The sequence below is a fragment of the Meleagris gallopavo genome, chromosome 5 (genome assembly GCF_905368555.1).
Source record: "Meleagris gallopavo chromosome 5, MGAL_WU_HG_1.1, whole genome shotgun sequence".
Classification (NCBI taxonomy): Eukaryota; Metazoa; Chordata; class Aves; order Galliformes; family Phasianidae; genus Meleagris; species Meleagris gallopavo.
The window spans coordinates 24,132,876-24,407,176 of record NC_139408.1 but is presented as its reverse complement, the minus strand read 5'-3'; the positions used below and the strand labels follow the sequence as shown (position 1 = coordinate 24,407,176).

The 274,301-nt window shown below is 40.0% G+C and overlaps 7 protein-coding genes and 1 long non-coding RNA gene across 39 annotated transcripts; 4 read left to right on the top strand and 4 right to left on the bottom strand.

The window, feature by feature from the left end:
* Nucleotides 1-50,174: 50,174 nt before the first annotated feature.
* On the top strand, nt 50,175-133,341 carry LTK (leukocyte receptor tyrosine kinase). Of its 2 annotated transcripts, XM_085224782.1 has the most exons (30): nt 61,023-61,037; nt 83,151-83,183; nt 85,575-85,688; nt 88,404-88,556; nt 89,217-89,439; nt 95,651-95,790; nt 97,758-97,895; nt 98,803-98,955; nt 100,076-100,176; nt 101,952-102,118; nt 105,401-105,495; nt 110,381-110,482; nt 111,961-112,138; nt 112,668-112,818; nt 113,740-113,871; nt 114,406-114,562; nt 115,343-115,525; nt 116,070-116,168; nt 116,668-116,820; nt 117,508-117,618; nt 118,251-118,437; nt 119,285-119,375; nt 120,792-120,856; nt 122,433-122,562; nt 124,242-124,339; nt 127,810-127,902; nt 128,489-128,590; nt 130,044-130,178; nt 130,465-130,555; nt 131,285-133,341. In XM_085224782.1, the coding sequence occupies exons 1-30, from the start codon at nt 61,028-61,030 to the stop codon at nt 132,035-132,037; spliced, it is 4,338 nt and encodes a 1,445-aa protein (XP_085080908.1). In that variant the 5' UTR covers nt 61,023-61,027; the 3' UTR covers nt 132,038-133,341. The 2 variants fall into 2 exon arrangements, with proteins under 2 accessions (XP_085080907.1, XP_085080908.1); XM_085224781.1 differs by lacking the exons at nt 61,023-61,037; nt 83,151-83,183 and adding an exon at nt 50,175-50,331.
* Nucleotides 123,373-174,159, bottom strand: ITPKA (inositol-trisphosphate 3-kinase A). 18 transcript variants are annotated; one of them, XR_014883497.1, is made up of 11 exons: nt 173,363-174,159; nt 152,027-152,123; nt 149,966-150,179; nt 148,109-148,313; nt 143,004-143,105; nt 141,845-141,916; nt 140,489-140,984; nt 136,447-136,554; nt 124,431-135,318; nt 124,218-124,313; nt 123,373-123,643 (listed from the first exon to the last, which is right to left on the bottom strand). XR_014883497.1 is itself a non-coding variant. In XM_085224783.1 (7 exons), exons 1-7 carry the CDS (start codon nt 173,864-173,866, stop codon nt 140,781-140,783), a joined length of 1,398 nt encoding a protein of 465 aa, XP_085080909.1. In that variant the 5' UTR covers nt 173,867-174,159; the 3' UTR covers nt 136,657-140,780. The 18 variants fall into 18 exon arrangements, 1 of the variants encoding a protein (XP_085080909.1); XR_014883499.1 differs by having other exon boundaries at nt 123,373-124,313; nt 124,431-124,520; nt 124,797-135,318; XR_014883500.1 differs by having other exon boundaries at nt 123,373-124,313; nt 124,431-124,520; nt 124,921-135,318.
* Nucleotides 157,759-160,967, top strand: LOC146544286 (uncharacterized). Its single transcript, XR_014883508.1, has 3 exons — nt 157,759-157,930; nt 158,547-158,708; nt 159,329-160,967. It is a non-coding gene; the product is annotated as an uncharacterized LOC146544286 (long non-coding RNA).
* An 11,345-nt stretch (nt 174,160-185,504) lies between the features above and the next one.
* On the bottom strand, nt 185,505-202,101 carry LOC104911093 (carbohydrate sulfotransferase 9-like). Of its 13 annotated transcripts, none has more exons than XM_085224786.1 (5): nt 201,997-202,101; nt 195,759-195,847; nt 191,748-191,825; nt 190,176-190,319; nt 185,505-189,786 (listed from the first exon to the last, which is right to left on the bottom strand). In XM_085224786.1, the coding sequence occupies exons 4-5, from the start codon at nt 190,267-190,269 to the stop codon at nt 188,936-188,938; spliced, it is 945 nt and encodes a 314-aa protein (XP_085080912.1). In that variant the 5' UTR covers nt 190,270-190,319; nt 191,748-191,825; nt 195,759-195,847; nt 201,997-202,101; the 3' UTR covers nt 185,505-188,935. The 13 variants fall into 13 exon arrangements, with proteins under 13 accessions (XP_085080912.1, XP_019471085.1, XP_085080913.1 ...); XM_019615540.3 differs by having other exon boundaries at nt 191,748-191,805; XM_085224787.1 differs by having other exon boundaries at nt 195,759-195,844; nt 201,997-202,056.
* Nucleotides 202,102-220,721: 18,620 nt separating this feature from the next.
* On the bottom strand, nt 220,722-249,422 carry RTF1 (RTF1 homolog, Paf1/RNA polymerase II complex component). The gene is made up of 18 exons (XM_085224774.1): nt 249,213-249,422; nt 246,639-246,749; nt 239,028-239,175; nt 237,102-237,306; nt 234,492-234,606; nt 232,855-232,966; nt 231,878-232,013; nt 231,247-231,424; nt 230,185-230,267; nt 229,112-229,199; nt 228,919-229,026; nt 228,282-228,359; nt 226,963-227,084; nt 226,541-226,598; nt 225,902-225,979; nt 224,720-224,815; nt 224,315-224,426; nt 220,722-223,569 (listed from the first exon to the last, which is right to left on the bottom strand). The coding sequence occupies exons 1-18, from the start codon at nt 249,399-249,401 to the stop codon at nt 223,463-223,465; spliced, it is 2,124 nt and encodes a 707-aa protein (XP_085080900.1). The 5' UTR covers nt 249,402-249,422; the 3' UTR covers nt 220,722-223,462.
* A 3-nt stretch (nt 249,423-249,425) lies between these two features.
* On the top strand, nt 249,426-256,472 carry NDUFAF1 (NADH:ubiquinone oxidoreductase complex assembly factor 1). Of its 2 annotated transcripts, none has more exons than XM_010711321.4 (5): nt 249,426-249,888; nt 250,237-250,861; nt 252,663-252,848; nt 254,474-254,548; nt 256,021-256,472. In XM_010711321.4, the coding sequence occupies exons 2-5, from the start codon at nt 250,352-250,354 to the stop codon at nt 256,159-256,161; spliced, it is 912 nt and encodes a 303-aa protein (XP_010709623.1). In that variant the 5' UTR covers nt 249,426-249,888; nt 250,237-250,351; the 3' UTR covers nt 256,162-256,472. The 2 variants fall into 2 exon arrangements, with proteins under 2 accessions (XP_010709623.1, XP_010709622.1); XM_010711320.3 differs by having other exon boundaries at nt 249,427-249,786.
* A 943-nt stretch (nt 256,473-257,415) lies between these two features.
* On the bottom strand, nt 257,416-270,236 carry NUSAP1 (nucleolar and spindle associated protein 1). Its single transcript, XM_003206429.5, has 11 exons — nt 269,831-270,236; nt 269,518-269,583; nt 268,098-268,283; nt 267,072-267,246; nt 265,606-265,695; nt 264,906-265,018; nt 263,806-263,993; nt 262,165-262,340; nt 259,630-259,740; nt 258,974-259,085; nt 257,416-258,525 (listed from the first exon to the last, which is right to left on the bottom strand). Exons 1-11 carry the CDS (start codon nt 269,924-269,926, stop codon nt 258,438-258,440), a joined length of 1,401 nt encoding a protein of 466 aa, XP_003206477.1. The 5' UTR covers nt 269,927-270,236; the 3' UTR covers nt 257,416-258,437.
* Nucleotides 270,237-270,245: 9 nt separating this feature from the next.
* On the top strand, nt 270,246-273,734 carry OIP5 (Opa interacting protein 5). Its single transcript, XM_003206451.5, is given in 6 exon segments — nt 270,246-270,556; nt 270,639-270,705; nt 270,997-271,119; nt 271,814-271,895; nt 272,964-273,051; nt 273,054-273,734. Coding segments are annotated over 6 exon segments (675 nt in total). The 5' UTR covers nt 270,246-270,306; the 3' UTR covers nt 273,119-273,734.
* Nucleotides 273,735-274,301: the final 567 nt, after the last annotated feature.

Here is a 274,301-nt window from a genome sequence, read left to right as displayed (position 1 = left end):
AAAGTGAGACTGCAAAGAATATTTTCCAGTTTGTACCTCTGTCATTTACTGCTACACAGAGGACTGCTTACTGAGCCAAGCCTGAAAATGACTGATTCCTGGGCTGTTCAGGAGGGTGTCTGCTTCCCAGGGGAAGCCCCTTTTTCTGAGGCGGCTCATCTCTGTCTGTGTGCCCACCTCCACAAAAGCCCCTGGTTGCTTGTCACAGTAAAACTGTGTCCATAGCAAACTGAAGAACGCAGCAGCTGTGTGCAACACACGCTTTTAAGTGTTTCAGAAATAACTGTTTCATGTATGCATGCATATGCCTATACAGAACCTTCTAGGAAACTTAAAAACAAGTTCTTTTTGGTAGCCTAGCTCTTCTCTGATGAGGTATGCCAGGAAATTATATAGAGGAGCTGCCCCTCCCAACTATTCTTAGTGTATTACTTGTAGCATAGGTATGGACCCAGATCACAACTTTACCGTTTTTAAGGTGTCGGCATCAGGTTTCCATCCTCTCAATGCATTCATATATGGCCACATGATTTACGTGTTACCCATAAACACCCATGAGTAATAACAGCACAAAAACATACAGTCACGTGGTCCCTGTGAAGGGCCTGTTTGGCCCACAGCAAGGAAATGCATCTCTGCAGTAAGATCTCTCTGACTAAGACAGATATTATTTGAGGTAAGAGAAAATGGACAAAGGAAAATACTCTGCTATTTCAGGGTGTTCTGAGAATGAGCTGTGCCCTGTCCCTCTGTCTGTTTATTCAGAAGCTTTGTCTACCCCAAAGAAGGCATCGCTACACGTCATCTGTGCTTTTAGCAGCTTCATTTCAGCAGCAGTAGAAGAGGTGAAATTGAAATCAGAAGGTCTTAATTTCACAGGGAAGGAAATTCGTTCTGAGACGAAAGGTTTTTCTCTCTTGAGTCACCAAAATATTATTACCCTTGATTCAATTTGGAAGCTCTTTAGGATGCTGTAGTCATATGGCTGGCTGGTGGTCTGGGTAACCTCATCACTGCTGTGCTCATGAACGACGTGCTGCACGCTGGTCACACTGCACTGTTTGACTCATGGCTGTGAAGGTCAAACAAAAGGGCCTCATCTGGGGGCTGTGATCGGCAGGGGCATTGAGCTAGTAGCCCTGTATAGGAATAAATCAGTCCTTTCTGCAGACGTGGGTGGAGGAGGAATCCAACTGCAGAAAAATAACACTGGTAATGTGCATCAGTCAGAGCTTCTGAATCATCTGTGGAAGGCAAGTCAGCGAGACCTATTTGTCCAGAGGAAGCATCTTGTCCTAGAGCTCTGAGTTGCCACAGCAAACTTCATGCCTCTATTGTCTGTGCACTGTGCTGTTGAAAGTTGATGGCTCAAAATATCATCTTACAAAATAAATAAATAGAATTTCTCAAAGTAGTCTATAGGCACTAATGCATTTGAGCAACCTGATGCCCCGCTTGAAGTGGGCTGTTTCTCTCTCCTGTTTGACAGATGGGAAAGTTGTAGCACAGAGTATATAGGCTAAAGCACCTGCCCAAGGTCTCACTGAAAACATGCGGCAGAGAAAAGTCAGCCTTGTGTCTTTCCCTCTTTGTTCCTCCTGTTATTGTAACCAAGGTCCATCTCAGTGCTCTTGTGGAGACTCAGCCTGTGGCTTTTGAACTTGCTAGTGAATGTCAGGCTGGGAAGCCCACCTAAGATATTTGGGTACTCTCTCACCCAAACAGTAGCCAACTTGTGTCATCCAAGCTCATCCAAACATACTTACCTTTTAAAATATATCTCATCCAGTGCAGTAGTGTGGAACGCATTCAGCCTTACTTCAGATGCTTAATCCTGACCATGTGCAGAGCTTGACTGCAGGGACTGCTGAGCCTTTTGGATGTGAGCAGGTGCATCTGCCAGCATGCCTGAGTCCCAAATGTCTGTGGCTGCAAGCGTACACGTGTGGACCAGCAAAAATATGTTTTTAGCCTAGTTCCTTCAGGAATGTGGTTTTGGGAATTGTGTTATCCGTTAGATACACTCTTCTAATAACTTCACAACCCACAGATCAATTTATACCAGTGAAACAAAATAGGGAGCAAAACTATCAAGTCTCTCTGAGTTTCATGGGAGCGGTAGGCATCCGTTAGCACCGCTGTTGTGAGAAGAGCATGGCTATTCCTGTTCTTGTTTGGTAGGAACTAGCTGGCCAGATAGTAGCACTGTGGGTCCATGGTGCATTCTGCCCTCCTGGTGTGCCGCTGTGTGAAACAAAGAAAGGTGCAGAATGAGCCTGAGAACACAAAGTCACCTTCAGGAGTCGCGGATGAGAGTGTGGCAGGAGATAATGTGCAGCAGTCTGAGTTTCCCTCATTTCGTTGCTTATTTAGAATAAAGTTGATAAACTTTTTCTCAATTGCTGTGACTTTATCTGTGTTATGTATGTATAACGAAAATATGGTGATAATTGTCTGAAAGAAATGCAGAAAATGTCACACACTTGGGATTTTGCTAAAGCATTTATAACACAGAAAAGTGATGACAAATACACTTACAATGGTATGCATGCAGTTGCTATCACACGGTCTGTGAGTAAGCAGGAGGATGTATAGGTAGGAAAATAAGAAATGGTAGGGGTGATGCAGAGGAGCAGAGTCCTGGGCAGGGATGGGTATTGCCAGAGGACTTGTTCTGTTCAAGGCCTTGACCAGTGATCTGAGAAATAACAAACAACCCATTAGTTCACTGATGCTGCTAATGTGGAAAGCATTGTGAGCATCAGATAAATACAAAAGCAACTAAAAGCCTAGAAATCTGGGTGTCAGAATTCAAACAGGCAACTTTATGAAACAGGTTAACTGGAGGCAAACTTGTGTGGAAGAGGCTGGGAGGTCAGTTCAGGCTCCTTAGTGGTAAGTGGAGTCTTTGGGTCAGGTCTGCATGGGCAGCAGCCTCTCCTCAGGGAACAAGGTGATGACAATATGTGTTACTTCAAGTAGTTTGAATCTGACATCTGATGTGCCATGGTAGAACTCCCCTCCCCTGACCTCTGAGTAAATAGAAAGCAGTTTTCAAATGCAGAGTGAAGTGTAATATATTTCAAATATAGTGAAATGTTCTTTGAGCAGAGCTCAGGAAAGAGTCAGACACCAAAGGAAGATATGAAGGACCTGTTTAGGAAAGTTGAGAAGAACAGAATAAGGTATTGCTAAATCCTTTAAGAAAACAAAAACCAACCAATCAACCAAAAAAAAGTTCTCAGAAGAGTAACAGGAGAAAACGTGCATAGAAATTTTGCCTATTATTTTTTGTTTTTAATAATGGACTCGTGCAGAGAGTACAGAAGGCATCTATGCTACAGTAATAAAACAAACAAACAAACAAATTCTCTACTCAGCTTGGGACTCAGACCAAACTGGTAGACCCAAATTCCTTGTATGATAGGAGGCATTCTCCTCTTCTTCTTAAGACTGAAAAAAGCAATGACCCCTCTCTGATCTTTCACATTTGCACTTTGATTGTGTTTTCAGTCCATTTCCAATAGGAACAATTCCTCACCTTCAGCCTTCTGGATGCTGTGCTCAGGTACATGTGTTTTTCCAGAAAACTGCAAATGTGTCAGGTTGCAGCAGAGGTGCATGCTGTCATACTAGATTGTGTGGCACTATGAATCTTTCCTGGACTAAATTCACACAATTAATCAAATTAACTGAATGGGATCTGGAGACATCCCACAGACTTCAAAGGACATGTGAGTGACACTACTTCATCTCTTCAAGTAATGATAGAAATAAATACTTGTTTTTATAACAAGTTTTTATTACCTCTTGCTTTATCTGTGTTGTATATTTATAAGGAAAATATGGTGATAATTGATTGAAGAGCTATACTTTATTTTCTGTCAAATGTTCCCATGCTGATGGTTGGTTTTTTGCTATCTGTTTTCCAGCGATCTTACAGTATTTATTCTCCCGCAGCTGTCTCTGTTCTCTGTAGTCTCCTAGTACCAGAATTCAGTATATTTGTGCCTCCAAACACATTTCCTTCTGTCAGTCTGTTCCCTCTAATTGTTGCAGTTGTTTTTGTTTGATGGAATAATTGAGAATGCATTTACTATATGTAGGGGAGGGGTAGGAAGGAATCAATCTTCTGTGTCGTTAAAAGTACAGAGGGGAAAACTAACAACACTCCCTTGCGGGTATCCCTGGCTTTAAAGTCCCTTTCATGTAGCTTGATTTTTGCTAATGAACAAGCTGTTTGTTTAGTGCTCTTAAATGAAGATTTTGCTTCGAGGGTTGACACTGAGAAAAGGATGGGATAAAGGAAAGGCGTGAAAGAATGATGTGTGATGCCATAATGACACTCACATGAAATTTTTTATTCTTTGTTTTAGCAAGAGGAGCTGCTCTGCTCTGCTTTGCTATCCTCAGGCAGCTCCTCTGCCGTTTGCAAGGTCAGGATTTTCTGGCTCACTCGGAGAGGATGCTCTCTGACCAATGAGGCATGAAATAGCAGTTGGAGAAAGGCTTGATAAATATTGATTCAGAAAATGCCATGGCTGCTGACTCCGCGATCGGCCTGTTTACCCAGCAAATGGAAGAGGAATGGAAAGAAGTTGCCCATTTCTCAGTGATGGTGGAACATGCATTTTTCAACACTGCCCCAGATATTTGTGAGGAAAGGGGCTGAAAGCTCAGTCCAGCGTGATTTTCAGAAAGGCACTAATCCGTTATAGGATACAAGGTTTTGCAATCCTTTCTTCTATCAGTGCCCTTCTATTCTTGCTTCCAATAACTCTCTAAGAATAGTTATGCTATCCTCAAGGCAGGAAAGTTTTGAAGACAAGCAAGACAAACATTTGGCTGCTTTGGGGAGTGGCTGCGCAGCTATCTCAGACTGAAGTGAATATGCAGTGCTCCAAACTGAATGATTTAGATTGCTGTTGTTAGCCAGCTATGAGCCTCAGTCTATGGTTCATCTCTGAGAAGTCATTGCTCCTTACCTTGCTAGATCTCTCAGCAGTATAAATTTAGTTCAAGGAACGTTTGGATTTTGTGTTGAGGGGTATGGTTTAGCAAGAACTATTGGTGATAGGTGGATGGTTGGACTGGATGATCTTGTAAGTCTTTTCCAACCATGGTGTTTCTGTGATTCTGTGAAATTTGGGCTGGCACAGTGATATCACTCCAGTATGTTGCATCATGCGATTGTGCTCCTACTAACTTGCCTGCCCAAAGGCAGGTTCCTCTGTTGCCAGCCAGAACCTGTATTTAAAAAGCTACATCTGGAGTGATTAACTCAAGTGCAATATTGTGCTAATGCAGTCATCAGATCTTGGGGTTGTCTCAGAGTGCAGCTAAAAATGAGCTTAATCTCTGCCAGTTGTACTCAGTGGAGGTATCCCTTGGGTGAAGCATTCCTGAATGCCACCTAAGCTTAGGGGATCTCTGGCTAGAGTCATGGAGTTTCCCCTTCTTCTCTCTCTTGAAAGAAACCCTGCACTTATGCAGTGCTTGCTATCCACGCTTTTCCTGTTAAACATGAAATCTGTCTATGTGCCATTTTGAAAACGTATAACATACAAACTAAGGGGCAATCATTGAGCCAGTGGAATTTTATCACTTTGATCTTTCTGATCTGTATTGTCAGTATGTTTGAATCTCTGCAACATGAATAGGAGTTGTTTTGTTGCCTTTTAATTTCTGTAGCTTAACAAAGTTACTTCAATTATAGAAGTGCCTGGGGACTTTTTTGTCAGAATCAGGAGCCCTCCAAGTTAAATGTGCTGAATACAGTTGAGGGGACTGGGAAGAGGTTTTGTTCTGACAGGTTTGTGATCTATACAAAACAAGAGGAAAGAGGAGCTATATGGTAAGCTGAGACGTAAGTTCAGCAGTGTGAAATCTCTTTGCAAATAATAATTTCACTGGGGGGAAAAAAAAAAAAAAGTGCAGTTTCATAGTATCATTATTAATCCTGCTATTCCTGTAACCTGAAAGATATCAGCAAGGAGCTGCCAATCTCTGTGCCCACACAAATAACCTTTCTCTGGCAGTGAGGATTTTGCCCTTTCACTCCCTGCTGCTTTGCTGGGAGGTGCTGCATACAGCCTGGCAGGTGGCTTCACCCCGTCTTCTATGGGGAAGAAAAGGGACTGAGGAAAAGAATTGCTCCAAAGCAGGTGCTGGCTGCAGAGTGACCGGGCTCTGCCCTGCTACAGGCATCTCCTCCTGTGCTCTCCTTGGGATCTTCTATCTTGGATTAACAACCTTCACAGGTCACTGTGCAGTAATACCACCTGTCTGATAACCTCCTTCAGCTGGCTTGGGTAATGAGTCGCTTCTGGAGTGGGACACTATTTTATTATATCTGACTGTAAAGAAATACTGCCGTGGGTTGGGAGAAGTCTGGTGATGGTGTATGGTGAAAACAGATTCGGGATGCTTATCACTATTTTTCAAAAGTGCATAGGGCATACAATATTACACTGGAATAAATGACACACATTTTCAGAAACCCAGGCTGATAAAACATAGATACTGTGACTGCTTCACTCCTGCAATCTAAAAAAAAAAAGATTTTATTTATTATTTTTAATCCATGTTGCTTTGCCTTGAGGTCAGAACACAAAGATTTTCAAACTAAGTGATCAATTTTGTCTGAGCTTTCTAATTCTCTTCACATTCAAATAGGCATGATTCTAGCTGATATATGTTATCTGAAGAATTTATAGTGTTGTCCTCAAGTGCCACTAGTCTGTGCATGCTGAGTTCCCATGTGGTATATGATGCATTTTGTTTTTAAAAAATAACAACAAAACCAAGTTAAATGCGAAACCAAAACTGCACGAAACTTCAGTTGCTAGGTATCTAAAAGAATATAGAGAGTAAGAAATCAAGGTAGGAAATAACAGAGGGATTTCCAGAGGTGAGATTTGGAGATAATAGCAAGTCAATGTCCTTTGCTGGAAATAGTTTCCAGCACTATGATGTGCATTTTCAAGCCCTGTGTATGCACTCACTGCTATACATAAGAGAACTAGAAATGGCAGATGATGATAGAGGATCCATGCTCACAGCCTGCTGTTGTGTTTCCCAATCATTCTTGAAACTCAACCCGATGAGAAACAACAAAGGAAGCAAGGACAAAACCCCCTGATTTGCATGTGTATCAAAAGCATCTGCTATACGTGTTCAAGTGGATGTTGACTGCCTGTCCCATACTTTGGGGTGAGGATGAAGGGGGGTGTTAGTGATCATTGCCTCTGGACAGCAGCTGGTTTAATTTGGACCTTTGCCTGTAGCTCTGAAGTTGTTGAAGCATGTTCATGTTTGCGCGCAGCCTAATTAGTGCCATTATCATTGTCATTAATGGCTTTTAATGAAGGACAGATGGTTCTGTCGATGTTTCAAAATGTGAAGTTCACTGACCCATTTGTACTATAAGGAAGGGGGAAGGAGGACCCCCAAAACTCTCTTTCAAAATTGGTGGTGGTAAAGGGATGTAAAAATGAAGTTTGTTTAAATGTAAGCCTTATGTTTCCTCATGCAATCTGTTCTGAAGGCACGTGCAGAGAAAAACAGGGTTTCTGATGCTTATCTTCATGAGACTTAGACACATCGGTTATCTTTAAGTTCTTCAACCTTAAGGCTTTTCTGAAGAAGAAGGGGTTGATATGATAGGTCCATGCCTTGGAAAGAGCCATCATTCACAGGAAAGGTCAATACAGAGGAACAAAGAAAGAGGAAACAGACAACATATATGTGGAAGGGTTTTCAGTAATGGCCAACTGTAACTCAAGTCAAGAACCCAAGTCAAAGAATAACTTCACCTTCTTCTTTCATTTCTGCTCTGACTTCCATTCAGACCATGGCTCTGGTAGGCATGTTCCTTCAGGGCTGTAGCTCCAACAATTATTCTGGAAGTTGGAATGCTGCTATTACTCTGTAGGTATTCAGATGGTCAGCAGTAAACATGGGTTCACGATTGAGACCAGGAAGAAAAGATGAATCTAGCAGGATATTACTATCTGTCCTGTGAGCAGCTTTTCTTTGTCTCTTGAAAGTTCACACTGACCAATGGGAAGTCTGACTGACTTAAAAGAAATTCTGTTTCTCATTTGATTGAGTGGGAAGCTTTTAGACTGACTGTGATTCAAGATTAGAAGTCTCTTTTTGGCAAGGTGTGTTCCATCTGGATGAACAGTGTAATATGTTCTTATAATATGGGGTCTGTTCTGACTTGTTACAGAGTGTACCCCATTTACCTGGTCATTCAGGAGTATCCGTACCCAGACAGCACAGCCTCCCAGTGATGTTTAAAAGATTTCTTATCAGAATTGCATTAGAATTGCTAGCGTAATGAGCCTAAGTTGTATAATACCTTTGTAGGAGAGTTCCATGTAGGACTACGTATCTGTCACTTCAGATCCCGGAGGTCCTACTGTCCTGTGTGGATAGATTGGATTTTTGTCTTGAAAGAGATACTGGCTCTGTTGCATTGTCCTCAAGCTGAAGCTGCTGCCGTTTCCTCATTTCCTAAGGAATTTAGAAGAGTTTAAAGACTGCTGAAAAAATCATAATTTTGGAATAGTAATATGTTAGTGTTAAAGGAATACACCATAGGAATAAAAAATAGCTGGAAATATATCTCCTTTTTCTTTGCCCTCCATACCTTCATTTGAGAGAAGAAAGTCATTAGCACAGATCTAGTGTGATATCAAATTAGCTGCAGTATAGGGCACTTGTACAATCTCGTGTCATGCATATAGGGATTTAGAAGTAGTGGATGGGGTTGTTGATTTTTTTTCCTTCTATTTCTTCTTCCATATCAATATCTATTAAGAGCTAAGTAGTGATTTGCCTGATTAATTTACATTGTCTATATCAGTCTGAATAAATAATTATCTCTCATTGGGAGTGTTTTCGAACAAACACAGTCATGTCCGTGAATTAATCTTCCAGGGAGTCTCTCTGGAGCTGAAAAAGGGATTTAGAGAAAGCAAAAATTCTGCTACTCTTCTCTGACTCCTTCCCAGCAATTTCCCAAAGCTTCAACCAGCTTCCTGCCGCCTCGTCTCTGTTCCCTGCAAACAGGGCTTTGGAGAGCAATGGAAACAGCAAAAAAAAAGCGGAGAACACGCACAGTACTCCTCCACATAGATCCCCATGCAAATACAATCTTAAATCAGACATACAATCCCAGTGTGGATGAACACACTCATCACAGGCGCTTCTGACACATTCAAAGATGCTGTGCCCTGGCACAGCATCTATGTATGATTGCTTTAGGTGCCTAGGTTTTCATATGCAAACATGCATAGGAGATGTAGCCAGTTGTTTCATTAGTTCTCATAGGAGGCGGCAGCTGAACAGTGAGGGGGAAGGGGCAGGGGAAGCATGGCATGCTTCATTAGAGTGAGTGGAAACGTTTTAGCAGGAGTTTATGGAGGGTGGAAATGTCACACCCGTTCTGCAATCAGCAGAAGATTTAAAAACTGCAAATGTCTGCTCATAGGGAAGTCCTCCTCCCATTCCATCTCAGGCCAAGCTGGGGATTTGTTTTTTTTTCTCATGATCTTAGCATTTTTTAATAGATGCTATGTAATCTTTTTGTATACATACAAGCTTTTTCAGGGTCATTTTTGGTATTTTCTATGTCTGTCCATCCATTTTGGTTTGCATGCCTTTTGAGGCAGTAATGTGCTTGAGATCTCAGGAACTGACATAGGAAAGTGAAATTTTTCTCTGGCAGAGGCCTGCAGATGAGCCAGGGATTAGGAGAGCTTCACTGGCTGCTGAAGCCAGAAGAAAACAGCCAGGTTGCCAGTTGTTGCTGTCTGTCATGTAGTACTTGAACAAGAATGTGAATAGTTGAACTCCACGACTTCTTCCAATGAGTAATCACTTTACGATTTCAGCAAATACATTTTCTAAAGCATGTTCTTGGGCAATAATTGTCAGTTGAGTTCTAATTAGCTTAAGTCATTTATTGTTTTAGATTTCAGATTTCTTTCAAAACTGTGCCATCACTATTGTTTACCATGCTTAAGGTTAAAAATATATTCAATTATATGATAACCTGATTGTAATTTTGTCCTCTTGTATTTTTCTTCATTTTCTGTCTTGTTTTGAAATGCACTAGACCATTACTTTCAGAGAAAAGAAAGTTTAGATTCAAGGCTTTATATTGATTTCCATAGGAATCAAACCTGAAATAAGAAGGACTGACATACAGCTCGCCCATCAGCTCCACCCCAGGCGCTTGGGCTTGAGACCAGGTGACATTGAAGAGATGATGCCCCATGACTGCCTTTGCATCCCAATTTAAATTATAGCCAGACACATGCAATATTTACATGGAAATCTGAAGTCAAAATGAGTTCAGCTGGCTTTGTATTTTGTTACAAATCAAATTACCCACCAGTTTCAACTTGAAGTGTTTGTACAATTCCAATAGGAAATAGCACAAGCAGAGCTGATACTAAGACTGTGCAATTACAAGTATTATTTGATGTACTGAAGACTACTGATATTTTTTCAGACTATCCATAATGTGCATCTGAATGTTCACTTAAATGTAAACAATTCCTGGAGAGCCCTGGACCTATTATAATAGGATTTCAATGCAATCCTATTTTAGGGCATATCATAATTTATATGCAAATACTATCTGCATACAGTTCTGAAGCAAAAACCAGGCAGATCTGACAGAGGTCAGAAAGGCTGAGCATATGGCTTGTGTTCAGAAATCACTGATGTTTCATTTAGTTGTACTTGGTTCCTCACAGGACTCTGAAGTGGGTACTCTATATGTAAAAGTGAGATTTAAGATTATGCTTTTAAATTTATTCCTTGGTGAAATGTGGGGTCTGACTGCAAGGAATCTTCACTCAGCTGCCCCTCTTTGTGGAGCACTACGAATCTTTCTGAAATTACATCTATGTGACAGATATTCACTGACACCACAGCATCCTTGCCAGCTTACACCAGCTTGGGAACCTACCCGTATTTCTTACTTCAGTTTGATGCTGGATTCTTCTTGCTGCACGCGTGTTGAGTATTGGATTCAATTTGAATATGGGCTTTCTTTGCCTCCTTTTTCTTTTTCCCTCTGTATTGGACTATATGCCCAAGACAGGAATAGCATTGTAAAACACAGTTTGTGAATTTAGGTACTTGACGACACAAACTGAGCCAACCTTAATAGTGGGCTGGCCACACTTATGGCAGTTTCTTTTCTGTGGAGAGGGCCAAGGTTGCCTGTCAGATCTGAGGTAGGTTGGGCCAGGTGCTCCTTTACTCTTCCCTCAGCTTTTGCAGTGGCTGAGGAGCTACTTGACAGGAGTTTGATAAGCAGCAGTCCTGCTTGTTTGAACACAGAGACTCTTGAGGAAGGTGAACTGATGAGAAAACTTATTCATTTTCATTCTATGCATTATCTTTCCTTTTTCCCCTAAGTAAATAGCAACTGAATTGGAAAACTTTCTTTTTAACTCCGTATCTGTTTGCTTTTGCTGTGCTATATCCCAAAAGAATTAAACTTTAGACGGAGAGTTTGTATTTGCTATTAAGGTGTAGGAGTTGCTGTGGCAGCTTTAGAGGGAGATGGGACACATTTAAAGACAGATCTGAATCACAGCTCTCAGTCTCTACCTCAAGATGCAACAGATATTCTTCATCAAATTTTATATTTTAAGCCTCAAAGTTTTAGACGGTGCCTGTTCAAATATCTGATTTCTAATGGCCACTGAAAAAGTAGTGGGAATATAACTGGAGTGCTGGGGAGTGCTGTGTTGGTTGGGTCTGGAACAGAAAGGTGCAGCACAGAACTGAATAAGAGACAGAGCCTATGCAGGCAGAAGATATTTGACGAGAGACCAAGGGTAAAATTAATTGCTAGGAAAGCAACAGGAGATAGAAAGGGAGGAAAGGAGAGTATTTGTAGCAGTAAGGGCAAAATCATGATTTTGGAATTGTGGGTATAGTAGTGGAATTGTACAACAGGTTGCAGAGGGAAAGTCATAAAACACTAAGGGCACAACAGAATTTAAGAAAAGCAAATCCACACAAATAACAAAATCCCTTTTTGATGACTAAAATAATCTGGTTCTGAATTCCTGCATTTTGAAGTGGGAAGTGAAGGGATTTAGATCTTGCTCACTGCCAGCAAATTGGAGCAAGGTGGATGCAGCATAGAGGCTCCCCTGCAACTGGCAGGTGTCCATCATGGTGGGGAGGTAAATGAGACTGGGGTACGACTCTTCCCTTATAGGCACATGCTGACATTCTGGCACAAATGTTGTGTACATTGTGCTGAGCAGCTGAACCCACATGTGCCTCTGTGAATAATAATTTCTGATCAACTTCTAAACATGGTAGTCAAGTTGCTATCTGTTACCTCTTAATTAGCATCAAAGCTCAAATGAGCCATATTCCTGTTACTGCACTAATGGACAAGTGGAAGTGGCAGCTGTGATGTGCCTTAATTTAGTAAGGCTTGGCACAGTGCTGTGTGGCACTCCTATACACAAACTCAGAAAACAAAATCCACGTAAGATTGCCCTATCTACTTTTTCCAGTGTTTGTGCCAGTCTGTCAATAGTTCTCTAGCAAGCTGAGAGAACATTCAGGTGTGGTCATCAGAAATTTGTCCTGGATCCAGTGCTGGTCAATATTTTTCTTATTTGGATAATGGGGGACAAAATATGCTTGCAAGAGTTACAGATAATACCAAGCCAGAAGGACTGTCACTGTTTTGGAGGATAAAATTAAAATTTGTAATGATCTTGATAAATTAAAGAAATTATGTAAAATCCGATAAAGTTAAATTCAATAAAGACAAGCGATTAGAAAAGGGAAAAATCAAATACACAGGTGTCCAATTTTGGCACCATATTTTGAGAATGATAGATGAATGAAGGAGAGAACAAAGTTCTAGAAAATCTAGCCTGTGTAGAAAGATGAAAAGAACCAAGTATAATATAAAATATGAATTAAAATGTTAGCATATGACAAGTAGTTGCAGCAAAGATGCTCATCAGATATTCGCTGTGTATAACAAGAAATAATGTGGTGAGTTACATTTGCAAGAAGAGATTTAAGTTAGTTTTTAGGGTGAAGTTATATGGTTAGGAAGATTGCACCGGAAGAGAAGCTAACACGACAGTTCATGAAGTCTGGTTTTAAGCATCTATGAGATAAAAATCTGTTGACAGTGAATTTTGCATACCAGCCCTAGGTTAGTTGAGAGGTTGGATAAAGTGGAAGATTCTTCAATCAATGGATCTGTGCTACATACGTATATAAGGAGAGAGGTGAGTGTGTAAGAATAAATGTGCAAAAATTGAAGTATCTGTCCACCTATATTGTAATGTAGTTCCACCTTTGTTTTCCTGCTACTCATAATGGGAGGCTATCTTGTGCCTATGGTCTCCAAATTACTCCTTGCAACCTGCTGGAGGACAGTGCTGCTACTTGAAGGGACCTAGTCAGGCTGGAGAAACAGGGAGATGGGAACTTAATGGAGTTCAGCAGTGGAAGGGGTGAAGTTCTTCACCTATTATAAAACAACCCCAAGAAACAGATCAAGTGAGTCTGACAGGCCAGAGAGCAGAGTTGGAGGAAAGGAACTGGTGGACAACAGTTGAACGTGTTACAACAGTGTGCCCTCATAGCAATGGGTACAAACTGAATGGCAGGTTGCTTTTGCAAGAGCCTACCAACATGTCATGGGAAGGGATAATTTCCCTCTGGTCAGCATTTGTGAGTGCCTGGAATACTGTCCACTTTGGAGCCTGTATATGCGAGAGAGATTAACAAACTGCAAAGCCTAATGGCAGGCCCCCATGATGGTCAGGCGACTAGAGCACATGATATGAGAGGAGATGCTCTCTCCTCTTGAACTTGAACTGTGCTTGCTTAAGCCAGGAAAGAGAAGGCTGACAGAAGAATATGATTGCTGCATTTGCTTATTGCAGTTGGTATTATCTACAAATCCAGTAAGCTTATTTGTCCTTGTGTTAGAGAAGATAAAGATTTTTTTTTTCCCCCAAGGTACTTAGGGAAAACTTAAGGTCAGTGGTCACAAATTGTAACAGGAGAAATTCTAACTGGATAAAATGATATTTAAAAAAAAAAAAAAAAAGTAGAACACTGAGGTTCATGCTCCAGAAGGTTACAGTCTCCATTATCAAAATTTTTCAAAAATTATTTGGAGAGGACCCTGTTGAACCTTATTTAATGCTTGGTAGTTAGTTCTTTGGGCAGATTGGATCAATTGACTCCAGGAGTCTCTCTTAACCTTTCAGTTACTTTCTGGTCCTGCTTTGTGTGGCCAAAGGCTTCTCAAAGCCCTTGCTGTCAAAATGGTAAAGAAAAAGATCTGATAGAAATAGAGAACAGTTTGCGATAAGATTGATGTTGAATGGAGTTGCCGGGTTGGCAAAAGACAAATTGATACAGAACATTCATCTCCTTTGTACTATATGCTAACATGATATATTTTAAAGCATGTAACTAATTTAATTAAGAAAACCTAGAAAACGTTCTTTGAACATCATCAGCAAAAGCTGATGTATAAAGAGATAAAAAGAAAATGGTAGTGGATGGTATGCAGATATTACCCTTAATTGCACAGCTATAAAAACGTGATGGCATTCACTTGGGCATATCTGCAGCAAATCAAGTCTGCAGTCATCAGCTGTGACAGCTACATGAAAATGATTGTACTTTGCAACCAACTTTTTCTGCTTAACAGCCTGAAGTAATTCCCAAAATGAACATGTGTCTTGCAGAGCTGCTGGACAGCTCAACATCTGCTCAAAAATAAATACAAAAATTAAATTTATGGCAGTGTATGGTACAGCACATGGTATGAGCCAGAAGCAAGAGGTATTAATAACTTGAAGGTTAGGAGACAGCAAAAAACGTGACAGGATGATCTTCATGCTTAACTTGGAGTAGGAGAATGTTGAAATGCTTGTGAAAATTGCTTTTGTTTCTTATTAAAAAGTTATTTCATGGAGCTGCTTAAACTGGTAATACTGTGCATCATTGTTTCAAAAGGAAGGTAGATTTGTCCGGTGACCTGTGTGTTGTGCACTTCCACACAGATATTCTGCTGTGGCTGCTGTCTGTTTTCCTGGAAAGCTCTTCAGCTTCTGTGACATTCAGATTCCTTCTTCTGGGTATGCAACCATTGCAGGCTTGTTAGCATGCTGACCCAGATGCTTAAAATTTTGAGGTTCTGAATGATGAATAGCCAAGTGATAATCTTACAGTACAGAACAGCCTTCTGCCCATCTCCTCCATTGCAGCACCTTAGGGAAGTTCCATTTTTGCTTCCAAGGACCTTCAAACATTGGGTAGCATCTGCAGTCCTCATGGAAAACTAAATGAAAGATCAGCCCAGAGGACCAGGCATGCAGATGTGTAGCCTCTTAACCACAGGCAGATGAGAGGCCTGATGGGTTCTGTTGCCTTCAAGAAAAGGAGTTACAGGTCTTCTTTATGCTGGAAGATAACACAGTGTGAAAGAACAGGATAGTTAGCAACGCAGGGCAGACTGCAAGGTAGAGAAGGACCTGGACTGAAGGAAAGCTGGAAAGCTGTGTTCTTCTTATCATTTGCAACCACCTGCCTGTGTCCCCTCTTCACCCACACCTTGTTTCCCTTGAGGCAATTGGTAAGTTATCCAAGCAAGATACAACTGAACTTCAAATGTTTTCTTTATTCTGAATTGTTAAAAGTAAGCTACAGAAAAACTGAACAGTAGTGAAAAGCATCCTCCCAATAAGGCTTGTTCAACGAACGCCTTTCTCTGACTGCAGATTTCTCTGCCTATGTGACATTTCCTGCTTCAGTGCCCCAAGTAAACTTTTCTCAAGCTGCAGCCAGCAGAGCAACACACGGGTCCTTCATCTGCTTATCCTCATAGCTAGCCTGTAAAATAATCTTTACCATCCTTCTTTTTATCTGCTTGAAATATCTGTTAAATGTGAACTGTAGAACAGGGATTTACAATCTATGCTGAAGAAGTAAAAGACATATAAAAATGGTGGGAGGACTGTGTATTTACTTAGTATGCTGGTCCATTTCCAGAAACTTGCCAAGCTTCTTTCCTCCTGGCATGTCGATGCATCCTACATGAGCATTAGCGGCATTAATCAATCCAGTCTCTGACTTCTTGAAATTACAGCCAGCCTCTTCATATTGCTTTTCCAGGCAGCCACAAGCATATCTGTATTATTTCACAAATATTATGCACAGAATCCAACATAAAAACCCAACAATTATAAACACTGAAACTGAAAAACGGGGGTTTGCCTCAGCTAAAAGCTATGATGTGCACACTGCCTTCACAGTGCACACTAACCGCACTGGAGTTTGCCACCTGGTAATAAGTTTGCACAGTGTCCACCTCTCAGTTATCACTGTTGCTGTTTGTGCTGAGATGGGGGCTTCGCTTGCTGATCTGTGAACTACAGTGATTAGGAGAGGGGTGAACTTAACATCTTGTGGGATCTGCTATGGGGAAGATAATAACTGGCAAGGTAGCAGACTGCAGACTGCTGTCCTTTATTACCATAGCCAGATCAGCGTGGGTTTGTGAATCAAAGCCCTGTGCTAACTTAAAGCCAGTGCTATTTTCTTATGTATCAGAAATCTTAGAATTGCTTTCTTAATGTTTGTGATGGCTTTGAGCTGATGTGAAGGTGCTCATGCAAATACTGCTTCATTTTGATTATTGGATTTGCTAATTCATTGCATTCTCCATGCATAAACAAAACCTAGATCTTCTTAATACATTGAATGTCTGCTCACTCTGTACTCTGTGCTGCAGTCTCCGGTGCTTGTAACGTAGATTGCATTCACTTGCTTACATTCTGCCTTGCAGTAATAGGCAAAATGTAACATGAATCCCAAATACCAGATCAAGACATTGTAAAGGAAATCTGCTACAGTAAATAGGGATAATTTACTTGTCTTTTTAATGCTTGCTGCAGATGAAATGTTGCCCCTGTGTAAAAGGACAAACTTGATAATATGGCTTCCCAGTGGGTCTTCTCTCGCTTTTGTCCTTTTAAGTTTCAAACTCAGTTCCTCTGGGAGGGGAATTTCATGTGAAAAGGCAAAGAGATACATGCAAAAACAAAACCAGGACTGAGAGGCTGGCACCCAAGTCCTTGGCCTTTTTTGGCATGTCACTTAAATTCACTGAGTCTAGTTTGTGAAGCTATGCAACGAAACTTCTGTTTCCATGCCCCCCGGTCTCTGCCTGCACTGTTTGTTTGCCTCCTGTGTTTTGATTCTAGTATGATTCTACTTCTTCTATTCTTCCTGGCTTTCTCCCATTGCTGCTGATTATTCATCTGCTTTCCAGCTCTGCGTGTTAATATTCACATGCTATCACAAGATGATGGCTTATCAAACTAATACCAAGCATATTTCAGAAAATCCTACTGGGTAGATAGTATTTTTTTTTTTCTGTACATCTCTGCTTCTATTTTGCTTCACAAAGAAACGTGAAAACATTTCTACAGCTAAATCTGTCAGTCTTTCCCTGCTGCAGCTTCCAGCCACTGATGTGAAGTAGAGGCATAAAAAAGGGAAAAAATCAAAGCAAATGGAAATCCATAGAACAAAAACAAGCCCTGAAAATTCCTGGACTGTGCTATAGATCCATTCTTCTTCTAGCCATTAAGTTATCAGTTATCACTTGTACTGCATAAAATCAAACTCCGTCCAACGTTTCTAGTGCCTTGGTTTGAGTTTTGTGTGAAGATTCAGACTGAGTCTCATTTTGCTTCAGGCCAATGTATTTCTTTTCTTTTTTTTTTTTTTAAGGGCAGTTTTAAATTAGTTTGATCTGGTTTTGTAGCTGCCCTTCAGTTTGGACCATAGGTAGGTATTTTTGTTTGTCAGTTAGGAGTTTCTGGGTGTATAAGTGAGGACAGGTGGTAGATGCAGCTGCATGTTTTTGTATTCCTGATCATGGCTCCGTCTGTGCCTTCTAAAAAAAGAATAAATGGGCAGCGGACTGGTTCTTACTTTGCTGCCCCTCTCTCACAGTTGTAACAACAGTTTCCAAAAATTCAGTTTGAGAAATTGCTGTGCTTCCTGCCAGGTGAACTTTACCTCCCTGTGTTGACTGGGCACCATCAGAATGAGGAGCCGTTGGTATCAGGTCTCACTTGTGCTGCCTTGCTGCAAGGCATGACAGTTGATAGTTCTGCCTGGTCCTCACAGCTCTTTTGCCAGCCAGCATCTATTTGCTTAACCAGCTGGCACAGCTTGGTATTTGCATATGTATATCTGAGGGACGTTTGTCTAACTTTGCTGCTGGCCAGGTCTGATCTCCTATGCTTATTTTCAAAGGTGGTGAACCATGGAGGGACAGAGAAATAAGTGAAATGAATGAAGCTGTATAATGCTTCATTTTGGTTGCTGTCTGTGAAGCTCTAATGTGCAAGCAAGGGGCCTAATGTGGTAGCACAGTATCATCAACGGGGAAAATATATTCTGTGGTTTTGTTTTTATGTTTTTCTTTGCTTGCTAGGTCTGTACCTCTGGATACTTGCCTGGTGTTTAATCTGATAATGCACTTAGCTGATTTTGCAGTTGCAAAGTATTACGTGGAAAAAACTGATAGAAAGAAGCCGTCGGACTGACTGTACTGTATTTCAAAATATGTGTACATTTATTGATACTTTATTCTGATGGAAAAGTATTTTTTTCTAGGCTGCCAAATGTTCTCTTACAGCCAGACAGGCAGGTGCTTAGCTTCCGCAAGGAAGAAACTAGTTTAGAAGAAGCTGATAGTTGAATTTGTTGCCATAGGGATTTTTTTTTCAGTGGCTCCCCACATCTCAATAAAAATGCATTTCTCTCTGAGTTGTATTTTGAAGCCCAAGTGGGGAAATGCACATTTTTACAGATGAAAAAATGAAAAGATAGAGTTTTATTTCAAAGATTACACAACACCCTGAACTGAAATTAAATCAGAAAGCTGAAAGCAAGTAAAACTCCCCAACTATCAAATGTTTCAATTGCCATGAATTTAAAACTAATTATCTGATTTTTGCAGTTCTGACAAAAGACTAGATCTTAAAATATAAGACTTGGGGTCAGGAGATTTATGTTCTGCTTCTGCTTTGCTCATTGACAAATGGGAAATTCACAACTCTGGATATAACTTGCATTGCAAATACTATTTGCATTCTTTATTAGAAGAAGAACTCTCACTCATTCCATGCCTTGTTTCCATGTGGAAAACTGGCATATTTCTATGCTACCTCAGGGTTGCTTTGATGTTACATCTGTGAAGTACTTTGAGATCATTGAGGGAAAAGTTATGTGAAATCATGTATTTTGACTTTCACAAAGTCTGGGTTTTATTTCACCACTGTCTCAGGGATGACAGGACAGAACTTCCTTTGTGGGTTAATTAATGGCAGTTCAACTGGTTAAGCAGTATGAAGATCCAGCACCCGTCTTCTCTCTCCTCTTCTTGGATGTACTCCTTCATCCCACCTTTCTGCAGATGGGGGAATGGAACAGAAAGACCCAGGAGGAAAATATAGGGGGACAAGATGTTATACGAGTTATTTTGAACAAGTCAGTGATGTGTCTCAGTTGTAGGAAATTACATTTTAAAATGAACGAGAGAACAAGAAAAGAGCTGTTAACTTTGGTATTTTTCACATAGGTTAATTTGAATAGTCTTCCTCATTAAGATGAGTAACTTAGTAATGAAATTAGGAGAAGGGATGGACTGTTGGAGCTGAAGACCAAAGACAGACAGCCAAGGCAGCTAGGGAGTGAGGGATTCTGATGATGTGAAAAGGGGAGGCTGTCAGTGTGCTGAGCCCTGGTTTAGGACCTTGTCTAGCTGGTTTCTGGCAGGCTGTCATTAATCATCCAGCTCTTCAAGCTCCCTGCTCAGTTTCAGTGAAAATAAACATAAAATCATTGAATGATAGGATCATCAAGGTTGGAAAAGACCTACAAGATCATCCAGTCCAACCATCCACCTGTCATCAACAGTTCTCACTAAACCATGTTCCTCAACACAATGACTAAACATTCCTTGAACACCTCCAGGGTCGGTGACTCCACCACCTCCTTGGGCAGCCCATTCCAGTGCCTGACCGCTCTTTTAGAGAACTAGTATTTCCTAACATCCAGCCTGAATCTCCCCTGGAGCAAAAAGCAACAGTCAAGCAAAGCAAAAATTATATATATTTACTTTATATTAATTATACATTTATTTTATATTAATATTATTTATATTATTATTTATTATAAATAAATTAATGTATTTAAAAAAGAAAGAAAATATAAAGATAAAACCAGTAGTTCATAGCCAGTGCCTTTATAGCAGCCCACCTGCCTCTATCTGTACTACAGTGAGAGTTGTGGTCCCTCTGTGCTTCTCTGCCTTCCTGCAGTCATTGCTTCCTAATTTCTCACCACTGGCCCCCGCTGACAGGAAAGCACTTCAGCCCTAGCTCTCTAAGTCATTTTCTGCTTCTTGCCTCTACTGTTACCTCCATAGTCTGCTCCCAAACTGCAGGAGGTACTCCTTGAAACTATTCATCTCTTCCTAGGTCAATGGCATGCCCAGGCTGTGACTGTTTTTTCCTTTGTTTTGAAGAAGGATGCAGCGACTGGACTACAGGCTGGAGTCTTTTCTTTCTGCTCAATTGGGTTGGGAATATGGTGTCTGGTAATGGATCATCAGATCACTTAGAGATGTTATCCATCACACAAGCAGAGAGAAAACCTGCCGATTTTCTTACAGGACTAAAGATTTCCAAGGATGTTGAATGCGTCAATGCTAATCCTGCATTGGGCAAAATGCCAGAGTCTGCCTAATGCCATTCCTGGTCTGACATTTGAGCCTTCATCCTAATGGATGCCAAAGCGGATCCCTCCAACTCAGAGTCATTAATTAGCGTGTAATGACTTTGTACAAGAAAGATCTCGGAAATGAGATTCGGAGAATTTCCTAACTGATAGTACATGGTGTGCATGCCAGGTTGGCCTGCTTCAGTCAGATTCTGAGGTCTCTTAAGTCAAAGGACCTGTGCTTCTGTTTACAATATATACCTTTTATGCTCTGCAGAATGACAGCTTCCGATATGTCTCAAACCATTTTATCCTTTCTGGGCAGGAAATGAGTTTTAAGCTCTGCTAATAGTGGTATGGCTCTTGGAATGACAGCTCTGTTTTTTGAATGCATCAATTTTCTTTCACATACATTAATTAAGATTCCTAGTCACTAATCTCTGGCAGTGGACTCTCCTTGTATGTTCGTGGCAGAGTATATGAATATGGAGTGTCTGTTCTGGTAGAAGTTTGAACATGATTATGAGAGTTGGGCAGTACAGTTCAATTCCTTTGCAAGGAGATTAGAAATTCTGAGAAGTTTCAGCAGTAACAGTAGCAATCAAATCTATTTTCCCAGTAATTTTCTTGAAAATAGCTTTGTACTCATCTACATAATGCTTTTGTCAGATCTCTCCATTTGATATTGCTACAATACAGTTAGTTTTGGCTTGCAGAAGAGTTGCAGGGAGAAAACTCTGAACTTCAACTCTTTGACACAGTCATGCACTTTTGCCGGTACTATCAGCACAAATAGTGACTTCAGAGTGGTTTTCCAAGCACTTGGATTCAGTCAGTGCAACCAAACCATTATGGAGGTATGGAGATCCTGAAGCAAACCTGTTCCATTTTATTTTACTATGGTTGGGTGCACATAGCTAAAGGCTGGGGAGTCTTCCTCCTCAGACGGCCGCTTAGGATGCTTTATATGGCAGTTGTTGTGGCTCTTTTCCTCTGTTGAGAGTACGTAAGAATTCTGAATATGTAAAGCTTCTTAGAGCATATTTTTAAATGCTTCTACATGTGTTATTTTTGCCTTGCCAGACTCTTCAGTTTCACTATGGAGTGAATGAAAACTGAAGAAAATTGGAATGATTATGGCTTTGTGCTTCTTTCATCACAATTTTTTTTAATGTGAAGATTAAAATAAAGTTTTTTCAGCTATGCAGATTTTCAAATGTTTACAAAATTTCAGACTTACACTGAGAGTAAAATGACTTTTTTTGAGCTATTTTGAAAATCCTTGTATAATCTTACAGTGGGAAAACAGGGTAGGAAGAGAGGGAAAACAGAACACTTTGCCCTTTCACAGTGAATTCTGCTTTATAGGTTGGAGCTAAATTTAAACTCCTAAAAGAGCAAGGTTCTGTGTGTGTGGTGCAGGGACTGATTTAGCTGGAAGCAAAATGGGAGCTTTTGATGATAGGCTGGAGGAGGAATGTTCTAGGATGTCTCTGCATGGATCTGCTACCTCCAAAACCCTCAAGGACAAGCGTGGAGATGTTGGGGAGTTGTGCCTTCTGAAGCTGAATTGATCCCAGCACACAATGCTGGGAGCCCCCCTCATGTTCCAGCACACCTTCATGATAGCAGAGCTCAATTTTACTGTAATCTGTGTTTCTCTCACCTATTTATTTCTTCTATGCAGTAATTAAACTCTCATTTCTGAGCTTGGGCTGCCATAAATTCATAGCATGACTCACAGAATTAATGTCTCTTGTGCTCTTAGTAAGGGAGACCGGCACCCACAGCTCCTTGGCTCAGAGCTAATAGGACGTGACTTCATGGTGCATTTCACAGAACTGATGGGCTGACCAGGGATGGTCTGGCTCCATATGGTCTTCCACTTAAAACCCTGGACAAGCCATTTATTTGGTTACATGCACATCCATTAGTTACATTAACCATTTTGCTGGCAGCCACTTAGGTTAGTAGGGTAGCCCTTGTATCTTTGAGCTAGGATAGCTTGGTGCTGTAAGCAGAACTTGGTCTGTGGATGTTGAACTAGTTAGCTGTAGAATCAGCTAACTGTGTGTGCTGATTTGGTGTGTGTGTTCAATAAGAATGAGTGACTGATTACTTAGTAAGGACAGTAGGTTGCTTCTCACTGAAGTCCAGACTGGCCTCTTAGGTACCTAAGGTGTAACACAAGTAATAGACTGAGCTCTTCTCCTTAAAATCCCAGAAATACTGGGGCTCACTTTTACTATGTTGGTACTGGTTCTGTCTGAAATGAAGTGGTAAACTGTTTCTGACCTGCAATTTTCTCACCCGTATAATGTGAAAACAGGAAAAACTCAGATTTGAGACACCATGCCCCAGATCCATTTTGATCCTGGGATAGCAATAGGGGCTGTTGCTGTGCAACATTTTGTTTGGACAGCCAGGAGTCAGAGCCTTTGAATTATGTTGTCTGGCACAGGGGAGGGAAGAGAGAAGAACTGATTGTTTAAATGAATGATTTTAATCATGGAGGAAAGTGGCAGGAAAGAAGGTGGTGTATAAACACAAGCTCAGATATGTTTTCATGTTAAGATTGTGGATTTGATCAAATTTCTGTTTCACTTTCATCTCCCAAGCTCTGAAAATTTTATTTATTGATTTTTACTTCCTTTTCATAGTTTGATTTTTTTTTCTTTCAGAAATCTTTGAAAAAATACTCAGATTCTGTTTAAATGTAAATATTTTTGTTCCTTGGCTGTAAAACTACAAAGAAAGATAAAAGTAAGATCATTGGGAACATCAACATTACGGTGAAAATTCCTAGTACTTTAGATAATACATGGGTCCCCAGTCTGATAACAGTTAGGCTCTGGTCTGAAGGCTGGTGTCTTGAAGGACTACAGCAACAGCATGATTGCTTCCTCCAGGGTGAATTTCATAGGATTTTCTCTATTTCATTAATCTGACAATTCTATCTTAGAAAAACTCTTCCCAGCAATAATGAGTCTAATCCTGAGAGAGGACTTCAGATGTGACTGTTAACTGGCAGGATTTTGATACTGGTCTGTCAAATTTCCTATCCTATGCTTCATCTTATGCCAAAATGAAGGGATAAGAGAAAGAGATTTGATGATTTCCTTGGTGCTTGATTTTTTTTTTTTTTCTCATTTCTCATCAATCCCATTATTTCATACTAATTGGACTAAATTTTTATTGTCAGCTAAATATTTTTCTACTAGCCACTGAGCCACTGGAATACCAGTCCCTGAGAAAGCACAGGTCTTCCACAGAGGGACTGGAAGAGGGTAAATTCCATCCTTCTTTCTACCAAGAGTATTAAGTGCCTCCTTTAGAGAATGTGAAATAATTACACAGTGGGTTCTTTTGGTATGGGGGTGCCAGTGGTTGAAACAGTTAACTGTATACCTACAAGGTCTCATATTTTTGACTTCCAAATCACGTAGCTCAAGGAAGCTGGAAAAGGTTTTGGTGTAGAGAAGCATACTGGGGAGCATTCACCAGAGAGAGCTTGTACAAAAAAAAAAAAAGTTAACAGGTTGCTTATTCTACTGTGGAAAGAGAGGGAGAAGTTGAGAGAGTGGAGGATGGCATCACAACAAGGTGAAAGAAGGCAATTTGCCAGTCAGCACTTCCTCATCTCCGGAGGCTTGCATTTAAGCACATCCATCCAGCGCAGCTGCAGCTTCATTTTAGGAATCAGGAAATAAGCTGAGTGGCAAAGAAAGATAGGAACCGACAGCTCTCACTGTTCAGACTCTCCCCTTTGCACTGGGAGAGCAAGTAGAGAAGAGCTTTTCTCCTGCGGAAGTGCACAGCATTCACCGGCAGACATTGTTGCTGAGCAGGGAGAATGGTAAAGTAAGGGAGAACTGGTGGAAGTGCCTGATCCCAGCTGCCCGAGTGAATTAAGCTCAATGCCTGCGTGAGTTTTGCTGACTCTGGTTTGGGGAGGTACTGGATGGGAGAGCAAATGACAGTTGAGAATCTGCTGACATTTTTTTCCAGTGGCTTTGCCATTAACAGCTAAGCTCGTGCTCTTCACTTTAACAAAACCCTTTTAGAGCCCCATTAGTGCCGCTTTTGTTTTCTCTAGTCTGTTTCATAGATAATTGTGCCTTGTTTATGGAAAAGCCCGAGGTGAAGTGGAAGCAATTTCTCTTCATTCCAGGTGGCAGCAGAGTGGAAGCCAAATCCTGCTCTTGCCAAAGACTAGCATGTTCCTGAGCCTTCGTGCTTCTTCATTTTTACTTTCCCATTGTATTCGTGCTGGGACCTACACACAGATGGGAGATGGGTCATCTTGAAATAGCCAAAGATGGCCTTTAGGTCCTTCCGCAACATATGGTGTTTCATGGCCTCTTGCGGAGCCTCTGGCAAAAGGGGACACTTGCTCTGAGGTGAATCATGTTCTTGTTTGTGCCACAGCAGGATGCTGCTGCTGCATGTCTTCTGCAGAGCTTTTGGCAACGTGTTGTACCTTTGCCCTGAGCATCTCTCTGAGCAGTTTTTGCTCTTGATTATCCACCAAAGGTTTCTAAAAATGATGGTGGTGCCACTGTTACCAGCCGAGAGTGATTATAAACCACATTCCCAATTGATAACAGATACAAGTTAGCAGAAATATCAGCTCCTTTGCTTCTTACAGCAAGTACACGTGCAGTAATAACCACCAACCTATCTTCTCTGCTGAGAGCAGCTAGCTAGTCCATAAATAATGAACGTGTGAGGCACTGAATCAGGCACTGAATATGCATGCTGACTGAAGAGTAATCCCTGCCCTGGCAATGCTGAGTTGCAACATTAACAAGAAATACTAGATCTAATATCCTTTTCTTCCAATTTACTTCTTCTCATTTGGTTGGCTTCTGTTAGGTGATGCCTATGTAATTATGGAGCTACAGAGTTCACAAGAGGCCAATGCAGTGTAATGTGCCTGTCACTTGTATAGTGCAGCAGAATGTTGGTGTCTGTGCTTCTTTGCTATCAACCCTCTACAATCCTTTGACTTCTATGAAGGATTATGCAGGAACAAACCTGTTAGCACTGTTTTGAAATCTCAAGGCTTGTGAAACCAAACATCAAACTGAAGTAATGTGGGTTTTTTTGTTTGTTTGTTTGTTTGTTTAAAATTCCATTTTCCCAACCAAAACTAGAAACAGAAGAATGTTCATTTGTCTCCAGTGGAATGTGTTTCATTTACAGGAAAATTTTGTTTTGTTTTTAGATAATTACCGTAAAAGCCAGTGAATTGTAAGCTTGGAATGGCATAGAATTAGTTGCTACAGGATTATTTTGTATCAAGTGCCTGAATTGTACAGGTATTTGTGCAGAATCCGAAGGAGAGAGGTTTAGCTTGCACTTCTGGATAAAGGAAATCAGGATCCAAGTTGTATACTATCCCCAAGCTGTGTTTCTGAGTGCCTCTAAATTACCACTGGTGTGTTTCTAAGTGCCTCTGAATTACTACTGGTGTATTTCAAAGTTTTCTTTTGAAGTTTCATCTTCATTTGGATGTGATGTGTGCTTTGAAAAGGCTTGCTGACACAGTCCTGATGGCTTTTAAAGCCAAGGTGCTCTGCCTTGCCTGTGTGCTGTTTTTCCTGTTCCTTACAGATTAGTAAATCAGGAACAGTTTCCTCAGTGATTTGAAGCTAAAATCAGAGGAATGTTAATATAAAGAGTGATGGAATATACTGCATTTGTTAATCTGTCCTAAAAAATAAATAAGCTTCCTAGACAGCCTCATTGCAGCTGTTCCAACAGCTACTTGTTATCTCTGCAGTCCCTTGACTCTAGTTTTGCGTGCTTCATGTTATCTTGGACTTAATGATCATCTGAAATAAAAGGGAAAAGTCCTGGAAGAGGTTGTTCCTTCTCTTACTGCATGTTTTCTACGTACCTTGTTGCCTCCTCTTGCTGCCTGAATTAATGCACTCCCAATAGATTGGTAGGGTACCTGTCAGATAAGCTGGCCCAGATACTCAGTATCAAGTTGCTAAAGTGAACTGAACAAGAAACAAGCTCTCCTGGCTTGGGAAGGGAGCTCTGCAAGCACCTCTGGTATTACTAGAATATTGATTTCCAGAGACAAACCATACACAGGGGGTTAAATGTCTGCACATATATGAAAATGCACAAGAATTGTGCATGGGGTGCATAGCCATATATGTACATACATATATGGACATATATATTTGGATAGAAGAACTGACTTCTTTAGGCCAACAACAGTGCAGGTACGTACCTCACAGGGGATGCCAGCAGAAGAAAGCTGTCATGTAATGATCTTCATTTTCTTCTTGTGGACAAACTCAGTGAATTATTAATGCTTGACCTTGCCATCAGCAGCTCACCTTGTGGAGATGTAATAACAGTTTCTCCTGCAGGTCATGAAGAAAGAGATCAAGTAGCTTCATCCTCAAGAGATGATTTTACTGCTCCTTCCTTTGGGGGTTACATTTTGATTGCTTAATTCATGCCTGCTACTATTTCACAGTCTCCAATCAGTTTCATTTCCCGTCAGTTTATCCTGAAAGATGTTAACTTTTTCTGTTCAACTTGATCTCTTCTCTGCCAACGTATGTACTATGTTTGTCTGATTTAAAAAATTGAAATAATCCATAGATTGATAAAGGTTTCACAACCACCATGGTAAAGTACGTGTTCTGCTTCTGAGTTATAAAGGCATCAGGAAAGGGATAAAGCTCAGTACCTCTGTGCTTCTCTCCCACTTCCAATTACATTCCCTTAAAGTGATTTAGATTCATGCTACAGGTGTCTCTGAAGGCTTCTTTGTCTTCTTACACTTACTAATTCGTCACGTGGCGGATGCAAATGAAGACACAACACATCCATACTGTGGGTTGCCTAAGCCTGTGGAGGAATTTGCACTTTGCTAGGGAGCAGAATTTGCTCTAAAAGATGAAGAATATCCAGGAGTCCATGTGCAAGGGATGGACCAGGGTAAGATGGAATCAGAGATGCTTGATCTTTTTTGGTGAGTTGTACTCCTCCTCTTCAGGTGTAGCCCCCACTCTAAGCATTCTTTACTGTTGACAGTGTACACTGATGCAGAAGTTTTCATAGGTAAAACTGGAGCATGAACAAGCTTGCTTAAGGTTTGGGTGCCATTTTAAGTGCCTTGTTGTGTTATGGCTTCTTCTATGTTGGGTAAGCAATCAGAACTGCCTGACTGTTCCCAGGAGGCTAGATGGAAACAGCTTGTGCTTGTTATAGACCCATGCTGAATGGCAGCTCAGAGGAAAGAAATGGAAGCCTGATAGGCTATTAATGATCCCCTGGGATGTCCATTTATTCGATGTGTCATTTTCTAGTTCTTAAACATTTGGAGTCTCACAGAGCAAGTACCGAATGTGTCACTGCTTTCACTTGGCGAGGGGGCAGCAAGAGATGTTTCTGACAAGTGCCGTGGCATTTGCAGCCCTGTTATTGTGACCTAATCCTACAATAACATGAATCATTGTAATGGAGATGTCATCTGAGGTTTAAGTCCTTACCATCCTGGTCTGTTCTATCATTATATCTGCCAAGTGCAACAACATAGCTTGATGATACTGCTCAAATTATACCTACAAAAAATGATTGAAATGTTGCTCTTGGTTTCTACTGTTACATATGCTGTGTTTACTTTCTACTGCAAAGATGTCAAGCAGAAGAGGATATTGAGGGTAGAGGTGCTGCTGCTTGTGCCTTGATCAATAACAGTTCACTTTTACTGGTGAGATAGCAATGGCTTCCATTTGTTTGAGGATTTCATTGCATTAGAAGGACAGAATTCCAGCTGTATAGGATCATAAAATGTGAAAATTATATCAAAATCCTGAAGGTTGTTTTTCTTCAATTAACCATTGCTTTTTTTTTTCCTGCTTTGTTAAATCTCCCACCACCATGCAAATTGCAGCAAATATGAAAAGCTGATTAATTATGCATCAGTGTTGCATTTAATGTTTGGAAAAAATAGAAAAACTAAAACCAAGGTGTGTAATGAGATGAGAGAAGTTAATGTTTGTAGTACTAGACATGTGGCTAGGAGCAGAGGACAAAAGCAGTTTGGAGGTTTTTTTTGAACAGACAAAAGGAAAGCAGATTAAAGAAAATGAAAAGCAGAATCCCATGGATCTCTGGGAGAAAAAGACTCTCTCTTCTTCTACGTATATTTATGAGGTTAGATTTTAAGAATTGGCTCCGTTCAAAGCAAGAGGAGAGCAATGCTTTGATCAGAGAAGCAGGTAGAAGAGAATAGTTCAGCAACTGAGCAAGCAGAGATGTGTTATTTCTTGGCTAATAAAACTTGCCTGTGTGAAAATAATCTGGAGGTTCAGTTTAACTTTGTTAACAGAGCCCTGTGCCCAGGGAGCTCTCAGCCTGCAGTTTTCCCCTCGGTTTCTACTCTTTCCCCTAGTGAGGGTTGAGGAACTTTAACATGAAGCCAAGAATTTTCTCATGCGCCCATGTTTAAGTACAGCTAACAGCCTGTATTTGTTAGGAACATCATACAGACTAGTGACTTGCTTTATATGTAATAGATGGGAGGGAACAGGTGGTCTAGTGATGAGTCCTTGAGCTCAGACACTCCCCTACAAGCCCTTTCCTCTTGCCTACACTGTAGAAGTGTTTTACAGATAACCACAACAGAGACTGCAAGGCATTCATGCTGCAGAGTAAACAATTACAGCCAGAAGTCTGTAATTAAGAACTAATATTAAAGAATTGAATACTATTTAATACACCTTGCTGTGATCAGCCTGGAACTAATTAAAACTTCTGTCCTAGTGTGTGCCATTTCTAGTTAATATTCCTCATAACAGATCTCCACTTCTCTTAAATAAGTGGTCAGGAATTAAGGAAGAATATTTCAGTACATTAGCATGTGGAAACAAGATGACTTCTAAAGACTGCTTTCCTTGAAGGCAGACATGCACAGACAGTGTCAAAGGGCTGTGCTCTTATTACTATTACCATTAACTGTTTTTTCAATTTGTTTAGAACAGGACAGCCTAGAAGTTCTCTATCCAAAGACAGCATTCTGCATTTTGTTGGAGTCTTTTGGCTGTACTAATTTTCATAAATAGAAGATTTTGTATGTCTTGCTATTAACATGAAAAACACTTTCTAGAGCTCAGGGAGCTGTTGGAGAGGGTCCAGAGGAGGGCCACGAAGATGATCAGGGGACTAGAGCACCTCCCCTATGGGCACAGGCTGAGGGAGCTGGGCTTGTTCATCCTAGAGAAAAGAAATGAGGGGGTGACCTCATTGCAGCTTTTCAATACTTAAAGGGAGCAAACAGGAGGGGAATCAACTTTTTGAAAGGGTTGATAACTGCAGGACAAGGGGAAATGGTTTTAAGTTGAGGGAGGGGAGATTTAGGTTGAATGTCAGGGGGAAATTCTTTACAAAGAGAGTAGTGAGGTGCTGGAACAGGCTGCCCAGAGAGGTTGTGGATGCCCCGTCCCTGGAGGTGTTCAAGGCCAGACTGGATGGGGCTCTGGGCAGCCTGGTCTAGTATTGAATGTGGAGGTTGGTGGCCCTGCATGTGGCAGGGAGGTTGGAGATTCATGATCCTTGAAATCCCTTCCTACCCTGGCCATTCTGTGATTCTGTGAATAAAATTCTATCACTAATTCCAAGAACTGAATAGAGATCATCAGGGCTGCTTGGATGCTATGAAATAGGCTCTGATATTGAGCTGGACATGGCTTTAGGCTGAGCTGGAGTTAGTGTAGATCCCTTAGACGTCATTTTGTCCTCTCTAACTTGATGTAACCGTATGTCCCAGTTGTAGAAGAAACTGTTCTATATCCTTGAGCAAAATCTTCTTCAAGATTCTGACAGTAGCCTGAGATTTAGAGATATATTTCCTTTAAATCCATTTATTTGTATTTAATGTCCTCTCACATGATGAACTAAAAGCTGTGGAAAACCTGCTGCAAACACTAGAGATTATTATGTAATGGAGTACTGTAGCCAAACTTGTTACAGCTGCTTCTCCAACAGCTTAAAAATTACTACAATTTTGAGAGAATGCTACAGGTGGTTCAACTGTCTTTTTATTTTCTTTTGCCAGACTATTATACTATGCATTTGATGCATTGTCAAAACAGAGGAAAACCATAACATCTGTTAAAATAAATGTTAAATGATTAGGAAATGCCTCCCTGTTTTCAGGAGTTATCTGCAGCAAGGTAATTTCATTTGCATCAATGGAATTATTTATATCAGTAATAGCTTGGGATTTAGATAAAGGCTACAAATTACACAAGGAAGAGGTTAGGACAAGGAGAGAGTGATTTTCCACTGTGATTACCAGTGAATGGGGCAATCGTAGTGAAGCATCGATGCATACCAGATCTGTTTCCTAAGGCTGGAGATGCAGAAGAGAGGGCTCTTAGCGTGAAAAATGACAGGAAGGAAAGAATGATAAATAGAGTGGAGGCAGCAGGAATCTGAGAGAGACAGAGGGAGAAAGTCAAGCTGGCTTCTCTGTGTTCTGCTGATCAACCTGCTTACATTCTCTCAGTGCTCCATGGATGGCCAAGAGAGAAGGCAAGAAGCAGCGTAGCCAAAGACTTGGGGGACATGACCAGAATGCTGAAACGTGCAATAGATTTTATTTCTCATTCTTTTGGTATGCTTAACTGCTCATGCGGGACTGATTGTTGTGAGCTCTTGTGCCCTGTGGAGCAGCAGTGTGTGGAAAATGTCCCAGTTATTAAACGAGTTATCTTTACATTCTTATATGGTAGAGAAGTGATTTAACCTGATCCTTGCTTTATTTAATATATAGCGATGTGTTTAATGGAGATACTTAATGTAAAGAAGGATTTTGAAATATGCTGCTGAATTTTGAGGTGACCTCTGTGTTTATTGTCCCCCTTTGTGGTGTATAAGGATGAGAAGTCAAGAAGTATCTGCCAGTCTTGGTATCCTTTCTGCAGTAAGAAGAGAAAGTAAAGATGAAAACAGGGAGATGCATCTTTAGCTGACAAGGTTTCTATTTGCCTGTATTCTTCCTCAGCCTCTTACAGCATTCAGACTAAGAGCTGGAAACTTAGAATATTCATTCTCAATTGCAAGAAAACGTGCAGTTATGCTTTCAGCTTTCCCTGGGAAGTAAGAAATCAGTCTAAGTGCCCACCCACCAGAAAATAAAAAGATTTTTGAAAAGCTAACTCCTTTTTAGCTGTACCACTTGTCTACTTTGCCATTGTCCAGAAGGTGGCAAAAGACCCCCCCCCTCCTGCCTGGGCGATGTGGCCTGTTGCTGTGGAGCTAGGGCCTGTAGTTCATTGTTTCTGCACTGCTCCTTCTTGATATGCCACAAAATGCATCTAGTTCTTGGCCTGCTTGTGTACAGGCCAAGATTCTGCTCTGGTGTTGCTTGTGTGAACTAACAAAGCCCATTACATGTGCAAGCTGTAGCTGAGAGCATGAACTGAAGCGCTGCTAGCACCAGGGTGACTGCAGGAATCAGTGGGATTTCAGATGATTGCCAAACTGCGTGTCTGAGCTACTTTGTACCTCCTGCAGGCTAGGGGGGCCCTCCAGGCTAACCTTACTCTTTGATTCACTGGCTCTGTACATGCTGTGTTGCTAGGGGACTGAATTCAGGACATGCTTCTTTACTTCCCATAGGCTGTCATGGGAATTCTTCTGCCGACGAAGTCCAGCAATAAACCAGCTTGAACTCCAACATAATATGTTAAGAACAGAACTTGATCAAGCAAGATTAGAGCCATTACACGGGCATAAGAGACAGTGTATGATCATCCATTTCAATTTACGCTGGTAAATTCTATTTCATTAAATCCCAAGATTGATGCTACTGATCCTGATAACTTGTTTTCAAAATATTTATTATGAGCAAGATGTATAATGCTGATTTTTTTTCACTTGCATAGCAGGGAATGCAAGACAGAACAGGACAGTATTCTGCAGGTGGGAAAACATCAGGAAGAGCAGTTTCTTAATAGCAGTGCTAATTTACGTTCTCGTTAGGATCCACTATAGGTTTACTTCTGAGCTCAAGGGAACTTGAAAAATGACACAGCACATGTAAGGCTGTGCCCTGCATCTCAGCTGCCTTCACCTTCTCTGGGAGCTGTTACAGTTTAGATTAAGAACTATTTACTTCAACAACTTGTCTGTTATCTACCATGAACTAAGCTTCTTGCTTTTAAAGGATGTGATAATTGTGGTACAGAATGAAGGCCAGTTATAGAACTGTACTTTACAAGTTATGATTCCCTCCAACAACACAGCAAATGGAGTAATGGTAAAAGAGTGAGAAGAAACTATTCTTTCCTGTCTTTCCTGGATTCAGTAATCTCAGTCTTTTGCAAGAAAGGACTAGGAACTGTGGTTGTCTCCATCTTTTTGTAGAAAGCAGCCCACGGAGGTTTCCACCAAGCACAGCTGCTTGCACAGTGGTGCTCTCAGCTGGCTGCTTTCTGCCCTATGTCTGCTGGGTATCAGGGGAATGGCCACAGCTTTACTGTACTTGCTCTTTTCACAGAGCACCAAAGAAGCTCTCTGCTGGCACTGAGGCCAGGTGTGGGCCAAGAAGCCACTTTGTGCCTCTCATCCGATAGGTGTGATCCAGCTATTCTGATCTGTTGCTGCGTAGAGCTTGTGCAACTGTTCATCCTACACCTCCCTGGGGCTGACAGAAAGCAACAAGTGGGCAACCAAAGGTGCCACCACATTGGAGGCACAGGATTTTCTTTGGCTGCTTTGTACTGCTTCCAGTACTGCTTCCTTCCTTAAAGATAAAGGTACTAACATGGAAAACTAACAGTATTTGCAGATACTGGCTAATTTTGTCTGTAATTTGTAACATAGGAAAGTATTATTGCCTTAATTATGTTGCCCTGCAGTTGAACAATTGCATCAAACTATCTTCTTAAAATAAAGTATATCATAAAAGCTAAAGCCTACAGGTGATACAAATGTCAACTTTAAAATCAGTGTCTCTTTAATGGGATCATTAACAATATTCTCTGATTTACAAAAAAAATCTTTCACAGAGTTTCTACAGAGATTGCATCAATTATAATTTTTATTTAATTTGATTTGATTTTCAAAAGGTCATCAAATGCTATGATTTCCTTCTACTCATCTCCACTGTGGTTCTTTGTGTGCTTTCAACTCTAATTTTAGCTTAATTACTTTTTGCTGGGAGATCTGCATGGACAGAACTAGGGTCAGTAGGTAGGCTGAGTTGAGGATTGCTTTAGTCTTTCAAATTTTCATTTTCAACTCTAGTTTCTTAAAACTGCTAAGTTGCCAAGAAAATGAAGGGAGCTGGGTTGTGTCTGGATGAATAAAATTGTTGAGTAATTTATATGCAGTTTGAGCTCTTGCTTAATGGGTTAAAGATTTCTGTGAACAATTTAACAATTGATACATCCAGTATTAAATAAAACACATGCTTGAGGAAAACTCCATTCCTCATAATTGAATAAAACCTCTGAGAAATGTCACTGCTCATCTCTATTTGTCATGTAGATGCCTTCAGGGATTTGGACAAATAGCAGATAGATCTTCTAAGGAGTGAAATCATACACGTGCCTATGAGAGTATGTCTCTCTGAAGGCAATTTTATTGCACTGTATAGCAACTGGTTAATTTCAAATCTTGTTAAAGAGAAAGTCTTAAATAAGCATATGACAAAAATAATATTTCGGAAGAGTTGACATTTCAAGCCCACAGGAGACAGTCTTTTACTGTTAAGAGCTAAATAATAGCGTGCATAACCTTTCAAGTAACAAGCTAATTGAGCTCAGTATCATCTTAGAAATCCCATTTTAGAGAGAACCAGTTCTTTATAAAAGTTTGGGGGTTTTTGTTTGTTTTGTTTTGTTTTGGTATGTGCATCTCCATTGTTAAGCCATGTATGATATTCCATGCAGAAGACAATATATCAGATTTGGCTAGGTACAGACTGTGAGCAAAGAAAGCTAACTGTTTTTGTCTCAAAATACTAACCAGGTAAAAAACTAATAACTTCTTCATTTAAAATAGGGATGGAAGAGTTTGCCTTTCTAGAAGTGCGTTTGAGATATAAACCCCACCTCTGCTATATATAATGCACTGCTGGCAATTTTTTCAAAGTTCTGTCGCACTGGCTGTGTTTAAGATGTGTAAAAGATGCACAAACATTATTGGGAAAATATTCAGTGACACCTCTCCCCCCCCCCCCGATTTGTATGTATTTTGAATGGTAACTGATTTCTGGATTTGGAATATCTGCCATTGTAGTCACTGCTACATATGGTAACTTTCTTTCTATCTTTGGCATGAACCACCATTTTTTAAAAATCATCTTTTATAAAATGTTGATACAAACAGCACATTAAAAAAACATTAGCTCTTTCCATGAGTGGTTCCTATGAAAACAGAAACAGTGCATCAATTTCAAAATTTGATAGCCATATTTCAGAAAAGAAAGCATCTGGCTTTGATTAAATGTGGTTAACTGTTTGGTTTTTTTAAAATAGTTGTAGTAAGAAATAGGTCTATTGATTTCAGTAGTTAAGCAAGGTGAACATGTGGTTTAGTATTGACAACTGTCTTGAAGACAGCAAATTTTAAATTAAAGGCATTCTAATGCCCTACAGCTGTTCCAATGAAATGATCTGATTGCATTAGGGCTGCTTTTGTAGTCATGTCTAAGAGACCTGGCTGAAAAGGTGTCCTCGGGTAGAAACGTTGGCTTTCACCTCACGAACTTAGTTTTATGTTTGATGTTGAACTGTCATAGATTCTGATGAAGTCACATGTAAATTTGCAGAAGAACAACTGCCTTCCTGTCTCTAGTCCAACTCCCCTGCAATGGACAGGGACATCTACATCTAGATCAGCACATTGCCAACCTGACCTTGAATGTCCCCAGGGATGGAGCATCCACCACCTTTCTGGGTAACCTGCTCCAGTTCCTCACCACCCTTACTGTAAAAATCTTCCTTATATCCAATTTAAATTTCTCTTTTAGTTTGAAAGCTTTTCCCCTTGTCCTATCACAACAGATCCTACTAAACAGTCTGTCCCTTTCTTTCTTGGAGGCACCCTTTTAGATACTGAAGTGGATATGAAGTTTTAGGAGATGCAACTTATGCAATAGTGATACTAGGGTAAAAGAGAAAGACTTTTGCATGGAAAACAGTGTGTCACTATGTTGTTCAGGATCTGTTACATTTCTTCAAAGCATTGAGACAACTAGAGCTGCATTATCTCTATTTTGGAGACAAATTCCTACTTCAGTGAGGACTAGTGGGATAGCAATATCCCACAATAATCCCACAGTTGCACAAATTGTTTGCAATTTAACACTTCTTAAAAAAGACTGATGTTCAGTGGTAGAAATTGCTGTACAATGGCATTGGACAATCTGGTTATACCTTATAATAATAATCACTTATTTTTGAGTGCTACATTTTCAATAATTCCAAAGTGTTGGTAGATGGTTTCGGTTTTCTGAGCTCAAAATTGCATACTTCATATAGAAATAGTGATTGTACAGCAAAAGCAACTTAGGAAATTCCATAGCCTCAGTGTATGTGGCTTATGAGCATTTTCACACTGCAGATTTCTGGGAACCCTCACGTGGACTAACATTTTCTGGACATCACTTTTCTTACAGCCTTTTTTTTATCTGAAAGTCTAGGAGCTGCTTGTTTGAGCTCATAGCCCTCAGGTGTTCTGCTCCAGCTGCAGGTGCCAGGCCCAAATTTCTCAGCTATGGCTTCAAGTGCCAGCAGTGATTTGAAATTAAGAAAGATGGTAAGAAAACTGCCAAATAGTTGACTGACATTTCCCACATCCATTAATAATCCATTTTAAGCTCACGGTGACAGAAGCATGTTTTTCAGTGCCCATTGGCACTGAATTGGTCTTTTAAACCCACCATTGCTTAAACTTAATATTGTCCTCTTTTTCTCGGACTCTTCTTTGAGACTTACCAAAATGTCACTTTAGTGTTGGATGCTTGTACTTGCTTCTCTTGTGTTTTCTGCAGTAATTCACTAAAATTAATGGCCTTGTGTGATACCTGGTGGATTACTGGAAAAGTTCTAGGCTTGAGTGCCTCCAGCGTGTCATCTAGTAAAGAGCTATTAGCATAGCTCTCTCTGGAAGTGTTTTCAAATGTGAGGCTTAAAAGAAAACAGAAAAACCTTTGTTTTGCTGTCTCTAAACAGATTTCCCCTGTCCTTTCCATCATGCTACTACTTTTATGTCTATTCTGAGTGTATTTCAAAGTGATGAATGTTTTTTGTGGGACTGATGCACTTACAAGCTTAATCATCAGCGCTCTGAACTTTTCACAAGGGGAGTCTGGAGGAGGAAAAAGTGGAGATGTTGTCAAGAGATTATTCCTAGGAGAACTGGTCAACCCTAACACTTCAGACTGTCTTGATCCTTCTCATGAAGAAACATGTTCCTACCTCTTTGTACATTTAGTGTGCAGAATTTAAGAGCTGTTTTTAAAAAAAATACTGGAAACTCACACTGACTCACTATTGAAATTTCTCTTCACTGTCACACATTTCACTTTGCCTGTAAATAATAAAAATACACAAGGCTTTTTTTTTTTAAATACATCTGTACTTGAATTTTCATTACTTTTTAAATTATGCTGACAAGTAATGTAATGTATAAGGATGAAGATTTTCCATTTCCTTTCTCAGGCCTGTTCTTTTTCTCCACCATATTTTTTTCAAATTCTCTCTAGGTCATTTCCTTGTTTCATCATTTGGAGTAATTTTATTTTCAGCAAGTATTTTATTCAGTTGTGAATATGGCTTAGGTTTCCATAAATTTCAGTTCAACTCACTAATTATCTTTTGTCTGAAAAGGCAAATTAAAAAATGAAGGAATGAAGGTACAAACAGTCATAAAGAATGGAGCAAGATAGGGTGGGAGGAGAAAGAATTGCTGATGGTAATAATGTTGTCTCTTGTAGCTTTTGAGATCTTGGAGACCTGAGTTCAAGTCCTGTATTTACATTTGAAAGTGTTGTTCCATTTTCCACAAGAGTATTGCAAAAATCATTCTGCAAAACATTTGGCTTTATTTCTCTCATTGTATCTCTGCTCCTCTGGGGAGGAAATACACTGTTTCCTCCTCCTCCTGGGTACTATGGCTGTTGCTGAAGATATCAGTAAGCACAAAAATTGCTGAAGGTTTCCCAGTATCAAAACCAACCACTTTTGAACGTAGTTGTATAAAATGTTTTATTTTTCATAAACCAAAAAATGTTTAATTACTGTGCTATCTAGAACCAGTGTATTCTCTGAAGGGAAGTGAGAAGGAGGGGCATGATATTCTTTTGGCCAAAGCCAGTTCACTATGATGCATCCTTTGAACAACCATCCTAGGTCTGTACGTCTGTATTACTGCTCTCCACTAACTTCTGGAACTGTGCTTAGTGCTCTGTTTGGCTCCCGATGATGTCTGGGAAAGCTTGGCACGAGGCTGGAACCCCAGAACTGGAACCTTCCAGCAGGATCTGGCACCAAACCCAGATGTTCTGCAGCCCAGAAAAATTCAGATAGCTGTATCTGAAAGCTGTAGGTAGGAAGGAAAAGCCCTGGACTACAAGCAGGATACAGTTATAGACCTGTTACACCTGAGAATCCGATTGTCCTCTTTGCCAAGAAAGTTCTTCCAAACGCTTCTGCCTTGTTAGACTCCAGCAGTACTGGAAGCATTTCTGTCACAAGTGAATTAGACATAAAGTAGGCTGCCCTGATGGCAAAATCAAGTTTTCCGGGGAGGAATCCAGTACTTCTTGATGCAGATAAAACATTTCTCACACTATTTTGATATTTTTGCTTCAAAGTGCAGAGTTATGTAAAAATATAATTATCTTACTTGCAAAGAATTCATGGGAGTCATCAGAACCAATACAAGTGTTTTGCTTAGAATTTGGTTGATTTGCTGGAGTTCTTGTGTTGCTGTTGTTCGACAATGAGAAGTTAAGAGAAAGTTGAAGCCAACAGAGTAGAAAAGAGAAAGCAGTATTTTTTCCTTCCATTCTGGATAAGAGTTAGTTGGATTCAGCTAAAGTGGAACCATCTGTCATATGCTAAACTTTCAGAACATGTGTTTATAATTTTGTTAGTAGGTGGAAAATGACCAAGAAATAACTGAATTATCTTTCTCACCTAAAAACAATACTTCAAACGTAACACTCCTTTCTGTCAAATTAAATAAAAAAAAAAAAAACCAACAAGAAAAAAGACAAAGATAACTCAGAATATTTCCTTCAACTTCATTTTACTTCCTATTAGCAGATTCTGAAACAGTAAATATTTGACAGCAACTTTTCTGTTGTTATTGTCTTGTTATTATTGCACAGGGTCCATGGCAGTAATGCTGGACTGGATCCTGATGCCCAAACAAAACAAGAAATGGGTTTTGGGAATCATTGTTTTTGCATTCCCTTTACTGTCCTTTTGTCAGCTGTTATGTGATCTGAGAAAACTTGCTTATGAACTCTGTTAGACCTTGTGCATGTCTGTATAGATATGCTAGAACAGTGTACTCACCTTAATTTTTGAATGGTTGAAGGGGTGATGTTTAATAATTTCAAAGAATGTAGTCTGATTGCGAATGGTAGTTTACATGGGTGTTCAGTGAAGTCCTGCAAGAGAACTTCATCCCTTCTGCCCCTATTGATGTGAAACAAAATAACTGCTAATAATTGCATCTGTTATTTCCCACAAAACCCTCTCATGAGGAAAAAGAAGGCAGATCTGGTACACCTCTGAGTACCTCACCAGTCTGAGACTATAGCAAGTATAATGAGTCTAAAATTCTGGAGCTTAGTTCTATGTGGTGAGACTTGGATAGGTTACTGCAAGGGTTGCTGCAAAAGATGTGAGACCATGACATGCAAAAAGAAAAGCTTATGGATGTAGATGATGTAGTAAGAGCTGGGGAGGAAATATGGCAAACTTCTGAAGCCAGGTTTTTGGGACCATGCAGCAATGAGATTTACAGGGCCAGAAACCATATACCAAAGTCTCTTTCAGAATGAAGACCTCTGATATGAGTAAACTTGTAGAGTAAGAGTAGCCCATACAAAATGAGATGCTAACCATCCTAAACATGCATTTACACACCTTGCTGAATGAAAGAATTAATCTGCAACAACAGAGAACCTGGTTTTGACATGCTGAATCTGTAATTAACTTTTATAATGCCATAAATATTATCTACTCTGGTATTCTTCAGTTTTAAGGGATTACAGGTTTAATTAAGCAAATTTGAAAAATTATTTTTGTAGACTATAGATAGAATCTATGCCAAAGCATGTCTTGTGCAAGGCATCTTGTTCTCTGAGGAGATAGACCTGTTGAGTATTTGACTCTTGGCCAGTTGGTTTCTTGCTTTACATTCACAGCTTTTGAGAAAGACTGTAACTGATTATTCTGTGCAAAGCATAAACCAGCCTTAACACTCATTTTCTACAGTATATCAGAAAATGAAGTTGAATAGAAAATCATGAAAAAACAGAAGTTACAACAGAAGTTGGCCTTATGGCCAGCTACATTTTCTTTTTGACACTTATGTCTTTTTCTGGCATGATAGAAAATTCTGGAATTTATTTAATGAGCTTGAGTATCTCATTTTGGTAAAATGTATGTTATTTATATTCACTAAGAACTTGAAATATAAGAGTGACTACAGGTGTGTCTTATAATTCAGGAGGAATGCCAGGTTGTTTGTAATGACTTACCCTAGGAATATGCAAGAGTAATCCATCCTAATAACCAATTTTCTACAGATTTTCAGGTTTCTCCACTGGTTCAGGAAAGATACATAGATAATGACATTATCTTTGAAAGCTGGAGGCCTATATGGGGGATGATGGTAGTTAGTGACGGCAACTTACTGGAAGAATGCTGAAAATTACAGAACCATCACATAAAAGAAAGTTGGTGGTTGGTGCCTGAAAATTTCTATTGAATAAATTCTGTGTGTAGACAAGGACAGATGCCTCAACTTTCAGTCATTTATGTTCAATTCCAAACTTACTTTTTCCATTTATTTTCAAGAAAGCCTATCTTTTGTTATGCTACTCGAACTCAAGAGTCAGGATCCACAGGGCGCATATGCTCAGATAGGGCAGTTTCTCCCAGGTAAGAAATGGTATTGTGATGGGGACTTGTAAATAAGGCTTTGGGAAAGCTTTGAGAACACTAAAATAAGTAACAGCAGAACAAAAGGTTTAAAGTTTTAACTGAACACCTTTCTCTTTTTTAGAAAGAACTGAAGAACTTTTTTCTTAGAACTGAACACTTTCTCTTTTTTAACAGCGTATTCAGCAGAAAGTCATGGGATACAGCCTGTAGTTTACTGGCTATGTATATAGAGTCTGTTGCTGTTTGTTGCTGCTCATTGAAAGGAACATGAACATCCTCAGCAGCCATAAAAACAGCTACTCTATATCTGGAGTTCTATGTCATTCACTGTAATATCAGTGCTATACTGATAGCTCAGTAAAAAGTAACCACCAGCAATTTGGTGTAAATCAGTGTTGTGGAAACATCTATGACAAGCTACACTACATCTCTGGTAGATGCGCCTGGTCTTCAGTTTATGCAGCCTGAGTGGGAAGCGTCACAAATGAGATGATAGAATGTTAATTTGTAATTAGTAGAGGAAGAATTTGTTTAAAATATTAAAAAAAAAAAAAAAAAAAGGTGAGGAGATTAGGAAACAAATATCAGAAACAACCTGTTATAAGGCTTCAGTAGAGTGAGGAGACGGAGTGAAAATATAGCCACACAAAAAATCTCTGAAGGAAAGAAGTAGGAAAAAGCAGACTCTATAACAATTACAGCAGGAGTCTAGGGATCCTCAGCATTACTGTATAAAAAAAAAGAAAAGGAGGGAGACTGCAAGTTAGAAAAAGAATCAGGGAGAGAGAACAGGAAACATCAATAGCAACAACAAAAATAGCAGGGAACAGAATTGAGTGAGTTTATTATTTTTGCTCTGCAAGCCAGCCTAGCATAATTTCTTTAGGCTGTTTTAGAGGAATTCTGAGTGCAGAAAAAGAACCTAGAATATGCTGCAGGAAGGCCTTTGATTCAATCCCAAACTCCATCTCCATGAGAAATAGAAATTATTTTTATAGCTTTAAAATTGGTCCAGTAGAAGACGTACCTCACTACCCATCACCCAACCTAGGTACCAAGGTACCAGCTTGCATACAATCTTACACATAGATAGGCTTCTGAATACAGCATTTTTTGTTTGCACCTTGACACTGTGCACTTCCTGAAAATAAGTGAGTCTGTGTAAAACAGGAACCAACTCTTCTTCATGTATATGGTTCTATGGGATTTCCTTTGATCTGCCTAGTTGTGAGCTAAAACTAATTAGACAACTTTTCCACTGTAAAGCTTCCAGAGAAAGTTATGAGGGGTTTATGAATCTCTGGCTGAAATGGAATGACAAGAGTACTGCAAGCATTAATTCTTCAAATTAGAAACTATGTGGAAGATAGTTCTGATTATTAAAGTGTTTTGGGACTTGCCCAGGACTATGGCACTTGAATGATGATCACCAGGCCTCTTATTACTTTGAGGATAGTTAATGTGGCAACGTTTTGAATGCTAAGGATTGGGATGTGCCAATGATGTCAAGAGTAGAGACTGCCAATCTGCGTTCACTAACACCAACTCGTAAGATTGTGATAAGAATTAATGAAATAGTGATAGAAGTGATAAACAAGCAGAAGTGGTACAGTGAATTAAAAATGAACAAGACAGAAAAAGCAGCAGCAGCTGGAATTTGAAGGATTCCCTTTGTTCGGGTATAGGCCATTCCTAACTCATTTCATGCTGGCTGGTTCGATAGTTTCCATTAGGTTACTAGACATTCTGAGCTAATTAACTAAAAGCATGTTAAATGAAATAGGAAAGATTGGACCAGATAAATCCTTAGCAAATATCTGCCTCTAAGGGTTACACTTTGCACATTTTGCTATTTTTTTTTCTTTAAAAAAAATACTATGAAGATTACCTCTTTCCTGTGTTCTCCATAAAATAGGGTACTTTACATGTCAGCAGAGTAAAATCAGTTTTGTTTGCATTAATTGTGTTTAGATTGATCTTTCACAGTGATATTATGAGATTGTGTTTCTAACGGCTAGAAATAGAAAACAATCATAAAATATTGCAAACTTATTTTATTCACTGTTGCATATCTGCTTGTATAGTCCGGATACTTAGTAGAGCTCAAGAATTTCTGAAGTCAAGACTACAGACAGCAAAATCCAAGACCATCTCTGCAAGGAACTGATTCCAGTATAGATGAGAACATTTTCATGACCGTAATAATCTGTGAAAGTCAGCAGAAAACAGTACATTTTAATGGGACTATTTGCTTGTCTATGTGTTTAAAGGCCTTTAAAACTTGGCTGTTCATCTCTCAGTGCTTCAGGTTCCTCTTTCTTCGAAGGGACAAGAAAGAACAACAGCATTTTTCTATCTCACATTTAAATATCTAAATTCGTTGAGACTATGGCTATTTATTCCTATTGACAAAATTAGAAGAAAGAGAAACAAAGGAGAAAACAAAAGCTTTTAGAAGACTCCAGCACAGAAGTGAAATCTTTAAAAATGCATAGTTTCATGTTTATGCATAGAATTGGCTCTATAATGTCATTAGGAGATGACTAAAGAACTGTCCTAGTAACAGCTATTGTTATGATATCTACTTTACATATTAAGAGGTGGATTATCAGTCTGTAGAGGGAAAAGCTTGTAAGGGCTCAGAAGGATGTGTGCACATTGCCAAAGCTGCTGCAATGACTTGTTTGTGGCAGGATGTTCTAAAAATCGTCAGGTGTCGCAACAAAAGCCAACCTCAAAAGTAAAGATAGTAACAGGCCAGCATCACTGCTAGACATCTTGCTTTAGAGATAGGAGTGACAAGGAGATGGAAAGAGCTGAACCAATCCCTGTCCTTACTGTTTTCACTTGGGCTGTGTGTTGATCCTCAGCAAAGCAAGATGTGAATACAATATTTTCTAATTTTAGGATTAACTTTAAGAATGTTTTTAGCACACTGTGAAAGAAGCATAAAACACTGGTTAAGTCAGCACAGTGCTAACCTTTGCCAGTCTGGAATTTAGTTGAAAGTAATGATACTTATCTGCTTAAGTGTAACATATGGATTCAATTCAAGAATGCCCAAAGCTGGAACAATAGATAAGATAAGCATGTTGGAATGTTGGAAATATGCAAACTCACTCCCCAACCCTCATCCGCACCAATAAATTATTAACATTGAACGGAGATGAAACTACATCATCTGCAACTGTCAAAGATGTATGTGAAATACCTGAACAGTACTAGGACTGGTTATAGACTGAATATTACTGTACATTTGCATGAAATTTTGTGACTATATCATAGAGAAAAAAAGATGTAATAAGAATTCCTTTGAACTCATTTAACCTGCATAATCCAAACCGTCAGTCAAAAAGGTCACTTTGACAATGTTGCTAATGAAATGCCAGATTTGTTCATAATGTATAGTTGCTGTTTGCTCATTTAAGTGGTTTCGTAGCAGATCTTGTCTGTCTTGCAGCACAAGCACTTGCAGTCAGCATTCATTGATAAAAGTCTCTCTACTGTTCCTCACCTTCACTGTTTGTAAACAACATAACAGTTGCAACTAAATTATATTCATCCAACATTAAGAAATTACATCTGAATTGTTGAGAAATATTTCAGTACCTTTTAAGCTGCAGGATATAAGGATAACAATCTTCAGAAAAGCACCTTAACACCTTTGTGTATGTAAAGCTGACAAATTGAAATTTCTTGTTAGACACTCCTGTGGTGAATGAAGAAATATGACACACATTTTCTGCTGCATAGCCTTCAAAAGTAAATGATGGCATATCTATCTATTGCTTGCTTTGCATATATGCCCTAGGCAGTAAGCTTGAAGTAATTATTCATTCTCATTTTCCATTAATTTGTAGATGGTGTTGAATTTTTCACAGATAGAATTAAAATTTATCTGTATGAACACTCATTGGCAACTTTAATATCATTTAATTATAGTAAATTCTATACATTTTTTATGTTCTTAATGCAGTTCTCGTGCTGTCTTAAGAACAGTTATGGAGACAGTGGCTTACTCTGTTTTAGCTGTGTGCTGATAAAACAACTAGAACAAGTATTTTTATATGGGAAATGCCAAATGCTCAGATGGTCCAGCCCCTGCCACGGGAGGTGATTTGGGATTTAAATAGTGTATCACTGGGGCTATTGAAAGAGTGCTTTTGCATCTACAGGCTCTTAGCAAGTTGTCATATATGTTGTCAAATGCCGATGGGCTCATTAATTGCAACTGCACAATCCAGGCAATTCAGAAAGTGCAATTTCCTGGTGTTGTTACGTGGCTAAGCAACTAAGTCACAGGGTGGCCTTTTTCTTCATTGGTTTCCTTATGCAACACACTCCTGTGCATGTGGAACTGTCTCAGCTGACTTTCTGCTGCTTTGTCTTCATGGTTTTGAGCTCTCTGTTTTGGGCAAATGCCAGGAGTTCCACGTACTCTTAAGTCATTTTGGATTTCTGTTTTTCCTCATCTGTTTCCTTAGGTACCTTCAAGTCCCCAGTGGCTCCTGACAAACATTTCTTGTAGCATAGGCACACTTTTTTTTTCTTTTTTTTTTTCCAGTTTTCCATTGAAATGTCAGCATCTGACATACTGTTTTTTGCTGGTGCCATGCTCTGATTTAGCAGTGCTGAATATGGATTCTGCCATTATTCATTAGTAGGTGCTTTATTATTTTGACACTGCTTTCTACTGACCTCTTGTACTGGAAATAATGGGGACTTGTAGTGACATGCCTCATATGTACTTCACTGCAAAGTGCTAAAACTCATGTATTCTGCTGTCAGGCATTTCTAAAGCTGAGGCACTGTAAAATGGAGCAAGGATATTACCGACATGGACAAATGACTGTTTCGATATGTTATTTTTTATGTGAGAATGAATTTGGTAGTCTAGGACACGAGTTTGTTTTCTGCCAGCCTGCAGTGGCAAAACTATGCCTGCTTTGATCTGTGGGATTACTTCTTCTACCACCCACATCTTTACCTATACTTCTGGCCTGTACAACAAGCTGTAACAATTACCTCGTAACTAGCTTATCTGAAGCTAGCGTACATAAAATATCATTGGTCCTCTTAGATTTTAAATCCCTAGATGATTCCCTGTATGTCCTTTCCAACATTTTCTTTCTGATGTTGGAGGATTTCTGATGCAAAATCCCATTTGACAACTAAATTTAACCCTTTATTGCCATTGATCACTTCAAGGGATAAAGCCACACTATTAGCTGTTATCTTTTGGAGCAAAGAGCATTATCTGTGGCAGTGATCATAGCTCCTTTATGCAGGTTTGTACCCTCAATGACATACCCAAAAATCTGAGTCCACTTTCTGTCTGACACCAGATAATATATTTTTTGAAGAGCTTGTTTCTGTAACATATAAAATGTAGTTCTGAATATTTTTATTTCATTGTTCTTTTCTCAAGTATTCCAGAGAGTCTAACCATCATCAAATCTCACTTAGTTTTTATGCAACATTGCAATCGTATATTTGAAACCAAAATATTTCTGTAGTCCTTTTGCTTGTGGGAAAGGTTAGGGTGAGAATTTCCAGGTCCCTTAGGCTGTAAAGAGTTTTATGATCATTTTCAGCTCACACAGTTCTTCCATGCATGAAGACGTGAAGCCTTAATGTATGTGGAAAGAAGCCAAAGCTTCTTTCTTTATTTATGTACACTAACACCCAATTTTTTTTACACGTCTGTTCTCCAAGTCTGACTGTGCAATTTTGAAAAATTACCAATATTCTCAGCAGAATCATTCAAGGACAACTTTATTTTGCACTTAGATATTATATCTCTAGGTTGGATCATCTTTGATTAATGTCTTAAGTTTTCCAGCTGTTTTTGTAACAGCTAAAACGAAAGTCTGTGAGGCAGTTTGGTAGAACAGCATTCAGATGCTGAGGCAAGTTGGCCAAGCATACATCTCTTTGCATATTTCATCATTCCCATAAGTCTGTACTCCTTTATCTTAGTGTGGCCAGTCTATATCATGCTGCCACATTAGCTTTGCTCTGCTGGATATTATTTCCATCATAAGGAATTTACATGGTATTTGTTTAGCTTTTGCCCTAAACTTGCTTTCCATACTAGGTTTATGAAGTCTCTGCATTTCTCTCATATTTTCTCATATCCTTGACCAAAATGTCATGATACGGACTTTTGTACTCTGTATGCTATCAGAAATGTGCTGTATCTTCCTATGAAATGCCTCTGGTATCAAATCAGCTCACATGGGAACAGTATCTCCCAAAGAAATAGTTGAAAATTATAGGAACATCTGTTCTGCTTTGCATCCCATGCAGAAATTCATTTGGTACTGATCACCTCTCCAGCGTTTTCTTCTTGTCTGTGGGGGAGTATTTTTCAAAACTTGTCTTCTGCGTGTACATAAATGTGAAAACTCCATCTTTTGTTCTGGTAGTGATTGATGCCAATGCTGGAGCCTGGCTTGCTCTACAGGTAAGTCCTTCTACTTTGCCTCTGTTCAGTTCTGTGGAATTTTCTTGGTAATGTGGCAGGAACTTGTCTTTTTCCCACTGTGGGGAACTTGCAACCCCATCTTGTGTGTTTTTGGGATGTTTTTGGTAGTTTTTAGTTGCTTTGGACCCTTGACTGGGAAGGAAATGAGTACTTTGTAGTCTTTTAGGACCCAGTATAATTCTGTATGGACAAATAGATTGATTACTTGGTTTTTGTGTGAAAGTATTTGCTCCAGTATCAATGAACTTAGCTTACATCCGTTGTTAGCAAAGATATCTCTGTTACAGTAAAACTTAAAAACACAATACTGACCTTTATGGGTTAGATCAAAGTTCTGAGCTGCCCTCTGTACTGTGTTTGCAGGATCTAAGAATAGGATAAGCATATTTGCTTCCTTCTCCTGGGCTTGTTGTTTCTGAGTTGCAGAGCCAGAAATGCTATCACTATTCAAGACTTCTGCATATTTTCAGTATGTTGCTGGTATCCAGATACTGGCAGTGCTCTAGCTTGTGTATCAGTGCCCAATTTAAAAGCATGCTATTGTCACAGTTGCTTTTAGACTGATAGCTCTCTGCTGATACAGCACTGTTCATTGCTTCTAATTACTTCTATAGAGATTTCATTTGAATTAGTGGTGTTACTGTTATTCCCTTTTTGGTGATAGCTTTTGCATCTTGCTGTACATGCTTTTGACTACTTGCAAGCTGTTGGCAAGTGCCATTTGCTTGTAGTTCGTGTCCCTTTTTCCAAGTGTTGGCCATTGGTGTGACCTCTATTTTCACACCCTGAATAGCTTCTTGTATTGTTTTTCCATGCCCCATCCTTTATCTTTAAAAATTTTTATTCCCTATAATACCGACTTTTCTCTGAGTGACTTCCTTTGCTTGGCAGGTGTGGATTACCTTGCCAAGGATTAACTTCAGACCTTCCAATAGACCAAGGTTTACTTTCCTGAGTGAGGACTCGTACCCTCCAAACTGGCTAATGAACCAGTTAGTCTTAAATTCGTTTCCCTCTCCTCTGATTTTACTTCCTGCTTAAAAGCATCACATGCATCTATTTCATTTTTATAGACTGCCTCTCATTTGTGAAATGAAACTCAGAGTTCATCTGTCTTGGCCAAACTAACTGAAAACTGTGAAAGATATGAACTGATTTAAAAATGAGTGTTGTGAGATACAATGTTATTTGTCTGTATCTGCTGCTGCTACCAGTTCCTTCAGACACAGATACCTTTCTGTTTATAGGAGGTTTTAGGCAAGCATAGGAATTCCTGAGTTACCTCTACTTGTGTAACAACTAGAGTAAAAAATTATCTGCTTTGCAGTCCCAGAGCATCAGCCAAGGAAGTTATTTATGAAGAGATGGAAAGCTGGCAGACTTAGCTATAATCTTTTTTTTAATTTCTTTTTTCTGAGGTAGGAACATACACTGTTCTTGCTCTATTTCTTTGCTTGTGAGGCAGTTTATGTCAACTCGGTTTATAAGAAACCATTAATGTCTGTCTTGTTACTACACTTTTATAATTGATGTAGCAGTAGAGGAGAGCCTCAGAATGACTATTTCTTCCAAATCCAGGTCATATTCAAAAATACATCTTCTTAAATCTGTTGAAATAATACACTGCTGAACAAGGAGTAAATGCAAAGATCCAAGTAAAAGATTATGGCACAAAAGCACAAATTCTATCCCTGAATGGTGCATGCTTCTTATAGGTCAATGGAAGATCCACAGATTTGTATTTTATTCTAAAAACCATAACTAAAAATGGAAAGCAGGTCCTTGAAAGTGACAGACATGCCTATCCTACCAGGGATTTAATGCTTGTAAGCTCCAAATTTCTCCATCACACACAATGAGATGGTATTTTGTTGAGTCTCGGGTACTCCCTGTTAAATTTGAAGTTTCCAGTCTGAATTATTTTAGCCTACCTCCACATTAAGTTGTGCTTATTTGGGCTATGGCACTCCTCACCCAGAGGGGGGGTACATACATGGAGAATTAAGTCAGAAACAATGTATTCTGATAAAAAAAAAAAAAGAATAGTTACTTTAAAATAAACTTCACTGTGAAGGAAAAAAACCCACAACCAACAGGTGGACACATTGAAGGTAAAATAATGTAATTGGGATGCTAACAGGCCAGAGGAAAAAGGAATTTAACAAGAGAAGTGATAAAGGGTGAATGCAGAAAGCTTGAAGGCAGGGCACTGGCACCTTCCTGTGGCGTCGGTTTCTGGGACTTTTCTCACCAGGTGAGGCTGCCTCTCTCAGGGATGAGCGGCTGTAAGGAAAGAAAGGTGGATATATCTGCTCTGGGCAATGAAGCCCCATTTCTTTTTCACAGCAGCCAGTGACAGGGATTTCCGGACTAGGGAGTATTTTTATGATTTTTCTGTGATTTTATGTCTGTCTGCGATCTTCAGTACAACTGAGTTCGGTCCCGATGTGGACCTTTGTGTGTCACAGAGGCAGCTTCAGGAGAAGACTAAGAAGGGGTAACAGCCCAATGCGATGCTGAATTCAGCTTTTCTTAGTGAATACTAATGCCTGTCCAGAGCAACCTCCTTGTGGATTTGCTGATCGTGCAGGAGCGGCATGCAAAAAAGGAGGAGGAGTGAAAGGGAGGGTGGAAGAAAGCGAGGGCTCTAGGACCCATGCGAGCCTTCGTGAGCAGGAGGTGGGAATTCTTCTCCGAGGCAGCCCGAGCCCAACCTCAGTGCTCCAGCGGAGCCCGCAGCAAGTCGGGCACGGCCCCTGCCCGCCCCAGCCCCGAGCGCCCGGCCCCGCTCAGCCATGAGCCCCGCTGCCCCAGCACCGCTGCTGCTCTGGGCCGCCGCCGTGGGTGAGTAACTTGCTCTTTTTGCCCCCGCGACCCGTGGTACCAACTCCCTCTTCTCCCCACGGGGGACTCTGACTTATTTCTTTGCCCATTCTCTTCTACCTTTAAAAACAGTAAAGCGTTATTTTCAGAACGCTGTGGAAGTAAGAGGTGGGGAGGAAAATAATGGTGTCAAACATATATTAAGTGTGTGATGTGGGAAGATAAATCTTGGTGGTTATTGATTCTAAGTAAATTTTGTTCACTGAAATGAATAGGTGATCTGGAGTTTAATAAGGACTTGAGCTGACTGAGGCTGTTACACTGGAGATAGGTTCTGTCATTGTACAATGGTTCAGCATAACATTAACAGCTATCCCCCAGTACCGTTTCGACTCTGTGACTACAGGATTGCTTTCTTTGGGACTGTGCTCTAAAGATGGGGGAAAGTAATGCTCCTGGAATAGAAAAGGTTGCTTAAGGGAAGAGGTAAATTTGTAAAAGATGTTTTGTCCATCGAGAAGAGATGAGGATGGATAAAGGGAAAAAATGCAATCCAGACTATAAAAGACAGAGTTATGAGCTCCTACCTAGATAGTTGTGCTCAGGCTGAGTTTTGAAAGGAATCTTTGTGCTGCTCTATTTGTCGGTCAGCTTTGGTTCTGAAACACAGCAAGAGGAGTGAAATCAGTGTAGGAGAAGAGGAAGGAGATATTAGGAGGGAAGCAGCAGTAACAGGAGAGAAGTTGGAAAGTGGTAGAATGCACATAAATGACAATGGAAGAAAGAAGGCAGGAGTGGAACATATGCACTGTGGTAAAAAATTTGTATTGTGAAAACTAGGAGAGAAAAATCTGCAAATCCTTACCAGGACATACTGAACTTCCCAGAGAATGAGGTTACAATAGTAAGCCCAGTGCAGAGAGAGGAACATCATGTTGATCCCTGGAGTAGGATCAGGAGATACTTCTGTGTTTTTCAGTGCAACAAATCATATTAATTCCAGGCAGTGGAGAAGATGAGGCAAACAGGTTGTTCAGAGCTACAGCTTGCTCTTGCTAGTGCAGTAAGGATTTCTCTATTTTGTGCTAAATGCTGTGCATGTATGTAATTTTTATTTTATTTTATTTTAATTTTATTTTTATATGAAGATATGCTGGGACATCAGTTTTTTTAAGCAGGTTTCACCATTTAGTTCTAGTTACAAGTGAGTGCCAAGACATAGCTTAGAGTCTTTGATTTCAGGCTTTTTCTCTCCTGTTACTTCCATGGGGAGGAGAGAGCTTTATCATCGAAAGGACCCAGGGAAAGTACATTCCATGTAAGCAGAGCTGTCTCCCCCCACAGCCTCTGCTCATATGCCGTGCTATTTCACCGTGCTAAGTGTGATCCACATGTTTTTAGTGTAGTGACTTTCAACATGTGAATAAGGTTAGCATAAGGAGTAGTCATTATACTTGCTTTATCTCCAAGTCAGTCATTTGAAGCATGGTTGTATTAGAGCAGAGATTAATTTTTAAGAAAAAAAAATAGAGAAAAGGTGCATTTCAAAAAGTGCAAGTAAAGAGCTAAAGAAAAACAAATGTACATTTTGCAATTTCTGTCCAGTCATCTGCCAAAAACATCTCAATCACCAGAGGAGAGGCTTGAATGCATGAGTATTTAGCTGCTAGCCTGATCTTCACTTGAGAGTGGCTCATCTCACTGGATATTATGGTCAGTTCTAAGGCTCTGCAGGTAATGATTTTTGAAACCACTTCTGTTTCCACTGAGGAAGCTTTCCCAGATCAGATTTGTAGAGTGGCTTTATATTTCCTTCTTTCTTTGGAAAGCCTACAGCCCTGGTAATGAGGGAATTTATAGGTCTGCTTTTCTCTGTTTTGTTTTACTGGCTGCCATATGTCTTTCTGATGAGCTTTTAGGGTAATGTAAGAGTTCAAATCCACTGAAAATTTTAGACAGGCTGTAACACGGGAAGAGGTCAGAACTCATTTGGATGAGTAAAAATCAAGACTCTGCAAGAACATACAGAAAGTTAGAGAAAACAGAAAAAAACGGAAACAAAACCAGACACCTCAGCCAACCAAGAACACAATGAACAGAAAAGGATTCAGTGTACCAATGTGCATTGGTCAATGTCAGGGCAACTTCACAGTCATTCTGAGGCTGAGATAGGACTCTAACCTCTGGTCTTGGAAAGTGGCATGGAAGTAAGTAAACAAAGTCACCACATGAATTGTTTTGTCTTCATAGAGACTGATTCTCCTTTGATTACCTGAGCTTGATGGAAGGGGGAAGTCAGTCCTCATCTCTGTAAAACAAACAAACAAAAAACAACAACAACAAAAACAACAGGGTTGTACTTGGCCAGATGGTGTGCTCTTGCTTCTGGGTGTGGATTGCAAGCTATTTGCAAAATTACAGCATGATATATGCTTCTGGCAAATCTCAAACCCCATACTGAAGTGTACTCAGGTTATGTCATTGGCTCAGAACTTCAGCTATTGGATCATAACCACAGATCCTCAGATAATATTAGTAGAGGCATTTTGTCCAGTTACTCTTTGTATAGCCCTTTCTAATAGTTGTATTAGAGCTGTCAGAGGACAGGATGTTTTATGTTTAATTTCAGCCTGGAAAGCAGTTGTAGTTATGGGAAGGCTGACAGGCTGGTTGAGGAGTAAGGTGGTCAGCACAGTTAAGAGGTGTGAGTGTGTTATCATGTATCAGCGTGGCAGAGCTGAATGCTCCATTCCCGGCTCCTACTTGACCCTTGCATTTATCCTGCAAATTCTTTTCAGAAATCCAGAAAATTCTCTCCCCCTCCCCATGGGTCTCCCTACTTCTTAAAACTGAGCTTGTCTGTTTTATATATTGTGTACAAGCTGGTTTAAGTTTAGTAAATCCACACATGAATGAACATACTATACAGGAATACTTCATTTTGTCATAAACCAGCTGAGAACAGATTTATGGATCTTAAAATAAACCTTTACTGACTTGAGTATTCCTTTCAGTAGAGAAGATCATGGCTTGAGTGGAAGAGGGCTGCATTTTCTTCTGCTTCTTTGTTTCTTTGCTGCTTTTTTCTTTTACTTGTGCCTATCTCTGCTGCGTTAAAGTAGCATACAGTTACTGTCATACTTTCAGTATTTTCATTAAGGTAGGTCCAGATTAGCATCAAATGATCCTTGAAATTTAACTTGGGAGATAACTTCATGGCTCTTTATTATGCAAATGAAAGTGTATCTACAGATGCTGTGCCCAGTCTAGATATTCAATTCAAGCAATTCTGTCACTGAAATTCAAGCATCGAAATAAAAAAGAGTTATTTTGAAGTCACAAACATTACAATGGGTTAAGGACCCTTTAAAATACAAATGAAATGTGAAAAATGATAGGATACAGATGAGAGTCCAGTGGTAAGGGAGCACGTGAAGACAAGCACTGGAGATTTGTAAACTGTGTCAAGAGAAAGGACTGAAGTGAAAGAGGAAGAAGTCTTGTAGTGAGATGTGTGTACTGCTACTTTAAAGATGAACATAGTGTCTTGTGATTGGCAATAGAATTCTGTCAGAATTACCGTAACTTCACAGTTTTTAATTGGTCTATACCATCAAAGTTAGAGAAAAGGAAGCCTCAGTTCAGTGATATTTCAAAAGCATTCCTCTCCCACCTCCAGAGCTCGTATAGCAGATACAGAGGCCCATGTCTTCAGCCTGTTTGTGTGGTTGAGTGTATGTGCTGGTGGTGCTAGTGTGTAAAAGTGCACCTATGGTGTACATGCGACTAGAGTGGAGACACTTCTTATTCTTGAATTAATTTCAGTGAAAAATGCTGACATGGTAAGACTAAAATATCTTATAAAATGATCTGTGTTTTGAGCTGTTGTGTATACATGTTTTGTGTGTGCACAAGTGAGTGCATGTTAAGGAATTTCAAGTGAGTCAAACTGTTTTCATGGATTTTGAATTTAAATTTTTATTTAAATAAGCCTTTTATTTAAAAATCTGGAACCTTTATTTTTAAAAATGAACACACAATTTAATATTACATGTTTAGTTTTGAATTGAAATACTGTAGTTCAGCACTCCCTGAAATGGGCAGTTTGTAGATTAATAAAACACTTGAAAAATTTTCAGATCGACCTATGAAGGTTTTGATTTCTTTTCTAATTCTTTGGGTTTGCCAGTAACTTGAAACATCCAGTATTAAAGCTGCTCAGTTATCTTGGAATAGCACATAGCGATTTGTACCTGGATTTGTATGTGCAAGTTGTCCTCAGGCTGGTGTTCATTGCTGCATATAGACGCAGGGGCTGAATCAAATTCCTCAGAAATATAAAGGAACAAAGATAACCTAAATTTTTTTGCAAACCACTAGTGAAAGCAGAAGCACAAAGCAGTTGCTGAGAAGAGAGGCAGGTGAGCTCTTTTCAGAAATAAATGGAGAGGAAGGAATTCATGGAGTTCTTAGTTAATGCAAATTGATAGATCTCTATGTGAGCACAGTTGCAGCAGTAGAACATCTTGCCTTCTGTGTCTGGAGACTTTTATCTGAGATTCTTACAAGTAAGCATGATTTCTGTACTGAATGCTTAAATCAGAGGAGGAAAATAATGACATTAATTATGTTAATTAATTGGATCAAGCTTATAGTCTTTTCCTGTCTCTCAGCATCAGTTCTTCCTCTCACAATTCCTCTTCCTCTCATTCCAATGTAATTGCTCTACTGCTTCACTCCTCTCCTGGAGTATAATAAACCCAGTGCTTTGATGTGGCTTGCCATCAGCAGGGCCCACGTATCTGTGCACGTAAAGATGACACCCATGGCAGTCATGAGAGCAAGCCAGCTCAGAGAAGTGGTGAGCTGAGGTGTTTGATGAGAGATGAGTTACAGCTGGTCTGACAAAAGGGCTGAGTGAATAGGGAGAAGTGAGATCTTGTGTAAGAGGTTACAGATGACGCCAGTGTGTTGTGTGTGCACAGCAGCACTTCTTATTTGCCTCTTGTGTGGTTCAGATTGTGCCTTATTCAGCAACTTTAGAGGTCAGAGCATCTGTGTCTGGAGGGTGCCAGGTTCCTTCCTTTTTAGGCCTGATGTGCAGAAGGGGAGATCAACCTATAGGACCTTTGCAGTGGAGCAAATGGAGATTAGCATCAGGATCTGCCCAGGTTTTGAATGGCCTGAAAGACTGCAGCTCCCAAGCCAGTGGCAGCATCTCCCTGAAGCATTTTGCATCCCTGAGATATGCCATATCTAAGAGCTTTTCTTGAGCTGCTGTACATCCACAGTGCTGCTGCACCTGCACAGTGCTGCTGCTTCTAGCATATATGATACCAGCACAATTGATGGGCTTTTGAGAAATAATGAAAACAAAGAGGTGTGAAAGGAAGCCATTCAGTCAACTAGGAAAGACAGCTCTGTCAATATACACTGAGGAAATAACTCAGAATTTTAGTGAGACGTTCACCCACAGGCCAGGTTTTATTTCTTTAGGATTTCAGTTTGTTTTTCACTGTGTGCTCCTTAAGATAAAGCTGGCTGGGAAAATGTAAAATTTTACATGATTGTATGTATTCTGTACATACATATGTACAGTATTTCCTTCCACTTGTCAATGCAAAACTTGTTAAAGTTTCTAACTGGCTTTACAAGAAATTCCTTGAGAATAGCATTGTCTAAGTTTAAAAAAAGAAGAAAGAGACACCTATTGATGTATCAGCTTATCAAAGATGAAGGTAGTTGGGAAAGAGTGTAAAGTATAGAATAAAAAGATGAAGTCTTTCCAGAAAGCACAGATGTATCCTTGCAACTCATTTTAACTTTGCCCTTTCTGATGGGAGAGCCATGTCTGTTAATAAGACATCACAGATTTTCAGCTAATTGGTTTCTGAAATCCCAAAAGCTTTGGCAAATTAGCCAAGAATTATGTATTTATTCGTACATTTCAGTTGCTCACTTAGGGCTTTTCTTATTCAGTGTGTATTACAGCATGTGCTTGGGTATATAGACAGCCAAATTTTCTTGCGTTAAAACCTCTCCACTTTGTCTGTACTTCTAGGGATATACATTTATATATTCAAAATATAGGAGTGATAAAGCAATTGAGTGACAGACATTCTAGGCAGTGAAATGGAGGGACGTGGTAGTGATTTGGAGCACAGAAGAAAGTACAGAAGCAAGAAGCGTCTGTTCCTGCATTGTCATAATAAGTTTTTGTACTATCCAGGAGCCAAATGAAACCCAAACTGGAACTTTTTCCCCTTGAATCAGAACCAACCCAATTCCTGAATTCTTATTAGAACCTACATATGAAATGAACCTAACACATTCCTGGTTCAGATTCACAGTTCACTGAAACCCTGCTTCCTACAGCGGAGATGCTATCAGCACAGGAGCAACCTCAAACTCAGTGAGGCTCTGGACAATTTTGCACCCAGCTTCCTCCTCTCTGCCTCGCCACAGGGCCCTCACAATCTCCTATATCCACATGGCAATGCAGAGTTGGTTCAAATCACTCTGCAGATGTGACCTGGACCTTTCCCAGTATGCTGAGGGTGAACTCTGAGTGCTCTGCTAGGAGGTGATGGGCAGTATTTTGGATTCAAACTGTCCCAAGATTGCTCTGTAAATATCTGCTGGACCCCTCAGCTGGCTTTGGCAGTTGTGCCATTACTCCTGCTCGTGTAGATGTGCTTGTGTATTTCTGTACTGTTATATGTGCAGGAAAGAAAAGACTTGAGGAGCTTAACTCCTGCTTCTCTGCTGCAGGGCAGTGATTCCTTGTTCCCCTCATAGCTGTTGGCCCTAAGGAGGCAGGAGGAAGCCGTGGGTATGTGGAGAGGACAGGAAAAGTTCAGGGTGAGCAGGAAGCAGGAGGTAAGAGCTCTCTTCTGGAGGAGATGGTGAGCCTAACCAGAGTGGTCTGGCATTACCAGAGTGGTCTGGCATTACCAAAGCAAGTTGGTTAGCAGCTGTCAGCCTGAATTAAGTAATCTCAAGCAAATCTGAATTCAAAGCGGAACCGAACTAAAAAATGATTTGCCTCATTGTGTAGTTCATTTGATGATCTTGCAGAACCTGGTGCCCTTCACTAATGGTTTAGGTACGTAAGGAGTCTAAATGATTATTCTTAGGCACTTCTAATACCTTGTATGTCATGATCTTTTGGAGATTTCTGTTTTCGTTGCATTTAACTATAATTTTCATTTTCTGAGTATCTGCTGTTTGTATTTTTTTTTCTTACTGGACTCTAAGTCATTAATACGTATTTGCCAATTTCACTTCAGCTAAGGGTAGACTAATACGAAATTTCCTTGGCCTTTAACATCTTTTTGGAGTTTGCTGCATGACTTTTGGTGTGTACTGGATATATGCTGGAATCCAGATTTCTTTACATTAGCAACACTTTTAAAGTCTGTAATTCACAACAGGAGCATTTTGTGTGTTTACAGTCTCTACAGGAGCCTGAATAACATTTAAAATCTCTGAAAGAAGCTTTCTTTAACCCCGTGTAGGCTAGCAATTCATCCTAGGTTTTTAATGAGACAGTAAACTTTCTAATTCTTATAAGCTCTAATATTGGAGACTAAGTATATTGATCAGAGAATACCAACTATTGCCTTTTTTGGTTTTTTTTCCAAGTTTCCTGAAGTCCCACATGCCTTCTGCCCTTTCAAGATCTGTCAAGCTATTAGCAGAGTTTGAACTTTTTCAGAGTTTGACAGATTGTGTTTTTCACTCTGTTGCGGTCTCAGAGAAGAAATTTGAAAGTCAGTAAGATCTACAAAAATAGCCTTGTGAATTAATGATAAGCAAAGGGTGCTGAATAAACTAAGTTGGCTTTTATTTTCTTGCTTCAAAAGAGCTTGAATTCTGGCAATTCAGAACAGAAAAGGAAGAGTCTTCTGCAAATCCAGCTCTTTTCACCTCATCTGAAACTGTAATTTATTTGCTCTGATTAGACACAAGCATTTGGCTTCCCCTCTAAAAGCTAATTTCATTTTTGATATGCTGATAAGTTTCTGGTGAGGCATAGCTTTTTTATTTCTCCCTCTACCTTTGTAATTTCCAAACACTTTTTCCTTTCTTTTGTGCTTTCTTGCATATATGTACTCATGAAGATTAATGAAAGAGGGAAAAAAAGTTTTTTTTTTTCTGGATGGAGAGTAATTTTTTCACTTACTTCAGGACTTGAAAATCTATGCACACACACACACACACACACACACACACAAAAAAAAAAAAGGCTTTAAACAATCGCTATTCCACATTTTTGTCAATGGATGCAGTTATCCAAAACTGTACAATACTCAGGGCTTACTTGTGAATATTTGTGATAATATTTTAAATATAAATTTAATATGTAATGTACCATTTTGCATAGATTTACGTGGCTTATGAATACATAGGCTATCAGATATGGCAGTATTAGCTAATGGTTATTTTTAAAGTAAGCTTCAGTAAAATTGACGTTTGCTGAAGTACTAGAGTATGTGCAGAATAAGCTGAAGAAGTTATTTCACTACTGATAGAAACAGCTTTGTGACTGCATGAAGGGGGATTGACAAGAAGCAACAGCCCACTTAATAAAGCTACTGACATTCTCCCTCTGAGAGCAGTGCGAGGTGCTGCAAGTCAAGTAAATGTGGAATTTTAAATGTAGAAGTACTACTTCTGCTGGCTTTCCTTGGGCTCTTAAGAGTGAGTGAATGTAAGTTCAGCATCCAGGTGAAGTTTGGCTCTGCTCCAGCATTCCTGCCCACCCCGACCTGTCCTGCCAACCCCTAAAGCACTCCTTGTCTCATCTGGTCTGTATTGGTCAGGCTGTAGGGATGCTTTGTAACAACCTAGTTTAAAAGCTAACTTTCTAAATCATTTTAGAAATGTGACCCTGTACAGCTTGTTTCAATAAAACTGAGGAGATGGCAATTGCTGAGTAAGGACACCAAAAGAGTTAGTCTCCTTGCTAGAGTAGGAAGGATAGGTGGAGATTGCTTTGGGAAATATAAGCTGTTGTTTTGTTTTGTTTTTTTCTCCAGAATTTCTCCCCCCCCCCGGTCATTTCAGTAAGTTTCTTGTGCAAGAAACTATGGGGTTATGTACCTGAAATTAGATAATGTGAATACAGACTGACTTAGTTTAATGATGTCAACTTTCCATCCTCTTTCAAGGAAGCAAGTATTAGACGTCAGCCGTGTTGAGTATGTGCCAGTGAGGTGGCAACCCCTTTGTGAATTTCTACCTCTGTGAAAATACATACAATCTTGTTTTACTAAATATGAAAGCATTGTTGTCAACTCTCTTGTTCTGCTAATGAAAAATTCTTATTTCTGGACCTTGTTAACTTTTCAGTTATCAAAAATGTTAATGATTTTATGGGACACACCATTCAGTTGTATAATCTGGATCCCATCACCAGTGCTATGGAAATAGTGGTGAGGAACGCGAGGTGCATCGTGTTGTTGTGTGGTGTTCATGTCACCCCTTAGCCTTTCAAATGAAATAAGCTCTGACTAAAGCCATGTACAGACTGTTGACAGCAGAAGTGCTTTGAAACAACTGGGGATAAGACCGACCCTGCTCTGAAATGTAGAGCTGGGGTTTACATTTGTAATCTAAAATGGAGGCAGCAAGATAGTTTGGGACCCCAGGTTAAATTTTATGCGCAGTATGTTTAATATGCTTTCATATGCACAGAAATACTCCCCTCAGTTTAAAAAAAAAAAAAAAAAAAAAAAAAGGCTTAACTGTTGTTAAGAACACTGGTGTGTCCACACAAAGGAACAAAGAACAAAGCTGATAAAGCAACAGCTGAAACTGCTTTGCCTTTAGCCTTTTTGAGTTTGGCAAAGGGTAAATGTATAGCATGAGCAGGTTTTCTGATACCTAAAGTCTACAAACTCATGTCTCACATCATAAGACAGGGTTAAAAATCATCAAATTAAAACAAACATATTTATGAGCCATCTGGTTTCTGAGTCTTTCCAGTTCGTGTTTCCTATCCTGGGTAACTATTAAGCAATCTTTGTTGCTGTAATTTTCATGTCATTATATGGCTCCAGAAACTACATATTTAAGAAAAACACTGTAAAGAACTCAATTCAAAATAGAATTATAAGCACTGGCAGTGCTGGATGCATTTGTTGTTCTTTCAATTGTCCTAATGTACTACTAAAAGCAAATGTACAGAATAAATCCTTTTTTTTTAATTCTTAACTTCAAGCTAGGCAGGGCAGACTGGGAGGTTGTGTTATCTAAGTCTTTATACAGGGTGGCAAGGGAGTCAGCTTTCCTAGGGTTGATTTCTGGTTCTACCAGCAGTTTCCTGTAGGGTCTAGGGAAGATGATGTGGTCTTGGTGCCTTAATTCTTGTCTTGCTTTGCCTATTTTATCTCCTTTATTCAGATGTGATGAGACATACAACAGTATGTTCTAGTTCCTTGAAATTCATTCAAGCATACAGAATTATTTTTATTTATTAGACCTTTTTAATGGAGTGTAACAAAGGAGAATCTATAACTCACTTTCAGTGGAAATTTAAATGTGTTGTTTTGGGAAAAAAAATCATATTTATTCTTTCATGTTGAATGTTAGTTACCGATAAGAGCTTTTGGACAATATTGCTGGAGGAAATAAAAGCTTTCTCCTTAAAGGTGTACATTTTTATTGCTTTTCTATATGAATCCTTATCTGCTCCTGAGAAGGCACAGCACTAATGAATAGATGTGAAATCTCTTGTTTCTCTGGCGACGTGATTGATATTCTGCATGACAGCTTGGTCATTTGTGATATGGTGTCAACTTTTTCATTTGGGAAAGAGTGTATCAATATATTTTCACTTCGGGAAGGGTGAGAGAAGAGCTATAGTTCCTGTTGTGTTTCTTGATACAACTAAACGCTGGTACTGTTAAAAAGTCACAAATTTTGTGAATGCTAACTGAAGTACAGTAATCAGGTTCTCTTTCTCCATCTCCTTCATCTTTTTGACAAGTCTGTGTATTGAAGATCACCAGTTCTTTAGAGTTAAATTTGTTTTTTGTGACTCCTGGAACCTTTCTGATACCTTTGCCTGCCATGAACACCTTGCACAATGTTGGCCCTACTGTTGTACCCTGCTCTTTCTTCTATGGCTTGGTATCTCTTCCGTACAGACACAGGGGCACCTGGAAGGCTGAAGATAGTGAAAGGGTGCACTGTGATCTTGAAGTCTTCTAGGAAGTGTCTTGCAAGCTCTTGTCTTTCTGTATCTCTTACGTGCGGCATGATGTCTTTATGCCTTTAGATCCAAAGCTCAGAGTTTCATATGCATAAAGAAGAGGGAACAAGTATTTGCAAAGAATAGAACAGCCATTACTCAGTGAGAGCAATTTGGAGGTGAGCATTGCTTACAGCAGCTGAGATTGGTAGCTATGATACAAATAAGACATTTGAAATCTTGGCTGCCAAATTGAACATCCTACTGAAATTTGTGTTTGGTGTCACATTCCACCTTCTTAGCCTCCTCAGTGCACTTGTTTGACCACTTTCCTCTCCTGGAGTCCAGCTGGCATTGAGAGGCTCAGCTGTGAGGAATCCTATATGGGAAACTTAACTGGTGCTGGCAGAGACCACATGTTTGCTGCAAAGTAGATGCTGCTGACAACAATTTCTAGCTGAGGCTGTGAGGAAGATGTTTGAAAGGTGTTTGACGCTTGCTAGAACTGATAGGACCATGATGGGGAGATGCTGGTAGGTATAGGTGTTTGTCCACCTTCACTGGCATGGTAACTGCAGCCCCTCTTCAGTCATAGGCCAGGGCTCTGCATCATATGGATGATGGTCTGGCAGATGGTTCCGTATTTGGTGAGAATCATGAATCAAGTAACCGGCGTATGGCCTAGTAACACATTTCTATCTTAAAAGAGTACATGCTAAAAGTGTAGGGATTACGTAGAATCAAAGAAACTTTCAGACACATCAACCATTGAAAGCTATGTGCCACTGTGAGACATTTTGTATTTAATCACTTTGCAAGCTGCCTTATGTAAGGGATTCTGCACTGGTATACTGACTGCAGGCAGAACCAGGTTTCCTTTAGGACTTGTTGTGATTCAGGCAGTTACTGGGGATCAACAGAAAAGAAAAAGGCACAAGCTCTTGTCATCATGGTGTTAGTTTTCCTCATTGCGCTGGCTTGTATGTGCTGGCTGCTGTCCTGGGAGCAATGAGCTAGGGCTCTGTCTGCTGTTCATCTTGGCTAGCTCATCTGGGGGCTGAGGAGGAGAAACCTCATTTTTCTCCTGTGTGCAGACTAGTCTGCAGTGCCTTATTGCCATTGAAGAAACTCTTGGGACATGCATAGCATCATTCATAACTATCTGATAAAGGCCTAGTTGAAATGAGTTATTATTGAGAGGTCTCCCACCATTTTCCCACCAACCACTTCCAGATAGGATGTGCTCTTCTCATGATTCCAAAAGATTGTACTTAAGAAGGTATCACCATGGTCACTTAGATGGTGGGGCAGGTCTGGACTCCAGCAACCACTGTTTTTCAGGAACTCTAATAAAACATGATTTTTTGCTTTCTTTTGAAACAAATTCAAGAGCTTGAGTGGAGCTGTCCAGACAATTCAATATTCATGTGTTGTGTTTGTTTGTGTCCAATGGTTTTGTGTGTTTTTATTTTGTTCCACAATAAGTATCTTGTTCCACAGATACTTATCAGATGTATCCAGTTGTATTTTTCTACTGTCTGCAGTTCAGAACTCCTGAAGGAAACTGTCCTTAATCATTTTCTTTCATGCACCATTTTGTTCATTAATGTTAAATCAATTTATCCATGATCAGATCAGTGCTCATATATTCTAGCAATCAGATATTTAAGTTTTATTCTTCTTATTTCCATCCATAACATTTCTGGGTATGAGAGTTGAGGAGTATTTTGAAAGTACAGCTTTTTGGATATTCAGAGTTGTTAAACCTTGAAGCTCACCCTTGCAGTAATAAGAAACTCTCTTCCTTGGTAGGAAACAAATTCTAATGTCATCCTTACATTTTGGCGTTGAGGCTGAAGTGGTCCTTTAAGGGAATGAAAAGGATTGTTGTATTTAAGACCTTCCCGTTGAAGTATGTTTCTTTTTTTCTGCTTTCCAGCTGGGAAATATGGACCTTGTCTGTAAACTACACCTGCTCTTTGGAAGGCCCAAAAATTTGTAAAATAAAATGTCAAGATTAGGGATTATCCTTCTAAATATAATCATTAATTACAACATAAGTGACTGCCTGTGTTTTCAGATAACAATGGGATTATCCAAATATCATCCCCATTTTCTTTTATGTTTCCTTACTGGGAGGCAAGCAAATGAAAAAAAAAAAAAAATTAAAGTGAGTCTTTTGTTCATAAAGCTTATTTCCTACCAAAGAGGACTAGTACTTTTCATAAATCATGCGTATGCTGTTCCAGGCCATGAGCAAAATTTGTGTCATGGTTTTTTCAATCCAAGGATGATTTTTTTTGATTCAAAAGTAAGTAAAATTCAAATGTTGGCACAAGTGACAGTGTATTTGAAAAGAAGGAAACAATTTGCCAAATAGCCATAAGGATGCCTGACTTATCCCTGACAGTTAGTCCATTCAGGAAGTGCTTGATACCAGGGCTCTCCCACCCACTGAGTATCTCTTATACTAATTTCATTCCTCACAACTGTAGTTTGCAGAAGGTCTTTGCACCTCTTACACTGTGGTGGCTGCAAGTGAAAGTATTCATACTGGAGAGTCATCTTGCATGTGGCAAATATTCAGTACAGTGTCAATAAACATAGTCCTAATCCTTTCCATAAGAGAACCTGCAGATCTTAGGAGGACCTAACCTGCCCGGATTTATCTCCTGCCAAATGCTTGGCTCTCATGATCATCTGAAGTAGTAAGCAATGAATATATCACTCTTTATTGTTCAGCATATCATTAGAATTCTGTACTTATTGTCTTGTTATTATTAAGAAGACTTTATATTGATGCTGTAATTGGAGTTAGCATCCTAATACTGCATGGTTTGATTTCCTGATAACTACTCCAATCTTTTTTTCTTCTCAAAGTCTCCAATATTTCTTTCTTTTTTTTTTTTCCTAACAGTTCTTGTGAACTTACAGACTCATAGAATCATTTAGTTGTAAGGGACCTTTAAAGGTCATCTAGTCTAACTCCCTGCAATGAACAGGGACATGTACAGCTAGATCAAGTTGCTCAGAGCCCCAACTAGCCTGTCCTTGAGCGTCTCCAGGAGTGGTGCATCCATTGCCTCTCTGGGCCACCCACCTGTTCCTTTGCTTCACTACCCTTATTGTAAAAACCTTCTTCCCCATATGTAATCTAAATCTCCCCTGTTTTAGTCTGAAACCATTTCCCGATGTCCTATCATCACAGCCGTACTAAAGAGTCTGTCCACTTCTTTCTTATAACCCCCTTTTGTAAACTGAAAGGCTGCTCTCAGGTCTCCCTGAAGCCTTCTCTTTTCCAGGCTGAGCAACTCCAGCTCTCTCAGCCTGTCTTCATGGATGAGGTGTTCTATCCCTTGGATCATTTTTGCAGTCCTCCTCTGGACATGTTCTAACAGGTCCGCATCTCTCCTGTGCTGAGGACTCTATGTCTGAATGTAGTACTCCAGGTGAGGTCTCAGAGCAGAGTAGAGGGGCAAGACCACCTCCTTTGACCTGCTGACCATGCTTATTTTGATACAGCCCAGGATATGATTGGCTTTCTGGGCTGCAAGGGCACATTGCAGGCTTGTGTTCAACTTACCTTCCATCAGTACCCCCAAGTCCTTTTTGGCAGGACTTTTTGGCTCTGTTCTTTCATCTCTCAACTTGTGTTGTTAGTGGGGGTTGGCTTGGCTCAGGTGCAAGACTTTGCACTTGGATTAGTTGGACCTCCTGAGGCTCTTCTGGGCCCACTGCTAGAGCCTGTCTAGGTCTCTCTAGACGGCATTCAGTTCCTTGGACATGTCAACAACACCACACCACACACCTTGTTGTAATCTGCAAACTTGCTGAATGTGCACTCAATCATCAATAGATATCTGATTTGAGGAATCTACATTCTCCTGATTTTTAGCTTATGCTTATGTGGTTAGCATTTGCATTTTTACCTCTCAGTTGATTATTATAACTGGTTTTCGTTATTTTGGTTCATCTCTTCCTTGACATCATTTCCACCTCCTTTTCTTCGTGCAGTAAGTGGGAATGCTGAGGGCAGTAGTTAAGGAACAAAGCAGGTTACCTGGAAACACTTTTCGCTGCAGTTAGCCTATTATCAACCCAGTCATAGTTCAGTGGATGTTATGGGAGCTCTCCCAGATTTGTTAATTTCCCCTTTGTTGTCACTACCAGTGCAGGGTAAGAAGTTCTTCTTTAGAGAGCAGCTTGGGCACTGGCAGTATAAACCCCAGGTATCACAGTGTGTGTTGATAGTACAGTGTGGAATTTAATTCAGGTTCTTGATCATGAAGAATGAAAGGGATACTGCCAGAAGATTCAGGTTTTAATCTTTCTCCATCCTGCTTTAGCCAAAAGTGTTGATCCATACAGCAATCTATTACTACAGTGTCAGAGCTCTTTTGGCAAGCATTGCAAGGTATTAAATAAGCTAGTGGCAAAATAATTCAAATAGTGGCACTTGTGGTTGGATTCCTTGTGGCAAATTTGCGTCATTTAGTAGGTGAGCAGCTTAAGTTTGTCTTCTAGGCTCCTCCTGTCGTGCTTTTCTCTCTTCAACACCCAAGTCTTAGGCGGCTGAAGTCATAAATCCCACTTTATTTACCAGACAATTTATAGCAACAAATAGTTTGATCTCATAACAGTACTCTTGTGCACTCTACTTTTTCACAACTTCTGCCTATGAAAATTAAGTTTTGGCATGAAAAAATTGGAATCTCTCCTTCTGGAAAGGAATTTGGCAGCTACTGAGAGGGGACTTGTGTCAGTACTTCCATATTTTCCTGGCGGTATTGAAGAGAATTATAGAAGATGGAATCTTCCATGCTGCTGCACATTGCTGCTGCCAAGGCACTTGGTGGTAGGCATACTGCTAGATGAAGTTGAGCAAAAAATTCCCATATTTGTGGTCTCATATGAAAATCTAACTTGAGAGCAATGGCTTTTTCTGACAACAGAAAACCACAGGACTACAAGTCCTAGTTCAGCTGCATGAATCTGATCTTAAAAGCTTAATGAAAATTGAAATAATGATGGTTTTTATGAAAAATAGAATGAGGCATGTCTTTGTGAATATTGGGTTGGTGCCAGAAGGGGATCTGCAAGGTAGATATGGGCTGCGTTTCGCTAATAATAAAGTCAGTGGCATACAGGCTGTAAACAAGAGTATATAAACATCAGTCATCAGGTCAGTTTGTTGTAAATGTGGAAACAGTTCTTTCAGAAAAGAAACAGAAAGTGCAAAAGTTGTGTTCAGTAATCTGCTGTATGTAAACAGACTTAGAAGGTCCCTGACAAAAATTTAAGTTTATTGTTCTTTTTTTATTGCACACACATCAGCTGAATGTCCCTGAAAAAAACTGGGAGCTTGCTGAGCTAACATTTCCTGGCCTGTTCCCTGGAGACCTAGTGTGTTCTTTAATACTTATGCCATGCAGTGGAGTGTGCAGTACTAACAAATAAACTAATAAATGATTAAAAAGAAAGGTCTATGAAGCAAGGATGCATTTAAATAGGCTTAGCAAAAAAAGCTCTCTAAATAAACTTTCTACTATGTTTTGGAAAGCTGATGGAGTATGCCCTTGTCATTAGCAAATCACCTGCTGCAGGTGTGTTTTACAGTTGGTTTATAAAGAGGTCATCAATTGTAGGGGATTTTCACATGGATGAAATCATTATTGTCTCTAAAGAATGAGGTGGGGTGAGGGTTTTACCCCATGAAAAGTGATCTTTTGAATTGTATTTCTGTACTTAGTTAAATTTAGGGCAGTTTTGCATTATTTTGCTCAAGACTGCAATCTTGAGGATCCAGCATGACATTTTTTTCCCCTTTTACCATTTTTTAAACATCAACAAAATGCTCACTGTCTTTTCATCCTCAGAGACCTTTTGTGTTTCAATGCTTTCTAAAATGAATGTTAGGGCAGAGGTACCACCACCCAGCTTATAAAAGACTTTTGGGCTCTATTTGTCCAGGGCTCATGATTTTAAACTTCTTATTATGCCTGAGAAGGTCATGCTCTTACATTGTTATATGGCATATGTATACTGTAGTCTTTTTTTTTCTCCTCAATACAGAACCTACCGTTAATAGAATTTAACTTTTCAGTATTGAGAAACTTACGATCTCTGTTTAGTAAATGGCTGTGTATTGATTCCCCTAATATGTTAATCTGTGTGCCTTCAAATCCTGCAGGACTGAGGTAGGAATGGTGTAACGCAGCATGCCACTCATTCGCCCCTTTCCTCTTACACAACCTACCCTTCCTAAGCAGATTTAGAATCTCACAGTAGTTTGCCTCAGACCTGAATTGTTCTGGAAAGTGGGTACCCAGGAGCTAATTACAGAGACACATGCACCAGTTACTAGTTCATTGGATATCTGTTAATAATTTGATACTTCTAACCTAGCTGAATGACCTCAGGTTCTCTTTCTTCTTCATGTTAGAGAACAGCCATTCACTTCTTTTATTTCTGCATTGTGGTTATTTTTTTTTGCTTATCTATGCCCTTGTGTTTACCTGATATGTATCGCTGTCATTTGAGAATAAAAATATCAACCATGACTCCTTAGAATCAGTAGAAGTTTTGGCCAGGAAAAGGACTGAGGGATTAATCCAAAACATTGGCAGATTTGACAGTGTTTTATTCCTTTTTTGCGCTTATGACTGTTGTGTAGGTGATAAAGCAGATATTGGAGTTGTGTCAGCCATTAAGGTGCACCAAGATGTCGAGTGCCAGATCACTGCAAATTGTGCGGTGTGAAAATTGATGTTGATTCTTGTTTGATGTGAAGTGGACAAATATGGAATGATGTTCTGCAGTATACCAACAAAAATAAATTGACTTGGAATAGCTAAACAACACCTGCTATACTTTGTGCTAGCATTATCACAAAAACTGGATTGACATGGAAGCAGTGTTTTAGAAAGCAGTTATATTAGCAAGAAAAAAAAAAAAAAACAACAACCATAAAATGAGGAGTGCAGTGAATGCTAAGGTATCTTAGGTAAATTCATTCTTAGATGGTCGTAATGAGAAATTCCATAAAATGAGAGCCTCAGACAGCATAGAAAGGCTCTGTATGTGATGTTATGGAAATACTTGCTAAGAACAGAGATAATGAGTTTTCTCATAGGTGGGCTTGAAGATGAATACACTATTAAATAATGAAGGGGTTAATGTGAGTTCGAATTACAGTGGTTGAAAGGGCTTGCTCTGCCCTCTAGCTCCGGTAGCATCATATATGGGGAGTACCCTTTCATATCCTTCTCCAGCCCCAGGCCTGCCTCTCTCCCAAAATAAATGTCTGAGTGATGGAAACAAGGAGTTTATATAGAAGACTTAGAAATAAAGTTGTTTCCAGCAGTACTAATCTTTGTAGAAAACAGCTCCATGAGAAACACATGATCTGATGTAGAAGTTTAGGAGGATATTTGATGTAACTGGCCGACTGATATGAAGACAGAATATAGTATGCAGTTAGAAATCTCACATCTCTGCTTCATTGTGCAGGTTATTACTGAGAGGAAAAAAAAAAAAAAAAAAAAAAAAAAAAAAGAAGAAGAAGCAGCCAAAGCTTTTAACTTTTGTCAGTATAGCTGTTGCTATTGTAGGCAAATGTTAGAGTTAAGAAATATGTAGCCAATTCAGGAAACTACATTAAATTCCTATTTGCGTTAGCCAGTTAGTGTTAGTTTACTTGAAGTAGGCAGGAAAGATTTCCTTTTATTAGGTGTTATTCCAATTTATGTGCGGGTGAATCAGAATAATTCCTATCCAAATGCATCTGGATAAACTTACATTTTCATAAATAAAATTACACTTACTGAAAAAATTGAGGGCAACATCTATTCTCAGTTAGTCCAGACAAGGCTTTCTTCTCAGGTAATTCAGATGAGGCTTTCTGTATCTCACTAATTTTCTCAGTGACCAGACCAGCAGTTAAGAGATTTGTGAAAATTAGTATTTGTTGTTGTTTCTCACTTTTTTAGAAGTTGCTATGGTGCTGTTTGTGTTGAGAATGGAAATGGTGGGTCATCTGTGACTTATAGCTTCAAAAATTCAGGGATCATTTAGAATGAAGTTAATGCTGCTTATCCTGTCTATTAACCGAAGGAAGGAGGAAAGAGCATCCTCAAAGCTATCTGCTGTTCAGCCCTACTGAGTGCATTTTTAAAAGAGACTTGTTCTCATGGCTTGTCAGTCCTATTGAGCAGGAAAGAATCTCCAGTTCACTTTGGAGTGGCTGGGAAGTGAAGACACTTATTGGCTATGTCAATAGTTCAGTCCTGCAGCACTGAATCATAGGAGATGGAAATCACTTAGGCCAACATCTCTACTAAAGCAGGTTCCCAAGAGTAGATTACACAGGAAGGAGTCCAGGCGGGTTTTGAATATCTCCAAAAAAGGAGAGTCCACAACCTCTCTGGGAAACTTGTTCCAGCACTTTGTCACCCCAAAATAAGTTTTTTCTCATGTTCATATAGAACTTACTGTATGGATTTGTCTCACCTAGACTGACCAAAGAAGACACAATTCTGATGTAAATCCATGAATGGCTGGCATGCAATAACCTGAAGTGCAGCTTCAGATCAAAGACAAATAGCCATCACTAAATCTTTTGGCAGAGGATTCACGAAAAGTAATTCTCTCTGTGTTAAACTCAGAATTTGACTTGATTAGCTGATGGATTCATTTCATGGTTTCAGAATCCGATTAAGACACCACCATTAATCCATTCAATTTATTGATCACAAGTCTTTGTCACCTAGACTTTGGCTATAGTTATATATGAATTAGTTTAGAGAAGTTGAACTAGTTTAGATGTAATAATGTATTAGTTTGCTCTTAGTAATTCCTTTCTGATTTTTAGAAATAATGTCTATGCAGAATGCATAGATCTTTGTTTTGTATATTCTTAGTTCTTTCAAATCCGGAAACCCTGAGTAAGAAATGTAATTGAGCTTTTGTATTTGAAAGATATTTCACTCTCTTTTAATTAAAATATGTTATCACATATTGTATACTTCAAGCAGCAGTGGAATATCACCCTGTAAATCACAATTTGCTCATTATGGGATCCAAAATGAACTAAAAACAGGTAATAATCCATGAACTATTATTGGCTTATTTCAGCAAGTCTCTTTGATATATCAGCTCATGCCCATAAAACCAGATCCTTACTATTCTATGAGCTGAGTTAGCAGAAATGTCCATAGAGATACAAAAAGCAGAAACATATAAAGAACCAGCACCTAGCTCCACTGAAACATGACGAGAAAGTTCAAAATGATGCATCAAATTCAACTATTCAGAGGCCTGCCTGGAGCTCAAATGCTTTTATATTTAACAGGCTTCTCCAGAGCAAGTTGGTTACTCCTTAAGTGGTTGTGAGTGAGTAGAGAGTACCTTGGAGCTAGAACAGAGAGGAGGTTGCAGTAGTGTCAGACTGCAGATGGGAAACAACACTTCAGTAGAGAATTGGAAGGCTTATACACATGAAAATTCTTCAGAAAGGGTATGAAGTATCTAAACACAACTGGAGGGGAGGGGGGGGATATGTTGACATTTGTGCCTCAATGTATCTTAATATTTGACTCACAACGTATCACTCATTGACACTCAATATATCTCAGTGTTTGAGAATATCCAGAATGCTGTTGAAAAATGTTGCTGTGTCACTGATGGTGAAGTGTCCTTGCAGCCCCATTTCTTCAGGGCTTTTCAGATGATTTGGTGTTCATGCAAGGCTACTTGAACTTGATTAATGATGCTGTAGCCTGCTAAGGCCTGGAGTAATCCAATGTATGACTTACAGATGACAGCATATTCAGTTGAGCATCTCAGAACGCTGCAAGAAAGAGGACTATAGGACCAATTGGATCCCTTGTGTTATTGAGTACAGCCTGACAGTCCCAGGCATTTCTGCCATGAACATTTCAATGGGAAGTCACCACAGATCATTCACCTGTGCTACCAGTGCTGGAAAGGCAAAAAATGCAAGAGCTGAATGTGACAAGAAACTCTCAAATCTGTGGCAATGGGAACTATCTTATGGGTTTTTCTGATCAAAATCAAGTGTAGGAGCCAAGGATTGTTTGGTCTCTTTTCCATGTGCTAGTTATATCATTCTCCCTATAAAGGTGGTTGTATCATTGAATGATGGCTTGATTTGAGCTGTATCATGAATACTGCTGCAGTATTGCATGAACGTCAAACCAAAATGGATAACTTAACACATGCTCAAATGCTTGTGAGAGCAGCAAAATGTAATAACTTTTGTTCTTTTCACTAGCTTGATCTTTTTAAACCCCTGAAATCGTTTTTGAATGGCTGAAAAAACAGTATCTTCCATCTAAGGTTTTTCCTCTTTAATGGACTATGCTGAAAAGAAATCACTTAGTTTGATTTTGAAAATGCTGTTTATAAATTTTCCAAGCAAACTGTTGTGTCAGTCTTTCTGGTGAGGAAGAGAAATAGGTCAAAGTGGCACGTAGTTCAAATATTAAACTGACTTCGAAACAAAGAGATGGGTTAGATTCTAACTCTAATAAATGATATTTTCCATAGATGATTCATCTAATGGCATAACAGTGAAAAGATGAGATGGGCTTTGTTTTATGTATTTGTATATTTATTATGGTATTTCCTTACTGTAAGCTGTAAGTTCAGTTGGACATTCAATTATCTGCTTTTTCCCTCCTCACACTCAAGCAACTGTACCACTGGGAATGACAGAAGAGGTGTGGGCAGAATACAGTCTGCTCAGTCTCAGCTTTTGTGTTCAACTGCAAAAAACCAACAAGGCAGCTCTTTGTTACTATCAGTGAATTCTTACTGATACAGGTTCTGACTTTCCATGTTTTGTGTCAAGGCAAGGGCCCCCTGTGTTTCTAGTCTGTCTAATGTTCCCATGTAATTCATACATAAAATAGATGTGCAGAAAGTGCTCCATCACAAGCTACAGGACATTTTTATGGTCATTGTGTTGTCTCTGTTGATTCACAAGAACAGAGCTTGCCAGCTAGGTGGGAGAGGACATCTTTTTGAGAAGATACAGATATGGAGTTGAGTCTGTTCCTTTCTTTTGCCACATCTGCTACCTTTCCCTGTCCTTTGGACAAAATATTTAACTGTTACCTTTCTCCTGTCTTTTGGGAAAAGCAAACAACTAATTAAGAAGTAAACCTTATAAGGTTTTGCCAGCTTGATTGAAGGTTTTCTCAGCCTAATGCATGAAACAATGGCTTTTCATGCCATGTGTTGGGAAAGGGAACTAAAGTTGTTGTTTGGTACATACAAGGATTGCAGAGTCACTTTAAAAACATGTGGAAGAAAAGGAAAAGAGAAGAGCAATCAGTCAAAAGTATTATGCCTTCAGGGAATGTGAGCAGAACAAGGGCTGTCTTTATTGGGAGGGATAGATCTCTTTTTTGGCCTGTTGACATGTGATGGATATTAGCAGCACAAATTACAGGCAGTGTCTCAGAGAAAGAACCAACTCATCTATTGAAGAATGTGCTTAAATGTATATCCTTTCTTTTAACAAAAATAACTGCATTTTTCAAGTCAAATAGCTTTGGTGTCTTATCTATTTATGGCCAAAACCAAACTTTCACAACCAGATGTAAAATGGAAAGACACTCTCATTTCATCTAGAAAGGATGTATCTTGTGTATTTGCTCTCCTTTTGTATTCATGGGGGAGCATTTTTAGTACACTGTGTTCAGTGAATTGGAAATATCTTTAGTCATGATTTCTGCATACCTAGAATAGTGGTCCTAGGTATATTTATTTCACATGCAGATGTGTTTTCTACAAGATTCCTGTTAACAGTATATCATTTTTTCAGCACTAGAGTAACATATCCCAGGCTAGAGTGTATCTGCCATGGGGAGAAAATATTATTTCATATAAGGAAGTGTTGTAGTCTCTGTACTTTTGGAAAGAGCAGATAAATTCTTTGGGGTGGAAAAGAGCAAGAAGTAAGGAGGATATGCAGTAGAAAAGCTGTTTACAATTTCTATAGTATGATTTTGCAATATAAAATCTTATATGTGGGGACTGAAACTTTCTAGATTTCAGTCACCGATTGCATTTCATACTTATATATGTTCTTCTTCTACCTTTGCTTATTTTCATCAGAGAAATAAGCTTTTTCTCTCGTACATTCAAAGGCCTGCCTGTTAGACACCTTGTCTTCCCTGCTTGAGTTTCATAGAAGATGTTTGACACGACTTGAAGAAACCACAGCCTCATGTAGCTTTAAAAGAGGTGGCCAGCAGCCAACTTTCAAATAAACACTCTCCTCTCTTTCATTAAAAGAAAACATTATCATAATATTAAATTACAACTCAAATGGGGAAGGCATCTTTCCTTTTGTACCAGATATTGTCCTTTGAAATCATAAAACCCAGATTGATTTTCACATGAGGGTGACCGAGGAGAAGAAAAGGAAAAAATAAATAAAACAGAAACGCTGGTTGTTTTTCACATTCCTCTCCTGGTTATGGAAACAAACGTTTGGATAACAAGTTTCTCCTTAGCCACTTCTTTCTTTCACTGAGCTTTAATACTCTCAGTATATTCTATCTTTCCCATATGTCCCTCCATATTGGCAAAAAGGGCTAACATTGCTGCTGTACCTTTGTGAAACATTTTTTAAGTCAGGTGTTGTAATCGAGTTCCTGTTGGTGCTGTTATGAGAAAGAGCAGGAAGCTTGCCAGTGAATCTAGCTGAGATGAAGGAGAGAATTTCATGAAAGAGCTGAGAAAAGGCCAAAGCTTGTCCCAGTTCTAGATAGCAAGCCTCTGAGATGAAAGAGACTAACAACTAGTCCTACTGATTTGTGTTTTTCTTTCTTTTTAAAACAATGCAAATATGTTATCACTCAGAACTACCACAGTCACTTTTGTAGAATGCAGGATGGGGTCATCAAGATAGGACATGAGGAAAGGGACCTGACAAAGCAGCATGCGGCAGTCTGCCTCAGTCAAAGTTTGTGCCAATAACTATCTGCAGATTTTGTGTTCACACAGTTCCTTGTTCCTAACCCCTTCCAGCTCAACTGGGGGCTTTATCCCCTGCTTACATAGATTTTCTTTGGCAGTTACTGACTGGTTGTCTCAATCACCACATATCACAATGTATTTTGCATTCTAGATGCTACAATGAAAACAAAAATCTGCTTGCTTCTTAATCTTACTTGGGATTTTTTGGCTCTGTACTTCCTTTTAAGGGATTCCAGACACCTGCTTTTCATGCGAGTTGTGCAGCTGCTACCTGCTAAAGGTTGCTATTGACCATCACAGTGAATTTTGGATGTTCATTTCTGCCAGCTGAGTAATTCATTGACATTCGTGGTGAAGTTTTGCTGTTGTGGCTTCCCAGTGCATTAATATTTTAACTCCTCCCCAGTTCATTTGTCCTTAGGTGTAAAGACATTAAGCATAGGCAGTAATGATTGTATTCTTCTCTGTTAGCCTGAACTGGTAAGTGATGAATGGTACATTGCAATAACTGTCATGTCAAATTACTTGCAATTTTTCCAAATGTACTTGCTAAGCACAGTATATTTGAAATTATCTTTTGGATATCTTCAGATCTTTCAGAGTGAGAGGTATAGCCATCAATGTAGTTTACAAAGTTTTGCTATGTTATGGCACTGAAACTCAAGAAGAAACTTTAATAGTAGTAGCTTGTTAATAACAGGTACTGTTTCTGAATGGATCTATACCAGCATCAGAACAAGAACAATCAGGAGCATCATGGTTCTAGTGAGTAACTGACACTACAAACTGAGCCTTGTTACCTACTTTTTCTCTGGATGCTTTTTCCTATTGCGAAAGTATTTGTACTGCACTAAGCAAGAGATTTGGGCCACATTCTTACACTTCCATACTCAGATCAGTACTTTAAATCACTCCTGGCACTTCTGATACCAGCCTATTTCAACATTAGTACACTTAGTACTACATTACTGCAACATTCAACAGGAGTAAAATGGCTGTAAACTTTTCATGCTGCAAGAATTTTTGCCTTCTTGACAGAGAATTCTCATGTAACATCTCAACATTATAAATAACTAATTAGCTCTGTAGGTCCTTACACAAGTAACAATGTAACAGCATTTTCCACAAACTCTCCTAGGAAAAAGTAAAGTATCTGGTGCCTCTCCATCCCTATCCTCCTCTGCTGGAGTTGTAGGTGGTTTTGTTCATTTGTTTGTTTTGCTGTTATTGTTTTTAAAAGTTATTTTTGGGGTGAAGTTAGTTTCTTGTGGACTTTTTTTTCCTTAAATGATGAATTTGTGACACCTATGAGTTCTCTTTTTGATGGATTTCTCTTACGTTTCTAAAGGGATGACGTAACTCTTCTTCCCTCATTGTTTTACATTAAAAGGAAATTGAGGGCAGAGCCTGATTTAAAGGGGATAGGTGAAGACAAGGACAACCTAATCTTCTTAATAAAGCAGTCATTCGTTAGTGAGGTTGTTAGAATAAATAAGAGTAAGAGAAAAATCACAGTGTTAAATATTATTATTTACTATTAATTTCACAGCAAGGATTTTATGATTTAGAAAAAATACATAATGTTCAGAAAATGGGCATTTACTCTTTACAGATAACATAATATGCATTAGACTGTCCATTTTATATTTGGTTTAGCACTTTTTTTCAGCTTGAAATGTGTTTTCTCAAAGTTCCATTTTTTTCTTTTACTTGTGTTACTGACACATCTTAGAAACAATTGTATGTATCGAGCTGGTTGTTTTATATGTCCCGTATTTAATGTGATATCTGAGCATTTTCTCAGTATTAGATGTGGAACATACATACATTTATTTGATGTCTGGGCAGACTGTTGTGAAAATCATTTTGTTTGCTTGAGGACACAGTGCACAACTCTCTTCAGGGCAAAACTGTGTTGAGAAGCACTCTGCATGCAGTTTGCACGTTGAGTTTTGATCGTTGAGATGGCAGCAGTATGAGAGCATATGAGATTTTAGGAATTTTGCTTCTGTTCTAAGTATCCTCTCAGCATTGCAGAATCCACGGTAGTTGAGCTCTTTAGCAAAGTGGATTTGGGTAGCTTGTAGTGAAGGTAGGAGGTGACATTGTTTATGACATGAAACCACGAAAGCGTGGAATTATCTGCCACACATGGATTAGTTTTTAATCCCTCAATAAATCTCTCAGGAGATTCATTCAGAAACTGAATATTGGAGAAAAGCCTGTAGGATCCGACAGCCAAGAGTTCTGGAGAAGGAAGTCAGTGCTGGCTCTGATAGCTCCTGCTGCTCCTGCATGTGAGCCAGGAGGGGCAAGAACAACCTTAACCAGGCTTGCCTTCATATCATACTTTCCCTTCATTTTGCTTAAAGCACTTTCACAGGAAGTTAGTCCCATCACATGTGTTTTTATACGTGTGACTCAGCTGGCTAATGGCAGAGTAGGCATGAGAGCCCAGCTCCTGATCAGTGCCTCTGCTGGACACACAACCGAAGTGTTACTCCTCTGTTCTGATGCCTCTTGCATGGCTCACTCTGGGAAAAGTTAACAAAGGAAGGAGTGTCTCTCGCAAAACTGCTTCAAATGCTGTATGGGATATATTTAGAGCTGGCTGATTTACACTGTTCTGTAAGGGTTAAGTTCTCAAAGGGGAATCCTTAGATGATAACAAAGAGCTGTTGGCAGTCATCCTTGTGTCAAAAGTAGATCAAAGAAAAAGAGGTGCAGGAAATGTGTCTTTGTGCTTGGAAAGCCTCCTTGAGCAAAGCAACCCCTGAGGGATTCTTGGAGCAGTGCATACATTCAGAGCATTCCTAAGGCTCTTCCTAGTAAAACAAGGGAGGAGAGGAACATTAAGTAGCCTCAAAGATCAAGGGAGCTCAGGGGCAGCAAAAAAGCTTTTTTTGCTTTATTTATGTTGTGTAAAAATTAAGCAATTGAAAATAATGTTATGAAATTGAATTCAGTGGGGTCAATTCTACATTCATTGTAATAATTCAATCAAAATCTGGATCTGAAAATTATATTTCCATTACTTTCCTGCTTGCACGCAGTTTCTCTTTTCCTGTCAATTGCTGCAGTGCCATGCCATGGAAGCTGAAGGGTAGGGCCACAGACCTCCTGCCATAGCCAGCAAAACGCAGAGGCGTGCTGAAGCTGATAGCTGAGCATCTGCTTGAGGGCAACTCTCACAATGATGTTTCCCATTTCTCTTTTGCATAGTTTTATTAGTACCTCTGGGTAGTTCACAGGGATTTTTTTGGTCTTTCAGTGTATAAAACCATTGAAAACTAAGTACTCTGTTTCATAGGAAATAAAGATTTTAGAAATCTTGTTTTGCTTATAATTATCTTGAAGATTCAAAACCTCAACATTTTTCACAAACTGAAATCCTCCCAGTTTATGCTTTGACTTAATCCAAATGAGTCATTTGGAATAGCAAGTCTGTTTTGATAGCCCTAAAATACTTTCCTTCAACTAAGTCTTAAACCATTTTACTGTTAACATTAAAAACTTTGAACTCTGGGCAGATTATTGAGTAAATATGACACATTCTAACCTCAACAAAATACTCTAATAGTTTCCATGTAAATACCAGGAATATATAATTTTCTCTTAATGAATGGAACTGGCATTCTCACATGAAATAGTAGCATAAGAAATAGTTACTGCCTAGGATTTTATGGTCATCATGAGAGAGTGAGGCTACTGTTAGTCTTTTGAGGTATTCCTTGCTGCTTTTTTCTAACTCGCTCTGTATCTATAGACTTTACATCTTCCTTCACCTTCCCTTGTGACTAATTACACCTGTCACATCTGTACATGTGAATTCATGCATTTATCTTCTCTTAAGCTGCAACTGAAAATCTCTGCAAGTGCTGTTCTGAAGGAATATGATAATAATATTTCTTCCTCTTAATTTATGCCCAAGAGCACAACATTTTTATAGTGCTGTTCCCTTGGAAAGCAAAAATGTTGGTTATTCCTCCCAGGTTACTTTCTGGACTGCATAAAACCATCTATTGGAGTTGGACACATCAACTTTATCTACCTCAGATGCATATCTAATATAAACCAGTCATCCAAACTAAGCTACCTTTGTGATGGAGACTGCTTCTTCTTCGGCAGTTTGTTTTAAAATTAGTGTCTTTAGGTTCATTTTTATATTCCTTTTCTACAGTGACAAAGTCAGCTTGAAAAGGTTGCATCTTTTCTCTTCCCACAGCTTGTCATTGTTTAGGTTTTGATAATGAAAATGTTTGTGTGACCAAGCTATAAATTAGATTGGTGATGTTTTCTAGGCTAGTCTTTCAACATTTTCAACGAGAAAGTTTTCTTTATGAATTAATATACAGTAGTTTTAAAGCTGGAGTGAAAAAAAAAAAAAAAAACAAAAACAAAAAACAAGCATTTTAAAGGTTTGAAAAGAAAATGAGATATTTATGATCTTTTTAAACATTTTTTTTACTTTTTGATTCATTGAACACATAGGATGTAGTGGATGCCCCATCTCTGGAGACTTTTAAGGCAAGGCTGGATCAGGCCCTGAGCAACCTGATCCAGCTATGGATGTTCCTGTTCCTGGTCATTTCAGAGGAGATGAACTAGATGGCCTTTAAAGGTCCCTTCCAACTCAAAGGATTCTATGATTATTTTTTTCCTTACTGTTTTGGACAGTTTTACTAAACCAAAGAAGTTCTCTAATCCCTGTGAGAAAAACACATGCCTCTCTTAAATGGTTTTAAATGTCTTTTTTTTCCCATTAATGTATATGGAGAAGCAAGGGGAGAAAATGAGCTATTGCCCCAGGAATGGTCAATTTTCAAAAGTAAGGCTATTGCTTAGACCAATTTAATTCTACCAAGAACAACAGAAGCTTAAGGTCATACAGACATCTCTTATTCATAACTGTTGGTACAATCTGTTAACTCTCAGTATCATGAGGGTTATCATGCTAGCAATCATCCCACTCTGAAGAGAGAAGAGAAAATAATAGAAATGGTAAAGCTAAATGGAGCTGCTCTCTACAGCTATCACGAAGGTCCTTGAAAAACTTTTGAATGCTTTAGGTAGTGTATATATATATCCTTCCTGAAAGCTTTAATAGAGGTGAAACTCAGTGCAAAACCTTACCCTTATTATCTGTGAGTAATAAGGAGCTACTATTATAAAAATAGACCTATGCATAATGAACAGCTGTGCTATAAAAAGAGAAATCTTTCTAAGTTAATGTGACAATATATGCAGGCATGAGTATGCACATATATACACTACACAATTAGTAGATTAGATGGACTCAGTAGATGGCATATTTTTGGATTTCAGGAAACATTTTTGGCATGCTATTTCTCAACTGTAATTAAAATAGTCATTCAGATCTATTTCAGTAGATGTACATGTACACTGAAAATGGCATAATAAATCTCAACTAGCAAGTCACTATTCAAGGGCAACATGCCAAGTAAGGGCAGTAGTATCAAGAGGAGGACCCAAGATGTCTATCTTGAGTGCATCTAACAGGTAGATCTTACAAGGAAAATATAAGTGATGTGGGCAAAACTTTTTCTGCGTGAGTTCTGTCTGGTAGCTGTTGTGCAATGGTGACAAGCTTTAGTGTACTACTATGTGCTTGAGCTTAAATGATTCTTTTTTAACTATTGTAATATTTATTTGTTTATTTATTTTTAAGCGGAGCTTAGAGGTTTTATTAGAAACAAAATTCTGGGGTTTGAAAGGATGAGTGCATGCTCTGCAGAGCATTGGAGAGAACATGATTCAGAACACATCACAGTTCAGGAAAGGAACTGGCCACTGAGTGACTGAATAGAGAAAGTGAGGAAATGAGAGACAAAGCAACATTTTGTGTGACGAGGGGCAGGCAGGAAGCAGGCATACTGTGAACAGCAGGAAGGAGCACTACGGGAATTTTGTACTTTGTAAATGCCTAATCGTTCTGTATGTCGTGGAAACTGAAGATGATCTTTGATATTCCAAGTGAGCATTATAGCAAGGAGTTGCTCAGTTCCCAGTTATAAAAAGCTCTTCAGATTGATCCACCTCCCACCCTTCAGGAAAGATTCTTGTCAGCATTGTGCAGGAGAGCAAGAAGGTGGTGTTCTGTCTTCTGAGGATAGGATACTGGATAGGATTACAATAGCTGAACGGGTTTTCTGAAGTAAATAAGCAAAGAGCTGCCAGGGATAGTCCATACCAGCATAAATAGCTCATTTTAGTTCCACTGAATGTAAATAATTTTAGAAATCTTCTAATAGTTCCAAAGAAGAAGGATATTCGAGATACACTCTTATGCTGTTCATGTTCTGTATGTGAAATGATACAGAAAGTAAAATAAAACTAAATAAATACTGTGAGTATTCTGCTAGTCAGATATGTTGTATAAGACTTAGACATAGTTTCACAAATCCATGTTCTTTGAGGAAAAGAGGCTGTATGGTTTGACTAGCCTCTAGTTTTTTAAAGGGGAAGCAAAGTTTTAGATCTGATATGCCAGACTAGTATGATTGATATTAAATTAGCAATCAATGTGTAGATATTGATGGAAAGGTGAAGAATAAAAAGAATTTGTTTAAAAGAGAATCAAGATGTTGAGAACAAAATTAATCAAGGCTCGAAGGACTGAAAGAGGAGTTCTTTAATTGCCCACTTGCCACTGTGATAAGGCTAGCTAATAAACAAGTGGAACTGAAGCAAAAATTATTAATTTCTAAACCAAAGTGCTGATAAGATGAAATTCCTCTGACTAGGAGGGAGAATTCCTGTGGCTGAAATCAAAAGACAGAAATAGGTTGGAAACAACAGTACACTGCAAAAATGACATTTCCTCTTTTCACAGTCCTTGTACCAGATGATCTTGAAGTCCAAAAGATAAATTAATACCTAAAATAAATGCTTATGTGCTTGCTGATGACTGCTGTAGACTTCCAAATCCAATTTGAGATTTGGATAAAATGCAAACTAGCCTGTTGTGTGTAAGAAGAGAAAAAAGTTCTTAATATATGGGGGTGAAGTCTTCAAATTGGAAATCTTTGTTCTGCCAAAGCGAGATTTCTTGGTGGCTATTGAGTAGATTGCTCTATCTGTATGGGAAACATTGTATCACATATTAGGACATTGTGTTAGACCTATTGTCTGTAAACAAAGAGCTGAGCTAAAAACTAAGCTCAGAAATAAAGCCATGTGTTACCCCAGTGGAAGTGATTGAAGCTTGAAACTTTTCTTTGCAAACGGAATAAAAATCTAGAGCAGTCTGATATGTACCTAGACATAGATATTCAAATAAATGAACTTTACTGCCTAATTAACTTCTGAGCTGCTCTACCTGGATACTTCTAGAAGATGGAAATCTCCTGAAGTTTAAAACAAAGTCACAGTAACTCAATTGAATGAAAGACTGTGGAGAGAAAAATATGGATAGTAGTTGAGTTGTATGTGTAAATGGCTAGAAAGGCTGCAAACCCATAGCTGAAAGGGGAGGATTTTCTGATATATAAATAATAATAAAGAAAAAAATGGTTTTGCTTGTATTAAAAAGAAGTTGGGAAGAAGAAGGCTTGATGATGGAAGGAACTAGCAATAGAGTTAGGAAGTTTAAAAAGATTTTCAAGTGCATTAGTAGCAAAAACACTTTAGCAGTGGTATTAATTAGTCATAGACATGTGGTGTAGGGTTATCAACAACAGAGGCAAAAAGAGTTCGATAAGCATGTCCTGTTTAGGAAAGAAAAAAAAAAAAAACCAAAAATGATGCTTAATCATCACATACTAGTGATGAAAGAGGTTCCATAACAACATACAGATTTGTGGAAAGGCAGTTGTTAAAGTGCTCAGTTTGTAAAACAACTGGTCAAGACAGCTTGTGTTCAAGAACTTTGAGAAAATTGGCTAGAGATCTTTAAAAGACAGAAGTGTTGAGATGCTGAAGAAATTCCATTGAACTGGAGGAAAGTTTATGTTGCATTAGTATTTAAAAAAGGGTGAGTGGAATGTGCAGGGTTTAGTTGTATATACTGATAAACTCTCTACTCTTGTGAAGTATGTGACTACATAGTATGAAGACTGCTGCCTTGACAGTCTGAGTAAAAATATCAGGACACTTGATATGAGACAACTAGAAAAAAGTTTATAATTGCTTGTCTATCAAAACAGCTTATTTAAAAAGATGTTTTGTTCTAACCATTTTTAAATGAGTTTTCAAGTTTGAGAGAAGTCATGGTGTGAATGTAGGACGTTCTATTTTCAGTCACATACTTACATTGATAGCACATGATATTGAAAACTGTATTGATAATCTGCTGATAACATAGAGACTAAGATATGAAGCGATAAGTCAGAGCGCAACTTGCCAACACAGTAAAACTGTGTACCTGAAAGGCAAAGAATGAAAATAGAAAGGGTGGAAATGCCTTTTCTGAAATGAAGTATGCCAGGGAGAGATTTGATGTCACAGTGGAAAATCAGCTAAGAAGAATTTTTTTGATCAAAATGACTGATGAGATTGATCACAGATAAACAAGGAGATCTCAGGAGAGAGCTGAATGGCTGTTCTGTATCACGTGAGATTAGTGTGCCTTTGCCTTTGAGCAAGAATCTTGAAAAATTGGGAGGGCTGTAAGAAGATCCCAAGATATTGCTTCTTATAATCAGCTTTGGTGAAAAGCGTTTTGTCGTATTGCTCCTCTTTTTGATCACTACCGCGATGTATCTGAGCAGAATATCTGAGCAGAGAGTGATGAGGTAAGCAAGGCACACGGACTAAGTGATGAGCAAAGAATAAAGAGTTTAACAGGAGGCAGCAGGAGATCACAGTGACGTTTTCAAGGTGAAAGGTTAACAGCTTAAAGTTGTAAATATTCGTGAAGGAGGGAGAATATTTATTGAACGGAAAATGGAAAGTTTAGGAGTAATTGAAAAATACAAGGATAGGTAGTAGACGCAGAGTCTTCTCATTGTCTAGTCTGACTTCCCTGACAGTCAGATCTATTAGTCTGTACATTAACTCGTTTCCTAAGAGAAGTAGTGAGAAATATTGAGTTGCTATTTTGATATTGCAGGGAGAAAATGCTATAAAAAATGCTCTAAATGAAGTTCCTATTTTGGCAGGAAGATGACTTGGCTGAACTGGAGTTGGCTTCCCATCATGAGTTCCAGAAGAGTTTTCTGTAGTTTTCTTTTCTTCTGCAAAGTAGCATCAGGATTCAGGAAAAATTTCAGCCCTGCAGGTGTCTGAATGCATTTTCTGTAAGATACTGAAAGAAATGGAATTACTTTCTGAGTGCTGGAGGCTTCTGGTTTTCTGGTGTTCTATTACAGAAAAAGCGATGGATCTGTGCTACGCTGTTAAGAGATCCCATATTTTTGCAGTGACAATTGAGTATTGTTACATTTACTGTTTCTTCCTGATCATTTTATGCTCCTTAAACTACAATCACAGATTTCCTCTTCATCTTTTATTTCCTATCGCTTAAATCATTGCCTTTTGCTGATGAAGATAGAGAAATCAGCTTGTTATACAAAATGGTCCTTATTATTTGTTTAATGTTGACATTCATGTCATATAAGATCGCAGACAAGCATGTATGAGAGGATATGCTTGGAAGCACCTCTGGAACTCTTAGTTTCACAAAAAAAAGTGAAGTTTCTGTTAGTGACTGTATCTGATAGATCTTCAGTACAGAGAGGCTGAATGAGCATGAAAGTAATTGAAATGTAAATAGACTGGAATATTACAAAACTACTTTCCAGATCTCGTGCATATTTTCATCACTGAGCTCTCTTCTTCTTAGAAGCCGGAAATCTTTTGCTATGAGAAAATAAATGGATGAATACATATTTCTGTGAGCAGTTTCCTCGTGAAAGGAGTGGAGGTGTAGGCACTGATTCCTGCTCTCTGGTAATAGCAATAGGACCTGGGAGAACAGCATGGAGCTGTATCAGGAAGAGTTGGGTTGGGGGATTGGAAAAGATTTTTTCCCCAGAGGATGGGGAGGTGCTTGCGTAGACTCCCTAGGGCAATGATCATGACACCAAGCTGCTGGAGTTCAAGGAGTGTTTGGACAACACTCTTGGACATAAAGTTTGAATTTGGTTGATCCTGTGTGGAGTCAGAAGTCAGACTATAGGTAGTCTTTATGGGTTCCTTCCATCTTAGGATATTCTGTCCTACTGATTTGCTGCAGCTTGATAGCTGCTCTAATTGTCTTTTCCTCAGCAGCACGTGAAGAGTGACAAGCAGCTGTCTTTATGCTATAATGAAAGATGTAATTCTCATAATATGAAACATTTTGTAGCATTTTACTCATTGTGGGATGCATATTTATGCCTTTCATATTGTCTGAGATTTTGATCTTTTTTTTTCCAACTCAACCAAACTTTAGAACAGAACTCTAAGATTTGATATGAATAAAAATGCACAAATGCATATATACTGATGTCATAATATGATCAAATGTCATAATTATCAAGGAAGGGGTTTTTTAGTTATATGACAAAGGGATTTTGAGATAGAGCAATGGAAGTAGATTAATAAGAACTGTATTGATGAAGCTACGTTACTAGATATCAGCTACAAGGAGATTACCTGATTCCTTTGCAAGTCCCAGCCTTTATACATGGCAGTAGGAAAAGATGTTTTTTGGATGTGTGACTAATGCAAAGGTTTCATTAATGTTAGTTAGTGTGTTTCCAGAATAAAATATATAGTCACTAGCAGGCAGCCATGGGCCTGTATTCAGTTGTACAGTTGCTACAACACAGTCACCACTGGAACACAGCGTTTAGGAGTTTTATACTGATTTAAAAAAAAAAAAAAAAAAGGATAGATAAAGAATACCAAAGAACACAATAGTAAATAAAATATTTTGTTGTAGAAGTGGCAGACTATTTTGAAACATCATCAGGACAGTATTACCTCTGTACACTGTAATGAGGGTGGATTGATACAACGAGGTTTTGTTAAATCTGTGTTCATGTTTAACAGTATGAGAGTATAGTTTTGTGTAGAAACATCAAATTCTTCTCCTGTTGTTTTTGTTTTGTTATAGTTGTTGTCTCCTGTTCTGGATCACATGAAGTAAACTTTTCTACACCAAATCTACCTGAGAAGTTCTCCCTGATAAGAAATAGGATGGTGTCATTTCTTCAGCCTTCTGAATCAGGTACCACAAGTCCTCTTCTGTACATTTGCCTTATTTCTACTTCAAAATTTAGGTGCAAGTGAGATGCTGGCAGTCACATGGATCCTTTAGAAAGCCACTGAGTTTCTGGCTGGAAATAGCACAATGTTGCAGAAAGACCAGTGCAATCTTAGGGGAATTCTTCACTTCATTATTAAAATAAAATAAAATAAAAATCTTCTATATCATCACAGTGTAATACACCAGATTTGGGCTAGGGAGTTCTTTAAACAAAAGCTATTTAGTAGAACTATAGAAACCATAGAATAAAGTAGATTTCTTGACACTAAATGAAGGCTTTTTCCAATTGGAGTTTTCAATTTTCTAGGAATTTTTAAAGAACAGTGAGCTGAACAAAAATGCTTGTGAGATGGCTAGGATGTATTTGGTCTTACTGTGTTGCCAGAATAAATGTCACATTTCATAAACACTTAAGAGAAAGGAACCAGTTGTCATCAGTGGTGTGGAAATGTGGAAACTGAACGGATGACTTTCAATGTAGTGAAATAATCACTTAGATTGGAAGAGACCTCTTCAGATCACCTAGTCCAATCCACTTGCTCAGGGAGGGTCACTGAAAGCAAGTTACCTATGATCCCATTGGGCTTTCAATACCTATGAGATGGCAAATGTACAACTTAAATGTGCAGCACGTTTCCAGTACTTTACCACTCTCAGGTGTTTTCTTATGTTCAGACTGAATTTCCTGTTTTTTTACTTTGCCAATTACCTTTTTTTTTCCTGCAGTGGGCAATAGTGAGAATTGTCTGGCTTCCTCTTTGTTCATTCCCATTAGGTGTTTATATACATTGACAGAAAGCTCCCATGAGCCTTCTCCATACTCCACTCAGTCAGCCTCTCTTCACATATGGTCCAGTCCCTCAACAATATTTGTGGGCATGTGTTGGACTCATTATAGCAAGTCTGTGTCTTTCTTGATATAGAGGAGGTGGGAGATACAGCCTGTTCCAAGCCACAGTGATATGTAACTCCATAACATTCATATTTCTCTAAATTCTGCATGCTCGATGATGTGTGTAAACATGATTACAGTTAAATTTAAAAATTAGGCAGACTTGTCTACTTTGTCTTTTGTACTCAAGAAGATGCGTTTTTTTCCATGGCAGCTTTCATTGTATTTTTTTTTTCCCTGAAAGTTAAAGTATCACAAATCCTCTGGAGGCTCTTTTTATTTTCTTCTGTCCCATTTGTATTGCCTGTGCAACAGCCTATCATTGTTATATTCCTGACCTTAATTCTATTCTTAATTCCTACCTTCCTTTCTTCCAAGTAGTAGAGCTACAAAGAGATAAAATCGTGTGATTTATGAGTACAAAGTCTGAATACCCTCTGAATGACAGAATCCCAAATATGAATGTTCACTCTTACAGTTTCTCATATGGCCTGTGGGTCCTCAAGTTATTACTGTAATATTATTATTACTACAGAAAATAAATATTGTGCAAGTTAATATCAGCTTACTGTATCTATTCAGCTCCATTCTGTGTGGGAGAGCTTTGTACAGCTAACGTCTCTTCAGGGAGCTTGTATTAGATTGATGAGAGAACAGTGAATTACTTGTCTGGTTTATAATATGCTGATTATGAAAAATTCTGGCCAGGATGATCTAGTGTTCTCAGTGCTGAGAATGGACTCTGGAGTTCTTAGGAGGGCATTCTTCTCTATCTTGCTGGAGAAAAGTAGAATGCTGGGGAAAATAAAGAAAAGAAAAAGTATATATAAAGCTTGCTTTGCTCAGCTATTCTGCTTAAGATCTTAGGGCTTCCTTTGTTCCTCTCTGTTAAAATGCTAAATCCTTACAGTTTCAATATCCTTGCTACAGTAGGTTCAGAATGTTATGTACTTAGGTTGCTCTAAAATAATGCCTCCAATTTATTTCCATGGAAATTTACAATAGATACAAAGAGCACAGTAACACTATTTGATAGAGCAAATTCTCAGCTACAAAATGCTATTTTTCAACATATACAACGCCATTAACTATGCACTGTTGTCAAAGCTGGCACACTGCACTTGTAACTACCTGCACCAATGGAGCTGATGTACAGTTACTGTCGCCACTACTGAAATGTATTACCCATTGCCTCACTGTGCTCATATTCACTGTTTGGACTCCATAACTTCAGCAAGTATCAATGAATGTCAATGGGTGTGATTTTTTTCTCCATGAAGGATTTCAATTACATACTTTTGCTTCATACACATTTCTGTGTCAGACGCCATTTTGTCAGACTGCCCCTCTGCTGCCATCTATCATACAGCAATAAAATGTCACAGAATATTGGTGGGAAGGTTCAACCTCTATTGCCATACCACCAAGATCCCCATCCGACTTTGTGGGCCAATATTATAAAATGGGAGGCGTTACCTTTGAAACAGCCCTTGTATCTGTGGGTTGACCATCCAGTAATATAAATTCACTGTTGATACTGGTGGGAAGATGCTGATTTAATCTGCTAAGAATTTGCAGAGTAGTTTTTCTCTCAGGTATGTTCCTTCACCTGCTCTGGGAGATTCTTTGTTGTTATTGCATAAGACAGCTTTCTCTTCTCCCTTCTCCCTTTCATTTCTTGAGAGAGACCCCATACACCGTAGATCTGCTCATTTATGTCCCTACATAGGCCTGCTACTTGAATTGGAGAAAGCCTGAATGAAAACTTTTGCTTCTCGTGACAGAAATCTCTTGTATCATCGCCTCAAGCTGCTCATGGATGACGTCTACAGATAGTTTTGGAAGACCAGACTGGGTATTGTCTTCAGTCAGTGCCCTGGTGTCTCAGGAGAGACAGCTGCTTCTGGAAAACAGCTCCTCCCAAGGAGGTGTTGAAGGTAGGCAGTTACAGTTTCCCCCCAGTGAACATCTACTTTGTCCAGCGCCAGTAATAGCTGTGAGCAGCAGCAGTAGGAGTTTACAGAGTGAGACCTCAGTCACATATCTTTAAAAATACTGCCATATGCTGGTTCTGGTGTGCGACTATTAGGTACATTGTCTGTGCCTAAGATAATCTGTCACTGAGAGCCTTATAATTTATATTATCTTTATATGTACTGCCTGCTTTGTGTATACATGTACCCTGTATCTAGCCAGCTCGTTTATATACTCCTTTTGTTGCTCTGTGTTTTAGCATTAGCTACTTCTGCTTACACATGGATTTTGTTACAAAACTCAATCCTTTACAAGCCAGGTCTGGCTCCTCATGTCTGCTGGTTGCCTTGAGAGATCTTCAGCTTTTGTTTTCTTGGACATATTCACTCTGCTTTGTTTGGTTTCTTCTCTTCTCATTCCTTCTATTGCTTCTTTATGTATTTCCCTCCTTTACTTTAGTCTCCTTTCTTTTCTATCTGTTATTCATACTTACTTTGTGCATAGTCCTCTGCTTTCTTCTTGAGATCTTTTCTTCAAACCCTTTATCTATTTTCATATTATTATAGCTCTTCCATGCACAATGTGTCCTTTTGTTTTTCTTCTCTTTTTTTTTCTTCTCACAGGAGACATTTTCCTTTTGAACATGAGTAGGCTGCCAGATAGATGCAAGTTCAGCCTGCATAGCCCAATCCTGCCTGGGAGCGTGGACTCTTGTTTGCTGGAACTAGCCGTATATTCACAGGATGCTGTTCCTCTCCTCCAGAAATTCACAGTTGAAATCAGATATGTGGACACTAACAGAAATATAATAATTTCTCTGAAAGTTGGCCATGAAGAGGATGCTGGGTAAGACAATCAATTTGCAGCTCTTTAGACTTTAAATTGCAGGGTAGGGTGGAGTCCCTCTGGGCCACTGTTTTTCAAAATCTTCTCTCTCCTTGAGATTATTGCTTTTGTTAGAGCAAAAAATAAAAGTAGAACTGTCAGGATTGAGTTGTGCAGTTTCCTGACAGGATGTCTATAACAGACACAGGTTTTGTTAGCCCCCTTTGCAAAGAACACATCTAATTAGGAGTCATTCCTTCTCCTTCATAGTCAGGAGAGGTGAGAGTGGCTGACTCCCTCACTGATTCTAGGAATATAGAATTTAAAATGCACTCAGTCCAAAGGCTATGTTGGTGAAATGACTGATATCTCTAAGTACTCAAGGGGTCCTGTTATAGTCAGATTTTGAGAAGAGCTAATCCTGCCTCTTTCGTAATTTCTTCCTTCTGTCTGCTAAGTTCAGGAGCATCGTCTTTTGTTTAATCTATAGAGTTTGGAGAGTGAAAAAGCAAAGCCTAGAGGTGAGAAGAGATGAAGGGAAAAAAAAAAAAAAAGGAATTGTAGCAACCCTGGATCTTGTCCTGCATTTTCTACTCTTTGATCTTTCCCACATTTATTTTTTCATTCCTGCATGAATGCTGCGAGGAGAAGAAATGGGTAAAAGGAATGAATCGCAACAGGAAAAGAAGGAGAAAGGTCCACGTGTCATCTGATTTTTGTCATTTTCCATGTGCTTGCTTTCTCCTTCGCTGCAATATGTCTTGTAAGAACCTGGGTCAGGCACACAACAGAGCTTTTTATTTCCATCACCTGACTGACTCCCGTGGAGAACTTAAGCAATAGAACCCAGTGCTTGTTTTCTTTGAATTCTTTGGCACTTCTCGAGCTGCCATGGAGATCTTCAGCCAAGACTTCTGGTCAGCCAAAGATAGCAGAGGTTGACTAAGAAAACTTATTTTACTTCAAATCCATCTCTCACTCCTACTTTTAGCTATTGCTCACTTCCTTCCTGGCTACTCCTTCCTCTTCTTTTTGCCAGTTTCACAGGGAATCTGTAACATTTTCGAGGATAAATTTCTAACTTTCTTTTTCACCTGCTTTAAGTACTTGACAAGCCTCTGCTTGCCTAAACAACTGCAGCCACAATTCCCCAGAATTAACTCATAAAATACCCTTTGAGATATCTACCTGCCCAGGACAGGCTTTGATCACAGACAGTGTAGCATTTCTGAAATGAACCATAGTCATTGTTTAAGACCTTATTTGAGCACTACAAAAAAAATTCTACATAAAATTATTGTCAAAATTATTGTCTAAATTATTGTCTGAAAGTGATGTTATTTACACACCTTGAATGTGAATGAAATTAGTGTCACTGGAAATTGGTATGAACATTGGTATTACTTACTGAAATGAAGCACTGATAAGAACTGAGGCTTTAGTTTTAAGAATGTAAAAGAGGAAGGTGATTGACTCCTCTTCTAAGTCAAAGTAGAAAGGAGGGGAAGGAAGAAGCACAAAATAGTTAAGAACAATTTTAGGTCAAATATCCTTACTTAACCCCATCTTTATGGTTGTCTGCACAGTTCCAGAAAAATTTATATGTGCAGGCAGAACAAAATTTATTTCTACAGTGTTTGAGCTGCTGCTTATTAGGCAGGTACTCTGAAATAAGCAGTTTTTCTGCAATTAAGATTTAAACAGTATTGGTTATTAAGAATAGAGACCATCTTGAAACATTCCCACTTTCTAGAGGGAGCAGAAGTCATACACACTTTCATGTTATACCCAATCACAGCTGCACAATTTGTAGAATAAAAGGAAGATAATGAGGAAATGACCTAGAGATAGACATCTACGTGTATTACATATTTTACTCTTCAGTTGCTACTGAGAGATCATCTTGAATTCAGAGTGAAAAACAAGAAATAGAAAGAAGGCTAGATATCACCTTTTCAGATAATTAGTCCAGAAAATCCTGCTTCAGTCCTTTCTGTCATCTTTTAATTCCAAAACCAAGCTGTGCTTCATCATGAATTCCAGCAATAGTAAATCACTTCAGTGAACTGCCCTCTTTCTGGTCCTGGAAGTCTTCTGCTGATTGTGTTTCCTCCTTAAGGTCCATCAGCTACACAGTTCTCTAAAGCTTAGAGATATGTCACTCATAAGAAAAAGTCCTGACCACCTCTGTTAGGTTTCATCTGTAGTATTGAAGCTGCCAGCCATTTTTTGCAAATGCACTGTAGCAAAAGAGAAACAGACAGACCTTCAAGCATTAAGTTCCCAGATAAGTAGGACAAGCTCATATTTTTTAATTGTTATTTTATACCACACATATAACATATGAGTATTCTGAGCTTCTCAGTTAGAGGGAGAGTCGCTGTGGGAGTGAAGGTGTTTGAAATTCTACATATTTACAAAAGATAAGTGAAATTATGTTTGTTATTATCTCCGTAGAGATCAAACATCAAGAGCCTGCATTTTTGTTTGCAGGCCCAAGCTTTCTTAATCTGATTCTTGGCTCAAAGCTATCTGCACCTTCTCATGGTTACAGTTCTGGTACCTGTTCAGATCACTGATAATATCTTTATGACTATTTTGTTTACTCCATCTTTTTCCTCATTATCATACAGAGCAAAAAACTAGTCACACCTGAAAACTCTTGTGAAAAGTCTTATGTGGTTTTTGTTTTGAATGATTTCACTTGCTTGTATTTGTTGTTGACCACAGTTGTTTCAGTGTTGTCAGCCAAAACTGTTTCAATAATGGAACTTGTTTCTTTTAGCTCTAAATACTCAAACTTCAATGAGAATAAAAAAGCACTGCTTGGGGCACTGATAATCTTTTCCCTTTCCATGGTAGAGTGTGATCAGTAAGCTGGGCTTACTGTTTTCTGTTTTCTTTCTAAAACAAAAAGTACTGGCCATGGTACTCTTGGTAGTCCAAGAAAGAATGAGTTCAAGGCCACATGCACAAATGGTCATCAGTTAGCCAATCTCGTGAAAGGATAATTGCTTAGTTTTCTCTATCTTTACTGCTTTTTTCCTTTTTTTTTTTTCCTTTTTTTTTTTTTTTTCCCCTCCTTTTTTGGAGCAGAGTTGCTAAAATGCCCTGCCAGCTTCTGCAACTCCTACAGGAGCTTACCGTCTTTGAGACTCTTCTTCACCCAGTCTGGGTTCTATTGTCAACAGAAGGTCTTTAACTTCTGCTCTTGTATGTAGAGGTATTGTGATATAGCTGATTTGAATGTCTGGAAACACCTAAGGTCATTTGGAATTAATAAATTAGGTGTCCAACTCCATAAGCCTTTGAAAGGGAATAGTCTGGTAAGTGTCCTCAGAAAATGCCTAATACATACTGACAGCAATGAGCACAGCTATTTAAATTAAAAAATAAAGCTACAAAAGGAGAGACTGCACTGCTGTTATGAAAGACTGATTTTGATCACTAACCTAGGATTTTGGTTTACTGATTCTCATGCTTCTGTTGAAATTGCACCGACAAATATTCTGTGCCAAGGAAAGATCTGTAGCTGGTTAGTAAGGGCAGGACTTGCAAGCATATGTTCTGTTCTGTCATCTATTTATTCTTGCATCTGATGACTAGCTTCCTATATGTGGAAAAGAAATGTAAAGCTTCTAATTTGTATGTTCATTGATAGTACCTTGAGGCAGTTAGCATAACTTTCAGCAGAAACTCCTGTAGTGACCCCCAGTTTAGAAAAGGTTTCAGCTTTCATGTTAGGGTTTTTTAATTTGTCATTCTTAATGAAGAAGTTGTTATTAATAATAAAATAATCTTTCTTAAAATGCACAATCTGTTAATTCTGTTGGAGATGGAAATGCCTGGCATAGCAAAGATTGGTAAGGAAAGGAAAAAGCTTTTGTTTAGCCTACGCTAGTGAAAATCAAAAATGGAAATTGTAGGTTAGCAGGGCAAATCCTGAATTCTGTTACCTTAGGCATCAGATTGCTTGCAACTCCAAATTTTATATCTGTGTAAATTTCTCAAAATGATGTCAGATTCTGACAGTCCTTCTAAACATACAGAGCAGTTCTAACATCTGTACTTAGAAGAAGAATATTACCTCATTAGTCGAGATCTGGCTTGACATAAAATCGATAGTAAAGATATTGCCAAGCTTGGCTTATCTGAAAGCCTGCTACAATGATCCATCTTCTTAGTAGCTCAACAATGGGCTTTGTTCCTGATTCCATTAAGAAAATTAAGTTGGTTCTGACTATCCTTTGCTCAGATGCTGGGACAAAGCAAATATTTACCACGTTAGAAATCTTGTCGCTGTTGTATGTTGAGGAAGAGAGTTTGTCTGAGTGGGAATGCCTTGATGATGATGAGACAGTGTACATCTAAGTATTCTGGGTGATAGAAAGTTGCTTGTTGTTTTTGCGGTCTATGGATGCTTGCAAGCTTTTCCAATGGTAGTATATAAATGGACTAAAATTTCAGTGTTAGGGATCTTTCAGTGCAGAACTGTAATATTTCATGGGACCTTAGGGCTCTCACTCAAAAGAGCTACCAGTTCACATGAACAGTGGTTTAAGATATTAGTCTTCTCTCAGAGGCCCACTGTTCCCCCAGCTGAGATGGCAGGGAAGACGGTGGGTCTTTCTCGGATGTGATGTTTCAGAAGTTGGTTCACTGACTTAGATAGCCAGTGGCTGTACTTCATTTTGAAATACTAGACTGTAAACTGCAAGATTCGGAGTGTGCGGCTTGTAAACCATATACAATTAAGTGCAGAAGTGAAACGAGTCATTGTTTTGAGCTGTGGGCAGTAATCTCTTCAGTTGCTAACATAAACCTAACACCAGTTGTGAATCATGGGCTGGCTGCTGTGGGTTCCTGTGCTTAGGATTATAACAGTGGTGATGCTTGGGAGCTGTGTTGTAGCTTGGTGGAGGTAGTGGAACTCAGTGGTTAGAAGGTCTTGTATGCTTAGTAAGTAAATGCAAAAGATGCAGAGACAGTCCTTACCTTCAGTGGCTTGTTGAACCAGTTAGTTTAAGGCCCACTGATTTTTTTGAGGCCAAGTGGATGCAATGGGATGATGAACAAAGCATTGTCATGCAGCAGAAATGATACAGCTCTGGGTCAGAGATGAATGCACTTGGATGTTGCATCACAGCTTGGCTGAGGGAATATATCTGTGTGTCTTAGTACTGAATATTCCTGAAGCTGCACTTTAATGTAAAATGAAAAACGAAGGAGGAGCAAGCAAAAGTGGAGAAGGTAAAGACAATTCAAATTGCTTTGACTTATTTTCAATTTCCCAATTAGGTAGCGTGTAATTTTCACGTTACGTCTAGTAAGCATGTGTTTGTTATCCAAGAGTTGCCTTCAAAACAGTTTCTGATGCAGGTTAGGAGCAGATGATCACTCCGTGGCAGCTAAAGCATTTCCTAAATGAAAGAGCAATACTAGGAACAGAACCTTATCAACACATGTTGATGCTGTGGTGGGGCCTCCTTCCAGCTACTAGTGCTTCCTTCTTCTCCCACTGGCTTAGAGTTACTCACTGAGAGTGCCAGCAGCAACATCAGCATGTGGGTGGATTATAGATAAATGTATTTATCTGGTACTCTTTTCAGGAGAAGGCTTATAGCAGGAATTCCTATCCTTTCCACAACCTCTTTACAAAACAGTAACATACAGTTTTAAATGTACTTTCTTGTTCTCTTACCATGAGGTGGAAGGACAGAGTCTTTGTTGTTGTTTTTGTTTTTTTTTTAAATTGTTAGGAATCTTGTAGTTTGTTTGTTTGTTTTTTAATCTACATCTGGGTACTCTGACTCCTGATAGACTGATTTGAGTGAGGTACTTTGAAAATTCCCATTGGATGTCACTGTCTAGCTTTCAATGCCTAGCAACCATCTTTAAAATTAGAGTGCATGCCACCATCCATCTTTCTCTGAACTGCCACAAGGGCTCTACAGTTAGATACTTTTGATGTCTCAGAGTTATGCTGTTTGTTGTGTGGGGAAACGTAAGTTACAACAATAGGAGCTGAGAAAAGGATAACTGAATATGAACTTTTTAGGTAGAATATCATTTGTTTTAAATGAATGCCTGCTATGTTGTACTTTATATTCGTTAATTCCTTCCCCATGTTAATACCATTGCTTCTATTTGGTGCAGTATAGAATCTGTGCTAGATACTCTGTGGACTTTAGTATGATTTTTGTGCATCTGATAGCTCCTTGTTGTATTCTAGGGTGAAATGGAAATCCATGATGGCTCAGATTGGCCGAATAGAAAAACCTTTTAAAATCACCTTGCTGTATTCAAACTGTGGAGCACAAGAGGCTGGACTACTGGCAGTGGGCTCCTTGCAGCTCACAAACTGCTTCCATGGTACGTTGCAATACAGTCAGTTTTGGAATAATCAAATGCAGTCATAAAAGAGAGCAGCATCCTCACAAAAAACGGTGAGCGTGATTAAAGATTTGGTCAGATAGGACACACATGAAAGCTGAGTGTCCTCTATGATTTTTGGCAGTGCTTACCTGTCAAGGGTCATATTTGAATGTATTTTGTGTGCATATGTGCACATGCTCAGAAAGCAGAGTTGATGTGCAAAATTAAACTGATTTCAGTATCGTTCTCTGCTTTTCATTACATTTGCTTTGCACTGACACTCATACAAATGTATAAGAATAACAGGGCTCATGCTGGATCCAGCAACAGGGATGGAAAGAAGTCTCTACCTAGGATATTTTAGCGTTTATTGTTTTTTCTTTCTCAAATAGTAACAAAAGGCTACCCAGTGTCACTAAAGCCTTTTCCATGCTGGAGCTCTATCTTGCAAATTTATGAAGAAAATGATCTGCAGTCTGTGGTGTGTATTTGCTACTGCCTGGCTCAGAACTTCTATTCAAAATGAAAATAATTTGAATGTAATTTATCCAAAGTTCTGAATGCTCAGCTCAGAAATGATCGGTTTGACCTAGCATTTTCAGACCTGTTGCCAGTGTCATGCAAGTGATCCTCAGTACATATGCAGAACCCTGCTAATGTCATTCAGGCTTCTGGGAAGCGTATGAGTCTGCTGGTGCAGGCAGCCTGTAAGTTGGAGACATAATCATCTTCACTTCCTGGTTTTCATCCATTAATATAATGCTATTGCTTCTGTTTTGCAGACATTGTAGAATTAGCTTTGAATAGAAATGTAAGATCTAAAAAGTTTCAAATGTAAGAATACTTATTTCACAGAGCTGTTTCATCGTATATCATGAGATTGTTTTTAATTATACTAGAGATTTAATTTTATTGCAGTCAATCTTTTAACAAATAATATACTTTTAATGCAATGTTTTTCACAGTCTCGGAGTTTTTGAGGGGATGCATGCAGCCTGAAGCATTGTGCTAAACCTCCAAAGTGCCCCTAAACAAGCTGTTGCATGTACCCAGCACAACACAGTACCCTGAAGAAATGATGTTTCAGATGTCCTTTCATCCTCCTCCTGGGGTTTTCTTTCTAAGTTCTGCATTTTTTCCAGAGCAGTAACAATTGTAATGGAACATCTGTGCAGAACTCTGCTAACAGGGAACAGGTTCAGAAGAGACTTTCACACACCTGCAGATCCACAATGAATCCGTGCACTCACATATCCATAGGACAGGCTTGCTACACTGAGTCATGATTTCAGAAAATATCACACTGAAAAATTATATGCAGCCTGTTTTGAGTACTTGTGTGGCTAGTTCAGTACTACTGTACTGCAGCTGGATAGGCAAGTTGGGGTGCATGAGTGAGCCAGGCTGCTGAGGAAACATCTTTCATCATGGGCTGGATGCCACAAATATGTCAGTAACACAAGTATTAGTTGAGCCTGATTCTCAATTAGCCATAACAATGTGTACATCAGACCCAGAGCTAAGTGCACATTGCTGCCTCCAGCAGCAGTGTCGTGCAACATGCCACTGCTGTCTGACAGGTATATGATCATGTGTGCAGCATCGAAGAACTCACCATGTAGAAAACTGTAGGAACCTCAGTAAAAATAAAATAAAAATCTGACTGTCTGAAGATAGCACAAATACAGCAGAAGTTAGTGTGAACAGGAAAGAGAAAGGAGAAATGAATTTGGTCTTTGTGAGAGCTGAGGCAATCTTGGGAATCTCATGCTGGATAGAAACCTGCATAACAAAGAGCATAGCTAAGTATCATTTATCACCCACAGGACAATTTCTGAGGTCGTATGTGTGAAGGCTGATGCACGTGCAGGAATATATATATTTTTATATATTAGATAGATAGATAGATAGATTCTGCTGATTCATCTCTGAGCTTCTTTTTTTTTTTTTTTTCCCTCCTTTAGATAAAGAAAACCCAGATCTTTCTATATATAACAAAGGCTCTTCCTTCCCCTGCCTTCATGGAGGCTGTGTTAGCCACTTACAAATCTGTGAATTCATCAGTGATTGCCCTACCAAAGAAGTGGAAGGAGTAAGATGTGGTGAGTATATAGCATGGCACTTCATGGGGACCTTCATCCCGTTACAATAATCAGTTTAGAACAAAATACAGGTTAAATTGATTCTATTTCTAGATTAATTCATCATTAAGCCCCCTATAATAATTTAGCCTGTTTTTATTATTTTATTATCAAGATTCTTCTTGAAAATTCATTCCATATAGGATAAAATTGATTTATTATTATTTTTACTATTGCAATAAGAAATTCAGTGACCTGTGTATCATAGTCACTGCTGCTTCAGAGGAAAGCAAAATCTTATTTACACATTTATGAATGGTGGGTGAGAAATTCCCTATGGACTCAATGTCTGAACTTCCCTTCAGTGGAAAATGCTGATCATTATTTTTGAGCCAACTACCAACAGGATCAATCACAAATCTGTCCCTCCTAGATGTGCAAGTTCTCATCTTGCATATTCTGACAAAGAGAGACTCCAAACAAGTATACTTAGTGCTGAGAAACATTATTTGTTTGAGTGTTTTTTTGGGGTGGGTTTTTTGGGTTTTTTTTTTTTTTGGCAATTATGGTGACAAAGATCTAGAGCAATCTGTTGACTGCCTTTTACAGAAAGCCTCATGATGTCTATAATTTAATATACTGTAGGGCAGTTACAAATGTATGGATTGATTTACCACTCTAGACTGTGGGAGTTGCTGTTTTCAGTGACAGATCTGCAGTGTCTAACAGCTCCAGTAGCAAAAAAAAGTTGACTTTTTTGATGACTGTGAAAATAAACAAATGAGACCTATTAATATTCTGACATTGAAAGACAGTATAAGTGGGATAGTTTCAAGAACTGTAGTAGATTTTGACAACAACTGCTGTTTGCCTTCTTCCATAATCAGGTTTCTTCTATTTTCCTGCATTTTCTTATGGTCCGTTGTAGATAGTCTCCCAGAAGGTTCACATTGCTCTTTTGAAGAGGGTTCATGTGGCTGGACACTGAATGAAACTGCAGCATTTCCTTGGTCTATCAGTGGCTTTAATGAAATGATTCACAATGGTTCATTTGTAGGGTCTACCTTGCAAGCCACTGCAGGTAGGATCTACATAGTTCTTTCTTTGTCTGTCTTTCTGTGAGTGCATGTTTTATGTATGCATGTGCGTGTGTGCCAGCATGCATGTGAATAAGTCTTGAACTTAGGGATGTTTTTTAATTAGCTTAAAATTATTAGTTTTAATTAGTTTAAAATGTTTGGCATTCTTCTTTCCAAAACAAATTTATCATCAGTATTATCTAGAGTAATTTTAAACGTAGCTAAAACTAACTTTTGATCACAAAACAAAACTTGGTATGAAATGTTCTATGGAAAATTTAACACGAACTCTAGGAGTCTAGAATGTCCTCACCTTTGAAAAGAATTATATGATGAATTCTTTCCTCTATGTACTTCCTCCCTCCTTGTTCTTATGAGATAGACAATTGCAGAATACTTCAGCTGCAGCATCACAAAGTAAAAATTGCCCTAGAGAACTAAGCATCTTGTAAAACACAAGTTTTTTGGAGACTCTTGTCAGACTCTGCTGGTGGGTTATAAAGAGAATCACATCTAAGTCTGTCCAAGGATGAAGTGATAATAAATATTTTGTGCTGTAGAATACCACAGGAAAAAAAAAAAAAAAAAAAACGGTCTGATAATTCCCAGAACTGTCTGCTTTTTAAATAAGGAGGGAAGTCAAATTCTGACATGTTCATATTTGAAGTCAGAAGCTGAGTTTTGATTCAGTTCCCTATCAAAGTATAGAGTGCTCATGTAAGAATCCTGTTTGTCTGTTGAGAGCTCATATGAACTCTTACTAGGAACAAAGACTGCAAATAAGCTCTAATGGCACCGTAGCAAGTTGTTGATGCTCATGGTGTAAGTATTAGGGTGATCAAAGAACTCAGAGTAGACTGCTGTGAACCGCTGTATGGAAATGTACTTGAGTGGCTTCTGAGGTCTATACACTACTTGTTTTGCAGAGAAGGGTTTGGGATATTGACTTTTGTGCTGCTGAAATTTCCTAGTGTATTCACTGTAGTTCGCTAATAAATGTACTCTTAAGCCTTGTTTCTATCATGTCCTCCTACTTACACTGTGCTTCAGAACAATGATGTTAAAGTATTTTGAAAGTATTAAAAAATACATATTTTTTCTAATTAACTTTTCTGTTCACAGGACACTTCCTCTATCTGCGAGCAGATAGCAATCAGACAAATGGGATCGCCAAGGCTTTCAGTACCAGCTTGCCAGCAAGTATTGCTTCTGAAGATTACCAGGTATCTCCTTCTGCCTAAGCACCTTTTGGATCTAATTCTCAGGCTGTACACTGTTTTTGCAATGTGCCCATTTTCTCTGTGCCTCTGTGCAGTGTATGAAACACAACAAAGCACTTTACTGTACTAGGAATACAGTACTGCCTAACTAGCTGCTTGTTCAACGCCAAAAAGAAGAGAGGAAGGGCATTCCCAGTAAATAAGAGCAGGAGTGCTGAATCAGCTCTTAAATACAGAACAATTCCCTAGCTTGGGTGTATAGACCATTTCTCTGAAGAGTACCTATGCCTGAATTGTATTGGGTGGCCTTAGACTGTAGGAGAGACAGTTGGCCGTCTAAGCCTGTTGAGCCATTCAGTATGCATGCTACTGAGACTTTTCTTCCTAAATTCTGCATGATGTTGTTACGGGTTAGGAGCATGAAATCTGTGGGGCATTAGACCTTCCAGGAATAGATGAAGATAATAAACTGTTCATGTTCTTCAGAAACTTCAAAAGATGAAGCCAACCTGGTGTGATAAAATCACATATCCTGCCGTCAGCCTAGATCCCTGCAAAATGTCAGGGCAGCTTCAAGATGCTGAAATCAAAAATATTTAAATAATATTGCACTCATATCACTTAGGAAAATTAAGTTGCAAGCTTGAGCTGGAGTCCAGCTCTGCCAGGGGAAAACAGAAAGCTTTGATGCCTCCTAATTAGAGCTGGCAAAAGAAATAGAGTGCAGGTGCCAAAAATATATCTTCACCATTTAAATTTATAAATTCAGGTTAAGTTTGCTGAATAGTTCCAACAAAATAAAATGTGCCTGGAGCTAGGTTCACAAAACTGGGAGCAGTAACTGTTGGTCGTGGGCATCATACAGGAAATCCAGACCCAATCTCTCCTTCACATATTTGAATACCTATTTAAAGAGCAAGGAGCTTCGTTATTGTATACATTTGTGTGTATACTCCATCTCCTGATTGAGCTCTCTTTAATACAAAGAGCAGCTGAGTTCTCCAAGCATCAGTGGAAATGGCAGCTTTCTCTTGATCTGTGACAAACTGTCAGTGGTGCCCCACAGAGAGAGGAAGGAGTCCTGCTTCAAAATATTCTTTGATCTGGTGATCAGATTGCTTACCTGCCACATCAGTGCTATGGTTCAGGTGGTGTCTATGACTTGGGGCAAGTACGTACAGTGGAGTTTCCTGTCTGTGGAGATGGCCTCTTTGCTCATTTCCTGGGTATTTGTGGCAGGGCAGTCCTCTCCTTGTAGCAGTTTTGTGCTATATAATGCCTAAGTACGGTTTGAGCCACACCAGTGCAACACGTTAATATGAATGATTACAGTGGGAAACCTTAGAAGATTTGAACTCTTTCAAACCTTTTGACAGGAGTCTTTTGGCTGGTGAGAACTCTGAGAAAGAATGTATTTAGGATTGCTTTTCTGCAGTATTCCAACTCTAGTAGAGACACTTAATGATAAAGCTTTTCTTGACTTTAAGCTTGTGTTCCTTTGCTTTGTTACTTAATGCTCTGAAGAAGATAACAATCACTCAATATCTGAGGCCATTGATATAGTTGTTAGAGTCTGAGAACGCAAGTGTCAGTTGAAGTCTCCAACAAGAAAATTCTGTGCTAGGAACAACTATGGAATCACACAAAAGCACTTGGTGTTAGTGGTGTGTGTGAATAAAGTTTGACCCACAGTCTCATATCCCGAAGGAGGGAGTAGTAAGTACTATCTCCTATTTATCAGAGGATACCATTCTTTTTTTGCTCTTGCTCTGTTACAGATCCAATTCTCAGTGCATGTTTTTGGCAACTACAATGGTACCATCTCCTTCTCTGTCAGGGAAGAAAAAAATGGAGTTCAGGTTACCTTGCCAATGTGGGAAAGAGCAGGGAGCTGGAGTGATCATTGGTTTCTCATCACTTTACCAATGCCAGCTCTTCAGAACAGGTAAGAACACCATCAGCAGCACCCAGAGATATCCCTACAGATTTTGTAAATTATTAGTGTCTTCACTGAGAAGTATCACCTTCAATTTTGCCTTCTTCCAGGCCCATTACTACTGACAAAATTAGAGGAGTACAGCAATTCTGCTTGCTGAGGAAGTCTTCTGTCTTCCTCCTTCATTCTGTGTCATTCAATTTCAAGCTATGAAATGGTGTTGACAGCAAGTTATTCTGCACAATACAGATCATTTTTAAATTGCTCCAATCTGTTTCTTGCATTTTCCTTGAGAAGGCTTGTCTCATCTCAAACTCTATGTAAGATTATAAATGTAAAAAGATCTACCTACTATTGGCATTAAGTATTGTCTTAAAACTTCATAGATTAGAAGGTTTGAGGGGATTGCTTTTAACTGGAAATATTCTCAGCATCTTTTTGTAAAAAGTTAAGGGATTTGGGTCTGAAGTGGTAGCAATTCAGATCCAAGCAGCAGCAAAACAGGAAGCAGGGAAGGAGAATGTCCCACCCTTTTTCCCACTTAAATTCTGTGATTATCTTTGGTCACAACATTAGTGTGTGCTCCTTCAGAATACAACAGGTCTGCAAACTGGCAATGTAGTATATATCCTTGTCTGACAGTCTGGGGCCCTGTGGTTAAGCATGTGTTTAGTTCTGTGTATTTAAAATAGGACCAGTGAATTTGTCCAGAATAGCTCTTTCCCTCAGGCATGTTCATCTGGACCTAGCCAGAGCGAGTCTTTTGGGCTTTTCAAAGTTGTTAAAGAGCTTCTGCTTCCTCTAATAAATGGTCCCCTATTTTTTTTGTCTGCAAAGCCTCCAATTTTTGTGTCAGACCTCAGGTCTGAAGGGAAATGGATGTGGCAGGATGGAAAGGACACCAAATAGCTTTAGGGAGCACTAGCCAGCACTCTCTGAGGACCAAAAGAAAAAAAGAAAAAAAGAAAATTCCAGTACTGTTAAACTTGAGATAGTTGAACACCCAGACAAAATAAAACAGTAGCTTATGTGTGCATGTTTCAAACTGAATGAGGGGAAGTCCCAACTCTGTGATTCTATTACAGTCTGTCCCTGCCCTCCTGTTTCCTACTTTCCTGGTCATCTCTCATGCTGTTTTATTTAGATGACCCCAGACCTATCATCAAGATTTATTCTCAATTTTTCTACTCCATTGCCTGCTTGTTTCTTTCTGTAAATCACAGGCCCAAACCCCATATGTTTATGTCTTAGCTCTGGAAATCAGTTTAGCTAACTTTTCTCCTGTTTGTCCAGATTCAGTAAAAGAAGAAATGGGTACAAAAGAGGGGGAAGTATGTGCTTTTTAACACCATCTTCTCCAAACTAACTCAGTTTTTAGGAGAGAAAAACACACAATTTGTTGATCAGCATCCCAGCTGGGCATTTGGAGATCTCTTCCTAGTGATCAGTTGGCAGGTTCTCTCACTTGGTTCACATACACAAGGAAAAAATGTTGCTATCAGAAGAGAAGCAGGCAGACAGGAGACCAGACAGAAGAGAAATTGAGAGGTCTATATGTTAGAGTCAATAAAATCAATTCAGTAAGCAGGGGCACTGGAAACCCCTTTGGCTACCAAGCACAGAGTTCAAAAGGCAAATTCTTCCTCTTTTTCTGAAGTTAGAAGGAATGGAAGGCACACAGAGTCCAGCACTTATGAGATGTCTCTTATGCACTGGGGGATGAGAGTCATTCCCCAGGCACCCACTTATACTCAGCTAGAACAGAAAGCGATCTTGTAGCACAGTGTCACGGTCCTTCTGTTCCGACTCTATGGATCAGATGTAGTATATTGACTGGACTAAGGGTATGCTGATGTGTCTTCAGAAAGGATTAGACTGTGATGCTGTGATGCATCTTTGGCCGTGGATCCTAGAAGTCCCTAATGCTGGGTTCAGGTTACTGTGAGTTTTGTCGTCCATCAAATGCTCTGGCTAGTTGCTGCATTGGACTGATGTGCAAGGTCTGAAACTGCAGAGGTACTGCTAAAAAGAGAGGCTTCTGTAGGAAGGTGATTTCCATTGGGTAAACTCCTCTGCTAACCCCATAGCTAAGAGAGTGATCATTCAAAGAACACATTTGAATTTGCTGTGCCAACACTTATTCCAAGAGGGTTCAGATCCTGTACATATGAAAGCTTTTATTTGAAGCACAAGGGACTATTCTTGAGAAGCAGAATCTTCAAGATTCAACTTTGCAACATTATATTAACTGTGGATGCTAGTTTGTGGGTTATGCAGGTGCCAGAGCACTGGCACTGTCTGCCCACAGAGGCTGTAGGTCTCCTCCTTAGTGATACCCAGAAACCTCTGGGCACCCTGCTCAGAGTGTCTGTGCTTGAACAGGGGTTGGGCCATACAGACGCACAGGTCCCTTCCAATCTCAACCATTCTGTGATTCTGTGATACGTATCAACATTTGGTTGATGGACGGAATATGCAAGTTACACTTCACTGCCAGTAATTTGGGACAAGAAGGTACTGATAGGCAGGTCAGCACTTCATCATAAATCATGATGAAGCGTTGTCAGTGACAGCAGTAGAGGTCTTCTCCATGTGTCTTTAATAAGCTGTAAACAGACTGGACATTAGGCATCTGTTTATTTCTGAAGTTTAATGAAAAACAATTTAGTCCTATCTATTAGAAGAAGGTCCTTCCGTTCATTTTGCTTCCTTCTGAATTCAGAATGTGGCAATGCTCATGGGGCATGACAGGCTTCCTAGATAAGTAGTTAACATCTGGTAATAGTGGGAAAAGTGAGGTAGCCCAGAATGCAAGCACTTTGGTGATTTGTGGCTGAAATTTAAAATGGCCTGAGTATCAGCTGAAATAAATTTGTGTCACTTTGTTATTTGTCTGGTTACACTGGCCAACACTCAGGCCTAAGATTGCTGTCTTTCTGGATATTGCTCTTTTTAATTTTTATTTCTGCTGTCTCTTTGGGGATAGATTAATTTTCCCTTTTTTTTTTCATGTGTGTGCAGATAGCAGCGGGAGTAAGATTCTCATGTTTGTTCCACATTAAATGTGACATTATATGAGCATTGGTTGGTCCTACTAACTGTTGGTATGTGAATAAGATTTCTAGCAATCTCTTATGGCTGTTCAGCAGCTTGTCTAAAGGAAAGATTCTAAATCATGATTATCACTATTGGTTGGTAAGAGAACATTGTATTTTTAGGCTTTTGTTGTTGTTGCTGTTTTTTTTCCCTCTGCCTCTTTGTCTTCTCTAAATCTTCTGTCTTTTTGCAAAGGTTTCAACTGCAACTCCTGGCAACCTGGGGTTGGAATTCCCGAGCTGACATTGCTATCGACAATATTACATTTGGAATGAACTGCTTTGTTGATGGTGAGCCATGCACGTTACAGAATCCCATAAAGAATTTGGGTAGCGTAATAAATATCCAGCTGACCCAGAACACACTTGCTGTGTTTCTCCCCTCCATAAAGAGAGCACATGAATCATTTATGTTAGCTTTTATATCACGATGCCAATTATCTTAGATCTGCTAAAGATTGCAAGTAGAGGAAATTTTACATGTGTCAGTCTATTAGTGCTCTTTCTTTTCCCTAATCTGTATCACATAGTTGAAAGCTGCCTGTGAGTCTTGGCAAGAAACTTTTGACTTATTCCTGTGCTTTAAGTGGAAGGATTACATCACATTGCTCTTTAGCAGTCCTCTCTGACCTGTGCACCCTGGCAATTGATAGCTGATGGGAACTCGTTGAAAACAAAGGGGAAAATGACTATATTTTAGGGGAGGAAAGGAGGAAAACAGAAGAATAAAATGTTTCTCTGGCAGTAAAGATTAGGTTACTACAGGTTTGTTTTGCCCTGTAGAAGGTGCATCAGATGTCACTGGCAGGTACATACATACTTCTCTTGGCTTCATTACTGTTAATGATACTGATGACAATGTGCTCCACTGAAGATGAAACCAGAGCTAATCTCCAAAACATGCTAGCAAAAGAGTTGAATTTCTTCAAGTGGAAAAAGGATGCATACTTGGGAATATTAGAAACTACCATCTTTTAGTCTCTGCGGAAAAGACTGATATTCTCTGTTGCTTAAACAAGAAGAGAACATGCAGCACTTCAGTTGTGACTTCTGTTGCAAATGAAATGTTCTCTGCTACCCTTCGAAAGTCCCCACTTCCGATATGTCAGTGCTGAGTCTAGTAGCAGGTCCCTGCAGAGACTAGCTGTAGCCTAATGTGAGAAGGCCTATGTTAAAACTGGTATGTGTTAAAAGTTTTCCACCATCTAGAGCCATTTTGTTCTCCTACCTTTGTCCAATTTGGTCTCACATTCTTTGCCCCTTAGTTCCATGGGCACTGAGTACACCGTTCAATAAAATGTTGAGCATGCATATATTCATTTGAAATTAAGAGGAAGAGGTGTTCTTTTAGGGCAAAGCCATTTATTCACTCCAGTTTCTTAACAACCCCGGCTCCCAAATACATTGGGTTATGCATGCTAACATTTTGTTTTGAAATGTGAGAAAAGTTTTTAAGGAAACTGAAGGGAGTGATTCCAGATGCTTGTTGTGCCAACTGCTGTGCACCCAACTTTCGGACTTTACTGTTCTCCTGAGAGCAAATACAGACACTAGAGTACCTGTGGACATTTTGTTGGCTCTAGTGTATAGTTATATTCTTTGGTAAGTAAGTGGGGCATAAAAGACAGTGCAAGAATGTTTTCAGGGCTTGTCTATTAGACTCCACCCAGGTTTCTCCTCACTTTCAATTACTATAAATCTCATTGATGTCCAAGAGAAGCAGCCACTTATCCCATCTGGAAGTGTGACCCAGAGTTTGCATGACTCATGCAGAAGACAGATATCGTGAAGGAAATGTTTCTTGGAAGCCTTGCACTTGCCGTTGTTCCTTGAATCCTCTTATCAAATTGACGTTTTCTCGCCTCTGAAAGTAACTCCCTTGCATTTATCTTCTCATGATTTTAATTCAGTTAGGTTGCAGAGAAGCCCAGCAGCTCTGCTGTGTTTTCAGTAATGAAATTATTTCTTCCAAGCAAGGAGAGGTTTCAGATGTCAGAGAGAGAGCCAATTAAGATCCAAACAGTGAATTATTTGCATGAGGGCAACAGGAAGGACATACAGCAGGAAGGAAAAATTTGCTGTTTGCTATGATGTAAATATTAATCTCTCCATCTATTTCAATCCCCTATTTCAATTTTCTTCAAAATCTAATGCAGGTCTTGAAAGCACTGCTTGTATGTATGCAAGTTGAGAAACTAGGTGAAGTTTTCTATATCCCTCAACACTGAGAAGAAAGAATTAGTAATATTTGGAAGGTGGGTGGGGAGGGAGAAAAGGGGGGGGAAGTGTAGTGAGGGCAGCTCAAGAGACATCAGTAGGGACGAAAAACAAACAGTCCATTCTTTGGATGGCAGCCCCTGGGCAGGGACAGATGCTTTCTCTGTGAGAAAGGCTAAGCAAAACCATCTTCTGGTTAATAAAATCACCTTGTGTTAAGACAGTGTCATAGATCTGATTCATTGTGAGAACTTTTAAGGGACAGCCATAAAGATACAAGTATTTTATCCTCTTAGCTAACTAGTGCTTCTGTAGAAAGAGATCTGAGTTTTGAGTGTCTAAATATGAAAATATGGGCTGGCATGACTGTTGTCTTCCTCAATGCTTTCATGGCCACTGCTTTCACCATTAGCTTTTAGTGCTCTGAGGATAGTATTGTTCCAATTAAGAACACAGGTCACTGGTCCATCAGTGCACTCCACTGTCCTGGCCAAGGGGATACTTTTTGATCTGAACATCATTTATACTTTCTGAAAAGACTGGTTTTTAAATGACAGGACTGTCTGAAGAGAGCTTTTGTATGTGATATCTCTTGTTTTTTACTTTGGAATCCCCAAACTATGGGGAACCTGGCCTGCCAGTTTCGTTGTTTTAGGCCAATGGTATGGGGAGGTTCAAGCTGTTCGGCACAGCCCCATTTGGTTGAGTTAGTAAGGACTGACAAGAAATGCAATTGAATCAGCCAAAGGGCTAGGAAATGGGGACGTTGGTGCAGCTTCCTCATTCTCTGTCCCACTCCAGGACAAGCTGGAGAGGCTTCCAGAAGTGCTCCACCTGCATGAGTGAGGTAAGATCTTTGAAGAAACCATGCACACTTTGAAGATACTGCAAGGCACTTTATTCTGATTAATTCCTGCCCCAATATTACTAAATCCTTCCATTACAGTCCCAGAAATGAAAATAGAAGATTCCCTTTCATTTTATGATTTTTACTGTCCATCTTCAGTGTGAAAATCAACAGCATGAGCTAAGTCCTGGAGTGACACAGTTGCTCTTCGTGTTTTTCTGATATAAGTACACCTAAACATGAATAACTCTTGATCCCTTCTGCAGTCAATATTTTGGCTATCAAAAGAGCAAGTAGAAGCTAAAAAAGACTAGAGTAGCAGCCTCTGGATGCCAGGGCTACACCATATTTGTAAAAATTGCCACCTTCCAAATTTATTTCTGGTGGCACATAAAGGATCAGCTTCCTAAGAATTAATGGCTCATGTGGACAGGCTGATGCTTAGCCTGTCATGCAGCTCTCATGCTGAAAACAGGAGACAGAAGCTTTCTTCTAGTGTGTGAAGGTTTGAGACTGTTTGGAGAAGGAGGAGAGATTGTTTGTTTGGAAACAAAGCATTGCCTTAGGATAGCCAGTTGGGATGCTGCAAACAAAATAAATAAAAATCCATGCAGACACACAGGCCGAGTCTGTATTTCAGGGATTGATTTACATTCCATCAATCTGGCAAACATAACCAGACTTCTTGTTCATCTCTAACTATCTGAAACTGGTTTGACCTTTGGGATTCATAATTCACTGCAGGTCTAGGGAGACTAAGCATCTTTTCAGGCTATGTGTTGGCTTTTTCATTTGGTTTTCCTTCTTGTCTTTGATCCAGATCATTTGTTTTGGGTTAATTTCATTTTTCACTTGCTTGACAACTCCATCCATTGAAGTTCTCTATCTCGGTATGAACAGAGTGTGACAGTACAAAGCTTTCTTTTACTTCCATCCATCAATGAGCTTTCACACAGACCTGGAGGGAATATTCTCAGGAGTAAAAGCACAGCAAGGTCTCCATGCTTCAATTAGTTATTTGGCCTTTCTGACACAGCTAACAAGTGTGTTAATTATCACTATTTAGAGCAGTGGCTTTGCAGCAGAGATAATTGTCCAGCTGGAATTGAATGAGTCTCTTTTGAATAGTGCATCAAACAGCTGTTAGATTCTCACAACTGGAACAAATGGAAATATTTGTAATGTTTTTCAACTAATGAAAAACGTTCAGTATTAAATTAACTGAGGGCTCATAAAGTGTCTCCTTTTTCTTAGAGATTTTCTTACAAAGATCTGCATACAGATGGGTATTTTAACTATGGAAACAGGATGCTTGCAGATTATAAATCAAGAGTTATTACTTCTTCCTGTTCTAAGGCAGCTTTGGTTACACATGGTGTTCTCAGTGCATTTGGATGCTTTGGCTCAGCCTCTGCTTTGAAGTCCCTCCTCTCTGAGAAGGGACTTATTTTTAAAAGCCTATTTCACTGTGCATAAATGTTGCCTTTTGCTCTGTGTTTTTCAAAAAGATTTGTCCAAAAATTTACAGATATTGCCAAGAGTATACTACTATTTCTCTACTGTGTCTGTCAGCGTGAGATCATTTTATTTAGCAAATTATTCCTTAAACAGGGTTGGGGATGGAGAGGTATGAAGTTTGTTGGTGAGAGAAGAGTGATCCAAAGCTAGTTTACCTACCATGACAACATTAAGAACCAAAAATAATATTTTTTGCTATCACTGTCCTTTATGCCTTTGACCAGCAGAGCAGCAGTACTGATATCTGTTTTCCCATACCACGCTTTTCTCGAAGATTCTTGTAACTATAGCCAGTGCAGTTTGCTGCCAATGAGCTTATCTTGCAGGTGAGCCTCCATGGGATAACACAGGATGTTTGTTCATGTGAAGTCCCTCTGATTTCAGCACAGAAGAAAGTAGCTAAGCCAAGATACAGGCACAAGAAAATCAGTTAAAAAAAAAAAAACACGCTGATTGTTTAAAATACTTCTTCTGTCCAAGATATTATATACTTACCTTAAACAAATGCTCATGCTGCATTGATTCATGCAAACTTTTAAGTTTTGCCTCTCTTTTTTTCTATCATCTTCCTATCCATTCTACAAACTATTACAGGAAGACAGCCAACTCATTTTAGTGGAAAGCGTCAGTACCCACGGGAAATTAGTAGCCCTGATGAGCATCTTCTGAACCCCCTGGAAGTGCCCTCCCTCCCAGGTAAATGGCTCAGTACTGAAAACCTGTCTCTTGCCTGTAGGAGGTGGCTTCCTTTTTATCTCTGTGTGTGATCTGCCTGAGTGTGGTCAGCACAGCTATAGCAACAGAGCAATGAAGTATAATCTTTCCTGAAGTTGTGGAGACCATGTCAGGTCTGCTTGGCTGTGGGGCAGCAGTTTCCTGAGGTCTAGCTCACGAGTCTCTAAAGAGCAGGATGTTTTTGAAGAGAAGTGGAGCCCATAAGTAAAGAAGCTTTAAGTAAAAGCCGAAGCCACCTGACTGAAATTTGAAGTGTGCTAAGGACAGTGCAGGAGAGAAAGGCATAGATTAGTACAGAAAGCTAGGGATAGATACCGAACTGCTGGGACTTAGTGAATAGTGAGGCTGAACCCAATGGATGGAGAATATGAGTGTAAAAGAACCAGGGAGGGAAAAATGTGAGAATCTGGAAATCCACAAAGGAGATAAACTGGATGAAAAGCAAGGAGAGCCAAGGTCACTAGGGACCTGTTCACTCATACCAGCAGAGGGGGACTGCTCTGAGGGACAGGCATCAATTGTGTGGGTGAGAAGAGCTGTCTAAAGGAGGGCATGAGGAGAGGAGGCTGGAGGAAGCAGAATCTAGTAAGTACAAAAAAAAAGGATATTCCACCCAAGAGCCTTCAGTAAAATACAAGATTCCTGTGTCTTGAGCTTGCTTTGCTGTGTGCACAAACCTTCTGAACTCTGTTCGTCTGAGATCTGACAATCCATATTGCTGTCAATTCCTCCATTAGCTTAAATGGCAGAGATTTCTGTAGTGGAGCTAACACTCTGCATGTTGGCAGGATAACATCTGTAGGGGATAGTTTTGCTCGTCTTTTTCTTTAAAGATGATTTAATTATTTTCTTTAAAGGCTTGTGATTTTCATTGCTATTTTAATTATTCAGCTCTTAAACAGTTCTACTTTGATAAATCCTGTATTGCTTAACTCTGACCCTGTGCATGCACTGTATCATATGGTTTTTAAAACGGTTATCACCTCTCATCCATAATCACTTGTCGCGATGTTAGACATTTTCAACTCTTATTTCTGTGTGTATGCTTGGGGCAGTCCCAGATATGTATACGGACCGAGAGAGCTCCTTGAGAGAACTATAACGCAAGTTTAAGCTTCTTCTTTTTTTTTTTTTATTATAGTCGTGAGCATGTGATAAATTAACATATTCAGTTGAAAAGATTTGTACATAGCAAACACTTCCACAATGTGATCTTTCTCATAATAATCCAACTTAAAAAAAAAAAAAAAAAAACATTAGTGTTTTGTGAACAACAATCATTTTGTCATCAAAGAATCACAAAGAACACATAGCACCAGGGCCAGTTGTTCATTCTGATTATACCTGTCCTGTAGTTGGAGTTCCATGAGTTAACTGCACATGCCCAAGAAATAAGGGGAAGCTCATATCTGCCCTAACTCTGTCTGCTCTGGTCACAGGGGATACGTCCGTTGTTCTTTGGTGGTTCTCAACATGTGGTGCCAGTGGTCCACATGGGCCAACTCAGGCTCAGTGTGACAATGCCTACAGGGGCAGCAATGTGTCGGTGATTGTGGTGAAGGAGGGAAGGCTCCGAGGAGTGCAAGTCTGGAGAGTGCCAGCCACAAACCGATACAGGTATGTGTCAGAGCGTGTTGATGAGACAATCGTTAAACTACTTTCTGGTTCTGGAATTTCAGCAAATGTAAGTGTAGGACTATCTTTGCTGAGTAGGTGAAGGGATAGAAAAGTAAGAAAGAAATAGGAGAGCAGCTCTAAGTTTCTCTGTTTGAGCTACTGTTGAAGCATGGGAAGGTGGAGCAGTGACTTGGAGGAGATTAGAACAGGAGTGACTGCGGGCATGTAATCAAATGCAAGTGCTGCTATCATTTTGGATCCAGAGCTTTGGTATTTTAGATTTGGCCATACCGGTTCACTCTGTTTGCCTCTGAAATCTGTATCTAGTGCTCTGGTGTAGCTGATTGATCTTCTTGAGCAGCCTCTGCTGTGTATGTCTCAGAGAAAGAATGGTCATGAGACACTGCAGCAAGAGCCTGCTCTGGAGCAATGCCTGATCGGGAGTGCAGGCTGGGGAGAACTCACAGATGGAGCTGCTTTGGAGGAAAAGTGTAAGATTTGTCACTTTAATTACACGTTTTTCTTCTAGAATTTCTGCATATGGAGCAGCTGGAGGAAAGGGAGCCAAAAACCACAATGAGAGGTCCCACGGGGTCTTCATCTCAGCCACCTTCCAGCTGGAGAAAGATGAGCTGCTGTACATCTTAGTGGGGCACCAGGGGGAGGATGCCTGCCCTGGGGTGAGGGCACAAGTGGGCAGAGGCTTTGCAGATATAATTCACTGAGATTCAGTGGGCAGCTTGGGGTTTGGCTGGACTGGTGATGAAAGATAGAAATCCCAGGATCCAGCCCTGAAATCCAGTCAGTATGGTAAGAACGAATAAACCAAGCTAGAAAGAATTACAAAACAAATATGAAGGACTCTGAAAAGAAAATTGACCCCAAAATGTGCAAACACATACAGAACCCACAGGAACTTTGCTTTAAGCTCCTGGTGTTTGAATTCATTATTGGCTTTCTTCTGCTTATTTTAAGAGGGGAGCTACTAGCAAGAGATGTGCATTCCCACTCTTATTTTTCCACAGTCTGAGTTTCTTTCTGCCTGCCAGGATTTTTAATTATTTTCTGTAATTTATAGAAGCACCTACAAATCCAAAGCAGCATTGTGGCTGTACTTTCTTAGGTACTCTCTAAGCTTAGACACTAATGTCGAAATCCAAAGCCAACCAAAAATGGTGGGAATCTTCCCACAAACTACAGTGGCTCCTGAGTTGGCATGTGTAATGGCAAAAAAAAACCCATTTGTGATGATTAGAAATTGCTAACATGAGTGATTATACAGATATCCTCTAATACTACACCCAGCAATGTGAAAGTCTTTGTCACTTAGGCTCAAAACCTCCCTCATCAACAAAAATTCTTTACCACATCTTCACGTTTTTTCAAGAAATGTGATTTGCCAGACCATGTAGACCTTTGTATTTTCACTTGCATGCAAATCAGAGGTAGAAGGTAGTTCTATCCCTCATTGTAGAGGAGCTCCCCTTTCATATATATATATATATATATACATGCATATTATCTGTCTGATATGTATCACAAACAGTATTTTCGTACTGAGACAGATACATCTCAATCTGAGTGTGTCTCTTTCCTTTCAGGCCAATCCTCAGACCCAGAAGATCTGCTTAGGGGAGTCATCTGTCATTGAAGAAGATTACAAAAAAAAAAAGGACCTGAAGGACTGGGCTGGAGGAGGTGGGGGTGGAGGAGGAGCAACCTACATCTTTAGAGTAAGTATTGCCTCTTTCCCTCCAACCTGAGTAGTGTCCTGCAAAGCAACTATCTTTCACCATCTATCACGGCATATGAAGTTTAGTTCTTAAATGAAGATGATGAGAAAGGATTGTCTCTCCCTTCTGCCTCTCTTTGTGTTGCTCTGTCTTTTTGTATTTTTGAGTTCTTTATGTCTTTTCATATTCTCAATCATTTCATCACTGTAGCTAAGGTAGCTGAACTGCTTCTTCAGTTCTTGATACCTCAGATCTGGGAACCACACCTGGGTCTTGTTTTAATACTAACAGCAGTCCTAACAGAACAAAACAAAACAAAAAAACAAACCACTGATATTCATTTGAATAGTTCCTTTTGTACACAGAAACACTGTAAAATGTCTTTATAATGTAGTCAGGAAACTATCAATACCATTGCTCTGGCATTGGGCCTCTCTTCTTTGGATTGCTTTTGTGCTTTTTGATGAGTGTGTTGTGCATTCACAAATTCAAGGGATGTGAAGTTTTTCTGATATTTGATGGGGGGTTTTCCAGCAGAAGGATGGGATTTTCGAACCTTTGCTCATCGCAGCAGGAGGAGGAGGAAAAGCCTATCTGAAGGCTCAGGACAACTCCCTGGATGACATACCCCTGGAGCAATTTGAGAACAGCACTGCAGTACCGGGAGTCAGTGGAAGAACTGGGGCAGCAGGTGAGATGCTAAAACTACAGAAAGTCTAAATCAAATGGCTCAATGCAGAAGCTGTCCTGTCAATGAGGGGATTCTTGATCTTTTGGAATTCTATGGTAGTAGTAGTTAGTAATAGGCTTCTAGTCTATAAAGGATGTCTTTTTACATGGTCTATCACTTAAATAAAAAGAGAATGCATGGGACAGATGATGAGTGGCTCTTCCGTAGGAGTGCTCTTTTCTGGAAAGTTCACAAGTGAAAATGATGTTTGGAAGTTGGAGCTCACTCCTCCAAACTGTTACAGTGGCTTTAGAAGAGAACACTTTTTCCCTATTACTTCCCTGAAACTAACAAAAAGAGTTCTTCTGGAAGTATCCTAGAAATGGAAGCTTACTTATAGTGCACCAGTGGCTCTCCAGATACTGTGTAATATCCTTATAGAGGGATCACTCAAGTGAGATGAGAAAATCCCCAAGGAATTCAGCATCTATCAGAGCTGAAAGCCCTAAACAGTTACCCCAAGGGGGACTGGTAGGCTCCTTATTTCCCCAGTGCCACTACAAATTGGTGCTGAATTGTTGGGTAGGCAGCAGGTACTACAGATCATGCACTCGATTTCCATTTTGTTGTTAACCATGACAACAAGAAGCTTGTCTGTATATTCTCTTACCCTTTAATAAAGAGTTAACTTGAATGCAGGCACTTCTTAAGAAATTAATTTTAATTTTAATTAAATAAAATTTTCTTTGATTGTGCTTCATTCACCTGCTCTTGTTTTGTTGTGACTCTTCGATTGTGAAGGTGGAGGTGGTGGCTGGCAAGATGTGACTCTGCTTCCTCAAGCTGGGAAGTCCCTCTTGGAAGGTGGAGAAGGGGGTCAAGCTTGTCATCAAGCATTAGCCAAGCTCCAGTGGGCTACCTCTGGTGGTTTTGGTGGTGGAGGAGGAGCTTGTACTTCTGGTGGAGGAGGTGGAGGTTACAGAGGTAGGTCTGCTGAAGAAATAGTTGTACTGTCTCATTTTGTGCAATTCAGAGCTCATGCAACTAGGAACTGGAGCTCTCAGAGCAGAAGTACACTACTCCAGAAGGTGATTTACAGACACTTCAATATGAATGGATGAACACCCCCCTCCATCTTTATTTAATTGGAGAAATCAAGATTATAGAAGCATTTGTAAGACAGTATTTTCCAGACAAGCTGAATAATCCCTTATTTGTTCTCAAAATGCCCAAGGAACTGTTTAGTTTTTTTTTTTTTCTTTTTTTTTTTTTCTTTTTTCTGCTTAAAGCAAATGTATTTTTACCTAGATGAACTGAGAAACCTACGCTTGAATAAGCCACTTCACTAACCTTGGTACTGGTTGGGATGAATGAGCCTTATTCATGAAGGATGTTATACAGTTAATATTACTGAAAGATTGGGAGTGACTGCAAGTGTTTAGAGCCAGGAACAAAATGTGGCACTTCAGAGGCATCACACTTTTGTAGCATGCAGTGCTGACAACTAGCCATACCCTTCTTTCTCCAGGGGGGCATGCCTCTAATAATGATGATATCACAGCTAGTGGGCAGTATGGCATCTCGTTTGTGAATCCCATTGGAGAGATCTTCTTGCATCCCCTTGCAGGTACAATACACTTTTTATTTTTCTTCTTCCTCTTCATTCTTCCTTTTCTTTATTTCTTTTTTCCTGCTATCTCTTCTCCTACCTTTTATTTTTATAGCTTTCATTCAGGCATATTTCACTCTGCAGGCCAGTTCCTCAGCTGTGATTACTGCTTTAAAATTGTTTATAATGCTCTGGCACCTTCTTCCTCTCAAATAGTTAAGCCAGGAGAGGAGTCAGTCATCCAGTTTAACTGCACATCCTCAGTCCTAGACACGTTCAAGTCAGTTCACTTCAGGACTTCTCTGTTTGCTTAGAATTCAATTCCTTCTTCCCTTCTGGACCGTGTCAGATTTCTGACCCTCCCACAGTGTCAGCTGTCCTGCAGAGAAAGGAGAAGTTGTACCTGCCTACTCCTTTTACTCTTTTTTTTTTTTTTTCTTTTTCTTTTTTTCCCTTACTGGGAAAAGATGGGAAAAGTTAAACTAAACCTGCTTGTTGTATCTGATTCCTCATTCAGCTGTGGAGAATGATGGTGAAGTGGAGGTTCAGATCTATCTTAACTGTAGCCACTGCCACTCAGACAACTGTAAGAGAGACCCTGACACCAACCTGCCTGTCTGCCAATGTGAGATGGGGGCTGTGCTAGCCAATGACAATGTCACCTGCACTGGTAAGATACAGTTTTATCCTAATTGGATAATGAATGTATCCTTTGTAGGTGTCTCTCTTCTTGGTTTTTGCACTTATATACAATTAGCCAGTACTGAAAATTCATGATGTCCTTTCCTTGTAGGTTAAACTGGATGTCTGCCACCATATCCAAAATCCAGGTTTGGATTAGGTGGAAGATAAATTAAATGTAAAGAGGCATTGTAAATTTCTTGAATGGATACAGTGTATCAAATACTTAAGCATAAATACCTTTCCTTTATAGTGTACCACCTAATTTAAGCCATAAATTACTTCCTTCCACAGAAGTTTCCTACTGTGTCTGTTCAGCTGATGCATAGTATTCACTATTTACTGACATGGTCTCTTAGAATCTCAAACCATCAAGACTATAGACAGTTTCAACTTGTTGGCAATAATGTTACCCATTAAGAAAAAACTGAGGAATGTGTAAGCAACCTGTGTTTTACTAGTTAGATTTGTCTTAACAATGTTTTCAAAATTATTTTGATTGATTTTTATTTTTATTTTCCAAATTCCAAGGTTGTAAAGGGATTTTCTGTATTTTCTATAGGATGATTTAGCCGTGATATCTGTACTGTTTTCTGAAACAGCAACCGTGACAGGGGTTCTTTCCTGCAGCTTGGCTTGTTTCCTGATTAATGCACCTCTGTTTTTCATTTTCCAGTGCCACAGGGTCATATCCCAGAGGGACATCTGCCTCTCCCACTCCTCCTAGCTGTGGTGGCTGTGATTGTGATGCTCGGAATGATCCTCACTGGTGGCAGCCTATCTATCAGTAAGAAACACTCCCTTTTACTTGTCTTTTTCTCAGTTAAATTAGACAAAGAGGGACCATCCAACCACATACAACTACTTTTACTTCTTGGAGCCAGAGTGTTTTGGTCTCCTAAGTGGATCACAGAGGGAACAGGGAGAAAGAAATGATAGAAAACATCACCACCCACAGATAAGCACAAGCATAATCCCCAAAGCCAGTGACTGCTCTGTCCTTGTATTTGCTGCAGAAAAAAGCCTTGGACAACCCTGTGGGCAGACACTTTTTTTGCAGCTGTTGCTATATAGTCTGAAGTCACAGCTTCTGTAATTGAACATGTAATTCCTTCAGAGAGAGAGCATGCATTTTTGCTGCCTCAATGCCAGCAAGGTGTCTTGTGAGGCAGCATTTCCTGTGCCGATTTATAAAGAAGCAGAGGTAACTTAAGTTTCTTCCAGCTGATTAGGACTCTGCAGGGACAAAAATGTTTGCATATTCAGTATTAAATCACTACAGAAGAGAGATGCAGGAAAGCTAATGACACTCCTTGAGCATTTGTAATTACCAACTTAGTTTCTTCTTTCTGTTCTGTGTGCCCAGTATTATATTTTCTTTCCAGGTTCTTACACTGTTTGTATTTTTTCCATCCCCAGTTTATCACCTGAAGAAGCAGCAACTGGAAGGGGCCAGAGCACGACTGCAGAGCCCGGAATATAAACTGAGTAAAATCCGCACATCAGCCATCATGACAGATTACAACCCCAACTACTGCTTTGCTGGGAAGGCTGCAACTCTGAGTGAGCTGAAGGAGATCCCACGGAAGAACATCTCTCTGCTTCGGTAAGGCTTGGCATAGGGGAAGGCAGCCTGAAGCAAAGGCAGAGTTGAGGCTTATACACTAGTTTAACAACAAGCATCCAGGACAAGAAACTGAGGGCTTCCTGTCTGACTGACTGGAAAGCACCAACTACAGGCAAGGAAAACTGTGACACTTTCTACATTCTCTTAAATACTTTGATGCCATGAAGCTCTTAAGAGCAGGTTCATAAGTTCATAAGTCTTCTGTCCCATGTTCCCATGCAGAGCAGAGTTATTTCACCTCTGTCTTGTGTGATGTCCTGGATTATACTTGCTACCTGACGGTAACTCCCTTCCAAATCTATAGCAGTATTTCTTTTTTTGCATTTCATGATGCAAGGAAATACACACTAGATTGCTCTTCCTCTCTATATAGTCCAGATTATCCTGATTAAAGCTATAAGGAAAATAAAAACTTTACCATCTTTGTGTTGTTTTACACCATCACCTGAAGAGATCATCTTGCAGCTGCCTTTATATGCATTGTTTATTTTTTCTTCCCCCTCTACCCAGTTCTTTCTTGTCTTGCTAAAGCCACACATTCTGACAGTGCCATAGGGTTGAGTAGGCTGTTTGATATCATAGAATGGTTTGATTTGGAAGGGATATATTCAGAACCATTAATGATCCAACCTCCCTAGTTCAGTGATGGCATTAGAAGATACTGAGAAGTTATTTTCAGAGGTTTTGAGATGAAAACAAAACTCTGCTATTGATTCATCTTTTACAATAGATTTTCTACCTGTTCTTGGGCTGGACAATAAGAAGCACTTAGCCAGTGCTTGGTGCAGAGGCACAGTAACAGCTGCTCTCTTTCTCTTTCTTCCAGGGCACTAGGACATGGTGCGTTTGGTGAGGTTTATGAAGGAACAGTGGTAGGCATTGCAGGGGATCCCAATCCTCTCCAGGTGGCTATTAAGGTCAGTACCCACAGTTGTTTTTTTTATATACAACAATAATTACTAGTAAGAGTGCTATTATCTTACTGCTAATACTAGTATGAAGTATTTATATGACAGGAAACAGCAAATATTTATAGTAATGCTTGTCTGTTTTTACTTCTACATTTCAATTTTTAAGTACTTTCTTATAAGTTTTTCTCGTGATATTACTATATTTCATAATTTGGATTATTTCAGTTACATTTTGGTTATAGGTGAAAATAGTGTCTGCCTACCACTGATGAAACTTGCAGGTTGTTTCTCAGTGCTGCGTGGCATTAAATATGCTGCTGTGAACTTATCTTGTAATATCATAATTTTCCATGTCATTAATGACAAGAGAGAACAGACTAATTCTCTGTAAAATTACTGCTGTTGCCTCAGGATTTGTCAGTTACTCAGCCCAGAAGTACAAGATGCTCATTACCTCCTTCTGTTCTTTTACGAGCTTGTGGCTCAGAGGACTAAGTCTACTCCTATGGGTTCAGCTCAAAACATAGATTTCATTAATAGAAATGTCCTCTTGTTATTTGTTGTTATTTGCTCTGTTTTTCAAAATTCTCTTTAAAAAATCACGCCTTGTAGGAAGCATAATAGCACAGTGCCAAACAGAAGCAGATCAGCTTGTTGTGGTTTTTCGGTGCGAAGATCGTTTGCACTGTCCTGTGTGAAGCAATCGCTTATTTCTGATAGCAAAATGTCTCCTGTAGCCCACACTGCCAGTGACCACAACTGGGTTTCCATGCCAGCCCTCGCCTCACTGAGCAATGACCACCACCCATTTCTGTGTGCACTTTGAAACTGCAGCAGGAGCTACACCCAGCTGTGGCTAACTCGTCCATAATCCTCCAACTGGCGCATGACAGGCACTGCAGCTCCTGCTGCCTGCGCTCTCAGTTCACATTTAGCAGTGGCAGATGCTGTCCAGATCTGTTGTCAGGAGAGAAAGCTGTGAGGCTGTGTGACATAATTATATGAACAAAGTGGCTGTATGTGCTGCGTGATGTGAAGCAGGTGCTGCAATGTGGACTTAATAGCAAAGGGAGAATAAATTCACACCTGTGATTTTAAAGTGCTTACTAGATTTCCTTTTCCCCAGCCAATGCATTTCTTAATGTAAATCTGAAATAATTTTGCTCTAGAACACTGCACATACTTAAATGTACACAAAACGAAGCCTCCAAGTAGATCACCACTTTCCTGTTCCTCTAACTGCTGAATGGGAGGCAGGCAGTTCAACTGACTGGCACTGAAGAGATGAGACCTTCCTCAGACCTTCCTGAAGTCACTCACAATCGTGTTACGTGCTTCTTTTTTTTCTTTATTCTTTGGTGCACTCCTAAATGTTCTCAATTATTTGGTGGGATGGCCCTCGCTTTATTAAACTCTCAACAGACACTGCCAGAAGTCTGCTCCGAGCAAGATGAGATGGATTTCCTGATGGAAGCACTGATTATCAGGTATAGCTCAAGGGTTTAAGACTGGTGGTGAGTGGGGGGAAAAGGAGTAATGCAGGTATGAGAAATATTAGTTCTGTTGCTTGGGTTTGGGGAAAAAAATAATATCCACTCTCTTTTTTCACCAGATAGTATTTTAGTAGTGTATGAGTTATTGGTTTCAGCCACTTGTGTTTATCCTGAACACTTGTATCTGTGGGGTTTTTTTGTTGCACATCTGAACAAAAATTTCTCCTGATGGGTTTTGCTGGTCATGCTTAGGCACGACATTTTTGTGCAAGCGTGTTCTGTGTTTGAAATGGCTTCCTTTTCAAAGAATCTCATTGCTTTTTTACCAAGTATTTATGTATCAAGTAATCATATATTGAAGTTCTTGCAAAAATACATTATCAGTGGTGAAATGGAAAGCAGGAAATGTAACAGGAAAGCTAAATAGTAGAGCCACTTGTGCAGAGACACAGAAGTTCAGCCTTTGCAAGATGACTACCAGGGATGGTACAACACAGGCAGTGTGCCAGGGAGGTGAGTTTTTGGTCCTGGATGCTTGGGCTTAAACAATATTATCTCTTGCAAATAGAAGCAAGGCTTTTTAGAAGGGTGGTTTGGGCAGCTGAAGAAGGTATGAAAAGCATTTCAAATTGAGGCTTTTTCAGGCAGCATGCTATTATGTGCAGCCTTTTTGCTTTTCTTATCTGTAGAACTATTGCCATAAATGCTTTCTCTGGGGAAAACCCTAGTGTTTAACTTTTTTTTTCCCCCCATAAAAAATAGCTGAGTGAGATTACTTCGAAGCTCCTGTGTGGATAAGGTAGTGAACGTGGCTCTGCACTGTGCCAGTAGCTTGCACAGATGGAATTTACATATTTTAAATTTGGGCAATATTAAGTTCCTCTACCTCTCGCTACCTGGCCCAGTTTTTACCTAGATGTTCTTTTTCTTCTGCTGAATCACAATTCAAGAATAAATCTCGTGATGTAATACTGCTTCATAAAGTCTGTAAGAAGTTTGAGTGGCAGATTAACTGAAGGTAACACTGATAGGGTTTTTAAAGAGCAATTTCAGTTAATTATAGAATGCTTTGATTCTCTTGGTAGCACATGATCTTCCCCAACCTCCTTCACATTATTACTTCCTGTATTTTCCAGGTCATTGCTGTCCAAAGAAAGACCCTGCTTTCTGAAACTGAGTCTTATTTCCTGACTGTCTTTTTTTCTGTTGCAGTGGGGTAGAAAGCCATCCCCAGATCAGCTGCTGTAGTGGGTATTAGATGCACATAGGTACTGAACCGAGTCCACTAGACTGGGCAGCAGCATATTTGAAATAATCAATGCTGAAATAAAATCACCACATAACAAGATTTTGTTTTACACATGCCAGTACTGTTTGGATGTTTGAGGAGCCCTGATCCAGGGAGTCTTCATAACTAGAAAGGCATTTGGATAAGTCTGAAGTTAGAATTTGTTCAGTAACTTGCTTCGATCCAGGTCATTAAAGCTCGAAGCAGAGTGAACGTGGCAGGTGTCAGTCATGTCAGTACTAACGTTGTCTCCCTTTGTGTTGCTGTGACCTTGTCTTTCAGTAAGTTCAATCATCAAAATATTGTGCAGTGCATTGGTGTTAGCCTGCAGACGCTGCCTCGCTTCATTCTGCTTGAGCTCATGGCTGGAGGAGATATGAAGAGTTTTCTTCGACAGAATCGACCCAGAGTGGTGAGAAACCTTCCTTGCTAGGCTTGTGGTTGGCTTTAGTGTGAATGAGGTTGACTGGGCCTTATGCACTCCTACATGACTTGGTGCAGTTGCACAGCTTCTCCTCTCAACACACATACTGTAGCTTTACATGTGTACAATCATATGCCAAAATAATGTGTTGTTAGAAGATCTAGCTTAATTCCTTCTTCACAGAGCAGTAAATATACTAATTAGGGGCACTTAGAATGGTATAACAGCACCCATGCAGAGGAGTCTATGTAATTTTGATTATGCCATTCTGAGTGAAAGTTCTATGAATTCTGCAAGTAAATAAATTCTGTGGAAAACAGAATAAAAATACAATCTTTGTAAATTAAGCATAGTTGTAATGTGAGGAACAGTTATTTTTAAAATATCATATGAAAGCAAACCTGCCACTATGTTTGCTGGAATGTCAGATAGCAAATACAAGAGCTGAATTCCCCTTAGTACTCAAAGAAATATCCCTGCTCACCTTTCTGAAAACAAACTGGCCCCATCAGTAACATACTTCACTGCAAGTTTCTGTGGCTGCAGAGATGTGCCTGCCCATTACAGACAGAGGGATCCCAATGAAGACATAAGGTCTGTGATTCTGTATCTCCTTCTTCATTTCCTCACCAGAAATGCCTGTTTTATAACTATAATAATTCTCCTTGGCAGGTGTCTGAGAGCTTTGTACAATAACTTGCCTAGCCAATAAAAACAGTGCTCAATGGCTGCAGTGTACACGATGTGGTTTGAACAGGAAAAATTACAGAGATAACAGCATCCAGGAACAAAAGCAGATTGAAAAGAACCATTTATTTGATATCTCTTGAGCTTTTGATGAGCAATGCAGTAATTTCTCCCCACCCTTCCCAAGAGCAATACTGAAGTTCTTGGAGAAACACCGAGGAGATTTCCCTACAGAGGAATAAATGCGTGAAAATAAGCAGGGCTTCTGGAGAGATTCCCTTATTGTTCTTAAGGAAATGTAGGTTGTGATGGGTGAGTGCTGGTCCCAGAGCCCTGCGATACCACGTCCCTCTTCTGCACACTCAGGGTATTCTCTGCCCTCCTACAAGAACAGATGAGTTGATGAATGCTGAGCACTTGTGCAGAGATGTGCACTCATGCATCTTTGCTCTCTCCCTCTCTCTAAATTAATTAGATAATCTCTTTTGCTAATATATCAACTCTATAAAAGCAAGGCTTGGATTTGGTTTTCTTGTTTTTGGTTTTGGTTTGGTTTTTTGTTTTTTTGTTTTTTGTTTTTTGGTTTTTTTTGCTTTTCTTTGTTTTGGTTTTACCTCCCATTTCACCACTACGTTCAATACTGTGAGGGAACAGTTTTCTTCCACCCCTTTTCTAGGCTATTCAGGTCAGAACATAAATCCCTAAATAGCCTACACTCATGCACTGTGCTCAGAAGTACTAAAATCTCCAGGAGAAGAAAAGAAAAAAAAAAAAAAAAAAAAAAGCTTAAATAAAAGTTATCATCTCCTTTTCTAACTTTTTTTTGAGCTGCTCGTGTCCCTCTTTGCTCCTGACTGATACCGCCTTTTCCCCATCTGGTACATGCCTCTCTCTTTCCCTTCTGCTGCTCTGTAATTACTCTCTCTGCCTCTTCTACTCCACTGTTTTATCCTTACCACTTTCTGTGCATTGTTTTCCAGAATCAGCCATCCACACTAACAATGCAGGACCTGCTGAACATAGCTCGGGATATTGCCTGTGGCTGTAAATATCTGGAAGAGAATCATTTCATACACAGGTGAGGAGGAAAAGTCCCTTCTGGTGTATGTTTGTTCACAAGTGTGCTAAGCTCATCCGGATTCTATTTGCAGCACATTAAACAGAGCTACCTCCAGAGGGAAGCCAGAGATTTCCTCTACCAACAGACTTATGGTCAGGTGTCCAGGCCAATCCCTCTGGTCACTGGCACGAGCTGGGCTCTGTTGGAAAGAAAGGAATCTTCCTGTTTGCAGTGAATGGTTTCAAGCGTTTTCAATCTACAGGTGATTACAATGTAGACAGAGATATTTGAAATTAGCCCTGTGGTCCACTAGATGGTAGTGTCACGCTGTGTTAGCTTGTAAACAGCCTGCTCTATTTTCCGATCCCCCTGCCCCATCAGCACAGGACTGCCCGTATTTGAGCCATTGTCTCCAGTAAGGTAGAGCAGGAATAATAGGAAGCAAAATACTCAAGACTTTAGGTCAGTAGCTGACCTGCTGTGTGATCCAGAGAACATCATTTTTCAGTTCAATCCTCTTTCTTCCCTTTGTTCAGCAAGAAAATGTTGGTAGGCTTCAAATACGAGTAAAATACTATAAAAGGGGTACAGGTTCTTACAGGTGGCCTTTTGAGATTTCCAGTTGAATGCGGGACTCCTTTATTTCTGGAATTGTTTCAGCTCATAAAGTTCCCAGGCATAGCATGAACTGAATTTGTTCCTAAGTATGAACTCTATGCTGAGTTCAGTGGGTGTCTGTAAAGGAAAGGAGAGACTTTTGCCCCAGGGGGTGACACAGTCTCTAAGCCTTTGTGCAGCATGGAGTTATGCAAGTTGTCAGGCAATTTACCCCCACCCCCAACAAGCACACATACTTAAATGTGATGTTGCACAGAGCAAAGAAGCAGAGCTAGGCAAGGGTGTGTACAAAGTGGGGAGACTGAGGGAAACAAGTGGCAAAAAGGCATGAGATTGAGATAGGGGGCGTGTTACGTTTAGAGCATCTGTGACAGCAACCAAAGCATGTAAAATCTTTTGCCATGTCAGCCACAGGCTTGGGATATGGCCTCTTCCTCTCCACATGCCTCCGTTCTTTTTCCACACAGACTAAAAGAATGTGGTAAATTTCAATTTAAATGGCCCTAAGAATATGGTAAATTTAAAGCTTAGCAGACAAAGATTTAGAACCCCTCAACAAGTGCTGATTAGTAATTCTTGTAAGTGAAGAAAAGTGCAATATAAAAGGACTGTGTCTGGACAGAGAACTGAACGGGTGATGGCAGGGGGTTTCTCTTCCTCCTTTCACCTCAGGTGAGCCATGAGGCTGGCTGGATGCGAAGGGCAACGTGTGCTGTGTGAATGTAATTGCTGTGCGTTGGGCTGCCGTGCTGACAGGCTCCCCAGTAAAGGCTGCAGGGAGAAGGGCCGTGTGCGTCTGCTGGGAGCTGGAAGCCAGGGTAGTATCTGGAGATCATAGGCTCAATGCTTGAGAGTTTTTATGAGGATCGCTTCAGAGTGTGTCTTCACTCGGGAATGATCTGCCTCAAGAATTACAGGAAGTAACCAGAGAAGGACAAAGAAAATTATAGTTCCGTAAACAAATTGGTCTTTTTTGCAGATGGCAAAGAAAATACAGCAGAACTATCATCAGACAAGTTATAGCATCAGAGAAGAATATATACAGTTTTTAATCTCATTTTTATTGGGACAGTACGTTCTTTCAAAAAAGCTATTCTTAAGTCTTCTGTCATAATAAATATTTTAAAGGCAGTAAGGACATGCAACAAATTTTAGCTTTTAGAATGCCAAATAAATACAAGAAAATCGGTATTCTGATTGGCAGCATCACAGTTAATCACTACAGCATCATTAAAAAAAAAAATGATAGCAGTATCCTGCATCCTCCCCCCATCTTGGTCTAATGAATTTATGATAAGGACCAATTTTTGATTTGTGCTGCAAGAATTCCAATGAAAACTCAGTGATGCTCTTCACAAGTATTTTTTGTAAAACCAATTTTCATTACTTCACTCAGGTATTAGTTCCCTGATTTTCTTACTATAGATCACCAAAGCTAGCTGCCATCACATAAGGTGTCTAAAATCTGTCAACAAGTGGATGGCCAATTGCTACTGCTCAATTTCAGGACAGAAATGGAAGAAACCGATGTGCTACTGTTGAAAGAGACAAACACTATTTTTCAAAAAACTCTCTGGCTCAGTTTTTACACCATTAGATCTTTTGTATAAGCAACCTGGGAACAGACTTTTTGTTTTAGCCAACGATTCAGCAAATCTGCATAAAAGGGATTTCATTTAGGTCTTATGTTAGTATTTGTTAGTGACATCCGTATTATTTAGAGTTCATAGATGTGCAATTCAGAGAAGTCTGTAAGTACGGGTGAATGACATCCTGGTGGGAAGGATCGTGTTGTAGAGATATCACTAAGGGCCTAGTCTTGTATGTGAAGTCTTGTCATGTGAATCACAGATGATAATGGGAGAAAAGGAAAAAGCTAAGCTTGAATTCCAGATCCCTGTGGGAATTTTCAGGGCTGGCAGTGGGAAGAAACACGTGAGTTGTTCAAGGAGTTCATTTTTCTTGGCAGCCAACAGGATCCACACAGAGCTATGATTTTTAATGAGTCCCTTTTCAGAACACACATTTAAAATTAATACGAACCCTTCAGCATTGGCCACGCAGTCATGCCTACCATTTGTCACAATCTAAACTTGCATCCAGCAAATGGCTGCTCCCATATGTAGCTTTGCTTGGTTCCATGGGAGGTTGCCAGAAGCAGCAAAGGAACAGTTTACCAAATCTGTTTTTCAATCAAACCTGCTTTTCAAGCAGTTTACTAAGACTTTTCAATAGCATCACATCTGCATTGCTGATAGAGATGCTGATGCCACTGAAAAAACACTTGTTTTCTTTTTAGAAAGAAACATACTGTCATAATGTGGTTGATGCAGAAGAGGTTGGATCCTTACCTTGTCTGAGATTGACCCTGTTTTCTGCTTTAGTGAAGGAAGATGGTAGCGGGTAATGCTCAGAGTATACTGAGTAGAAATGGTAGAAAATGTAATGCAAATGCAGTTCAATAATTACAGTTAATGAAAATGATTGTGTAATTAGCATAGTTTTTGTTTTCACTAAAGTTATCCTCATTTGTGTTAAGATGACTCAGCTAAGACTTGTAGGGCTGGATGTAACATTCTTTATTCCTTTAGCCTGTTAAGAGTTCAAAATTAGACAGAATTATACATTCACAGAATGGCTGAGGTTGGAAGGGATCAAATGGGATCACCTAGTCCAAACCTCCTGCTTCAAATAGGGTCACCTACAGCACATTATTCAGGATCACCCAGGCAGGTTCTGAACTTCTCCAGAGGAGACTCCACAGCCTCCCTGGGCAGCTGTTCCAGTGTTCTGTTCCCTTCACAGTGAAGAAGTTTTCTCTTGTGCGCTTTCTTTTTTTTCTTTCTTCCTTTTTTTCTTTTTTCTTAAAGAGATATAGCTGCACGGAATTGCCTTTTGACCTGTGCTGGAGCAGGTCGAATAGCCAAAATCGGTGACTTTGGGATGGCCAGAGATATCTACAGGTAAGTGAAAGGCCATTTCAGTCCCATGAATTACTCAATAATCTGTATCCATTTAAATGGTTTGAACTGCCTCATCTAATTTGAAGCAGCTGAACTGTCTATTACATTTCTGAATTTGATTTCCAGTTAATTTACAGTTAACACATCTATGCCTAGTAGCAAATACACTTAAATTGTATCATTCCAGACCGGGCCCTAGAGAACACTGCAAACACATATGGATGCTAAACCAAACTCAGGTAAATTTATTAGCTAGTTGACCACAAGTAATCTCAAATTTTAAAAATATTCATAACTATAAATGTATGGCGTCAAGAAGATTTTCTGTACCAGTGCCTCATGCACAACTTCAGCACATTTGATCTCTTCAGCTACGCACCTAAACATCATCATTTTTCCATCTCAGTTGCAAACATGGTATAAAATACTGCTCAGATGGTACAATTCATGTTGATGATTTTTTCTTATTTGGCCCCCAGTACTGCGTGCACTCTCTCCAGTTCCTGTTGCTGTGGTGATAGGATCTTTTATACATCTTAGCCCTTTGATGCTGTGTGACATTCTGCATATGTTTAATCTTTCCCAGAGCAAGTTACTATCGCAAGGGAGGAAGAGCCATGCTTCCTGTCAAGTGGATGCCGCCAGAAGCTTTTCTAGAAGGCATTTTTACCTCCAAAACTGATACCTGGTAATAAATGTCTATTAATAACCTCTGCTATTCACTAATAAACCACATTTACTGTTCAAGGAAAAAAGTCTACCCCCCTAAAGATATCAATCTCCCATGTCCTAAAATGGGAAAAGAAAAAAAAAAAGTAGGTATTTCCCTCTGCATTGTTAGAAGAGTGACTAAGAAATTAAGTGAAAATTAAAAACTCTAGTGCAAATGGAGAGCATAACAAATAGCCATAGATAAATGCAGAGTATCATATAAGGGTAATCAAGGAATGTAAAGAGAAGATTGTTTAGAATCCTAAGAAGTCTCAGTCAAAAATGCAGACACTTCCTTCAGCTGTTAGTATCTGCCACTCAGTACTTACTGGTGACAAGGCCTGCTCATATACTTTGTAAATGACTCTATCTATACCACACAGGATTACTCTTCTATCCTTTTTTTTTTTTTTTTTTTTTCTTTTGTATATAAAATGACAGCAGATTTAAGCAGAAGCCCTTGCTTGTTGCTGAGGAAACAGTATTTATATACCAATTCTTCATGTAGCCTGATTCTTCCTTAAAATAAACACCCCCTCAACAATGACACATTCATGCAAAGGTGCTGGGGAATGGAAGCTTTCCAGTTGCTTAAGAACTCCTCTCTTCCTATACAGTACTCTTCAATAAGCAAACTGAAATATTACCTTAAATGGCACACTGACCCAGTTTCCTGAAGTTGTTAATGCTAGAAGACAAGGGATTGTGTATCAGAACATAACTGTAAGCAGCCAGTAGTAAATATTCTGAAGGAGAGCACTACAGTTCCTGTAACTGTAACAGGCTATTGTACATAACGTGTATGTACTGGAAATCTTATCCACCTTTGCATCAAATAGTGACTCTTAAAATTAATGACCCTACTGAAGCCTTTGCAGATCCCTCGATTTCCCTGGGTCTACACTGTAAGGAGTTTTGAGTGTCACTGCCTAACTGACCTGTAGATGTAAAGAGAAAAGAGCAACCATATAATGACAATGTTTACTTTTGCACTTCTAGTGAAGGTCTCTAACTTGTTTTATTCTTGAGCATCCTTTTGCCAAACACCGACTCAAACATCTCAAGTCTGTCAAAGTAAGATAGGAATCTCTAAGACAAACATAACAGTTCTTGTTTTCAGTTAGACCATGCATAGCAAAGGGTGCTTTGGCATTTTCTGTTCTAGAAATAACAAATGCAGCAGAAAGAACAAATTCAGATATTTTGAGGTGTCTGCAAAGCTACTTCGGGAGTTTGAACAAGGGTTTTGATTGTTTTGTTGTTCTTTTCTAAATCAAAGTTGGCTCATAACCATGCTAAGTGCACACTTCCGTAGTTGGCCTGCAGGTTCAAAGGTTTCTGCTATATTTTTACCTACCCAACTTTGTTCCAGGTTTGTGGAGCACAAACTTGGAAACCTAATCAGCATTGTTGTCTGGTTTCTGACACAGGTCCTTTGGTGTTCTTCTCTGGGAGATTTTTTCTCTGGGCTACATGCCCTATCCCTGCAAAACTAATCAGGAAGTGCTGGAATTTGTCACCAGTGGAGGAAGAATGGACCCCCCAAAGAACTGTCCAGGGCCTGTGTAAGTATTTCCTCACTGTCTCAACTATGGAACAGTGGTTATCAAAAGGGTTGGATAAAGGCAACCTTCCACTGGGGCATCTCTTGAGCCACTGCCTCTTGTACATAAGTTAGACCACTACAGGATCTGCTTTCTGTTGGGATCCAAGGATGCAGAAATGACATCTACTTTTGCTCCACTCCTTTGAGCCATTTACTGAGTGCTTTTCTTCTGGACCCAAGCTCACATCACATTGAAACACATCTTTCACAATTATCTTTCTTAATGGATTCTCTTTCATTTTAAGGTACCGCATCATGACGCAGTGCTGGCAGCACAGCCCAGAATACCGGCCAAACTTCTCTACCATCCTGGAAAGAATCAAGTACTGCACGCAGGTATTGGCCCGCGGTAACTGGATGGTAATCCCCGGAATGTGTGGAGGATAATCCCCAGAATGCCAGCCATCCAAATGTACTATTAGTGCAAACAAGATTAAGGCTCCTCACAGGTTGATGTACTTCCCAATGGTGGTACTGGCTCAACTGTTCATTTGTGTTTTCATCTACCTACCTTAGCTCACCTATCTTCAGCCCCACCAAAATCAGGTTATACTGTTCCTGTGCAAGTGGCTGCTTCCAGTTCACTGCTTGTTCAGTAGCAAAATGCCCTTCTTTTTGTGATAGAAAGGTTTTAGTGTCTGCAAAGGTCCACACTTTGACCTTGCCTAGTGCTGGTTGAAAATCATGGCTGAATTGGTAATGGGGGGTGAGGGAAGATGGCATAGCATGTTCATCATCTGGTAGAATTTTACAGTTAGAAGCATGGATCTAACCTGCCTGAGAGGCAAATTATATACTGGCAACCCTCAGCTCATATGCTGATTTCAGTAAAGCACAGCGACTGTTCAAAGGAAGCACATAAACAAGACAATACTTTTGCAAGTCCTAGCAGCATGCAGTACCCAGATGGCTTACGGCACCTTGTGCCAGGAATAGTGCCCAAACCTAATGCCAGCCTCTGCCAAAAGCTTTTCTCACATAGCTATTTCTCTGAAAATGCAGGTGTGACAGTCAGCCTGGAAGCATTCAGGGTGTAACACGTTTCTGTGCAATCCTTTCTTCTAGGACCCTGATGTGATCAACACAGAGTTGCCCATGGAGTGTAGCCCAGCACCAGAGGATGAAGGGAACACGGTTGTGCGCCCAAATGTTTCCAGTGGGATAGTGCCCCTGTTGGTGAGCCCTTCTCTTACACCTCAGATGACACCTAAAACCCTGGATTCCCACCGTCCTGGGCAAAAACTCGTACAATGTCCACAAGAGCTACTGGTGGAGAACCTCAGCAATCGGGCTGCTCGAGGGCCCAGCCTGCCATGCCTCAGCGATTTCAGCGCATCCTGGAAGTTAGAATTCAGCAATCCACCAACCCACAGACTGAAGAACAAAACTAAAAACCTTTGGAATCCAACCTATGGATCATGGGTGCTAGAGAACATGTGTCACTTAAGCCCCACCTCCAAACTGAAAGCAACTCCAGAGCGAGAAGATTCAGGCTTTGATGGAAATTGCAGTTCTTCTCCTAGTTCTCGGGCATCTCCAGCATCTCCAAGTCGAAGCAACTGCCCTCACTTAGATATTGGTGGGATCGAACTGGTGAAACTCCAGACTTTCCCCTGTGGTAATGTAAATTATGCATATGATGATCTGTGCTATGGCACTGATCACCCACCATCAGTTTTGACAGGGGTCAGAGCAGCTGTGCTAAGGAGCTCCAGTCTGCATACAGATGAGAAACCTTTTTATAAAACAGATAAAGCAGCAAGAGAGAGGGACTCTGGTCTGTCTTTGTCAGATGATCTGAGTGTTACACCAGTATAACAGAAAAGATTCATCCAAATATCAGAGAATGTGAGTGTTTCTGGAAGGGCAAACTTGAACTGCTTCCTATTTCACTTACTTCCTCCATGTAAGTTCCTTTAGAGGGGTGATGTTTCGACATCAGCAATGATCATCTTCCTCCTTCTACCTGCCAAATCCCCAGATCATTACAGACAGTTGCATTTCTACTTCTGTCCAGCGACTATGTTCCATTGGACCAACTTAGTTGTAGAGAATAACAGCATTGCTGCTCTGAGTCTGCATACAGTACCTAACAAAAGACCTCTTTTTCAATCAGCTCAGGTGAAAAGAAATAGACTTATCATCCAACCATAGTGTTTGGATGTGTCATGGAAATAATGACCAACTTAGGCTGCTCTTCTTTCTGACCTTAGAAACCAAAAATGCATGCTGTGCCAGCAGTGAACAACTTGTGAAGACCTGCTGTGTTTCCTTGAGCTTTTTACTGTCCTGAGGAATTGCCTAATGATGCTCACATAGTGACAGGAAAGTAAATGAATAGCAGCCACATTTTCATCTCTTTAATAGCAGACCCTTTGAAAAACATGAAGTTACTGCTTAAATTGGAAGTAGCAAGAAGGATGAAAAAAAAACCCAGGATCCTCTGAGCATGCATTTTGAAAACAAGCAATGAAGAGGAAAACAAATTTATGATTGAAAAAAATAGATAGATAGTAAAGCTGATGGTTTCTCTTTGAATAACAAGGAAAATGTACTGCTTGCCTCACGGTGTTGTGTTCTTCACAGCTCCTGATGTGGAAGGGGCAGGTGGCTTTCCAAGAAAGAGTGAGCTGATGGGGGTGATGGGAAATGGACTATCTTCATCTTTTAATGGACTTTATTTGGGATGGACTTCGTTTTTGTAAGTACTTTTTGTAATTTCCTGTGCTATGTTGATAAGCATTACTGATGTTCTAAGGTAATGGTAGAATTTGGTAGGCTGTAGCTGGTTGCAATTTTCATATGTACTCCTTTGAAGTAGAAACAGAGTAATGCAAGGGAGCAGAGTGAAGACAACCTGCTTAATACAGACATCACCTTACGACGCCCCTTTTACAGCAAGGCAAAATAGCTCAGCCATTTAAAGCTATAACTATGACGTGGCTTCACACACACATTGTTATTCTCTTTAACCTTTCTAGCATACAGAGTTGCTGGTTAATGTAGTTGTTTTTTTTTGAAAGACTATTTCTAAGGCTATTTTCTGTTATTTAGAGTCTAAACAGATGTTTACTGGTTAAAGCCTGGAGCCTGGAAAAGTAAATACTTTGGTTTAAGCTTGAGCAGTTTCAAGCGTTTTGTCCCTGTCCCACTCCTGTACTGTGCATAACCAACCTGCAACGGCAAACAACATGCTGCCTTTACATGTAATCAAGTTGTATGCCACGATGTTGGCTATAGCCTCCATCTTGTTCTCTTCCAAAAGAGGTGAGGTGCCCCAGTACAAGCTACACATACAGGGATTAGCTGTATGCATACAGTCTAAAGATGTGAGTTAGCAGGATAGAGATTGCTTTGAAGACAAACTTCATTTCCTCTACGTCACTGAGGGCTGGATACTGCTGATATATCGTACTGAATAGCACAGAGTGGAGAGTCTGAATCCATCCTTTGTCAGTGAAGTGCTTTTTCAGTTCAGGTTTAATGCTTTGCTTATCTGGCTTTGTACTTGTTCCCAGCTTCCTGTAGTCTTAGACCTTAAGCTTCAGAATGAGTAGTTTTTTATATTCTGATTTCCAGATGTTACTGATGATGATGACGATCCTTTTAGCAGTGAGCTGTATAGCATGGAAAAAATTCCAAATCCATGTTGTGAAGTTACAAGTGGTCAGCATGGTATTACTCATGCTTTTAGCCCATTGTCTGTCCTACCTTATGTCCAGGAACTGCTACAGCCAGGTTAGATGAGGTAGAGTTAGCAGGAAATTAGGGTAGTCGTCCTTTCCCCTTGCAGAGGCTAACATTTCTGGTTATGTCGCAGGCAGCCCACCTCTGCAACCTGCTTGTCAAGAATAAACAGACCTAATCCTGGCTAGCTGGATTAACAGCAGCTCATCTATATACAATAATGCTAGCACATTCCAATGAGAAGCAGGCAGGATCCCTGCTGAGCTCAGTTTGAGCTACCATTGTTTTTCACATACACAGCATTTGCTTCAACTTCATTCATGAATTTAGAGAAGCAAATATTGATAAAACTACATAAGGCATTGAAAAGTAAAGTAAAGTGAGAAAAGTAAAGTGAGAGCAGAGCAAAGTTGGAACTATAGTTTCCACTACTCACCAGTGCTACATGTGGTCTTGCATGCAGCTCTCTCTTAATTTATTCATAAAATGTAAGCAAGTCCATCAGTCTAGCAGTTTGGACAACACAGATGTTTGCAATGAATAGTTAAGTCATTATACTTATATATACAGGGAGAACAGGAAAAAAGCTCCACTGAACTACAGTAAAGCTCCATCCAGCCCAATATCTTATCTCTATGAGTGACCAATAGCAGGGTGTTGAAGGGCATTTGTAAGAGTAGAATAAGCATGCAGTTATTATCTCTTACATGTACGTTGCTAGTTTACGACAGCATGTAGCTCAGGGTGTACTGAGTCAGATGCAGTGTCTCCTAACAAGACAGAACATGGATCTGCGCAGACCAAATGGGCACTAAAAGAACTGGCTGAGAACTTTAAGCATCTGCACTAGCAACATGCTTTTTATGTGTTCTTACCTTCCTCAAGTAGAAATAAAGGTAAGCAAACTTCTGTCAACACAGACTCCACCAATCTCTGACCTGTAATAGCTTTTCTGTGTGTATCTGATCTCTTACATGCTTTTCAAAAACCTTATAGTAAGAATTTTTTTAAATAACAATACAGGAGGAAATAATGCTAATACTGCTCCTACTGTGATGCAATATGCTGTCCAAAACAGGTTATTTAAAAAGAAAAATAATTCTAAATGATGTATACTACACCAAGCACTAATTCCTACAATTCTTAGACTGTTAATACAACCACAGATTCCACAGTGTCCAAATTTTACCATTTCAAAATACCACTTACTTAAAATAGTCTTTTAAGGAGATGCACGTACTGCATAATGAATGAGTTTAACCCATACTGTCAAAATTAGATTACTTGGGCAACTAAAACCCAAAAAATGGATTTTGTTACCGAGAGGATTGACTTGAGCTGAAGACTGGCATTATTTAGTCACGCAATCCATATGGAAAGTCTTCCAACAGCTCCCCAGTGAAGAATCAGCCCTGTATAGAGATACTATAAATTGTTCTTCCCATTAGGTCTCTACATTTTAACAAAGACTATCTACCACCTCAGTTTCAGATGTGTGTATTTAGAGATTTTTTTTTTCTTCTGGATTTTGCATTAGTACTTTATGTTCCTTCATGCAGCCTCACACCTACATTTTTAAGAGGACTGTAATAACAAAAGATGAAATAATGTGAATTTCAATTTGTCTTATTTTTGTCTTTTCACATTTGTTGATATTCTTGCTATCTTTTCTCTCCTCTACTTCAAGAGTTTTGCATCTTCATTTTCCCTTTAAACAGACAGAATTTTTAACTGTGCACAGATTTAAGGTTTCCGCTTTTATCTACCCTTTTCCCCAGGTAAGTTCTCCACTTACTTGCCAGGGGCTGGAGTACACTGAGACAGTTTCACAGATATAATTACATAGATATGGGCTTTAGCAAGTATAACTTATTCCACCTCCAATACCCTCCTACTTCTTACCTGAAACAGAACTCTACTGCTGGGAATATGGTTTTCCCCAAACTATGTGCATCCCTGCAGCAGTGTGAGGCAGGGACCACAACCACTGAGCAGCAGCGCTACGCCAGATAAGCTTTCTCCTGCAACTGTGGCATTGCTCTTCCTGCTCCTAGCTGCCTACCCTTTCCAATCTGATGCAGAGACTTTAGGCATGACATCACTAACATCTGCTAGTCTCATCACATGGCACTTTTGTTTAATTGAACCAGTTTTGATTTGTCATTACCTCTGAACACGACAGCTCTTCTTGTCAACTTACCTTTTTGGGTGACTACTGTGCATAAGTAGATGGCAAGCCTGCTTCTATGCAATTTCAAGTTGGACAAATGTATACTTTATATTTGCAACACAAAATAAAGAGACGCTAATGCTGACTACTTGTTTCCCTCTGTGTTAAACACAGTTTGCACACAAGTAAGAGGACACTGTCTTGCTGAGAAAGTGGTGGAGGACTGACTCCAGGAACAGAGCACTGTTTATCCTCTACTGCCATGAAAGACAGCCCTGTGGAAACAGTTAACTGCTCTGTGTGCAAAGTACATTTTAATGCGTTGTGTTTTGATATGCTGCAAGAATTGCATTTTTGAGACAGAACTTACCTCTAAGAAAGCCTTCAAACTTTGCATGGTGTTGGGAACAGAGTTGCAATGTCAGCTTCCAGATGTCTCAGAACCAGTTTTATTTCAGGAAATAGTAGATACTAAAGCCTAAAACCACAAGAAACACTGAAATAACAAGGTTTAATCCCTTGCATAGGGAAGCTGTTTAAGAAAATATTATTCTTGTGTGACCAAATCACCATTGATCCCTTTTTTCCTTCAGTCTCATGTATTTATTAGCATACACGCTTAAGAGTAACAAACACTCAGCCAATACAGTCAAAAGTGACCACAGTCAGCATTGCATTGTAGTGTTCAGAAGAGAAGCACTGTTGACAATACAGGTCATTTGATCTCAGTACTGTAAGAATAACAAAAAATAATGACACCAATTAAAAAAAAAAAAAAAAAGCAAAAGCCCTGTGAGATACTCACGGGTTTAGTCCAAATCCCATTGAAATCTTTCCCTATCATTGGAACTGAATCAGAATCAGATGGTAAATGAATATTCCACGTGCAAAATACAGAGGCATTTAATTAGCATCACTTTGGTTAAACTTAATCCAAATGTATATCCATGGGGAACCTTAACACCTATCATTTTTAAACTCATCCAATATACTTCTTTGTGTACTTCTTTTTATATTGCACCTTCTGCCAAAGAACCTCACGGCATCTTGCAGGCAAAAATGAAGTACAGCCTCATACCATTCTATGAGGTAAGGAGGTACTATTATCATCTGTAAAACAGGAACAAAGCTGAAGCCAAGGATAGCTGCCCAAGGCCAAAACGCAAGTCCCTGTCAAAGCTGGGGAAGAGACGTCCTACTGCTAGATTCACACTGAACTCTGGTGCATCTAACTAGTGAGCTTAATGACCTTGGTGCCTAACTCAGCGGTTAGTTGCTCCATGCCTGGACAAGCATATCTATCTTCCCATGCTGTGGAAACGCATGTGATTTCAGTGTCTCCAGAGTGAGGCACTATCCCAGCGGAAGCATTTAAAGAACTATGTCCTGGACTTGTGTGTGAGCAAGTGCCGTGGCTATCATGCATCAGCTCTTATATGGCAAATGCCTGCACATGTTGATCTCATACAAATGTAAGCTTGTTCAAGGCAACTTACTCCATAGCAAAAGAAAGCTATGCTGCTTCCTCACAGTAGCACATGAATGTACACAAAGAGCCACTCAGGGACTTCTGATGTGAATCAAGGTTATCTAATTTATCCTGGGATCGTTTGCTCATGATCTCACAGCCTCCAGTCTCTGAGAGCTCCGGTCCTCACATTTGCAGTCCTATACTTGCCCTTTGCTAATGAAAAGCTCCTTCCTTTGCACCTTTCCTGTAGCTGCAGCATAATATTAGATTGCAGTTTCTTCTTTCTAACCCTTTGATAAGCCAAAGGATAATTTCAAAACAAACTTACTAGAACTATTTAGCATCTAGAATGAATTTCCAGAGTAAGGAAATAAATAAGGACTGCTATAGCTGAGGTTTTCCTTCTCCCCTCTCCCACTCCCATCTTCTCACCTACCGCACAGCTGTGAAGAGGTTCCCTTGTTATCTCCAAGATGAAGGTCTACAAACCACCCTCGGTGGTGCTAGCAGCAGTCAGGTTTTTGAAGTACTGCTACCACATTGCTTCTACTTCTTTAAAACAAGACATTAATTCTAAAAGTTCATGACACATTCTCAAGTGACACTGGAGTATCAGCTAACTTTTACCTCCTAAATCCCACCCCCATCCAGAAAATAACGTACTGAAGCAAAAGGTTCACGTGTTAACAGAAAAAAGCATGATAAAAGTTAATTATGCAAACCACTAATTAATTGTATCTCCCTGTCTCATTATACTTTATTTAACCTTTTCCAGTTCTGTTTTTGGTTGTTTTTTTCCTAAATCCCTGGAACTGCAGTCTTAGAGAAAAGGCCTTGTTATTAAAGGTACTCCTGTGAGATTTATTTACTCCTTTTTTCTCCTTAAGCATTGCTAGCTGATAGTTTACCTGTTGGCTGCAGAAAAGGAGGAGGACTTTTTCTTAATTAATAGTATGAAAATCACCACAGATTAATTTGTCATCTCACAGGAATTCCAAAGTTAGGAGGCATCAGAAATTATAACATGCATGCTCAATACTGGAAGCTCACCACAACTTAAAAAAAAAAGAAAAAAGTGCAAACTCTTTAGCTAAAAAACCCTCTGGGAAAAAAAAAAAACTACCAAAGAACAGTGGAAAGTTCATTAGCATACTATCATGAAAATAAATTGAGAAGGACTCTAGAAGGCCACAGAAGAAGTCTGAATTTGCAGTGAACTGCAAAATAATTATCAGTTTCAAACAACCTCTGTTTGACAACAAAACGTCTCCACACCTCACTACCTCACTATTTCCCACAGGATACCCCTTCTATGTCCTCTTACCTTTAGGGCACAAGTGCATTTTTAATACTGCTGTTTTGTTTAGAGGTGATGAATACGTTCTCAAATCTGATCTCATAGTACAAGAGTCTGTTATCAAAAGTAATTCTTTGATTTCCCTTTGATTCAAATTACAAATGTTACAGATGCATTTCATTCCAGAGCTACAGGATCTCTACAGGATTTTTGCTCATGGTCACAGTTAGTTATTCTTGAAAAAGCTGCTCCCCAAAGCACCGAGTTACCTTCATCTATCCTTGGATAGATGAAGTTCTTGGAATCTTTTCTGAGCACAGGACACTCGCAAGAGACAGCAATTTCTGATTGATGTGCATAACCAGCTCAAGATGTTAAAAGTGAATTAATCAAACACTAATCTAAGCCATGTCCTCATTTTGGCAACTGCATCAACATATATTTATATTAAAGCCTGGAACGTAAGTGAACAGGTGAATACCGATGGTCTTTATATGCTGTTATATTTATAGAATTGTTAAAGTGGCAAGAGGCAACCGACAGAAACGGTATGTGAAGCCATTATAAGAAGTATCACTTCACTGTTTCTTGATTTTAATTTAAACACTGTGAATCACTGTGAATTTTCTGTGGCTGTGCCTGGGCCACAGCAGAAAAGAGTAAACCAAAAGTGGTCCTGTGATTCCAGACAGGGATTAAAGGATGTGATATATTGACATTCCTTCCCCCAAACTGCCCTGAGTTAACAGCTGATATATTGGAGGAGGAATGTCTAGGAATTATCCTTAGTGTAATGCTGTGAATGCAGGAACTTTACTTTCTTGACTGCTGCACTATACACTTTTATATAAAAGTACTTATATAAGTCTACACACTTCAGTGGCAGCATTATAGTTGGGAATAGGAGCATGGTCAAGAAATCACCTCTTTCATGTGCATCAGAAGATAGTCAAACTATAATCTTAAAAGATCACATTGGTTACTGGCTACTAGTGTGTGCATGTATGTGCATGTGTACAGTGGTTTTATGTTAAAAATGAGCAAGCCTTGAAAAACCCCCTTAGTTCCCCCAGTCTGAGTGCTAGAGTGCAATCATTGATTTTCACAGCTGTAGTTCAGCTGCAAGAGGCCAAACCTGCCAAGCTAGGCACTTTTCCAACAGCCCACCCAGTTTGAAAAGTCAAATGTTCCTGGAGACAACAGGCTGCTACTCTCTCCCTGGACTATCTGTAATCTCCTGAGAGGCTACATAAAAAAGCAAAGGGTGCTCTTGGACAGATGTGAATTGAGTCTAAGGTGGGGATGAGGAGGACTAATCAATAGTTACCACATACAGCCACTACAACTGCTGTCTCACTTTGCTCCAGGATTCTTCTGATTATCATCGATTTCCACCTTGAGTACACCATAACATAAGGCAGCAGCTGTTGTTAGTCCAACCTATAGTTTACACAGGAGCAAGAAGACTTGGAATTAGGGTGAAAGAAAAGAAACGCTCCTGCTGGTTTCAAAACTATCCAGTTCCCTGAAAAATCGTTACTCCTCCCTTCAATTCCCAAGCACTTGCTCTGGATCACTGAGAGGTAATCTGGAAGTCCAATCAGTTTACCAGAAATCAGAATCATTCTGGTTTACCATACAGACCTCTTGACTCATGCTGGTGTGATTCCTGAGTATGGAGATCTTGATTCTCTGAGGACCAGTCTTACGTGAGGCTGGTGCAATGCAGACCAATCTGGAGTTAGTTATTCAGGTTCACAGAGGGCTGATGCAAAGTACTTTTGATAACTAGCTGCTGGGTTCTGGATGTAGTTCCCTCTGCACTGTGATGACCTCAGAAGTCTGAAGGGAGCGAGTCAAAGCAGTTTCCTTCTGAGTGATCTCAGTAGAGAAGAAAGTTACAAAGCAGCCCTGTAAGTTTTGTGCCACTTTCAACTCATCTTTCCGTGATGCTTTCCAAGATGCGAATCAAATTGTCCAGTCCCAACAAGTACCCATCCTCCCTGTTGCCTTCTTGCCAGGGGATCCTATGATCCAGCATCTGCCCATCAGGAAGAAGAGTGGTCTTCCCAAAATCAATCAGCCACACATTGGCATTCCCACTGCCATCATGTACAAAAAGTAGTGAACTTCCAACGACCTGGAATGCGGATTGAGATGATGTTAAAAGCGTATCTTTAGGCCTCCTCTTATCACACCTTCCACTAAGATGACAGCCTTCTCACCCAACAGTCTTTAGGGCCACCCTGCTTGCATATTTACAACTGGTATGCATTGTTTATATAACTAAAATCTATCAGTAACATATAAATGGGCAGCTAGCTGAGAAAAGGGACCCATCAGACAGAGGGAAGAAAAGCAGTTCACCAGCCCACTCGGCAGCTGGTCTCAATTCGAGCAGTGGAGCAAATGCCAGTAACTATTTTCAAATAAAGACTATAACCTGTGATTAACAAAATTGCCTCCAGTGACAAGTGGAAATTAACAAGGTAAAATAAAATGCCTGACCTCAAAATCTTGAGCTGTAATAAGATGAACTTAAAATGCCAATGTTGCCCTCTCCACAGAAAAGCATAGGAGAACGTATATAGCAGAATTATACAGATCCAACACAAATCCAGTATTTTGATAAAGACTTGATTGTCTAAACACAACTGGATTCTATTGTACCAGATGCAAGCTTCCATATTATCACTTCCCTGTAAATGTTCCACTGTAACACACCGAGATTAGAGAAAACGACAGGAAACTGGTACTACTAAACTATTCTCGACAGTGGCCCAGGGCTCAATGTGTTGGTATGTTATAAAGATGAGAGGATCCATTATTCTTAAACATCTGTTATTCCTGTATCCTTATGATGAAGGCTTTGTGTTACCTGTACTGTTTTCTTCTACCACAAACTCCTTTCTAATAATAGAGTAGGCAATTCCAAAGTACATGTGAATGACCAAAAGAAGCAGAACTACACCTTCACACAGCATTACACTCACTACTCACCTCATGTCGCTTGAAGAAGTCTGAGGATTCAAGAATGATATGAATTTCCTGCAGACGCTTGAGGTATTTTTTCTGGAAAGTGACGACAGAAAAAAGAAAACAGAAACAGGCAGAGAATGAATGAAGATATTCTGCTTACAAGAACCAATGTAACAAAGAGTTGATTTTAGATTAGAAGTCTTTCCAAACAGAGCCGTCATTTGAAAGTCAACCTGAAAATACACTTCAACAGGCTTCCACTGCAAAAGAATAGAGTCCCTCTGCTGCATGCATTACACCAAGCACACTTATCTGTCTTGCTCTGGATGCAATAATATAGTCTGCTCTGCAGCCAAATGCTAAATGCTTCTTTTATTTTTCCCTCTTTTTTATTTTTTTTTTCCAATGAAAATAGAAGTTTCAAGCAATGAAGAATCTTTCAGTTCACCACAGTGGAAAGAGAATGAGCTGGTGTTAGAGAGACAAGGAAGCTCCAAACATGTAAGGGGAGGAAAACATATAAGGGGAGGAAAATCAACACATGAAGCTCTACTATGCATTTTTAATGCTGTCCTGTATTACCAAGTACACTGCTCCTGGGTGGTTAATCTTTCCTCATAATGGCTTCTACACAACATAGCAACAAAATGCTATGGCAGCCTTTGAAGTTCTGAAGACAAGAGAGACATTATGACATCTACCACATGCCTCCTGTGCTTCCTCTGAAAAACCATGAAGTAGCATACAGGAATTGCTCTCTGAGGCAAGTCTCATACACAGGCAGAGCCAGCCACCAATCTCACTTCCTGTTCATATGCTCTGTTTTTCTTCTCTCTAGAACAAATTCCCTCATCACAAGTTTTCTGCCAACACAATCCTTGCTCATAAATCATCACCCTCCTGATACATCTTACACTTATGGTGGAGACTGGTGGCAAGTCACAAGTTTGATTTTCGGCTAGCATGAGAAACCTGAGGAATTCATGGCAAGAGGTGCCAGAACAGGTCTCAGCCAACCACTGCTCACTGCCCAGTAAGTCTTCATGTCCAGCCCATCTGCTCAGTGGGACTGGAAGTTCTTCCTTGGCAGTTAAATCCACCTTTCTTGTACCAGAGGAAGTACGACCCTCAAGTAAGTTGTATAGGTCAAAGATCATGAACATGAAGAGTTCAGACTCACCAGAATAGTTGTGTTGCCCTCAATGAATTCCACAAAAACCTGGAGAACTTGCTCCTGTGTCTTTGTAGTTTTGAAGTTTGTGTTGCATGTTCCATCTGCTTTCTGCACAAAAACACAATTTATACCAGATGTCACTCCTCTCATCAGCCAATGCCCTTGAACCATCAGCAGCTCAGCTCTTGCTAACCAGATGAAAGTAAGTCGTCAAACAGGAAGAGAGGAGATAAACCTCTTTTCAAGCAAGAGGTGGAAAATAAACAAAAGCTGATAGGATAACTTGAAATGACACTTCATATCCTGTTGAGTGTAGTTAAAAAAACAAAACCAAACAAACAACCTCAGACCTCATGGTATTACCAGCCTGCAGAAAGGTTTTCCTCACATCTCAGTAGTAGCAGTGCAAAGGTTCAACGGGGCAAACCACAGTGACCTCTTTAGTTGTCTTCTTAACAAGCCTTACGTAGCCAAACCCTGACAGTGGGAGGGGCAGAAGGGGATGGTTTCAAACCCAATTTTACCAGTTTTTCTTCTTTTTCTTCCTGTTTTTTTTTTGGGGGGGCCTTTTTTTTAAACAAGGAAACAAAAGAATTGTAGTAAAGACTCCATTCCCAAAATACCTTTATATTAACGTAACCTAGAAGCCACCAAATAGAAAGCGAGTTCCAAACAAGAACAACTCAAGATTTGCATGGATCCAAATGCTAGCAGTGACAAAGCGGGTGTGTAAATTCTGGCAAAAGACAGTGTGAGCACGCTTGTAGCAGCCAGGAGAAACTCAGAGTCCTTTTATGCTAACAATACAACCGAATACAGAAGCACCCCACTCCTGAAAATGATAAAATCTTTTTGTGCATTGCTAACAGCCAGTTTGTGCTTGTGAGGCTATGAGTAACTAAGAGCAGTGCATGGATCTGAGACATCTGTCAACACAGACCACATGAGTACGCACCTCTCCAAGCACATCCCTCATGTGAAAAGACACAAGTAAAAGCTTTTAGGACAGGCATGTAAAATACAGCCATTTTTGCAGTAGATCACCTGTTTCTTCCAAAAGCCTGCAGGTATCAAACTACATTTCTCTCCGTTGTAACAGTCCCGTGAAATTCCTCATCTCCATTATTCCTTTACAGGATGAAATTAACAGGTCATCAAAATACATTCCCTTCAACAATTTGTCACTGCACCAGAACTAGTTAAATTCTGCTCTGGTCTCAGAAGGTGCAATGTTTTTTATTTCACATCAGAACCAGAGTCCTTACAACATACATAAAAAAATCCATTAGTACTAAATTTTCAGATCTGTCATGCAATGAAGTCACCGAACAGCAAAGCCATGCTGAAGAACCTCCCACCAACCAGACGTTTTAGGAGAATAAACACAATTTTATTCCAAGGCCGCGGGCCAGATACCAGCGTGGCACGTCAGCCTGCTGAGCTGTATAAGTTATGCAAAAGCAGCAGCAGGTAGGCAGTGACAGCGAGGAGCCATCTGATCTGAGATACGATAAAACTCAACGGCAGATAGAAATCTGGAGTTCAGTCTGATGCCTTCTACCTCTTCTCTGGAGTAAGGTTATTTTAAAAATAATCTCTCCCCATGCCCTAAAGCCCACAACAAAGTCTGCAAGAGCTGCTGTTTTCTCTTCTTTTTTTTCTTTTCTTTTCTTTAAATCTGGACATGCTGTGGCTTGTATCCTTATTATTTAGAAATACACTTATGATTTTATTTCTTTGCAGCGGTTGACAGGAAACTAACTGCTGCCTGTCTTTTTCTGCTGTAAACAACAGTCCAGGCTTTGAACTGCACCATCCCTCATATTCTGTAGCAGGTTCTTGCAACAGCTCTGAGTGTACCTGATCCCCAGAAGGCTCTTGCCCTGCTTGCTCCCCAAGGTCACGCTTTTTTCAGTTCCTGCACAGCAGAGCAGTCTGTTGCATGGTGCAGCCTGTGGACCACTTGCAGCACTTCTCACTAGTTGGGACAGTGACAAAGGTAGCAGAAGAGCAGGCCTGGCTGCTCAATAAAATATTGCTGCCTATCCTTACCCTCCACAGTCTCATTCAGATTATTCTGCAGAGTTCCCTTAAAGGGCTCTGGGTTAAGGTTGTGACCTAAATGGATTTAACAGAGACTATTGAGTCAAATCTGCGCCCTCCTGGGAAAATGGCTATCCCAAAGGACAGCTAACAGAATGGTACCAAAAGAAAGTAACTTCTGAAATCGCAGAAAAATTCACTGACAGAGTGGGAAATGAGAAACCCTGATTCTCAGCCCCATGCATGACTCTGCAGAACTATGAGCTTAGTGTGGAAGAGATGATTGTTTGCAAGGCCAAGACTTCAGACCTTTGGAAGAGGGATTGAATCTCATTTATATTGAGTCCCTTCACAAAAGAGCTTCTATGATTTCACTTTCTTTATTTCTGTTCCAGCAGCCACAAAGCAGGAATATTTTGAATGATCAAGCCCAACATATCTGCTGACCTAATTCCTGGAGTTATCAGGGTACTCGGGGCAAAAACACAACTCTCTTTTCCCCCTTGCTGACATCATGAATTCTCATAGGCTTTCCTCACAAAACGGGGACTTGTGAAGCATGGCATTGCTCCACTGCAAATATACAAAATGGGACTTAGAGTTCAGCTACAGTGAAGCAGTTTGGGGGAATACTGACTAGCTGTATTGCTTGAAAAACTGCCACCCCTTTTCCATGTAGAAAAACAGAAGAATAATGTCTGCCTACATTCCCCATAACAGCATAGAAAGACAGAAGAATAGGAAGCACACTGAGTACTCCACAGCATTTCTTGTGTTTTGAAAAAGGATTGTGTACGTTTTTGCACAGTTACAGCATTGTCTCAGCAGAGGGAAATATCATGCAGTCTGTGTGCCATACTGCTCCTTCCCACCTCTGACAACCAGCCAAATCACAAAGGACAAGCCAAGAGGTTTTACTGGAGCTCCCCTAGCTCAGTCACTCTTCAGGACTCAACACAAATCCATAAGTTTTCTACACTGACCTCAGAGATTCCCAAGAACATACACAAAAAGTCTTGAGATCATCTGGGTTTCTGATTCCATTACAGAGAGCATTCAAGGACTTAAAGTGGCATAGGAATGAAACAGGTAACTTGGATAACATCATTATATGGCTGAAGGGTAAGACAGAAAGTATGCTGGCAGGATTAGAGCCAGACCATCTACCACCCAGACAGTTCCTGCATGAGAATGCCTGTGTCTACCAGCCAGGAGTGGGTGGCACAGCATACAGGGGGCCAAGCACAGCATGAGCTGGAAGGACTAGTTCCTGTAGCACAGCAGGAGGATCTGTGAACAAGGAAGGGAAAAGACAACACGTGGAAATGAAGAAGATTGGAATGGTTAAAGAGGTTCACGTGATTCCTTTCTTTTTCCTATGTTCTAGAACTTCAAAGCAGATGCAAAATCCAAATAATAATTTAAAGCATCAAAACATACTTAAGTTAAATGTATATGCTGACAAAAGGCACAACTGTGCTCTGATGAACATCCTGAAATCACACAGGGTTGCTAAGCCCCTCGTCACAGGCTTCAGCTAGCAAGTACTCATGCAGGGTGCAGGGTGTTTGGACTGCCCTCACCAGCACTATGCTGCTGCAGGTACACAGTTATCAAAACCCAAGCAAACTAATTGAATCTGTGACAGAGCCAGTGATAGAATCATAGAATGGTTTGGGTTAAAAGGAACCTTTAACATCATGTAGTTCCAACCCCTGCTGTAGGCAGGGACACCTCCCTCTAGACCAGGTTGCTCAAAGCCCCACCCAGTCTGGCCTTCAGTGTGTCCAGGGAGAAGGCATCCACAACCTCACTGGGCAGCCTGTGCCAGTGTCTCACCATCCGCACAGTAAAAAATTTCTTCCTAATATTTAGCCTAAATCTGCCCTCTTCCAGTTTAAAGCCAATCCCCCTCATTCTGTCACTATATGCCCTTATAAAAAGTCCCTCCCCAGCTTTCCTGTAGGCCTCCTTTAGGTACTGGAAGGTCGCTATCAGGTCACCCTGGAGCCTTAGCATTTGAGTTACTTAGTGAGGCTGGTGATATTCTAAGTGTAGATCCTAAGGGTTTCTGGATAGGTATCTGATTTTGCCATGAGGCACAAGAAATACAAGCAATTAATGGCTAGGAAAGAAAATTGTGAAGATTTTTCAGAGGCTGTAAAGTACTATCCTAGAAATGATATAGGGACACAAACTCATCTATCAAGAACAGCAGAAGGATTTTGCTGATTGACAGATTTTATCATTGTATTTCTGGGCTTTATTCCAGCTTCATCTATACTGGATACTGTCATATTCCTAGAAGTAAAAGATGTTTCCTCTATCCTAACAATATATAGCTAAATGGGGCCAGCGTCTTCTCCCATGTAATTAGTGATTAGAACCAGAGGGAACAGCCTCAAGTTGCACCAAGGGAGATTCAAGCTGGACGTTAGGAAATACTACTTTTCTGAAAGAGAGGTCAGGCACTGGAATGGGCTGCCCAGGGGGGTGGTGGAGTCACCGACCTTGGAGGTGTTCAACAAACATTCAGATGTTGTACTGAGGGACATGGCTTAGTGGGAAATATTGGCAATAGGTTGGACTGGGTGATCTTGGAAGTCCTTTCCTGCCTTGGTGAGTCTATGATTCTAACGCTTTTAACTTGCCTTGCAAATAAGCATAACTGGAACAAACACTCTTTTCTGTGATTTAAATAGAGTATAATTAGGTAAAAATAAATAAATGAATGAATGAAAGTGGGAGGGAGAGGCAGCTATTTCATCAGTTCTTCATTCCTCCTCGCATTTTCATTGTATCTATGCTCTGTACCTGGTTTCTTTCTGCAGTATCTCTGTGGTTGAACCGAGCATGGCTGATGTGCATTTGGCGCTTAACTTACTTGATCCAACTGTTATAATTGCAACTGATGCTTTAAAGCAACAATACATTGAACTTCATGGATATAATTAATGCATTTTCACATAATCCATTAGAAAACCTGGTTACTGATGCATGCTAGCATTTTGATTAATTAACAAATCAAAGTTCAGTCTAAATTGAACAGGCAGAAGCAGAACTATTACCTTAATCCCTTCAATCCTAAAGCCCAAGTTGGCACTAGAGCTGATTGTTTCCCTCCACTGCATGTATCGGGGCTTGGTGACAGCATGCTGAGCATTCTCTTCAGCTGTGGGAGCAAGAGGATCCACTTCAATCATTTTCTTGTACATGTCTTTACGCAGCTTTGGTTTCTCACGGGCTTTAGTCAGCTCTTCTTCCAGGTATGTCCTGCAAAGATATCACATTCCAACAAAGCTGCAAGAACTCCCCAACTTTATTTTCATAATTTCAGTTGGCCAGGAAAGTATTATCATTACCTCAGTTTTGCACATGGCAAAAGCAAAGCACAAACTAATGACCACACATGCTTACTTAGTGAAACTATAGCAGGAATCAAGATTTGCCTCATTCACTTCTTGTTTTAACCATACCTTTACCTTACAATTACATGTTATTCTTATGTCCTGCTTACAAGAATGTGAGTCCTATTCTGCCATGACATACAACTGTATTTTCAGAGGACAGGTAAGAGAGATCACTTGCAATGAAATCAAAAGCAAAGGGGCCTGCTTGAAGTCTTAATGGCTACTCTCTCCTTGAGAAAAACTTCAGTTATGCATTTTTTTCAGGCCTCAAAAGGCAAATAAGGTTTTATGTAATGTTTTAGAGAGTAAAAGACATAAATCTTCAAATAGTAATGAACTAGAGCATGTTATCCGAGGAACTGTAGCTCCAAACCAGAAGAAGTAACTAAGAAAGGGAAGACAACACTTCTATGCTATGCTCTTATCACTCCATCTCAGTAGCCACTAAAAAGGCACTATCCATTGTCTCTGCATTTCACTGGATCCTAAAACTTGTCCCTCTCCACAAGCTTCACTTTGTCAAGAGCCTGGAGTGTACATTCTTAATCACACTGCAAAACATGCTGGACTGTTGTTTAAGAGATGCTGTCACTCATTACCTGAGTGTCAACTACTGTGAACACAACACGTACTGCTGCCAATCCTTCTTCTCTTTCTTCTGGGCATAGCAGAGCAACAAATTTCTCTGATTTAGCAGACACTTCACTTAAGATTCTCCGTCTATTTGAAAAGGCTTGTCTCACTCTCATAAACTGCTTATTTCATTTATTATAGTAACCAAGCATCTGAGTTGGCACCCAAAGGATTACTATAACAGTTTCTACCTTTCTGTATTGTTACTTGAGGCCTTCAACAGATTCTGTATCTATTTGTTATGCTTAGATAACTTATTTGAGGTTTTCTCCTAAATCATACACAAGACAAGGAAAATGAAAAAAGAAAAGAAAGTGAGAAGAACAAGGTGATAACATCACACAGATGTCAGAGTGGGGAAAGTCAGTCCTGGGCAGACAGTCAACACTTCTCCATAGAGAAGACCAATATCACCGAAGACTCATTGAAGCTTTAGAAATGGGCTTTTGTATTGGTATTCAGTCATTCACACTTGGAGATGGGAATTTTACACTTCATAGGGTTTTATTGAATCACTGCATAGGCAAAGATTAAATGAACTGGCAGAGAGTGAATCGTGTAACTTTCTCTCCATGTTTTTTCAGGCCATTGCAGAGAAACTTTGTCCCAGGTCACCACTGAAAACATCTCGATGTGGGACACGTTTACTCTACAGATCACTCAGTTTCCAGAACCCACGTACAACTGGGCACCAACGGGACACAGACTCCTTAGGCTGCCCAAGGCAAATGTCAAACCAACAGCAGATTGTCTGGACTGAATCCCGAGGCTCCAGAACTATTAACAAATTCCTCCAACACACATAGCATGACCATATTATCCCTCCCCTTGCCTCCTACAAATGCATTTAGGTTAGAAAACACATTCTCTTTCACGTCTCACCTGATCCCCATCTTACAGTCCATCACACACGGCCCTTCAAAATCTGTAAGCAAGTCATCCAGCTGAATGTAGGTCTCTCCATCTCTCTCCACCACACCATGGAAGCAAGGGACGCAGGACCGTAGTGGGTCTTTCATCAGTCGCTCAAAACATTCCTTTTCATTCTCTGAGAATCGCTTGAGAATCTTACCACTATCAGCTGCCTTGAAACTCCCTGAAAAGAAAATCAAAGACATGCTGAAAAGCCTGACCTGCGAAGGGGAAAAGCACCTTCCCCCCACTATTCCAGCCTCACCTACCTCAGCAGCATAATACCAGAAAGATTTTCCCCAAATGAGAAAAGATAACATGCCTCTCATAAAAATAAAACACCCAGGGCAAACACAGCTGCTGGCAGTGAAAATCCATTTGGATACATTCCCACATCGGAATTTATAGCTTTAAGGAATGCAGCTGCTCCAGATCATTTTTTTTCTCCATACTAAACTCTTTGTTAGTATATTAAACATTACTATACTTACTAAAATGCACAAGAAGAAACCACAAGCCATGCTTCCTTAATGCTCTGACGGGCTCTTTTAAAGCTGCGTAACACTGTCAGCGTTGGCTTTGTCCTTAATCCTCACATAAGGTATACCTGCTGAGTGCGTACGTCCCAAAGCAGCGCAGTCCATCAGCAATCACAAGGCCAAGCACTGCCCCTTCTACACTCACAGTCTGTGACTGCACATGCACGCACACCCAGCTACTGTGCCTGCCCCGGGGAGCCCTGCTAATCTGCAGGTACAGCCTGCAGCACAATTGTTTTCACAGCCACGGGCCTGAACGGTATCCAGTACAAATGAAAGAGTGTGCATAGGCCAAGATAAGCAGTCATTACACTCCAGTTGTGGAATTTGCAGCCTGCCAATAACATCTGAGGAAAGTACATGTTTCATTCACAAGTACTTGTTATTTAATCTTCAGAACAGAAAATAGGCCCCAAATTAGGAGCCTCATTAAACCTGTGCCTAGCACTGCACTTATACTGCAGTGGGATCTTTCAGCCATTGCAAACTGCTTCCTTGCTGACAAATTCTGGAACTGGCACTGGCTCATTACAAGGGCTAGGCTGACGATGGCACAAGTTATAGTTTAGAAAAAACTTGTCATATCATAGAAGAACAGCTGCAAAAATGATGGACTAAACGCAGCCACAGAAAACTATCAAAAGCAAACAGAAATGGTATCTCTCCTAATTATCTTTGGTAACCTCTCAGCCCTCTTCGTCATCCTACACAAGCACTCAGAAGGGCTATGATTACACACACGTTCAATGCTACACTCCGCACAGATCAAGCCAACGCCTGACACACTGTGATAGAAACTACAGTAAAACAGGGTCACGTTGGCACTGAATGATACAGGTCAGTACACCACTACACAAATGCAGCTACTCCATTTCTAGGACTAAATAAATCTCTCTGCACAGCTTTGAAGTGCACTACATTAACACATTAACATACAAAGAGCTGGTTCGAGTACTGCATTAAAGCACGATGCAGCGTAGGTGCCTGCCCACGTGTGTACTAATAAACCCCACACTTGCACATAGGGAACAAGGGCTGCATAAGAATTAAATGAAGCGTAAGAGAAGCAAACCTGATAACTTCTCCTTATTGGTGTTCTTTTTCTGTTTGTTTTTTTTCTTGTTGTTTGTTTCAAGCTTAATGATGAAAGTAATCCTCTATCAGGAGCACACTTCTACTGACACAAAATTAGAGACAGCTGATTGAGCTGCTATGTGCATTGCATGCATATAATGAATAACAACAATCCTCACTATGCAAACACCAGGCAACCAAATCAACTGTCACCATATTTGCTTTCCTCTCAAGAGCTTATGTTCATGCCAAGAGTTTGAGGCTGGTACCAGAGAGCCTGTCCTTGTCAAGGCTTGGGTGCACAAAGGCAAGGACAGTAATGGTTCCAGCTAAGGAAGTAACATATTGGCAACTCAATCAGTAGAAATGATCCCACACCACATTCCAAAGACAGAAACACTGAAGATACTCATCTCACCTGTATGCCCAGCCAGCTGCACCCACGAGTAGCGTTTCTTGAAGGGGCTAATCACTGGTAAGTTAACCATGGTTTTAATTGTATGCCATGCCTTTTTCTGGAACACAAAGAAAAGAAATATTAAGTTGGGCAAAATCTGAAATCCTGACATATCATAAACCTACCATATAGCTTCAAGCACACTGAATTGCTCCTCCCTGATCTGTAAGCACTCAAAGGTGGAAGCATAAAACAAACACTGCAGTCATCTCCGGAAAAATACACTTGTAAATAACAGACATGCATAGTCAAATATAATGTTCTACCATCCACAAGAAAGCTGTCTGTAAAAAATAGGAGTCACGCTGCACATCACAGGCCTGTTCTGAGCCACACCTGGCCCTCTCCCTCTGCATGAGTCATGCAGAGAGCAGACGCTGAAACTACACTTACGCATATTTAAGTTTCCGTGAGAATGAATGTGAGCTTTTTGCCACTGTCAGCAATATTTCCTTTCCCAGAGGCTTTCAGTATCACGTCACGACTAACAGCTTTCACCAAGTGAGTCTCATCACATTAGGTACACAGAACACGCATCATTAATCGGGCTCATAGTTCACTCAGTGCCCCTGTAGCACTCGTTGGCAGTGTGCTGTACAACGTATTCCAGGTCACGGATTTTCCCACTCGCTCCTCTCTTTCCCAATCTTGTTACTTTTTAACAAAGCTGGTCACTGCTCTGGCCACCTTGGCTGTCCCCCAGGGCAGCTGTCTGGATGCTGCTCCAGGCAGGCAGGGAAACAGAGCAGCTGCTCACAAACAGCAGCTGAGTGCTCCATCACGAAGCTGGGAAGGTGGAGGAATTAAAAAAAAAAAAAAAAAAAAAAAAAGAGCAAAATAGAGTCTCATGATTTGGGACTTAAAACCCTGGCAAGTTAGAACCACAGTCCACTAGCAAGCGCATTACATGCTAAGGAATCCTAAAGAGCACCACAAACAAGGAAGGCAGGCTCATTTGGCTCATTTCTTCCATCATTAGGACATGACACCATGCTGGAGAAAAAAACTGGAGCTTGTAACAGCACGTAGTGGCTATGTACAACAGAATAGAAGTGCAAAGCACAAAGTAAAATTGCAAGTAACAAAACACAGGCAAAGTGTAGCTCTCAGATCACACTTTGACCTGGCTGCCCTTTCCAGATTCATTCAGTTATAGCAGTATTGGTCATCGTGTGGGGGCAAAATTGGATGGCTGCCTTACCACATACCAGGAGGATGTATGAGCTCACAGATGCAAGCAGTATTTCTTTTTGGGATTTCTTTTTCCTCGGGGAAGTTTTAAGTTATGCTGCAACTTGAATTGACAAAATATAATCTCCATAAAGGAGCACTTATTCTGACATAAGATTGCTTTCCTATTTAACTTATCTTGGTTTTGAAAGCAGCTCAAGGTGAAGTCACTCTTGGTTTGATCCAAGTTCCCATGCAGCAGTAATACTTTCATAAACATACTGTGCTAGCAGAAAGTTGTGGATGTTAGAGAATCATGAAGACTCAGATGTACTTGCTTCAACTCCACAGATGTCACTAGCTCCAGCTAAGTTACAGTTTAATAAATCCCTACTGCAGGTTTATACGCCCCTGCAGTATCATACTCTATATCATTTGCCTTAAATCATTCCAGATTGCTACTGTGCACTGCTAAGCAGCAGCACTGCTCTAGCACAGGGCTAACTGCAGCGTAGTGAGAACGAAAGACACTTGCACAGCACCTGTAAGTGGTCCAAGCCTCCTTCTGGAGGAAAGGGCAATGTAAATACTGTTATTCAAGCAGAAGAGGTTAAAAATGATTTCTGTGCAGCCTATTTAGCAGATAGGAGAAGCCCTTCTGTTTACCTCAGTTTCTGCTGCAGACAAACAGGACCCAAAGTTATTCACAGAACAACTGGAAGTAAACATCATTCTGAGTTGAAATAATCCCTCTGGATGTAACTTCTACCTAAAGAGGAGTTTTTGAAGACTCCAAGCCAGTTTTTCAGGTTTGTATTGCTGGCTCCCCCCACCGCCACCAGAATTCAGCAGGGTTCTATATCCCTTCTATAAAGATCCTATGCTCATCATGATGTCCCACTCCTAACACACCGTGTCATGTCTCCCAATGATCTGTCATACTGCTATATCCAGAAGTGATGAGAAGCATAGGTTTCCAAGGAATACATGTCAGCTGTCAATGCAACACCACACTCTAGTGGCTTTCCCACCTCCTCCCTCCCACCCAGCCCTCAAAAGCTGCAGCTTTTATTTGTGCTGTGGGTGTGAAGGAGAGACAATGGGCCAAATTCAACTTCAGCTCCAAGGGAAAATTGACTGCTTAGGTTACAGCAGCCTGGGATGAATATGCTTAAGGTACTCACGCAATAAGAAGCACTGACAATTTTTTATTTTATTCTTTATTTTCTATCTACTCACAACCCTTTTTCCCCTAAAACAAGGAAAGCAGGAGACTGGAGCTAGGTGGGAAAGGATCACTTTCAGCCCCATATCAGTGGGGCATGCATCACTGGGGCCGGGTCAGTCCTGGGCAGCAGTAGGCAAAAGTACATTTGCTGAACTGCAACTTTCACTCTTCAACCCCACTCAACTGAGGATGCAAACTGCAGGATGCAAACAGGGCTGCAGGCTGTTGGAGCAGTGGCGTGAGTGGGAAGATGAAAACTTTGTGTGCCTGCTGTAGGAGGAATCTTTCTCACATCTATTTCTAAAGCAAGATCTTCCTCTTTGTTAGTGATGATATCTGTTTTTCAAATCACTGCTTCATGCTGCAATAGGAGCTAGGACTAATGCTATTGCCCATGTGTATTCACAGCCCTTATCTCCTTCAGCTCCCTTTCTTCTACATTTCTGCTCAGTTTTTCTTGATCTTCTGCTTTGGCTGGATTTCTCTAGGCCTCATCTCTTCTGGATTCCCGTTCAGTGTTCTATGCTACTTACGTACATACAGGGAAAATTTAGATCTACGTATGAGGATTGTCTGAATGCCTCAAGATCAATGTACTTAAAGGTTTTCCAATAAGAAAAAAGCATTCCAAAAGGCAAAGGTGCAAAATGTTAACATTCTTAGATTCAGCAGATAAGTTACTCAGTGTGAACTGTAACTAACACATCCATATATGTGCGCGCACACACACACAAAAAGATGCTGCAATGAAAGATGTGAGATGCTGAAGAGGACAACACGCACACACACACAGCAGATGAAGTTTTCCAGACTATTCAACCCTAGACAGAGTCCACTGTTGCCATCTCACCTATCCTATTAAGAATCAAAGATTAACAGCAATTCGGAGCCACCGATTCCTGGGGGCACAGCTTCCCCCAGAGGTCTGTTGTCATGATCAGAGCACAGTTTCATACATTACCACTATGCAGAAGCACAGCCATCACAATCCTGCCTCAAAACACCAGTAGGACACGGCTTAGCAAATCCCACTACACTTACCGGGAGCAAGCTCGTATATTGAGGGGTTTTAGATCAGGTCTGAGCACCCACAAGATCTAATGTGCTTTCCTGAAATCCTCCCACTATTTCAGGAGAAGGACTATGACACTGCACACACACACACACAATAATATAATAACAGTGGAATCCACCGAGAGTATTCCTTTATCTGTATAGGGTTGGGTTTTTTGTTTTTTTTTTTGAAGTTGTTCTAAGGGCTGTATAGAACAACTCAAGTCTCTCACTGAGTATGTACCAAATATCCCAGGGACAGATATATTCTGACCTGAGGGTACAGACAGAGACTTGAAGCTGTTTGATGGAAAAATAAAATCTCTCTCTTACTTAAAGGGAAAACAAAAACAAATGGCTCAGTTCTGCCAACAGCTACCACACATATAACTACCCTGGGGCAAGCACTGACAAGCAGGTAGCATGAGCAGGAATTTGCAGAACAGAATCCTAATTGAAACAAATAAAGCTTATAAATACCAATTACATCTAAACTAATAGGGATGAGAGGGTAGGGGGAAAGGAAGATTAAAAAAAAACCAAAAACATCAGCTCTAATAATCCTAGCTCATTATTTGAAACTACAGAGAGTTAAAGAACAGAACTAAACTGAAAAAGCAAATTAATAGAGTCCCCATGTTCCTTTTTCTATCATCAGCAAGGCAAAGTATTAGTTTCTTGCCTGAACCAGTAGATTTTCATGGAAAATCTGCTATACACTAGTTAACAATAACCTCTGCAACCTTTTTCCAGGACAATTTCAGTACTTTCTTTCTCTAAGATCCTGCTGCCCTTTTTTCTTTGCTCTAATACAAAGCCTACGCAAGCCTACAAAGAGCTATTATGACAGCAAGAAACAAAAGGATAGTGAGAAATTTCATTATAATTTTTCTTAAAAGGCTATAAAGACAGAGTACTTAATTGTCGGTTATCATCATCTACCATTCTCTTAAAGTCTTTGCATCATTTAAGCTAAATTCTGCAGCTCTGGGACATGGGGGCTGAAATGTGATCTGTATTGCAGGTGCCACTGCCTACTCAGTGTTTCTCCAACACCCAGATGGAACAAGGATCATCCACAGGGACTTCGAAGGAATATAAGAAAATATAATCATCAGAAGGTTGCTACACATTTCAAAGTAATTCTCTAAGATTCATGCACCCAAATCACAAAAGCATTAAGCGATACGTTGCCTGGCAGTCCCAGCCAACTCAGTGCAAACCAGCAAGCTTGACAAGCATGTGAGGTAATGAATGGGTGCTGGTCTCTTAAAGTACAGAGCAACCATAACAGCAGTGACTGGAAAAGAAACACCTGAGAATGCATCAGCTGAAACCACCTTTTAGATAGTAGGTCCTAGGCCAAAAGGAAGTGCTGCTAAGCAGGGTGTCAGTTCCGACCTCCCTGTGCCGTATTATTCATTCTCAGTGGCTCACCTTTCCTCCATGATTTTCTCTTCCATTACTTCTTCCTTTCTGGGTCACATGATAGGACCCCATTACTCTGAGTCACATAATACATCGTCACAAAGTCAATATGACTACACAGAACTCTCGGAAGTATCTACGTGAACAAGTGGTAGACTAGTCCCACAACAAGCTCCTGTTAAAGATCTGTTCCCTCTGAGCTCAGTGTGTCTCAGTGATTGTTTCGCTTACGTAAGCATATATATTCACTTACAAACTTAGGGTTCTGAGGTTTTTAAAACCAAAGTTAATAATCTACATAATCCTTTACTGTTCCACTCCCCTTAGTTTATCAAAACTGAAGTTTTCTCAAAAAGCTAGTTTGTTTTGTCTGCTTAATTCTTCATGCTGTTACACCCAACTATTTCATTCAATTTGGAAAATAAAATTAATATATTCTGTTTTGTTTTCAGTACTGTTTGCCACTATTTGCAGTGGCTTTCACCTGATACACTGGAGCAGCTTGTATACAAAGAGCTTGAAATAGATCCAATGCTACTACCCATATTATTTCAATAAACTAAGGCTAGTCTGAAAAATGCTTTGTTTTCATCTGTCTCACTGCAGCACGACCTGCTATTGCCATAAAACACTTCATGAAATCATGCTGAATGACAACAATCAAGATAATTACAATCAGGATAAATACTACCCTTTACTTAGACATGCTTCCTGTGAGGATGTAATCAATAACTACAGTTCTACAATAACAACCTAAAAAGGATTACGCTTTAACAATGAATCACAGTATTCTACCAAGACAAGTCATCGTCAGCATAATCCCCCACAAACCAACGAGGTTGGCCAAGGTGCAGCTTCACAGCTGCCAACACCAAAGATTGAGGGACTTCGCTGCTTCAAGAATGTGAGGCTCCGGGACAGCCAGCCATATAGTTTCATTCCATGGAGTGACCTGGGGATTTGAATGATAACTTATACAAAAAAATGTAAGTAATGAAAGCTATTGAGCAACAGGGGATCATTACAGCTGCAGAACTTGTCTCCTGAGGGATCCTGGTTTCGATTTCTTTCATTTCAAGGCTTGGTATAGTTGTATTTGCAGACCAGAAAAGGCAGGCAGCTGACTCAGTCAGATTCAGATCCTGAAGCAATAAATGCTTTTATGCCTAATGTAAGCAGCTAATAACTATCCTTGTTGTTTTTTTTTTTATTTTTTAAATACTATACACAGACATGCACACTTGAAAATATGTAAAGCATTTAGCAAAAGCTTTTCACTGCAGTCTATCAGAATTTCATTACTACTTGTTATCATCCAGACCATAAAACCTCCTAGGCTTGGGATTAGGCAGTATTTGAAGAAAAAAATTAAAAGACCTACCAAGGCATCATACTACAGCAGACAAGTCGAGGAATATCTGTAATTTTTCCTTATTTGTTGCTCAGTACCCACACAAACTCTGTGCAGGGAATTAAGGTGCAAGATTTGCCCATAACTTAAAAAAAAAAAAAGTCCCCAAACAATAAACCTGGTTCTACCATATGTGACACTTGGTTTACATGTTCAGCAACTAGTTTCTGTGCTTTTGCCCCTTATTAAAGGTTTCTGGAATCCTCAAACTAAGGAGATTCTTGCTGCCAAGTCTACTACCCACGTGTCTGAATCAGACATGAATCACGAATCAAGACAAAGATCTCAATGGGTGGGAGGTGAAAGAGCAAGCCAGCAAGAAGAATGCTTCCCAAGCAAGTCCAGACAGGAAGGTATAAGCACACACTCACACCAACCATTAAAACCAAGTTCGAGTGCACCACTCGATTTAGCTCCCAAGATGGGGTTAGGCTTTTACAGCAGATGACTTAGCCCTGCATACCATGGTTCACCTTTTCTTGTCACTGCGCTATGACCAAGTTTCTGACACACACACAGTAAACACTACTCTGCACAGCACTCCCAGATGCAAATATTCATCACCAGACAGATGGGCATTTAGGTCTGAAAACAAAATGTTGCTCAGTGGTAATGTGCACCACAGCTTGTCCAACTCAGAGTCCAGAGAGCTGAGTGCCTGCTTGAAAAAGTCCACGCCCTGTGCTCATAAGCGAAGCATCATCCCTTCTTCAGACTGTCAGAGGCATGATGCAAACAAATTGTCAGTTGATGTTGGTCCGAATCACTGCAGTTGGTTTTTTCCACCAGGGCAGTGTTCCTTCAAATGCTGTCAACTGACACTTCAGAACGTAATCTAGGATGCTGTTATACTGCTTAAGGAAATTACAGAACAATCTCCACACACCAAACTCCTCGGGAACCTTGACCACCCTCGTACCCGCTTTAGTCAGCACAGCCCACAAGGAACTAACACGTGCTCTTCCTCGCTCAGCAAAGCTTCCTGCAGCAAGAGTGCCAACTGGAGCTGGGAGACCAGTGATCAACAGCAAGGGAGAACACACACTCCTCGAGAAGAACGGCAGTTTGCATGCTACATGAGCGACTTCCCGATTAGCACTTCTAGACAGGCTGCCAGGCAAAGTGTGACTACATCTTCATCTCTGCTTCTTTCACCATCCAGCCTCCAGAGCTCTGAAAAGCAACGCTCAGCCTGTACGCAGCCCTTGACTCTTCCGGTTTTGCACTCAACCATGGGTAATGGCCACAGCTGCTTAAAGCAGCACTTGGCAGGTGTATCCTCCAACTGCAAGGTTTTCGTTTCCTGTTTGTACCACAGGCGAGATGGGCTGAGCAAATTCTTCAGAGTCATGAGAAACACTTAATGCAATAAGCAGAAACAAAGCTGCAAGACAGAAGCCTCAGGTTCCTGCATTTTCTCCTCAGTCATGCCTCGCCATGCCATATGCAGTGAGATGCATAAATTCTTTGGCTTGCTACCCTGTAGAAGACTCGGTAAGTTTGTATGATATTTGTAATCTCTGGACTAAAAGAAAAAGTGAAAGCAAGAGGAATTGCTGGACAGAATCAGACCACTGAATTACATGGAGTGCAAAATTACACACAACCCACTTCACAGCTGGAGGCCCTCTCCAAATCAGAAAGCGGCGCAACACAGTGAGAGCAATGCTTGCCAGTCTGTAAACAGCACTAAGAGCCACAGTCAGCTGACTATTCCATAGCAATTGCATTTTGCTTCTGTTCATTAACTAAGGTATCTACTGTCTGTGTGTCACTCCCAGGCCAAAAGCCAAAGGAATTAGATGGGTTTTGTTTACTTTACCACAGGCACTTTGTAGAAGCCTATTTTTAAAGGGGCAATATCATTAACTGAAATAATAAAAAGTAAACATTTGCTGTTCTGAGGGATGAAATTGCCATGGCCATTATCTCCACCTCCACAGTTTGCATTTTGCTCTGAAAGTTCTCCAATAGGACGGAGTTCTGTTACCTCTCCCTGCTGGGTAAAACTGAATGCGAGATGTTCTGTTAGAACACCAGTCTTGCTGGAAACTGAAACATCATTATTCAAGAAGTACACGGAAATTTCCTCACTATAGGAAAGTTGATTTGTTTTCAGAGCGCAGACACTTGAAATTTATCTAAGCTGTCCATCATCGAGAATAATTTTGTGGTAAATCAAATATCACTTCAGCAGATGGTGTGGCAGAAGGAAAGAAATCTTTCTTAACCTCCAAAACAACTGCAGTTTAATTCCTCAGAAACTTTCTATGCCAGTTAGGCAACTTGAGAATTCTTTGACCATCCTCCCTTAATCCTCTGCTAGTCATGGGTCACTGACTGACATCAGTCATGAGACAAGGACATCTAGAAAAACCACACTCTTTGGATTTAAAAAAAAAAAAAAAAAGAGAGCTTAACATCCTATTAGAGTGGTAGCATAATTATCAGTTCTCAAATATTCATCCTGTTTGGAATATTTTAAACTCAAACGCATCCACACATCTTCATACACAGACCAAGACATCCAGCTTAAAACATATGCACAATTTGTCAAGGCATAGAAAATTCTCATTTGTGAACTGTGCTTCAACTGAACCGCAAATCCCAAGGTACTACAAGTGCCGGTCAGGTATGGTTTCTGTATAACATCAAGACAGACTGCATTCAGGCAAGAAGCCAGGAAATAACTTCAAGAAGCTAATCTCCCCCAACTGAGCTCCAGGCACTTGGGAAGGAAGCTGAACACACATTTCATCCCATTTGCTATGGTGATGCAGGCTAACTTAGAAACACAGCTCTATCCTGCACGCCCAGCCTACACTCACCACCTCAAGGATTCACTATCCACAGAAGAAACTCTAGTTTGAACAGAGAGCAGAGATGGAAATCCTTTATTACAATTTCTCATTCACCGCTAAACACATTGGCCACAATTTTGCAGTTGGTCTGATAGTAATGACTTGCCTTCTAATAACTGGTCAAAGACTTCTCCCTTCTTTACCCTAACAGCTTGGTTTAGTGAATACATCCTGTGATGTTATCATGCTACTATATATCCTCACACACAGGCCACAAAAGCTGTACTCCATACAACTTTGAGATTCTGCCTTATAGGAATGAGTGATATACATGGGTCCTAACACTCTAATTATGGAAGACTATTGCAGTATACTTCATTTTTCCCTATAGGAAAGAGAGAGCACAAAGACAGCCAGTTGTTATCCACGTCTACTGGAATGAACAGAAATAAATGGCTTTAATTTCCAATGGAAATAAGACATTCCAGTGAGATACCAGAAAAGAGCTTTCCAGGGGCACCATCAAAAACAACCTTCAACAAGGGAAACTCAAATTGCCTTGACATATGTGTAAACCACAGTCTAGTTTAGTCATGGAGGACCAAGATGGAGCTGGGTTGATCCCAGTGTCATTGAGCTGCAATACTTTTAAAGGAATTCTAGTCACGGGCACCAAGAAAGTTAACTATCAATGGTGAAGAGATACTTACATCCTGCAGAACACCAAATAAAGATAACTTGACCCTTCTCTGTGCTTTACTTCCATGTCCTAAAAAGATTCTGATGCATTTGTTACGGAAACATTAAGTTCCTCACACCAAGATTCATCTGCAAATCAAGACTTGCAAAACTATATGCATGCATGCTCACATACAGTTGTGCTAGCTATGGAGCATCATGGCTTAGTGGGCAGTGCTGGTGGCAGGTGAATGATAGAACTGGATGATCTTAGAGGTCTTTTCCAACCTTAATGATTCATTGCTTATACACAGAAAGGCATTTTTGAGAGACATTTATTTTTCCAAGTGTGTTTAAATACAACTTCTTGCTTTCCCACCACAGTAATCCAGCTTACAGTATCCTGAAGTGTCAGACACTCATTTGCAAAAGATAAAACTGCCATCTCACTATGGCATCTTAGTGCAGAGAAGTGCCCTTTGTCTGCTGCAGCTCCGACAACTACAATAGTTATATTTCAGAAGACTGCTGAATGATGTAAGTCATTAATGCTTGTAAACTGTATTATAGGCACTCAAATAAGGCATGCAAGACTCAAGTAAGAAGCTGTACAGTGTTAAGTGAAAAGTATTATTAGAGCCTAAAAATACGTCATGTTAAAACAGATCAGACGTACTGGTAGCAGTTTGCCATCTGCTCTTCTAATCACAAGACAAAGTCCAGTACTCTTCCCTCTCCTCCTTTGCTGCCTCTAAACTCACACTTCCATTTTCCTCTAAATAGTTGCTGCTTCTCCTATCATACACTCCAGTGTTCAAACAGGCCCACCCTTTGGAATGGAATGCAAGTGTCAACATGCGATAAGACACTGTTGCTCAGTGGGGTGTGGCATTCACCTAGGGGAAAACTACATCCTTCAGTGACCACTTCAGAACCTGAACAGTAACTGTGAGATTATTCCAAACCACGGCGTTGAAATAAGTTTTTGAATAAACAAAAAAACTCACATTCCTGTTTGTGTTTGCATGAACACAAGTGAGACCAGTGTGTTAGGAAAGATAGGAGCGCACAAATAGAAGGTGAGAACAATGCAGAATTTGGCGAAGGTGGGGAGCAAGAGGACCTTCTGGGTCACAAGATAGTTGTTTGCTTTTGGAGCAAACCTAAGACTAGCAAAACTCTTACTGCCTCCAGTCAGCACTGGAAATATGTAAGGAATCTGGGGAAGAGGATGACTTCACCTTGAGCAAAGCTACAGGATCAAAACAATTTCTGTTAACAGAAAAGCACAAGGCAAGTTGAATTCCTCCTCCGTATCAGTAGCAGGTAGTCCCAGAAGACAAGAGATTATTTAAAATTTTAATTTCCATAGCATAGAATTAAGAAAAGGAGTTGAATTCAGACCTTACATAAGCAGCAGTGACTCAAGACTGAAAGAAGGCATCTGAGTACTGAAGACTTGTGGGTGTCTGAACAATAGTCAGCATTGCACACAGTATGTTTCCTCTGCCCTGAAGGTAAACAAATGCATTCACAATCAAGATCCTGGAGAGCCCACCTTCTTTAGAAGCACAGACGTCATCTGCCAATTATTGAGGAGCCAACAACAAAATAAACAGCCTAGTTTATATATAGACCATTTAGCTACCCAAACTTTAAGAGGCACAAAAACCCAACCCATAAACCTTAAGAATTCCATATTACTGGTTCCTAGAAACAGAATTGCAAGCTATGGTCCTCTATCCTGCACAGACAGCCACCTGCACCAGCCTCGTGAAATCTGGAAGCAGCAGCAGCAGCTTCTGTGCCGGACTGGACGCAGGCACAGAACCTGAGAATAACCAACATCAGCACAAACAGCACAGTGCTATTGGCACGGGATGTCCTCTCTCCCTGATCTCGCTGCTGAAGTCAGATGCATATTCTCACTGGCCTTACTATAAACTTCAAGGGAAAAAAAAGACACGAAACTGTTACGTGTCCCTGATTATTGCTGAAATTCACACAGATCATCAGGACAAGTCTCCAGAGTACCAGCTCCTCATAACGTATTTAACATACAGCTTCCTAACTGTTTCTGCTGAGTGCTTTTGGTAGCCATGGTGGCATGGCAAGCAAATGATAGACGTAAGCCCCTAGAAGTCAGGAAGCCTCACCTTAAAAATCCTTCATAGGACTTCAAAAATAGCAGGATCTGGCCACAGGGGCCTTGTGATTTAATTGTTTTGTCTATCTAGATCAGCACAAGGAAGGCAAAAACTCTGCTTATCTGAATTCCACAGAGCAAGATTATACAGACCATATTCAGTTATCAGTCCAAAATTCTGACACTCAGTGTTTTGTGCTACAAGAAGTGAAAACTGGAGCGTAGGAAGGTTTCCTAGTTTCTTCAGATTACATTCTCCTCTGGGCAACGCTGACCCTTTGTGGAGCCAGCATTGCTGTTCCTACAGAACACGCATGGGTGGGAAGTGCTGAGGAAGGAGCTCACAGCAAGCAGAGCTTATCATGATTAGAACATTCAGGTCAAGTGCACTTAGCCAACAACCCACTCAAACCCCACAAAAAGATAACGAACAGCCAATCTGCATGCACAAACCCCGTTCACACAGATTTTATCCTACCACTGCACCATGTGAGCCTACAGTGATAGTGAAACGTACAGAGACCACCTTTTAACTTTTGCTCTAGCTCTGCCTCTTTCAGAAGATTAGGGTCTCAAAACCCAGATTTCCTGTGCTGCTAAAAGCACAAGACTCTGCTTCAGTATGCCTCATTCTCCTGAGAATTGCTCTAATTTATATGCATCAAAGAACAACAACAAAAGTTTGCTTCAGCCCAGACATTTCCCACAAAAAAAGTTCAGTTGTTTCCAACCAGAAAAAGGATACTTTTTGATCACACTACTGATGAATCCTGTGAGAATTTTGTTAGCCTTGAATCATGAGGAAAAGAATTTAAGTCTGGCAAGAGGAAAGCATTCCAAGCAGGAGCAAGCCACTGGAAAAGCAAAAGCCAAATCTAACAAATTGTAAAATCCTCAGCTTCTTATGCACTAGTTACTTGTTAGACTCGGGAAATTACATCTGTGAACACTGTGGGCACAGCACACAGAAGGGACTGATGGAGCTCAACTGTGAGGACTGCTCAGACACACTGAAGCTCATCTGCGCACCAGGCAGCTGCGTCCTAGCTTTGCCCAGGATAAGAGGGCCATCTCCCCAGAGCCTGAAGGTCCTCTCCAAGTTCAGTGCTCCCGAGGGCATCCTGCAGCAGTAACCTCTAGTGCACTGTGCAGCACCCGCTGTGGAAAGGAAGCGAGGGTGAAACACCGGTCACATGTCAGCACCTCCCACAGCTCGAACACTGTTCAACAGCATTCAATAACAATAGGTATTACAAAAGCAAAAAACTGATACCTCAAATTTGGCTGATAGTTTTTGCACTAACCTAGCCTTCCTTCAGTATTTTCCCTAAAAGAGATGACTAAAGTAGTTTGCGCAACAGATTGTGAAAATAAATTCATTAAAATTTCAAAAGTGCTGTTACTGCAGCGATGAAGTAACACGGTGGAAGTACCACATAAAACTCATTAACTGCTTTTACAGTAGATTTCCAGTATATCAAGTAAAAATGCTAATGCCAAGAAGGCCAGTGTTAGGAAAATCTGCTTGTTATACAATCAGGCATCGTGCATTTACACTGAATGTATTGCAATTACAATGCATTATTATATAATTGGAGACGGTATTGTAAGCTGTGCATTGAAGGATGAGAGCTAACATCAAGATGATAAATTCCATATATATACACACAGATTTATTTGGAGTGCTCAGCTTTGAGCTGAAAAGACACCAATGCTCTAGTGCAATTGTAATTCTGCATCTGAACATGTCTGAGCAATGGCAGGCGCTGACACACGACAAGTTTCCATCCTCACTGCCTTTCCACTGCGTGTGCCACAAAGAGCACTAGAGATGAGTGCAGCATTTAACATGCTTGTGCTAAAGAGGATGCCTGTAGGAGTGCTGTGCATGGAAAGGATCTGTGGGAGATGGCCTTCCCAGCCTGGGCAAAGCTGCCTCATGCACAGCTGAGTCCCTTCAAGCTCCACTGAAGAGTGGGGTGGCTGACCACAGCTAACAGCTGAGCTCCAGACTTTGAGGAGCAGCAGTACATCAAAGAGGAGAATTAGACATCTACATTCAGTTCAGCACTCCGTTGCAGGAAACAAGCATCAGGTACAGCACAGATATGACATACTGTCCACTGTGAATATAACTGAAGAGCCACTGCAGTGTTCTTAACTACTCAGAGCTTCTTAAAAAAGCACCACAACAAAAATCTGTGTTCTCTGTTGAAGCTCAGAGTAATGAGGGCAGCTATAGCCAAGGCAGGGTCACTGCATGTTAGGATGTGGAATAAAGCAGAGGACAGAATCAGCTTTACTGATTATGAATGCTGATTTCCCACCATCACTAGAAAACAAAAGCACTCTCTATGAATGCTCAATGTAATTTAGCAGGAAATATCATTTAGCATATGATATAGTCTATAGTCTATAGTAGCTTGCATTCACCTTTGATGCCTCATAGCAAAACGCAAGTTATGCCATCATCACCAACTTTCTTACTCACACAGTTCAGCAGCATCCCAGGTTCCAGTTAATCACGTAACTCATTCAGTGGACGATGATGAATCATGCAGATATCAGTACCAATTACACACAGACATCCATGTATCTATACTCGCTCTTATCACCTGTGACCATGCCTTTCCTCTCAAGGTTGCTCAAACATGGGTGATGAAGGCAGATGAAGTAGACTAAAACCGAATGCGAGTGAAACAGAGGCCGTTATCAGTGGGTTTGGGTAAACAGCTTAAGGAGTTTGTGTTCACTGTGCCACCTCACTTTGATATTTCAGCCCATAGATCCCTGGATTCTGGGATTAAGCCAAGCTCCCACAAAGCAGTGTCTGTGTTACGCTTCCTACAGTCACCAACTGGCTCGGAGATTCTGTCCAGGCTCTGAATTTGGATTGTGCCAGGTCTATGATACTGCTTCAAATGAGCTGCTAAATAGTCTTTGGTTCATGTTTTCCCAAGCTTGCCAAGGACTGGAAAGTTTGGCAACAGGCAATAGTAGCCAGGCATGATGGGTTCAGTGTAGTTTTCTGTCAGTCTCACCAGCCTGAGAAGTGAGAAGCCTTTTATAAAGGAAAGGAAAATTCCATTCCTCATGGGAAGTTCAGAATTTGCAGATATAAACACATGCAAATGCTGCCTGTTATGTGTTATTCCCTAAAGCGTTCTCCATTGCTATCAAGTATAAATCAGTCAAGCACTGGAAATAATAACATTCCAGTGGAATGCTAGTCTGACATTGGAAGAAGAGAGAGAGAGCATCTCCCCCTTTCCTTCACTTTCCCTACTGCTTTTGGGCTGTACAGAGTGAAGCAACAGAGATTAACTCCTGCTTTTTTTAATGGTATTTTCCCCAGTGTGCTACTGAGTGGACAGACAATGCTGTCTTGTCGAACTCAAGATCTTTAGAGGAATCTCTGTTAGTAGAGAAGGCTGAGAAGAGCAGTTTAAAAATGAAATCTAAACCCACACTGTGCAAGATCCAAATTAATGAGAACTGACAAGTTAGTTCTTTCTGCCTCAACCCCCTTCCTCTGCAGAAACTACGCTGACAAAGAAGAGAGAGCAGGATTATACTGGGCTATACACAGGACAAGGTTGCTCTTTGCTTGCAAGATGTGAAAGGACAACGTTGCCTTTTCTGCCATCACATTTATAGATAATCATCGCAAAGCAAAGCGTGGCTGATAAGCCTTAGTTCTTCTCTCAGTCAATCCAAAAACAACCACCACAGCACTACATTAATATAATGTGTATTCTCAGCTACCAGAACTCTGTATAAAACTGCCTCATTTTGTTGTTTTTGCTTACATTTGTTAGTCAAATTGTTTCACTTGAGCACACTCTATTTAGAATAAATCTTAGATGTGAGCGGAGAGGTTATTCCTTGTCTGTGATACCTGCTTTGCCTACAGGCTGTTCAATAAAAACAATTCAGCCTCAAACCATTTTAATGGGTTAACAGTGACAAACCCCCAGAATACACACAAGCATGCTAAATTCCTGAACTGTTGCCACAGCTGCTGCTTTTATCCCCCGTCCAACCTGTATGGGCTTTCACAACTAAGTCTTCAACTCTGCCGAGCTGACGATAAGCTAAGATTCTGCTTAAAAGCAACTTCTTTAAATATGAGCACATCACCTGATGATGAGGAGCCATCACTACTTCCTCTCCTACTTTCTAGGAGCAATAAGTATTATGAGGAGCTCAGAACTGGGGAAGAGCACATACAGAGAACCTTCTATAGCATGCTTAATCCAACAGGTCCATTAAGAAAAAAATTGTAACAGAGCTCTTCCAATTTTAAACTGCATACTCAAGCCACATTATTTAAAATAAAAAAAAAAAGAAAACTAACAGTGGGTTTCATTCAAAACAAAAGAATTCTGTAACCTCTGAGCCAGTGTATGAGATGTATGTAGGGTGAGAAAGCCTTAACTCATAAGACTTAATTGCCTTCCAACTGATTTGACTAAGAGCCCAGTCACTTCCTACATCACTACATTACTAATGAACAGTTGCTGCTAAAACTGATCCTGCTGATGTTTGGATATATTCCACCGTCTGAGAGTACAGTGGAGAACAAGCTGTCCTAAAATTGAGAGGCCTCCCAGTTCAGAGTTGAGGCCCAATAACAGAACAACACAAAACATTCACTTGTATTTGTTTAGTATGTAACAGGAAGATGTCAGTAGCAACTCTGTTATTATAAATCATTATTTTTAAAAAATATCTTGAAATGCTGTTAAAATTAGCCGTTCCATGACTAGCAAATTAATGGAGGCTGGTGTCTACTGAACTACTAGCCTACTGCCCTGCACCCTTCCCAAATTAACAACAGTTTGTCACTGTGCTCCATACGCTTGTGTCATAAAACCTCCAGTGCACCTCACGGTTCCACATCTCTTATCTGGGGCTTGTATTCTTCACCCAGAGGCTGATGTTCATGGAACTTTACAGAACTTATGAAAAAAACTTTGGGATGCTTACCTCACTGTCAAAGTCAGCTGAATTCTATTGAAGTTGTTAAAATTAAATTGATACAGTGATTACACAATCTTTCTTTCCTTTGAAAGTAGGCTAAAAACCCATTAACAGTCTTACTTATGTCATCCCTTCATTCCCATTCTTCACTTAAAAATAACAATTCTGTTCTACTGCATTAGCTTACATAACCCACCTCTCAGCTGAACCACTTGAAACTTTCAAGCTGTATTTATTAAGTGTACGTGTCTACGTTTGCTCATGTTAAGGTGCTCACTATTATCAAAAGTAATAGTGAGGAGATAGGTAAAACCAAGTAATGGCTATTGCCCAAAGTTTCTGAACTGGTATCACTGCAGACAAGAACTGCATTGCTTTTTCTCTAGCGTGCTGTCAGCTGTTCTCATGGTTACTGATGCAGGAATTTGCAGTGACAGGTCACAGTTATGAGAATGAGTAGATTTGCCTGGCATGCTTCTATCTAGGAAATAATACTACCCTAATTGAAAAGAAGAAAAGACTGCTGTACATCATCATGCGATTCCATCTTTGAGAAAGCCACTTTAAAGTCTCTGTCCCAACAAAGGTGCTAACCAGACTTAACGTAGTTCTTAAAGCTGCTCATTCACACAATAAAGATAAAAAAAAAACATCTCTTGTATTCTCTTCATTACTATAAATGGCCCAATGGAGCTTTCTCTGAAAGATTCAACTACGTACATAAACCTTCCAGATTGTGGGAAGCAAGGATAGGAAAAGCACGCTTTCCATTTAAGTTCAAAGGAAGGCAGGAATAGTAACTTCTCAGCTCGTGCAATAGCAGCAGAACTAGCTTCTCCCACAATTCTAACCCCCTGCTGCCAGAAAAGCTCTCCTCAGGAGAGCCAGGGCAGTTCAGTTTCCAAAGTCTCTGTTACTGAAAAATGAAGTGTAGAATTTGTGATGAGGAAGCAAAGCATCTACCTGCTGACTTACTTTCAAATGTCAGCCTTCTAGATACAAACAAAGGTAAGTCCCTACAGAGCCAGGTTGGAACTGTACTGTAATTGTCAGCCATCATTCCCAAGGAACTCACTATTCCATTAAGGGCCATAGCATTCCAGGGACACAACCATACATGGCTCTCAGTAATATGCAAAAATGTAATGCTGTCACGATGTGCCAATTGATCCATGCCAGAACACTCTGTGAAATGCTTAACTGAGTCACTCACACTCTCGGAGAGCTCCTTGTCTGCCCAGCAAGCTTCCAGGAAGAGATTCTTCCAAGGCACAGTCGGGAAAAGCACTGCAAAGCTTGCTGTCCCAGGATTCAAGGCCTGCCAACTTGCTGTTTTCTGTGTTTCCTATAGGTCTGTACTGGTAGCTCAAGAGCCCACAACATGTTGAAGATACACCTGAGTATAAACTTCCAGGTCAACAGTAGAGAAGCCTTCAGCCAAAAAGCCTGGGAGGGCTTTCTTCAGCTCAGGTCTCAAGTTTCCGCATCTGCAGATGGAAGCCTTGAAGCCCTGATAACAGGAACACTATCAGAACTTCTGCTCCTGCAGCTGAAAGATCTGGGCAAGTTTCCAAGGTTCCTGTGAAGAACTGAGGTCTCTGGTAGGCTCGATAGCTTAGCAGCAGACCTGTGAGCCCTGATCTGAGCTACATCAAACAGTGTCAGGCTCTAAATCATTTCCAAAGAAACACTGGAGAAAATTCTAATACAAGGAAAATTTCAAAATGTTGCAGTTTTCCATGAACTGGGGAACACCAACTCTGGCCCATTTCCACTGCAATTTCCTGCAGAAAGTCTCTAACCTGTGTTTCTCTCTGAAAATGAACCTTCATCTGTTAAAATACATAATGCTAAAGCAATAGACACTAATAAAACATGCAAGCTTACCTTTAAAATACAAAAACATCCTTCGTTATCCCCAAATTTCTAGTTATTCTAATATGAACATGCCTGCCTTGAGTCGTAAGCCTTTCATTTAAAAAACAACAAACTAGATCTACTCATCCTTCCTCAGGACTAACAGTAGAAAAAGATGCATCCTGTAAAGCCAAACCCACAGAGGTTCTAAGCAGGTTACTCCACTTGGCATGTTAATTACTCACAGTTTCTTTACTGAAACAGTATCTCTAGAGACTGGACAACCGAACACAGGGCTAGAAGTTTTAGAGTACCAAAAGACAACAGCCAAAGAACTGGTGTAAGATTTAGCTCACTTAATTTATTAGGTAGCATCACAACGTTTTTGATACTTAGTGCTGTAGTTCTAGAACCCAAGGTACAAGTCCCAGCTTGCCAACCTGCTGCACAAATGGTAACGAGACACAGGTGTCCATGGAATGCAGGCTGCTGGTGGGGCAGTTTATTCCATCATCCCTACAGGTGTGGAAAAGTAATTTAACCCTTAGGGACATTTTACCAGGCATGAATACTTCAGTACTGAAAAACTAAAGAACACTGAAGCTGCACTGAACTTCAGAAACTTGTAAGAAGCTTTTTATGAGACTGAATTCTCACAGTACCTTTAAAGGTCTCAATTTCTCATACACCTAAATGAAGACAACATTCTTTCAGTTTAAAATATTTCTTATACAACAATTTTTATTCACCTATGAGTGATCCATAAAGCCTTTTTCACTTATAAAGTTTCCTTTTCTTGCCATTAAAAAATTAAAAGAGTCTTTTCCAATTTTGCACAGCGCCTAGGCGCTTCCTATAATTCAGATTAAATTAATACCATTCACATCCACTTACACTGTATGCTTTAGATGCACTCACGTAGAACTACAGAAAAAGATACAGAGGAATGATTTAGGACTCGGTATTATATACAATATCAGTATTTCCAAAATGCAAAAGCAACCTCAAAGCAGCTCAGTTTCTCATCTGCATAACAGTTCTTGCTTTAATTTATGTGCATAGACAAGTGAACAGATGCTACAATGCCATCCCAGAGTTCTCTATATAGCTTAAGCATTCCCAGTAAACTCTTGCTCCATATTTGCCACACGTACAGCCCAGGATTACCTCCACGTAGCTCATTATCACACCCACTCTCCCACTGCAATAGCAGCGTTGTTGAGTCAAAGGATCCAACAGCTCTTTTCCATCTTTAATTTCTGTTCTTATGCTACTTCCACAAAATCCCTGCTAGCACAGCACACAGTTCAGAAAAGAAAGGCATATGGTGATAGAGCAGCAATTGTTTCCCTCCACACACCAGCTTCTATATCAGGATAGAAAGTACAAATTAAGTAGCGTCATTACTGGTTTCTTGGAACACAACATGACAAAGTACAAAACTTTTTCCCCCCCAAGTTGATGCAAACAAAGCCAATATTGCGCACAACATTTTAGTTCCTGTACTGTGTGTCCTCTAAAAAAGTAAACCCACAATTAGCATGAGAAAGGTCCAGCTGGAGGTATCGCGAACAACCAGCATTACTTCTTGCATATGTATTTTTTTCAAAACATATGTTCTGCTTGAGAACAATAGAGTGCCAGTAGGCTGGCAGTAGAACAACAATTTAAGTTATGGTCTCAGTAAAGGTAGGAGGAAGAATTTGCCAAAGCAGTGTATTTCATTTACAAACCCCCAAGAAGCCCATTACAGTCAGGCAAATATATGTTAATGGCCATAGGGAAAAAAACCCTAACTAAATGCTTTTAAAAGTGCACTTCATGGATGAAAGCTGCCAAATTACAGAGAGGATTTAGTGAGAAGAATGCACTACTGCCAGGATGGACAAAAGCATGCATTCTACCCACTCCAAGCTCCTCCCCATCTCCTGTCATGCTCACAGCATGAAGAAGGAGCACAAAAACTGACAGCCACAGACTCCAGCACTGGAGAAGAGAAAAAGAAAAATAATAACCCCGCTGGTAAATGCCAGAAAAAATGTTATTTTGAAGATCTAACAAAAGAGGCTGGAGAGAAAAAAAAAAAAGGCAACCAAAAAGACCCGAGCAACGAGCAAAAAAAACACCCCTCAAAATTATTGGGACAGCAAGCATAGTTTCACAGGAAACCAAGCACACCTGATGGGGCTTTAGAAGGGCCAACATCAAGAAGTGCTTTGAAAACAGAAGCTGCAACGCGCATCGCACAGCGCTTGGCAAGAGTTTCCCAGAGTTTGTGTAAAGGAGAAAAGCGCAGTTCCCGCCCTCCCAGCCGGGCCACCGGCCTTTTCAAACGAGGATGCTAGATGGCCCCCAACCAGGCGATCGGCACTGGTGGGCGAGCCCGCACGCCGAGCGCCGTTCGGCACGAGTCTACTTCCCTCCCTCCCCCCTTTTTCTTTCTTTCTTGCTGTCGCTGCTATTCCTCCGTCGGTCCCGGTTACGGAGCTCCCGGCCCCCCGGGCAGCGCGTCCCGGCCCCACGACTGCGAGCCGCCCCCTACCTGGTTGGAGTCGTCGCCGCGTTCCAGGTGCACGATGCCCTGGCTCCTGCCCTCCGTGTCGCTCAGCACGTCGTCCTCCGAGTCCTCCAGGAGGGACGACGAGCCCGTGGAGGAGAGCGAGGAGGTGGACAGCCTGCGGGACTGCAGGTGCAGCGAGCCGTCCGTCCTCAGCCAGCCGCCCTCCGGGTGCGCCCGCGGCGCCTTGGGGCTGCCCTGCGACTCCTCGCTCTCCTCGGCGGTGACGGTGAGGCGCGGGATGACGGGCGGCAGCACGCCGTTGGGGGGCCGGCAGCCCCGTTTGGCCGGGTCGGGCAGCTGCCGGGCGGCGGCGGCGGCGACGGCGGCGCAGCGCGCCTCGAAGAGGGAGCGCAGTTCCCCCACGCTCAGCCGCGTGGCCCGGCTGAGCTCCGGGCTGCTATGCGGCGCCGCTCGGGGCTCCGCGCCGGGGTCGGCGGCGGGCGCCCGCCGGGCAGAGCCCCAGGGATGGCGGCCGGGGGCGTGCATGAGGGAGCGCCGCGCCCGCCGTGCCGCCGGGGAAACTTCTTTGTTGCTCAGCCTCCGGCCGCCGCTCTCAGCCCGGCGGCGCGGCTCATGTCCAGCCCGCCCTCCCCGGGCGGCTCTGACTCACCCGCAGCCCTCTACCGCTACCGCGCCCGCTGCCCCGGCGCCAGGGCCATGGGGGCTCGCCGAGCCTTCCCGCCCGCCGCCGCCGCCGCCCCGCTCCGCCTCGGTGCCGAGGGGAGGAGCGAGCCGAGCCCCGCCGTGGGGAACCCCGGCCCGCCCGCCCCTTCCCTGCCACCGCCTCCTCCTTTTGGTTTCGCTTTCCCTTGGGGCGGCCTCCGCTCCTCCGGGGCCGCCTCAGCGCCCGCCTTCCCGCCCTTACCTCGGCACGAGCCGCCACTCCCTCCAACGGCCGCCTCCTCGCGCCCGCCGCCCTCCAACGGCCGCCCGCTCCCCGGGCACGGCGGCTGCGCAACGCGGACGAGCCCCGGCCCGAGCCCCCTGCCGGGCGGTGTCGATCGCCTTCCCAAAGCCTGAGCCTTCCTGGGCCGCCACGGGCGGTGGGTGCCCGGCCGAGGCGCGTGGCACGGCGCACCTGGTGAGCTCTGCGGCCGCGTGGCACGTCCCGGGCGGCGCTGCCCACGAGCGGTGGCTACCGGGCAGCGCCTTGCTCGCAAAAAAAACCTGAACTGCGTATCTGTCTGTCAGCGCTTTGCTGCCGAACCGTGCTAAAGAGGCTCTCCCAAGCCCCGGGGTGCTGGTGTGCCCCGCTCTATTTCTCTAAATGAGTTTCTCCAGATACCGCCCCGCCTCGCCGCTGCTTGCCCGCCGAACTCCCGCTGCCTGAAGTACAGCGTGCTGTGACTGTAAGCACTGGGGAGAGGAGAGCCGTCCTTCCTCGAGGTTACATCAGCCGAGATGATTAGTAAAATTAACAATTTGGGAACCAACTGCTAAAGTCTTCAACCCAGTTTTTGCTCATTTATCTCATTGTTTCTCTGCACTCTTCCATCTGTCTCTCCCATCTGCTGTCTCTTGCCTGGCTCTCAGGCAGGAGCTCAATGGGTGGAGCAGAAGGGCCGTGGTTGGGCTGCCCAGCCGTGCCACGCTGCAAAGCAGAGCCTAGCAGCGCACCTCACTATGTCCAGTCACTGTAGCTGGGGAGCCTCACAAGCTCAGTGTCTTTGGACACCTTTCTAGAATCAGGTGCAGTGGGTTGGGCAGGGCAACAGCTGCTCCCAAATTATGTATGCTTACCAGAAACTTGCAGGAGAGAATGATTGGCAGTGCAGTGTTTCCCCAGCACATGTGGAGCAGGTGTCCTGCAAGGAACGGACATGAGCTGGTCTGAGTTGTCTCTGGAAGAAAATGCAGTTACCACTTTCATTACAAACTGTGTAAGTCACTTCAAATGTTATAGTGCAGAAAGGCAGTCTTAAAATACGGTTAGGCCCTACATACTGAAAGGCATACCTGAAAGCACAGTTTTGTAACTGATGGCTTTACGAGAAGAGTCACAATGATGAACGCATAGATACCACAGAAAGCAAAGTAGTCAGTTTAAAATGGGTCTGAAAGATTCCACGTACACAAGTTGGATGCACTGAGCTCATTTCTGTAGCCATGACAGCTGCTGCCCATTGGCAAGCAGGACAAAAAGCGAGCTTGGGCAGAGGGCAGAGGTGAGAAGGAGGGAGCCCTTCTGCAGGCAGAAAGGCAGCTCAGCATCCAGCATCGCTGTGCCACTGCTCACTGCTGATTCTGCAGATACAGGATTATGTGAGGTTTATGACCAGCGAACCGGATTCAAGTGGATTCCTTATTTAGGAATCCTTACCTCTTGTGACTGTAATGAGACTCACTACACATACGGCTGAGTCAACTTTACAATTATAAAACATATTTTTAAAGGATTTATTTTCAACTAATAAACATGAAACGCAACGCATTTCATTTTAATCAACTGATATATTGGACTGGGCTCTGAGCACCCTGATCTATCTGTAGGTATCCCTGTTCACTGCAGGGGAGTTGGACTAAACAGCCTTTAAGGGCCCAACTCAATGATTCTATGCATAAAAATAGGAAAACAACATTTTAATAATATCAATTAGTAGCAATTGGTTGGATAGGATTAGATATGGTTAGTTAGCTGCTTTTGTAACACGTCAGAGTTAGACAGCTGCTGATCTCTGAGGTTTAGGTGAGATTTAATTTGAAGTCTTTCAGCACTAGCAGGAGAATGAAAGACTCTTTGGTCTGTCAGGTGGTGCTGCATTAACTCACAGCTGCACAAGTTTTAGGAAAAGTGATTGTGTCCTGATGGGAGAAGTGGTGAGAAATTGTATTTTCCACCTGTGAAATGCCGTATTCCTGACAACAAAGGGCTGTCAGCATTCACTAGTGATGCTTGGCAAGAGCTAAATCTGGTAAAATATAAAATAGGTGTCCCTCTTTTGCAGATGTGTGAACTGACATACAGATGGCAAATGAGTTGGCTGCAGATACGTAGTGAGTCAGGGGCAGAAAAGGGCGTTTGATTTGTTGCTTGCTTCTCTAACCACCCGCTCACATTCCCATCTCCAGGGCAATACATTTGTCTATCTCAGTCATTCTGATTCATACTGGTATTCTTACTGCTGTGGTTTCAAGTTTCACACACTCCTGCTACAAAAACAACTTTCTGCCCTTATTTATATTGGCAAAAGAAGAGACTATTTTGTTTTCATGAAACCTCTTTCTAAACATTGTTATCATTAACATGTTACTTGTTCCTTTTAGTTTGCATTTCCGTAGGGTGCCTAAGCCTTGACAATACAAAAGCAACAAAAGATGCTGTGAATGGTTGTAGAAGATTTTAAGAATTTCACATAGAAAAGAGTTTAAATATGAGCTAGAGGAGAGCCTTGGGTTTAGTTTAGCCTACTCAATAAAATACTACTCACATGAGATCTTACCGATAGCTTGGAGCTCAACAGCTGGAAAACACCACATCTTTCAATTCAGTATGGGCCTAAGAAGATCTCAAAAGTAGTTGGAAGTTGTAATTCACATATTGCTTTTGGATGCAACAGATACAAGTGAGATAACGTTTATATCAAGTTATAATGTCTCTTTCAGGACCAACTGGTGTAATAAGGGAAACAAACAAAATAAAACAAAATTTAAAAAAAAAAAAAGTAAAAGATGGGTCAGCTTTCATATGGGAAGGTCTGTCTTAAGGATAAGAAGGCAAGTATCTGACCCTGAAAGTTAGTTTGGTGTAATGCAGACCCTGCCTGGCCCACGGGCCCTTCATGGCAAAGCCAAATATTCCCCCCAGCGGCTGAAGCTGAGATCATTGAGATTGCTTTGGGAAGGGGAAAAGAACTGCTGGCGTGGCACGGGCTTGGTGACGTCTGCAGGGTGTTTCATCGGCAGGAGGCTGGGACTCCGAGCCCAGGTTATATGAGGTGAAAGAAAGCACTATGCTAAGTGATAGCTATTTATTTTACAGATTAAAATTTTGTCGGCTGTTCGCCAAATTCCTCTTCAAGCCTTCCTCTGCAAAAGTTACAGAATTTTTGATGTAAACTCTGCTTAATGGGTGTGTCAAGCTCAGTGTGTGCCCTGTGGAAAAGGATTTATGAATCTACTTTTACCCCAGAAGCAGTATAGCTGTAACTCAGGCACCAATTTTTAAAACCACACAGTGGATTGTTAAAGATGTACATGTGAAATGACATAAACAGTTTTCCAGCTTTCCCTCACCCTGGTCCTCTGGCCCAGAGTCTGAGGGACAGCACAGCATAGAAATCACTTTTGTGTTGCCCAGTCCTGCTGTCAGCTCAGCTATGAGCACCCCAAAGAATTACACCTGAAAGGGGAGTCCAAACCTGATGGGGAAACAAGGGGAAGATGCTGTTGGGTTTAAGCGGTATAAGACAGTAATCTCAGATATGGATTCCAAGGATATGAGAGATGACGTGGCAGGGGATTTGAGCGGATCCTCAGCTAGAAGGGAGCTGTAGATTTTGGGTGGAAGTGAGCAGGCTGTATTGATCCCAGTAAAGATCAGAGAAAACTACAGAGAAGCAGTAAACTGCGGAGGACCTCTGGTGGCTGAAATTCAAATTACATCCTTAAATCATACTGATAGAATGGCTAGAACTATTCAGTTGGCTCGTACAGTAGGTTATAAGAGCAGGAGCTGGTGGGCAAAACACATCAAACACATCCAGAAACCAGTGTTCCTGAGAAAACGAGCTTCGAGATAAATAATGTGACAACCAGGACGGTGAGAAAAAGCATAAGGCCAGGGAGAAGGAAGGAGTGCACGCAGCAACCTGCTACAAAATGACCCACAGCGGCTTGCTGATGCATAGAGCACAAGGTTGCTCTACAGAGAAGTGCTACAGCAGGTCAGGAAGTTAAAAACACTTTCCTCCCACATCTGCCCTATCTAATACTGCAGGCTGTTACTGTTCTAGGTTAAGGAAGGGGAAGAGAAAGGCCTTTTCTTCCCATTTATCCCCAACACTTTTGGTGCTGGCTTCATGGCCCAACATACCAGGCAACAGAATAAGCTGAAGGAGGAGAAGAGGCTCAGGTGCACTGTTGTGTGATGGCAAGCACGTGCTGAGAATAGCAGCATTCACTGTTAGCTTGACAGGTGCATTACCCTGGCGTGGCTGCAGGCTGACAGAAGGGCATTTGAGATGCTCACATGGTTTCTGCTTGTGTTTTGCCTGTTGTCGGCTTAAGCAAAAGATCTAATTTCCAGGGATTTTATAAAAAAATCCACATGAAACTCACGACAAAACAAGAGGAAGTGTTGCTGTTGTATATTTGAGGTTATTATAGATTTTTCTGAGATTCGAGATTAAAGCCAACTGTATTCCCAATAGTTCCCTATCAAGTGACTGAGAATTCAGTATGAAGACTTGATTTAAAGATAAGTCCTTCAGTGAAACCACTAATGAGCTTTATGATCTACATAAGCACAACTTCTATTTTCGACTAGCTACCTATAACGCTCTCAGAACATGGGGACTTTTGCCTATTCTTACAATAACAATTACATTAAATTCTGTGCATTTACTCCCAATCTGTAATAGTGTAAAGAAGAAGAGAATGTGTCTCTTTCTGTATTCACACACACACCATCATTTATAGAAGTTTAATTTTACCTGTTCCTCGTGTACTCCAGGGAAGTATATTCAGAGCAAATCGTGCTTATTTCCTATCAGATGAAATTAAAAGACATCTCAGCAAGAGGCTAACCCAAGTTTAACACATTGGAAAGTATATATTATAAACTGCTGATTACAGAGAGCACTGAAATAGATCACTAGCTTAGATTTAAACAAAGATAAAAGCAGAATCTAATGTTTTCCAGAGAAAGTATCACTAGTAGCATTTATTCTAACAGTGACTCAGACATGATAGCTGAGCTGAAATTGTCTTCATAATGATGGATGTTATTGCACAAATAGCAGAAATTTATATTCCAACAGTCACGGGCTTTTATTTACCTTTGAAGTGGGAAAATACTGGAGAAATCTTAAGATTTTTTACTAAATCAATTTAATAGCTATATGATTTTTTTCTTAACAAATACTTATTTGTCCACACAGTTTGCTTTGCCAGTTCATTTGATAAATTTTGCATTAAAAATCAAATACATACTGTAATGCCATAGCCACACTCTAAGATGTCAATTAGTTTAAGAAAAAAGACAAGCAGAAATAATTACTAAGGAATGAGCAAGCTGGGTTGTTTTTTTGTTTTTTTTTTTTTTGTTTTTTTTTATTTATTATGTTTTTTTTATTATGTTTTTATTTCGTTCTTGTGCAAAATTACTCAGAATAGAGATTTTTTTTTAGAGTTTTTTAATATGTGCTTTAACGTGACCTAATTGAAACTAGTGCCAATCTGCTTACAACAACGTTGACTTTGGTTCTGCCTATTACCCACATGCCAGTCGGCACGTGCGCTCTCCCAGCTGAGCAGCCCGGCTCAAGGCAGCAGCGCGGCGGGAACGGAGCCGCCATACGGCGGGGTCGTTTCAGCACCGCGGACAGCGTCACGGACAGAGCGCGGCCCAACCCCGCCCCGCGGAGAGCCGGGCTCAGAGCCGGGCAGACTTGGTGTTTCTAAGGGTAACGCCAGTTACTACTTTCTCTGGAACAGGTAGCTCCTATTCTGTTTCACCTTCGAGTCCAAAAAGCTCAATACTGCCTCTGAAAAGCGTCTGAGAAGACGCTTAAAAAGTCAAGCATTGACAGCACTGTAACCTTAATGATACTGCAAATGAAAACCTATTGGTGCCGTGTAACCAGCAAACAGCCTACTGCACTAAAGGTTGCAAGAGTAAATCACTATGTAAAGTAAATACAGTAACATACAAAAAGTTTGCCTAAGAGTTTATTTTTGCCAAGCTTTTTCTGTGATGTCATGCATGATATTTGAATTTCTTTTCTTATCAGTTGGAAAGAAAAGCAGGTACTAGGCTGAGTGGAAAATAATTTCTGATTTCTGCTTTAAATAAATGTTAGCTCTCAATTTCTCCTGAAGCAAACCATTATGAAGTCTGCTTTCCCTAGGATCAAGACCATACTTTGTTTGGTTTGTGGTCTTTTTTCTGTTTGTTTGCTTGTTTGTTTCTCAAATCAGAATTTAAGTTTCTCTGTATTCTCCTTCAGCCTATTGGATAAATTCTGAGATTTCATACACTATTATCTCTCTGATAGGTTTCTTGAGTCCTGTACCTGACAATAAACTACCCAGGACCCTGATGTAAACATTAGCAATGCCATATCTGTGTGCTGTAATCAAATACTACTGCAGAAGTAATAAGGAAAAAAAAAAAATCTGACATAAAAAACACTTGTCAACATGATGAAAAACAAACAAACAAACAAGAAATGTCAGGGATATCTCCTTCCTGTATTTAATGTATTTACCTTACATAAGTACCATTTTGCAAAGCTGCATGGTGACCACACAGGAAGCAAAGAAAAAAATCACAAGGAGAACTACCCCAGAGGGACAGCTGTCAACATGAAGCTCAGTCTTTGGTTTTAGCTCTATCTATCTATCTATCTATCTGTTTATCTATCTATTTTCAGTTGGGAAGAGTGACTATTAATTAGTTACCTTGTTTACTAAAATCTAATTACTTCTCTTCTGTACATCTGTTGGAGGAATAATGAAGCTAGTTACACTTAAAATGCTATTGAAGTACTTACCAAAGGAGTTGAGAATTTGCCTCATGAGGACAAAAGCACCTTCAGAAATGAAAATGCTGGGCTGAAAAGATATAAGAAAACTGAAATGAAGTTTCTGGGTATTGGTTTTCATTTTAGGAACTGCACTTCCCTCACAAGTGGCTTTTAGCCTTTTTTAAATAAAAACCTTCTATCTTTGATATAAATATATGGGCTGCTGAAAAGCAATGTTATCTGCAGCTTTTATCATGCAAATACAACAGATGAATTTTGGCTGAGGTGGATAATAAACATATTGAGCTGTACTTTACAGACAGAATGCCTAATGACAGGTTGCACCTTCACACATAACTACGTAACACCTTATTTTCCAGATGATCATACGAAGGTCATAAAAAGATATTCCAAGAGAGTGAATGGATAATTTTCTTCTTGAGCCAATGGCAGAGATAAGGCATGCAAAACAAAATGCATGTGCAAACACAGGCAATTGAAAAACACTGAATCATAATGTTACAGCTTAATGAGGAAGCTGATAAGTTAAATTCATAATGCTGTATTTTCCTAACAAGTTGCAAGGAAAGAGAGAAAATTGGGCAGTCCACAGATCCATTAGAGAGGAATGTTTGTAGCAAACAGATGATAAAATTACTGGGCTGAGAAAACATCTTGTTTGAAACTGAATTCTTGTTGCAGTAAAAGAGGGAGGGAATCAGAGGGAGAGGGAGAGAAGCAGGAGAGAAAGAACAGGCACGAGTCGCTTGAAATACAAGACTTTGGTTAAAATGAAAGGATTGAAACAAACAAGACAGCACATACCTTTTTTTCCGAGTATTTCACTCTTGCCTGGCACACACTTCACCACCAGATGGCCCCACAGTAATCGGTTACTAGCTTCAAAGACCTACGGGCATCTGGATCTGTTAAATTCCCAAGGCTATGCCAAAACGAAAGATACTTCTCCAAAAGCCTAGCCATATGCAGCTGAAGTTTGAACTCCAGGTTCAAGTCTGGATTAGAATCCCGGTCTCATGTCCTGCAACCTTTGGATGTAGGTCTATGGTTCAGTCTTACAAACATGAAAGATGTAACAGTCGTAAGAAATTCACAGTACAAATAGGAATATAATCTGGGTCAAAACTGAGTTCACTCTTTCAATCCATGCAACACTCCCAATTTCACAGGACTGGACACAGCTTAGGGCACCTTGCTTCAGGAGAGATGGAGATTGCCTGGAACTGCAGATAATTCAATCGGAGCAGGGAAAAAATAAAAAATAAAAAAATCTGTGAAACATAGCCAGGGTGCTAAGCCTGAGAAAAGGGGCTTGATGAGCTCCTGAAAAACAGCTTTGTCAGTCAGCTGCAGGCAGCAATAGGTGGCAGGGCCGGGAGATAAAATCAGGAACTTAGTAGGGGACATCAGTGCCAGGAAAGGACAGCTAATGAATTCTGGTACAGATAGATTCTTGGGATCGATTTCAGGCTCACTTTCTACAACTTCTAGGAGTCACTTTGCTGAAAGATCCAAGGGAGTTAACGATTAAGCATTAAAAAAAAAATAAAAAAAAATTACAAGGGATTCAAGGGAATTAACAATTACACATACAGTGGAAAAGCACTGAAAGCTGATTTCACCGCCTGCAGAAATTCCAACACAAGTCTTTTTAGAAAAGGCGAAGTGCAGTATATCTGGCATCCAGAAAAGCAATCTGGATCTGCAATGTATGTTATTTTCTAAGACTGCTAGACTTCAATTCATATAAAGAATGTATAGAACAACCTACATACAAAATAAGTAGCTTAAATAGCTATTTCAGAGCTGTTATTTATTTATATCCGTACAATTTTAGAAAGACAAAACATTCTCATGAACTCCTAAACCTTCAGTTTGCAGAACATGGAGGCAAAATCTGTTTTGGATACAAGTGAAAATGAAAAAGCTGAGAGGAATGAAAAGCTTTGGCAGAGACTGCAATAAATGCCTAACTTGTACCATGCACTTAGCTGCCGACACGGAGACAGGAGAACTCCTGAGCATCACATGCTGTGTAAACAAGAGCAGCAGGAACTCACAGAGTAAATCCAAATTCTGATGGGTATACAGCTAAATGGGTGTCTGGCTTGGCACGTCAAGAACCCTACTGCAAATAAAAGCATTGTTATAACCCTTAATTTAAAAATAGAAAACCTAAAGGCCACTACCTGTAATAGTACTTGCTATGCAGCAAGGCAAAAAAATTCTGAACAAACAAAAAAGCAAAAATGTTAATCTCAGCATTTCAGGCAGGAATCTAATGAATTAATACAATTTAAAAAAAAATTCCCTTATTCTTCTTACATAACACTGTCTTTCTGGAATAGAACAGACCCAGAGTTAATGTCTTTAATGGCCAGATGTCAAGTGGATTTCCCCCCAGCTTTGTTACTTTATTTTTGTATTCTTATCAAAAGCTAGCAGTAGCTCTCCAAGGCGGTCCCTTATCATGTAGGGATAACTGGTGACAAGTCTTAAATCTCTGGAAGTAAACAGAATTCAAGAGGAAGACAATCCTAAAGTAGGAGGGTTTCCTGGATCTCCTGATTTATAATCAACAGAGGCCTCTGAGACTTGATGGTGTTGGTGAGCCTCAAATTATCTTTCTCCCTTGGCTAATAAACCTGAATGGAAGGTAAGCCCATTTTCAGGGGGAAAATAACATGGTTTTAAAGCCTCCTTCACTTAATAATCACAATTCACCTTATATGAGTATTTCACTTGTGGAGCAGGTGCCCTCACACAAAGAGAACTGTTGCTATACATCCAACAACTTGCACCTGGCAAGTTGTGCCTGAGCAAGCCAGCATCTGTAGCACCTGCCTGCTGGCCCCCAGCTGTGGGAACTCAGCAGGACTCCAGGTGAATGTGGAGGAGTCTGGAAAAAAGTGTGGGGGTCCACAATACAATCAGTGACGTAGGTTATTAGTCATAGGTTTATATATATAAAAGCTTTCCCTAAACTTCTGCTAAATCACAGTTACAAACTGGAATATGCTTACCTGGCTTCAGGTACTTGCGCTATTCTTCTCTGAATTCCAGCAACATCTGAACTGTTGTACCTTTGGTGGGATGCTGAAAACCATGTCTAAGCTTGTTAACAACATCTCTTTGGAGGAGAATAGTCAGACTATTCAAAAAAAACCCCTTTCATGACACTAAGCACTAGAATGTCTGCATGGGAAGCTCCAGAAGGATCTGTCAGGTGCAATGCAACATAAAGAAGCATACCAGTAGTTGTGAACAAAAGTAATACACACGTAGGTAGTGCTGAAATTGTGTTAAGCTGGTTTCTTTTCTCTGACCTGATCCAGTGATGTATTGCTCATTTTGGATCTACTGATTCACTTTAATCAGTATACCGACTGAGATTTGTGATCACTTGTGCTTTTCCTGTAAAAATAATTCTTATTAGAAGCTGCACTGTAACTGTACACCTGTGTATATTCAACACCCCAAACTTCCACGAGGGCCTCCTTCAATTTCAGGCACTTCTATCAGATAAATTAGCCATCTATTTTGATTTAGTTTGCCTTACATTAATTTATGTAAGCTATATGACTAACTTTTTTTTTTAATCATACAACATGATCTGGCATATAATTCTGGGAGGGAGAAAAGAAGTGTTGTGATAGGGACAAGACAGTAAAGCTGGAGACTGTAGAGATTATATCTTTTGACATATTAGCATTCTGCAGTTGGAAGCAGTCATCTCCCAACTGTGAGCTGCATCACCTGAACAATGACTAGCACTGGTAAAATTTCTTTTTTTTCCCTTTGGTCAGAGGACATTCAGTATAGTAGAAACTTGAAGTTTCATGGCTCATGCTGTTCACCTGTAGATATCTTTTATTCTGTTGGCAGCAGCACTGCTTTGAGAAGTTCTCTGAACAAGAAACCAGTAGTCATCAGTTGCCTGTTATTTTAAGATGCGTTCAAAATTGTACAAAAAACTAAGACTATTCAAGGACAGAATCGCTGATACGTCTTTTTTTTTTTTTTTTTTTTTTTAATTGGAGGAAACGTCTGTTTAAGGAAATAACTGATGACACGGTCTCTATTGTAGATGTCCATCAGTCAACCACGGGATCTCTTACACCTTCACAAAGACTTGAAGGAAAGCAGTGTTTGACTTTGCAATATTTTTGCTTCACTCCCTTTCCCACCTTAGCTTCATATTTTATCCAAACTTGAATGTCCATTAATATTTCCTCATTCTTCCAACTCTTCCCAAAATCCTGTGAGACAACTTTATATTAATGTACTGTAGAAGTCAAATGGCTTTTTATTGTTGTCTAATAGCTTGTGGCTATGTTGATTTGATGGAACAGCCCTAAGCATTGTGGTTTTTCTTTAAAAACAGATGTTATTGAGAAGGATGAACAAATAGATTAATGTATTAACTCACTACCATTTATTACAGTAATTAGGTATAAAGCATAGCAACAGTTATATCATGGACAAATATAATGATAAATCAGAAGATCAATTATAGCAATCCTCTACCCCTTCTAATCTACTCTGAGACCTGAGCCCCTCTCCCCTCCATGCTGCCTCCATCCCTGTCCCACCTGCAAGTACCGAACTTTCCCCCAGGAAACCCACACCCAGAGTTAGAACTGAAATGAATGAAGTTCCCCAGACATTCTTCTCCTGCAAACATAGGTGGGAGCCAGTTCAGCCAGGAGCCTCTATTCTGGATAGTACAGCTGTAGGGAGGAGAGTGCAAGAAATTTCTCTACCAGGTCATCAAGAGGTAATTGTCTTCTCCTTTTCATCATTAAGCGTATAGGTGTCTTGAAGTTCTTTCAGGCTAATTAGGATTAGGTCGAGAGCCCTAAGTTTTATTATATTGCAGTACAAAGAATGAAATAATGGTAAGTCCTTTAATTGGAGAACTTAAAAGGCTATTTAGTGAAATGAGCCCTACGAGTCACCAGGGGAATGAACCAAGTGGCATGGTCTCCACTGACAGCATAAAACAAGTCACCATCGTTTTCAATAACTCTGAAATATTGCAGATCTCGTGTGCTCCTGCCTCACTGAACAGCAGCTCTTGGAAGGGAGATGATGTGTGGATTATCTGCAAGCTGAGAGATAGAATTGTAGTGAGCTGGATTGAGCATGGACAGAGACCTGCAGGAGAATGTTATAACAGCTTTTACAAGGTAATGGCCTTTTTTTTTTTTTTCCAGCAGTTCAACTATCATCCTCCTTTTGTTAGTGTTGATATGCAACTGTTCTTGTACATTACTTCCTTCTAGAACATCTGAAGTTGTATGTGCACACTTACATCCTCCATGATTGTTGTTGAGATCTACATCAGCTGGACATAATTACAGCAGCAAGTCGTTCCTGGAAATTTACTGCATACAGTTTGCATATTGGTAAATGCTAGAAGTCTGAAAGTCTGTCATGAATAGCTACAGAGGTTCTTCTGCATCAGTAGCCCCCAGTTACTGACTAGCATTTGGTGACAAATGAATTACCCATCCATTTTCTGTCACCACTGTAGGAAGAATATATATGTGATCCTACGAGAAAGAAGAAGTAAGAATAGAAAGCCACCCATGCATAACAGCAAGAAACTGGTGAGGAATGTTAACACTAAAGTACTGACAAGCAGATACCTTCATCAGTATCATTTCTTCAGACATTTCCTAGACTGGCTGGTGGTGGCAAAAAATTGAAGTACCTGTGCTGAAGCTTACAGCTCTGGAAGGAATTATCATGCAGAAGAAAGTTACCAAGCAAATCTTATTTTCCCTCTTTTTTCTCTTCACGATTTGACAAAAGATAGGAGTAGTATATAGCTGGAGATGGCACTAAATCTGATTCAGGAAAGATAAAGGCCACATCCTTTTGTGCAGACTGAACTTCATTGGGAATCTTTTTCAGCATCCTCTGCCTCAGAACAAATAAAATAATTTAAAAACCTTACAAACTACAGGCTGTTCAGAGAGGCATGAATGTTGGGGGATAATAGGACTGTAGGGATACTAAACATGGTGATTCAGAGCCATGAATCATTGGGAAGAGAAATACAAGATTTTAATTTTTTAAAGTTGTTTTGCTGAGTTTGCTTAGACTTCTTGCTTTGGATCCTTTCTTTGCCAAAGCTATCCAATTTATGAAATAGTTATCCATTCAAGAACTGCCAGACATACTGAACGACAATCCTGGCTTTGTGTACAATCAGCTATTGAGAAGGGCTGCACATACCTTCTTCTTCTGCCTCTACCTCTTTCCTCTTTTTCCTTTCTCACTGTCTCTACCTTTTTCCTTTCTCACTGTCTCCAGCTGATGACCAATATATCACTTGAACTTCTCTTCGGAGTAGACCAGCCCTAAATCCCACTGACTACTCAAGGAGCTCTCCCCACAGTTCTCATGACTCAAATTTCATCAGATCGTCCACTTTTTCCAATCTCCTTTTTACTATCTCTAGGCCACTCTGTTGTCAGGAATGGCTATACAGTGAGTAGGCTCCAGTGCAATTAAATTATCTTGTCCTTCTCTGTGTAATAAGCTGTGAGCTATCACTGGATCAAGGACTAGCCTGGTCAGTCTTTGTTTATTTGCAGATACAGATGGTAGGAAATAAAATCTCTTAAATCCCACTGTCAAATGCAGTTAAGTTTGCTCCTGAAATCAGCATCGCCTAAAGGTGAAATTAATGGAAATTTTCTGAAAATAGTTACAACTGACATGATAGCAAGTAATTTTCAGTGAGACTAGGTTTCCAAAAAATAGGACAAAAGTACTTAACAGATCTCCCTGGTCTAAAACCAAAGCCACCTAAGTGTGGAAGAGATGGATTATGTTTTAAATGGCTTCTCACACACTCTTCATTGTTTCCCTCACCATAACTCTGCAGTTAATTTGCATTCATCTTTCTGTTAGGTGAGAAAGCAACAGGTAGAGCCTGTTATATATTACCTTCACCTAAGTACCATACTCAGGTAAGTGTCCAAGGCTCATGATCTCCAGCAGCTACAGATGTGAAAAACCTGAACAGTGTCTCCCCTATGTTGACTGGCTGATTAGTTGGTTGCTAAGTACTTTTGAAGAATAGGTCAGAGCCACATTTCCACTACAACTTCAGATCCCGCACCACCTCCATTGTACAGTCTAGAAAGTACCCCTAATTTCTTCTCTAAGGAAGATATTTTTTAGATTTTCCTCTTAGAACAGATCATCATATCCACAAAAGTGGTAAAAAGAATCTGAAGACACATAAGGGAAGACCTGCTGGACTGTAGCTGAAGATGCTACTTGATGGAAGAGGCTGGTATGTTGCAATAAGAGCACTACCAGAGAGGAATATAATCAGGTATTAAGTTCTCTGTACCACAGCTTCAAATATCTGAAGTTATTTGCTTCTTTCCTACAGGATTCATGTTTGAGAATTTTATAGACAGAATGGTTTAACACTAAAGTATATTATCTATTGCTTTATGTCCTTTACTTAAAAAAATATCATTTTAATAAAAAATTTCTGTAAAATACTAATTGTGAAAAACAACATTCGTCACCCTTCTCTCTTCTTCTACCAACCAACTAAAAATCTATCTTTTACAAACAGCCTTTGTGAAGCAAACATATCTATATGATCATCAGAAAGAAAAAAAAAATCATATAGCTAAACACTGTACTGCAGATCAAAGCACAGATCTGTTATAAGAGTGCTTACAATGAATAAAACCATGTCTCTAAACACCACTAAAATCTCATCATCAGTAATATACCTATTGATCAAGCACCTTTGAGGACAAGTTCAGCTCATTTTGTATGAATGAAAAATTTCACTGTTTAAGCTGCATTAACGTTACAGAGAAAAATAGTTTTCATATTTCGAAGTATAGTTGAACAAGAGAAAATCCATCTGATATAGTTTTTGTATCTTCTCAATTTGTTCTGAGCTCAATTGTCTGAGGTACTCCAAGGTGATATCACTATTAGTTCGTTTCTCTGAGCCATATCTCTTCAAGCTGGGGTACTGCAGGCTCTCTGGTGCACCAATTGCCTTCAGAACTTGCACAGAATCTAACCCAAGAGTTTCGTACTTGCCCAGAATATCATAATGAATGTTGCAAGGATCACAGAGCAGAAACATTGGTTTCCAGTGAATGTCAAGAGTATTTGGTGGTTTCGCTGTAATGAAACTGACAAACTCCTGGAAACTCACTTTTTCAGAGGAATTTCTGTTTTTCCTGAACATTGCCTTAATCTGATTGGCAACAGTGGTACTATAGTATGGCTCAAAGTGTAGAAGCTTGTCTCTATAAGCTGACACCAGCCGTTCCATTGGATGTCTGGTGAACATCACTTTGGTGTAATTGTTTAGAAATTCCTCTCGTATGGCAGGAGGGTAAGCACTCAGCCTTTTGATCAGTGAGGTTTGGTGAATATGGTCATGCTCAATTTCAGAAGCTTCCACATTCAAGCCTTCTTGGAGAATAAAAATAGTTCTCTTCCAGTTAGAGCAGCCTACTTTGGGCACCTCACAGTAGGTAAATTTATGTTTGTGTTCCACAAAAATCTGGCTTGCAACCTGAGAATCCAATTTACTTTTTAATTTAATTAGGTTGTTCTTCTGGCAGATGGAAGCCAGTGTGTTTCTGCGATCATTTTGAATTGTTAGCCAATCTTCAGTGGGATCAGGAAAAGAATCTGCAACTAAGGAAGAAGTTTAAATTGTTAGCTTGAAATACACATACTCTTTTCTTGGTGTAATTATCTAAGAATTATCTACCTCCCTGCATACAAAAAAGTATTGTAAAATCAATCTTTGTTATCATCTGACTTCACTACAGCAAACACACAGAAAGCTATCCTGCTTAGTGAAAAGTTCATTAAAATGAAAACTGTCAATGTGTAGCTATACTACTCTAAGGAGGGTGTTCAAACACTTTTAATATCAAACATATTTTTATAGGTTTCTTCTCATTACTAAGACAGTTATCAGAGTGACAGCAGATTTTCTTACCTGGGTTCATAGTTACTATCTAAAACATTTGGGAAGGGTAGATTTGCTTCTAGAAACTGCTGGGAAATTCTTTACTCACCCATTACATTTTTTTGTCGTCTACAGAAAAATCCAAAAAGAAACATTCCAAAAATAAAATTTGGGAGAAGGAAAATTAATGCCTTCGGATTCATAGTATTTTCACAGGAAGGAAGATGAAAGTATTCCTAAACTGGAAATCTGCCTTTTTGTCAACAAGGAAACATAATACAGGTTAGATTTTGTAGGACTGAAACAGCAAAAATGACATTTCTTACCAAGTTTAATATGAACAGCATGAACAAATACACAGTCACATGTATTAACTATTTACTGGTGTCTACATTAAACTGTTACAATATTTATGCAAATGAATGCAGCATTTTTACACATTGGCTACATTTTATGGCATGTAGCCAATACTTTTGCATTTTCTTGGCTGCAAAAGACCACTCTAAAGACTACAAGAAAACACAGAATTTGATCTTCGACTTTTAATATTTTCTCAACTCCATCTCAATTCTCCCTTCATCATGTGTTCTATTGACAGAGAATCAAAGAATCACTAAGGTCAGAAAAGACCTCTCAGATCATCTAGTCCAACCGTGCACCTACTGCCAATACGCACCCAATAAACCATGTCCCTCAGTACCAAGTCTACATGACTCAACCACCTCCCTTGGCAGCCTGTTCCACTGCCTAGCCATTCTTTCAGAGAATTGTTTCCTAATGTCCAACATGTGCACATATACATATGTATGAGGGTTGCTTTAGAAGTAATGCCTCCTGTTTTATTATGTTGGCCCACAACACCAGAGGTGGATGTTGGTGGTATGGCAGTAGAGTTTGAACCTTCCTACCACCATTCCATTACATTTTGTTGCTGTGTGACAGATGGCAGCAGAGGGGTAGTCTGACAAAATGATGTCTGATATGGAATTGCGTACAAAGAAAAGATGCAGAATAGAATTCCTCCATGTGGAAAAAACTGTACCCACTGACATCCATTGATGCTTGCAGACTATTTATGGAGACCAAACAGTGAATGTTATCACAGTGAGGCAGTGGGTGGTGTGTTTCAGCAGTGGTGACAGTGATGTGAAGGACAAGCCACGTTCCAGATGGTCAAGTAGATTTTTATGAGCGGGGCATGCAGGCTCTTGTTCGCTGCTGATAAAAATACATATCTAATGGTGGTGACCCCATTGAAAAATAGCATTTTTCAATGAGAGATTTCAATAGAGAATTTGCTCTATCAAATAGTGTTAATGTGGTCTTTTTATTTGTTACAGTTTCTGTGGAAATAAGTAGGAGGCATTATTTTCAGAGCAACCTACGTATTTTTAAACAACATGTACATCTATGTGTTCATATATACACAAATATATGCACAGTTCAGAAACATATTAATAATAGTTACACTGGCATATTATTTGCTCCAAGTAAACTAACCAAGTGGGTTGATAAGGATATAAAGTCTCCAGGTGATAAACTTGCATAGGTGTGTCTCAAGCTAACTTTTTGCCAAAGGCAGACCTTGGCCACACCTGAACATATGGGTGATCTTCTGCACTCTACTAGAAGATAAGTGGGACTTTTCAGATTAACAGAATGAAAAGGCAACAATACTTACGTGTGTTCGTGACAGATTCGAAGCCACAGGTAAAGAAAAGTATCAGTAGGGCCAGTCACTGGAAGGCAGGGAAAATCTCTGTAAACAGATAACATTCTCAGCAGCTATGTTACTTTCTCTACTTACGCCCCGCTAACCCCATTGAAAAGACAAATGCAAATACATGCATACCTATATGTGCATAGGTATATAGCAGGTGAGGACAGGATGATGCACAAAAAAAAGCAACCTTTGCTGGATACAGTTCTGAGCATGCCCTTTGATCACTCAAATCTACAGCCTCCCCATTCCCACTGAATTTGTTATGGATGGACAGGAAGAAGGGAGAGCCTAGTAACAGGAGTCTCTGCAGGTAGGCTTCCCTTTTCCATGAAGCGGAGAATCATTAGTGGATTAGGAAATTTCAGTAAGCTGCAAACTGCCAAGGGCTCATTGCATATGATCTGGCTCCATGTGGGATCAGTCAAAATTCAAGTCATATTTCTAAGAATGTTGTTCAAATGTTTCTTGAACTCCAACAGCTTCAAGCCATGACCACTGCCCTGGGGAGCCTGTTCCATGCCCATCACTCTCTGGTGAAGAAACTTTCCCTAATACCTAGTCTGACCCAACCTTGATGCAGATCCATGCCATTCCCTTGGGTCTTGTCGTTGTTACCAGAATGCAGATCTCAGCACTGCCCCTCCATTCCCCTCGTGAGGATTTGTAGGGCACCAAGAGGCCTCCCCTCACTTTCCCCTTCTCTGCGCTGAACAAACTAAGTGATTTCAATTACTCCGCATATGTCTTGCCCTCTAGACCCTGAACACCCTCACAGCACTCCTTTGGACATTCTCCAAAAGTTTTATGTCCTACGTTGTTGTGCCCAAAACTGCACCCAGTGTTCAAGGTGAGGCAGCATAGCACAAAGCAGAGCAAGATAATCCTTCCCCTTGCCCAGCTGACAGTGCTTGGTTCGGTGCACCCAGGGTACAGTTGGCTCTTTTGGCTGCTAAGGCACACTGCTGACTCAGATTCAACTTTCCATCAATCAGAACTCCCAGATCCCCTTTTGCAAAGGTGCTCTTCTACCTCTTGTCCCAAACTTTATGTATATCCAGGATTGCCATGTCTCAGGTACAGAATCTGGCACTTGCTTGTGCTATATAAGAACAGGTACAGACTCAGTGAGGGGACAACACAGGACCTGGATTGAGAAAGAGGCTGACAGGGAAATCCTACGGAAAAGTACACCTCACTGCAGTGAGACAGGTACAACGTCACAATTTCTAGCACATGCACATAGCTAAGTCTCATTCTCTGTTGTTGTCATATCAGACCTTTATTACTGTAGCAGGTTTCTTTCTGACCTCAGCAACTGCAGTGCAACATTCCTCAGTGCCATCATTAAGCTGTTTGTTATTTTCATTAACATCACCATTTTATGTCTACTAGCTTCTCCTTCTCTACTTCATCTCCCTGTCTTTCAAGACCTTTCCTAACTTGTCATTTCTCATGCAGAATTAAAAGCCCAGCTTTACCTTCTAATGACTCATATCACTAGCTTCTGCTTTTTCTGCTATTTCCCCTGTTGCCTTCTTTCTCTGGAAGAAGTTTCTGAAGCATCTACAAATTCAGTGCATTTTTTACTTAAAATCACTCCTTAAAATCTTCCTTTTCTGGGATGCCAACACCACTCAGGCTGCCAGTACGCTAAAACTGTTACCAACCACCACACAAAAGAACAAGTACAAATAAAACCCAATCTGGGGATGAAAAGGAAAAAAAGAGGACACAGGAAAAAGCAGCAGAGTCTGACAGAAAAAATCCCAGTCAGGGAGCTGCAATGTGAGGATGTGTGGAGGAACTGGGGCCATGGGAAACAGAAACACTGGTCAGCCTGCTCAAAAGGTGCTGTGGGAAAGGGAGGCTGAGAAAGGGGGCAGAAAAAAACACAAAAGTAGTTCTATGAAGATGGAGAAGAACAAATATCAAAGAAGATTCTGTCAAGGAGCAGTGAGGGACAGCTTTTCCCATAGGGATGGGCAGCAATAACAACACAGCCAGCATGGCAGGGCCTCACCAGCCTCACCCATCCCCACTGCCTCCGACCTGGAATTGGTGGCCAGGTTCAGCCAGTACGATCATCAGGGAGGGCCATGGTGACAAGGTCCTAAGGATGGGGCTGCTGGTTGGGCCCCACCAAGCAGGTCTCTGGGGTGCTGGAGCCCAGCCCTTCTGCAGCCTTAATGGGGCAGGGGCTGATGGCCCAGAGGTTGCTGATTTGGCCCTGGGCAGAGTGGAGAGAACCCTGGAAGCGTGCAAGGTTAGTCAGGATCCTGTTCGTATTCTCAGGGCCTGGCAGATCATGTAAGAACAAGATTTACATCTTCTGCCTGGATACCTGGTAATGGCTGTTGGACCTTCTTAAGCAAACCGCTAATTCCAAATGCCAGGACGCATCAACTGCCTCTTAAACCACTGCCAATACCAGTCATGGGGGAGCAACTACTTTTTCTTCTTTGGAATCTAGATGAGCTTAAGGGACTTGTAAAGGAGGAAGAAAAGGAAAAAAGAGTTTATAAGAAAAGCTTAGAAAATGGTGCATGCTTGTTTAAAGGGACATTGGTCCTCATAAAATGCCTGTGTTTCTTATTATACCAATTACCAGGTCTTCGGTTTCTTGCGTGGCTCACAGTTCCCTCTCATATTTCCCTTCACATTTGTTGCAATAGCAGTGTTTGCCTTGCCATTCAGGTCTACCAACCGCTCCCCTCCTGGCTTTTCACTTCCTTATGTAAACTTGATTCACTCATTCCCATCATTTCACAAGGAATAGCATAGCCAGCCCTTTATTCAGCAGTCCCTGCCACTTAACACACAGCCAACCTTCTGGCTGCTGTTAATCTAGCTATATCTTTCCTGTATTCCTTCCACTAGTATCCCCCTGACATAACTGATGATGAGGATGAGGATCTCTTTTCCTTTTTTTAAGCCTCAGTGTATACAAAAGGTTGCCGCTAAAACTGCTTTCCTTTTTTGCTTCTACCATTCTAGTCTAGAATCGTCACTTTCAAGGTGCAACACCATTTTGTTCAAAACCATACCTCTACTCTATTTTTTGTTCTCCCTCCAAGAGTCCTGTACAGGAATCATATAAAAGTCCCTACACTGGCATTCTATGATTGGTGTGACTACTCTTTTAAGGAAATAACTTTTTCTCATGAAGCTGCTTGACTCAAATTGACAAAACTGAGTGTATTCATTTGTCTCTCTTTCTACACAAATCCAGGCCTATTTTCCCTTTCCTTTCTGGTCTCTTCTGTATTTCAGGATAAGTCATTTAACAGAAAGGTTGCTTTAATTGTGAAGCGTGTGTTTACATCATACACTATGGCACCTGAAGTATCAAGAAGTTAGGCAACTGTAGGACTAAAGGAAATCCCAGACAGTACAAGATAAAAATATCTTCTGGTTTTAGGCACCACGGTCTTGAAACTACAGACCTGACATTTCAGAGCATTTGACATTACAGTAGATTCTAAATTCAAAATAGTCTTGCTGATCCAGTTACAGGTATGTTATGTTATGATGTGGAATACCGATATCCAAAAATCAAAAACCATGACAAGGTATGTTAAGAATGTCTGCAAATATGGTTCCAGAGCCTGCTTGGGTACCCAGAAAATAGAGAACAGAGCATCATTCAGAGACTCTGAAAAGCTGGGTGCCTCAAACCACGCAAGAATATTCTATCAAATAATTCAAATTCTTACAATAGTTTCCTGATTCACAGCAAAACTTCCCCCTTTTCCTGTAGATAGAAAACCTACTGCACAGCCCTGGAGCATATCTATCACCTGTGAACTGAATACCAAATTGAGCATAATAGCATGTTTCTTTAAACAACAACAAGCAAACTGTGAAAAGCTACTGAAAAACGTCTTAATGCAGCACATCATAACACCATGCACAAAAATCACTGTCAGTGATGAGTAATTTATCAACCTTGATCAGTCTTGTGGTACTCACCCTGATAGAATAACCAACAGTGCAGAGCTTATCTTCTGATCAAACCTGGGGTTGGCAAGGATGAGACCCAAGACCATCAGAATTGTCTGCTGACAGCAACAAAATGGTGAGATTCAGGCATGCTGGATGTCATTCCTGTCACTGGTGGAGAGTGATCCTTAGCACAGCTTCCCCCTGCTTCCTTCACCACCTCTATTTGCATGACCTGCTCAGATGCTTCCAATTCTGGTACCCCAAATCCCACTTGTTTGCACTCTACTCCCCAGCACTGCCTTCCCCTCCTGCTGGACAAGTATTTGTGCAGGCACCAGTGATTGTCCCTCAGCCACCAGCCCAGGTTGGCCCCCCTTACTCTCCAGTCCCCATTTCCAGTTCTCAAGCTTTTAACCCAGTCTCAGCAAATCCCCACCTCATCTCCAAAAGGCTTCTCATATAATTCCCTATCAGTTTGCGAATCCTGGTTTCCAGCTTCCCAGATGCCCAGGTCTCATCCTGATGTCGATGTTCAGCTTTCCCCATGCATGAGCAAGATCTTTGCTTGCTCTAACTGCCAAACTCCTCCCTTAATTTCCTCAGTCAATCTTACAGTCTCCCCACCCACAACACTTCTGAGCCCAGCTCTTCAGATCTGTCTCTCCTTCCTCTTCCAAACCTCCTACACAGCCTCACTGCTTCTCACTTCTGAGGTCTGTAAGCACATCCCATGCTGTTCTTTACCTTTTCTAGCAAATTTAGTATCTCCCAAACAAAAATGACAAATTTTCTTTTCCATTCCCTCCCACACCAATTTTCTCACTGCCTGTCAAGGCAGTTTCTTTCCACTGATTTCATTCTTTGAATCTATTTTGCCAGTTATCCTCAGCACTTTCCAAAAACATCTTGCTCATGCTTGCCTTGCTATTTAAATGGGGTGGCTTCTCAGTTTACTTCCCTGTGCCACCTCAACCCAGCAAAGGTTTCTCTGAGAATATATATAACCTCATTTTTAAATGCTTTCTGCAACATCTGCAAAATATCTGAAATTTTCAGAGGAAAGGTTACCAGAACTAATTGATGTGACAAAAAAGACGAGTTTCCAAAACATCTTGTATAAAAAGGCTATCAGCTATTTTTGCTGAAAGGCTTTTAAAAAAATAATACCCAGAGGCAGATATCCAGCATGGAAAAATTCTGCTTAACACTTGAAATTTGACAAAATCCTATGCAACTATAAATTGTATTGAAATGAGAAGAGTCAAGATGTGTATTATCCTTAGCAAAGCCAGAAAATGAATGAAAGCCATTCTCTCAGACACCAGAATCCCTGCAGCAACAAATTTTAGCTGTGTGTTCAACTTCTCTGTTCTTGAGAGAGGTAACAGAATGAAAACCAGACGATTAAAATCCCTCTGTAGATGCACTTCATCATGGTATGATTTCAAAAGCTAAGTAATGTCCCAGTTTGTTTATTGAGATTCCGTGGCAATTTCTAAATGTATAAATTAAAAAAAAAAAAAAAAAAAAGTAAAAAACAACTCAAAGAAATCTTCCTTTGTGCAGATTTGGCTACACCATGAAAATCAAAGTAACATGAAAACACACCAATTTTACTAACCAATCAGACAACCTCAGTGGAGATTATCGTCACTTGAAGGAATGAAAAAATAGAACAAGACTCAGAGAATGAAAAAGCAGGTCAAAGAGACACGTTATTTCACTTTATGCACGTGTCTGCAAAGAAAAGGGAGAAAAGTTTTATATTCTTTTTACCTGAACTTCAGGCCAGGCAAGGTGCTTCTGTACCCACACAGATGCCTTCCTAGGGGAAGCATCTGAAACACTCTGTATACGTATTTACCCTCTTTTTGATTGAATGCTCAGCTAAAAGATGTGCCTGTTTCCTTTTGAATGCTTAGGTGATCATCTCAATTTGTATATTACAAAGCAGTGTGCTGTGTTTGTCTCTGGGTGTAATGAATAGCATTTAACCACCCCCTGTGTATGGTCTACTGCAGCTTTCAGAGCCTGCCAAGTACTTCAAAATCAGCCTGCCAAGAGGCTGCCTGCTAAGCAACCAAGAGGGAGGATAGTTGGGAACATGAGGGTAAAAGTAATCTGATTGAGAACAATTGTGGTGTAATAATTATATTACTTTTAGGTAAAGAAAAAGAGGAGCAGCAATACAAACCCAATGACTCTATGCAAGTAGATTACAATAAACCCTGGGATACAGCAGGTAATTTCTCAAGGGAAACATAGCTAAGACAGAAGGAATTCAGTAGAGTTGGCAGTTGCTTAAAGAAATGATGTTTAGGGTACAAGCACAAACAATTCCACACGATAGGAAGATAGGAAGTACGGTCAGAGACCAAGTTGGCTAAGCAACATGGCCTCCAATGACCTGAAACACAAGAAGGAAATGTACAGAAAGTGGAAACCAGATCAAACTGCTAAGGACAAGAAAGAACAGCATAAGATAATGAAAAAAGTCAGAAAGGATAAAGCACAAATTTAACAGCCAAACGCAACAGACGTAAGGGATAGCAAGAAGACAAATCTGTAATGAAAAAAACAGTGATAGATCACTTATAGGAGGGTAAAGTACACTGAGCATCAGTTTTCATAAGGGGTGTGATCTGTAAACATATAACTAAACTGAGTATGAAAAAATCCTTCTAAAACAGGAAAACAACAGGTTTGAGAGTAATTTGGAAAGACTGCAACTCACCTCATCCTCAGGTAGGTCTCTACAGCACATCTCCAAAAAAGCTCTCTATCGATCACTGACTGTACTGATCAAGTCTCGCTCAACAGTGACGGGAACCTCAACTCCAGCACAGACATAGATATCTATTTTATAGGTAGCTAAATTAAGGTGAAATTAATCTCCTCCATAGTGAAGGCTAGGCCTGAGGAACTGCACAGGAGGATACCCTGAGTACAGTGAAGCAAGTTTAGAGCTGTTAGTTTCCTCTCTGAAAATTCACAGAGTCACGTGAGGAAATTGTGATGCTCATCTTTTAAAAGCCAAGAAATGAGAGAGATATCAATTTTGGAAAAGTATTGGAATTAATAACAAAAGAAGTTATTCATAGAAGGTTTAGAGGTAATTTTAAAAGCTAGTAGCCAGCATGCCAAAAATATAAAGTAATTTACTTTCTATTAAAGGGTAAGAGGTTTCAAATACAGGAGAAGCAGATCATAAAATGTGTTAATTTTCATGCTATTCACATTGATTGCTAACATTTTTGTAAGTAAATTATGAAACATAATGAAGGCACTTTAGATGGTGTGCAAAACTACTTAGGTAAAGCAACCTTTATGATTCATTTTTCATCATTTATTGCCAAACTGCAAAAAAATATAATCAATGAGATTCCAGCTGTGCCTGTTCTAGGCCAGGTATGTTTTCATTAATGACACACAAAGGAATGATCCTTCAACCTTGCAGAAAACACTAAGCCTAGATGAATAGCAAACCCATTTCATGGTTTGTTAAATTCTGAATGCTCTTGTCAAATAAGAAGTTTGTAAGGGAAAGAAAAAATATGTCCTGCACTTGTCTTTACAAGTGAGAGGTCCTGAGTGGGACTAATACTTTGAAAAGATGCAGGATAGGCAATTACCAATGCCACTTAGGCAGCCATTGTATCAAAAAGGGCTATGAGAGTTTGTAGTCAGTCTGAAGTTATATATTTTTAAGTGACTTGATACAATTTTCTCACGTGACTCTGTGAATTTTCAGAGAGGAAACTAACAGCTCTAAACCTGCTTCACTGCATTCTCAGTATCCTCCCTTCACTATGGAGGAGATTAATTTCACCTTAATTTAGCTACCTATAAAATAGATATCTATGTCTGTGCTGGAGTTGAGGTTCCCGTCACTGTTGAGCGAGACTTGATCAGTACAGTCAGTGATCGATAGAGAGCTTTTTTGGAGATGTGCTGTAGAGACCTACCTGAGGATGAGGTGAGTTGCAGTCTTTCCAAATTACTCTCAAACCTGTTGTTTTCCTGTTTTAGAAGGATTTTTTCATACTCAGTTTAGTTATATGTTTACAGATCACACCCCTTATGAAAACTGATGCTCAGTGTACTTTACCCTCCTGTAAGTGATCTATCACTGTTTTTTTCATTACAGATTTGTCTTCTTGCTATCCCTTATAAGGAAGTTGCCCTTATATCATGACATCATGCGACAGACTGTTTGTTAGCACTCTTCCACATGCAGTGAACTTTATAGCAGCATTTTCCAGGGGCACATTTTGCTTCAGTTGGTTAGACTGATGAGAGACATTAACTTCAACAGTTCTTACGAATAGCTACAATATTTAAAACTAAATAATAAATAACATAAGCAAAAGCTTCTCCACAACTTCTATTCCTCCAAAAAGAAAATAAGCAATAGCAGTGTCTATCTAGGTTTAGGAGCACTGATTGTAGAACTACCAGGGTTGGAAAAGACCTTGAAGATCACCCAGTCCAGCTGTCCACCTATGACCAACATTTCCCACTAAGCCACGTCCCTCAGAACAACAACTACATGTTTCCTGAACACCTCCAGGGTCGGTGACTCCACCACCTCCCTGGGCAGCCCATTCCAGTGCCTGACTGCAATCTTGGAGAAGTATTTCCTAATGTCCAACCTGAATCTCCCCTGGTGCAACTTGAGGCAATTCCCAGCTAATTACATGGGAGAAGAAGTCAAATCTCATCTCACCACGACCTCCCTTCAGGTAGTAGTAGAGAGCAAGCATTACCCTGTAAAAGGGTATCTACATAATCCCGCATTAATACCCTCTGGAAAGGCCAACCAGTCAATAAAATAAATAAATTGTTCTTTCTCCTATCTAAGAATAGTCATTACTGAACACTGATAACCACACTTTGGAAATTAATGCTTTATTGATTCTTTTTTTCCACAGATCCTAGTTCAGCCAAAACGTGGTAATACAAGGGAAACAGAGCTTTTATGGTGAGTTTATATATTATTTAAGAAATCAGACATGGTATCATGCTGTACTGCCACAATACAGGTTGTACAACTGTGACAACTGTGCAGCAGATGGCAAACGTCTGTATAAAAAAAGCAGGAAAATGAGGGAAATGGCAGAAGCACTTTGCACAGTTATAGCTAAATGATACTGTTCGAGGTATCTACTGCTACATCTTCAGAAGAGAGGAATACTTAGATGTATAAGACATGCCTTTCTTTTACATGGCAGACTCCCTGAGTAAACACAGACAATACAGTTGACAAGAATTTCTAGCTAGTAAGCATTCCTAGCGTATGTGAAGCCTGAGAAAAAGCATGACACCTTCTATCAGTTTTCTGTGCTTTAGAACCACGGTATATTTCAAAAGATGAAATTGTATAAGAAAAATATAAAGCAGATTGTAAGACAAATAGAAAAACAAGCTGGTATTTAATTTGTATTCTCAAAAAGCCTTGACATCTCCCTTTCAAACACTACGGGAGCCAAAAATATGAAGGAAGCTTACCACCAAAACATTCTGGTACAATTCATCATACAGGAGAAATTGCTCCAAAGTTTAGAAGCTCTGTTAGAGGAGGATTTTCAAAACAGCGTCAGGTTTTGATACATAAGAATGTAAAAAATCAGAGTATTCTGGAAATGCTTCCAATAGTGAAATGACAGCGGAAGAAGAAATTTGTGTGCACTTTCGGGTTCTCTGTACATTTTCATGAATAAAAATGGGTTTATGGCATCTTATTTATAGCTGAGAATGCCAGAAGTTTGAGGAAAAAAAATTTTTGTGCTTTATGAGGATTTTCTAAGGTTTACTTACAGCTATACTTACTCTAGCAGAACAAACAAACAAAAAAATGCAAAAAGGGAAATTGAAGGCATTAAATAAGACTGTGTCCTGGATTTTAAACAAAGCAGAGAGAGAAAAAATACAGAAAATTTAAAATGTAATATCAACTGAAATTTAAAATAATCTAGGAACAACATCAACACTTCTTGCTACTTCTTGAAATCTATTGCCAACAAAATATTTAGCATTTTAAAACACTCCAAAACAACGAGAAGTCATTAACTACTGCAAAATGATTTCTGCGTCTGAAGAGACTTACTGAAAAGTCAACTGCCTTTGACACCACTAACCCTGAAGTCAGAACTGAGTATCTTTTAAAACACAGATACAGAATACAGATGCTCTCATTTTCCTGTAAAACACCCAGAGGGGGAATAAAGTCATATTCTACAAAAACAGAAAAAAAGAAGACAAGTACCTCTACATTTTCTGCTTCTGGAGCTGCCTGTTTGGACACAGCTTTTACAGCTCTGGTTCCAGTTTGCTTTCCGTTTACTCAATAGTGTAGTTCATAAAAAGAAGGTGTAACCCTTTGATACTACATGTACAGCATAACCCTTCCAGTTCTAACAAAGACATAAATAGACAATGGGCCAGTCCTACCAACAGCATTCTGCAGATTGACTGCTTGCACTGTTAGGAGCAGAAGGGTGGCAGTAACCTGGGCTTTCTGAGCCTATCTCAACACCTGCTGACACTAATGCAATGTCTCTCACTGAAACCCTGAGGTCTGACATGGGATACGGCAACTCCCTGCAGTTCTGGAGGCTTTGTTGACGTCTTTTCATTCCTTTTATACCCATCTTTTACTTCAGAACTGAGACTGTCTGCAGTGAAGCTTGAGACCCTGACTGACAGCCTGAAAACCTGCATCACTGGTACTCATCTATCCAAAAAGGACAACACCCCAAGAAGCACATCCACAGCATAACCCTCATGTATTCTGTTCCATTAACACTTAGTCGACACAATTTCTATTAACAAACACAAACATCCTCAGCACTTGATCCAGGGATAAGATTTTCCATGTCGAATAATGAAATTACAATAATTCCTGTATGTGCTACTGATATGTTTGAGTGCTGTGGCAAACAGCTGAAATGATAGGATTGCCAAAACGCTGGAAAGATCTCTGGAAACAGATAGCTGCATTATCAATTTCAGCGTGTTCTCCATTCTCCACATAATCTCTGATAATCCCTGAATGCTGGTTGTTTCACCATTCACCCTTTCCTTAATTCAAAGCTATTTATATTTGATTACTTAAATAACGAATGTCAAATAAAGTTTGTTCTGGGCTATGATCAAACTCCAAAGGAATTCAAAAAAACCTCCCAATGCTCGGATTTGGGGTTTCCCCCCTTCTGATAGAGCAGCAGAAGAGAAGTAACATACATCTGAAAGACAAGAAAAAGCAAATACATTCATTAAAGAATATAAGAAAACTAAAATAGTATAAGCAGAGAAGCTCCCATAGTACTTCAGAGTACAAGTTATCTAACTGCTCAAAAAAAGCTGCTCATAATTAGATACTTGCCCTTCACACGTCAGCTATTACCATTGCCTCTTCTCAGGCCTCGATAAAATCAGCCTTGACCTGCAGTAAGCATAAATTCAATAGTCTGCCACATCCCATCCACTCTCCTTTCCATTTTACATTTCAATCACACCAAACATCAACTACTTGTTGTTGCTCTGAAGACGTCATATGTCTTTACTCTTTGTTCATCAAAAGTGCAGCACCCTGTTGCAAGATTTTCAGAGCAATAATATATGAAAGGCTTCCCCAGAGTCCAGGCAAATTAAAGCCACAACATTTCTTTTAGCTAGATAATCTCTTTTATCAAAGAAACCAGATCAGTACAGCACGATCTACCTCTAGAAAATGTATGTTCCATTTTTTCATCTCACCTTAATTACTTCCTTTTGCACACTGTTGAATCAGACTAATGGCCCCATTGTTGGTTGGGTCATTTTTACTACCACTCCTGACCCCTCTTTAATACAGGTGCAATATCTGCTAGAAGAGTAACTGATGACAGTTCTACGAACAGGATCAGCAATCAACTGGTAGCAGCTGAATTTCATAGATTTTCCAAAAGAACATTGCAAAACATTGTGTTTACCTGCACATAAAGTGAGTTTCTTGATAGGCATGTAGATATATAAGCATCTTGTTTAAGCCCAAATACAGTAAATTTACTACAATTACATTTTGAAAACTAAACTTCCCCCCAGATTTGGGAGATCCACACCTAAATGCCATGTTTCTGCTTTTCTGGGTGCTGTGCTCACATTGGCAGTTACACATTCACTTGACTTGTGTTTTTGTAATATATGCCTTCTAGCATCCATTTGCTCAACTCTGTCTAGCCAAATCTATTGAGTTTAAGAATCCTGAAAGCATATTCTTGATGCCATTGTATTAGAAATTTTTTTTCTAGGCTTAAAGATGTATCAAAAAACTCATTTATGAAGGAGATCGTACATTTTAGGGTAGCCACCAAACAGGTAGAGCAAGAAATAGCGCCAAGCGTACAGGAGGAAGTATGTATTAGATAAACTTAATCATATACTAAGGTTTGCTCTCTTGTCAGAGAAAAGTTCAAGAATGGTAACATTTTAAGTTACAAGCCTAAATCCTTACAAGCTAAGACAACTTGACCAAATCTGAGTTTTACTCAGTTTTCCACAAAGAGAAAAACTGTAATCACCTGCATTCAGTAAAATCTTTGTTATATATTCTACATTGCTCTAAGAATTTTTCTTGCCAACTTGAAATGCAGAAATAAAATTTGCCCTTGTAGCTTTGCTGCTAGTCTTGTAGCCCTGTATCCACATTTAAATAGTGCGTACATATGCATATTCCAATTATTTTTCATACAACTCAATAATACTTTTTGACATTTCCAAAATTGTAGATTTTCTTTATTCATATACTCTCTTGTGGTGACAGGGCAAAAGAGACATTCTGCAGATAAAAGACTTTCTACAGAAAAATTACAACATTTCAATTTCCTTTATTCTGTAGGCTGAATTCTGAAGTTCAGTGGCCTTTCATTTTAATTTGTAGAACAAGCTAATAAGAACATAAATTCAAGATACGATTCAGAGGGCTGGAGCACCTCTCCTATGAAGAAGGGTTGACCGTGCTGGAGATCTCTGAGGAAATCTCACTGCAACCTTCCAGTGCTTGAAGGGAGCTTACAAGCAGGAGGGGACTGACTTTTACATGGTCAGATGGTGACAGGATGAAGAATGGCTTCTCACTCCAAGAGGGAAGAATTAAGGCAGATTTCAGGAAGAAAATTTTTACTCAGAGAATGGGGAGGGACTGAGTGGCACAGGGATGGCCCATCCCCATAGGTATTCAAGGCCACGTTGGCTGGTGCCCTGGGCAGCCTGATCTGGTGGGTGGCAGCCCTGCCCATAGCAGGTGGATGGAACTGGGTGGGCTTTAAAGTCCCATCCAATCCAAGCCATTCTCTGATTCTGCGACCGCACGAAAGAATTGGCATCACAATACAGAAATGTCGCTCTACAGACACTCAGTTCAAATAATGCTGGCAATTAATGAGCATCTGTATTATTTTCATAGGCAGGAGTATAAATGCTGACTCCTGATTTAGACTGGAGCTCACACATTATGTACACCAAATTCCACCACCATTTACCAACATATATAGAAACTCTTTAAGGTCTGTCCAAATAATCTTGCAATAATTTAATACTTTCTTCAAAACAAAGTTTTCAGTGGTCTGGTTGAAAAATGAGAGAGACGTTTTATGTTAGTGTATTTCACTCTGTGAATTCCTTTATCACGTTTCTCAGGACTATTCACTGAACTGGGGAAAAACCACACAATACTCTATTATTTGCATGTGAGGCTGGTCATCTTTGGCACAAAAACAACTTCCTGTTCCCTTCCCCAGGTCCTTCAGGTATGTCTGAAAGACATTCACATCCACACAGATCTTTATGCAGTTGCCAGTGATTTCAAGTGCCAGAGTGCATGCCCAGAGAAGTCACCGTTCTTCTGATCTGTCCATTCTATTCAGTAGCAAGTGGACATTTCTAGAAGGTTGATAATGCAATAAAGCTTGATTAAATTTCAGAGTTGCTGAATCTAAGAAGCAGCTCTTCCTCTGATTTTTTTTCTGGCTGAGTTCAATCTGGGCCATCATTTCGGAAATGTTTTGTATACTGTGAGGCCAACACTGGGACATTTTTGATACTTTCTTTGGAATAGAAGGCTTCTTTTTGCTCTGCTATCACACCCATGACATTGGGAACCTTGAGTCAAGGCATGTTCAGTAAGGGATTGTGCCTAATGAAGTCTTTCCAATAATCCTTATACACAAGGAAAGTAGTGCACCCACATATGTAGGTTGCTCCAAAAGTACTCTCCTATTTATTTCCACGGAAACTACAACAGATACAAGGAGCATGATAACACTAGTTGATAGAGCAAATTCTCAGCTACAAAACTTAGTCATGGCCATTAGTTATGCATTTTCACCAGCAATGAACAAGAACTTACATGCTATACTTGCAAAAATTTGCACTGGCAGAGGTGGCCCACTGTCACTTTTGCCACTGCTGAAACACACCAACAACTGCCTAACTGTGCTCACATCCATGTCAGACGCCATTTTGTCAGACTGCCCCACTGCTGCCATCTGTTGCACAGTAACAAAATGTAACACAGACTGGCAGGAAGGTTCAACATCTACTGCCATACTGCCAACATTCGTCTCTGGTAACGTGAGCCATCACAAAATAGGAGGCATTACTTTTAGAGCAGCCCTCATATCGCTGGTAACAGTTACCCAAGCCTTTACTCCTGACCACCAACACCTGCTCCCACACAAAAAGACTACTTTTTTCCAGAGAGAACTTCTCAGAAAGTCCCTGTACTCTCCTCAATGTCAGCATTGTGGTTATTTCCATTTCAGAAGCAGGGATGTACATCTGGGTAAGTCTCCTGGGACTGTTTCCATTTCTCTTGCTATGCATCTGAGAACAAACTGATGAGCTAAATCGAACTGTATTTACATTGTGTGGTGCCAGCACTTGTGGTCAGTTAACTGCATTCATTACTTCTCCACACAGTGCTAGATCATCTTGATTCACTTAGTAGCAAAAGCAAGTTTGCTTTCAGCTTTCTGATAAGAATATCTCAATTACATATGGTATAGCCATTATGCCATATCTTTTTAGATTCCATTACACATATGTAACTCACATTTTTGATTACATACAAAGATGAAAGATCAGTATGAAGTTACTTGTCTTAAACTACACCCTGCCAGAAGTGATAAGGATTTATCTTAAACCTTAAACAGGACTTAAACAGAGCTCAAAACACACCAAAAGTGTGCACAGCTAACTGCTGAGGCTTGCTATTACTTAAGAGAAAAACACTTTCTGTTGGGATGTGCTAAGACCAGACCATTTTGCACAAAAATCTGCCACAACAAGGAACCTACCTACCTCTGTATCAAGGAAGTGTCCCTTGACTACTCCACAGCTGGTGCCTGTGATTTGGGTGGACCTTTCTTACTGTCTTTCTGCTCTTGGGAAGAACAAACCACTGTGCCATGCAGGATAGCCACCTCTAAATAGCAACAGCGTAACAAAGAGGCAGCTTTAGTCTGTATGCTGCACCTCCAAGCACTGGATTGCCAAGAGCTAATGAAGATGATTTACACGGGAGATTGGTTTTCCACAACCCATTGGAGATAGCAAGGGGAAGTAGTGAAATCTAGAGGCAGGGATTCCAGGTTAGAAAAGAGTAAAGGTTTCTTGAGGCTGGATATGCACAGCCAGTGTTCCTGATGGGGGCTGCTAACAACGTGAGGAGCGAGCTTTCTGAGGAAAAAGGGCTCTTGGCAGGCTGATTTCTGAAGAGGTCAGCTAATATATTTTGAACTGTCACCTTAGAGTTGTCCTGGAAACCTGCAAGTTACGGGGGGAAGAAATGAAAGAATCCTTTCAAAGATGCAAATAATGTTTCCTCTTTTTTTTTTTTTTTTTTTTTGCTGCTGCAGCAAAGAAGCTTTGAGCCCTTGCAGAGGCATGGGGGCATACACTGCGTGCTGCTTGTGCAATACATAAACAATTTTATGAGAAACAGGGGAAGGTGAAGGAAGAGGAAAGAAAACGTCACTGTTTTAAGGTATCCTCCTACTCCAGTAACTGCATACCTCACAACAAAACAGAAGAGGCTGGGCTTTTGCCCACAACTTTGAAACACTGTCCTTGGGGTCTTAAAAATTTATCGAAGTAGTTATTAAACAGCAGATTTTACCTGCACAATGTAAATGACTATTTAGGATAATCCTTAATACTGCTTATCACTTCATCGTGGCATGTTTCACAAACACAGAAGGACTTGTAAAATCCTATCAAATAAAACAGGAAACTAGGGCCTACAGAAAGATCTCATGACTTAGTCTAACGTGTGTGACTAATGCAAAATAAAGCAGAGACACAGCTAAAATGAACACAAATATCTTGGCACTATGTGAATTGTACTAATCTGCAAGATTTGAGCAAGTCACTGAATGCCATGTGTGAAAGCATTAGCTTCTGTAATCTTCAGTGTCACTTTTGATACTTGGCACTATCTGGGGAAGATCTTAAGGAAGATCCAATTAGGGAAGGTTTCAAAGAATAAAATCTGAATGAAGATGACTTGGGGAAGGGCCAGGGATTATGTTTTTTCCAGACACTGGTATCAGACTACTGCCTGAAAAATATCCTTTCAGGTACCCAAATAAGCTTTGCAAAACTGAAAAAAGTGATCTTCGTTTTTTAAAGATAAAGCTTTCCTTCCTATAGTAAAACTAATTAAGTATGGCTTTCATCTGCTGTTGCTTTGAAGCAAAAAGCAAGCCCTTTTCTGAAGGACTGTGTGGCATCACCTTCAGCTTAAGAGGTAGATGGAGCTTTGGTCTGAGCTAGCAGTCATTTCAAGGCTTAGGGAGACAGCAAAATTAGTATTAGAAGTCCACACGTTATTATGTGCCTCAGATAACTGTCTTCTCCAAATTCTTTTTTTTTTTTTTTGCTAGCAACCAGGGCACTGTGCTGCTTCTATCATTTCAGTTCAGTATCAACACCATTTTCTTTCACAGGAGCAGAGACTTGCTTCAAAAAACCTGCTGTTTCTTTCTTCTCTTGCCCTATTTTTTGCTCAGATTTTTGTACAAGTAACATCACACAATAAGAAAGTAAGGTAATAGCCTCCTAGACACATCTCCCAGTTGAGATGCAAGTTGAGATGCAAGGATGGCTTCCAGGGATTTGGACTAGATGGCCTTCAGAGGTCCCTCTGAACTCTATGATTCTATGATTTTAATATTTGCCCACTTAAAGAAAGAATAGTTCGGCGTTTTTTTTAGAAACCCATCCTTTTATCTTCACAATGTCTGTAGGAAAAAAAAAAATCAAGGCTGCACCTATGCTTGCTGAAAAGCAGGGTGACTTCTGTGGACCAATACACACAGCCCAGTATGAATTTCACTGATTCTCACTGGTAGAAAAGACTTTGTGGCCTTTGCAAGAAGAGATTCTAATTTGTCGTGTTTTGCTCTTTGACATCGTAGCTGCAAGCACAAAGGAATAACCAGATTTTTACTGCCATATGTACTCTTATGGAAAAAGATACCCTGAGACACCTTAAAAAGAAGTACGCCTAGTTTCTCTGTCAGAAATCTCAGGAAAATTGAAGAACTAGCCCCAGTGGTACTCCTAGACAAGGAAAACAGATGTTTATTTTGGCCTCCAGACTGTCCTAGAGGATGAGGGTTGGGAACCCATAGAGCAATATAATATCATCATATCTGATACTAAGCACTGTCTCTGTACTATTCTAATTTTAAGCAAAATGGCTGACAGAAACAAATTAATATGAAGGATCTGAGTAATAATCACATATTCAAGTGCCTAAAGATTTTGGAGGATGTGGGACAATGATTCTAAGTCAGGCTAAACATTGTTGATTTTAATCCATGTCCTCTGCTTAAGATAATATAAATAAGATGAAAAACCAGATATCTAAGAATTTTCCATCCAGAAAAAAAAAAAAAAAAAAAAAAATCAAATATCTGATAGAGATTTCAGACTGTTAGCATGGAGTTGGCTGAAAATTGGTTTAGGAAGAGATACCTACCAAAAAAAGAGGTTAGCTGTAAAAAGGAAAATTATGTCAGTCTTCATTTATTCAGAAATTTATAACTGATGTTTTTACTCACAGAATTAGGCAATTTGCATATCTACTTCTTGCCAGTTTTTCTTCCTCCTACATAACTGACTAGTGTTAGATTTAAGTCTTCTCTCATTATTCTAGAAGATGCTGGTTTCTGTGTAGGGAATAAAAAGAAGTTTCTTGCTAAAAGGAACAGAAGAATTTCACATAAAGCACTCTAATGTCCTACAAACCACCACTCCCCATCACACAGAAAAGAGGTAGGAAAAAAATCCCAACATTTCTGAAGTACAGAATGCACAACAATTTGCAAATCAAGGTTCTTATCCTAAGATAGGTGGGAAAGGTAGTTAAGAGCTCTACAAGTGATCACACCACAGGCATCTTCCATGGCCAGAACTGACTGAAGAACAGTTGCATAATTTGAATGACAACCAAACCAACCTGAAATTTTTATCCCATTTGCTTAGAAATATGAAGAGAGATTAAATGCATCTACTTACCCACTAATTCACGTCTAGTAGTACAGCTCTGTTCTGGTAATGAGGGAAAAAAGCCACAACCCTTCCTCAGGTGAGCATTCCTGAGATGAAGCCTGTGTTTGCAGGGAGGTCCTGGTTCCAAACCATGGCATGGCAAGGGCCTTCAGGGCCTGACCCACCACTCCCAGCCAGACAGAGAGGCCAGGTCCAATCAAGGGCCCAGGTTCATGGTGCTGGGGCAGGCCAGGCCAGAAAGGCAACCCCTCTTCAGAGCTGGGGCTCTGAACCAGCTGCACCACAGGTATAGGTCTGTGGCCCAGCACCTCTCCAGCACAGTGCAGCCCGTGCAGGGGCTGAGGGCCCAGAGCTGAGTTCAGAGGCACTGGGTGTGGGAGGCCTCAGATGAGGCCCACCAGGCCCCTCAGGCCTAGCACTGCTTCTCCCTGGCAAGCCCTTTAATCAGCAACTTATAGCCACACAGCTGAGATAGGGCCAGCTGACAGCCTGCCTCAATTTCTTTTAGTTAGTTTGCTGCACTTTGTGAAAAACATGTTCTGCTAAGCTCTTTAAAATCCTTTCACTTGAGTCAGCTGCTGCTAGCAGCCAAGGGATTCTGCTCTCCCCTTCACAGCCAAGGATGTAAGGGAGACTCTACAAGAGCTGGAAAAGACATCAGGCTGGCAGTTCCCAAAATCTCCTTCTGCATGTTCTACTTCTCTTCCCATTTTGGGATCTGCTCTTGCAGCTGACACATCCACCAGGCCAGCAGCTCCACCAGCCTTTCAGAGAGCCTTTGTGTTCTAGGCACAGCGCAGTGCTAGTGTGATATTTCTTTATCCTCTAGTGCCTCTTTGTTCCCTCTTCTTTTTTATTAGGGTCTCTGTCACAAGATACATGTACAGCTTAAATGGTTGTGATCAACTTAGTTACCTGCACATAGCACAATCCATACATTATTCTTCCATAAGTTTCTTTGTTTCTGTCTATGGTAGGCAGAAAGAAGGATGGATGGTGGAGCTGCCTCCTTTTATTATTAAGTACTGGAGTCCCTATACTCACGTCAGAGCTGAACCATTTCTGCCACTTAAGACCCAGTTAATGCAAATTCTCTGGGGCTACAACAATCTTCAGTGTGTTCACCTCATGCTTCCAGCTCCCTTGCAGTGCTGTAATGACTACTACGTGGCAGAGATCACAGGGTTTTCATTTCTAAGGAAATGCTCACCAGCTCTGATTCTCTTCCATGTGTGGAGTTAATCATTTTTTAAAAGCAACCATCCCAACACATTTTCCTATCTGCCAGTGTAGTTTTAATCTCATTTGCTAAAAAAAGTAAGATAAGCAGTGAATAGAAATAATCATACCACTATGCCATAACTGCTTTTTTTTTTTTTTTAATTCAGCTTCTAACAGACCTTCAGATAATCCTCTGAAATGTTCAGTTAGCAATTGGAGTTTAAAACCTTTTTTTGTACCTTGTTTGTACAGTCTTCACTCCTACTATTCTACTGGGAAAAAAAAAAAAAAAAAAAAAGGAGGATAGTGTGAATAACTTGAGCCAGAAATAATGCATGTACCAAGCTTCTACAGTCAATTCATGAGCAACTGTGTTGTATAATTAGACAGTCTAATTTTAACCACTGGACAGTTTGTTTTGTTTTGTTTTTTTGCATAAAACATAGAAACCTCTGATCTACCACACTGGTACCTCAGAACTCTAATCTAAAACTTTTTTTTGTCTTTTTTTCTTTTTTTTTTTAAACATACAGTTAAAATACTGTAAAAAGAAAAGATTAACTTAGAGTGTTAAGTATAGATAGAAATCCTATATATCTCTCACTACCTCACATCCACAGCCAATTTCAGAGAGTTTCAGCTTCAGAGAGGGACAATTACCTTTACATCTTTGCCTTCTCTAAGAAAAAAAGATCATACAAGGTATATAGCATTAATTTTTGAAGCGTCTCTGAGCTATGTTTTCTTTTCATAATTCTCCAGAACAGTAGCTAAGGATTACTCTGCAATCTTTGGCTCACTCTTACCATCAAATTTTAACACCCTGTCCTGTATTTTAATTTGAAACAAATTATTCTCTTTTTTTCTCCTCCCTTTCCCCTTTTTATTTGAAAATATTCACTATTTCTTCTACAAGCCACACACACACACACACACACACACACACACACACACACACACACACACCTATTTTAGAAACTTCATGAAAATTTAGAAAGTTTACAATCTATTTTCTTATTTGCTGTTACACTGTCTCAGGCCTCCTTTTTTCCTATAACATTTTTAATTTTATTTTTCCCTTGTGCAAATAACAGACCACCATATTCACATTTTTAATACTGCCTATTATATTGTAAGGAAGTCCAGTTTTCAGCTTTTTACTGAAAACATCCTACTTTTCCAAAGACTTTCAGTTAAGCCAATTAGGAGTTTGGGCTGAACTCTCTAGTCTTATAAAAGCCTTTTAAAATGTCTGTTCTTTATTCCACAGTACTACCAGATTGTGAATAGTCAGTACTCCATAGAAAGTGCATGCAGTCATATCCTTTTACAAAATATTTGAACTTATACTGATCAAATGGGGAAACAACTGTGTACTGTTCGTAACAACCAGTAAGTCGTTATCACATTTAATATGCCAATTCAAACACACCAGATTTTTTTTTCGAAGTTCTAGATTTAGTATGTGAACTCTGAACTGTTCAGTGAGAAAACAATCCACACCGGTACATCATTTAGGCCACTTTGAGCAGCAGACCCTAAATTTCTGCAATTACCATGGCAAACTTTTCTTTGCTATTTCTATTTTTAAATATATATATATATGTATATATATATAATTATAATTATAAATAAAATTATAAATATAAAATATAAATATTTTTATATTTATATATTTATATAAATAAAAAATATAAATAATAGTAGCTAAGGATTACTCTGCAGCCATAGTTTTACTCAGTCCACAGTTTTCTGTGAAATTCCCATTCTGTGTGCCAGAAACCTTCAGTCCTAATCTTGATGCATTTTACATCTTAATTTAGGTGATGAGGCTAAGCTGAAAGTACATTCAAACCTGGAGAGAGAGGGAGAGAGAAAGATGGAGAAAAAGAGATGAAATCACCATTAAGGTATATGATTGTTTGACAACTTGAGAGCTTTAAGACCTTTAAGTTTGTTGAGAAATATTAATATGTAAACATAGCAACCATTTCTCTTTTCTGAAAGCTTATTGTGTTGTTTTAGTGTAGGTTTTTGTAACATTTGTTTGTGACAAAGAAAAAGACAATTTCTCTTAGCTACTCTTATTAGCACCAATGCACACATTGTGTAGTCCTTCCCATAGAGCATGAAGTGAAACAGCAACTCCAGTAAGTATAAGTATCCTCAGATATAATAGCATTTTCTTTCCCTATCTTGTAATTGTTAAAAAAAAAAAAAAAAAAAAAAAGCTGTTTTGTTTTGTCCCCCTTCCCAGGGGACAAGCAGTTCCGCAGAAAAGCCATGCAAGAGGACAGCATAGGAAGTTGTATGTTCTCTGAGGGGGGAGTTACCAGCAGGCCTGTGATGGAGTGGCTGACATGCAGAGGGACACGGGCTTGATTTTTGCATTTTGTTTAAATCACTGAACAGCCCTGAAGCGAGGTCAGCTCAAGCAGTTGCATGTAAATAAGAAATGTCTATCAGACATCATTACAGGAAAGCCCACCAGCCTGTCATTGTGCTCCTCTGAAGTTTCTGCACACAAATGCAGGCAGCATGACAAATAAACACAGGGAATTAGAGACATGCTTGCAACTGCAGGCTTGGACCTTTTGGGGAGAAGTGCTTGTGTTGCTGGAGTGCTACAACAGAATGACCTTATGACCTTAACTGCTAACAAAGTTCTGCTGCAACTTAAAAAGCAGCACAGCAGAAAGCATGAAGAAACTTGTCTGAAAAATGTTCTAGTCAGCTACAGATTAGAGGCAGGAGTTAGCATCTCATTAAGAGATGGGGATAAGCAGCAGGGAGTCTTGAGAGTAAAGGCATATAGTCCAGGTATGATGCAATTAGAAAAGACTATGCAAGAAGATATTAAAAAAAAAGAACCAAAAGAAAACAAGAATGGATCATGCATTATCAATCTGACTGCTAGAAACAAGAATTTATGACAAATCCCCATCACAGTTATCTTGCAATTAAAGAAGTTGTCAACGTCACGTAGATGGCACCCAACAGGCTCTGTAATGACTTCCCCACAATCTTCTCAGAACAGCACAGTTCAGCCAGCTGAGCCCAGGCAACAGGAGATGGTGAGTACAACTGCCTGCCGGAAGAAGAATGCTTGTTCTCCCACAGCAGCAAAAACCCTGCACTGCTTCTGCACATACTTCTGCAAGCAGCCCATTGCTCTCTTGTTCCCAATAAGAAGTGCAGACTTTGAAAATTGTCACTGACAACTGCTCACCAGATTCATACCTGTACTACACAAACTGAAATGTACTTGAGCATGTTTCCCCCAGTACCAGGAAATCCTTTTCCCCCCCTAGTTCCTCTACCCCTATTCACTGCATAGCAAAAACAAACAAGCAAAAAAACAACAACAACAACAACAAAAACATCAAGATCTTTAGCAGCAAGTTAGGTACTTCAAAGATCCCATTCCCACAATTCCTATGTGAAAGTTGGATGCCCTCAGGATACAGTTTCCTCTTCCTCCCATAGGCTATTACTGAGTCCAAGAGAGTGCTCCTCTCTCTGTCTCTTGGCCCTCAATCTCTTGTAGAAAATGCAGTAGTTGACACTTTGTTCTTACCTTTGTTCCAAAAGAGGCTGAACAAACAGAGGCAGCAGACTCATCTGTAGTTAAGTGTAGTGGTTTCAAAACAAGGTCTAGTTCAGGATGCCCCAGAACAGAGGATGTTGAGAAGTCGGGTTAAGATATCAAGGGGAAAGAGAACTTTCTGCCCTATTTCTTGTACTGCTATCTAAGGCAGGATAACAACCCAAAAGGATATTTGATTAGTCTCAGAATAGTCATTTTGCTGCCCTTCCCAACCTAGAAGAGCAGCACTACTTCACTCTCTAAAAAAAGCGATTAAATATTGACGGCTATAACTCCTGTCAGTCTGACTGCATTCTTGCAGGAGCCCTTCTCCATCCAGCATTTGTTTCTCTATTTGACCAATTTGCAGGATTTTAAACTCCTCTTGCTGAATACCTATTATAAAACTTATCCTCTGTCTCTCTCACCACATAATTTTACTATGAAACATTCAATCCCTTGATAAAAAAAAACAACTTTATACAGGCTGGTCTGATCAGTCAAAAAGTGAAGCTTATGGTAGCTGTATGCCTGTCAGAAGATGTAAAGTATTTCCTCAGAAAAGAGATCCTTACAGTGAATTCCAAAATCAAATTTAAAGATCAAACAGACTATTCTGCAAAATTTCTGAACTCCTAGACTGATTAGTAGCTTCAGAATTCTCCATGCTGTATTAGTGGAGTCTGAATACAGTCCTAGCATCTGATGCTATTTCTCTATAGCTTCATGATCTGCTGTTGTCCAGAACAAAAAAAAAAAAAAAAAAAAAAAAAAAAAAAAAAAAAAAAAAATCATCTGTAGGTTTTGATAACAGTGTTCTACAGTAACAAATAAACAGTCTTAATTTTTTTTTCCTTGATAAGTGGCTATTAAGTTACTTTTTATTATTATCAAGAAGTAAGAGACAAAAAGAAACATATAAACGTTTCCTTGCATTGAAGTGGAGCTCAGCCCAAGCAATTCAACAGGCGAGATCTCCGCTACTTCCACAGCCAAATGGAGCAATTTCACTCAGATCTGAAGAACTCAGTCCTCCCCTACCAAGTGAAATCCCCTCAAAAATCAACAATTTGCTGTTTTTAGTCAGTGTTAAAGCACCTTGCCTTATAGCAACAACCCAAGCGCTAATCCATTAAAAGGAGATTCATCAAATCAAGCAGCTCAATTTCCTTTCAAAATACTAGTTCTCCCTTAGTTTTTTTTTTTTTTTTTTTTTTTTTTTTGCACACGTATGCATAACAACTCTCCTCACTAGTAGTTGCTCTATTGAACGTTTTGAGCAGCTTAATTTCAGCCACAGGATTTCTGGACCAGAGCCATCAGATTTTCTAAGTACTGAGCCTTCATTGTCTTCCATTTATAGACACAAGTACCATGTAAGACATTTTCATCAATTTTATGTGATTTGTTTTACTGAAAAACTTCTGATGTGATTGATTTCCTGAATTGTGTGTGTGCTGTAACTATTTATTACTCTTTAAAAAAAAATTACATTCCTAAGCCTCTTGTGCTCCTCAAGGTGAGTTTTTGCATGTGTTTGCCCAGGTGGAAGGTTACCACGGCTACCTGACATGGCTGAGTGGTACTTTACCTTCGATTTGTCAAGCTCAGCTTGACAAATCAATTTGTTTTTAATACTGAATGATTTTCTACAATACAATATTAGTCTTTTCCCAGGATTAATTTTCAGCTACAATAAAAAACCAAAAATGTACACGTACACACACACACACACACACTTTGATACAGAAACCAAAGCAACAGTAGCCTCCAGGCCTATTTCTTCCATCATCTAATCAACTACAGCTCTGTTATTACAAACTGGGACCAAAAAGCCTTGAAGGCATTTATAGAAGGGTGCTCAGAAGGCAATACTGAGCTGTGGGAGTTATATAGAACTGGGAAAAAGTTACCAGGTTTCCACAGGTCAGCCTTCAAAACACTGCCTTTCACTCTTCCAGTGACCCAATATTGTGATCCTCTTTCCCACATCACAGCCATTGCTGTGCTGGGGCACAAGGAAGGAAAGAAAAGAACACAGGACAAAGGGACAGCTGCAAAAGTTGCCATCTTAAGAAGCTCTCCCTTCAGTCCATTTTTCTTCAACGTGATAAAAATTGAAGAGTTTATTTCACGGCAGAAGTTGAGAAACAGGAAAACACAAAGGGGCTGTAAGCAGCTTTCAGAATTTAGATGTCCCCTAATTTTAGGCAGCTTACAGTTAGGAACCAGGCATCAACAAACGCGTCATGAGCAATGACTTATTCTATGCTGAATTACAGTGGATCTCACTTCTTTAGGACAGCAGGACCAGTGGAATCAGCTAGGCTGTCTGCCCAGCATTCAAAACGCATGGCAGCCTGCAAGGACCTCAGAATCAGCTTTCAGCAAACAGCACAAAATGACCACCAAGAGGGAGCAGTCTTACCCCGTGACTGCAATTCAGGTCACCCATGAATGAAAATTCTCTGAGGGCTTCATCCAGATCCCAGTGCCTTCCCCATCCATTACTGCAGAGGCTGGGCCAAAAGATAAATAGATCTTTACATAGCACTAGGATTCTGTGCTTTCAAACTCTTAGCCATTGATCCTTATAGTTTCAAGTCAAAGTTTATAAACGTAATTTTTCCCCCTTAGTACTGTTATCTGCTTCTAGAAGAGTACTAGGTATGACAAACTGTTAGTTGAAACAGGCAACACAATGACAGGAAAACTATGAGCACATGCCCTGTTATTAAAAAGTCTTTAGCGCTAAGCAGTAAAGGGATTTTGGCTTAAGATGAAAGTTTTTGTTAAAGCTTGTCCAAGAAAGCATATCTCATGCTGTTAGAATAATTCCTCACCATTTCCACACTTTGCTTGCTATGCTAAATTGCTCAAGTATTCACAGCAAATCTTTCTACTAGGAGCAAAGCTGAAACCCCACAATTTTTACAAGATGCTAAAGCTGTTCTCGGCTTACTTCTATATTATTGCCATCATATTTACTACCTTCAGCTTTCTATCTATGATCATTTGAGAAAGTATTGTGGAAATTTGCAAAGAATAATAAGCTAATAATCAACTAATAGTCAATCAACTAATCCGGATACAAAATGGAAAATGACTGTTTCTGGGTTTTTTTCCCCAAGTTTTTGTTTGTTTGTTTGTTTTGTTTGTTTGTTTTGTTTTTCCCAGATAAAGAAGGGCATTTACACAAACCTTCAAGTTTGCCTGGAAAATGGAAAAACAGTTTGCCTTCAGTGTTAGGATACTTCCTACTGGAAAGTTTCATTCATTACATGAAGAACAGCTACCATTTTTCATTACTAGTATATCTTCAAGACAATTAAATCAAATTTTTCCCTTTTCCTTTGTAAACAATCTGTTTTTCTAGTCACACAGATCAGTTGTTTTTTTTTCCAATAAATCAAGGGAGTCCAGAGCATTACAATTGTTTAACATATTTATGATAATTGCAATCAGAAAAGTCACTGCAACAGGGCTGCTCTTTGGAGAATATCTAATTTTTCATTGTATTCTAAAGCATAACTGAGATGTAACATTTTTGTTCTGTCCTATCACCAAACTCCAAAGAAATCAGATGCTGGTCAAATGAGATGAGAAATACCTATGATGCACAAGGAGCTGAGGATGTACAAAAGCTGCCATCTCAGACAGCATCCACATGGGCTGCTGAGTTGTTGATGTTCAGGCTGCTGCTTCCCAACAGCTTCTAATTCACTACAGCTTCCAGCAAAAGGTCTAAAAACTGATAGCCATGCATCTAGCTTGAGGAGCTGAGATTATTATTGTTTAAATGCAGCAATTTCACCTGCTGGCAGACCTGCTATCACAAATTCCAAACAAGTAATGAAGCAGTTGCCATTTACACTGTTGTGCTCGAGGTCAAGACTCTTGCCCCCAGCTGAGGCACATGACAATTGCACATTTGTCTGCAGTCACAGAGAAGCAAACAAATTTAAGACAGTTTTTCACAAAGTCACAAACAACAGGGATTTCAGATTTTGGGTGGTCCTGTGTGTAACTAGGAATTGATATAAATGATCCTTATGGGGCCCTTCTGCTTTGGAACAGAGCCATAGAATATAGTATTGTGTTTGATCCTGGGTCATCTTCCACAGCTGTTGAAATCCAACCCCCTTCCTGCTGTTAAGTCAATATCTTCAGAATTTTTTTTTCTGTAACTGGCAGAGTAGAGCAAGGTACCATGAACTTATCTTCACTGGCTGCAAAGCCAGATCACTTCTAACCAGTTATTCCCATTTCTCCAAATCACACAATCATAAGTCCAATGTCCCAAAGACTTAATCGTTGCATGAACGTGAACTCGTGACAGAAAATTATCTGCATTTTCACTTTTATGTACATTATTTATCATTACTTTCTACTTACAAATTTCACCCGAAATCAGTAACTCTGCCATGCTTGTCAGAGTATTAAATTGCATACATACATTGCAGATAGATTTTATCAATCTTCATTCTTTTATGCAGAACAAGCTGATAGAGACTTACCAATAAACAAAGGACCTGTCCTAGGTTCTTCAGTTCCAATCACTTATGCTAGGAAATTTATCTGACCCAGATAACTGCAAACAATATCAAATTAAAGAAATTGCTCACATGATATTCCTTCTAGCTGGGAGGTGAGGTGGTCTAGCATCTAGAATGGCTGATAGTGGTGATATAGAGTCACTTAGGGCTTAAGTGTTCCAGCTAAAATCGAAAGAGAAACAACCCATTTATTTGGCTGCTAAGCACCTCTAAGAGGCTAAGTTACTGTGCTGCATTTAAATCAGTATTTTGAGTATTAAAGCACTTACGTCCCACAATTAAGAACACCAAAATTCAAAGCTTAAAGTAGTCTGGACAAGTTTCAATGGGGAAGGAGAACAAAGATGTCAAAATGAAAGTTTGAGTTGACCTCCATGTGTCTTTTTATCCCCCAGCACGTATAACCAATGAAGTATTCCTGTAAACCTTTAAGGTTTCAGATCTCACTTTCTCATAGCTAGTTCATTCCTTTTCCTTCAAGAAGCACCAGCACATCCCATTTTTTTCCTTTGACTCTCCCTCCCATAGCCAGTTGAAAACTATCAACCCATCCTCAAAATAACTTGATAAGATTCCTTTAAGATCTGTGATTTTGCACATATGCTTAGAAGCACACTAATTAAAAAAAAAAAACCTAAGGAGGATCACCTGTTTTGTTATTCCAAGTGCAACAAGGAAGATAATCAAGTCTGCCACAGCTCTGAGAACAGTCTCACTCTGTCTCATTCAGGAGATGCATGCTTTAGCAGTTTTCATTACAAAAGTAGCCTGTATAGTCATGAGACAAGTGAAGTTTGTGTTTTTAATGAAATGAAAGCAGAGATGTAAGTGAACTGGCCTTCCAACAGGCTCCATTTGATTCCAGTGGTAAGAAGAAGAGAGAGAAATCCAGTAGACAACAGCCCCTCTTGCAAAAAAAAAGGCCTTATTTTTCATTAATTATTTTACAGTATTAGTATTCTATTTTTTAGATTTCTAGACTGATAAATGAAGAGTAAGTTTTTGAAAAAACAAACTTCCACAGATGGAAAACTCTTTGCACTTCAGATCAAGGGATAAACATAATCAACCTTATTAAACCAACAAACCAAGTTTATTTATAGAAGTCTGTACAATTGTAATGAACTATATGCTAGGACACCAATGAAACAGAGCAAACAAGTCTCTCCCTAATGAGTGGGAGATATAGTCACTCACCTTTACATGCACTTAAAGGAAAAAAGATTACAGCTTTCATACACAGTTCTGTAACTATTCAGAGTACTTTCTTGATGTATTCTCAATATAAGAGGTTTGCATGATAATTTACTGTTTCCTCTCTCTCAAAAAAACAACAAAACAAAACAAAAACAAACAAAAAAAAAAACAATCCAGTATTTCAGCAGAATCCAGAGACTTTAAGAGGGTAAGTGGCAGTTTGATAGTTGCAGATAAATAGGACGCTGTCCATCATTCAGTTCTGCATTCTAAACTCACTGCATCTCCCATTTTGGTCATCTCCACTAGAAGTTTCTTGCAACACTGTATGGGTCTTGACATTTTTACTGCAGTACAGCCTACTCACATTACCACCGAGCGTAGAAGCTTGCTAATACCCAGGAATCAAAGGCAAGCACGTTAAAAATACTGAATTTGAGTTAACTCGACCTTCAGAGATCACTTTCCATTGAACCCGAGCACTGAGGCACTGCCATGGGAAAATCAAGTTTTGAGCTGCTTGATTTTGCAAATGTTTCTGCAAAGCATTGGAGAGCGATTATTTTGAAAACTGGCTACTGCAAAATAAGTTTTGATTCTCTTTTTATTACAAATCGTTAACATCATTGAAGCTGTTGGAAAAAAAACAAAATCATATCAAATGCATATCTACACAGTGAATTACGATGTCTCCTATGAAGTTATTGTGGTAGATTCCATAAATCCACTCTTAAAAAAGTTAAAAGTACATATATGTGAGAGCCTACAACAACTCCAGAGAAGCTGTAGAAAAGGCCATCAAATAAAGCAGTCTATGATTACATATTTACAGAATAATCCATTTGTCCTAGAATTATGGACTATTCAGTAAATAAGTACTGAAATATCCCTAATTATTTCTTTACATGGTAGATTATAGCTGCTTCATATGTTGATTTTCTTTTTATACACAGTTCATAGTATCAATCTGCACACAATTACATGATGTTTCTTTAAAGCTACCATTAAAAAGGAATAAGAGAAAGTTAAATAAGAACTAGATTAAAGTTTCATTAAGAATCCAACAAGAAGGTAGTATCACACACAGGTTTAAACATAACCAGAGTATGATTTCAGAAAAATAGTAATGCTCTGACACAAAGAGAGCATTAGCATTTTCCCTCTTTGGGGTCCCCAGAAACATTCCTATCCAGTTCAGTGCTTAAATTAGCATATACGTACTGGCCTGGGTAGGAACAAGCACGTGCTTCCACGATTACCTGAACGAGGGCCTCCAACGTTTTAGATTTCTAATTCTCTTTTAATTTAGTTCTTAGCTCCATATATTCAGTTGCATCTTGTTTGGAAAAGCTCTTTGTTAAATGTCACTTATTTACACTTAGATTTTATTTTTTTTTTTAACACCTGAGTGATAATTGAGCTGTCATCTTGTCCAGTCAAATATTCCATAAAGCCATACAATTCTTGTGCTAGTGTTGCACTTCACTTGTACCAGATCTTATAAGAAAAATATGCATCAGCTACCTCTCACATATTACCTGCTGACCTTTCTACTGTGTCCTTACTGTGTCCTTCCCCTTTCACAGAAAGTGATTTTACTTCTTAATCTTTTATGTTTGTTTCATAGAAGCCCAGTTTAAATGGTTCACAAAGCAAGAAACAAATGTGAGCTAGACCCCAATGAAGACGTGATGACTTAAATACATGATATTGGAGGCTGGGAGAAAAAATAAAGCCCAACCAACGAGTACCCCAGGCACATCTCAGAAAGAGCTATTTCACTAAGTAAAGCTGGAGACTCCGGATGTGCTATAGATGACAAGTCCGACATCAAGAGCCGTGTACCTCTCTCATCAATTAAGCGTAAATAAAGAAGAGAACATGAAGTTAAACAGCTATATCAGCCAAGCCGTTTTAGTAAGAAGAATCACATTTAATGAGTTTCTTTCTTGCAATTTCAGATGCTCAAGTACAGCTGGTAGAAATTCAAAACAGCCGTAAAGAACTGTGACAGACTGATACAAATAGTACTGCAGCTTAAAAATGATAAAAAAACACCTGAAAAAAAGTCACACAACCCTCCCAAAAAAATTTACACTTTGAACCTAAGCCAGTTTTTGAAGATTCCCTTCTCCAAAGCTAGAATGAAGGAGGAGGAAGAAGAAGAAAGTGCAGGTGACCTTCCAGCCACAAAGGTCTTGCGCCAATGTTTATTCACCATGCCTGTGGTGGTATGTAAGGGGAGATCACCAAGTGCTGATTCTGCGACCACCAAGAGATCCCTACGGAAATCCACACCTCAGGCTAATACTGAACACAGAGTGGACCAACGAGCTGCATCAACAAAATAAAAACAGAACTCAAACTAAAAGAAATGGGAAGACCCCAAATAGCACAGATCCACATTTGTGAGGGGAGCAGGAAGAAAGGGCAAGAAGGGAGGTCTATACAGTAAATAGTTGAATGGTTTATGTTACAGATGACTGGCAGTTTTAAAGAGTCTCTTCCCAGCTCCACTGCTGCTCCAACCCAGAAGGGAGAACTGAAAGGGGAAGAAGAAAAGGTAGGACATCATCATGGAGCATGCAGGATCAGAAGCAGCAGAGCGGGCATGCTCAAATAAGCCCCCGCCTCTTTTTGTAGTCCTCCAAATTCAATGATCTCCGAGGAGCACCATCTTTTGCTGGTGGAGCCTTGGAGGTGATAGCCAGTGCCTTTGATTCTGTTGGGGACAAGGGAAGAGTGAGGACCAAAATGAGAAAAAAAACAAGCACAGATTTTTACTTCTTGTTTTTGCTAACAAAAGCCACCACCAAAGTGTATTTGGCTTCTCTGGAATACATCAGCTTAAAAATTAAGAATACAGCCATCTTACTGCTTATCTTCAAAGATAAAGCACATGCAGTTTTGCTTTAATGTCATCTGAAATACCAAAGACAGCAAACAGCAACTTTATAAAGCAGCAGGTTCATAAATCGATACTTTTTCCGTATAGTGCATATGCAGGTTATGGAACAGGACAGTATGGACTTATCAGGCTTCAAGAAGTGACTAGACAAATTCATAGAATAAGTAAAAAGGTAGATATCAAGATTTATTAAATACAACATTCTCATCCGTTCCTCAAGAATTATGTGAACCACATACGCTGTAGATTAGAAGAATGAATCAGAAAACTCTCATATTACTTCCTTTTCTTTGTAGATGGAGCAAGGATACAAGGACATACATACTTTCAGTGCAACACACTGCAGCTCTTCGTCAGCAAGTATCTCTAGCACATGTCCACACTTGTGACAATGTGAGATACTTGACAAAAAGACAAACACAGAGTCCTTGCTCTCATTTTCAAAAGCCCGTGACTGACTCTGAAAGAACTATTCTGGAAGAAGTGAGCTCTTCTATCATATCCCTCTACAATCATATCATATGGCAATCATAGTCCCAGACTCAACAGGAACACCTACCAGAACTGGGAACCTGAAGATCAATCTTTACATCGAAGTCATGTACTTTGAAAAGATCTTCTGAGAGGTCACTGGCTGATTTAGAGTTCACATCTTTATCCTTCCCTTGACCCTGAAAGAAGAATATGTAAATATCCAACCCATATCCATACAGACAAAGGTCAGAGATAAAAATACTTTTTCCCTTCACTTAATCACAAACATATTTAGTTCAGCTGTTATCGCTAAACAAAGTTAACTTTCTTTCTCCATAGCAGAAAAAGCTGTTCTTTTTCCACAATAATGCTTTACACGATACTTATTTCTAGAACTAAAAAATGCCTATTTAGTATTAATCATAAGCTTCTAGAGCAAAATGGTGACAGTGGGAGGAAACATATAAAAGAAGCAAAATGGGAAACTTGCCTTACTCATGTCCTTTGGAGCATCTGGTAATACACCAGATCCATATTTTGCATTTAGCTGGGCAAGGATAGCAGCCTGGACAGCAGGATCTCGGGACTGCAGGGGAAAATAAAACACTGTATTTAAATTGGTGGCCATTTTGTTAAAGACAATGCTCATGCTCATTCATACAAAACCAATAGAGAATCTAGATCAGTTAGTCCAATCTTCAGGATTTCAAAGACAATTAAATTCATTCTCATAGCTATGTAATGCATTAAACTAAAAGTTATCCTTCAGAAAGTCCTTCTTTAAGAGACACTATCTTTTTTGTTGTTGTGATTTGCTCCTGTGACTAGCCTTAACACTATCCTCAGATGTACTTGCTTTTATCTTTCAGTTCTGGCTAAAATACTGCACTAGAGAAGAAACTGTTACAAGACTATTTTCTTTACATGATAATGATTTTCTAGTATAACAATTTTATTCAACTATGATTCTTCCTTTCAATAAAGAATCATTTAATAAATAATCATTTAGCTCAATTTTCACAATAACATCCCTTTCCTGCTTTGCTAATCTGTGGAGACTGACAAGTGCCAACTTTACCTGAAAGGAGAGAAAAAAAGTAATTTAAAAAATGGTACTGGTGGTATTCCAGAATAGGCTTCCAAGTTTTATCACTTACAGGTAAGAGGTGACCCTCCAGCTTCATCATCCATCATTTATATATCTATAGATGGCAGTAGCAGTTTTTGCCACTATCACAATGGAATTCTGTGTTAAACTGCTTTATACATCACAGACCCGAGAAGTCTGGGGCCCCCTTTCACAAATCTTTAAGATAATCTCAACTAATTAAGAGCAAAACTGACACCTAAAGTAAACTGCTTTCCTAAAGCTAACTAAATACACATAGTAAGTATTTCTATGTATTAGAATTCACTAAAGAAATACACAGTTGCTTCCCCACGTACCCACATAATTCACATCGTTTATGTTGGGGGAGGGGGCACTTTTTTCCCCTTTTGGGGAATAGTAAGATTAGAATCTCAATATCTCATCCTGGCACCCAGTACTTTAATAGCAGATGGCACAGTTAGGCACAAATACAAGCAACATTTTCCTTCCTACTCTCTCTCCATTATATTGTTTTCTGCTGCTCTGCAAATTGCCCCAGATGAACTTCAACATTATACTTACATTGGACACTATTGTGGGCTTGCACTGCCGCCTAGTAAAGGGGTCCATTTGCTGGTTTTTCATGCTGTGACTTTCAGCCTGAACAAAGAAGGCACACCATTTTGCAGTTAGCTGCTTGCATCCTTGTAAATGTTCGCACAGCACCCCAACCATGCACACACACATCAGCTATACATAATATCAAGGTCATAGAGAAAGTAGTATTACAGACAAGAAAGATTTTTTAAACACCCACAGCCCTATATTTCACAAGTCAAAACTGCCCTTACTGAATACAACAGAAAACACCCACACAACAACCCTTAGGGTAACTGAGGCTTTAGCATTTGTTAAGAAGCGTAACTTTTCTTAAAAGTGTCACCACAGAGAATTCAATATTTTGTTCTTCAAAGTCTCCTTTCTGATATCTTTCCCTTATAACATGTATTACATTACTATTACAGTCAGGAATCTCCTGACTGAATTGGTCAAAAACAAAGCAATATGCTTTTAAAAAAAATAAAATAAAATCACATCACTTGCCTATTTAAAAGTTTTATAAGATCATTAAAAAAAAAAGAGTAACTTCATCATGCAATTATCTTGCTCTGCATCATTTCATCTCTATATACACAGAAGTATTAATTTGGCATTATTTACCACAAGAGCCTTCTCAGACTCAACAATATTCCACTCTCTATTTCGTTGGTTGATGTAACTGCAGAAAAAGGGAAAAAAAAAAAAAAAAAAGAAGGGAGGGATAAAGAAAATGACTGTCATTTATTAACTCTTACACAATAAAAAGCCTGTCAGCATTTTGCATCTTCATCTGACCACAGATTACTCTTATTGGAATGCAACTGCTACCAGGGTTAAAGAGTTTCTACTTTTGACATTTTTAACTGAATGACACATACAAGGAAGTGGAGGGAGGCGAATATTAGCAGAACCATCACTATGCAATCCATACAACAAAGAAACAAAGCCTTACAGTTAAAACGCTGCTGATTTAATTGATTTCATCACTCTTCCTAAAATAGCATCAACCGAAATACAGAAAGTGCCCAGTATCAGTTTCCTACCTGATGGCAGAAATGTTTTTTGTTCGTTGGCGATCCAGGGCCTCTGCTCTCTCCTCAAGTTCATTAAGCTGATCTTGAATCTGTTTGGCCTTATCTTGGTCCCCCAAGTCCTCAGCCATGGCCTTCAACCAAACAATAACTTATTAAGCACTACTTTTAAAAAAAAACAAAAAACAAACCACAGAACCAGTCAAAGAAATGAGGGATAGACCAAATAATGAGCCAGCAAACCCTATTCAGTTGCAAATATCCTAACCACATATAATAAGAACACAGCAGAGAGCTAAACTCCCCTTTGCAGCTTAAAACAAAACTGGATTTCTCATTCTGAAAAATTCTGTGAACTAAAGACTACTTAGGAACACCAGTCTCAGCACTAATAGGACCAGTCAGCTAGTTGATTTAAGTTACATGATTTAAGCTACACATCTGAGTAAGTTTTAGTATTTTTATTTGCCAGCTCAAGAAAAGACTGATTATTTCTGCAATTGTGAGCTCCCACTTATTTTAGCAAGTTGGAGGACAGAACGAAGAAAAACAGCTTATTATGCCATCTGGTGGTAACAAAAAGGAATTGCACCCATCTGCATCATAAAGCTAAAGATTTATATATTCACACTAAAAAATATACTAAAATATACTAAAAAATGACGACCAAACACTGCAGTTTAGCAGAAGAATGTAGAACTTATGATTAATATAAACTCTTAGGTTTTACTCTGTATGCAACACAAATATCCTGAGAAAGGGCTGCACCAAACAAAAACAACATTTTCTATCTTTGTCTTCTGAGATACTTAAGACTCTTTGTTTACTTGTCTTCTGGGCTTTGGCTTCTCAGCACTGTTAAATCTATGCATTTCAGGAAGTGTACACGTGAAACAATTTAGTAGCAAGTACGTGTTTCAGCAATGTATTCTTTTCAACACAAACTGTTGGCTTTACCAAAGTAAAAACCTGTTACCCTCAAGCAAAAGGCAATTTAACACTAGCTTTGAAAACAATTGTCAAGTGTTACTAAGGAGTAGCTTGCAAAAAAATAAAAGGAAAACTAGTTTCTAAAGCTGAACAGTTTGAGAACTTCAAAGGACACAATGAGAGACAGCTAGAATTGTTGGCAATTGCCTTCAGTGAAAGAATGCAATAGCTTAAGCTGGGTTACTTAAGTATTCTGAACTCAGTAATGAATCTTGAGATCCACCTCTTAGCTGTATACTTAAAGTTGAGCTTTCAGCTGATTACTGCCAAAATCCAGAGGAGCTCCAGTTCTTCAAAATCAAAGACTGTACTAAGCTTGCAGGCATCGTCTCATCTCTCACCTTCTCCTTTAACAGCTGAGTTTTCTTCATAGCATAATTTGGAGGGGCTTTTCTGAACCTTTCCTTCTCTTTCACAATCTGTAAAACCAGAAGAAACAGCAAAGATACGCAGGTATGCAATGTCTACTTTAATACTTGTACTCTAGAAGCAGTAGATCAGTATCACCTAAGAAACATACTTACTGCCACAATATTTTACTCATGCTCTTTTTCTGCTGCATTTTTTATTTTGTGACTTGGTAATGATTTACAGTTCCATTCCCCTCACTTAACAACCTACAAAAATCTCATGCTAATCACATTTGGTCAGTATGAAGCAAATATTAGGCTGTAGGAACTGTAATAAATGCATCTATCACCATGCTGTTAGCTTTTTATAACTTAAGAGTTATGTTTCCATACTCTGATTAGGAGTTCAAAGCCCTGCAACACAAGTTCAAGAGGAGGTAACAAAGAACAAAGATGAAGTAAAGCAGGAATGTGAACCAAACAGCTGAATCACCAAGATACTCTATCCAGTTATAAAATCTCATTTTCTTTTTAGGAAGGTGACACCATGATCATTTTGCTTTGTAAAGGCTGATCTGCTACTCCGCTTTTAAGTACTGCCACAGCCTCACAATAACACGCTGTTTACCTCCTCAATATCCTGATCGTTAAACTTGTAGTTGAGAGCTTCTTTGATGGACACTTCCTTCTTGTTTATCTCATCTAATGTGGGTAACTGCATCCCAGCAGAAAACATCTAAATGAAATAGAAAGTTCATTTTTCACTTAGAATACCAGCTGTAGAAGGCTGCTGAGAAGAAATTAAAGTCTGGCAAACTTACCGCTTCCTTCCACTTCATAAACTCACTTTCAGTAAATTCCTGATTTGAGACAAACTCCAAACGAAACACACGCTGATCGCTGCCATGCCTGCAAGAAGAAAAATGTAACGTCCCTTTGTGAAGGTACAGAGCTGTAATCTTTTACTAGTAGGTAATAAACTGACTCATAAAACCCCAAAACAGACACTTAAGGCTACTCTTTTGGCTCACGTACTATTTATTCCTAACTTCAGTAAGATCAGCCACAGCTCAGGAGCTTCAGTCAGCTTCTAGTACCAACAAACAGTGCAAAGGAATCCTTGATGACATGTCTGTAGGGAACAGTAGTTTCCTCAGCAGAAAAAGGAAACAGACTTATCTCACACCTAAACTTCAAATACCCTATTTGGTGACCCAGGCATGATCTTTGGAAACAGAAAGCTCTTTCACATTTGGACCAGCAGAAGTAATCTGTAAGTTGTACTGAACTGTACCAAGTGCAGAAGACAGCTGCAGTTTAATTTCTCATTCATTAGTTAGTCAAGAGTCAATAAGCCTTGAAGATTACATTCTGTGGAGACCTGCTACTAACCACTACTAAAATTAGTTGCCATAACATACGTTTCAATCAAAACACAGAGTTCTCTTATACAGTAGCTTCTTATGCTACTTCAGATCACAGTGGATGCAGGTAAGACCTATTTTTTTCTGCTGTTACTCCATATTTTCACCCACATCTATTCTCCACATACTTTCCCATTTCTTCCAAATGATGAATTTCTTCTTGACCTATCTCACCAGGATGTTTTATAATGTAACTCTTAACCTTCACATGATCCTTGAAGGGCTGTAAAGACAAGCGAGAAATCTAAAACTACATTCAACTTCTTCCCTCCAGATTACTGTTGATGTTGTAACACATAACCAGACCTCATCACGCATGCCTTTAATACACTTGATTATCTCAACACTTGATTATAGCAACTGTGGAAAAAACTACAGAAGAGCTCTTGTCATCCCTCTGCAGGGAACATTACATGGTATAAAAACAACTTTGATTCATGAACCTGATGAGGGTTATTTTTGTATCTTACCGCAACTGCAGTCCTTTGTTTGTCCGGGTACCGCCGAGTTGGTAAACCTTTGCAGTCTCTACCACACCAGTTATTTCAGCAACCTGTACACAAAAGAAACAAAAGATGGATGCAAATGCATAGGTTCTTGTGTGTGTTCCCGTAACATATCTGGCATCTTTAAGTCTTTTCACTAGATATCAAAAACCTTAGTCTAATTAACAATTCTAACCAGACCAAAGCAAGCAGGACTCTTGAGCAGCCATTATCAGGTACTGAATTCATTGCACCATGTATCACCTTCAAATTGGCAAGAAGGATTTTTTGGTTGTTGTTATCTTCTTAGTCTACCTCCGAGCCAAACGATGCACACCTTCCTATTTCCCTTACATTAAATTAAACTAGGGTTAATTGAATTTCCCAAATGACACCATAGCTGTCCACATACTAAACACAGCCCCCCCTGGGACCATTTTAATGCAATTTTAGACAGTATTATTACTCCCTATGGCGGTAGTTACAGCAGCGATAGAAATACAGAACTGTGTTCAAAATCATCTTCTCTTCTAAAGCACACTGCTGTACTAGAAACAGTTTGTAATGTGAGAACTGAGATCATGCAGTAACTGGGGAACATTTCCAGAAGAAGGAGCAACTCTTACTCATCCTTACCCTGTCAGAGTATCCTGAGCTTGGGTTTCTTACACAAGTGAAGAGACAAGACAGCATGAACCAAAGCTAGAATATGCTTCATTAGTGCTCCTTCCCTCATAATACACACACACACACACACACACACACACACACACCACACTGTATACATACATACACACATCTACAAACCTGTGTGTATCATGTCATCAGTCAGCTTGATTTAAATGTTTCCACATCTTCACCTACCTGAACACACAGTATTTACCTTAAAAGTAGTCTTCTCCATTTCTTTGGCAGCAACTACATTTTCTGTCTAGAAAATATCTTTTTACATTAATCACCCTATCACAGATACCTCAGAAGTACTAAGCTGCAAATATTGTATTACAGCACTACAAAAAGAGCTAAAACCCTTGGAACTAAACTCACCCGATAAACAGGTTTGCTATTATGATTCCCAATGCCAATACGGACAAAGCAACCAGTGACTGTCTTGGCAAAGAAAGGCATATGACACCAGCGTTCCAGCTTGTGCCGCGATAACCGTACTCGGTTCAGTTCTTCGGGCAAAGACACTGGCTGAGATTTAGGAGGAATTTCCTCTTTCCTGAGGTGGGAAAGGTGAGAAGGAAAATGAACAAAATAAGAGATATAATCATCAGAGCAAGGTGCAGTAGAAGTTCCAAATATTTAAATTACTAGTAAAAAGGAAAAAAAAGAAGATTAATATACTAGCTGACTGTAGATATGTAAATTTAACATTCATGAGAAAGGTGTAATGCAAAGTCCCACTAACTAGGGATGTTACCCATTACCTTTGCTACCACAAAGCAGAAAGACTTGTGCACCAAGCCAGCACATCTCTCTCCCTAGCTAATATGTAAAGGTTCTGCAGCAGCTGAACTATATAAAATCTAAACTGTGTAAATTGGGATTAAGACAACACCTAGACACACTCATCTGTCCCCAAATAATTCTCTAAAACAGAAACACATCTACATAACATGATTACCTGTGTTTTTCATCACACAATAATCGTAGTCCTGTGTTTACTACTTACTCTTCCTCTTCATCTGAGGATGACGATCTGGATGAGCGATCACTTTTCTCACTAGACTTATCATCCTCTTCCTCCTCTTCATCATCAGAGTATACTTCACTAGTCTTTAACGGCTGTTTTTTTGCAAGCAATTCAGCTGGAGGAGAGAGAAAAAAAGAAAGCTGTGTTTTTTGTGCGTGGGTTTTTTTTTTTTTTTTGGATAAAGCTTATTTTTTAATGCTGAAATCTCACTGTTAAAAAAAAAAAACACCAAAAAACCCAGCATAATCAGAAAGCTGTTATCTATATCAGATAGAAGTACCACATGTTTAAATCTACCAGCAAACTAAACACTCCATTGTATATATTTAAACTGAGAAATCAAAGTAATTTAATTGCCAACTTAGATCTCCACTGTAGCTATCTTCAGCTTCCCAACTTGACTGCATCTAGCCATAAAAGATAAGCATAATAACTAGATATACAAGTTAAAACTATCACAGTCAGACAACTTATTCTTATTTTGCATGGGAAAAAAAAAATAATCTCACATTTGGAGTGAGCCACAATTAAAACCCACCAGAAAAACAAAAAAGTAGTGCATTAAAAGTTCAGGGCAAGAAGGACAAGATGACTTGCCAGTGAAGAAACTAGCAAATGCAGACAAGATAGCACAAGTACAATAAACATGGTTTGGACGATCCAGAGATGAAGTAACAGACTCAAATACATGAATTAGACATTACTTTGTAAGTGGCATTCAGTAAAATATCAGGGAAATTTGCTCTGTTTTCAGATCATTCCTTATGGGGGAATAGAAATATAAAGAGTCAAGAAGTATCAAATAATTTTCTAGGTGATTATACTGGTCAAAAGACCAAGGAAGACGCAGACAGATCATTCATCCAAAGCGTAGGACTGTTGCATTAATTAGAAACATGCAGAAGCACTCGCAGAAAGCAAAAAAAAGCACAGAACAAACAACAAAGTCTTCATACCTGTTCTGTTCTTCCTTTTCTCTCTTTCTGCTTTTAGTTCCTCCATTGCCTGAGATTTCTTGTCTAATTTCTCATCCCGCTTTGATCGTCGCTCTTTGTTATGTGACGTGACCTAAAAATATGCACAAAGTCCCTCAGCACTGGGGAGCAATTCAAAAATGAAAACGAAAACAATGGTTTGCAGACCAAAAACTCTTCAAATGGAAAATATTAACAAATTCAATTTTAAAATAATCAGGTTACTTGTGTTTTGTTTTGTTTTTAAGTTTGTTCTTGCATAGTCTAGGGAAGTGTAAATTTATAAAAATAAAGGATTTTTGTACTTTGTATCAAGAATGATTAACACATTTATTCTTCAGCATTTCTGCCATCAATCTCAAGCTCCACATAAAGATAAAAAAAGACTAGAGGAATAAAACCAAACTAAAATTCTGTAACTAACAAGTCATGAAGAAAAAAAAAAAAAAAGGGATAAATATTAGTCTCAAAGACTACGTCTATGGCCAAAACAATCATTTTCCTTCAGCAGCAAGGAGAGCTGTTAAATTACTGAAATCAGATATGAAGTTAAGTGTAAAGTCTGCAATAGGAATACAAATCCAAAATATTGGAAGTCTTCTAATTCTTATTAAGGTTCTAAGTAGAATACTAAGTAACGTTAGAATGCGGTTTCTGTAACACGTAGTCATTTGAAGTCAGTCAGTCATTTCTGGAAGGCTACACTTTTATGTACGTGTATGTATGCGTGCATGAGCACACTCGACATACATATTATATATGGACTGTATGTATAAGTACATTCATATGCAGGTACATATGTGGAATTGAGACGGGCAGGGGGAACTCAACCAATTTCACGTGGGCCTGAGGGAAAATTCATCTCACCCAACTTGATGTAGGTGGTAAACATCTATTTCACTAAAAAAATAATGTAGGCTGAATTGCCCCCTCTGAATACATCCTTCTGTACTGCACTGAGGAGGCAAGCAACTACAAGAGTAAACAAACAACTAGTTCACAGATGGTAAGTTAAGCAAGATTAATTTCATCACATTCTGGGAAGCTAACTGTCCAGACTTCTAAATTAAAGGCAGGCTCTCAACCTAACAATTCAGCCATTTGAAACTATAATTCAGTTCCACAGACTTCACTTACACACACAAGAAATGGCATTGCCCTCTTCCTCCTAGAGATAGAAAAAAAAAAAAGACAAAAAAAAAAGACTTGTGTTTCTTCTAGAATTCAAGCTATTCCTTCACACACAATTTAAAAAGCTGAGTAGCTTCTGGCACTCTCAAACTTTCATTTGTAAGAAGGCAGCATATGAGAATTCCAGATTGAATGACAAGCCTTGTCACAGGAACTCTATATGTAGCCACAACTCGTTCTTTATTTTGCGTTTTTCATTGAAAAGAATTATCAGCGCACCCCTCAGCAGGCCAAAGATGTCAACCTCTTTTTAAATGAACTGAAAGGCTAAAGATAGCTTGAGCATAGAAATGAAGCAAATCTTGACCTGCTTACTGTGCTGTTTGACATTTTTAAGGGAAAAATGTCAGGGGCAGGGAGAAACAGCATCCCATCTCCTGTTGCCAAGGAAAAAAGAATTTGTTAGTAAGACACATTTCATTTCCTACCTGGGATTCTTGGATCTGTGTGAGTTTTTTCTTTTCCTGCTCTTCCTCTTGCTTTTTCTTTTTCTCTTTCTTTTCTTTCTTTTTTGCCGTTTTCAGTTTTTTCTTGATTTCAAATCTATTAGATATTTGAAAGAAAAAGTGCATAAGAGAACGCTCCCTTCTGAAGTGAGCAAAGTACCATTACATTGCTATCTCAATTTAACTGGTCAGTAAACTTCAAGAAACATTTGCACTGCTTGGCCTAAGACAGTTAACCCCTTAGCTCTGCCCCACAACACTGGTGGGTCTTGCCCCATTCCCATCCTCTCTATTCCCCAAGAAAAACAAGACAAGGAGAAGCTGAGCACAATAAAGTTCAGGCTTACAGAAGATGAGAGCTAGCCTAAAGGGGTGGGGAGACCACATGCTAATAGTTTCTCCCAAGAACCCTATCCTTACTTCAGCTTAATTTTTGCCAGAATAGCGACCATTGCATGCTGCCTTCAGCTATAAAAATAAAATTAGCTTTTACACATGATTTGAACCTTAACAGCAAAAAAACTTGGTTCTTTTGAGCCACCACCATGCTAACTTCTTCTGCTGAAACTCAACCTGTCTACCTGAACTCACAGCAAGTCACCTGCTACAGCACATTCCATCAGACTCAGGCATTTTTTGTGATTTACATGCTTCTATTTTGACCTTCCCTAAACATGTTATCCTGAAATCTCATTTTTAGCCACTGTACTCAGAAAAGTCAATTCTGCTGGAACCATCCTGTGGCAGATTCCACTGCAGCATATACTGGTCACCGCTTTAGCAAAGTGTGCATGTGGATTAACAAGCAAAAGCTTCCAGCAACTGAAATTTAAAATGAATTATCCATGTGCCATGTTTCACCTTTAAAACAAAGCATAACACACAGGACACAGGCGTTGTGTCACATGCCATGTCTGCTGTAATCTCCAAAGATTTAGCAAAAGATACATAGAGACAACATTTTGAACCATTCAACTTACCACAAGAAGTTAAATAACTATCCCTCCCACAAACCACCTCTTAGCCCTACCTGCTAACCCTTTCCACAGAACAGAACAGGACAAACTTGTTTAGGATTGTATCAGAAACTCGAGCTTAAATTCTTTTGCTAGTTTGTATCAAGTATTTTCATGTGATTACTTTAAAAGAAAAATATTCACTTAAAAAAAAAAAAAAAAAACAACTGTGAATGAAATCCAGAAAAACGATGGCCTTCTACCTGATCTAAGCCTAATCTTTCTCCCATTTCGATCTGTTTGAGGAGGGCAGCGGACAAGAAAAGACACAGCAAGTAGTATTAAGAAGCACTTCAGTCAGTGCTCTAGTTATGCCTTGGATAACTAAGCTGATTGTATTGATTTGATTCATACAATAGTGTCCATCCTCTAGTGGAATTTCTCAGCAAACAATAAAAAAGTCACTGAAGAGGGAAGAAAATGAAGAAAACATGCCCCACATACACCAATCTTTTGTTACGTATGTGGAGAAAACAAGTGAACAGCCTACAAGGAAGCTGCCTGACAGTAAAGCATTACAGCAAAGAATAAAACCAGAACAGCTAAGGCAGAAATCCACAAATGAACCCTGGAAAATGATATGTCCAAAACCACTCATCTATATCTCAACAACCCTCCCTTCTACTAAGCCCCCAGCAAGCTTTACACCCACTGTAACTCTGCTCTGTGCTTCACTATTGCTTTTTGAAAGATTTGACGAAGCTCTAAGGAACTTTATACTTTGTCATTTTCCAAAGTAGCAGCATATGACAGTCAATACAGGAGAGACATATGAAGAAGTAATCCTAATGGCTGTCATCTACTGCTTAAAGAAGCACACATGGATAACCACACACATTCAGCAGCTATGAAACTTGCAGAAACCAACCTTTTTCAAGAACATGCAGAATTTCTGCTATATGCTTTAAACAAGCTTTAAGGACAATTCACACAAAAATCTATCATGAAACTTAACCTGCTTTAGAGTGCTAAATGCCTAGACCTCAGACATGAGAGCACAGTCAACACAGCCTCCACACAGAAAAGTCCAAATTAAGAATACAGAAAAAATATCTGTAAAGAAAGATCAAGCTGGAGAATATTAATCCTAAAACACGGGACACTTTGATCTCAGTTTCCTGTACAATGGTATCTATGAAAAATAACAGAGGGAATAACAATTTTATGTGAACGCAGAAGTGTTCTCTGCTTTTCAGTTTGATCCTATGCAAGAGTTAGACTTAATCACTTGCAATCTGCTGGACTGTCTAGCTGTTTACTCCGTTTTTCTCCTTTATTCCCTCTCCTCATTTTTTTAAAATTATTATTATTATTCAGTGTTTTAAACAAATAACGTAAGTTACCTGCAAGTCACAGAAACAGCAACTTAAGTTACATAAAGTTTACTTCATATAAATGAGAAAATAAACATTTCACACAATATGAAATACGTAGGATATGTTATACGTCACTGTTTAGGTGTAGGATTTCATTTTAACAGTTTAACTGAACGGTGCACTGCAGAGGATTTAACTCAGCGCTGTTTACACAACAGCCTGTATAAACACGCTATCAAATATCAACAGTCTAAATTTACCTTCTCTTTAGCACTTCTCTCTTCTCTATCCGATTAAACAGCTCCTGTTCTCTCTCCTTTTCTGTCATTTGTTCCAGTCGAGCCCGGTCTTCTTCATCTCCCATAAGATCTTCTCCATAGCCATCATGGAATTCCTCATCTTCAGATGAAGAATCTGAATCTGAGCTAGATGAGGAGCTGTTGCTTTCCGAGTCAGACACTTCTCCTAAAACAAAATCACAAGGCAGTAAAATTCAGCTGGGGCAAAGCCCAACCACTTCAGTGTAGTGTGTTAGCAGAGGGCATATATATGAAAGTATATATAATAATAAAGTGTAATAAAAACAAAACCCACTAAATATTTTAATAGAGGAAGATACATACTGCAAAAAATGATGGAACGAGTAGTACTGCGTATGAACAAGATGCGTTACAGATAAAAATTCTTTGCAGAACAAGAAAATCTTAGGAGCCCTTCTGATTACTGTTTGGGTCTTAAGGTTAGATTTCTATGCCTACATGCTTACGTTACTTAGAAGTTTCCTGGACATCCATAACACCTGTGTGTGTTCACACCCCAAATGCCCCTATGAACCACATCAATATTCCTTACTGTAGCAAACGAAGTAATCAAAAATTGTCTTTTGAAGACTGCAACTGTAGGCACTGCTACATCACAAGATGGAATTAAAGCACACTACCCTTGTAACTGTCAAAGTTGCAAAGTGAGCTCCATTACAGTAATAAGTACCCCCCAATTACACCTGGGCTTAGGGAACAACTGAATCCCCAACGATATTAGGTAACACTACCTTTGAACTTGATCCAATGCTGTGATTATCTCACCTAATCAATCAATTACACCAAAATCCAAAAGCAAACAGATACTAGAAATCTTTATTCCACTGTCAGTCAATCCTCAGTATTTCTGGAAATTTCCAGCTTTGCAACCTTACTCACTTACTTACAAGCCTTGGTTTGTATGTGCTTATAGGTACAGGTTCAGTCACTTCATGCTTTGGACTGTTTCCACTGTGCTTAACATACCTAGATCTGTAAGTTTCTTCAAATGCTTTCTTAACTTTGATTTTTTAGTTATAACTCCAGTTTATATTAACTAATCACCTGCAAACCCTCATAGACATGATAAAAACAGGAAAGAACACAAGAAGTCTGCCCAGCGTAGAAACATTCAATAGTAATGTTAAAAAAACAAACAAACAAACAAACACCTGACAAAGTTGAAGAATTAAAATCGTGACAAATTTAAGTGTAAATGTGCAAAAGATCTGATTCAGGGCAAACACGTAAGATAAGCTCCTGCTTGCATTACAGAATCACAGAATTGTAGGATTTGGAAGGGACCTCCAGAGATCATTGAATCCAACCCTCTGATAAAGCAGACTCCCTACAGCAGTTGCACAGGTAAGTATCCAGACAGATGTTGAATATCTCCAAAGAAGGAGACTCTGCAACCTCTCTGGGCAGCCTATTCCAGTGCTCCATCACTCTCACAGTAAAAAAGTTCCTCCTTAATTATTTAATGTTACATTCATTTTCTTTGTTGTCACAATAATTCTGTGAAGGCAAAATACACCAGTTGGAATAAAAGTAAATGCTACCCACAGTACAGGTGGAAGGAAGAAGAGTGCTTTCCAGGAGAAAGTCAAATAATTACGTCACACATTCTTCAACTGAAGCAATATTGAGTGGTGCATTTCCAGTGGAATGCCATAGCCACACTATGTTCAATTACATTAAAAATACATGCCTGGAGCCATGGCAAGTTCAAGTCATTCAGTCTGCCAGTAACATAGAAAAAAGCTCTCTCAAGAAGTCTTTAACATCACCATTTAGCTTTACTTTACACTATACCCAAAGATGTAACTTCACTTGGCATTCTGCTGTAAGTACATGCTGTATGGAGATGGACAGGTATTCTCTTACCCTCTTCAGGTGCTGAGCTCTCAGCTGAGCTGTCTTTATCTGAGCTGCCTGAAGAGGCAGCTTTGTTCATCTGTTTCTTCATGGCTCCTTTCTTCTCTGCCTTACCCGCCTTTCCCTTTTTTTTGTTTTTAGAACCTCCAACAGTCCACTGCAAGGAAAAAGAAAAAAACAAACAAGAAAGGGATCACAACGCAGGAACACTGCTCCTCCCTTCTGCATCCCTCCTCAAAACACAAGAGGGAAAATGACTGGGAAAAAGTCCAGTATCTGACAGCAACAAATCAATCATACAAAGGGTGGGTGGGAAGAGGGAAAAAAAATATCAGTAGGTAACTCAGTAAATGAAAGCATTTTATGGTAGCTTTTTACTTTCACTTATTAAAGGAAAAAAGTTATCATTTCAACCTAACAGTTGACAGAACACTCCTTTAAAATAGGATGAACACTTCAGAGTTCAGTCTAATGTACACAGGGGAAAAATTACTGAAGATAGATGCCTAAGAAAACAATTTAAGTAACAGGTGTCCAGGTGTATTTGTAAAGGTCATCATCAGCTTACTACTATTAAACAGAAGAAGCAACAGATGCATCTCTGAAACTAGTTTGTTCAAGAACAAATTTTAGATTTCATAAAGGAACACTCATTTCCTGAGGTTTATAGAAATCTCAGTTTTGCCAAGAGTTCGCAGTACCGCATTTTTATGCCAACAAACCAACAGCATACTCCTTCTTAGACAGTAGTGCCACCTTCTGCACCTTACGTATAGTCCACAAGTCAGAACCACATCAGAATCACAAAAGAAAAAAAAAAGTCTAGGCTTAATTTTAACTTTGTCTTAGCACCGTATCTTCACTTTCCAAGTTTGGGATCTATGCCACCACATATACATGAGCATCAACTTGAAGCACTAGACTCTCGGGAGAAGAGACAGTATTTACCTTAGTGTGACTTCTTACTAGTCACATTTTTTCCCAGTCCCAACCACGTGGGTAAAGCCAGAAGGGAACAGAATTGACAAGGATGGTCTGTAGAAGATTTTAAGGCTTTACAGTGTTTTGCAACATGCTACATCTCCTAGAATTTCTCTAGATTCTCTCTTCAGAAGTAAAATAGTTTGTTTCTCAATAAATATATATATAAATATATATAAATTCATAGCTGTATACTGCCCTCACCACTCACGCACATCAACGCTCAAGCATGCCACCTATTCCCCTCAAAAAGGAAGCAAGCAATGACAAAAGCAAGCATTGTTTCGCATAACTGAGATCTTATATTGAAGATTATAGGTTTTATTTCAACTAAATTATATATATTCATAAGTATGTTTATATGTATTTACATTTAATCTTCAGTGTACACACATTTCAGGCTTCTTCATCAAATCTGACTTCCACTTCCACATCTTTGGAGTGTTTCAAAAACCAAGATTCTCCAAATGGAATTCAACCAAGTAGTCAGAAACTACTACCTCGTCTATCAATATCCTTAAAATTTCCTACTTTTTGATAAAAGTCACAACCATCCTTGTACCTTCCACACTAGTGTTGACTTCAACATCACTTTAACTGTCAGCGACGCATTCAAATTTATCTGTCAAAGGTCAGGCAGGAATTCTCTTTTCTGAGATGTAAGAACAGCTACCTAGTGGTGAGCCTTGGATTGCAATCCATCCCTCAATCTGTTTTGCATCACAGGACAGGTGAGAAGCTGCACAGAAAGCATCTGATTTTATATCAGCCTGAACTTGTGTTTACAACTTTACCGGCTCCCATATTGAAGCTCTACTTGTTCAGTGTCACAATGCTGCTGTGCTTTACCAGTATTGCCACTAATTATCCTGGTCATCCATGCCCAAGAAAAAGAAATAAAAAAGCCGTGAAATGCTTGGCAACTCACAGCCCAAACTGAAGTCTCCAGCCCCTTCCTCCTATTCCAGCACATCTGCAGAGATCAGAAAGGCAAACACATGTTCACAGCTAACGTTAAGTAAAAACATACATTCAGATACAGTCACCAGAATTTGTTAGTCTTGCTTCCCTTCCCTCCATCTCAGACATAGAACCATAGCTTCCAAAAACCTGTCCTTCACTGCAGCTCCTCCAGTTTCCCCTTTCCTTGCTCAAAGCAGGCAGCGCTGGTCAAAACTTCCCATACAATAAAGCTATAAAGCCTGCTCTGCGCAGCCCCTGCCTCCTTGGCTACCACCTGAAAACCCTCCACGGTTCCAGATGTAGCAAGTTAATAAACCCATGAAGTAGTGTGCTGTAACATTGCTTTCTGCTCAATTTTTAGTAATATTGAACGATAGAACTTTATGGTTCAGTCACAGGAAGTAGACAGAAAATATTTCAATTTTCCCTCCTGCTTCAGAGGTTCACAGTGCTAATTGCTTACATATTTCCCCAAGAAGCCCAAGCGAAGATACAGTATCCAGAATGGACTGCCAACACAAAGTGTCCTTAAAGTCAGCCAGATTTAGAAGTCAGCTTCTAAAAAAAGCAACCAAACAAAATGATTGAAGAAAATCATTTATAGTCCAGGAAACCTGGACCATACTTCAAACAGAGAGATGAAGAGCTCAAGAAGAGAAAAAAAGTGAGCTGTGACTGTACAGAATGAAGTAGAATTCTTGCTAGTGCTACTCAAATAGCCATTAGCCTATTCACAAAGTACCCAAACGTATTAGCCATTCAGTTTTTCTTTTTGCAATTAGCTATTCTTCTTGCTTTTTACATCAAATTGGGCAGTTGTAAAACTAAGTTTACCAGCCCATCCTTGCCATATCCTCCCCTTCTGAACAAGTCTATATATATATTTTTTTTAATTAAAAACAAACAAACAAAGGGCAAATTACAAGTCACAATTCAAAGCAGATCAGGACCCTCACCAACATGTTCTTTTTCTAGCCTGGATGAACTTACATGCCATGACAACGCAACATCTTCAGTGCTCAAGTACCAGGACAGCTTCAAGAGTACTGCTGCCTGTTTCATGATGCTGACCCACACCATCAGAGGCAGACCTTGGAAGTATGGCAGTACAGATGCGACACAGTGAGGCAGTCAGTAGTGTGCTTCAGCAGTGGCAACAGTGGCTCACCTCCACTGGTGCAGATTTTTACCAGTGTGGCAGGCAGGTTCACAGGCATGGCTGTACGACACTTTGTAAGCTGGGTTAGTGCCAATCGTTCACCTCCATTAACGCCACTGACAAAAAAAAGGCAGTTCTCCACGCAAGACAAATTGCAGTTTCAGACAGAAGACAACAGCAGGTAGCATGGACATTAATAAATGGCAGGATTTATAGCCTTTAGGGTTTTTCAAGATGACGATGATCTCTACCACCACCCTCACAACTAAATAATGAATAAAAATCCCTTGTTACTTCTCCTGTCTTTCAGGATCTGTACCCATCATTCAGAGAGCCTCAAACACCTACACAGTGACTACTGTCTAGCAATTAGAAAACTTAAGGGGTCATTTCAGGCCAAGAGGAGACTTGAAGTATAAACACCAAAACGGAAAGGGGAGGAGCAGGCAAAGGAAAGACTTTCTAAAGTCATGGAAGAGGCTTTTTTCAGGAACTAGCTGAATGAAGGCCAAAATCCACCTGTCCTCCCCTATTGTCTGAATCTCACTCAAATCAGCTCACAAAAAAAGTAACTAAGAAAAAAGAATACATTTAGTAAGTTTAATTTCAGTCAGTAAGCTGCAAATTAACATTTGCTCTGGAGTTATTTTTAGAAGTCACTGTACTGAAAAACACTGAGACCTGCAGAGAGACAACATAGGAATGGCAGATACCAGTTCTTAGGAAGCACTGTACTCCACAATTTGGACCTCTTGCAGATTCTCATGCTCTGAAATCTGTGTCCCTTGTAGGTTATTCCCATGCTAGCCTCCAATTTAAAGTTACTCACCAACTAAACTTTGTATCTGCTTTGTTCCCAGCTGGTCTACATCACTTCTTTGTGCATGTTAGCCTCCATACAATTAGCCTGCACAACTCAGGTTGACATTTGCATACCTGGGGTGTGTGCTACCATTCTAGCAGCCACCTTTATCTTCCTTAAGGATATCTCTACTATTCTGTGTTAACAGCTGAAGGAAATTGTCTCTACAGAAACCCGAATTAGCAAGCATACAGCTATGTAGAGGCAAATTAAAACCCACTGTTTAAAATTCTTTAAGTTTGAAGAAGTATGGCAAAGGCCTCACAGAATACGTTCAGTCTAACAGGCATAGTCAAGCAGCGTTATGAAACAAAAGCACACAGGGAAGACATTTAACACAGTAATCTCTACAAACCCACAAGATACCCCAAAACAGAAGGAACACATGCAGTTTTCTGCTTATCTGTGATTTACCAAAGCTCTTGAACTTTAAACACAGTAAGGAGATTTAAACTTTCAAGTCCTTTCCTAGTAACAGCAGTACAAACCCTTCCAAGCAGAGCGCTATTCAGAATTGACTTACTGCCTGCATGAACTCTGCTTTACCTTTTCCTCTGTTCCACAGCCCTTAGCATGGCTGAAGATTTTGTCTCCTCCTACAAAATCTGCCTATAAAGGCCAAAAAACAAATCCTCAGTGAATTCCAGTCTGGTAACAAACATTCACAACCTAAATTTCCATGCCCTGAAGTATCTTCTATTAACACCCTACAGCTGCTAAAAGGCACAAGCAAACCCTTCAATGCATTAGAATGAGTGTAAAAAGGTGCCGTCTTATACAAGCATTGCTATCACACCCTTCAGGAGCATTGCTGCTTTTTGTCTAAACTAAACTGATGTTAGTGAAGCTGTTCCAGGAGTCATCCAAGCACAGCAGAGAGAATTATCCATGAGCGACAACGCCAGGATAAAAGGAAGAGCAAAAACCTGGAGTGAACCTACCACAACACCATCTACACAACACCTTCAATCCACAACCAGGCCAACATGTACTTCTAACGCAGTAGCCCCAAAAGCAACTGACTACTAGCAAACATACAACAGGTTAATAACAGTCTGGGATGTGAGCTCATTAATGGTCATGGCCACATATTGCTCCACAGATACAGAAACTGCCCTTAAACCTGCGTCCAGCTTACTGCATCTCTTTGAGAAGGTGGTGGTACTTGCTAGCACAAAGCTTTGTGGGCATTGCTGTTCATCTGTAGTCTAAACAGCAGTTCAGCCAGCTCAGCCATGTATATTTGGCAGACCCACCAGAATACGATTCAGTGCATCTCTCCTACTTCATCATTTATAGCTCACCCTCAGGCTCTTGGCTAGATAATCTGATTAAGACAACACAGGTCCTTAAGAAATTATAGACCCCACTATTCACACACAATGAACATCCAATGTGGCTGAGAGCTTTCACAGAAGTGCACTCTCACTGAAACATACAATACATAGGTGATAAAGATCTCATAAAATCACTTGGGCACCACTATACACATTGTGTGATTTGTACAAGCTCTTATCCCTTAATTGCAAAAATGCATCATCTTTCTCTGCCCCATGTTCCCCAAATTTACTTCCCTATGGAAAAGTAGAATGTGGCATTAAGCCTCCAAAGCAGAGATTGAGGCACCTTTCCTGTATATATGCAATGTATCAACTATCCCGGAACATTTAGGGCTAGCCAGGAACCACAAAGGATGTAGGCTTAAGCACATTTACCCACAGCAACAATTTCCATGCTGCTGCCTCAAAGTCCTCATCTTCCAGGAAGTCAAGCAAAATGGTTTCAGCTTCTAGACCCCTCCTCCTAACCCCCAAGCCTGAGCAAACTCCAGAGCAACCACAAGAGCACTAAGCAAGACCAAGGCTGTTTAAGCAGGAACATTAAGTAGTGAAGTCCAGGGATGCACACAACAGAGTGACTGGCTAAAGCAGAACTGTTGTAAGCTGGCCTGTCTCACCCTGCTACGAGAAGCAGTTCAGAATGCATACTTCAGGCACAGGAATAGAAGCGTGTCCTAAGTACCACTTCTCTAAACCTTTTCCTCCTGCTGCATGGAAGTCAGAAGAACAGTATTGGGAAGAAATGTTACACAGATTCGAAAATTCCAGTTGCACAAGGGACAAGAGAGTTACTACTGCATCTGTAAGGTCTGTGCGTATCAAAAAAGACAGACTTCAAAAACATTTGTTTTCCCTGCACTGCTAGGAATGCACTGCTGTACTCCACATTTAATGGAAAGGTAAAGCTTACATGTAGTTACACTGAAAAAAATTGAATAATAGCATTTATTCTATTTTCAGAGATAAACATGCGGGAGAAGACTTTATAATTAAGGTGCTCTTCAAACATGCTTACATTTCCAGATGAACTGTTCACCCAGCAGCATGGGATAAATATTGCTGTGTGCCATGAGTTCAGAATACTCAAAGCAACAGGTTGAGTGGTAGCTCAGTAAGATGGCTAACATTTAGTCCATTCACAATTTTCTCAGTCCTTATTTGATAGTAACAATAATAGCAACCAATTTGCTGTGGTGTTTTTTTGTTGTTGTTGTTGTTTTTTTTTTAATAAATGCTTGAAACAGAGTCCCAACCATACTTATTAAAAAAAAAAGTCCAGCAAGAATCTACACCACTAAACATACTAGTGTGTGTGCACTCTTAACATGCACTGGAATAACTTCCAGAATCCCAAATGCTAAACAGTTAATAGTTCATCACTGGTTGATCCTGCAAGCTGTCATAGTGAATAATCCTTCCCATTCTATTGAGAGGGGGGGAAAGCAGAACAGTTCCTTCCTTCATTGTTAAGGACAGATGTAATAAGAGACCTGCCATAGTACAGAAAGCTTGCAAAGATGTTTTTAACCCTTCAAGAAAATGTTCTTATTTAAATAACTCAGTGACCCATTTGTCAGATCCTCTGTTTTAATAAATCAATTTCAATTTCCACTTGCGTAATAAAGCACAGACTTTTCCTCAGCTCTAGAATGTAGCACCAGATAATAAAAAGACACGTAGCAGACCTGCCTATAGCACTGCTATACAAGAGTTTGTCAAAACCCTAAACCAAAGTAATTCTAAACTCTAGCCTGCCTTCCTTTCTTCAGAACGGCCACCAAAACCAGACCCTGCTGCACATTCAAATGGTCAAAGTATTTCACTGTAGAGTTACTAGAGAATCAAAGCAGCAAAATAGGACAGTTCTGCTGTGAATCAGTCCTACCTGCTTTAGCCCTCTTCTCTGAGGAAACTGTCTCCCAAAGCTGAACACCTCACCCCCTTGAATTCAGAGTCCAGCTTCAGCTACTTCATTATCACATCAGCCACAAACATTACACAGCAAAAACACTAGATTTAAGGAGACACATCAGAAACATTCATACCAGATGAACATGGGATTAAACAAGCAGCCAACTTTACCACATTCACACTATTTTGTGTACAGTTACTCCAAGCTTGATACTTACAAAAAAGATAAGACTTTCTGAGTACACATCCTCTGGGCTAAATGGTTCTCCATCAGTTCCACTGACAGCCTATCCCACTCGACAGTATAAGCAAGCTAAATACACCATGTGACAAATACTTCTACTGCAGAGGTAGAGTCAGACAAATAACCCATCAGAAGTTCACTGCTAACATGACAAACTCACCTCATCATCGCTGTCCGATGTCTCGGAGTCCGAAGATGCTGTAGGTTTGCTCACTGGTGGCTCCTTTTCCTCAGAGTCACTGCGTTTCCGTTTGGCCAATGACAAGAGCTCCTGGTGGGAAAAAACACACGCTGCTTTTAAAAAGCCATAATTAGTTCTACCTATCCAGGTCAGCGCACGCGCACCTTCCCTGCGATATTTGAGTGGAACGGGATTATCCCCACTAACTGGGAAACAAAGTCTACTCAGGTTTCATAAATATGCATATACTGGGAGTTTTAATACAGCTGAATGTTACAAAGGCATTTTGAAAGCCCTAAGTAGTAAATACCATCATTTGATGTGAACAAGATCAAATACATTACCTTTGGGTCTGTGATATTTAGATCAGGTAAAAATTTAGAAAACCCTAATTACATTGCATAGCATTAACCCCGAAAGCCAAATGCCACTAGAGAGTCTAGTGCAATCAGTGCTGGAGCAGTTCATCTTGCTTCCCTTTTATTTTTCAAGACATTTGCAACCATACATGTTATAAAGGAGATATATCACGGCCGATGCTTTTAGTGAGACTGTTCAACTCTGTTTCACTATCCCTAGGTGCCACAGAATGCACTAAAAGCAGCGGACACACACAGAGCAGGCACCAAGCTCAAACTTGTGGAGAAAGTCCAAAAGCCACACAGGTAATCACAAAGAAGTAACGGCTCACAAATAAACTCACAGTTTGCAGTGAGTAAACTCTGCTCACAGACTGTTCAGGTGACAGAAGCAGTAATTCAAAACAATTATTTCTGAAGCTGAAGTACCGTCTTTGTAGTCTATGACAAATAATTTATTATTAAAGCATTGCTCTGGGGCTGATGAATCTTAGCAGTGAGTAAACATAAAGCCACACCAACTTCTGCGGGCTTGGGAAGACAATACTGGATGGGCTAGAACTAATTTCACAACTGGAAGATTATTTCCACAGCAAACAGATTAGAGTTTAGGACCTCAAAGGAGAACATAAACATTGCCGAAACTGACAGCCTATGCTTTTACCAACAAAGTTGGCAATGACACTTCACAAACCATTTTCTGAAGACAACATCCTACACCAATAGAACGTATTTATACAATAAGCAGCTCTCTTTAGGAAACATCTAGTGTTTTCTACAATCATTTTCCAGACATCACCTCTAACAACTGTTGCTAAGTAGTACTTACTTCAACACAGATTACCTTCCATCATGATATCCTGGAGTTAACATTTACTGCTGCCTTTACTCCAAGCAGTTTGCCTCTTTTCTTTCTAGCCTTACTCTTTCCATTTTCTGTGTCAGCACATGAAAAAGGCTCCTACTCCTTTGATTCAATCAGCCCAGCTCCCTAACGGAAGCTGTCAAGCATTTAACCAACAAGGGCCTCACTCAACACACACTCATCCTTGAAATCTCACGTCAGGAACAGCCCCGCTGCACAGTTTTCACCCTTACACGTGCATGTCCCTGCTGCGCACAGCTCCCCAGGGGACGAAGCAAAGGCAGACAACTTTGGTGTCACCACCAACCAGCACTCAAGTAGAGCTGTAGATGCACGCTCTGTAGATGCTACACAAGTTGCAGTCGTTGCTCCACCATCGCTCTTGCTTGCCTTATCTATGCTAGCGCTAGACCAACTCCTCCTGTTTTCAGGTTCTGAAGCGACTACGGAATCAATACAGCAGGGTGAGAAGCTGACAGCTTTAGAGGGCAGCAAGATCAGTACTATCAGGGCAGGCTCTGCTATGGAATGTTTGTCTAAAGGGGCGTAGAAATTGCAGCTCCAGTCTGCAAAAGCATTTCTGAGCATTTGAGACCAGTGTTATTTATTTATTTGCAAGACAGCAACAGCTTCTCTGTTAAGAACTCAAATGTCCAGCATACAACTTGAACAGACGCGTGGACTCCAGCACGTGAAACCAACCCAACTTCTTCACAGAAGAAGGGTGGCCACAGAAGACACACCGCACTTGGCCTACATCTTTATTTACCACCTGTCAGCACGTGCCGCCCCGAGAGCTGAAGCGCCGAGAAGGCCCGTCCAGAGAGGAGCACATCCCCTCCTGCGGCCCCGCGATTCCCACAGCGCGATGCCCCACACCGCACCCCCAGCTCCGGGAGGCGCCCGCCGGCAGGGCACGCGGTCCGAGCGGTTCCCATCAGCACAGACGAGCAAACAGGGCCCGGGAGAGAGCACCCGTTCGCAGCCCCCGGGATCGGCCGCCTCGGGACCGGCGGTACGGCCGGGCACGCCGCTCCCGGAGGAGCGGGAGGCACAGCGCAGCGCCCAGCGCCCTCAGCCCCGCGGGCGCTGCCTGCTGCCGGGCCCCCCGCCCGCGCCTCAGGAGCCCAGGGCCGAACCCACGCGCGTCCCCGCGGCCCCGGACCCCGCAGCCGCCGGCACGGCCGGGCCGAAGCGGCGCCGCGAAGTCTCTCCGCGCAGCCCCCGCGGGGGCCGCATCCCGGGCGGGCCGACGGGAGGAGGGGAGGAGGGATGGCGGCTCCCAGCCCCGCGCGGGCCGGAGGGCCCAGGCCGGGCCTCCCCGCGCACCTGGTCCAGGTTCTCCTCGCTGCCGCTGTCCTCGGTGTCGGAGTCGATGAGGACGCGGCCTTTCCGCTTCTTCACCATGGCGGAGGCGGCTTCCCCGCGTCCCTCTCCGCCGGCGGCGGCGCGGCGCTCCGAGCGGCCCGGCCTGCCCCGCGCCGCCCGCCCGACCGGGACACAAAGGGCACCGCGCATGCGCACCGCGCCGGGGCGGGAAGGAAGGCGGGGCCGCCGCCGCCCGCGAGGGGAGAGGGCCGCCTCAGCAGTCTCCGCGCCTTCGTCTCCTCGGGGGTCGGGGCTCCGCGCCTAGGCCGCTCCCCCGGCCGCCTTTCTCGTGCAGTCAGCGCGCCGCGCCTCCCCGTCCCCCGCGTGCGGCCGTCTGCCCCGCACCGTTCCTCATTAAGCACAAAGACACGGGGAGGGCTTCTCGGTCCCTCCGCGCCGCGCGGGCGGGAAGGCCGCGCCGTGGGTCAGGGCAGGCGCTCGGCCGCCGTCACCGGCGGAACCCGCGCCGCGCGGAGCGCGTTCCACGCTGGGCTCGGAAGCGCCGAGGAGCCGCCATAACCGCGGGGGGGCTGAGGTGAGCGGAGCGGAGCGACGGGAGCGGGGCTGTGAGTGAAATCGCGTGTTGTTGCGGCACGGCCCGTCCGTGCGGCCTGATCCGGAGAGGAGCGCGGCATTGGTCAGTGTCCTCTTTGGGAAGCGCTGCTTCTCAGGTTGTTATGGCTGCTTGTTGCTCGACAATACCTAAACATGCATGGGGTGAAAGGGATTAACAGGAATAGCTTTTTTTCTACTGTTTGTTTAATTTGACTCTGTAGTGTTTTTGTGAGTATTTCACATCGTGGGGTGAGAACATACTGGGAGAAATACTGAAACAAACTAGGGGGCCGAGAAAGTGTAATACTTGGCATTAATTGTTATTCCTTCTTTCCTAATGGATTTCTAATTAATATCTCTTCTAAAAAAAAATACGCACCCAGTGCTTGTAAGACTTTTTAATATTTTTTTTTTCTCTTTTTCATTGAAGGTGGAGATTAACTGCAGTAACAAAGCAAGATACCTCTGGATAATAATTTGGCTGTTAAATTAATTTCAAACCCATAAATTGCCTTGCTGGAAGCAAATCCTTTGTCATTACCAGCATGGCTGTAGCAGTTATGTTTCTGAACAACGCATGCTTACGTGGTAGATGCTGCAGACACAAAGTTTTGCAACCTTTGCTTGGAACTTTCTGTGCTGATTCCATGTCAAAATGTTACAGCAGTTACAGGAGGCCAGGATCGCAGCCTGAGGTAACACCGTCTTGGCGAAACATTGATTTCAGCTTTAAGAAGGGCATTAATGCCTTAAAGACTCAGCTAAGCTTGCTGAAGAAGGAGACCAAAGATCACCTAACAGGACCTGATGGCCATTCGTTCAGTCACTACATGTTGGAACAGACAAAGGTGATGTGGGTGTTCCGGTGCCAGGAAGATTTAAATAAATGGGTTATTTCCTCCGATGTAGAGATTGGAGGGAAAAGTGAAGTTTACCTAAAATTGGGCAGGAACAACCAGGGTGCTATGCTGTATGGAATACTCAATACTGAAGTACCTCGCGATGGGGAGACGAAATACAGTGGATATTGTAGTATGAGAGCCAAACCAGCAGTGGTAAGTACAGCTTCTGCTATTTGAGTGTTTTTTCTGTAATTCAGTGATGACAAGTGGACTGTTGTTTACTGCAGTTATAACTGATCACCTTCAGGATTATTACATACTCTGTTTGTATAGATGTCACTGCTGTTGTATCCACTGACCTATTGACCTGGAAGGAACTTACTTGGCTTTTCTCCTTTCTTAGAAAACAACGTGTTTGGTCATTTGCTGATGTATCATCACTCATTAGGACAGTCCTGTGTGCAGCCTCCTCACAAATGAGGGATTTGTAGTGAGCTTTTAGATCTGAAATTGATGTGATTAAAACAGATGAGTCTCTGAATTTTGAAATTCATTGCATGTGTCATAAGAACAAATATGCTGGGCTTTAATTAAACTGGGTCTGTTTATCAAATTTAATTTAGGCGAGTTTGTCTTTATTTTGCTCGCAGGAAAATAATGTTTTGAGACGTTTTTCTAAAAGTCTTGCTCCTACCATGTATCAGAAAAAGCAGGATGTTTGATAATTCTGAATTGAACAAAATGTAAGCATATGGCTCCTATCGTACTACTTCTTTCATTCCTTTTATTTAAACATTCTTAAAAAGAAAAATAACACTTTGACTCAGCATATTAGTAAAAACCTTTTTTAGTCTGTTCTATTGTTTATGATTTAGCACGAGTAAGCAGCTAAAAGTCTCCTGAACTGTAAACCCAGAGAGCAGAGAATGTAAGCAAGGAAAATCAACAGGCAAACGATAGGTAGAACACCATGGATTGGTGACACCAGCACAGGAGAGTCGGGCAGGAAGTTGAATCTCATTGGAGTTAAATTGCTCTGGCCTTGCGTGAATGTGACTCAAACTTTCTTGTCCTAATTTTGAAGTAGCAAAGTGTCTGTCAGTCCATCTTTGTAATAGTCTTTGTAATAGTTTGAGATTAAAAGGTGAAAGCATCAATACAAAGACTTATGTAATTAAAAAGGGTCAAAATTGGCAAATCTTAAAATCAAGTGGCCACAGTCTTTGCATTAACGGGTTAATTGTCTACTGATTGTGAGCTTATAAGAGGAAGGCTAATAGGTAACTGTAGTAACACTATCAAGTTAAGGAGAAACCTCTGGATTTTTGGTGCAAATTTCGGTTTGGTTTGAGCAATTCTGGCTCCGATGACACCCTCCTGCTCCGGCGACCTAAATAACATTCTGCAGAGGTCACTGGATCTGTCAGAGTGCAAATCACAACTTTGGGACTTGGAAGATCTTCAGAAAATACATTTGAGGATTGAATGTGCTTGTAAACCGGATCATTGTGCACAGTTAGTGTCAAAAACTGTTGGAAAATGTGCAGGTGCTTTTAGCGCTCACGTCAGTCTTCAAAAAAGAAAGTAAGTTACCACAGGGGATAAATTATCTTTCATTTCTTGTAACCTCTTCTGAGTAGTCTAGTGCTAACCACAGAATATTAAACTTAACTACAGGCCTGGTCTGCTATTACAGAATTTGTGTTCTTGCCTAGGAGGGGATTTAGTCTTAGGATGTAAATCTGATAATTACTATTAAAAAGATTTATAACTAATGTATGGATCTTCAGAGTGGTGATCCTACATTTTGTGGGCTCTCATACAGTGCTGAAAGAAATTCATTGAGATGAGAGACTGGTCTGATGAAAAAGTACCCCATTTTCACTGTATCACAGTAGATACTGTTTACAGTGAGAACACGGGCAGTGATTCAAGCAGTAGCACTTTGCTCTTCATAATAGAGATTTCTTTTTAAGTATGAAAGAGGAATAATTCTATTTATTAATATTTGTAGGGATCTTTTGCTAGGAAGAAGTATTATGACTGGTCAAACTTCAACAGTCTGTATTTACGTGTCCGTGGCGATGGCAGACCTTGGATGGTGAACATTTATACAGACCCTTACTTCTCCCATCAAAAGGATGACCTGTACAACTACTTCATGTTCACCCGAGGAGGACCGTACTGGGAGGAAATAAAGGTAAACGAATGAGTCAGTAAATCTGAAAATAACTCTTCTAAATACATGCTGTTCTAGAGATTTCTGAAGCAAAGACCGCTTAAGGGCCCTAGCTGTAGCTTTGTGGAATGAGAATTCTTTCAGCGATCATTTTTTTTTGCCGTTTAAATGCTTAGCTCATTCAGCAGTGTTAACCATGTTTCTGTGGTGTATCCCTATACAAACATGTTCCTTTGGCTTGGAAAGTCCCAGAATTGTAATTTACTGGATTGTGGGAGCATAAACTCTGAAAAGTAAATAATATAGTAATATAGTAATTATACTAATATAATAATGTGTTGATATCTATTAAGTATTTTAAATAATCTACCATGTGTCTAAGTGTCCTAAGTGTCTGTTGTTTGCTGTTACAGGAGGCAGACCTTTGAACTGTGCTGATGCTATACATATGTAATATATACTATATACTGTACTATAGTATGGGAATATATGTACTATAATACATGCATTATGACAAATGTATGTGTATACTTAAATGTAATTAATTTATTTAAATAAAAAAAAGCAACAAATTATACTCCTATCTGAAATTGGCTTCCTGAGCTGAGGGCTCATTAGTTCAAGTTAACAAAAAAAGTGCCACCAAAACCAGAATATCCTGGTTGTCACACCTGTGTGTGGGGCTGTACTGGGGCTCAGGAGCAAACTGCCACTCTGTACCTATGATTGTGTGGAATCCAGTGGGTTGTCTTTTCTTAACACTGGAAAACAGAACAAGCAGCCAGGCAGGGTGCATACTTAGCTCATACAGTGGGTGGTCAGAGTGTGCACTGAATAGATGCAGCTACTGGAGCTTTGCAGGCAGTGCCAGGAACTTTCTATGCAATAACCGTTTTATCTGTAATAATAAATGGACTTAACTTGATGTAAGATTTGTACCCTGCAATGTGGTTTGCCAAAGTTGGAGTCAGTTGGAGCCTCAGAGGTATGTGGGTTGTTAGTCACAGCTCTGAATCTATGACATGCAATAACATTGGCAAGAAGTGGGAGATTCAGCTCTTTTCTGAGGACACTGTAGTGTGTCACTGCTGGCCTGTGTGTGTTCCTCACCCACACCAGCCAGTTCTCTTTTCCTGTCTCTTGTCACAGCCCTCCTTTATTGTTTTCACTGAGTTCAAATCATTGTTATAATTTTGTGAACTGTTTTGCTAGAACATTGATGTCTTTGAATGAAATTTGCAGTACAAAATATGCAGATTGGATGTAGATGAGCAGTCGGTGGGCTTATAATGCATCCTAGACCTTTCATTAATTTGTTTAAGCTGACGTTGTTGGAAGGAGATATTCTAGATGTGAACGGCTATCTTCCATGCTTCAGCCTCTGCTGTGCCCTGGCTGGCTCAGAATCCAGCATTACAGCTGGAAACAGCTGCCACAGGGCAGTTGGGACTGGAGCTGGCAGCATGTGGCTAATGAGTGACCTGCTTCTTTTTACTGATTCTTTGGACCCTGGAGTGCTGGTACCAGATTCGGTGTTATTTCATTTTCTAAGGCAGTTTGTTTGTTTTTATTTTTTTTTCCCCTTGGGGTTTTATTCTATATACTGGTGACACTAAAGTCTATTCTTCTTTTGTTTCTGCTGTCAGATTCCGTTCTCCAAATTCTTTCTGTCCAGTCGAGGAAGAGTACAGGACGACCAACATCCTATCTGGTTAGACAAGGCAAGTTTTTTCTATAGGCTTAATTTGTCAGAAATATACTTTGAGATTGTATTGTCATTTTATAGGTAACTGAGAAATCCTTGGGATATTCAGTGGTTTTAAATTTAAAATTCAGTAAGAGTCTCTACTTGTTTTAAAGTACTTATTCCTGTGTGCATACCTTTGCATGCAAATTATCTTACTTTGTGATTTCAGTGTCAATTTACTTCAAAGTAGCTCCAAAGATATTTTTAAGAGATTTAGATAACTTGTCTGTTAAAAAATAAATAGTTTTTTTTTTAAAGGAATGATCAAAGAGACTGAGAAATCTAAAATGCAATTTGGCACAGTACTGCCAAAAATAATAAAAGCAAGCATGTATCAAAGGCAATGTATCTAGGGATTATGAAGGGATAAATTCTTCAGAACACAGAGTTGAGATGACTCCTGCAGTCACCTGTAACAGAAAGCTGACGAGGCTGACTGCAGAGCTCACTTCTGGAGAAGATAAAGCAATTGAAACCTTAGAATCAGTCTGAGGAGCATTATTCTACTCTATCAACTTAGCTTTACTCTATTATTTACTTAGCGTGCATGTGCAACTTCTCCTCAGTTCTCAGCATGCAGTTTTTCAACTTGAATCTGACACATTCCTGCATGTACGGCAGTCCTTAAAGTCACGAGTATGGATCAGACCTGCACTTCCAGCGCAGATTAGGGACACCAAGAGCTTTGTAGGTGTTCAGCTACTTATCACCCAACTTGGTTTGAGAACCAGTAACACTGGAGTCTCTGAAGGGTTGGTGATGGACAAGAGTAGGTGGCTTTCATGGCATATGGTACAGGCTAATGGGGGACATGTCTGAGCCCCAGGGATTTGTATGGAATTTATTACAATTAGAATGAAGTTATTATTTAATAAATTAGCGTAGTAATGGAGAACGAATGAGGGATATTCTTTTGAAAAATGCTATTGTAGGTGGAAAACTGTGGTTAAATAACTCAGTGTGTGATATAAAATTCAGTAACAGTTTTGTGTTTTTCAAAATGTTTGCTTTGGGAGCACTTTCACAGTGTACCAGGCCTCTGTCTTGGAATGGAAGTTCCATCCATCCTTAATTACATTCTATTTGTGTTTCCTATTTGCATTAGAACTGTTAAAAAGTGTGACAGAAGTAGGTTAATTCATCTTACTGTGACCAAATTGACAACATTCAGACCTCAAAGGATGAAAATCCCAGTATTGCACTATACTGAGGCCATTTTGAATACGTTTCAACTTAACGGTAGAGAAGCAACTGTGAATCCCATTGGAGCCTGTATTGAAAATGTGGTAATAAAGCATTCTTGCCTTTAGAGATACTGCTGCGTTTTGAACAGATACCTCTCTTTTAAACTGAAAGGTTGTGAACTATTTATAGGATTTGGAAGTGGTAGATACTGGTTGTAACATTATTTTAAGATGTATTCTAATGTATGCATCTCTTTATTAGATCAGTACCCTTGGATTCACACTGGGAGATAAAGTAGATGGTCCCTTCCAGCTGGAGATTGATTTTATTGGCCTGCTAAACGACAGAGCTCACACAGAAGAATTTGCCTACGAAACATATGAAAGGAATCCTAGAATCTAAGTTGGTCTTGTGTCCTTTGGAACATTCATCAGCTGCTTACTTAATTTTTAAGCATTTTATAAAGTGTGAGAACATCCTTCAAGTTGATGTAATTATGTAAACATTAAATGTTAAGTGGATGAAGTGTTGACTCAGTAATCTGACTGGACTGACACTGTTGGCATCGTCAAGCTGCCAACAACAGGCTGAGAGCTTGTACCTACAGGAACTGGAATACAGCCTTACAGTACAGGCTTACTGTGTATTAACTGCTGTTTGGGGACATTTTAACTTTTGTCCTGATCTTTAGGGAAATAAAAGTATTCTGTTAATGTGGTGTTGTTTTTTGTACTCAGTTTGATTTTCTAATATGCCGGTTGTAGGGCTGTAAAACACTTGAACTGAAGAGATGGTACTAGAGAAGTTACAGTGTGAATTAATACAGTGATAATACTGCTAAAGAGCATCACAGCTTCTGAAATTTACAAAAGAACAGGACCTGAGATGTCAAACTTGAACTTTTGGCACCTGTAAGGAACTAGAAGAAAAACCTGCTGCTGCCAAGAGCAAAACAGTAGCACTGAAGCGGATTTAGCTCTTATTTTAGAGTTATGGGTGATAAGAGCTACAAAGCAGTAAGATTAAGCTGTTAAACAGAAGTAAAGCTCCAGGGGAAGCTGGGGTAGACCCTGTCACTGTTAATTCCCTAGAAATGCACCTCAGCTTTATTAACACTGTTACCCACAGCCTATGGCCCAGGAAGAGCAGGTGATGCTTTTCCGCTGTGTTGTTAGTTAACTGTGTTGCAGAAAGAGGCACAGCATCAAGAGGTGAGGCAAATGCTCAGTTCCCCAACCCCTTTTTTGTCATTCTCAGTAACTTAAGAAACATTTTAAAGAACAATTGCCGAATGGTTTCATTTCAGATATCACCAACAGTCTAGTCAAAGCCCTGACATCATTTAGTGTCCCCTCCTTAAATGTGCCTTAAAAATACTAATCTTAGCTCTGCTTTACATGGAGACCACAATAAAGCAAGTTGACACCATCTTGCATCAGCGGTTTCCATCTTGCACAGATTTAGATTAAGAGCAGAAGGGGAGCAAAGTTTATACTTCCTAATGGTATCGGAACACTAATGCATTCATGAAAGGGTATGCAGGCAAATCAGTACAGAAACAAATCTGTTCAGAGATAACTGAGTAACGTGCAAACAGAACTGGTGCTACACTAAGGAGGTAGTTAGAGGTAGTCACAATAGACAATTGGTAATAAACAAGGTATGTACAAAATATTTATTTCCCCCCGTTTGGTTTATAAAAAAATTAAGCTTTATATTTCAGCATTTGATATGACAGCACTGAAGTATTTGTTCACCTAGTATTTAGTATTTTTGAAGTACTAGTATTTGCTGAGATTACAACTGCTGAGTTTCCAGTCAGTGTTTCATCCATAACACATCCAAATAGCTTTTCTGTGCCTTTTTTCTTTAAATAACATTACTGTTTTCATTTAAGGCATTTAAATGCCTCACTCTTCTTAACATCTTTGAAATATTTCAATTGTTTTTTTAATCATCTGTTTATTCTAGAAAGGACCAACCCCAACCATAACTGATCTAAGCATCCAGTTTGTCAAGCCACTTTTCTTCTGTGACCTTACTTTAAAAAAAAAATTTCATAATTCTGCTATGCCTTGTAGTTTTCTGTGAACTTTGTAGATTTCCAGAAAGCATGTGTATTTCTTTCCCTGGAGATTCCCTACCATTTCACAGATCCATGGTAGGACACACTGAACAGTTGCTATAGGTTTTAAGGATCCACTTGGAGAACAGAGCAAGCAGATATCTCAATTCCTTTAATTGACCAGTGGAATGTTTTGAAGCTTGCAATCCAGACTATGCATTCAAGTGGATAATAAACATTTTGGTGAAGTCTGCACCATGGTATTAGGAGGCTCCATGAGCATCTCTTTTCTACTTGCATTTTCTCCTTTAATATCTTTTAGTTACATGAGATACATAGCATGATATACAGTGATGTTAGAATATTGGTAACCAACTAGAGAGTTCTGCAGCTAGAGACAGTTCTCCAAGGAGATGAGAGTTCTAAACATTTAAGAGCTTAGAAGCTGATCGGTAAAACACTATGCTCAGATGTTCTAAGATCTTATTCGGTCATCTGCGGATTCTACTAGCTAATAAACAACCTGACCCATACTCTGAAGCACAGACAGCACAAATATTTACACGAGAGAAACAGTATTTACAAGCGAGATCCTAGCTATTTCTGATTTTACCTAACCCATAGACAGTCCTCTACGGTTTCCAAGAGCCTGAGTTTTCTTCTTTTTTCTCTCCTGCTCATGCTTCTCCCTCCTGTCTTCTCTGAAGGAGAGAAAGGAGAAAGACCATTTCAGGTTACAGTAAGAGCAAAAATAGAAGCAACCTCAGGAATATGAAGTTAACCAAGGCTTAATACCTGTTTTAAGTGTGCAACACTAGCCATGCAAAAGAAAACTTCCAGTTCAGACATTAGTCTGAATGTTTAGATTCAGTTGAAATACTTAAGCTTAGATGTACAGGTCTAACAGTCAAGGTAGCAACTCATCAATATCCAGTTTCTTTTGAGATAAATCTCCCTGTGCTGGAATTGATAGCTTTTCACAGAAAGAGATCTATCAAGTCCATAACTGCTAGATAAGTATTGAACTACAATATGAATACAAAAAGTGTTCTTTCCTAAACTGTATATTTTAATGCTCAAATTGATAAACAAGTTATCATCATGTTATTTTAAATGACACTATTCATAAAAAGCTAGCGTCATACTGACCTTGTCTGGAGATGTGGCTGTTTGTAGTCTCTCTTATGTGAAGTGATGCTGCTGTTGACAGACTTCTTTGGGGGAGCATTTTCCTTAAGTTCTCCCCAAGGTTTTAGTCGTCCTACAAATTAGAGGCAAAGAGAGGATACTGAACTACTACAGCTTAGCAACAGCGTGCTTAACAACTTCTTGTGAATTTTACAGTAGCTAGCTTGTCCTTGGCTGGTTTCCTACAAGACAAAATGCCTCTTCAGCTGCATAATACATTAGCTTTGTCAGCCCATTTCTTATGAGCAGTTCTCCAGGTAGCAGTCTCTATGCAACAAACACTTCAGATGTTTTGCTTTTACTAAAATAGTGCACTTTTAAAGCAAGCATTATTGTGTACAGAATTATCCACATATTCTGTATATTTAATGTAATACAAGAATGTTTACTCCTCTATTTATGAAACTTTTGTTAGAGATTTTTTCTCCAGTAGGGAGGGAGGCTTTTAGAACACACTTAAAGTAGAACTTTCATATCAGTGCACAGACTATGTGGAAATCTCAAGAAGGGTAAAAAAAAAGAAAGCCAACTCACACCACAATATAGAAAGTTTACTCAGTGGCTTATTTTATGAACGCTTTGCTATAAATAACACTACCAATGCATGACCACAGTACCTTTGTGTGGTTGATACCGAAGCGGCCTTGAAAGACTTGCTTTGAGATCAAATATCTTCTTGGTGCTTGAGGGTTCTGCAGACTGAGCTGCGAACTTGAATGGGGTAATAGCTACAAAAGGCATCAAGATATCATGCTTACTAATGGTAGCAGGAACATCGGCATACAAAGCAACCTAAGAAGCGTCTAAGGACCATGTAACAACTGTCAAGACAAAATAGTTATAAAACACTGCCTTTTGCCACTGAAGATGCAAACAGCTCACTGGCAAGAGGAAGCTTTCAGAGGGGGCAGAAGTCGTGAAATACCTTTTCGCTCTGATTTTAGATAGCATTCTGGTAAGCAGCAGATCTGCTACACCTCAGGTCAGCTGTAGTCATTTGCATGTTAGTTCAGAACCCCTGGGTTCACTGATCACACTGTAACTCTCACTTTACTAACATCTAAAAGCACACAAAACACTTTGTCATTTTAGTAACTTCTCACTGTTGATGCAAGAGGAACAGCCTACAGCCATGAGTAGGTAAGTGAATTAATTATGTGGCAGTGCATTGAGCTTCTGTATCTACTCCACACTGCTCACAACACAGCCAACCCCTGCTCCTCACCATCAGGGCAGCAGCTCCACAGCCATCACTCAGCAACAACCAGACAGCCTTGTGCTATTAACCCCATCTGTGCTGAAGCCAGGGCATGGGGGGTGCAGTGCAGTGCCAGCTCAAGGAATGGCAAATAAGTTCATGCATTTTGATACACTGGCTAAACAGTCCTGTGAATAGCCAAAGAAATATGCAGCCATGCTTTCCATTTTGATGAAAGAATTGAGAACAGATTTCAAAACTGCAAGAAAAGTTATTGATTTTTTGGTCTATCTGCACTTCCATTTTCAGTCAACATAAATATATGTTCTGTAAATTTTCAAATGGAATGGATAGAGTTGCAACCAGATACTCAATTTGAAACTGATAGTGTCTCCCTGCTGGATTCCTGCATGCACTCTTACCAGAGAGAAATACCTCTGACTTCACATCATGTCTTATTCTTATCATTGCTTTTTGGCAGTAAACACGTTTGTTAACAACTGCATTCAAGGATGAAGCATAAGAGTAGAATTTCATCAGAAATCTGATGAACACCTTGACAGCTCAGTAGGAAGTGCAGCCTCTGCCACTGAACGAGGCTGATGCATTAGTTTAGCAAAAACATCCACTGTTGTTTTTTTTTTTCCCCTTTTGCTCTCTATTTTTATGTTTTAATAAAAAAATTAAGATTTAAATGTTTTGTTACTGATGCATGTTAATTATAGTGTATATTGTACAAGGGCTGCTCCAAAAGTAATGCCTCCTATTTTATTATGTTGGCCATTAATGTCAGAAGCGGACGTTGGTGGTACAGCAGCAGAGGTTGAACCTTCCCAGCAATATTCCATTACTTCTTGTTGCGTGACAGATAGCAGCAGAGGGGCAGCCTGACAAACTGGTGTCTGACATGGAAGCACATACGAAGCAAAGGTGTGGAGAAAGTGGCACACGTTCACATTCATTGACGCTTGGCTGAATGCTTACGGAGGCCAAACAGCAGTTGTGAACACAGTGAGGCAGTGGGTGGCAACTTTTTTTTTTTTTTTTTTAAAAACATAAGCATAGCATGTAGGTTCTTGTTCATTGCTTGCAAAATGCAGAGCAAGTGGTGATTATGTTTGAAAAACAGCATTTTGTAGCTGAGAATTTGCTCTGTCAAACAGTGCTACTGTGCTCTTTGTATCCACTGAGGCTTCAATGATATTAAATAGGAGGCATCACTTCTGGAGTAATCTACATATTTGCAGCCCAACGCATTTCCTTTTCACTCAGTGTGGCCAAGGCAAGCCAAAAGGTTGGACATTCACGCTCTAAGGAGAACATGTGGCCTTTTTTGTCTTTCATGCCACTTAACATCTCACACTAAACTTGTAAGCACAGTTCTGTAGCCAGAGATGAATGTATTATGGCTTACTCAAACTGATTTTATGCTGAGGTTTAAGTTATGCGTTAGATGTTCGTTCCTCAGCTCAGCTGCTTAAGTTGCCCCAAACCATATATTGAAAACAAGATTTTATCAGTTTTACCCTTATCTGTTTTTAGGAATGAGAGACACTGACAATTATTTTTCTCCCACAAGGAGAATGAGACCTCTGAGAAGACATCAAGCAACTGTCTTCAGTGCATGTTTCTGCCTATACACGTCACACAAAGCTTTTGCTATGTGGTCCACAACTTTTTTTTTTTTTTTTTTTTTTTTTAAATCCCTCACATTCTATATTAGACTTCTCTGTAAGTGGCTAGGTATTGAAAGTCCTTGCACTTACTCTGCGTTTAAGTCTTAGCTACTCTAGCGACAATCAAAAAACTGGAAACTGAAGGAAATAGATTACTGCAGTTTCTATTAGTGAATTAAATTAAAGTGTTTAATCTATTAGGTTATAGGTCCACAAGTTACACAAACATTTAATACAACATGTCTTGATGTGAAAAAGACAAGTATTTACTACTTTACCCTTTAATGCAGGCAGATCATTATTTCTTGTGCTTCTCTTGCTGTTTTTTGCATTTAGGGGTTCACAGCTCTTCTGGCTGTCAGGGGTGCAGATCTCTTCCACGTATGGAGACATCCTAGACGGAGTCTTAGTAAGAGAACGTTTATGTTCATTATCTTTCGTGGCTTCAGAGAACCTGAAAGTTAGAGATAATCAAGACGAAGTCACCTGCAAGGAATGCAAGCAATTCACAAAACAAGAAGAAAGTGTTGCACTTATAATAAAACCGGTAACTAGCAAAGATATTCACAGGTAACACAAACTGCACTAAAAACACCTTTGACAATTTTCAGCATGTGAATCACCATTAACAACTGTAAATAACGGTAGAAATTTTAAAGAGGTGACTATCTTGTTATTTCAGAGATCAAATATATTTGGATGCAATAAGCTAACTGCATACTAAGAACTGTGAGCTGCAAATGTAAATAGACACATTTTTTAGAATGCGTGTGTGAGATCATGAAATAAATTTAAAATCTTTTGTGAATTAATAGTCTCATCAATAAAGATACTGAGCTGAAAGCCTGCAAGATATGGAAAAAAACAGGAAGTTAATATTGGAGAGAACTTATTTCAAGCAAGTTCGTGGATGTGCATTTGCATTCCATAACATTTATGGACAAATGACATGGAAATAAATTCTGAAAGAGCTTCATTTTACACACTGTGAAAGAATCAAGTAGGACTGCAGCAGGGAGGGAAAAAAACATGCAACACAAAACACTAGAGACAGAACGAGTTATTTTCGTTTGTTGTCATTTCCACAGGACGAAGAAAAGTGGTACAGAGTAATTGAAATAGGATAAATAGGAAGAAAAAGGACGGAAATCAAAATTGCACATTTAAAATAGAAACAAAGCCATCTGGATTGAGTTTGATATTTCAAGGAACATTCGGTCTTGAATTCTCAACAGTCAAATAACTTGATAGGAAAAGTTACAAGTCCCATAATGTAAATAATCATTAGGAGTTGGTCATTAATAGAAGATGTACTGACTTACCAGTAGAAAATACCACGCGCATAATATTTATTCAGGGACCAAAAAAATAGTCCCAGCAATTATTCACTTGGCACACAGGAGCTAGGAAGTGAAGGTTATCAGAAAAATTCAAAGGAACGCAATAGAGACACAAGATATCACCCTACTAATGAGGGGTTAAAGTATAAAATACAGAATGTCTAAATCTGAACTTCAGCTGCTGTAGAAAGCCCAGTGAAAGCAAGTAGGTGGTGTCAGTAGAAGCCAGCAAAAACAGCAGAAAAAATGACTTTTGCTGAAAGGAAAAGCGTGCAAAAGAATACTTTCAAGGACTGTATTTTCAATTCTTTAAGATTTTTTTCTCAAGACCCAGAAAAATCACTATTGAGCTATTAAAAGAATTACAATAAAAAAATATAATATTTATATAAAATTATATATAAATAAACTAAATATTTACTGTATTGCCTAATGCTGTCAGTTCTATCTTTCAGCCTAGCTTTCTATCTGTACCTGGGTCATACTTGGAATAGTAATAAAGTAGTCGAATTACAGTCTACGTTTATTATTTTCAGTGCGTCTTATTACATTGCTGACAGACAGCTTCATTCTTATTACCTGACGTTCATTTTGGTTGTTGAGAGAACAGAAGGATTAAACAAAGATTTCCTAGACAAAATACTTTGACTTCCAGTGTTCAGCAAACCGCGTGGTGAGCGTCGGAGGTTACTAGGAGTGCAGGTGCCAGAGAATCTGCCTCGTTCCGGATTGGGGCTGAATAAGAGTGTTTTGCCACTGGTGTGTTTCTAGGGAAAAGCAAATCAGGAGTCAGCACAATCTGCTCAGAGTTTTTCCATTGAGAAGGTAGTTAAGAAGCAGGGAAACTATAGTGTGTATGACAGTCTCATGCTTTAAGAGGGAATGGGAGGGAAGTGTTTTAATCTTAAGATTTGATACGACTAAATTCATCTGAAAACATATCCTGTAGGAGTGCTACAAACTGCCTTTTTCTGGTGCCCTTAATTGATTTGCGTTTTTTTTTTTTTTTGCCAGCACCTGCCAAAAATCACTTCTCTTAAGCACACATTCATACACTGTATGCCTTAAAGAAAGAGAAATGTAACATTCAGCAGTTCAGTGTTAGTGTTTTGGTATATCCAGTGACACCCATCTATTCACTGATACATTGCTGTTGCTTTTATAAATCTGCCATGCCCAGAAAGAGGCTTCCCTTGCAGGTGTCATATGTGCACTAACTCAAAGCCACTGGAAGCTACATACGTTACCTACTAATGGAGTCATATGTAGTCACTGGACAAAGGTTCTTTAAGGCACAAAAAAAACCCCTTTGTTTAATCCCTGTTTTTTTGGAAAACAACTCATCCCCTATGTTGTGTAACAGACATTTTTGAATTGCAGCAGAACCAGAAAGTTCCAGGAGACCATTTCACAAATAATTGTTTTTACACAAGATTATCAAACTATTTATTGTTTCCTATAACTATTTATAACCATACTCAATTAACAAATAAGTAATATAGAATTACAGAGAAACTGCATAGAACCAGTTATATAGGACTCCAATCAGAGAGTTCCATCACGCATGCACAAGGCCAGCTTCTTAACGGCTCTAAAGAGGCTCTGTGGGAAACTTAAGGAGAGCCTTTGTGGAAATAAAAATATGGCAACAATGAAAATATTCGTTTGTTAGCACTTACCTTGGCTTCATTGAGGGAACTGCTGCAGTTCTCAAGCATTTTTTTCTTCCTCTCAATGTAATCAGCAATGGACTCCATTTTCTTGAAGTGAGCTTCGTGCAGCTTTTTAAAGTCTAAGAAGTTCCAAAAGTAATAGGAGTCATGCATCTGACAGACTCCTAAGGAAGCTTGCTACTTCACAGAAAGCTAACAACACCGACTGTTATGGCCTCAAAGACCATACAACACATTCCTCTAAATAACGTTGGGGTACCCACAGATAACTGAATACGTCTACATCAGCAACATGGTTACTGGTGGATGCTCTAGAGAATTCCACGGTCAAAGGAAAAAAGATAAATACTTCCATTGTCAAGTAATAATAATTAAAAAAAAAGTGAGTATTCTACAAAATAACGAACTGTTGTCACAACTGTAGGATTGATAAAGTAAAAACTAAACAGATAGGAATCAGGAGTCAGAGCACACTTTCCTACTCTGTTGTTTTGAAAACTCCAAGTACATTATATCTAGAAGACACCAAATATACATCAGTGTAACTTTTTGGAGTTCTGGGTTTTTGTTTTTTGTTTTGCTTTCTAAAGAGAAGACAGACTCTTGGTTCATAGAAACCAGATTTGTATTTTTGCAAAACCTGCAGTTCATCTCCCTTCATACACAGGCAATACTTTCTATTTTTAGGCATGGAAGACTATCTTACTTGGTGTAGTAGCTTTCAGCCCTGTTTTCCCAGGCTTAGATACGCCACCAACATACAAAGGAATCTTCTGTCCTGCAGGATGAGGATCACCTGGCACAGTAAGATTAAACAAAACTATTACAACTACTAGAAAAATATTTCAACATCACCATAGCCCTTTATTAAAGCGCTTGTGGTAAAACTTATCTCCTTAAGTGGTTTAGGTTTCAAGAAATAAAAACCTCATTTGAAGTAGATAAGTCCTAAGTATCTCAGATGCCTTTTAAATGATCTGTCAGTAAAAGCATGCCCTGATGAACTACAAAGCAAAGCTCGAATGTGACAGTCACACCAGATTATTGTCTCTCAATACTAAAGTATTTCACAGGAGGAGTTTACAAGAGAACTTTACTTGTAGTAAGCAACTGAAATTCACAGGTCTGTATCCAGTTCATAAGCTAATGTTTTTAAAATATTGATAACTGAAAAAAGAAATATCTTTTAGCTAGCCTGCCATCACCGTAAATATACACAAAAGAGCCTGATCTTTTTTAATCATAGCTGCCTTCAGGTCAGTACTATGACAAAACCAACATGCAAAGTCTTCCACTAAGCGTAGTTATAATCTTTCCTCTATTACACAGCTATCTTACCATCTGAAGTTACAGTTGAGAGGAAAAAAAATAAAAATTAAAGCAATACAGATACTTATGGTTGCAGTTATGGGAAGAGATGAGCACTGTTTCAAGTGTCAGTGTGAAACTAATTTTAGTACTGCTTCAGCCAAAGCTTTTTTTTTTTTTTTTACATATTTTATTTGCTTTTAAAAGAAGCTTCAAAGAAAACTTTTGTTTTCTTAATTAGCTTTAAAGTTACATATGACCTCTGATAAGGATGTCCTTTAAATTCTATCAAACAGCAAAGATACCCAGAGTACATCACAAGGACTGTTACACTTAACTTAACAGGAGGCAAATAATGGGACGTGTCCAATAATTTGTTGTGAATCTATCAAACAAGATAGGGAAGACAAACTTAATTCCTCTCTAGTTCAGCTGCATGCACAGAAGAGTGGAGGAGAAGTGAGCCCATATTTTCAGCAGCATCATGTTCTAAGGTCATGAAAATCTATCAGATACAAAAGCGATCCACCATTACACTGCCTAACAGCATCTGCGTGTTAACAAATTAACAAGGGTGGTGTCTGCATATCTGTTTATACTAGCTGTACTCCCAAGAAGGCAGTGAAAAAGCCCATTCATCTAAAGAAAAAAGAAGAATTAATAATGAGGCATTTTCCCTGTTTTTGCTATTTAGCTCCTTTAAAAAGTGGCTTCTCAGGTATATTCCAGAAGGCGCCTAAACGAAGAAGGGGGAGAATCAAATACACTCAGACTCCTTCACTGAAAATATTTGCAGACAAAAAATAACCGAAGTAGTAAATCTGAAGTACTACAAAGTTTATGTTTATGGAAGTTTTTACTTACGTTCTGCTCTAGCGCTTTTAGTAGAAGTCCTCTTTGGCTGCTTCTTCTCAGCAGTAGCCACACTTGGATTCTCATTAGCTCTTTTTTTAGTAACTCGTTCCACATTTTGGAACACCATCTTTTCCTTTTCACAATCACCCTGAGGCACTTCATTCTCTTTTGTTTCAGAATGCCCCTACAGTTAAGCATACTTCATTAAACTCTTTGTTCCAACTGGATATAAGAAAAGGATCTTGTTCTGAGAGCAGCTGGTCATGAAACGGGTGTGCAGAGAGGTGGTGTAACAGCCACACAGAAGAGTTCTACAAAAATCAGCTCACATAAAGCCCCAAGCATTGTGATCTAACCTCATAGCTGACCCTGCTTTCAGGGAAAGAATGAGGAAGAGGCTTTCTGAAATACAATTTAAGTTAACCTAGGAAATATTTATAATTACCTATATTAAGGCTTTTACCTGCACGGTTCTAACATTTTAGCACAATGTTGCTTCTATTAACAAAACTATTTTCAAGAAAAAAAATCTATTCAAATGCTGTGTGACTTTTGACTATCATAGCTGTAGTTACCACTGGCTTTCATTTACTCGTGCTGCTAAAAGGACCAACACCTCTCATGTCACCATTTCCCTCCGATTCCCTACCATTAAGTTTTCTGTGCAATTCTGACTTCACCCACTCACCCACTCAAATTGTAAAGCTGCCTAATATTCAGATGTATACTATGATGAACTAGTGAAGTCAGTCCTACACTCAGTACAGGTAGTCATGCATTTCCTCAGAAGGATTTCTTTTCTTAGACGAATTACATAATTCATCATTTTTGTTCATTGTGGAGCAGCACACAGTCCAATTAGACAAGATCTGTGGTATAAAGTACAAGTACTTGTTTTCTGTACATCTGCATACAAAGATGAAACCCTTACCTGCTAACCTGGTAGCAAAATTAATCAAGCTTTTATTTATTTATTTTTAAATCTCCAGTTTCATCGCAAGACACGGACACACAAAAGAAAGCAATACAAATTACCTCCATTTCTGCAGAGGGCTCTGTATTTTCTTCACTGTCATTAGTTTCCATATCAGAGCTCTTCTTTTTCCTAGTTACTTTCTTTTCTTTACATCTTTTGGTGACAAAACGTGCTGGATTTGGCATAAATTCCTGCTGACAGCTCAGTTCAGAGTCCATTGAAGCAGATGCACTTTTTTCAGAATTCTATATCAGAAAAGTACCATAACATGGAATGCACATACAGCAGATAGGTACTCTAATGGGACAGCTTCAACGTTATTGTTGGAAAAGGCAGTTCACACAGACGAAAGCAAGAGTACATTTAAGTAGTGCAGTAACTAACTTGGCAATATCTAGATTTCCTGAAACACCTTATTACATCTCCATGGAAAAGCTACATAATAAAGTAATTGTAGTACTTATATTCAGTAAGCGACTATTTAAAAGACAAGTAAACAACCACTAAGGATTTGGGATCTGACTTGAATGAAGCTGCTATCCTCCAAAATCTGTGAAAATTATCCTGCAGAATTATACACATACAAGCCACAGATGACTACACAATTTCCTCATGAATTTAGAGAAGTAGATCATAGAGGCAACATTTAAAAGGAGTTGTTTTAGAAAAAGTAGACACAAATCTAACAAAAGCATAAAAAAAGTGTTAGATGTGATATTTTGGCTCATAGAAAACTTAATAAGGAAAGCAACTAATATAAATGAATAAAAGAAACATCAATTGTACTGAATCATAGAATGGTTTGGGTTGGAACCTGCTGATCCTTGAGATCCTTTCCAACCCTCCTGCTACAGGCAGGGTTGCCAGCTGCTTGATCAAGTACTACGAGATCAGATTGCCCAGTCCCCTTCCAACCTGGCCTTGAAAACCTCCAAGGTCACAGTATCCACAGCCTGTCTGGACAACCCATTCCAGCACTTCGCCATTCTTCCAGTAAAAAAACTTCTAAATCTAATTCTAATTTAAATCTCCCTTCCTTTAGTTTATGACCATTCTCTCTTATCTTATCACTAGCTACCTGTGTAAAAAACTGACTTCCCTCACGTGTATAGGCTCCCTTTGAATACTGTAAGGCCACACGAGGTCTCTCCACAGCCTTCTTTTTTGCTTTTGTTATAATGTCAGTGTAAGTGAATTGCAGACGTAAAATGCTTTGGGATTAGTTAGTATAGAATATAAAATTAAGAAATTTAAATGTCAGTGGTTATAGGGAATAGCATTGTATTGATCCTAACAGATACACTTCAGGCAGAATTAATGCCTTCTGTTGTTTAAGAGGGCATGTCAAACGTTCACACATACATCTATTAATACATGAGTGCATGAAACTAAAAGCACCATTGAAAAAGTACTTCTACTACAATTCACATCGCTAAAGCATTCTTTCTGAAAAAGAAGGGCTGCTTGATCATTTGTTACCGTATTTTCGTCTTCTTGCATTCTTCCTTGGAAGTGTTGCTTCAGCGCTTTCAACAGCTTATCGGCCTGAAGAGAAACCAAAGCGACAGATGAACTAAACACTGCCTAAGGAGCCCGCCTAAACCCAGAGATGGCTCATGCCGGTCTGGCCGCCCTGCCCAGCGCCAAGCGAACCAGGCTGCAGCGCTGAGGCCACAACGGCCGTGGCCGCTCCCGGACACGCCGCCCACTCCCGCCGCCCTCAGCGCCAGCAGCACTAAGAGGACGACGGCACCACGTTCCCCCACCGCTCCTCCCGGCCGCCCCCACTCACCCGGAGGTTGGCCCTCAGGCCGGCGGCCTTGGCGACCTGCTGCAGCTCAACATACTTCAGCGCGTCTAGCGACTGAAGCTGCGAGGAGAGTGCCATCGTTATTCTGCTACCAACCGCCGCTCTTCGAATCTCGCGCTTAACCGACACGCAGCGCCTTGCTCCCCGCCCCCGCCGTTCGAACTTGCCCGCCGCGGCCGGCCATTGGCCGGGCTAGGTGAGGGAGGCGGGCTTAAATGCACGGGAATGGGCCAATGGCTGCTGTGGCCACCAGAGTGTTGTTTTTCAATCGCGATTGGCGCAGGCGGCTCGGGAAATCCCCGCCCTCTCCTGCTTGATTGGGCGCCAGAACGAGGCGCCGCAGCCCACTTCCCAATGGCCTCGTGCAGCGAGGATTGACGTCTCTATTGCCCAATAGCAGCGCTCCCTTGGCGTGGCCGAGAAGGCGGGCGGTGCGCTTCAGCACCGGGCGGGAGGAGATGGCGGTGCGGAGGCAGCTGCGGCGATTCTTCGAGGAGCCGCAGATCCGCGGCACGATCGTGGTGGAGCGGCCGCTCTCCTCCGAGCCTCCTCCGGCTCCTCCTCCTGCTTCAGAGGTGCCGCGGTGCTACGAGCTGCGAGCGGAGGACTGCGCCGTGTTCCAGTGCCGCGGGTGCTGGGCGGTGCTGGGTGACTCGCTGCATCTGTGCGCGCTGGAGGAGCAGCGCCTCGGCCTCGTCGTCTGCCTCAGTCAGTGCTGTGGGCTGGGTCGGGTCGGGGCGGGTTCCGCTTCCGCACGCTGCTTCTCCAGGCGCTTCTTCTCTCTCCTCAGGAGTCACCGGCAACGTGCTGTGCGAGGAGGAACTGATGGTCGGCCTGGAGGGAGCCCTGACTGGATGGTGCGTAGCAGCGCCCTTACGTCACCTCGGAGTCTCACGGCCTAAAGTGTTCCGTGCGATGCGCCGTGGATTTAATCTCTCCTTTCAACTTTGATTATTACAGAGGTTTTCCACGCCTAACTGTTTACATCTACTCTTAATCTGTGTCGTTTCTATAAGGACAAAGCGTTAACGCGTGTTTTGCTGTCCGGATAGAAGCAAGGATCCAGTGTCCTCTGACAAGCGAGAAGCAGTATCCGTGGTTTCAGAAGCTTTTATTTAATAATAGAATTTTTCTGCTTTTCCTTTTAGTGCTTACAACACGTTGTCTTGTCAGTCGTGTGGCTCAGTTGTGGGCTTTGTTCTCTATTCTGCCTTCAGAGACCTGGCCCATCTCCGAGGCTTCTTCTGTTTCTTCAAGAACAGCATCTTCTGGTGGGTGCCCTGCCCTGTGTTTTGGTGGTCAGGGATTTCATGGCAATTTGCAAGTTATTCCAGCGTGAATACAGCTAACACACACCTAGCAAAGGCTGCTTTATTTTTGACTGAGAGCGTCACTGGGATTTTAATATTCTGTTCTCACTTTGTGTTGTCATGATTCCATTTGATTTACCTTATACTTTCTGAGTCTCCTCACATCAAAGTTTAAATTTAGCTATTTGCGGTACTGAGATCTCCTTCAGTTCCCAATCACCTAACGAACGTCAGATATCAAAACAGGTCTGCGATAGATGGACCTGATTGTAGAATCACAGAATTGTTTGAGTTGGAAGGGGCCTTTACAGGCCATCTCATCATCTGGTCCAACTCCCCTGCTATGAACAGGAACACCTACAGCTAGAGCACGGTGCTCAGAGCCTGGTCCAGCCTGACCTTGAATGTCTCCAGGAACAGGGCACCCACTTCAGCTCTGGGCAACCTGTTCCTGTGCCTCACTAGCTGGTACTGAGGGGATTTTATGATTTGGAAGTAAACGTGTTATGGTTTTTAATATTTTCATTATCTATGGAGTACTTCAAGAAAGAGTTTTATCTGCTTTAAAATCAGTTTAAATAGTCTGCCTAAGTGAATGCAACTACTTGTTTTCAACTGTTTTTCTTGTTTTTCACATTCCCCATTTGTTTTCCAGTTATCTTTTAAAAAGCAAAATGATAATAGAAGCTTCTAAGGTGAAATTTCCTGCTGTGACCCTAAAGGATCAAATAGAGAAAGTAAGGTTTCTGCATGATTTTGTATGAAAATATCAAAAAGTATTAGTATTTCTTGCTATCAATATTTTTGGCTAATTAAAAATACTTCATAATATCACTATATCTGAAATACATATCAAGTTCTAGCTAATTTTCTGACAAAAGCGTGGTGTTTAGTTTCTTTTTGTAGTGAATGTGTATGTGTAATTTTGCTACCTAAATGTTATCAAGAGGGAAGGGTACTTCTCTACATGTTGAAAACAAAACAGAAGATCCTTTTTAAATAAAACTTTTCCTAAATATTGCTAGCTGTGTTGTTCCTAGAATTGAAAAGTCACTGTTGAAGAATAAAAAACATGTATAAAAATTTGTCAAATTGAAAGGGATTCCATTATTTTTATATGGGAACTGACACTAAAATGTACAAGTGTCATGCAGGCATAAGTTCCCCTGAAGCTGAGATAGATCATTCTGAGGTAAAAGTATGAGTGCTTCCTTGCAAACACACGCTGAGGGATTTTGGAAAAGTTGTATGTTGATTAGAGCGAGTGTTAGACTCTTGTCTTTGCTTTTTTTAAATATATCTTAAAGATATATCTTAAAAGATGTAAAGATAAGATAAAAGCTATAAAGATATATTCTTGCCTACAGTACTTTTCATGTGTTAACTTAAATCCAAACTCTAGAAATGGCATTTTTGAAGGGTTGTCCTAAACTGATGATGAAACAGTGTCCAGATCTTGTAAAACAAAATCACCGGCTATGTAAAACCATGTAATGAGTTAACTAGAAAAGACTGCCCTGATCATAGCAATGCTTCAGCAACTCTTTAAGTGGAATGTTTCCGTGCATCTCTGACACTAGTTATGCTGACCCACAATAATTTCTTTCTAGCACAGGTTTCTGATTTGAGTCCTGATTAGTTTTGGCTTTTCTAGACATAGAACATAAGAAAGTCCAGCATCATTTTCCATTTTGAAAGTCATCTGCACTTTAGCTACTGAAAGTGGGATGCTTATCATTAAACATCCAGAACATTTTTCTCTAATTTTACAACTCCCATCTCTCTTTTTTCTTCCTTCTTTCTAGCTGAAAGAAAGCCTTGTGATGGCACACATGCGCGTCGAATTGCTGATGAAGAAGGTGGAGCAACTGAAACAAAATAATGTGGCAGAAAACAGAGCTCTGCATCACATGAAATTGTCCTAGTGCCAGGATACGCAACAGTTGATACCAAGAAGTAGCATGCCCTTTTGAAGTACTACTGGAGTCGTTTCTGCAGCTCTGCTGAGTTTCATCACCTAATGTGAACGATTTACTCGTGCATCACATAATTCTCTAAGACTGAACTTTGGTTGTGATTCTCCATAATGACTTCAATTGGGTAGAACACTTTTTGCAACAATAAAATCAGGCCTACAGAACCATACAAGACAAACAATAATTGAGAGGAAGTGTTGTAATTTAAAGGTTCTTAAGGAGTTCTGAAGTTTTTGTTCTATCTTTTCATATCTATAGAATATTCATGGCAGCTGTTTGGTTCATTAGCTACATCTGGTATGTGAGGCTTCTGAATAGCCTCTCAATGAACGCTTTGAAAGAATTTGCTTGTATATGTGGCCTGCAAAAGAAGCAAGTTAGCTTTCCCAGAAGCTGCACAGTTGTGCTTGGTGACTCTGTATGGTGTAAAGCTAACTGGAGCATGAGGTTATAGATTTCAAATCAAGGTACAATGCTTATTTCTGCCAAAGTCATCTGGAAATGCAGTCACATGGCTGCACGGATCAAGTTCTGTCTGCTCCATGAATCTTACGCTGTGAGCAGCTGCCTTCAATAAATTTGAGCCTTTTTTTATTAAGACTTCTGGATTGTCTCAGTCTGTTCTGATCAAGTAATAATATAGCCTTGTTAAGAGCTGTTCTGCTGGGAAGGAAGCAGATCTCTATTAAATCCCTCAACTATGAGCTACAGAAATGGTTATTATCCATGTTTTACAACCTGTTTAAGTGCACAAATGCAGTACTTTTCAATGACAGCTAAATTTGGGCTATCAAAACACCTGAAGAAAGTGTTACTCACTCTTAAGATCTGCTTCACTGCCTATAATAAACGTTTTTTTTAGTGTGCGCTCTAGCCTGAACCCTTAACTGGTGAGTTGTTGTTCTCAACAGCTGTCACTTTATACTCATGTAAAGTTTGGAGTTATATTTGACTGCTTCATTATTAAAAACAAATAATTTTTTAAAATAGTTTGTTACTTAAACTACATTTAAAGAACTGCTGCTCTTTGACTGGAGTTCTGTCACTAAACACACCTTGTGCAAACACCCTTCCCATCTCAGGCGTTTTCCATTATGTAACTTCACCTTTGCATTACTTCTAAGTGGCAGGTATTTCTTGTTGCATCAGTCTCAGAAACATGATTGA

Bases quoted from the DNA above. Each gene is read 5' to 3' on its own strand.
- RTF1 (XM_085224774.1), bottom strand. From the start codon at position 249,401: ATGCGCGGTGCCCTTTGTGTCCCGGTCGGGCGGGCGGCGCGGGGCAGG. The intron at 228,360-228,918 runs GTAAACAGCGTG...CTGGTTTTACAG, and splicing joins ACGATCAGGATATTGAGGAG to ATTGTGAAAGAGAAGGAAAG. The intron at 227,085-228,281 runs GTGAGAGATGAG...GTTTGGTTGAAG, and splicing joins CTCAGCTGTTAAAGGAGAAG to GCCATGGCTGAGGACTTGGG.
- ITPKA (XM_085224783.1), bottom strand. From the start codon at position 173,866: ATGCACGCCCCCGGCCGCCATCCCTGGGGCTCTGCCCGGCGGGCGCCC. The intron at 148,314-149,965 runs GTGAGACGTGAA...ATATCTTTGCAG, and splicing joins GACTGTAAGATGGGGATCAG to GACATACCTGGAAGAAGAGC. The intron at 143,106-148,108 runs GTAATAGTTCTG...GTTTTTGTGCAG, and splicing joins TTAGGATTGAAGGGATTAAG to AAAGCAGATGGAACATGCAA.
- LOC104911093 (XM_085224786.1), bottom strand. From the start codon at position 190,269: ATGAATCCGAAGGCATTAATTTTCCTTCTCCCAAATTTTATTTTTGGA. The intron at 189,787-190,175 runs GTGAGTAAAGAA...CTTCTTCCTTAG, and splicing joins ACGACAAAAAAATGTAATGG to TTGCAGATTCTTTTCCTGAT.
- NUSAP1 (XM_003206429.5), bottom strand. From the start codon at position 269,926: ATGGCACTCTCCTCGCAGCTTCAGTCGCTAGACGCGCTGAAGTATGTT. The intron at 267,247-268,097 runs GTAATTTGTATT...GCTTAACTGTAG, and splicing joins AGCCCTCTGCAGAAATGGAG to GGGCATTCTGAAACAAAAGA. The intron at 259,741-262,164 runs GTAAAGTAGTAA...TGCCTTTTGTAG, and splicing joins TGATCTGCCTGCATTAAAGG to CTATTACCCCATTCAAGTTC.
- NDUFAF1 (XM_010711321.4), top strand. From the start codon at position 250,352: ATGGCTGTAGCAGTTATGTTTCTGAACAACGCATGCTTACGTGGTAGA. The intron at 252,849-254,473 runs GTAAACGAATGA...TTCTGCTGTCAG, and splicing joins CGTACTGGGAGGAAATAAAG to ATTCCGTTCTCCAAATTCTT. The intron at 254,549-256,020 runs GCAAGTTTTTTC...TCTCTTTATTAG, and splicing joins ATCCTATCTGGTTAGACAAG to ATCAGTACCCTTGGATTCAC.
- LTK (XM_085224781.1), top strand. From the start codon at position 50,283: ATGAGCCCCGCTGCCCCAGCACCGCTGCTGCTCTGGGCCGCCGCCGTG. The intron at 89,440-95,650 runs GTAAGACAATCA...GTTGTATTCTAG, and splicing joins GGCCATGAAGAGGATGCTGG to GGTGAAATGGAAATCCATGA. The intron at 122,563-124,241 runs GTGAGAAACCTT...ATTGTTTTCCAG, and splicing joins GACAGAATCGACCCAGAGTG to AATCAGCCATCCACACTAAC.